The sequence below is a fragment of the Narcine bancroftii genome, chromosome 4 (assembly GCF_036971445.1).
Source record: "Narcine bancroftii isolate sNarBan1 chromosome 4, sNarBan1.hap1, whole genome shotgun sequence".
In the NCBI taxonomy this organism is placed as follows: Eukaryota; Metazoa; Chordata; class Chondrichthyes; order Torpediniformes; family Narcinidae; genus Narcine; species Narcine bancroftii.
The window spans coordinates 176,288,914-176,531,293 of NC_091472.1; the positions used below are offsets into that span (position 1 = coordinate 176,288,914).

Here is a 242,380-nt window from a genome sequence, read left to right on the forward strand (position 1 = left end):
CAATAGCAGGACCCAAAATGATACCCACTCTTCCACTTGGTCAACTTTGCACATACAATAACGTACCTGTAAATCAAAAAAAGACTACAGATAATGAAAATCTGAAATAAAATCAACATGCCCGAAACACTTAATAGATCAAGAAGCATCTGTGGGAAGAGATACAGTTCAATTTTTGTGTCCAGGTCCCTTTATATAAAAAAATAACTATCTTTGGTTATGTTGGTTGACAGAAGAATCAAAGTTAATACCCTTCAAGAACTTAATGATCTTCAATGTACAATGAATTCAGTTCCATTGTAAAGAAATGAGCTATTATAAAGTACTATATTCTAACTTTTCATTAAAGAATCAAAAGTCTTCCCATTACAGAAAGGAATAATAGATGTGATACATACCTACACCATCTTATTCCATGCCAGTTATTCAAAGCAAATTTGCATAAAGTCAACAATAGATAGAATGGAAAAATAGCTAAAGGAATCATGAACTTCTTTAATAACATAAATCAATATGTTTTTTTTTAATACACACAGCACGGGAAACAGGCTATTTCGGCCCAAGAATCGGTGCTGCCCAATTAGCCCCAGTACATTTCAAATGGTGGGAGGAAACTGGAGCCCGCCAGGGAAAACCCATGTCGACACAGGAAGAACAAACTCCTTTCAGATAGTATGGGTTTCAAACCCCAATCCTGATCGCTGGCACTGTAAACCCATTGTGTTAACCGCTATGCCAACCATACCACCCAAGGCTTTAACATTGAAACTTACCACTTTCAAGATGTGAGGTGCTGAGGACTTTTACAATGTCAGGAGTGGTGCTTCAGATGACTTTGTAAACCAAGGATCCTATGTCTTAGGTGGACGCAAAAGGTTCCACAACTTCCTTGATGGTCTTCATATATAAACCTCCTTACAAATATAAATAAAAAAGTGCTGAAAAGTCAAAGTAAGGCTGTTTCTTTCATTCATTGACCATTCAAGAATCTGATGATAGCGGGGAAGAAGCTGTCCTTGTGCCCGAGTGCTCGTCTTTAGGTTCCTGCACCTTTACCCTGCCGATGGTAGCAGAGGGTATAACTGGATGGTAGGGATCCTTGAGGATAGAGGCTGCTTTCTTAAGACACCACCTCTTTTAGATGTCCTCGATGGAGAGAAGTCTCAAATGGTAACTGTGAGCAGGTCAATTTTTCATTCAGTTTTTTCACTGCCTGTGGGGGAGAAAAAACTGTTCTTCAGCCTGGTGGCGCTGTCTCTGTTACTGCTGCATCTCTTCACTGACGGGAATCACATGTTTGCTACATAACACATTCAAATCTATTTTCTCCTCTGAAAACAAAAGTCGAATCAATTATTTTAAAACAGAACTTCAAGTCATCGTTTTGGATAAAGACTACACAATTTAATGCATCCAAGAATATAAAAGAACCAATTGAAGAATAAAACAAAAACACAGCTACATGTTACAGAAGTATGTTTTAGCATAATTTGAGGTAAAAATAATATGATTTTTTTTGATGACATAGTAGCATAGCCATGAAGGCAGACTAAGAACTATATTTTATCTCTACAACCCCAAACCAGACAAAATCAAATTATTCATATTCACAAAACCATTTGAAAATCAACATGCATGTAGCTTTTCCATTATGTTTAGAGAACATCAGTTATGTGTACATCTCAGTTGTTTAGCACATTATACCAAGGTCTGGTTCCAAGCAACATTTTAAGCCCTTTATTTTCAATTGGATATAAAGTCATCTCCATTTGAATTAGTGCATTAAAAAAATCAACATTAATATTAAAAAGATAATTTTTCCTCATTTTGAAAATGTTATTTGCTGTTTTACACTTCAGAACTAAGACAGCTGAAAAAAAACAAAATGGGAGACAATTTGTTGCCATACTTCAGCATACTATATACAGTTTTTCTCATATTTTCAGCAGGTTATTAGCAAATTAGATTAATTAAATGGTGCAAAACATATGATCACCATAGTAGATAATATTTATCAAATTCATGACCAAAAATGATATATGCACTCAGAATTATCTCAAAGAAACTGGAAAGTTATTCAATTATATAAGGCGGAGGCCTCAAGTCTCTTCACATCTATGCTATCCTGGAAAATATCCATTTAATCTCTGTTGCATTTTAAGTGCTTTTGTTAAAACATTTAGCTACCTCATCCTCTTAAAAATCAATTTAGAACATCCACAACAGTTTGTGGAGGGTCATTCTGTGTCTTCACGATATTCAGTGGAAAAATATTCAACTGCATTATTTTTTAAATCTTAAATTTGTGCATGTGATTTAGACAGGAAAACATTCTTCACATTTATTTGATTAAACTCCTCGATAATTTTGTACACCTTTCATATCCCCTCAATACTCTCTGCTGAAGAAGACCCCGAGTTTGTCTGGTAACAACCTTCCAATTCATTGTTAGGAGCACCCAGGGAGATATTCCTCAATAACATGAGCCAAGTGGAATTATTTGCATAATCAGAACAGATTGTTCATTATTTTGCATATTATATCTGTATAATAACAGGCAGCATTCACTATTCTGAATTTCTAATTACACAAGCAAAAGAAACAGAAATGTGGATTTATTGAGCAACTTTAATGTGTCTCAGCACAAATCATGAGCGTAATCAACTAAAAAATAATCAATACTAAGCTAAAGGAGATACTAGGACTGGTAACCATGAACTCAATTAAAGCAGCAACTTTAAAGGTACTTTTAAAAGAATGAATGTCAAGTTTTAGGAAGGAAATCACAGAGTTTAAGGCAAATAGCTGAAGATAACATTACTAATGACGGCAATGAGGAGATAAACAAGAGGCCAAGAATGGAAGAATGCCAAGTTCTTGGTTTATTTGTCCTATTATTATCTCATACAATGAGAAGGGTACTTCTCAGCAGTCTGACAGGTTAGCTCTAATGTTCATATGGCTGTAAAAAGTAGAACAGTACAATTAATACAGTTCAGTTAAAATGTGGGGGTGGGGGGGGGGGTGAAAGAGACCAATTGGCACCAAGCAAAAAGCAGGGTTCATTCAGGAGCTTGATGGCTACAGGGCAGATACGAGCTTTGTGCCCGCTAGTGCAGGCTTTCACTCGCAAACCTTCTCCCTTATGGGTTGAAGAAACAGTATGTCCAGGATGTGATGGGCCTTTCAGTACATTGGCTGCAATTCCTTGGCAGCAGATGTAGATGAAGTCCATGAAGGAAAGTTTGCATGTTCCAAGCTGCATTCATTACCTTCTGCAATTTCTTCTAATCCTGAGCAGAGCAGCCCCCATGCTATGCATCCAGAAATTAAGTTTTTGATGGCATACCTATAGTTGAGGGACAAGGAGGGGGGGATATGCCAAATTTTCTTAAATCTTTGTGAAAGCACACTCGCCTCTACTTTCTTAGTAGTTTTGTCAACATGCTTTCCCCCCAATAAGATCATTGGAGTTGCCTAAGAACTCGACTTTTTCCACTTCAGTGCTGTTAATGTGGACAGAGGTGTGGTCTTTGTCCCCTCTGCTGAAGTAAATGATCATCTCCATCTGATTGGCATTATCTTCACACCATGCCACTGGACGCTCAATCTCCTTCCTATCTTCATTCTCTTCATAATTTGAAACCCAGCCCCTACTGTGATGTCATCAGCAAATTTGATGATAGAATTGGAACAGTATTTAGCTATACAATCATGCGTGTAGAGGGAATATAGCAGGGAACTGGATAAACATTCTTTTTTAAATTTTTCACACTGTGAACCATATCAACCAAAATATATACAAACTTTTCTCATTAAATATACACAGTGGCATTTTCTCCCTTATTCCCCCCCCCTCCCCCCCCTTCCCACCCCCTCCAAAACCAATAAACATTCAACATATACAATACAATAAAACCATTAAACAATGTCATCAAACAATGTCTATCATAAAAGGAGAAATAGCAGAACACTTAGGCAGAAATAATAGTATAAGGGCTAGTCAGCATGGATTCCTTAAGGGTAAGTCATGCTTGACTAACCTTCTGGAATTTTTCGAGGATGTGACAAAGAGGGTGGACTTGGGAGAGCCTGTGGATGTGGCGTATTTGGACTTCCAGAAGGCCTTTGATAAGGTACCGCACGGGAGACTAGTGGGCAAGATCAAGGAGCATGGTATTGGAGGTAAGGTGCTGACATGGATAGGAAATTGGTTAAGAAATAGGAAACAAAGGGTTGGGGTAAGCGGGTCTTTTTCAGGATGGCAGGATGTGTCGAGTGGAGTGCCGCAGGGATCGGTATTGGGTCCTCAGTTGTTTGTAATTTATGTAAATGATTTGGATGAGGGGATTATTAATAATTTGAGCAAATTTGCAGATGACACGAAACTGGGTGGCAGTGTGGGTTGTGAGGAGGATGTCACGAAAATGCAGAGGGACTTGGACAGGTTGGGGGAGTGGGCTGCTGAATGGAAGATGACGTTCAATGTAAGCAAATGTGAGGTTATCCATTTTGGGGGCAATAATAGGAAAGCTGAGTATTATTTAAATGGAGACAAGCTAGGGAGTGGGTAGGAGAAAATGGATCTGGGAGTACTTGTTCACCGGTCAATGAAGACTAGCATGCAGGTTCAGAAAGCTGTGAAGAAGGCTAATAGCATGTTGGCTTTCATAAAGAGGGGATTGGAGTATAGGAACAGAGACGCCCTTCTGCAGTTGTACAGGACCCTGGTGAGACCCCACCTGGAGTATTGCGTCCAGTTCTGGTCTCCAATTTTGAGGAAGGACATACTAGCTATAGAGGGTGTGCAGCGCAGATTTACAAGGTTAGTTCCAGGGATGGCGGGGTTGACATATGCTGAAAGGCTAGAAAAACTGGACTTGTATCCGATGGAGTTTAGAAGGATGAGGGGGGACATGATTGAGGTATACAAAATTATCAGGGGGATAGACAGGGTGAAGTCGGATTACTTGTTCCCAATGATAGGGGAGACAAGGACTAGAGGGCATAGTTTAAGAATATAGGGTAGGCCCTTTAGGACGGAGATGAGAAAACATTTTTTTACCCAGAGAAGTGTGAATCTGTGGAATGCTCTGCCACAGAGGGTGGTAGAGGCAGATTCGCTGATTATGTTCAAAAGAGAGTTAGATAAGACTCTAGTGGGCAAAGGAGTTAAGGGTTATGGGGATAAGGCTGGAAAGGGGTACTGATGGTAGTGATCAGCCATGATCTGTAAAATGGCGGTGCTGGCTCGACAGGCCGAAGGGCCTACTCCAGCTCCTATTGTCTATTGTCACACAATGAAAAATAAACAAGTAAAATGTGTCATCTACTTTTACCCACTGGATCAAGTCGTTTTGGCTTCTTATCATTTTAGGGGGTGGAGGTCCAAGGCAAGTTATGTTCCATGTACGGTTCCCAAATTTGTTCAAATAATGTGACTTTATTTTTTAAATTATATGTTATTTTTTCCAATGGATTCATTTCCATGTACCATTGCTGTATTCTCAGGCTCTCTTCCATTTTCCAAGTTGACATTATACATTTTTTTGCTTCTTCTAAGGCTATCATAGTAAATCTTTTTTGTGCATTATCCAGTTTGAGGCCTAATTCCTTACTTCTTATGTTACTTAGAAGAAAGATCTCTGGATTTTTTTGGTTTGTTATTTTTTGTGATTTTATTTAATATCTGATTTAGATCTTCCCAAAACATTTTCACTTTCGTACATGCCCAAATTGCATGTATTATTGTTCCCATTTCCTTCTTTCAGTGAAAACATCTATCTGATAATGTGGGATCCCATTCTTTTAACTTTTGAGGCGTGATATATAACCTGTGTAACCAATTATACTGTATCATGCATAACCTTGTGCTTATTGTATTCTTCATAGTTCCAGAACATAACTTTTCCCATGCTTCATATTTTATCTTTATGTTTAAATCCTTTTCCCACTTTTGTTTAGGTTTATAGCTTATTTCATCATTTTCCTTATCTTGCAGCTTAATGTACATGTTTATTATAAATCTTTTAATTATCATTGTGTCTGTAAACACATATTCAAAGCTGCTTCCTTCTGGTCATCTCAGTCTCTTTCCCAATTTATCCTTTAAATAAGCTTTCAGTTGATGATATGCAAACATTGTACCATGAATTATTCCATATTTCTATTTCAACTGTTCAAATGTTAATAAATTATTTCCCAAAAAAACAATTTTCTATTCTTTTGATTCCTTTTCTCTCCCATTCTCTAAAGGAAAGGTTATCTATTATAAAAGGGATTAGTGGGTTTTGTGTCAATAACAATTTTGGTAGTTGGTAATTCATTTTTTTCCTTTCTAAGTGGATCTTCTTCCATATATTAAGTAAATTATGCAATACTGGTGAGCTTTTATATTGCACCAGCTTTTCATCCCACATATAAAGTATATGTTCCAGTACCTTCTCCCCTATTTTATCTAGTTCTTTCTTCGTCCAGTCTGGCTTTTCCCTTGTCTGGTAAAAATCTGATAAATACCTTAATTGTGCTGCTCTATAATAATTTATAAAGTTTGGTAACTGCAAACCACCTTGATTGTACCTCTGTTAATTTATCTAACGCTATCCTCGGTTTCCCCCCTATCCACAAGAATTTCCTTATTATTCTCTTTAGTTCATTAAAGAATTTTTCTATTAAGGGAATTGGCAACGATTGAAATAAGTATTGTAACCTTGGGAAGACATTCATTTTAATGCAATTTACCCTCCCTACCAACATTAGCAGTAATTCTTTCTAATGTTCTAAGTCTTCCTGCAATTTCTTTATTAGTGGCTGATAATTTAGTTTGGACAGGTGGCATAAGTTATTATTTAACCTAATACCTAGGTATCAGATTGCTTGTGTTTGCCATTTAAATGATGATTCTTTCTTAAATTCTGTATAATCTGCGTTATTCATTGGCATCACTTCACTTTTATTTGCGTTGATCTTGTACCCCGATCTTTCTCCATACTACTTCAATTTCTTATGTAATTCTTTTATTGATATCTCTGGTTCTGTTAAGTATACTATGATGTAATCTGCAAAAAAGTTGATTTTATACTCCTCCTTTATTTTTATCCCTTTCATTTTATTTTCTGTTCTTTTCAGTTCTGCCAATGGTTCTATTGCTAAAGCAAACAATGAGGGGGGATAATGGACATCCCTGTCTAGTTGACCTACTTAATTTAAATGGGTTCGATACATATCCATTCACTGTTACCTTCGCCAATGGTCCATTATATAATGCTTTAATCTAATTAATATATTTTTCTGGTAGACTGAACTTCCGTAATTCTTTAAATAAATAATTCCATTCTACTCTGTCAAAGGCATTTTCTGCGTCTAAAGCAACAGCCACTGTTGGCTTCTTATTTCCTTGAACTGCATGAATTAGATTAATAAGTTTACAGATATTATCCGCTGTTCGTCTTCTCTCAATAAATCCAGTTTGATGTTGTTTTACTATTTTTGGTACACAATCGACCAATCTGTTTCCTAATAATTTTGCTATTATCTTATAATCTGAGTTAAGTAGAGATATTGGTCCATATGATGCTGGTGTTAATGAATCCTTCCCCGTCTTTGGTTCTTCTTTGGCTTGGCTTCGCGGACGAAGATTTATGGAGGGGGTAAAAAGTCCACGTCAGCTGCAGGCTCGTTTGTGGCTGACAAGTCCGATGCGGGACAGGCAGACACGATTGCAGCGGTTGCAAGGGAAAATTGGTTGGTTGGGGTTGGGTGTTGGGTTTTTCCTCCTTTGCCTTTTGTTCGTGAGGTGGGCTCTGCGGTCTTCTTCAAAGGAGGTTGCTGCCCGCCAAACTGTGAGGCGCCAAGATGCACGGTTTGAGGCGTTATCAGCCCACTGGCGGTGGTCAATGTGGCAGGCACCAAGAGATTTCTTTAGGCAGTCCTTGTACCTTTTCTTTGGTGCACCTCTGTCACGGTGGCCAGTGGAGAGCTCGCCATATAACAGGATCTTGGGAAGGCGATGGTCCTCCATTCTGGAGACGTGACCCATCCAGCGCAGCTGGATCTTCAGCAGCGTGGACTCGATGCTGTTGACCTCTGCCATCTCGAGTACTTCGACGTTAGGGGTGTAAGCGCTCCAATGGATGTTGAGGATGGAGCGGAGACAACGCTGGTGGAAGCGTTCTAGGAGCCGTAGGTGGTGCCGGTAGAGGACCCATGATTCGGAGCCGAACAGGAGTGTGGGTATGACAACGGCTCTGTATACGCTTATCTTTGTGAGGTTTTTCAGTTGGTTGTTTTTCCAGACTCTTTTGTGTAGTCTTCCAAAGGCGCTATTTGCCTTGGCGAGTCTGTTGTCTATCTCATTGTCGATCCTTGCATCTGATGAAATGGTGCAGCCGAGATAGGTAAACTGGTTGACCGTTTTGAGTTTTGTGTGCCCGATGGAGATGTGGGGGGGCTGGTAGTCATGGTGGGGAGCTGGCTGATGGAGGACCTCAGTTTTCTTCAGGCTGACTTCCAGGCCAAACATTTTGGCAGTTTCCGCAAAGCAGGATGTCAAGCGCTGAAGAGCTGGCTCTGAATGGGCAACTAAAGCGGCATCATCTGCAAAGAGTAGTTCACGGACAAGTTTCTCTTGTGTCTTGGTGTGAGCTTGCAGGCGCCTCAGATTGAAGAGACTGCCATCCGTGCGGTACCGAATATAAACAGCGTCTTCATTGTTGGGGTCTTTCATGGTTTGGTTCAGCATCATGCTGAAGAAGATTGAAAAGAGGGTTGGTGCGAGAACACAGCCTTGCTTCACGCCATTGTTAATGGAGAAGGGTTCAGAGAGCTCATTGCTGTATCTGACCCGACCTTGTTGGTTTTCGTGCAGTTGGATAATCATGTTGAGGAACTTTGGGGGACATCCGATGCGCTCTTTGGTATTACTGTATTTGGTATTACTGTAATTATTGCTGTCTTACATGAATCTGGCAAGTTTTGTGTTTCTTCTATCTGGTTCATTACTTCCAGGAGAGGAGGAATTAATAACTCTTTAAATGTTTTATCGACTTCTATTAGGAATCCATCCTCTCCAGGTGTTTTATTGTTCAGCAGCTTTTATAATATATCCTGTACTTCCTCTATTTGAAATGGTTTTATCAGTTTGTTTGTTCCTCTTCTTGCAATTTCGGACATTCAATTTTAGCTAAAAACTCTTCTATTTTATCATCTTTCCCCTCGTTCTCAGTTTGGTATAATTGTTCATAAAATTCCTTAAAGTTCTCATTAATCTCTGTTGGGTTATATGTAATTTGTTTGTCCTTTTTCCTTGATGCCAATACCGTTCTTTAGATTGTTCTGTTTTAAGTTGCCAGGCTAATATTTCATGTGTTTTTTTTTCTCCCAGTTCATAATACTTTACTTTATTTTCATTATGTTCTTCTCCACCTTGTATATTTGTAATGTTTCATATTTTATTTTTTTGTCCACCAATTCTCTCCTTTTCGTTATATCATCCCTTTTTACTAGTTCTTTTTCTGTATTTACTATCTCCCTTTCCAACTGCTCTATTTCCCGATCATAGTCCTTTTTCATTTTAGTTACATAACTTATTATCTGCCCTCTAATGAAGGTTTTCATTTCATCTCATAATATAAATTTGTCTTTCATGATTCTGTATTCATTTCAAAATATGTTTTAATTTGGCATTCAATAAACTCCCTAAATTCCTGCCTTTTAAGTAGCATGGAGTTTAACCTCCATCTACATGTTCTTGGTGGGATGTCCTCCAGTTCTATTGCTAATAACAGGGGTGAATGATCAGATAGTAATCTAGCTTTATATTCAGTTTTTCTAACTCTCTCTTGAATATGGGCCAACAATAAAAAAATTCAATCCTTGAGTATGTTTTATGCCTACTTGAATATGATTATTCCTTCTCTCTTGGGTGCTGCCTCCTCCATATATCCATAAGTTTCATTTCCTGCATTGATTTAACGATAAATTTGGCCACTTTATTCTTTTTACTTGTCTTTTGTCCAGTTTTATCCAACATTGGATCCAAATGAAGGTTAAAATCCCCAATATATATATTTCCTTGTGTATCCACAATCTTCAAAAAAATATCCTGCATAAACTTTTGATCCTCTTCATTAGGTGCATATTAGGTAAATTCCAAAATTCTGAATATATCTGACACTTTATCATTACATACCTCTCTACAGGATCTATTATTTCCTCCTCTATTTTGATTGGTACATTTTTATTAATTAATATAGCTACACCTCTAGCTTTTGAATTATAGGATGCTGACGCTACGTGCCCTATCCAGTCTTTCTTTAATTTGTTATGTTCCACTTCCAGTTAGAAGCATTTCCTGCACAGATGTTATATCTATTTTTTTCTTTCTTCAGTAAATTTTGTAGCCTTTCTTTTAATTTGGTTATGTATTCCATTAATGTTTATAGTCATATAGTTTAACGTGGCCATCTCATATCCTGTTTACACCTCATTTCCGCTTCCTCACCACCACCATCCCTTTTTCTCTTTTTCATCTCTCAGTTTTCCCTTTCTAAACTCAATGTATGACAACACATTTAAAACATAAAATACTTCAACAACTCCCACACCCAATATTCCCTTAACCCCAAATACCTCCCCCCCCCCCACAACTGATTGTGGGCAACCACAACTCCCCTCTCCATTTGGATTGCGATCTTGCTCACAAGCATCAACTGATTTCACAGTGATGGTTATTCTCTCCCCCCCAAAAAACACTTTTTTTTTACACATATAACAAAGTTCTCCCTTTTATCCCCCTTACTTCCTTCCTTTCCTTCTTTAGTTCTTTACATATACATTTTTACATCTTTATATATGTTTTATCACCATTCTTCATTCTTGTTACATCTCTTCATCTCTCCTTCTGTTCTGCAAATTCTTGTGCTTCCTCCGGATCCGAGAACAGTCTGTTTTGCTCCCCGGGGATAAATATTTTAAGCACAGCTGGATGTCTTAACATGAATTTATAACCTTTTTTTTTCCATAGGATCGATTTTGCTGTATTAAACTCCTTCCTCTTCTGTAAGAGTTCAAAACTTATGTCTGGGTAAAAAAAAATTTTTTGACCCTTATATTCCAATGGTTTATTGTCTTCTCTAATTTTATTCCTTGCCCACTGCAGTATATTTTCTCTTGTCGTATATCTCAAAAATTTTACTAAAATGGATCTTGGTTTTTGATGTATCTGTGGTTTCAGAGCTAATGTTCTGTGTGCCCTTTCTATTTACATTTCTTCCTGCATTTCTGTCATTCCCAGGACATTCAGGATCCATTCTTTTATAAATTCCTTCATATCTGTGCCTTCTTCATCTTCCTTTAGGCCCACTATTTTTGTTGTTTTGCCGACTATAATTTTCCAACATATCAATTTTCTGAGCTAACAACTCTTGTCTCTAATTTTTTTTATCATTTTCTTCCAATTTTCCTCTAAAGTTGTTTACTTCCATTTCTACAGCCATTTCTCATTCTTTCACATTTTCTACTCTTCCCTATTTCTGTCATGACTAGTTCTAATCTTTGCATTTTATCTTCTGTTCTTTTCATTTGTCTTTTAATTGCACTAAATTCTAATGACAACCATTCTTTTAATGCTCGAATTTGTTCTTCAAAAAAGGCTTTATCTATATTCTGTCCATCTGTATAACCTTCTATTTCTCTGTGAAGATTTTGGTGGTCTTCTTCCGTGTCTGTACCTGTGTTTGTCTTCTCTTCTTTGTATCTGCGTCTCTTCTGATTTTCCTGATGATTTGCATGTCTCACTTTGTTGGGTCTCTTCTTGCTTGGCCTCTTGCTGTTGGTCCTCTCCTTCTGAGCTGCTCATCTGTCGAGCCTCCTGCTGCTGCTCCACTTGCTGTTCATCCCATCGACTTTCTTTCTCACCTGGTACTTCACTCCCTCTCCTGCTGCTTTCCTCATCTTCCAGCTGAGAGCCCTGGTGCCGGGCGTCCCTCAGCTGGTCATGCTGCAGTTGTCCACTCCTCAGCTGAGCCCCCCTCCTTTACCTTAGATTGCTCACTGTTCATGCGTAACTCCTCACGCTTGCGCAGTTGCGCACTTTTGTTTGGCTCAGAGAGCCATTTTTGCAGTCCACCAGTCAGGGGGTCATGACTCCGCAGGGCCAACACCAACCTCGGAGATCAGGCATTCTTTGCCACCATGGCTCCCTGTTCCTTCGTGCAGATAAGACCTTTTCTTTTCTGGTGTCTTTTCTTCTTTTTTACCTGTTGTTTTCACTTTTTCCTTCTTAGGTGCCATCTTCTTTCTCTTCTCTGCAACTTTTCTTTTATTTCTTACATTTTATATTTATTGAACTGTCTTTTCTTGACTTTTTTTTCTTCTTTTCTGGAGAGGGCTGGTTTTACCCTACCGGCCACTACTCCATCACATGACTCCTCCGAACTGGATAAACATCCTTGAGGATCACCAGGGTTGAATGTGAGCGTTGAGATGTTCTGCACCTTCACTGATTGCAGTATGTTAATCTGGAAGTCAAGAATCCAGTTAGGGTGCTGGGCACTAAGGCTTAGATGACAATGTCTCGAAATAAGTTCGCGACAAACTGTAGCATTGAATGCAATGGGAAATGGGAAGGGGGAGGAGTGATAAGCGTGGTCTCTGAAGGTTTTAAACATTGATGAAAGTATTAGAAATGCAAAAAAATTAATTGCCTAGGTTAAAATTAAAACTTAAAGGAGTATAATCCTACTCACTTTTAAACTATGGTTTACTTACTTTCAATTCACCTGTTATTATCCATGCAAAAAAAAATCATTGCTACCAACCACTGGTAATGGAAAGCACCCAAACTCTTCAAGGTTCTTTACCAGTCCCAGATTTTTTTAAAAATATAATCGCAAAAAACAAGCAGAACAAATAAACATTATATTTACTCATAATGCACCAGCATTGATTAGGATTGCTGTAAATTCAAACAAATTATTTTAATAAAAGATCATAGTAAAAATGCACGACAAGGCACATTTAATGTTATGTAGTTTAATGACCACATGCAGAAGATTAAGGACAGAAAAGTAGAGATAAAATGTCTTAGCTCAGGGATTCGGGGATGAGTAGCAAAACATAATTGTTAGTTCAACTGCAAATATGGTTAATTGATTACATTCTTGTCTAGGCACAAGATAGTTGTGAGTTAAATGTCCATTACAGGAGATAAGCGCAGCCTGCAATCATATTTCAGTACCAAGTGGTGAATTTGTAACTTAAACGGAGGCTCAGTTAATTGATATGAGCAGTAATATTCAAAGATAACAACCTCCTCCAATATAGGCTACCCAACCTGCTGAGGTTAATAGCATTTACTGGAAATCAGCAATGGAAACAGCATCTGCAAATTGCCTGAGCTAAGAATTGTCCCTAAACAATTCTATAACAGCAGTTGTCACATTCAATATGCATGCAAAAAGTTCGCAGTCTTGGGCAAGAAGATGAAGCAAAGACAGAAGATTCAGGAAGAACTCAGCAGGTCAGGCAGCATCTCAGTGGAAAGAGGGACAGTCAACTATTTGGTTCTTCATTTGTTCTCAAATAGGATTGCAAAACTGAAAAGTTGATCGTCTTCCTCCCACCCCACAGGTCTGCTGAGGTTTTCCAGTACTTTTGTGTTTCCATTTTAGATTTCAAGTATCTGTCGTTATTTTTTTCAATTTCTCTGGTAAGATTTATTTAATTGGAGTGCATTGCCGGGATGGTAGTGGAGGTTGGTACAACAAGGACATGATAGACACTTGGAAGTAAAACAAAATCATAGGGTTATGGGCGTGCGGTACAGTTACATGGGTCGGCACAGCACTGAGCTGACGGGCTTGTACTGTGAAGATCAAGATTCTAGATTGGCTGAGTGGTGCAACAACTAGTATTGCTGACACGCACCTCCAGCAACACAAAGTAAATCCTGACCGCAGATGCTGTAAAAACACAATGATGGAGAAACTCAGCAGGTCGGTGTCCTTTATATAGCAACGGTAAAAATACATAATCGACGTTAGAGCCCTTCATCGACGTATGGAAAGGTGTCAGTAGAGTAGGGAAGGAGATGTGGTGGCAAAAGCTGGAGGTGATAGGTGGAGAAGGGGAGGCAACAGCAGCGATCAAGGGGAGGAGGGTTGGCTAGGTGAAGAGGGGGAGGAGAAATGGAAAAGAGAAGGGAAGGGAAGGGGAAGAGAACACGTTAGCAGAAACTGGAAAAGTCTATGTTAATGCTATTTGGATGAAGAGTGCCCAGACAGAAAATCAGGTATTGTTCCTCCAATTTGCAAGTGTTCTTGGTGGGATAGTATACAAGGCCATGGAAAGACATGGGAGTATGACACAGAACTGAAATTGCTGGCAACTGGGAGGTTTCTGTTACTGGTGCAAACAGAGCGAAGGTGCTCAGCAAAGCGATCTCCCAATCTACGTCCAGTCTCTCCAACGTAGAGAAGGCCACAAAGGCCTGTTTGGGGCCCCGGACTGTGGTGAAAGAGGTGTGGGTGTAAGTGTGGCACCTCCTGCAGCCACGGGGAAGATGCCAGGGAGGGGAAATGAATGCATGAGGGTGTCACAGGTCCCTATGGAAGGCAGAGAGAGGAGAGGGGATGATGTGTCTGGTGGTGGGATCCTGTTGAAAGTGCCGGAAATTCCAGAGGATAATGCGATGGATGCGGAGGCTGGTGGGGTAGTAGGTGAGGATAAGGAGGATTCTATGTTCGTTGCATCTTGGGCTAGATGTGGCCAGGGCAGATGAGTGGGAAATGGAGGATGTGCAGGTGAAGGCTGAGTTGATGGTGGTGGAGAGAACCCACGTTTGTGGGAGAAAGGCAGACATTTCATAAGCTCAGGACTGGAAGACCTCATCTTGGGAACAGATGCAGCGGAGTCAGAGAAATTAAGAGAAGGGGGATAGAATCCTTGCAGGGGACAGGGTGTGAGGAAGTGTAGTCAAGGTGGGAGTTAGTGGGGTTGTAATATATGTTGGTATAAAGCTCGTCTCCTGAGCTGGAGACAGAGATCCAGGAAGGGGAGAATGTTGTCAGAGATGGACCAGGTGAGTTTGAGATCCGGGAGGAAGTTGGCCACAAAGTGGATGAAGTTGACAAGGCCATCACGGGTGCATGAGGTAGTTCCGATGTAACCATCAATATACCAGATGAGGGGTCTTACCTGTGTAGGCTTGCAGTACGATTGCTCCACAAAGCCCACAAACAGGCAGGCGTAGCTTAGACCCATGTGGATATGCATAGCTTTTCCTTTGATTTGGAGGAAGTGATATGAGTTAAAGGAGAAGTTGTTTAAAGAGAGGACGTTCAGCCACGTGGAGGGGGGTGGTGGTAGAAGATGATTAGTTGGGTGTCTGGAGTAGAAAGATAAGTGTTTTAAGGCCTTCTGTATGGGGGATGGAGGTATAAAGGGATTGGGGTGGTCCAATTCTGGGAAACTGCAGTCATTGAGAGGACATTTGAGGGATCGCGGATGTTGGTGAGGAGGGATTGGACCATGGGAGAAAAGATAGAGTCATAAGATAGAACTAGTTCAGTGGGACAAGAGCAAGAAAAAACAATGGATCTGTGTGGTTGGGTTTGTATATCTTGGGTAAAAACGAGCAGTGCTGGGGAGACAATGAGGTTGGCGGCCGTGGGAGGGAGGTGACTAGAGGTGATGAGGTTGGAGATGGTGTTGGAGACAGTGGTTTGATGTGCTGTGGTGGGGTCCTGTGGGAGAGATAGATAGGAGGTGTCTGAGAGCTGTCGTCTGGCCTCAGCTAGGTAGAGCGGTCAGTGCGCCAGACCACAACAGCACCAAGTTTATATGCAGGTTTGATTGTGCATTTGGGATTGTTGCTGAGAGAGTGGAGGGTGAAGCTTATGGAAGGAGTAAGATTAGAATATGAGAGGGGAGTGGTGAAGTTGAGATGGTTGACATCTTGGTGGCAGTGGAAATAAAAAGGCCCAGAGCAGGCAGATGGCCAGGACAACCTGTCTATGAGGAGGAAGGAGGCTTAAAGTAGAAGGGGTTTCGGGTGGGGGGGGGGGGTGAAGAGTCATGGCCATGGAAGTAAGCACTGAGGCAGAGGCAACAGTTCAGCATCGTGGCATGAACAGAACTCATTAAAGCATGGGTAGATGAAGATGAAGGCAAGGCCTCTACTGAGGACCGAGAGCTCCGTCTCAGGGAGGGGAAGGTCAGAGGGGAGAGTAAAGAACAAGCAGGGATCAGAGTGGGAATCGGTATTGTAGTGGGCGTTGGAGGGTTTGGGAGGTCAGAAGGAGGAGCTGGAAGGTGAGGGGGTAACTAGAGAGAAGGGGAAATGAGGTCAGGTCTGAGGGGGTCAGAGAGGGGGAGAAGTAGGTGGAGTAGGGAGAGGTGTAAGGGGACACTTTTTACCTTTACTGATCACAGATGCTGTCTGTGTGAAGTTTACACATTCTCCCTTTGACCACATGGATTTTCCACAACTACTCCTCTTTCTTCCCACATCCTAAATGCAAGCTGGAAGGTTCATTGGCTGCTGTAAATTACCCACATCAGGTGGAAGAAAGAAAGAATGGTTTCCATGGGGGAAATGGGATTGATAGGTGTTCTGAGAGCCAATGGGCTGAATGGCCTCCAATTAGTTTGAGAAAATGTTACTTAATGCAAGTTCCATTTGCCACTATTTCAAGGCACATCTTCAGAGCACAAGAATACAAAGCTACTATAGCCCAAAAATCTAACAAATATGGTTAACAATGTTAAATGCAAAAAACAGTAATTTTAATTTAATTTAGACATACAGTACAGAAACAGGACATTTCTGTCCACGAGTTTGTGCCACTCAACTACACCCCCGATACATTTTGAACGGTGAAAAGAAACCAGAACCCCTGGGGAAACCCTAGGAAGACAATAGGGTGAACGTACAAACTCCTTATAAACAGGGTGGGATTTGAACCTCAGTCCCAATCGCTGGTGCTGTTAAAGGCCTTGAATTAACCACAACACCAACCGTGCCACTTTTTAAGAGGCAACTTTCTATATGTTGCAGAATCTTTGAAAAAAAGTACAAGAAATTATTTTAACTTTCTCCATCTTGATAATCTGCATTATTTCTAATTCATCTGAGAATTTTGCAGATAAAAGGTTCTGTATTGCATTTTGAATTATTTGGAATGTAGAAAAAGGGTACATTAAGGAATCTCTAGCTGAAAAATGTTCAGTCATGACATTACGCTGTAACAAAAACACCTTTGAAGATTGGTGTCATAGTTAATATACCTTTACAGTTAATTTGCTTGTATTTTCCAGTGAAAAACTAAAGATTAACAATGCAAAGCATATTTCAACTGAAAATGAATAAAAGGCAGTAATCTTGAATGTAATCATGATAACTCTGAGTCACTGGATTTACACCTCAAAAGATCACCAGGGGGTATACGTACAATGATCTTTTGCTTTTAGTTACTGGAGGAAAAGTGCTATGGTACATTTGTAAATATGATGCTACCAGATTTATTTTAAAAATCAGCGACAAAAAAAAACTACTGTGTTTTAAAGATATAGGAATAGCAAATAAAGCATTTTCTTAAATCACAGTTGATTTGAATGTTTTATATTTTGCTCCATGAGGAATTCAAATAATTTCTAACTTGCAATATCACCAGGTAGACTGTTAATATGCTTTTAAGTTCATGATTCAAAAGAAAACAAATCAAATATCAAGTTTAATTGCAGTCTTTTTTAAAGAAAGGAATAGCCCCAGCTATATTTAAAAAAAAAATCACAAAAATCTGTTTCAAAAATACTTCCAATTCTGAACAGATAAATTCCAACAAAACTGAGGAGATTGAGTAGAGAAGACAATATGGAGGATACAGCAAAAGCTTCATGTGGCTAAATTAACACTTGTAAATGCTACTAAAATCACAGTGGTTACTAATTTAACAGTGATACCCGGGACAAAAATAAATGACAAAGTAGTACCTTTTTGATTTAATCATGTCTCACAATTATCGCATGATGCAAGTGAAGGCTGCATTTCAAAGGTTTCCTGTGAGTCCAGCCAAATGCAGTAGCCTTTGAATGAGTAATAGGCCATAAGAATTTTTAAAGAGGCCATTGTGACCATGCAATCAAGCTGCTAACAAAAAAAAATCAGAATTATTTTGTTTAATTCTGTTCCAACACCATGTGCTGCAGACCAATGGGTAGAGAAAACAGAATTTCATAAATATTTATCATAACATTGCATTAAATCATAATCGCAGGCTACCAACATTTTCTGCTTTATTTAAGGATACAGCATAATAAACCATAAACTTGCATTGATTTGCTCATAGAAACAAGGTTACTAGTAGTTAACACACTTGTAAAAACAAACAACAAATGCATGTTTTTGATCTGTGCCCAAGAATGACTATGACAGAGCATTTAATACAAAATAAACAGCATGTTCTCTCAAACGGGGATAATTGTTTAGGTAAAATTGTTCCATGTTGTTGAGCACTGAAGCATTCTGTCTTCATTCTGTTGTCTGGAACAAATGAAACCATCCACAAATTGGTAGTTTCCAGCCATAAAGAATGGTCAGCTCCATCTTGGGAAGATGAAAGCAAATAAATCATGGAAAAGGTGAATTTTATTCTTAAAAAATATACACAATCATCAAATCTGAGATGGCATTGGAAAGTGTCTTCAAATTGTGTATTCTTCAGTCTGTCAATAAGCTTCTTTGTCTTAATACAAGTTTTCATATAAAATTCATGAAGAGTTCATCTCTGAACACAGGGAGAGAACCAGAAGATGCGATACTCCAACACAAATTCAAGTGTTCTAGGCAGCAGATCGCCTCCGTATAATGAAGACTCCTCTATGTAGCTGTCCTAGATATATACGCATCTTTGTGCTATCACTGGTCTTTCTTACCCATATCTGTGAGAAACAAAAATGAACAAGCTTTAAATTTGCTCCACTTAATTTACTACACATTAGCCATTCAAAGCAACCCTAAATATCTGTAAGCTACTAATGAAAAGTTATTTTTTCATTGAAAGTTAGATAGACTATTAGTGTGCAGGCAATTTTCCTTGCTGGTGCCTGGAAGAACTGTATGCTTGTGGGCAAGGGCTGGGTTTGGGGGCTTCAAGGTCTCAGGGAATTCTCTTTTGACTGAAAGAAGCACTTCATTTAACTTTCTGCTAATGTATCTCTGTTTTATGTCTGAATGAAGTGAATTTTGTGTAATATTGCACTTTGTAACATGATAATTGAATTTTGATGAAGATCTACCGGGATCTGCCTGAAGAGGGCGCACAAAATAAGTGAACCGGTGTGGGCTCGAAAGGCCAACATGGCCTGTTTCCGCTCCGTAAATGGTTATATGGTTATAGAAACGGCAACTATTTACTAACTGTGGTAGAGTGGAAATTATTGACAACCAACTGTTCTGTGCTTTCAAGCAATGTTAAATTTTCTTCAATGGCTTAAACTATATACCACAGTCATGAGATAGCAAATTTTTAAGGGAGGAATTGAATCAATGAATACCAAAATATAAAAGGTGTCAATTAAACACATCCTACAACATCCAGTTTCACTACTTTCAATAGGTGATGGGCAATACTTTCCTTTGCACTTAACACAAGCAACCAGTGACAAGTTTCTTATTGCTTCTTACCAAGTAGCTGCTTGAAATGGTACGTTATTGTTTAGAATTAAATTAGCTGCTCCTCCAAAACTCATATTTCACCACTGCCCTTATATAATGGCCCAGTATCAGGAGAAGATTATGTAACCTGGACATTAAAAAAATTATTTCCTCATATTTGCTTGAAATCTGTAATGAATGAATTGTCACACGATTAATACAAGCTCTCCACTGGCCATCGAGACAGAGGTGAACCAAAGAAGAGGTACAAGGACTGCTTAAAGAAATCTCTTGGTGCCTGCCACATTGACCACCGGCAGAGGGCTGATATCGCCTCCAACGTGCATCTTGGCGCCTCACAGTTCGGCGGGCTGTAACCTCCTTTGAAGAAGACCGCAGAGCCCACCTCATTGACAAAAGACAAAGGAGGAAAAACCCAACACCCAACCCCAACCAACCAATTTTCCCTTGCAACCGTGCCTGTCTGTCCCGCATCGGACTTGTCAGTCACCAACGAGCCTGCAGCAGACGTGGACATAACCCTCCATAAATTTTCGTCCGCGAAGCCAAGCCAAAGAAAGAAAGAATACAAGTACACAAGCACGGTCAGAACTTCAACAATTTTGCCTCAAGGAAATGCAGTTAATTTGAGGTAAGTTTGTAAATTATTTCAAGCTAGAAATTCTTTGGATTTGTCATGGAGATAGTGATACCAAATAAAGAATTTGCATCCAGCACCTTTAATGACCTCTAACAAAGATTTCCAAGAATGCTTTATAGCTGACAAAGCACTTTTCAAGTGTACCCAATGCTTTGAAGTATGGAATTGCTGTAGTCAATTTGTGGACAGCAAAACTCCTTCAATAATTAAAAGAAAATGACTTTTTTGTGATTTTGAAGAGGGTATAATATTGCATGACCAATAGGTGGAATTTGCCACTCCATCTTTGAATACTGGCATTAATTTTTACACTCACCCAGGAAATTAGCTTGTTGAAACATCTCTTCTAATTGGTCCATCAATGAAGCAATACCAAGTATTGGACTAAATTTCAGGTTAGTGTAAAACATGAAAGTTTGCAATTTGGAGGAACAACACTTCCAACGGGGCACCCTTCAACTGGATGACATTAACATCGACTTCTCCGGTTTCCATTAACCCTCCCCTCCCCCCCCCCAATCTTTTCCTCTCTTTCTCTCTCCTTTTCTTTGTCTCCTTTCAGTCAAACTACCCCCTCTATCAATTCTCACCTTTTATCTCTCCTGTCCTATTATTGTATCCAATTAACACCTTTTATCTGTTAGCTTTGTACTCCTTTCCCACTCCCCCCCCCCTCATTTTTCCCTTTTCACCAGCTTTTTAAATATAGGTCCTTTGGCTCCTTTTTGCTCACACCTTGAGGAGGGGCTCAGGCCTGAAACATCAGTAATATGTGTTTATCTCCTATGAACACTGCAAGACCTGCTGACGTCCTCCAGCATCCATGTTTTTACTAAAGTCCAGTTAGATAAACTTGAGTGTTTATTTTCTTTTGGGACTTTTACCCAGAACCTCCAAATTCAAGGATTTAATTTTTTTTTTAATAAGGACTTGTACATTGAAATGAAATGTATACTACATAAAGATTTTCTATCCCCAATTATCTACAATTTTCTTTTAAGGTCCTTCACTTTAAGGGGGTAGCAAGCACAGAAGCAGTAGATTTGGGCCATTACTTTGAAATAACCCCAAAGTGCATATAAAAACAAAGATCAGAAAAGTGCGTAGTTAACCAATGTCTGCATGTGCTTCTTTCTTCAATGTTATCAACAATAATCATTTCATTGCATTACTACTGTTCTAGACATGAAAAATTTCAAGGTATGTTTCTGAATAAGTAAAACAGCAGTGAAATTAAACCACAATAGCAAACAAATCTGAAGTTGCATACATTTTACGTCAAGATTTTTTCCCCTCCACAAATTACCATTTTAAGTCACAAATTTCTTAACATTAAATTATGAGAAAGGGTGCAATTATCAGGTAGAAAGTACACTACAAGACCAGAAATAAAATCTACTGTTTTAATAATTAGAATTTTAAAACAAGATAACAAGATATTGTGACAAAAGAAATACTGTGTTTATAAACGGAGACTTTAAAATTGCCATGTATTTTCCTTGTAAATGACATAGGTACCCTAGTAGTTTAATAATCTATTGTTCTGCCCCAAATCTTTACCAGGCTTTCAAGCCAAAAATAATTTATCTGTCAGAAAGCTGGTCAAAAGAATAGTACCGCAATCAGAATAAGAAAGAGTACCTCATTTGTTCCAACAGAGCTAATTACACAGCCAATCTTAGTATTTTCCTTGGACTCCAAATAGATAGCCTGACTTTTATGATACCTAAAGAAAAACAAAATCCAATATTTGTAAGGACATCTTAAATTATTGCTTCTAATTTAAACATTACATTTCAAGCTAACCTTCAGGGCTAAAAGTTTCTTATTCAACTATCCTCACCCACCAGTAAAAGCAAATAAAATTGCATAATGGCGGATAGCTATCACAAAAGCAAGATGCAGTTTTAAATCCAATGCTAAGCATAATCTCCTAGCAATCAAAAGAACCTGTTTCACCAACTCCAAGCCAAGCTGAGCAAAACTGAGCTCTTTTAAAGCTACTTCACCAATCCCACACTCCAACACAAGGAGAATGGCAAGCTTGTGAATGTGGCTCCTTCCAATCTTAGGCTAGGTGCCACAAGGCATGCATGTGCAAGTCAGAACAATAAAAGAAAATCAACTTTTTTTTTCCTCCAATCAAATCAAAATTATGATTTTAAATGCAAGTTCGATGACTTAGTAACAGTAAAACTCCAATACGTCTTAATACTGGATTTTCTAGAGTCTTGATGTTCCTTCTATTATACCCAGATACACTTATTTCACATTTTAAAAATATTGCACAGTGACTCCATTAATTTTTTCTGCCTATCCATCCCATAGGATGACGATGGTTCCTTTCAGTTAGTTTGTGGAGTTTGATACGAGGATACCCCACTCCCCAGAAAGAAACATCAAGTGCATTAATGGATTTAGGTAAGTAGGGGGTTGCATAGGTCCATACCCACCCTCCCGGATCTATAGTAAGGACCAAGACAGCTGGGGGAAGTTCTGTTGCAGTGAAAGGCCACACCAAGCTTTAATACAAGGAATGCCCTTGCTGCGCTTCACGGCACGTGTTTGCCAGATGGCCATTGGCCCTACAAAAGGGTTCGTCCACCCTTTGACAGACCTGGTTTTTCATCCTGTAGGGTGTCTAGCCACCCTCCGCACACTGTAAGCCTGGTGGGGGAGCCTGGTTAGTCACCAACCACCTAACCATGCAACAGGTAGTACTGGGTTACATGATACCAATAGCACTCAGACAAGTGACCTGACACTCCATGAACTTAAAAGTAGGGAAATAAACAAGCACTCAAGACAATGGCTTCGATTGCAAATGTACTCACATTCCCGACCCATGGCATTCTAGACCCCATTCCAGATTTGGCTACATCTCCCCACTCTCCTGCATTCTGGACCTATGACTCGAACTGCTTACACCACTTGCATTCTGTATCCATTGCTCACAGTCTGGATTAATGAGTAAATCAGTTGCCAGACCCTAAGGGACAATTGGATGCCAAATTATTGGAGTGTTACTATAGTAAAAGACTACTGAAATAATTTGTAAAATGTGACCATTTCCTTCTCTCTCTACAATTTAGTTATGTATTTGAACACAATCATAAAAACATCAATTTATATATAATACTTAAGCTTGTATATCATTCAAGTCCCAGTACATTTCATACAATGAGTCAAGGTCATATAAATGTCATCTGTAAACTTCAGTTGTGGAAATAAAGAACAAAATGATTAACTTCAAGTGCTCCAAACCTCCAAGCCGTGGAAATAAAGAACAAAATGATTAACTTCACCAAGTGCTTCAAAGCTTCAAGCCGTGCTTTCAGGCTGCAAAAATACCATGACAATAGAAACATCTCTGACTCAAATCTGACTCATAGCAAGGATGATTTTTTTTTCTATTTTGATGCTCTGAAAACTGAGGAACAGATTTTTAGCAATGTCTTAATTTTAGATGAAAGTATCCTTTAAAAATGCTTGAATTTACAGAAACTAGTTTTCCTGTTTGTTTCAAATATTAGAATGTGTTAATTTATGAATGAGATGAAGTTCCACTTCAGTTCCACAGAAGCTTTGTCAAACATGGCCTGGACTTTGGCAATGTTTCACTTCAGGAAGGATACATTTTCCTTGAAGGTTGCATGAAAATTATACAACTATTTAAGTGGTTAAATTATAAAGATCATTGCATTAATCTAGATTGCATTCCCTTGAAGGTTAATCAAATGGAGGCAATTAAATTGACAAAGCAGATATGGAGAAGCTACTTGTCAATTGAGAATTCAATTTTGCTTGCAAGCAATTATTTTCTTCCCACATAAAGAGTAAAAGAAAATGTTAATTAACACTGGGTCATCTGATGTTTAATTGAGATCAACAACTGATTTTATTATCTGGGGTTACCTAAGGAAGTCCGATCAAAATTATATAATTGAAGAGAACACAGAGCCATGATCTAACAGAATGGGATTAAGGCTGATTTCATTCCTGTTTTTCTACCATTAGCAGAGAAAATTCTTCCTAAATTTAGGGAATACATTATAATACATTGCCAGTATCAAAGAGAACTATCTTTCTGGATGAACAGATGTAAATTTTTAACAAATAATTCTGATAACTGAAATACAGGTTGTCCCCAACTTACGACTGTAATTGGGGCCGAAGGATCGGTCTAACCTCAGAAGGGACGCAAGTCAGAATTTTGCCCGCGTAGAGTATCGAAGACTTAAAGCAAGCATTTTAATCAAATTTTTTTTCATTGTAGATTTTTGTTGTATTTAACAAACTATAACAGGGATACAGGGCATGTCAGAGCCAAAATGTGCGTACTTACCCTGTTATTCAGCATCCCAGGGTCCAAAGGCTGGGTGCTGCCATCTTAATGACCATGTGCATGCATTAGTCTTTGGTTGGCACATGAGCGGGGGGGGTTCATGTATTGGAGTTTGGTTGGTGCATATGGGAGTTAAGCACCCTGACGATATTGAATTCATGCCCTTAACTCTCACGCATGCGCCAACCAAACTCCAATACACAAAACCACCACACGTGCACCAACCAAACTCCAACAAGCAAACATACCATGCATGCATCAATCGAACTCCAATTCGCGAACCCACCGCGCCTGTGCAAACCGAAGACTCGCGCATGCGCACAGGAATCAAGATGGCTGCGGCCAGCCTATGGACCCCGGAACACTGAATAACAAGGTAAGAACCCACATTTTGGCTCTTAAATACCCTGTATCCCTGTTATAGTTTGTCAAATAGAACATAAACCGCGTAAATTTCATTTTTTATTTTATATATATATTTTTTTAAATTCGGTCGTATTTCCGGATGGACATGTCAAGAAGGTTGTAAGTCTGGGAGTACCAGTACACCAAGACTGTTTAATTATTGTAATGTTAATCACATGCATTCTTGTCTGATTTCTCTTCCAATGACTAAATAGTTACTCATTCAATTGACTTTGTTGACTACAAATACTGCATTGATTGGGAATACCAACTGGACAAATTACTTGTCTGCTTGAGGGAAATCAGGTACTTGCCACAAGCCAAAGGAAAACTGCAGATGCTAGAAATCTGAAATAAAAACTGCTAGAAAAACTCAGGTCAAGTACTGTTTCTCAACCAAACCTTCTGATGGTCCATTTATTACCAGTAATGCTGGTTATGAAAGGTTATTGACCTGAAATGTTCTTTCTCTCTCCATAGATGCTGCTTAACCTGCTGCTTCATTTTAAAACAATGATTGTGGTTTTAGTAGGTTAGTTTTCACATTCATTACTCAAAAAACAATTAAAAGACTAAATGAGGAACATTAATGGGAGCAAAATAATCAGTCAGCAAGAGTGGTGCTTGGATATCTAGGAATTTTCTGAGAGATTCACTCAATTGCTACAACTGCATTTATAGCCTATAGGTGAGGTGTTGCCTCAAGACAGTTGCCAATATCATCAAGGAGCCCCATCACTCTGGTTACAATCTCTTCTCGGTGCTACCTTCAGGCAGAGGGTAACAAAAACCTGAAATCCAGGACCTCTAGGTTCAAGAACAGTTTTAAATCCAATAGCTATCAGGCTCTTGGATCTCCCCACACCGTTCCAACCCTAATTGTAAACTTCCCCAAGACCATCAAAGGACCTGAATGCATTCCTGAAAAATCACTTGCTTTTTTTTTTTCTCCCCTCTTGCAATAACTGCAATTGTGAATACTTAAGGATCTATCGATCTTAAATTTATTGCTTCTTTTGTGGTCTTGAATTTGCAGCAATTTAAATTTTTACTATTATAGAGGGTGTATCTTGTATACCTGTTTGGCTGCAGCAAGTTGGTGAATCTGCTTATTGTACTTATGTATATGACAATAAACCCACATTGATAGGTGTGGACTGAAGCCTTGAGAGAAGCAGACAAAGGAAATGTTGGCATAGAAAACCAGTGAAATATCTTGATGTTCATCGCGTGGAAAAAAAAGTTTTGCCTACCATTGAAAGACTACTTTGGAAAGAAGGTTATTTGCTTGGAATAAATCAATATGTTAGTTTATTTTTATAACACAGATCAATTTCTCTGATCAAAATCAAGAAATAATGCAAGTAAGCTTGAAACGGGTTTGAAATGAGGAAACTGAGGAACAGGGGCGGGATTGAGAGTGAAAGAAGTCATCTGATGCTCCCCCCGCCACCACCCCAAAGTGGAAGAGAAGAGAATTTACTTGAGGATTATCAGTCATAACCAAAATAAAAGGTTTCTAATCAGTTATGCATGTGAAAATTTGGCTCACATACAAGGCAAAATTGTTTACTGAATCTGTCAAATTACCATAATTAGTGCTGAAATTATTAATCTGCAGCAATCAAAATTTCAATCTCGATCATGATGACAGCGTTAGGATATCATATAAAAAGTTTTAGATTGGTGGGTATTAGATTTAATTGAACAATGCCTGACAAGACGCGACAGTTCTCTTGCAAGGAAGAGGATTCCTTTAATTTGAATTCAAGGCAAGTTCAGCACTTTGAAAGGCCCATTTACCAATGTTAGTGTAATATAGGCCCCAACTTCATGTTTCTTAATAATCATGGAATCTGAGGAAAAAAAAAGTCTTGTAAAGAAAAAAAGAATGGAAATAACAGAGGAAGAGAATCAGCATTGTATATATATAGTTCTGAATTTCAACTAAATAGTTAAAACATTTTGAGAAAATGTTATAAGCAGTGGTACCCATTTGAGTTAAGTGGACAAGTTTACAGAACAACGAACCAAGGTTGCTGAATGTTTTTAATGTGGGGAACAATGCAAGGAAAGAAAATGAAGATATATTGCTTGCCACATACTGTTTGTGAAAGAATTATAGCAAACGAACAGAAAGCATTGGACTGCATTTTTCAATATTGTTCTCTCCAAATCAGAGAGTACCCAGTCTATGCTTAGCCGATCTAATAATAATGAATTTATTGTCATATACAGAGTACAAGGTACCAAAATTCTTATTTGCAGCAGCATAATTTCTAAACAAAAATACAACAGTATGCATAATTGAATTAACGGTGTATGTTCTACCTATATTAGATTTCCCAAAATACAACACCTCACATTTCTTTGTATTAACCATTCTGCTGCTTACATGATCAAGATAATGCTGGAATTTTTGGCAACCACCTTCACTATTTACAATACTGGACAATTTAATGTGATCTGAAAACTTGCTAATCATACTATATACATTTTTATCTAATTTATTGATTATACATGACAAACAACAATGGATCTAGTACTGAACCCTGTAGCACACCCTTAGTCACAGGCCTGAATGCAGCTCAAATAACCCTTCCACCATAATCCTCTGCTATCCATTCCACTACCTCACATTGGGGTAACTTTTTGTTTTTACAAAGAGGATGGTGGGTGTACAGAATGGGCTTCCAGAAGAGGCAGTAATGTCAGGTACTATTGCAATGTTTAAGAGAAAAAGTGGACAGCTACATGGATAGAATAGGTTTGGAGAGATATGGGCCAAATACGCAGGTAGGATTAGTGTGAATGGGTAATTTTGATCAACATGGGGAAGTTGGGCCAAAGGCCCTTTCTCCACGATGTATGACTCTATGAAAAATGGACAATAAATACAAAAGATAGATAATAAATATTCAAAAAAAAACACACAAATGCTGGAGAAACTCAGCAGGTCAAACAGTGCCTTTATGAGGCAAGAGTAAAGATACATCACCAATGTTCCCCACACCTTGATGAAGGGCTCAAGCCCGAAACGTTGGTGATGTATCTTTACCATTGCTATATAAAGGCACTGTTGACCTGCTGAGTTTCTCCAGCAGTTGTGTGTTTTTTTCCACTTAACAGAATCCTCTGTTTTACCACCAATAATAAATATTCAGTTATCCTAATGCAAAAAACAAGCTTTACAATAGTGCAGACTATTTCATGGTGTCAGAGCAGTCCCTGATTAGTGTAACAAGGGGAGGCACAAGAGCTTGAGAGTTGTTGGAAAGAAACTGTTCTCGAACCTAAAGGTGCCGGTTTTCAGGTTTCTGCACCTTCTGTCTGAAGGTAACAGATAGAAGAGGTTATAATCAAGGTGATGTCAGCAATAGATGGGAGGCCCGAGTCTGTGGACTCGGCTAGGTATGTTTCTTTCTAGAGCTTTCTGCATTCCTGGGCACTTGAAGCCAAGCCATGATGCAACCAGCCAGTATACCTTCCACTGTGCACTTTTAAATGTTTGATAAGAGTATTCAACGATATGCCAATTCATCTCAGACTTCTTAGAAAGTGGAGGTGTTGGTGTGCCATCTTCACAGTTGACTTGATGTGCTGGTTCCAGGAGAGGCCTCCTGAAATATGGGCTTCCAGAAACTTAGAAGGTTCTTACCTTCTCTGTTCCATCCATGTGGATAGGTGTATGACTTCTCCTTCCTAATATCAACAAGTTCCTTTGTCTTGGTGAAGTTTAGAGCAAGATTGTTGCTCTGGCACCACCCAACCAGATTCGCGAAATTCATTCTGTATTAGGGCTCATTTCCCAATAATTGATCAACAAAGATGGTGTCGTCAGCAAATCTGTAAATTGGTTTGTACCCAAACTTGGCTACGCAAACATTACAATGTAGAACAGGAAGCTCAGCATAAGCCACTCTCTTTTTTAAAAAACATTTTATTTTGTATTTTTTTCAAAAATTATACATAGTTACATTTAAAAATATATAATATACTAATTTTTTTCTCACAGACACAAACAAAAACAAGTTCTTTCCTACCTTCCTTCCATACATACAGATCCATTCACTGTCAGAGCTTACATACATTAAGTATATAGAGTACAGTTGGGGAAACTACATTTTTGTATATATAGTAGTTAATTTTGTACTTTTTTTGTTCTTTATTATTAGTGTACCTGTGCCCATATGGCTGCCAGACCTTTACAAAAGTCTAATATTTATTAAGTTATATGTGATATTCCCCCCCTCCCCCACCATAGGTACACAGTTGTTCATTTCCACAGCCCATCGTAGAGGGGAGTTGGACATCCAAGTGAACGCAATACATTTTTTCGCTACTGCCAGTGCTATTTTCATAAATGAGATTTGATATTTGGTCAATTTGTCACTCATTACCTAATGGAGATAGCTCTGGGTCACCCATGAAGGCCCGTCCTGCTATCCTGGTTAATTTTTCTGCGATTTCTTGCCAAAATGGCCTCACTTTCACACACAACCACGTGGCATGTAGAAAAGTTCCTGTCTCAGTCCCACATCTGAAACACATCTCTGAAATTTCAGCTTTTGATCTATGTGACTTTTGTGGGGGCAAGATATAATTGGTGTAAAAAAATCATACTGAACCAGTCCATATCTTACATTTATAAAATTGATGTCATGCTGTCCTTACACCAATCTGACCAGCTTCTTTCTGAAATCACCACACCCAAGTCTGACTCCCATCTTTCCCTTGACCTCTGCAACCCAGGATTTGCACTTTTCCTCTGGAGAGCATAGTACATTTTTGTTATAAATTTGGATGTATTCCCCATCCAGACTGTTCGTTCAGTTTCACTAATTTCAGGTGGGGTCAATGTTGGTCCCCATCTTTTTCTGAAGAACAATCTAAGCTGGAGAAAACAGAATAAGGTCCCATAGGCCACTCCATATTTGTGTTTTAATTGTTCAAAAGGCATAAGAATTCCTTCCGTGTAACAGTCCTTAATATACCTTTGTCATACCATGAATTTAATATTCTAATTCCCATGTTCAAAGGCAATAACACATTTTTAGGTCAGCCATTCTCAATGGGGGCCCGACAGCCCCCCAGGGCCCACAGCACATTCAAGTAAAAGTCTTGTTTCCTTTTCACCTCAGGCAACATAAATATATTTCATGTCGTCAACAGGGGAGAAGCATGGATGTAACCAAAACTTTGTTGCTTCACAGGGAAGGATGCCCATAAACTTTGAGCAGAATACTAGGGGGGGCATAGCCAAAAAAAAGGTTGAGAATGGCTGGTAATGGTAATCTAACATAGAGTGGAGGGCAAGCAAAATGGCATCTACAATATCCTATTCTGACGATCTGGGAGCAGACTGCCAATCTCATTGGAATGCTGGAGCAACTCAGTAGGTCTCGCAATGTAACAATATATAACCGACATTATACAGCTGAGGGAGTGAAGAATGGCCAGAGGGAGGAGTACAGACCAACAGACGAGAGGTGTTGGATATGAATGGGACACTGGAGAGAGGAAAGATGAGAATTGACTTTGGGAGGGGGGAGATGTTTGGGACTCTGTGGAAACAGAGCTAGGGGAAAGGAGACATTGGGAAAGATGGGGAGGTGCTAACACAAACCAGAGTAATCGCTGTTAATTCTATCTGGTTGGAGGGTGCCCCCGACAGACTATGAGCTCCTCACTCCATTTTGCAGGTGGTCTCAATCTGGCAGTGCATGACACCATGTTCAGAAGACATGTCGGTAAGGGAATTGAAAGGGGTGGCCACTGGGAGATCCCCGCTACTGCAGCAGACAGATCTGAGGTACTCAATAAAGTTATCACCCACCTTTGTCCAGTCTCTCTGATGTAGAAACCACAATGCATGGTACCAGAGGCAGGAGATGACCCCTACAGATTCACAAGTGAAGTGTTGCTTCATTTTGAAGGACTGTTAGGGGCGCCAAATGGTGGTGAGGGAGGAAGCGTGGGCTCAAGCATCTCTTGCAGGCACAGGGGGAGGTGCCAAGGGGGTGAATAGTGGGAAGGGAGGAGTGAAAGAGGAGGTCATGGAAGGAGCCGTCCCTCCAGAAGGCAGAGAAGAACAGGGAGGAGGTTTCTGGTGGTGAGATCACATTGTAGATGGCAGAAATGGAAAAGGAGGAAATGTTATATTAGGAGGCTTATGAAGTAGTAGATGAGGACAAGGGGAATCCTGTCCTTGTTGCACGTGGGGACAGAGGGGGGCCAGGGCACATGTGCGAGTAATGGAGGATATGTGAGGGCAGAGTTTATTGTGGTAAAGAAGAAGCCACTTGTTTGAAGGAGTACAACACTGATGATGTGGCATGGAAAATCTCATCCTGAGAGCAGATGCAACAGAGAAATAGGGAGAAAGGAATGGAATCCATACAGTGGACAGGATTGACAAAGTCGAGGTAGCCATGAGAGTTGGTGGGTTTGTAAAAGATGGCTGTCAAGAGTTTCTCTCTTGCGATCGAGAAATGGGACAGGACAATGATGCTGGAGAGACCAAGAGAATTTGAGGTCTGTAGACAGCAAAGTGAATAAAGTCAAAGAGTTTATCATGGGTGCAATAGACAGCACCAAAGTAGTCATCGATGTAGCAGAGGAAGAGTTGACGTGTCTTGACTGTGTAGGTTTGTAGCATGGACTACTCCACTTGGCCAACAAATGGGCAAGCATACCTTTGGCTACCTCTTTGACTTCGAGAAAGTGGGACGAGTTAAAAGAGAAGTTATTGAGGGTGAAAACAAGTTCTGCAGCCGGAGGAGGGTGGTGATGGAGGGGTACTAGTTGGGTCTATTATCGAGAAAGAAACTAAGGGCTTTGAGGCACCCCCTCTCGCCCAGTCAATTCTCACTTGTCCTCTCTCCTGAGTTCCATCCATACCCACTTAACATTTTTTTGTCTGTTGGTCTGTATTCTTTCCTCCCCAGCCTTTTAATTCAGACACCTGCCTACTTTAAATCATACCTTGAAGAAGGGCTCAAGCCCAAAACATCAGTTATTATATATTTCAGCCTTTAAGTTGACCTTCAGATAAGTCAGATCCACATTTTCATGGTTTATAATATATTGAGCATGTAAGACGATCTCCCAATTTCTGCAAGGAATGTGCTGGAGACTGGTGTCCAGACCACCCAGCAATAACTCAAACTTTGTTACAACACCCCAATCACTAAGTAACAAATCTGTAAAATAATCAAGTTTTTAAAAAATCTTTTGCTTCTGACCGGGAAGATTTAACGGCGCTGAGTCTAAGACTTCAGCATCGGCTGCAGCCGGAGTCGGCGACTTTATTCTCAATATCAGGCACAGTGCCATTCGCATCGAAGAAGTCACCTCGCTGTCCAAGTGACCTCGGTGCAGAAACCACGGCTACATGTAGGCTCCTGGGCAGAAACAGGGACCTTGGGACTCAGGAGTGGGGACTTCAAGCTCTACAATTGTAAAATGTCTGGGCGGATTATGGTGGCGCCCAGTGGTGGAGAGGTGTCAGGGAGCAACCGTGTCAGTGGTGGAGAGCTGCTTCCCGGGTCATCTTATAAGCTGAATCTACGTCAAGCATTTTTTTTTTTAAGTTGCAATTGAGGTCTCATTTTTGTATTGACCTATGTCAACCCATGATTTTTTTAGTGCTTTTTGAGGGTTTCAAGACTCAACGTACACCGAAATATACAGACTATATATTTACCTCCTCTGGATGCTGCAAGACCTGCTGGTTCCTCCAGTATTACTGTGCTTTTAATATAATGACAGCCTCTTCAGACATTAGTGTTTTACTTTAATCTCACTGGATCTTGGCATTCGTAATTCAAATGTAGGCTGAGCAGTGATGGGAGCCCATCCCTAAAAGTCTTTGACAGCTGACTAATCATTCCTCCAGCTTTGAAAACCATAAAAATCACATGCAGTTTTTAAACTGTCTAACATCCAAAGCAATTTACAAAAATTACTTAATAAAATTTTCAATTTTAGCAAGTTATAAAATTAAGTAAAAGCAAAAAATTAAATTATTCAACAAAGTAACTGTCCTTCCTTTTGGATCCAAAGCTGCTACTGAAATCCAGGTGGTTTAAATACCCAGCAACTCTATCTCTGCTAATGGAATCAGTAAAACACAAACAAATACGAAGCAAGAACAAGAATAGGCCAGTGACCCCTCAAGACCACAATTCAGTAGGTGCTTTTAAAATGCAGCACCTGGGTACCCCTCCTGGGACCCAGGTGCGATTAGTGGGGCAAAGGTGCCTCCAGCACCTTTTAAGTTGAGGAGGGAGAGCCCCAGTGAATCACCAATCCAGTGATTTAAGGGGGATCCCGCCCCCGTGATGACATGGTAAGTGACGCATCACAAAAACTAGTCTTCCCCGTTCCACCCACACCAGCTGTCAACCTCCCCACCATCAATCACGTTTCCCCCCCAAACCGCGGCAACCAATCCCCCCCGCCCCCCTACAACATCGACCTCTCCCCCCATACCAGCGACCTCTCAAACCCCCCCCCCCCACTTCTCCACCCCGGGCCCTGGCAGTGGCCCCTCTCCTCCCCCCACCCCTCCAATCATTGCACACTTCAGCCAGGGTTTCCCTGTGATGCCAGCACATATGCGCTGACGTCACAAGAGTAACTGGGTCGGCCATTTTGCTGTTCAGGCCGCCGGTGGACGGATTCTGGGTAAGTTTAACTGGGTTCCCTAACTACCTCTGAGGTAGGGCAGGGACCTGGTTGACTTTGGACGACGCTGACCAGGTCGGACCCTATCAAACTGCCTTGTGAGTGGGGCTCTAACTGGGCAAATTGCCCAGTTAACCCCATTTTACAAGGCAGTTTGAAAGCACCCAGTAAAATCAAGGCTGATGAAATCTTGACCTCAACAGAACTTTCCCCATCTGCCTCGCCTCATAATTTAAACGTCTAACAAAAATAAATTAATCTACTTCCATGGAGAATTCCAAGCAGACTCACAAGCCTTGATGAAGATCTAAAATGAGTGGCCTTTATTCTGAAACCATGACCGTAATTTGAAATCTCAAACAAATAGAAATATCCTCTCACCATCCAGTACCTCAGAAACCTGTTTTTCAGAAAGATCACTTCTCAAGTACAAGATAAACTGCTAAACCTTTCTTCAGGCATTAATTTTTTTAATTCATGGTATCAACCTGTTGAATCTACCCTCTACTGCTCCGAATGCAAGCATATTCCTCCTTAAACATAGAAAATGCAAAATTAATGGCAGGACTCCATCTATTCCAGTAATAGAGCAAACTGACAAATTTCAGCCATTCAAATGTCAGAAAGTTCTGTACTTATACAGTGCAACTATAAAAATCGAGCCCTCACTTCAAAAGAAATAACAAAACGTCATGAAAATTGCTGTCATTTGTAAATTCTACTCCGTTAACCTTCTACTTTAGTGAGATTTGCAGTTTTATCTCTATACTACCTTTGTTTATCTAAATTTCCCTGTTCTGTTATTCAAAGAATCAAGTAAACAATCCTTTAAAAGTTATTTTATTCTTACTTTGATAACATTTTCTTTCAGATACGTTTCTTTCAAAATGTCTGGAATGGACATTTTAAAACTTGAAACCAAAACAGCTAATACTTTGACACTGTATACATCAACAGTATTAAGTCAGATGTTCTGAGAATTTTAACTACGGAGAGAGAGCAGATCGGGAGGCTTCGAGTGAAGATTTGGAAACAGTGGGCTTACACCACCATCTAGTGGCCTTTGTATTGTATATGCAGAAAGGAGCAAATGCTTTCTATAAATCCCAACAGGTACACACAAATTCAAGATGTTTATAAAAATTACAGAAATGTGTACATAACCTCAGTGAATAATGAATGGTATTATATTTTAAAACCATGAAAGATAGTCTCATTACTCTATCTGGCAACATATAACAAAAAGTCAATACTAGTTATTTGACCATATATTTCATAAATACAAAAAATCAATGGTCAGAGTAAATTGAGCTTCTACCATGACAAAGTTTGCGTTGCAGTGTCAAAATGGTGCACATGAATCATGCAATCCTATTAAAGCTGAATTATAAGCACTGGAGTGAAAGGGGAAAATCAAATTTGTTACTCACCATCTCTTATCATAATATAATTTTCCATCTTCTATTCGTGCTTCATACCTTTGTGCTGGTGATTCAGCAGGAGTGCTGGGAAGATGTTCAGGAGAAGATGGCGATGCTGATGAATAAAAATAAACTGTTAAGGCACAAACTGAAGCAACACACAAAAAACTATTTGCTTCTGTGGGGTTTTTTTAGGAACTATTTTTTTTAAACCACACAAATTATTATAAAAAGATTAAATACCTGGTCGCTTTGGTGATTTGAGCTGAAAGATAAAATAAAAATGATTACTTTGAGAATTAAAGTTCTTCAGATGTCTGATCAATGAGCACACATTGCTTTGAGGTGGTGAGTTTTAAATCAATCAGTAAACAATGCATAGATAAAGCTGCTATAGACTTAATGTTTTGAACCGGTTGTTAATCAAGCTTGATAATTTAAGCTTCCTTTCATATAAAATTTGCCCCAGCCCTTATGTAAAATAAGCTGCTCTTCCAGTTCATTTTTCCAAAAGCGGCTTTAGTGATTGAAGTGGAGTAAATGTCTAACTTTCAATAGCATAAAATTTCTAGCTGGTTCTGAAGCAGCTGATCTACTCTGGAAAAAGTCTTGCTTCAGACTATGCCAAGTAATTAAATATCAACTCCCACCATTGAAAAGTAGGCAATCGCGCTCAATAATTGACAGCAGAAATTGCTTCTTTCATACAAGGGCTTTGAATTGGTGGAAGGCAGGGGTTTATTATACAGGATATTGATTACCTTGCAAGCAAAGATCTAGTATACTCATGGCCATAAAATTTGAGATAGCATTGTTAATATTTTCCACACTGCAGTGTCATTAATAGATACCATTTTCCTACCTCCAATTTTATTCTGGTTATACTAAGGTCATCGAGGTAGCATCTCAAAATTCATAAGATGCCTGCATACACATTAATGTTTTGTTGGCAAAACTTTTAACGCCATTTCATCAATGGATTTTTACAGTACCAAGACAGTTACCTTATTAAGAGTTCGTAGATCTTCCATTATCTGTTCATCTGTTAACAAGTAATTTAACTGCGGTATTTATTGTTAAGAATACAACAAAATGCCTTCTAAGATTCAGATTAATATATCAAACAGCAGTAAAAACTTTTTTTTTAGACATACAGCACAGCAACAGATTGTTCTAGCCCACGAGGCCCTGCCATCCAATACCCTAATTAACCTACAAACCTCGAAACATTTTGAAGAGTGGGAGGAAGTTGGAGCAGCCGGAAGAAACCCACGCAGACACTGAGAGAACATAAAACTCCCTACAGACTTCGAACTTGGGTTGCTGACGCTGCAATAGCATGGTGTTAACAGCTATGCTAACTTCCTTGAACTAAACTGACTTATTTCCTCTTATCAACCATCATTCCAGACTCATTTTTATTGTCAATCGGAAATGTCTACACTCTTCATATGTGCAGAGAGTGGATAACTGGATTGTCAACCAGGCCTTGAGGGAAATGGCGTGAAGACTCCCAAATGGAGCTTCAGCAATGGCAAAAGGTTCCAATACAGCCTGTTGCAGTCATGATATGGGTCGCACTGGCAAATCTCTCTATGCCTTCAAGCATCCCAACTTACACCACCCTCTAGGCACATTTGAAAATGTACTACTTTTACCTCCTTCTCTACTCCTGAACTCGATTAAATAAAAATTCTAAGCAATTATTACTGTTTCTCCCTCAGCTACATGCCAAGCAATTTGCCCTCAGCAGAATTAACAATGTCATATCTGAGGTTAGTTTCAAGCAGTGCCATTCTGAAGACCATCCATTTCTACTTTCACAACTGCCAACCATCCCATCTGCCGAAATCATGTTTTGCTACTAGCCTGCTGCATGTCTTCAACATTTCATACACTTATGCTCATTGCAAACTAACATGTGCAGATTCTAACTTTCAGATTGCATTCAGCCATCATCATGTGATGCTTCTGACCTGGCAAAGCCCTTAGTTACGTAACTGCTCAATTCTAAAATTCCGTGTTTTCAAAGCCTCTTTCATTTTTGGTATCTAATCTTTGGAGATATGCTAATGGCTTGTTCAACTCCAAATAAGCACTAGACCACTAATGGCTGTACCTTCAGAACTTGCTTTCCAGCCTAAAATTTCCTCCCAAAAATTCTGCCTCCCATTCATCCTAAAAAAAATTCCATAACTTATCTTTAAAGGTACAGTTACAAATAGCAGAGCGATTCAATTCATAATTGTGATAGTGGTCAATAATCAAAACACACAAAATCATTAATTTACTACAGATTATTGGTATCCAACTTATCCTAAAAACAGAAATTCAACTGAATAAAAGGATATCAGGTGCAGGCTTTCGTCTTTTGTCTGGAATTGGAACAGGATCATTAGGTCTTCTCCTTAGCTTCCTGGTCATTATAGGCTTCACCTCCATTGAATCTGAAAATATATAGATAATGATCAATAGTAATGAAGGTCAAACACCAACAGAGTTTACATCCACAGTATAAACATGTATAAAATTTGTTCACATTGTAAATACTGAAAATGTAATGACTAACAAAAAAATTAATAAAATTCATTACTTCTCCCCACTCAATTACAATCCATGTCCAAAGTTACTGTCTCATTCCACGACTTAAATTTTTGTTCAACAATTCTTAAATATATTTTACTTTGCTAGCACAATTTGATTTGTCAAAAATCTGTCTTGCTAAGATCACTTTTCCTGGCATACCACCAGATATTAAATCATAGTTCTACACACCTCCAGTGAGTTCCATTGTTAGTCTCTCATTCTCAATCATCTTTTTCTTTTCTTCCAATTCAGCAATAAGATTCTCTTTCAATTCAATCTTTTTATCTTCAAATTCCTTCACTGCTGCTTTCTTCTCTTTGATATAATTTCTTTCCACTTGCTCTGTCTACAACAAAACATTTTGAAGATTTGTAGCAATGGCTTTAAAAAGGAAAGTAGTTCACGACAGAACCTTTGAATTACTTACTTCAGACTCTAGAAATCAAGAGAAACTGAGAAAAATATTCTTACGACATAATCAATCCAGTTGGAGGCTTAATGTAGAACACAGAACACTACAGTACAGATCCTTCGATCCTTGATGTTGTGCAGACCCATTCCTTAAAAAAAGTACTGAACCCTCTCTACCCAGTAACTCTTTTTTTTCTTCCATCCACATGCTAGTCTAAGAGTCTCTTAAATGGCCCTAATGTTTCAGCCTCCACCACTATCCCGGCAAGGCACTCCAGGCACCCACAACTCTCTCAATATAAAAACTTACCCCTAATGTTTCCCTTGTTTTCCAATCCAGGTAACATACTAGTAAATCTCCTCTACAGCCTCTAGCTTCCACTTCCTTCCTATAATGAGGTGACCAGAAATGGTCACCAGAGATTTGTCGAGTTACAACACGACTTCTCTGCTCTTGAACTCAATCCCCCTATTAATGAAGCCCAGAATTCCATAGACCTTCTTAAATATTCCATCAACCTGTGCAGTGACCTTGAGGGATGTATGGATTTGGACCCTAAGGTCCCTCTGTTCATCCACACTCTTAAGTAACCAACCAGTAACCCTGTACTCAGCCTTCTGGTTTGTCCTTCCAAAATGCATCACCTCTAACATAGCTGGATTGAACTCCATCTCCCACTCTCTGCCCAACTCTGCATCCTATCTATATCCTCTTGTAACCTTTAGATTCACCCACAACTCCTCCAACCTTTGAATCATCTGTAAACTTACTTATCCATCATTCTGCCTCTTCATCCAGGTCATTTATAAAAATCACAAAGAACGGGGTCTCAGAACAAATCCTAGCTGCACTCCACTAGTCACTGACCTCCAGGAAGAATACTTTTCTTCCACTTCTACTGTTTTCTACCTGCAAGCCAATTATTTTATCCACACAACCATGGTTCCATGGATCCCATGCCTCATGACTTTCTGAATGAGACTCTCATGGGGAACCTTGTCAAATGCCTTGCTAAAATCCATGTAAATTACATCTACTGCCCTATCCCTCATCAATTTCTTTTGTTACCTCCTTATAAAAAATACCTCCTTCACTTCACAAAGTCATGTTGACTATCCCCTTCACAAAGTCATGTTGACTATACCTGAGTAGACTGTACTTCTCCAAATGCTCATAGATTTTATCCTTTAGAATCCTCTCCACTGACACTAAAATTCCCAGGATTCTCCCTAATGCCTTTTTTAAACAAGAGGACTACATTTGTCATTCTCCAATTTCCGGCACATCCCCTGTGGCCAAAGAGGACTCCAAGATCATAGCTACTGCTCCAGCTACCTCTTCCCTCAATTCCCACAGCATCCTGGGGTATATTGCGTCCAGTCCCAGGGACTTATCAATCTTGATGTTTTTAAGAAGATCCAACACTTCCTCTTCTTTTATCTCCAGTGTCCAGCACACAAGCTAGTTCTATTCTGACCCCATCCTGATCAAGATCCTTTTCTTTTATGAATACAGAAGCAAAGTATTCATTCAGGTCTTCTCCAACTCCTCCACCACTAGTCACATATTGCCTCCTTTATCCTTTAGTGGCCCCATCTTCATGCTCATCATCCTTTTGTCCTTCACATACGTATAGAACACCTTGGGGTTATCCTTAATCCTATATGCTCCCTTTGAGCTCTCCAAAGTCCTTTCTTATTCTCCTTCCTGGCTTCCATATACTTGCCATGAGCCTTTCCTGCATCCTATATCTAATGTCTGCTTCCTTCTTCCTCTTGACCAGCTGCCTCATGGAATCTTGACCAGATTCCTACCATCTTTTCCCTGTCCCAATGGGACAAACCTATTCTGAACCCAACACAAGTGGTTCCTAAACTTTCTCCACATTTGTCCTGTGCTTTCATCCTTGAACACTGCTGTAGACCCAAATGTTACTGAAATAGTTTGCTTGTGAAAAATTGTCACTGTCCCATTTCCTTTGGAGTTATGAAACCACACACCTAACAAGTCAATTAGGTATGGTTAAAACAGTGGTTTGCAAACATTTTTTTCCCCCACTCACCTACCACCTTAAGCAATCACAGAAGCACAGGGAATACTTAAGGTGGAATGTGTTTTTTTTAAAAAAAAGGTTGCCCACCCCTGTTCCAAGTTCATCCCCTTTACTCCTAATTCTCTTTGTGCTGAAATAGACACATTTCAACCCCTCTAACTGGCTACATTTATGTTTTGTCCCGGTCTGTCCTTCCTCACAAATGCACGGCACACAACATCATGATTTTGGCCTTCTGTCCTATTCTCTGCACTCACATTCTGGTTCCTATCCCCCTGCCAAACTAATATGAACATTTACAAAAAAAAACTCATCACTTGTCTGTCTGTATTCTCTCTTATGGGTTAAAGCTCAATTTCAGAGCATAGTTCTTTGAATTAATATAACCATCTTATTTAAAATTCTGCTGTTGTAAAGGGCAATTACATACGAGTATTACTCGTGGGATTATCATGAACAGGTTTTATAAGTGTACAGGGCCTCCCTCTGCTTGTCTGAAATTGTTCCCACCAAACCACAATTTAAGCTTACAGCCTTATTAAAAAAAAATCAACAGCAAGTATTACTCAACCTGTATTTTACGAAATTCAGTTTGACATTTCCTTCACAAATCCAAAATAAAATTAATCCATGAACAGAGAATCGAGACAATGCAGCATTAACTTGATAATCTCGGTTAACTGGGTTCTCATGACCAATAAATGATTTCGGAGGTGTTCATCAACATTTGCCAGGAGCAATAGATTGGTTATTTTGGCTATATTTTGCGATACTCATGGTTTCCTATATAGAAACGTGAAGAAGTTTTTACAAGATATCAATCAATATAGGGGCAAATAATTTTCCATTGGAAAATACAACAGCACTTTCAATTTAGGATAAGTAAAAACAGGAATGCTGGAGGAACTCAGCAAGTCTCACAGTCCGTAAAGATATATAACGGACGTTTTGGGCCTGGGTATAAATAAAAAGCAGGTAGGTGCCTGAATTAAAAGGTTGGGAAGAAGGAAAGACGGGGCAAGTTAAGAAACACAGGCCAATAGAGAGCAGGGAGTGGAGACACAGTGCTCCTCCACAAGTTTCTACTGTCTCATCCAACAACCGAAGGCTATGTACAGGCTTTAAATGGCTTGTTAAAGGAACCAATGGTGGTTTATTTTAAAATCCTGCGCCTGTTCAGCAGCAGCTTTGAGGGGTTGCAGACGTTGAGAGCAGAGGACAGGTGCAGGACTTCAGGGTGAACACCCCCAGTTTAAGAGGGAGAAACAGAGGAGACGACCCTATGGGACAGCGACCACGGCGGCGGACCAGCGTCAGGCTCTGCTGCTAGTAACTCGAGGCAAAGAACTCGTGCAGGCTGTGGGCTGCTGGCAACTGTGGTCAAAGAACTCACACCAAGCTACTGGAGATGGACAAGAGAATGACTGAAGGGGTACCAGCTATCTGAAGAGGGAATGCAAAAGGGTGTCAAGGGCAGTGAAGGCTTCCTGATGGTGTCAAGAGGTTTGGATCTAGAGCTCGGATTCGCGATGGTCTGTGTGGCTGCAGAGAGCACAGCATGGAGGCAAATCCAAGGACAATCAGTGACTCTAGGGGGACTTGCTTGCTTATCTTTCTCTGACTTTAAGGGGCACCAGGCAATTTCTGCTGATGGCGAATCTTTAAATTTTGTATAATATTAGACCTGTTTTATTACATTACAATATTGGACAGATAGGAGAGGAAAGGTGAAAAATGATTGGGGGAAAGGGTGGCTCTGTGAATGCAGAGCTAGAGGAAAGGAGATGGGAGAAAGGAGAGAGTGACAGAGCAAAAGAAAGGAGAAATAGGGATTATATGGGGGCAGTGGGGTTGGGGGGCTAACGGAAGTCAGATGTTCATGTTAATGGCATCCAGTTGAAGGATGCCTGGATGAAATATAATTTTTAAAAAAATATTATTTTCAACACAGTAGAAGCCAATTCCAGCCATTTACACCCATACCCCCCAATTACAGGACATCCAAATTAACCTACAACCCTGTATGTTTTGGAGGGTGGGAAGAAACCAGAGCAGCCAGAGGAAACCCACACGGACATGAGGAGAGCGTACAAACTCGTTACAGATAGCGCAACCCAGGTTGCTGGCAATGTAACAGCGTGGCGTTAACCACTACGTTAATCGTGCCACCTTCATTTCTCTGGTCTCATTCTGGCAGAGCATGAGACCATAGACAAACATGTCGGCATGAGAATGAGGCGAGTATTGAAATGGGTTGCTACAGGATATGCCCGCTATTGTGGTCAAGGCCAAGGCCACTGGGTGATCCTGCTATTGTGGAAATTTGGTATTGTTGACTCACCTGACAGTGAGCCTCATGTCTACAGCCAAGTGTTCATGACTGGAAGTCACAGTAATCTCCTTAAAGACATGAAAAGGCTCAATGGTTGCAGTTTCATGAAATCAATGATGCAGCAAATGCCCAAGATTACTCAGTCTGCTTCTCTGGGCTGATGAAAAAGCAAAAGACTGGTCTCATGAAATATCAATCCTCAATATGCAGCAACGAGATGCGGCATTTATCAGTTGATAGGGCCTGGAATGATCCTGAGGCTAAGTAGTGAAGAAAGAGGGTGTCCTGACATTTTTAAAGAGGGGATACTGACATCTTGGTAAGCTTTTTCTACCATCCAAGAATCTCAAGTGGCTGGTGGGGGAAGGTAGGGGTTGCAAATGCTACACACCATGTTGGCAGTACTACTGCATCTTGTGGAAGAACAGCATGCATGGATACTAATCCACCCAGAACCATAAATAATGGCTTTTTGAAAAAGCAGACAAGGTTTTGTTTGCAGAAACCTTGTACGCCTCTGCACCACGGACAGATTTGCGCCTGTGACTCGCAATGAGAAGTATTGACTCTTATGAAAATAAAATGGCCATTGGAAGTCATTTAAGGATGTGAAAAGATGTTAGAAGATGCAAGGAAGAGTCAATCTTCAGGGCAAGCAGAGTGCACAGTAAGCTGTGTCCACACAGTGATGTGTAGTTGTTTATGAATCATTCTTTAAATAAAGTTTTAAGTAAGCTTTCAGTATTTACACAAATGGAGTGTGAATGAGCAAAGTCTACCTTTTTAAACCAATGATGTGACATTCTCCATGAATCTGAATTTTATTGGTTGCACTGTTGTTGATATAATTTTAGTGATTTGATGCTGGAAAAGGAGCAGGTGCAGATAAGAAAATTCTGCACAAAAATAAGCTGGCAAGGTTAGGAACTGGTTCAAAAACACCCAGATGCATCCAGAATTGTTTAAATCCTAGTTGTAATTTTCAACACTACATCTCCCTAGTTTTAAGACTAATTTCTAGTCACAATTGGTACAAGTGGCAGAAAATAAGAGAAACCCAAAAGCTGCAAATGTTGGAATCTTCAGCAAACAATGAACTGCATCACAACTCTTTATTGAGATTAAAGTAAAAGGGTTGAAGAAGCAGGGGTGGAGGAGGTAAAAGGTGATAAGGTATTAGTCAAAAAGTGAGGGAAGTAGAAAGGCAGGAAGTGGGAGAGACCATTGGAGGTAGATTAGAAAAGACAGCAGCAAGTTAAGACAGAAACAATGGAACCTAACAGAGGTGGGGTTTGCCTAAAATTAAAAAAATAAACGTTCAAGCATTATGTTTAATGCTGTCCCGGTAGAATTGTAGAAGTTGAAAATCCAACATTCAAGGGAGTATAAAATACTCCTATATTTGTTTTGTTGGTTTACCTTCAGAATATTTTTGACAGCATTTAATCACTTAAGGTTGTACATCTTGAATTTTATATCCACACTCCATGCAATCCTTGTTTTTGTGCAAGTCCTGTTGTGCCAACTTTCATTGGTCAGAATCTGTTCCCACACATCTGACAATATTTTTTCAGCTAGGTATGAGATGAAGCAGAAATACAATATTTTCCTCAGTCTTAAAACTATTTCAAAGTATAGAAAAATGCCAAATAAAATTCAAAGTTTCATTCCACCATCTTATAGCATCACATTGCTTCGAAGAACAATTCATAGTGCCATGAAAAAGAATCTTATTGCAAAAATTTTTAGGATTATGATTATTTTTTACTAAATTGAGAGTAGAAAAATTAATTTGTAAAACACTCACCTCTAGTTGCAGGAATAGCTCTGGAGAAAAAAAAACCACAAATGTTCATAATTGATGCATCTTCTATTATGCCTATAAATAAATACTACAATGTTTTCTAACATTAATTAAAAATTCATCAATCAATAGAATATTCAAACATAACAGCAATTCCAATTCCTCTTTCCACTGCTTATGCACAACTGCTGCAGCAGTCTTAGTAAAGGACAGATGCAAGTTCAGGGACAGACCCAATATTTCTTGAGATGGATTGTTAACTTCATGAAAACAGCAACACACTGTCTGCCTCATCATTGAACAACTTGAAGTAACGGATCAAAGTAGCAAACGGTGCATGTCAAACTCTTCATAGAATGCTACGTCTTGACCATTTCAGTCTAGATATCTGAAATCTTTTAAATAACAAGGCAAATTTCTCTACCAAATGAAAATTAAGAAAATTATTTTCAACATAACTAATTAAAAATGACATTATATTGTTCGTTTGGTCTTTCCTCTATATTGACCTAAACTTTCTGAACGGATTTCACTATGAATTCATACATTCTAACCTGTATTTCCTTTTTAGTCATAATTTCAAAAACTCTATTGTTAAACAGATTCTTATGCTAGCCTATTTACATGCATAGTAACTGCCTGGTTGCCCTTCCTGTATTGTTACTAACATGCATTGTTACCAACTTGTCACTTATAATCTAACATCCAAATATACCATAATAAATATGACATAATTCTTCTTGTTAAGATTTTAAAATGATACACACACACATTTGGTCTTTTGACCTACACAACAGATCTCTAAAGATACCATTACTGTTAAATATAATCTTTGGCTTGGCTTCGCGGACGAAGATTTATGGAGGGGAAATGTCCACGTCAGCTGCAGGCTCATTTGTGGCTGACAAGTCCGATGCGGGACAGGCAGACACGGTTGCAGCGGTTGCAAGGGAAAATTGGTTGGTTGGGGTTGGGTGTTGGGTTTTTCCTCCTTTGTCTTTTGACAGTGAGGTGAGCTCTGCGGTCTTCTTCAAAGGAGGTTGCTGCCCGCCGAACTGTGAGGCGCCAAGATGCACGGTTTGAGGCGATATCAGCCCACTGGCGGTGGTCAATGTGGCAGGCACCAAGAGATTTCTTTAGGCAGTCCTTGTACCTCTTCTTTGGTGCACCTCTGTCACGGTGGCCAGTGGAGAGCTCGCCATATAACACGATCTTGGGAAGGCGATGGTCCTCCATTCTGGAGACGTGACCTACCCAGCGCAGTTGGATCTTCAGCAGCGTGGATTCGATGCTGTTGGCCTCTGCCATCTCGAGTACTTTGATATACCATAATAAATATGACACAATTCTTCTTGTTAAGATTTTAAAATGATACACACACACACATTTTGTCTTTTGACCTACACAACACATCTCTAAAGATACCATTATTGTTAAATATAATAATAATAATAATAATACAGTAAAACCCTTGTTGTCCATACTTCAAGTAACCAGCAGCAACAAGCAACTGGTTAAAAAAATTGTGTAAAATAGGAACAAATATGGAAGTTTAAAATAGACATGCCTCATCGTTAGTTCGCCAATCACACAACACTCAATCCCAAGCAACTGGAAAATTCACTTATCCGACATCCATCATCCCCCCAATGTATTTAATCATCAAGAGGGTTAAAAAAAAAAATTGGCAGTGGACAAAATTAGGCTTAGCGACGACATGATCAATCTCATTTCAGATACCTTGAAAACTAATAGGCTGAGGTCGGGTGTTGTTGAATATTATTGAAAGTAATAATCTCTGGAGATAAAATTTTAGAAACAAAGCACATAATTTTCATCTTAAGAAGCATTATAAAATAAAATTAACCTGCATTTCGTATTCTTTCTTTGTACTGTTGATCTAGTTTCTTCATTCTTTTCTGATATTCTTGCAAGGTACCTAAAAGAAGGTATATTACTTCAGGAGAGAAATTGTTTCATAAGGGATAATATATTTTAAGACAGCAAATAGAAGATGTTGGATTTGTTTGTGATTCATTATCTAAATGAATTTCCAGTCAATGTTATCTGCCAATTTACAACATCACTCAGTGAATTAGAGGGCAGGTATCAAAGTTAGGAGATTGGTATCACTAACTAATCTGTCTGTTATAACTTCAAATGCAACATCCACCTTCTGCAGCCTTACATGAACACCCCATATTCATTTGAAGCCAGATCCTCACTCTTTGGATGATCAAAATTATTTTCCTAAAAAAAAAGCTTAAACTGTAGGTGTTCAAATGTAAATTAATTGTTAAATCTTTAGTGCCGCAGAAGACTGCCATTATGCATCTGTATTTTGAAATTAGGTGTACAATGCATACAAAGAATAAAATACTCTTCTGAGAGTATGGTTTCATTTTTTTCCCGCTCTTGTCTGGAAATTTGCCTCACAATGAAACTTTTCAATGTGGATACTATCAGAGATGACATCCTGTTTGGTACGATTCAAGCCGACTAATTTCACCAAGGATGAGCTGCCAGATCGAGGGATATGCCGCACAAGCAGTCTTCATAGTACATGCTAGTTTCTATGGGAGCAAAGTCCCAGGAGATCCTTGCCAAATTGGAGAGGGAAATAATTGATTTTCTGCAGAATGTATTGCCATTGTTTGTGAGTATTGAAGAGGTGGGAAGATGGCATTGCAAACTTACTGATAACTGATCTGATATTGCAGCAGTTCTAGAAATGCTCTTGGATTATGAAGATTTCTGTACAATAATCTTAATAAGATTCTCCACTTTTGATTAAAGGCATCGACATTAGGGGTGCCAGAGTGTGAAAAGTTCCAGAAACTGAGGGATCATTCAAAGATCATCTCCATCTCAAACCCCACTCCCGTCCCTTGCCATTGCCTACCCCATCTACCATTTCCAAAACTACCCAAAGCAATAATACATTTGTATCTTGGATTTTTTTTTTTTTAAATTCATGCACAACCACAGAAACCCTCAGTCTTTGTGACTATACTCATGCAATAAAGTTCTGCCACTATCCAGTCTACCGTGGTAGAGAAGGAGCCCAGCTTTACTGCAGGCTGGGAAAAAATGTTGCCACAACAAATAAAATCAATTTTTGCTGGAAGTTAACATCTAGCACGTACCTTCATAACTGGTACTTCGAACACAGTTAAAAGACTTTTCACAATTCTTTAATTGCACATGCCTGTGGTTATCATTAGATTTAAGAAGTCCCATTTATATCTTTCATAATGCAAGTAATTGGTTTCAAGAGCAAGTTTTTTTTTGCAACCTTTGGTATTTTTAGTAACAAAACTATTTGAATTTTAAGGGCAACCAGTCTTATATGTTCAAATTGAAGATGTAATTTTAAGATTGTATGATCACAGTACTGCATCATTAAGACAAGAAGGCTACACCGATCAAGCTAGTCCTTCCCTGGTGCATAACAATCACTTTGTGACAATGGGAATCTCTCTGTCTCTGCCTATTCACTAAACAAGCCAACATTCTACCAGTGGAAAAATTCAAGATTTTTGTGGACAGATTAAAAATTAGACAATTTAACCCAAATGCAATTCAGATTCTAAGTGAATGGTTTATTTTCTTGCAGAAGATTTGTAAATTCGAAGACACCAAATGCAATTCAAAATTCAGGGAGAGGCTTCCCAGATTAGATTTACTTCATTTTTGCTTTTCCCAGGAGATTGATTATGTGGCTACTCCTGATGAAAGACACTGGAAATAATGATACTCAGATGAACATTGCAATATGGGACTGGCTCAATGGAATTTTCTAGAACAATCATAGGCTTGAAATAGGAAGAATGGTACACAATCTTAGGACTGGAATTATTGAACCTAAAAAGATTTATACAACTTAATTTTTAGTAAGTGCAGCCTGAATTAAAAATTTCATAGGTAAATATAATACCAGAGAAAATTATATGCCAAGCATACCATGAGCGGTTGCAGACACTGCAGGAGCAGTGGACTGGTGGAGAGCACCAGAAATGGGGATAACACTACCCTCTCAATTCCCTCACTGAGGAGAAGCATAGGAGATAGTGATCATAGAAACAGACCAGCAAGGCAGGTGATCAGCGGTTGAAGGACCCATACCGGCTGTGGGCTGCTGGTGACTTGCAGTCTACGAACCCACACAGACTGCAGGTTGCTGGTGTCTTGCAGTTGAAGGACCCAGAGAGGTTGCGGGCTGCTAGCAACTTGTGGTCGAAGAACCCATACAGTCTGTGGCCGACTTGCAGTTGTAGGACCTACACAAGCTGTGGGCTGCTGGTGACACAGTCAAAGAACCCACATAGAATGTGGACTGCTGGCGGCGAGCTGTTGAAGGTCCCACAAAGGTTGTGAACTACTGTCAATTTGAAGTCAAATGACCCACTCAAGATGCAGGCTGCTACTGACTTGCAATTGAAGGACCCACAGAGGATGCAGGGTGCTGGCGACTGGATCATGGGAACCAGGTATCGGAAACAGGCTTTGAGAGGGTGCTGAGGGCAAGAAGGACACCCGAAGGGGCTTGGGCACTGAAGGCTTTCTGATCATATTGGAGGTTTGGATCTGGAGATCAAGTTGCAGATGGGTTGAGTTGAAGTCCGTGTGGCGGCAGAGGTTGCAGGAATGCACTTAGTGTCTCTGAAGGGACTCTCTTTTGCTTGACTTTCTCCTATTGATAGGGGCACTGGGGAATGCTCATGGCAACTCTTTCTTTGTCTTATGGCAGACGAATGTTGAAGCATAACATATATATTATAATGTATTATTACATGACAATAAAAAGAACCTTTGAATCTTGAGGGATCAAAATTATAATAAAGGGAGAATTTTATACCTGAATAAAGATTACGTTAGCAAGAACATTGGCAAATGTTGTCAACATTTGGAGACATTGTAGGAAAGCATTGAAATAACCAACACATCATCCATAGGTTTTTTCCCTACCAATGAAATAGATTCATCAGCAAATTGCAACAGGCAGTTTTTGTGATTGTGACAATTATGCAACTGGAAGCTCAATTCAAGATTTAAAAAAAAACCCAAAGTTGACAGCAGTTTGGCTCATTTCATTATCAGTTAAGATAGATGGTGGTAAATATGGAGTGGCAGAAGTCAAAACCAATGGGTGAGATTATTTTAGTATACAGTTAGAGGAAACAGCAGTTCTTTTAAGAGTAGATTTGGAATTGGTAGTTTGATAGCACAGAAGCAAAGATTGTAAAAGTAGGATTTAATAGACCTCAAACAAATGTGTTTTTTTTTTTTACATAGAACTTGCTCAAATTTTCCATTCTGAACCATCTCCTTACCTTCTGGGAGTGGCCACTCACACAGGAACGACCAAAACTCCAAATATCCGTATCATACTGCAAGTACAGAGAGAATATCTGAAGTGTGGTATTAAGGAGGCTGGACAACCTATTCATTAGCCCATTGTTTACAGATCGCCTGCAGTTCAGTTTAGACCGCAGGCGATCCGTAAAAATTACTAGGAGTCAAGGAGGTAAAATATTAGAATGGGAATGGCCTCTCGTTCCCGTTCCAATCTTTTTACACAGCATGTGTTCCAGGAAAATGGTAATAATTTCCTGGAATGCAGTGGCTATGTAAAAAGCATAAAAGATAATGTCATCAACTGATATCTTGCAAATGAGAAGGGAGGCAAAGATAGATTATGGGGAATTGTGGTAGGGAGAAACCATTGGCAGTAAACAGTAACATATAGGCTTCAACAAATTATATAGATATGCACAATAAAAACAGGAGAAAAAAGACAAAAAAATTGCATAATGTATTAGAGGGATTTGAGAGTTTTATTCCATTCACCTCATAATGCAAGGAACACAAGTGATAATGAAATAGTTTTTTTTTTTACATAGAACTTGTGCGAATTTTCCGTTGTGAAGTGTCTCCTGTGTAAGTGTGGCCATTTACACAGGAATGACCAAAACTCCAAATATCTGTTTCACACCGTGAGTTTAGACGGAATACCTGAGTGCGGTATTCTCACAGGTTTGACATCCTATTCATTAGTCCCTTGTTCATGGATCGCCTGTAGTTCAGTTTAGACAGCAGGCGATCTGTGAAAATTACTAGGCATTGAGGAGGTAAAATGCCAGAACGGGACTGTCCTTATTCCCATTCTGATCTTTTTATACAGAATGCATTCCGGGGATTTAATTTCCTGGAATGCAGCAACTGTGTAAAAAACACAAGAGTTGCAGAAAAACAGAAAATTATTGAAAAACATATTCACAACAGAATAGAAAATACAAAGCTGGGGCAAAATTTGCAAGGACTGTGCGATTAAGTGAGGGGTATATTTTAGGGATATGTATAATGAATGATGGTTTTGCAGAGAGACTAGTTTCCAGAAGAAAACCATCTTGAAAAAGTGGGAAAGTTAGTAATTTGATGGAAATACAACAATATAGACTGTGATTACGATAGAGCCCATGAGGGACACAAAGTAAAAGGATCTCAAAGCAAGGATAATTGGTAGATATTTCTCACTGGGTAACAAATGGAAATCTTTCAACACTCAGCAACACAGCAAAAAATCTGGAGGAACCTACAGGGAAACTCCAGGATCTTAGAACGTATGCCGAACCGGGAAAGGGGATTATAATTTACTCCAATAAGAATCTGAATAGCATCTCAGTAGTACACCCAATCTGTATCATTCCCTGAGATTGAATATAACAAGTACAAATGATCACCATCTTATTCCTCTTACCATTTATTTTTTTTCTCGTTTATGCATCAATCTTTCTTCTACAATAATATCATCCATGTTATTGCCTTCTGGTGATCATACCACTTCTTTTCTACCCTAACATCCATTCTATTTATACCTTTTCACTGAATGATAAAACACACATATTCCAAAGCACTTTACATCCAAGGAGGTTTAGATACCAATGTGGTGAAGGGAGGGACAAGTTTTTCAAAAAACAGCTTACTAATTTTTGACTGAAGAATAAATATGAGCCAGGCAAAAACTTCCAACCTTCCTTATGACCATTTGACAACACAGATGGGCTCCCTGTTTAACTTTTTAACCACAAAATAATTTAGAACATATAATTGATGCAACCATTATTCAAGCTATAATATTTTACCTAAACAGTGCAGCATTCCCTTAGATTTGCAATAAAATGCCTTGGATCTCGATGTAAACATGAACCCTTAACTTTCAAAAGGTAGTTCCCAATAAGTCAGGCACCAATGGAACATTATTCAAATCAAAACAAAAACACTCACACCCCTTGTTTGTCAATTATGTTCTAGCATTTTAACCATTCAGTGCAAGACTTAAAAGATACCTACCTTCCTGTAACTGCTGTAGTTGTCGTTTAAGAGATGTCAACTTTTCTTGGTACATTCTATGAAAAATCAATTAGATACAATTAAAACAACTTGTGTAACTTTGATCAGTCAAAATTGTCCTGGTAACAAATCTAAATTATTTTTCTTTTAGCACAAACAGTTTAATGTAATTGTATTTTTTCTGAAAGGCACATTCATTTTTGAATTCAAGTAGACATCTGACTTTTTTTTTAAAAAATCAATAAGATGGCATCATCAAGACTGTTAAATAACCTTCACCTTGATGGACGAATACAATGGAGCATCCAGCTGTATCATGTTACTGTGCTGTATCTCTAAATTAAAAATTAAATTAGAAAATTGGGAGTTCTCCTCTCTTAACTTTGTGCGAGTCCCCAGTGAGATGGCAGAATGCATGTTCATATCATAAAATGTAAATATTATGGCATTTTAACATTTGATGCCAACTGCTACTACAAAAGATAATGCTCAAGAGAATGAATGGGTCTTTTGAAATAAACACCCTAGGAAAAGACCAGTTTTGGCTGGTCTTGTCTTGGAAATGCTCACTTGGTTCCCATCATTAAAAATCTTCAGTTCTTGGTTTTTTTTGCAATGCTCTCAACCAAATCCAAACAATTGGAGTTTAACTACTGGTATATTTCAGCTATTTGAACACAAAAATCTTGATTATGCTTCAGAGAATTGAGGGATTGTTGCAATATCAAATAGTTAAACCTAAGTAGCTGCACTTTTGGTAGAACATCACTTTCTCACTGTGGTTTTGGAATATCAGCCAAAATGTCTGTGCTCAAATTACAGTAAGTTTTTTAAAAAAAAACATGATTTTCAGACTCAGAGGGAGACTTTCTGCTATCATTTGACTGTGATTTTAAACCAAATGAATACAAATTAAAAAACATAAAATCGGCTCTATTCAGGGGACTCCTGGTATTCATGTAACCATTAAAAAATTATCCAGTCACTACTGCAAAAGTATGTGGGAGCTTATGTCCAGAGGCATATATGTACGTGCTTACCTTGTACAGTAATAACAATGATACTTAGAAGCATTTCATCCTGTGAAATATTTTGGGAGCTATGAAGGCATGATAAAAACTTTGTAAACTAAAGTTTCTTAATTCTCTCTTTAAGAAAAACAAAAAAGATTTGCACCGGATAACCAGCAAATAAACCACAGCTTTATTTTAATTAGAAAACAATATTGGTTAGAACAGGATAACAAAAATCCAAGCGCAACTCAAAATAAAAACAAATCTTACATCATTATTACCTTTGAGAAGCCAAAATGCCTAATATATTCATTTTAAAATCTCGTAGTCAAAATTCACTTTCAAGTATTATCATTATTCTTTCCATTGCTTATTGACCTGTTGAGTATTTTAAACATGTTTTTTAATTTCAGATATCCAATCTCTCACCAGGTAACATATATTAGGGTATACTTTATCCGGACATCTAAAATCCAGGGGGGGGGGAGGTGGTGGGGGCGAGAGACGGCAGCACGACTCGGGCGGGCGAGAGACGGCAGCACGACTCGGGCGGGCGAGAGACGGCAGCACGACTCGGACGGGCGAGAGACAGCAGCATGACTCGGACGGGCGAGAGACGGCAGCGTGACTCGGGCGGGCGAGAGATGGCACCGTGACTTGGGCGGGCGAGAAACGGCAGCACGACTCGGGCGGGCGAGAGACGGCAGCATGACTGGCAAGGGGTGGATACAGCAGCACAATTCGGGTGGGCTTAAATCTGGGTCAGCTGGCTTTTGTTCTGAAATCCGGAAAAATCCAAAATTCAGAACACACTGTCCCCCAAGGGTTCCGGATAAAGGATTATGTACCTGCTCTAGAAATTTGTAAATCAATTCTGAAACAAATGAAAATTTCATTGTGTTGGATTACTTCATTTCCATCGGGCATATCGGTTCTGAAAAGAGTTGGGTTTTATATGTGTAAATCATTTGCTCTTTTTTTTTTTAAATTTTTTTTTATTTTTCACACTATGAACCATACTAACCAAAATACAAACATTTCCCTCTTGAATATACACAGTGTCATTTTCTCCCCTTTCACCCCCCCCCCCACCCACTCAACGTTCAACCTACATGATACATTAAACCCATTAAACAATGTCATCACACAATGAAAATAAACAAGAAATTTGTGTCTTCTACTTTTACGTTCTGGGTCAGTTCATTTCGTCTTCTTCTCCTTCTGTCATTTTAGGCGGTGGAGGACTTCTCTGTTGTGTTCCATGTACGATTCCCAAATTTGTTCAAATACTGTGATGTTATTTCTTAAATTATATGTTATTTTTTTCCAATGGAATACATTTATTCATTTCTATGTACCATTGCTGTATTCTCAGGCTATCTTCTAATTTCCAGGTTGACATAATACATTTTTTTGCTACAGCTAAGGCTATCATAATGAATCTTTTTTGTGCTCCATCCAAATCGAGTCCAAGTTCTTTACTTCTTATGTTACTTAGAAGAAAGATCTCTGGATTTTTTGGTATGTTGCTTTTTGTGATTTTATTTAATATCTGATTTAGATCTTCCCAAAACTTTTCCACTTTCTCACATGCCCAAATTGCATGTGCTGTTGTTCCTGTTTCCTTCTTACAATGAAAACATCTGTCTGATAACTGTTGGGTCCCATTTATTTAACCTTTGGGGCATGGTGTATAGCCTATGTAACCAATTATATTGTATCATGCGTAACCTCGTGTTTATTGTATTTCACATAGTTCCAGAGCATAGCTTTTCCCATGTTTCATTCTTTATCTTCATGTTTAGATCTTGTTCCCATTTTTGTTTTTTTCAATTGCTGAGAAATTGCATTGAAGAGCAAATGATTTTGTTCCCATTTTTGTTCAAGCTGTAAACCCAAACAAAAATGGGAACAAAATCATTTGCTCTTCAATGCAATTTCTCAGCAATTGAAAACTTATGCAGACTGGTTCATTGGGTTGCCTGAACACAAACCATTCATGTCTCTGCTTGGCATCCATTCTGATGTCCCCATGTCTTTTTTTTCCTTCCACAGAATTAGGCTTTAAGAATAGCTTTTGGTTTGGAACATAAAGCCTTTCAGATTCAACTCAAGGACAATGAAAACACGAAATGTATGAATTTAGTAATATCTTAAACTATGATAAATATTTTCTTTAATGCTTCCCTTGTGAGGTTTGTTGAAGGGGGGGTAGGGGGTGGGATAGTTGTAGTTCTAATTTTTATATTATGGATTATGTACAAGTTTTTGTTTAGAAAATATTAAATAAAGTTTTTAAAAAAAAGGACAATAAAAATACAAGAGACTCCAGATGTGGATAATTTAGGGAAAAAAAAACAAATTGCTGGAAGATCTCAGCAAATCCTGATGCAGGGTCTTGACCTGAAGAGTCAACCATTCTGTCTACCTTACCTGACCTGACCTGCTGAGGTCTCTAGAAGTTTTTTTTGCTCAGTACAAGTTCAGTTTTTCAATGATCCCTTTTGGCTTGAATTTCTGCACAGCAGTTGTTGTCCAATGATTCCGCAAATCATTTTTATATGAACCCAAGATCCATTTTTTTTTTGGTTCTTCACTTTCCCCCATCTCTGCCAACTTTTACCATTCACCACCTTGAGATGTTTAATTCCTTATCAGATTATCTTCTGATTTTAATTCTCTCCTGCTCTCTATCTGAATCTGCTGAAAATATTTAAACTTTTATTTTTAAAAGACTGATGAAGGGTAACTATCATTAACTTCATTTTTTGTACTCTCAGGTTCAGCTTCACCCAAGTATTTCCAGAATCTTGTGCTTTCATTTGTAGTGCATGACTTTATTTTGCTATCAATCCTTCAAGGTGAAAACATGCATTGAAAAATTAGAATCTTGAAAAAATACTAATATCCAATAAACTAAACAATATCCAAATATATAAAGCATAAAAAGGGAAATGACAGAACTTGGTATTAATGGAAAAAAAATCCATTGATTTATTTCATTTCAGAACTGGTTTTAACACAATTAAACACTGTGACTTCTTCAAAAGATAAAAACGTTAGAAATATTTATCAAACAATCACCAAATATGCTTGACATCAACATCGACTGATCAGTTGATTTCAACTTGCATTCCATAAAACAAATTCCAAATCAGTCAGATGAAGGCACAGTAAACAAAGGTAAAAACATAAATTATATTAATAATTTCAAACAATTTCATTAAACACGGTCAGAATCAAAGATCGAAGCAATTTTTATATAATTAATTTACTATGAGGCATTTTACAGAATGTTAACAATTTATATTAAACCAACAGTGATGCTCCAGAATGAGTTTCACAACTAAATATAGAGAATGGCAGTGTCAATCAATGACATCCGTGAAAGTCAGAATCAGAATTTATTGTCATGAAATTCGTGGTTTTGCAGCGTAATTACAGATGCAAATATTGCTATAAATTCCTTTAAAAAATAAATCAAATCGGTACAAAAAGAAGAAAAAGTGAACTAGTGTGTGTGGTTCATTGTCCATTCTGAAATCTGATGGTGGAGAGGAAGAAGCTGTTTATGTGCTACTGTACCTCCTAATTGATGGTAGCAAAGTGAAGAGGGCATGGCCTGGGTGGTGAGGATCCATGAGGATAAAAGCTGCTTTAAGACATTACCTCTTGTAGATGTCCTCGATGGAGTGAAGACCGATTCTCACAATGTCGTTGATCGACTTCAAAACTCTCAGTAGTCTTTTCCCGTCCTATGCGTTAGTACCTCCGTTACAACCAGTCAGAATTAAAACACAAAAATCTGTAGACACCGTGGTTGAAGTAAAAACACAATGCTGGAGAAACTCAGTAGGTCAAGCAATGTCCTTTATATAGCAACGGTAAAAATGCATAAATTTACATTTCAGGCTTGAGTTCTTCATCAAGGTACCTTGATATCATGCCAAGCCTCCGCAAACACCTGAGGAAATAGAGGCGCTGACGTGCTTTCTTCACAATGCGTTAGTGCTTTGAGTCCAGGAAAGATCCTCTGAGATCATGACTCCAAAGAACTTTGCTGAGCCTCTTCACCTCTGATTCCCCCCCAATGATCACTGGATCATACACATCTGGTTTTCCCTTCCTGAAGTCAACCTTCCTTGGTTTTGGTGATATTAAGTGCACCATCTGGCCAAGTTTTCATTCTCCCTCCTGTATGCTAACTCATCACCTCTTTTTATACAACCCACTCCCGTGATATCATCAGTGAATTTGTAGTTAGTTTTATTGTTGTAAAGCAAGTAGAGTAGGGGGCTATGAACTCAGCCCTGTGGTGCTCCAGTACTGATGGGAGATTGTGGAGATGTTCTTACCAGTCCTCACTGATTGTGGTCTATAGGTGAGGAAGTCAATTACACAATGGGGTGGGGTATAAAGTAATACCTGCTAGTTAATTTGAATTGTAGTTTCAAAGCTTCGACATTTTGAATTCTCAAATCAAATCAGCATACAAAATCTAAAATACAACTTTTTTTTCCCATTGCATCCATATTTCACAAGTCAAATGCATCATAATTACAACAATACTTACTGCTCTTTCACTTCCAGGTAGTCTTCGTCATCCTGCTTATTGGCAATATCTGTCTCACTTGCATCCTCTGTATCTATCAAACATAAAAAAGTGTACTTTTTAATCGTTCTGGAGAAAAGAAAAAGTATCAGATACAAATTTAATGCTAACTTATTGCAAGGTTATGTATATCAACAAAGTCAGTATTTTGAGACCATCACTGAATTGCAGCTATTCTTGGACATATATTCCCTTGGTGTTGTTGAGGGCTGATTCTCAGAATTTAGATCTAGCAATTAATTATTCCATTAAAGTAACATACACTTCCAACACATTGCACAGCCTGGAGAAAGACCTAGAAAATGCTGAACATTGGTACTCAGCCTGCTCCTGTTCACACCACTGACCCATGACTACCAGATCCAGCTCCTACAGCGCCAACTACAGCGCCAACTACAGCGCCAACTACAGCGCCAACTACAGCGCCAACTACAGCGCCAACTACAGCGCCAACTACAGGGCCAACTACAGGGCCAACTACAGGGCCAACTACAGGGCCAACTACAGGGCCAACTACAGGGCCAACTACAGGGCCAACTACAGGGCCAACTACAGGGCCAACTACAGGGCCAACTACAGGGCCAACTACAGGGCCAACTACAGGGCCAACTACAGGGCCAACTACAGGGCCAACTACAGGGCCAACTACAGGGCCAACTACAGGGCCAACTACAGGGCCAACTACAGGGCCAACTACAGGGCCAACTACAGGGCCAACTACAGGGCCAACTACAGGGCCAACTACAGGGCCAACTACAGGGCCAACTACAGGGCCAACTACAGGGCCAACTACAGGGCCAACTACAGGGCCAACTACAGGGCCAACTACAGGGCCAACTACAGGGCCAACTACAGGGCCAACTACAGGGCCAACTACAGGGCCAACTACAGGGCCAACTACAGGGCCAACTACAGGGCCAACTACAGGGCCAACTACAGCGCCAACTACAGCGCCAACTACAGCGCCAACTACAGCGCCAACTACAGCGCCAACTACAGCGCCAACTACAGCGCCAACTACAGCGCCTCATCAGCAACAACAATGAGTTGCATTAGAGAAGAGGTGGAAAGTCTCATGATATGATGCAAGAGTAACAATGTCGACAGATGAAGGAGATGATTGTGCACTTCTAGAGGACCTGAAATAACTACCCACCACTACAGATGAACAACTCTGTGGGAGAAAAAAAATCCAACATAAATAATTAAAAGCAATAAATTAAAACAAAATAATTTAAAAAGCAATTCCCTGCTTTCCATTGGCCTCTTAATACTATCTGAAAAAATCCAGGTGCTGTGTGTAAAAATATTTCTCCAACAGGGCAGCACACGTAGTGATTAGCCCAATGGTAATACAGAGCCAGCAACCTGAGTTTGTATCCAGTACTGTAAGGACTTTGTGCATTCTCTCCAGATGTTCCTGCTTCCTCCAGTCCTCCAAAAATATATGGGCTTTGTAGGTTCATTGGTATATTTGGGCTGCACAGGCTTGAAAACATGAGCAGATCCAAGCTGTCACTGGACTCAAGCAACAGAGAGAATTAATAGACACATACTTGCAAACCTACATACAGATTGAACACCTCTTGCTTTCAAAAGTGCATGCACAGAAGTTCAGGAATGCTGCAGTTTCAATAGCTGATCTATTTATGAGATCTGACCTGGTGTTTTTCAACTTGGATGCAAAAGCGCAAGTCCACAATAAGGCAGTATAAATGTAGGAATTCAGTAACATACTTGGTGCCTGCAACATTAACCACCGCCAGTGGGCTGATATCGCCTCCAACCGTGCATCTTGGTGCCTCACAGTTCGGCGGGCAGCAACCTCCTTTGAAGAAGACCGCAGAGCCCACCTCACTGTCAAAAGACAAAGGAGGAAAAAACCCAACCCACCAATTTTCCCCTGCAACCGCTGCAACCATGCCTGCCTGTCCCGCATCGGACTTGTCAGTCATCAACGAGCCTGCAGCAGACGTGGACATACCCCTCCATAAATCTTTGTCCGCGAAGCCAAGCCAAAGAAGAAAGAAAGAAAACTATGGATTATTAAATTAGAACCAAAAACATAATAATGAGCCAAAATCAACAAAACATTGCAGCTAGGAAATTTAAATTCAAGAAATAAATTTGGGATAGTTATTAGAGATAATGGCAAGCATGAAATTATTGCATTGTCATCTGCTTCATTAACATCCTTAAATAAATCAGACTTTCCCCTTCTGACCTATGCACGAGACTCCAATTCCACCAACGCGGTTGACTCAAACAGCTCTCTGAAATGCCTCAGGAAGCCACTTGGTTAAAATAGACAATAAAAGTTCCTTTGCTTTTAATAATTTTTATATTATTTAGAGATGTAGCACATTAACAGGCCCTTTTGGCCAATGATCCCACAACGCGACCAATTTGAATTGGTTAATTGCGACCAATTAACTTACTAACCCTGTATTAGAATGTGGGAGGAAACTGGAGTACCTGGAGGAGACACAGGGAGAATGTATCAACTCCTTACAGCACACATGTCAAACTCTGGCCCGCGGGCCAAATTTGGCCCGCGATATAATTGTATTTGGCCCGCAAGATCATTTCAAAAATGTATTAAAGGTGTGTCGCCCTGCAGTGAGAGCCGATGCTGTTTTTTGGTCATGTCACCCCCACCATCCTCCCCCTTCATTGCACATCCTTCCCCATTGTAACACGAGAAATTGTAACACAAGAAGTCTGTTGATGTCATCAGCCGGCAAGCTGGTTGGAAGGCTCCCCGCACAACCAGTCACTTCTCCCACCTGTCGAGCGGTGCGGCGGATGGGCGAGCGCCTGTGATTGCCTGTCGGTGCGACGGGCATGGCAGGCGGCGCACAGCCCCCGGGCAGCGCGAGCCCCGCGCGACTGGCACCAGACGGCCCTTCCGCAGCGTGAGCGCACTTCTCCCAGTTGCCACAGCCTTCAGCGCTTGCACCCGCGCGGACCCCAGGGACGGCTGGTTCGGCCCTGCACGTGAAGAGAGAGATGGTGGCTGTCCACAAAGGCTGATCGGCAGCGCGCTGGGCCTGAGTGGGTGGGTAAGCAGGGGTGGGCAGAGGGTGTAGGTGAGGAGTAATGGGCAGGGGAAGTTATGGTGGTGCGAGGGGCAGTTAGAGGGAGGGATGAGTAGAAGGAGGGGTGGATAGGGAAGAGGTAAAAGGGGAGGGGCAGGGCAAGTAGGGGAGGGGTGATTAGAGGGTGAGAGACGGGTAGAGGGAGGAACAGGTTGAGGGGAGAGGCAGTAGAGGGGCGTGTATAGGATGGGGTGGGTAGAGGCAGAGCGAGTGGAGTGAGGGGTGAGTAGAGGTTGGGTAAAGGACTGGTCAGGTAGAGGGATGGTGGGTCGAGGGTGAATAGAGGCCTAGAGCCTGAGGAGTGAGCAGGAAATGCTGAGTCCTGATGCAGACCAAAATGGACATAGCCTGTGAATGCTGATTACATCTCCACAGGGACCAAATAGGTTTTCCTCAGGTCAAGCAAAGGGTGAACTTGAGCTACCTCTCCTGACCTGTAACATTATCCTCCTAACGTTATATCCTAAAGTTTAACATTACATATGTTGAAAGAAGAGAAAACATGCAGATGTTGTTGAAAATTTTCAATAAATATTTAGTTCGGCCCTCAACTTAGTCCAAGTTTTTAATTTTGGCCCTCCGTGAATTTGAGTTTGATACCCCTGCGCACACATGTCAAACTCTGGCCCGCGGGCCAAATTTGGCCCGCGATATAATTATATTTGGCCCGCAAGATCATTTCAAAAATGTATGAGGTGGCCCGCTGGCCGCCGCGCCAGTATAGCGCATGCACAGTAATACAACGAATCCCAAAATGCATTGGTGTCAGCCCGCTAATCGCCCCCACCTCCTTTGTTTACGTTGCAGGGTCTCACCGTGGACTCTGGTTTTGGGGCCTGGCCAGTGTCAGGGGAAGCCAAGGCCGCTTCCCAGCGCCCGGAACCGGAGGCCTCAGGCCTGACCTCGCCAGAACCGTTGCCCACTCCCCCTCCCTGCCGCAGGCTGACCCGCGACTCACGGTGACAGGGCCGCTGATCCGCCGAGATGCCGCCCTGCAGCGAGAGCCGATGACCCCGCACTGTCGTTGTCCAACCCGATTGCCCGCAAACCCCGTCCTCCTGCACACAGGCCTGAGTAAGGATTATGAACTTTAATCTCAGGATAAAACAATCTTCCAATAGTTTCATGTCACAGTGATAAATATATTCCTGGTTAAAAATGGTCCTGCACCTGGATACAAGCTCATTAGGCATAAAACTTGAAAAGTGTGTAAATCAAAGGATATGTGTACCAGTGGAAAAAGGGCATGGCAAATAACCCTGCTAGAGTTCATGCCCACAATCAGTCACCCATTTGATTGTTTCAGAAATCATGTTATTCTCCCACATTCTCAATAGCCCTCAGATTTTACTATTCGACAGCACACTAGCAACATTTGACAAATCCCCTATAGAGAAATATTATTTATTGAATATTTTATTTCTCATTTGTTAATGCTTCTGGAAAGAGTTTATCCAAAACTATTATTAAACATTTATTTTAATAAGAAAAAGTTTAACATTACATATGTTGAAAGAAGAGAAAACATGCAAATGTTGTTGAAAATTTTCAATAAATATTTAGTTCGGCCCTCGACTTAGTCCAAGTTTTTAATTTTGGCCCTCCGTGAATTTGAGTTTGACACCCCTGCACTAAACTTTCAACATATATGATACATTAAACAATGTAATCACACAATGAAAATAAACAAGAAAATTGTATCTTCTATTTTTACATACTGGGTCAGTTCATTTCGTCTTCTTTTCCTTCTGTCATTTTAGGTGGTGGAGGTCCACGGTAGGACTTCTCTGTTGTGTTCCATGTATGGTTCCAAAATTTGTTCGAATACTGTGATGTTATTTCTTAAATTACATGTTATTTTTTTCCAATGAAATACATTTATTCATTTCTATGTACCATTGCTGTATTCTCAGGCTATCTTCTGATTTCCAGGTTGACATTATACATTTTTTTGCTACAGCTAAAGCTATCATAATAAATCTTCTTTGTGCTTCATCCAAATCGAGTCCAAGTTCTTTACTTCTTATATTACTTAGAAGAAAGATCTCTGGATTTTTTGGTATGTTGCTTTTTGTGATTTTATTTAATACCTGGTTTAGATCTTCCCAAAACTTTTCCACTTTCTCACATGCCCAAATTGCATATACTGTTGTTCCCGTTTCCTTCTTACAGCGAAAACATCTATCTGATACTGTTGGGTCCCATTTATTTAACTTTTGGGGCGTGGTATATAGCCTGTGTAATCAATTATATTGTATCATGCGTAACCTCGTATGTATTGTATTTCTCATAGTTCTGGAGCAGAACTTTTCCCATGTTTCATTCTTTATCTTTATGTTTAGATCTTGTTCCCACTTTTGTTTGGGTTTACAGCTTATTTCATCGTTCTCTTTCTCTTGCAGTTTGATGTACGTTTGTTATAAATCTTTTAATTATCATTGTGTCTGTAATTACGTATTCAAAACTGCTTCCTTCTACCGAAATTATTATTGACCAAAATCAACGAATCCCTTTCACAATAGATAACCTTTCCTTTAGGGAATGAGAGAGAAAAAGGATCAAAAGAATAGAAAATTGTTTTTTTGGGAAATAATTTATTATCTTTTGAACAAATGAAGTACAAATATGGAATAACTCATGGTACAATGTTTGCTTACCACCAACTGAAAACCTACTTAAAGGACAAATTGGGAAGCAGCTTTGAATATGTGATTACAGACACAATGATAACTAAAAGATTTATAACAAACATGTACATCAAACTGCAAGAGAAAGAAAATGATGAAATAAGCTGTAAACCCAAACAAAAGTGGGAACAAGATCTAATCATAAAGATAAAAAATGAAAAATGGGAAAAGTTATGCTCCGGAACTATGAGAAATACAATAAACACGAGGTTTACAAGGTAAACATGATACAATATAATTGGTTACACAGGCTATATATCATGCCCTAAAAGTTAAATAAATGGGACCCAACAGTATCAGATAGATGATTTCACTGAAAGAAGGAAACGGGAACAACAGTACATGCAATTTGGGCATGTGAGAAAGTGAGAAAGTTTTGGGAAGATCTAAACCAGGTATTAAATAAAATCACAAAAAATAACATACCAAAAAATCCAGAGATCTTTCTTCTAAGTAATATAAGAAGTAAAGAATTAGGCCTCAAACTGGATGAAGCACAAGAGAGATTTATTATGATTGCCTTAGCTGTTGCAAAAAAAATGTATAATGTCAACCTGGAAATCAGAAGAGAGACTGAAAGTACAGCTCTATCAGTTTTTAAGTCACAAACAGATTCAATTTGTCCATAGTTCACAACTGTGAATCCAACCAGTTGTCAAAGAACTTTATTCCTTTGTGCTCTCCAATTACAAAGCCTTCAGGTTAGGGGGTGGGGGTGGGAGAAATGCTGGAATGGGGTAATAATCACTCCGAGAGATCAGAAACACACTTCAGCAGGCAGGTGTGGATGCATCAATGACAACTGTCCACAGATGACTTCATGAACAGAAATACAGAGGCTACACTACAAGATGCAAACCACTATTTGGCCACAGAAACAAGACAACCAGATTACAGTTTGCCTGTAGGTTTCTGGAAAAAGGTCTTGTGGACAGATGAGACTAAAATTAACCTTTATCAGAGAGATGGCAAAAGCAAATTGTGGATGTATAAAGGAACCGCCCAAGATCCAAAGCATACCACCTCATCTGTAAAACATGGTCGTGGGGTTGTTATGCTGGACATATAAGACTGCCACAGGGACTGGAACACTTATCTTCACTGATGACCTAACATCAGATGGCATTCGCAAAATGAATTCTAAGGTAAATAGCAATACCTGATCTGCTCAAGTTCGAGCAAATGTCTCCAAACTCATTGGACAGTGTTTCATCCGACAGCAAGACAATGATCCCAAACATATTGCTGAAGCAACAAAGGAGTTTTTCAAAGCTAAAAACTGGAAAATTCTTGAATGGAGTCAGTCTCCCGATCCAAATCCAATTGAGCACATCTTCCATTTGCTGAAGAGACAAGGGAACGACTCCCTAAAACAAACAGGAGCTGAAGATAGTCAAGGTCTGCTAGAGCATCATCAGAGAAGATGCTCAACACCTGGTGATGACTTCAAGCAGTCATTGCATGCAAGGGATATGCAACAAAGTACATGTCTACTTTAATATACATACTATTGCTATATCCCAAACATTAGGGTATTTTGAAATGAGGGCACTATGCATAAAAAGTCCTGTAATTTCTATATGGTCAAACTAAAATGTATACAAATAGCCAATGTGCACTTTAATTACGTGATTTGTTTGATTATAAATTTAAAACTGTGAAGAACAGGGGCAAATAAAGGAAAAAAATATCTTTGTCCCAAACCTTATTGAGGGGACTGTACTCATTAACTTGGCCTCCATAGCCGTCTGTGGCAACTAATTCCGCATATATACCACCCTCTGGCCGAAAAGTATTTGCCTCATCGCTGTTCTATAGGGATGTCCCTTCATTCTGGGGCTGTGCCCTCTCGCCCGAGACTCTCCCACTAATGGAAACATTTCCTCCCCATCCAGCCCTTTCTATATTTTTTTTTCTTTGGCTTGGCTTCGCGGACGAAGATTTATGGAGGGGGTAAAAGTCCACGTCAGCTGCAGGCTCGTTTGTGGCTGACAAGTCCGATGCGGGACAGGCAGACACGGTTGCAGCGGTTGCAGGGGAAAATTGGTTGGTTGGGGTTGGGTGTTGGGTTTTTCCTCCTTTGCCTTTTGTCAGTGAGGTGGGCTCTGCGGTCTTCTTCAAAGGAGGTTGCTGCCCGCCAAACTGTGAGGCGCCAAGATGCACGGCTTGAGGCGTTATCAGCCCACTGGCGGTGGTCAATGTGGCAGGCACCAAGAGATTTCTTTAGGCAGTCCTTGTACCTTTTCTTTGGTGCACCTCTGTCACGGTGGCCAGTGGAGAGCTCGCCATATAACACGATCTTGGGAAGGCGATGGTCCTCCATTCTGGAGACGTGACCCATCCAGCGCAGCTGGATCTTCAGCAGCGTGGACTCGATGCTGTCGACCTCTGCCATCTCGAGTACTTCGACGTTAGGGATGAAAGCGCTCCAATGGATGTTGAGGATGGAGCGGAAACAACGCTAGTGGAAGCGTTCTAGGAGCCGTAGGTGGTGCCGGTAGAGGACCCATGATTCGGAGCCGAACAGGAGTGTGGGTATGACAACGGCTCTGTATACGCTTATCTTTGTGAGGTTTTTCAGTTGGTTGTTTTTCCAGACTCTTTTGTGTAGTCTTCCAAAGGCGCTATTTGCCTTGGCGAGTCTGTTGTCTATCTCATTGTCGATCCTTGCATCTGATGAAATGGTGCAGCCGAGATAGGTAAACTGGTTGACCGTTTTGAGTTTTGTGTGCCCGATGGAGATGTGGGGGGGCTGGTAGTCATGGTGGGAAGCTGGCTGATGGAGGACCTCAGTTTTCTTCAGGCTGACTTCCAGGCCAAACATTTTGGCAGTTTCCGCAAAGCAGGACGTCAAGCGCTGAAGAGCTGGCTCTGAATGGGCAACTAAAGCGGCATCATCTGCAAAGAGTAGTTCACGGACAAGTTGCTCTTGTGTCTTGGTATGCTTAAATAAAGTCTCTTTTCCCAATTCATCTAAACTCCAGTGAGTACAGGCCCAAAGCCATCTAATGCTCCTCCGACGTTAACCCTCTCACCTCCTGGGCCATTCTCATAAAAATTTCTCTGGACCCTCTCCAACACCAGCCCATCCTTTCTCAGATGTGAGGATCACATGAAAAGACTTGGAGATAAGTATCTGTCAACCTACAAAGCACACATCAGTAATGTGTTAAACACACCAGTGACCTGCATGAATGCAGCTGGAGCAATATCCAGAAGAAAAATAATCTTGACTGACTGTATTCTGCATCATTCTTGTCCTTCTTAGTTAGGCACCTCCTTGGAATCATGAATGATCAAATTCCACCAAGGAGTGGAAGATGCCAGTTTAGGATTTCTTTCAGTGGGGAAAAAAAACATTTGAATACCGACTGCTAACAACCATGACAGAGCAGTATCTCGGTGCAGTAAGAAAGTCAAGGCAGGCACAAGCCAAAGCTTCTGTACAGTTACAGCATATTCTTTTCCTCAGTTTCTCTTCATCACCACTCTCATTACTGCATTCAATCACTCCCCTCCCGCACCCCATGTCAGCAACCTTATCCCAGACCTTTTTCTGCTAACTGTCGCCAAGCACAATCCTTCGGAGTTCCCTTATAATTCACTCACCTCTTCTTGATTTGACAATTCTTTTTCCTCTTCCCCTCGATGTCCATGTACGTTTTTTTCACTCTATCATTGCTACTCCCCAATCTCAGTTGCCTCCGAGAAGGAAACCATCACTGATCACTGATTTACCCACAACTCCCAACCTCTTTCATCCCAGTCCATACCTATGCTTGGTCCGATTATTTGTTAAATCTGCAGTCCACAGCCTAACCCAAAACCCCCACAACAGATCGGAACTTCATAAAGTCTGAGACACAATGTCTACTCAATGAAGGTATCATCGAACCTAGCACTAGCCTGTGGAGAGCACAATTGATTGTGGTAAAAGGGGAAAACAAGTCCAGTCTAGTAAGTGATTATAGCCAAACTATTAATCAGTTCACACTCCTGGATGCTTACCCCCACCCTTAAATTGCGGACATGGTGAATGGTATTGCGCAGTATTGGGTCCATTTGACCACTGGCCTGAAAGCTATTTATCACCAGCTGCCAATCCATTCTGAGGACCGTCCATATACGGCATTTGAGGCTAATAGTCATCTCTAACAATTACGGAGGGTCTCTTTCGGTATTACTAATGGGGTTTCTATCTTCCAGAGGCAGATGAACAGAATGGTCAATGAGTATGGGTTGACAACTACCTTTCCCTACTTCAAAAACGTCACCATCTGTGGCCATACCCTGGAGGATCATGACACCAACCTTCAACGTTTTCTCCATGGAGCGAAAGCCCTGAACCTCAATTATAACTCTTGCAAGTGTGTATTCAGGACTAAACGTCTGGCTACCCTTGGCTACATGGTGGAGAATGGCATCATTGGCCCCAACCCCAATACGATGTGTCCCCGATAGAGCTCCCCATTCTCAGGACCACAAAGGCTTTAAGGAGATGCCTGAGGTTTTTCTCATATTATGCCCAGTGGATCCCACACAGTGGAAGAGAATGTACCTTTACAGGTAGAAAGCAACGCTTCGGATGTGGCCCTGGTCGCTACCCTCAACGAGACAGGTTGCATTTTTTCCCTCAGACATTGTAAGGCCACAAGCTCCGAAACACCTCTGTGGAAAAGGAGGCTCAAGTCATTGAACAAGCCATGAGGCATTACCTGGCTGATAGGAAATTTACGCTCCTCACTGACTAGTGCTCAGTTGCATTCATGTTCAATGTCTAGAGGGGAAAGAAAATCAAAAATGACAAAATTGCAAGGTGGAGGATCGAGCTCCCCACCTACAATTATGACATCACCTATTACCAGGAGCCCTTAATGACCCTCCAAGTGCCTTATCCAGAGGAAGCTGTGTCTCTGCACACACCGGTCAACTGGGGTCTCTACATAATGAGCTCTGCCATTCAGGGATTACCTGCATAGCTCATTTTGTCAAGGGGTGCAGTCTTCCCAAATCCATGGAAGATGTCAGGTCTTGCCATGTCTGCACGGAGTGCAAGCCGCACTTCTACCACCCTGCAAAAGCACACCTGATCAAGTCATCCAGGCCCTTCGAACGGCTCAGTGTCGATTTTAACGGACCTCTCCCCTACAGGAAAGGGAACACTTTCTCCCATGTCCAGACATGTCCACTTCGTCAGTCATAAAGGCCCAAGATTCCATTTTCGCTCTGTTCGGGTATCACGGCTATATACATAGTGGCCGAGGCTCATCTTTTACGAGCAAAGACCTACATCAGTACCTGCTGGCAAGGGGCATCGCATCCAGCAGAACTACTAGCTACAACCCCTGGGGGAATGGGCAGCTTGAGAAGGAAAATGCCACGGTCTGGAAGGCTGTCAAACTGGCCCTCAAGTCAAGAGGCCTTTCAGATTCCCACTGGCAGGAAGATCTTCCTAAGGCGCTCCATTCCATTCAGTCGGGTACTACGTACAGTGACCAACATTACTCCTCACGAGCTCTTATTCAATTTCGAGAGAAAATCCCACATACACCCATATGGAGTTCCCGGATGACAGGGAGGACAGTCTCCATCAGGGACTTGGCACCTGCCAGAACGGAGGGCTGTTGCCTCAAGTGCCCTATGAGCCACAAAGCTCATTCTCACCACTCCCAGTCAGAGCCTCAGGGAATCCAGTTCAGGAAGAAAATGCTTCCTCCACTATAGTTCCGGAGACCCCGCCTGCCACTTTCTCCCTCACAAAGGGACCAGGAGACCCAAGGAGCCCAAGGTCATCCCATGCTTAGGCACTCCACCAGGATCTCCAGACCGCTTAAATTTGTAAATAACTATATTCTTCAAATTTTTTTTCTGAATCAGTGTTCTCTGTCTTCACCCACAGACCTTAAATTCTGCAGGAAAAGATGAATGCAGTGAACTGAGATTCACTGGTGATGTGTTCTGCTGATGGCTGGCTCCGCCTCATCTACCCATATATAACCCTGGTTTCCCGCCTGAACCTTTAGCACTTCTGAAGACCACTACCCTCAGTTATAAGCTAATAAAAGCGGGTGTTCTCCCTCCAGTCGTGAGAGCTTTTATTCGCGCAATAGGGCAAGGGGGAAGGAGGAGAGGTGAAGTTAAAGGAAGGTGAAGGAGAAGAGCACAGGCTAACAGGTAAGTTAGACTAGCTTTCACCAATATGATCTTCCAACAGCACTGATCATCTCTTTGTTTGTCCCTAGGAAGAGCCAGAGGATCCAAAAGCCCTCTGATGCTCACCTCCTGCTGCTTTCCTGCATCAAAATGAATCAAGTGGTTGGCAACTTGAGGTTGGAGGACTCACGCAGACTGTGGGCAACTTGAGGGTGAAGGACCCTCACAAGCTCTGGCCTGCAGGAGACTGGCTCATGGGAACCAGCTCTCAGAACTGAGGGCAAGAAAGGCTCCCGAAAACCCTTGGATGATGAAAGTTTCCTGATTCTATTGGATAGTTGGACCTGGAGCTTGGTTTGCTGATTGCTTGAACTAATGTCTGTGCGATTTCAGAGGCTGCGGGAGCACTGGAGGCAAATCCAGACAAGCAATGTCTCCGAAGGGACTCTTTTGCTTCTCTTTCCCCTATTGATAGGAGTGCTGTGTGATGCTCATGGAGACTCTTTATTCACCTTACAGCAGATAAAAGTTGAAATATATCATGTACATTACTTTATTAATGTATTATTACATGACAATAAAAGGAAGCTTTGAACACTTGCAATCATTTTAACTTCAGATGATGGAACATCAAACATTATGAGTAACCATGGGTATGTACCATAATCCTTAGTGAGGTCAACAAAAGATTGCAAAATATTTTTTCACCCACAACAGAATCTTTCGCTCAATATCAGTTCATTAGTACCTTCAGGTCAATTATCCAAACTCCAATGAATATTCATCTATGAAACAGATACATTCAGAAGTGACAACCAAAAGTTGAAAAATTGCATGCTTATATGAACATGAAAATATGCCAGAATGTCCTGGCTAGCAATATTAAAACAAACTGACCTTTCACAAGCATTTTGGTTGCCCTATGTAATAAATCACTTTGGAATTGTAAATGGATGGAAATTAAATGGGGGGGGGGGGGGGGGGAGAAGAGGAACTGTCCGCAACCATCACTGCCTTCTAACAACCAGACTCACATGCTCTATTTCGACAAATTCCCCAGTATAAGTGTGTGACCCTGCAATACTATAAAATTTAGATATAATGCAGTAATTTCTCAATGTTTGCCAATTTATCCAAAGCAAACCAACACCCAAAGCAGTGCCTAAAGCCCTCAAAAATAGGGGGAAAAATTAGAGAAAAATATTCTTATGGTATGTGAGACAGTCGTGTCTTCCTGGTGGAAGTTTACAAAAGTTCGTCCAGGCTTATACCACTGCTGCCCGTTTTACCAGTCACTCTTCTCAGCATTGGTCAGGGGAGGTCAGCCTGTGCCCCGGGCCAGTCCCAAGCCTGGATGCCAGGCCCACCATCAGGCAGCAGCGTCGGTCCATCTTCCCCTTCAAACCCCCCCGCTCCAATCACCTTCATCCGAGTCCCGACCGCGGATACTGCGCTCGTCCTCATCGTCAACGCTATCCAGCTCCTCCTCGTCGTTGTAATAATCCACAATGGGAGAGAGGAGAGCGGCGGACATCTTCCCCGCCGAGCCGCCCGCCTCCCCTCTCCTCCCTCTGTACACCCCCCCGCCCCGCCTCCCCACCAGCAACCGCGCCGACCAGCGCTCGCCTGTGGGGACCTCGCTCTACAATGGCGAGCCGTAAACACAGTTGGTAAGTCGTCCCCTGGAGTTTCTGCAGGGGCACCACAACTCGTCACCTCCGGCGGCGACAGTGAACCCAGCCGTCCAGGTTAGACAGACGTGGGGGGGGGGAATCACCAACAGGCAATGAGTGAGACACCAAACCACCAGTGGGACCTTCTTCGAGCGAACGAGTGGGCAGATCTCCGGACTCGGTGATATTTTGGGGGGGGGGGGGGGAGAGAGGGGGAGAAGGGATCACCAACAGGCAATGAGGGAGACACCTAACCAGTGGGACCTTCCTCGAGCGAACGAGTGGGCAGATCTCCGGACTCGGTGATATTTGGGGGAAAAAAAATCACCAACAGGCAATGAGGGAGACACCTAACCAGTGGGACCTTCCTCGAGCGAACGCGTGGGAGATCTCCGGACTCGGTGATACTTGTAACCAATTCATTTTCATCATTACATTTTGCTCCATAAACTTATGCCTAAAGGGTTCATCGCTGAAACTTCATTTTATATCCTAATTACTCTTTGCGAAATCTTATAACTAATACTTCTGGTGACAAGACACAGAAACGCTCGGCAGGTTTCGCAGCGCCCATGGGAGGTAAAGATAATGTTACCGCCGCAGGCCTTCGAGGTCCCGGAATTAAAAGATCGGGGAGAAGGAAAGATGCTCTAACAATCAAAAAGTGATCATTGGGAAGTTGAAGAGCGGAAAGATGAGAATTGATTGGGGAAGGATAGCTCTGTGAATGCAGATCTGGGGGAGACAGCGGAGGGGGAGGGGGGGAAAGAGAAGCAGAGCTAGAGGAAAGGAGAAATGGGGGGGGGGGGGTGCACTGCAAACCAGAAAAAAACCATGTTAATGCCTCCCAGAGGTGGTGACCTTCCGATTTGCAGGTGGCCTCAGTCTGGCACTGCATGAAACAGTGGATGGGCAGGTCAGCATAGGGTTTGAAAATGAGTTGCCACTGGGGGAAATCCCCACTATTACGGCGGGCTGCCAAGTTGACCCATCCTGCGTCCAGTTTCTCCAATAGAGAGGAAACTACAACGGGAGAACCGGATGCAGTGGATGGCCCCTGCAGCTTCACTTGAAGAGTGGGGCCTTCCAGCGTTTGTGTTTTTACGACAACCACAGCAATCTGCAGACTATCGTGGCAGGTGACGGTAATAATTGTTATTCTGATAAAAAAGTAATTGTGTATTCAAATCTATCCAACACATTACAACAGTCTCTCACCTCACTCCTTGCTTGATCAGCTGAGTATTTTCACTTCACTTGCCAATTGCAGTAAGAGCCTGTTGAGCAAATTCTAATTAAGTCTCCCCCAATCAATTAAAAATGTAAACATAAAGACGAGTGGACTGATTATTGGTTCAAACTTTTTGTCTTTCACTGCTTAAAATGTATCTCCTAATGTCAAATTTATACTGACAAATTCTGGTGTAAACCAAGTTAACTATTCAAAATAACAGGACCCCTCCCTGTTCCTTTGCAACAGCTGGAAGACCTTAATAGTGAAAATAACCATTGAGACCATGTTCACAAATTGTTAAGTGATGATTGGCTTAAGCACTACTTCCTATCACAAAATGGGTATCCCAAAAAAATCTATTGTTTCAAGTTTTCAATAGGTAGAGACACCTTAGGTTTTAAAATGACATGTTTGGTCATACCGTCTCCAAGTAAAGGCTTGGCATGTGTAGGATTTGAATCACATGGTCTCAAGCAAAAGGGGTAAGCATCTTTTTTTCATGGTGTCACTATCAATATTTTGAGTTTGTTGGATAACAACCAACATAATGAGTCTTTTTCTCATCTTCAGCTGTAAACTTTATTCCTCTGAACCACATTTGACTTCCTCCTTAACAATTAGACATGCATGATCTAAATCAACCTTGGCATATTTGGTTTGAGGTGTACTGTATTTAATTCATACTGTTTAGACCAATTTTCACAACAATTATCAATTTTCTTTCTTGAATACAGCAGAGGTCATTATAACACTTTCTTTCTCCACAGATGCCGAGTCATTATTTACTGTTTTTATTTCAGATTTTAGTTTTCATGATATTGACTCCTTGACTGATTTCATCATTAGGCTGAATTTGGCTGGCTGGGGCTAGTAATTTGAAAAGAACAGGTGTAAATTCAACCATTTTGAGAAAATGTTCACATTTATTTGGCACAGGCACTGAGCCAGTCAGCACGAGGCACAAGAGAGAATAGCCAAAATGCTAATTCCATAAAGTCCTCCAAATTGCTCAGGAATAAGCAAACCAAAAAATCAGCTCAGCCAACATCCACCATTTTTGAGGATCTAATTACATTCAATTGGCTCCATTGGACAGGTGACATAATTTGTATGCTTGATGTCAGATTCCTAAAGTATCAAAGTTCTGTCACAGATAGATTACCAGCCAGTGGAAGAAAAGATTAAAGGATTATCTCAAAACCTTCTGGAAAATAATCTAACATTGACTCCTGGGAATCCATGACCTGTGACTGCTCAAAGCAGAGGAGCCAGTAGAATGGTGCTGAATATCTTGAACCATCTTAAAACCTATCTATCCACACATCCTATCAAGTACCTCCTATTCCATCTTGGTGAAGTCTACAATATTGATGAGTAAATGGCTCATCAGCCACCTCAGAATCACGGCAAAACAAAATATCTTCAATCCCAACAGGCCACCCAAGTAGAAAAGATTTAGATTTATGCAGACCTGCTGCAAATCTTAAATTAATGTCTAATTTTCTGTGGAGTCCACCACTTGAAATAGCTTCTCTGGTTCCACAAAAATGATCAGAAATGCTATTCATTTCATTTGGAACCTTGAGGAAAGTATGATTCTGAGGTGAGTGATAGGAAAAATATATTTTATTATTTGCTATAGTCCAATTTTTAAAATGTTTTCTATGTTTTTGCATTTTTTTTAAAAAGTCAGGGCTGCAGGCAGATGGGATGGCAGGAAATGACTCTGGGCCACAGGGTGAGTCTGGCAACATCCAGTTCTTCTTTTCACAATTCTTCAATATATGAGCCTCGAAAATGTATCAATAAAGACTGATCCAATCTTCACAGTTGAACCACACACAGGGATCAGCACAGACAGGCATCTGAACAGATATCCCTCTAAGCCAGCCATTAAACTCATCGTCAAAGTTCAAATTTATTGTCAGAGTACATGCATGACATCGCATACAATCCTGAGATTCTTTTTCCTGCTGGCAAGGGAGAATTTCTAATTATCGGTTACTGTAAATTGTACTCAAGAAAGAAATGTATACAAAAGAAAAATGTAAACAAAGTCACTCTGCAAATACAGAAAAAAAATTCAGTAATAAATAATGAGCAAAGCCAGAGTCCTCAAATGAGTCTCTGATTGAGTCCATTGATTCGGAGCCTGGTAGTTGAGGGGTAGCAACTATTCCCAAACCTGATACAAGTTCTGTGGCACCTAAAAAACAAGATGAAAACTTCACAGAAATAATCTTAGTAGTCTTTTTCCTTCTGTGTCTGTTAACACACCTTTGAGATATCTTCTGGAATCAATAATACCATATAAATAGAAATTATGGTTGAATAATTTGGTGGATTCTTGATATTCCTCACTCCCAACTCCTTTCTTACGTTTGTCAATACCTGAATATTCTAAATAAGGAGCATACAATCAAGATTCAATGCAATTAAAACACATTGAGATATGTTCATTGCAGAATCAACTGAATGAATAAAGCACTCATTTCATTTAATTTGTTATAAATTTTAATTAGCCTATTAGATCATTTGAGTGGTGCGATTTTGTAGTGCACTTAAATTAGGAGGAGAAATCTTAAAAGTACACCTACCTTACTTCCACCAACTAAAACATACAAATATCTATTTTTTTGGCCATTCAGGATAAAAAAGCAAATGATAAAAAAAAGGTTTACTTTTCATGTACACTTTTTGATTTTCGGCCTTAAGAATGAAAAACACAAGCCAGACAGAAAGTTTTGCAAGTTTTCACTTCCTGTCCCCAAGCCATGTCATGATTTGAGTACAAATAATTGAAAAATTCAAGTTTAGCATAAATCTTTTGCTCAACTTTTCCATTTACCAATGCATTTCTTTTGTATAGTTCTAATTTTATAGATGAGTTGTTCCTCTTGCATTAATATGTAATAAATTAAAATTATTGTATTATTTTCCTGATACAAATAATAATTAAACATTAAATAGATTAGGAAATGTCAAACTATTATTTCAGAATGATTGCTTGACAGAATAAGTCACTTGATTCGGTGTGTTATTTTACTTTTTATGACTCTTGGATACTTAGAAATCGACCAGTTTATATGCTGGTTATTTGTGTAAATGAATATAATGTGATGATATTCAGTGTTTTATGGTATTTGTAAGATGGAGATTGTTTTAATTGGAAGGTTGCAATGATGTGATAATACTATTGAAATAAGAACCCACTGGGGTGAACAAATAATTCAGACAACATGATTCCACCTTTTAATGTCAATTTTTTAGTTGAAAATAGATTTCAGTGAAGTTACCATAAAGCTGCTAAGTTGTCAAAAATACCAAACTGTTTCTACCATTAAGGAAGGAAAACCAGTTTAGAGTTTATGTGTCTTTAATCATGTACAAAGTTGACCCACAGTTGCCCTCTAAAGAGGCCTCTCAAGATACTCAGTCAAGGCAATGAGAGATAAGAAATGGTGAATTTGCAAAAGACACCCAGAGCCAGAGAATAAAGATCGAGTAAATGTCCGAAACTCCAGATGCTTAAAATCCAGACGACCCGAGAATCCAGACATCTCGACAACTCTTGGCTTTTGTATGCATGCGTGCATTATGTGAGCACTACAGATGTACTGCCTGAAAATTCAGAAAAGCCGGCCTGACCCAATCCCGGAGCAGTCCAGATTTTAGGACTTTTACTGCACTCTAAAATATGAACTAAACTGGTTCTATTAGTGCCACGTGACAGTGTGAATAGAAATAGGATGAGGTGGAGGATTAACACGTGGCTGAAGGGGTGGAGTAAGGGGCAGGGTTTTAAGTTTCTGGATAACTGGGACCTTTTTTGGGGGAGATGTGACCTGTATAGTAAGGACGGGTTACACTTAAATCCCAGGGGGACCAGAATCCTGGCAGAGGTATTTGCTAGGGCTACTCAGGATCCTTTAAACTAGAATGGTTGGGGGGAGGGAACAAAATAGTACAGAGCAGTAAGGAGAAGGTTAGAATGAAAACAATGAAAGTTTGTAGTAAGTATTTGAATATGGATGGGCAGGTGATAGAGAAGGGAAATGCTCTGGAAGAAGATGAAGGGCAATTGTCAGGAAAAGTAAATAATGTTGTTCTTAAAGATGAGGGAAAACAGGGATTAAAAAATGGGAAATCCCTGAAATTCATATATTTTAATGCCAGGAGTATTGTAAAAAAGGTGGATGAGCTGAAGGTGTGGATTGATACTTGGAAGTATGATGTGGTAGCGATTAGTGAGACATGGTTGCAGGAGGGATGTGATTGGCAACTGAATATCCCTGGGTTTCGTTGTTTTAGGTGTGATAGAGTCGGAGGGGCAAGAGGAGGTGGGGTTGCATTGCTTGTCAGGGAAAATATTACAGCGGTGCCTAGGAAGGATAGATTAGAGGGCACATCCATGGAGGCTATTTGGGTGGAACTGAGGAGTAGGAAAGGAGAGGTTACACTTGTAGGGGTGTATTATAGACCACCTGGAGGGGACCGAGGCCTAGAGGAGCAAATCTGTAGGGAGATAGTAGATATTTGTGATAAGCACAGGGTTGTAATTATGGGAGATTTTAATTTTCCACATATAGATTGGGAAACACATTCTGTGAAAGGTATGGATGGGTTAGAGTTTGTGAAATGTGTGCAAGATAGTTTTTTACAACAATATGTAGAGGTGCCGACCAGAGAAGGAGCAGTGTTAGATCTACTGTTGGCAAATGGGATGGGTCAAGTGACGGAGGTTAGTGTTGGCGAGCACTTCGGGTCCAGTGATCATAATGCCATCAGCTTCAATGTCATTATGGAAAGAGAGAAATCAGGGCCAAGGATTGAGGTTTTTGATTGGGGAAAAGCTAGATTTGAGGAGATGCGAAAGGACTTGCAGGGTGTGCATTGGGACAATTTGTTTTATGGGCAGGATGTAGTAGAGAGATGGAAGTCTTTTAAAGATCAGATTTTGAGAGTGCAAAAGCTTTATGTTCCTGTTAGGTTAAAAGGAGGGGCAAAAGGTTTGAGAGAGCCGTGGTTTTCAAGGAATATTGGAAACTTGGTTCGAAGAAAAAGGGAGGCGTACATTAGATATAAGAAGCATGGAGTTAAGGAGATGTTTGAAAGATACATTGAATGTAAGAGGAATCTTAAGAGAGGAATTAGGAAAGCTAAAAGAAGGTACGAGAAAACTATGGCAAGCAGGGTGAAAACAAATCCAAAAGAGTTCTACAAATATGTTAATGGTAAGAGGAAAGCTAAAGACAAAATTGGTCCCTTAGAAAATCAGAGTGGAAAACTGTGTGTGGAACCTAGAGAAATGGGGGAGATATTGAACAGTTTCTTTTCTTCGGTATTCACTAAGGAGAAGGATATTGGGAGATGTGGGATAAAAAAAGCAAATTGGGTAAATATGGGGAATATAGAGATTACAAAAGGTGTAGTTTTAAGGCTTTTGAAGAATATAAAGGTGGATAAGTCTCCAGGACCAGACGGGATCTTCCCCAGGACATTGAGAGAAGTGAAGGAGGAAATAGCAGAGGCTCTGGCGGTAATTTTTCGAATGTCATTAGATATGGGGATAGTGCCGGAGGATTGGCGCATTGCGCATGTGGTTCCGTTATTTAAAAAGGGTTCAAGGAGGAAGCCTGGCAACTATCGGCCTGTAAGTTTGACGTCTGTGGTAGGTAAATTAATGGAGAAAATTCTTAGAGATAGTACTTATAAACATCTGGATAGACAGGGTCTGATCAGGAGTACTCAACATGGATTTGTGGGAGGAAGGTCATGTTTGACCAATCTGATTGAATTTTTTGAAGAGGTGACTAGGAATGTGGATGAGGGTAGCGCAGTGGATGTTGTCTATATGGACTTCAGTAAGGCCTTCGATAAGGTACCACATGGAAGGTTAGTTAGGAAGGTGCAGTCTTTAGGTATAAATTTTGAGATAGTCAAATGGATTGAACATTGGCTGAAAGGGAGAGGCCAGAGAGTGGTAGTGGATAATTGTCTGTCAGGTTGGAGGCCGGTGACCAGTGGTGTGCCTCAAGGATCTGTATTGGGCCCATTGTTGTTCGTTATATACATTAATGATCTAGATGATGGGGTGGTGAATTGGATTAGTAAATATGCAGACGATACTAAGATAGGTGGAATAGTGGATAATGAAGAAGGTTTTCTAGGATTGCAGAGGGATTTGGGCTGCTTAGAAAAGTGGGCTGAAAAATGGCAGATGGAATTTAATGCTGATAAGTGTGAGGTGCTTCATTTTGGTAAGAAGAATCAGAATAGGACATATGTGGTAAATGGGAGAGCATTGAGGAATACAGAAGAGCAGAAAGATTTAGGAGTGACGGTACATCGTTCCCTGAAGGTAGAAACTCACGTGAATAGGGTGGTGAAGAAGGCTTTTAGTATGCTGGCCTTTATCAATCATTGCATGGAATATAGGAGTTGGGAGGTGATGTTGAGATTGTATAAGACGTTGGTGCGGCCTAATTTGGAGTTCTGTGTGCAGTTCTGGTCGCCTAATTATAGGAAGGATATAAACAGAGTGGAGAGAGTGCAGAGAAGGTTTACCAGAATGTTGCCTGGGTTTAAGCATCTGGAGTATGGGGAGAGATTGGACAGATTGGGTCTTTATTCTTTGGAGCGTAGAAGGTTGAGAGGGGATTTGATAGAAGTATTTAAGATTATGAAAGGGATAGACAGAGTGGATGTGGATAGACTATTTCCGTTAAGAGGAGGAAAGATTAAAACAAGAGGACATGAGTTAAGAATTAAGGGGCAGAGGTTTAGAGGTAACATGAGGGGGAACTTCTTTACTCAGAGAGTGGTAGCTGTGTGGAATGATCTTCCGGGAGAAATAGTGGCGGCGGAGTCAATTGTATTATTTAAGAAAAGGTTGGACAGGTATATGGATGAGAGGAAGATGGAGGGTTATGGGCATTGTGCAGGGAGGTGGGATTAGAAAGGGGTGTTTGGTTCGGTGCGGACTAGAAGGGCCTAATGGCCTGTTTCCGTGATGTAATTGTTATTATTATATATTATTATTATTAGAGTTGGCAGTTTTATAAATTGCAATCTCCAGCTCAAAAGTGCTCAGTACTTGAAGTTGGTCTTTCGACTGTCCACAGTAGGCAAAGTTCAAAGCACAAATGTATTGTCAGTCTACATATATGACATCACATACAACTCTGAGGTGGTTCTTCCTGTGGACCAAGCAGAATTTCTAATTATCGGTAACTGTAAACTACAGTCAAGAAGAAGGATATGTATACAAAAGAGAGAAATGAAAATATACAAAAAAAGTAAACAAACTGACTGCAATACAGAAAAAAAAATTAACAATATACAAAGTAACAGTCCTTAAATTAATCTCTGATTGAGTCTGTTGGTTAGGAATCTGATGGTTGAGGGGTAGCAACTGTTCTTGAACTTGGTGGTGAGAGTCTTGTGGTACCTGTTCCTCTTTTCCGATGGCAGCAGCGCACTGAGAGCGTGACCTGGGTGGTGTGGGTCGACGATGATTGCAGCTGCTCAACGATGGCAGCATTCTTTGTCGATGTTCTTGATCGTGGGGAGAGTTTGTCCATGATGCACTTGGCTGTGTCCACTACCTTTTGCAAGGCTTTCTGCTCAGAATTATTTATACTCCCATACCAGCTTATCAGCACCCTTTCCACTACACATGTGTAGAAATTTTCCAAAGTTTCTCTTGGAAAATACTGAACCTCCACAAACTCCTAAGGAAGTTGAAAAACTAGCCTGCTTTCTTCCTGATGACATTAGTATGTTGGGTCCAGGAAAGATCATCTGAGATGGGGGCTCCCATGAAGGTAAATTTGCTAACCCTCTCCATCTCTGATCACTGGATCATTGGGAGAATGATTACTAGACCTCTGGTTTTCCTTTCCTAAAATTAGCTCCTAGGTTTGGTGACGTTGAGTGAAAGATTGTTGTTAGGGCACCATTCAGCCGTGCTGACTCATCATCCGGTTTTATACAGCTCACTACAGTCGTATCGTTAGCAAAATTGTAAGTGGTGATGTTGTCGACCCAAGCCACACGGTCATAGGTACATAGCGAGTAGAGAATGGAGTAAGCAGCTCTATGGTGCTCCCTTGTTGATGGAGATTACGAAGATGTTCTTGCCAATTCTCACTGATAGCCATCTGGAAGTTGGAAATCCAGGATCTAATTGCACAGTGGGGTGTTGAGGCTCAGGTTTAAAAGTTTGCTGATTCGTTTAGAAGGGATGATGGTGTTGAATGCCAAACTATAATCAATAATGATCATCCTGATGTGTATATACATCCTTCCTGTCCAGGTATTCAAAGATTTTCTGTAGATCCAGTGGTAAGGCATCCACTGTAGACCTGTTGCTGTAGTAGGCAAATTGGAACAGATTCATGATGCTGTTGAAACAGGAGCTGATAAACTTCAACACCAGCCTCTCAAACCAGTAGTAATTTACACAGGATACCACATAGGTTATATACTTTAACTATCCATATGATAATAAGTTTGTCATACACCCAAGTGTAATGTGCATCTTACCTGCTGGTTCATTTTGTGATCAGAGTGATGGGAGTCCTCTATGATGATGTCTGCCTTGAGGCAGTGCCTCACATACGTCTTCAATGGATGGGAGGTTGGAGCCTGTGATATACTTAGCTATGTTTGCTTCTTGTTGCAGTCTTTTGTGATGTTGGGCACTTGAATTACCAAACTAGGTTGAAATGCAACCAACCAGTATACTTTCTACAGTGCACCTGTAGACATTTTATAGAGCTTTGATAACATGCCAATTCTTCTCAGACTTTTTAGAAAAGTAGAGGCATTGGTGTGCCTTCTTCACGATTACCTCTATGGCTTCAGGAAATGGTCCTCCAACATGTGGATTTGCAGGAACTTGAAGATATTTACCCTCTCCACTGCCTTCCACTCATAATTCAAAAATTCACAATAAGCTCCCTGGTCTTATCGACATTGAGAGCCACATTGTTGTTCTGGCACCACCCAGCCAGATTCTCAATCTCCATCCTGTATTCCAGTTCATCTTTTCCCGTTGCTCGGCCAACAACTGTGGCAACTGTGGTGTCATCAACAAACTTGTAGATTAGAGCTGAACTTGGCTACCCAGTCATGAATATACAGATCAAGGGACTAACTACGCAGCCTCGAGATTCCCATGTATTGTCAGTGAAAAGGAGGCAATGTTACCAATCTGCACTGATTGAGGCTGCCAACAAGGGAATCGAGGATCTAGTTGCAGAGGGCCAGAGTCCCAGATCCTTTAATTCGACCATGTTTCCAAAGAATTTTAATTCACTACCTGTAGATCTTCTGTGTTATTTCTTATGGAATATTGGAAGTCATGCTGAAATAGAGAATTTTTTAAATAAACAACCACAATATGCTGTATTAACATTCTGCCAGTGAATCTTAAGTGGGAAAACAAAGAATGCCGCTATGTTCTTTCATTAAACACAATCATGGGTGAAATTTTACATCAACTCGTTGAATGGTGTAATGACAACAAACTTGTACTCAACATCAGCAAAACTAAGATGATTGTGGACTTCAGGAGGAAGTCGAGGGAACGTGACCCACGTTCAGTAGTGGAGAGGGTCAAGAATTTCAAATTCCTGGGTGTCAGCAACTCCGAGGATCTGTCCTGCAGCCTCCACGTTGATGCAATCACAAAGAAGGCTCACCAGTGGCTATACTTTGTGAGGTGTTTGAGGAGATTCAGTATGTCACTGAAGACTCTCAAAAAATTCTACAGGTGTACTATGGAGAGTTTTCTGGCTGGTTGCATCAGTGCCTGGTATGGAGGTGCCAACTCTCAGGATAAGAATAAACTCGGCCTGCGAAATCATAGGCACCAGACTTTACTCCATGAGGCAGTGTCTTAAAAAAGCAGCCTCTATCCTCAAAGACCCCCACCACCCAGGCCACGCCATCTTCACTCTGCTACCATCGAGGAAAAAGGTACAGGAGCCTAAAGACAAGTATTCAGTGGCACAAGGACAGCTTCTTCAATGAACCAAAGACACTCCCTTACTTTTCATACACTATTATTATTATTTTATTTTTTATTATAATGTCGTAAGATGGTTATAATATGTATGTTTGCATTATGATGCTGTCGCAAAATACCAAACTTCATGACAATAAATCCTGATTCTGATTCAGTTCCACTTCCAATTTCCTGCCCATTCCTCATAACCCTTGATTTCTTTACTGCCCCAAAATCAATCATCTTCATATTCAGTGCACTTGCCATCCTTAGAATAGAAAATTCCAAAGGGTTATAATCCTCTGAATGAAGAGTTGTCTCTTCATTTCACACCTGTCATGCTGAGAACTGGCACAGCTCAGGACTGTGTACTCAGCCCGCTCCTGTTCACGTTACTGACCTATGATTGGATCGCCAGATCCAGCTGAAAAAGTGTAATTAACTTTGCAGATGACATAACTGTAGTTGGCCTCATCAGCAACAACAGAGAAAAGGTGGAAAATTTCATGAAGTGGTTCAAGAATAACAACCTGAGTCTCACATGGTCAAGACAAAGGAGATGATTGTGGACTTCAGAAAGACCAGGAACAACAGCTCTCCACTACACATCAACCAGTCTGTAGTGGAGAGCACCAAGTTCATCGGAGTTCACTTAACTACTGAGCCATCGCGGACACTCAACATCTCACTTGTCAGGAAGGCGCAACTGTGACTGCACTTACTGAGAAAACTGAATCAGGCATGGCTACCGACCACCATCATGTCATCCTTTCACAGAAGATCAATTCACAGCGTCCTGGCTAGCTGCATCATAGCGTGGTACAGTTGCTGCAGAGAAATGGATTGGCAGGCAGGATCACTGGAGTCTCCCTCTCCCCCATCGGGGCATCCTTAATATTGAAGTTCAGCATGAAAGTTCTGCCAAAATAATTGATGTGAATTTTTTTTTCTTGATGGAGCCAATGAAGTAAAAAACATTATTCAGTAAGGTAAGAAGCAGGGGTTAACATTCGTATAAAAAGCCAAGTGTTGTTACATATTTATGGGAACCTATTTGAAACAATAGCAGACAATGAAATAAATTCCAGAGATGTATAAAATATTGATTCTACGAGGGCATGCAAAATCGTTGAGGACCCCTTCCACCCCACACATAGCATCTTTCAGTGGATCCTGTCAGAAAAGAGATACAGAAGTATCAGACCTGCACTAACAGCTTCTTCTCATGGGCAGTGAGAATACTGAACGACCTAAGAAATTTCTCACACGAACCATCCAAGACTCCCATATTTAAGAAACAATTTTTTATATGAATATTTGTCCTCCATGTGTATTGTTTGTTTGTATGTGTGTTATGTCTAGTTGTGTGTACATGTTTTGCACCAAGGACCGGAGAATGCAGTTTCATCAAGTTGTACTTGTCCAATTAGATAATAAACTTGAATTAACTTGTTTAGATTTTTAGCATCACCAAGAAATGCTTTTTTTTTAAATTTTTTATTTTTCACACTATAGATCACATTATTCAAGATATACACATTTCTCCTTTCAAATATATACAGTGTCGTTTTCTCACCCCCCACCTCCCCCTCCATCCATTCAAAACTCTGAGTCCAAGATACATCAAACCCATCAAACAATGTTGTCACTCAACATTAACGAACAAAAACTTCCACTGAGTCAATTCTTTCCATTCTCTTTTCCTTTTGTCATTTTAGGTGATAGATGTCCCGGTAGGTTTTCTCTATTACATTCCATGTACGGCTCCCATATTTGTTCAAATAATGTTATATTATTTCTTAAACTATATGTTATTTTTTCTAATGGGATACATTTATTCATTTCTATATACCATTGCTGTATTTTCAAATTATCTTCTAATTTCCAGTTTGACATAATACATTTTTTTGCTACAGCTAGGGCTATCTTAACAAACCTTTTTTGTACACCCTCCAAATCAAGTCCAAATTCTTTATTTTTTATGTTACTTAGAAGGAAGATCTCTGGGTTTTTTGGTATATTTCTTTCTGTAATTGTATTTAATATCTGGTTTAGATCTTCCCAAAAATTTTTCACCTTTTCACAAGTCCAGATTGCATGAATTGTTGTTCCTATTTCTTTTTTACAACGAAAACATCTGTCAGATACTGTTGGATCCCATTTATTTAACTTTTGAGGAGTGATATATAACCTATGTATCCAATTATATTGTATCATACGTAATCTCGTATTTATTGTATTTCTCATAGTTCCTAAACATAACCTCTCCCATGTTTCCTTTTTTATCTTTATGTTTAGATCTTGTTCCCACTTTTGTTTAGTTTTATCATTTATTTCCTCATTTTCCTTTTCTTGTAATTTCATATACATGTTTGTTATAAATTTTTTAATTATCATTGTGTCTGTAATCAGATATTCAAAATTGCTTCCTTCTGGTAACTTCAGACTACTTCCCAATTTATCCTTTAAATAGGATTTCAATTGGTAATATGCCAGCACTGTATCTTGAGTTATATTTATCCTTCATTTGTTCAAAGGATAATAATTTATTCCCCGAAAAACAATTTTCTATTCTTTTAATCCCTTTTTTCTCCCATTCTCTAAAAGACAGGTTATCTACCGTAAAAGGGATTAGCTGATTTTGCGTCAGTATTAGTTTTGATAATTGGTAGTTTGTTTTATTTCTTTCTACATGAATCTTCTTCCAAATATTAAGCAAATGGTGCAATACTGGAGAATTCCTATTTTTTACCAATTTTTCATCCAATTTATATAATATATGTTCAGGTGTCTTCTCCCCTATTTTGTCTAGCTCTAATCTAGTCCAATCTGGCTTTTCTTTTGTTTGGTAAAAATCTGTTAGATATCTTAATTGTGTGGCTCTATAATAATTTTTAAAATTTGGCAGTTGTAAGCCTCCTTGTCTATACCATTCTGTTAATTTATCTAGTGCTATCCTCGGTTTCCCCCCCCTTTCCATAAAAATTTCCTTATTATTTTCTTTAACTCCTTAAAGAATTTTTCTGTCAAGTGTATTGGCAGTGCCTGAAATAGGTATTGTATTCTTGGAAAAATGTTCATTTTAATACAGTTTATCCTTCCTATTAGTGTTAATGGTAAGTCTTTCCAATGCTCTAAATCTTCCTGTATTTTTTTCATTAGTGGATAATAATTAAGTTTATATAGATGGCTGAGGTTTTTATTTATTTGTATACCTAGGTTCGTATTGTTTGCATTTGCCATCTAAACGGTGATTCTTTCTTGAATTTTGAGAAATCCACATTATTCATTGGCATTGCTTCACTTTTATTTGCATTAATCTTGTATCCCGACACTTCTCCATACTCCTTCAATTTCTTATGTAATTCTTTTATTGATGTTTCTGGTTCCGTTAGGTATACTAAAACATCATCTGCAAATAAACTGATTTTGTATTCCTTGCCTTTTATTTTTATCCCTTTTATTTTATTTTCTGTTCTTATCAGTTCTGCAAGTGGTTCTATGGCTAACGCGAACAATAAGGGCGATAGTGGGCATCCCTGTCTTGTTGATCTGCTTAAGTTAAAATGTTTTGATACATATCCATTTACTGTCACTCTTGCCAATGGCCCCTTATATAATGCTTTAATCCAATTAATATATTTCTCTGGTAAACTAAATTTTTGTAGCACCTTGAATAAATAATTCCATTTTACTCTGTCGAAGGCCTTCTCTGCGTCTAAAGCAACCGCTACTGTTGGAGTTTTATTTCCTTCTCCTGCATGAATTAAGTTAATAAACTTACAAATATTATCTGTTGTTCGTCTTTTTTTTAAATTTTGGTCTAGACTTACTATTTTTGGTACATAATCAGCTAATCTGTTTGCTAATAATTTAATCTGTGTTAAGTAGAGATATTGGTCGATATGATGCTGGTGCAAGTGGATCTTTCCCTGCCTTTGGTATTACTGTAATTATTGCTGTTTTGCACGAATCTGGTAAGCTTTGTGTTTTATCAATCTGGTTGATTACTTCCAGGAGGGGAGGAATTAATAAATCTTTAAATGTTTTATAGAATTCTATTGGGAGACCATCCTCTCCTGGTGTTTTATTATTCGGCAGATTTTTATTGTCTCTTGTATTTCTACTATTTCAAATGGTTCTATTAATTTATTTTGTTCCTCTGTTTGTAATTTCGGTAGTTCAATTTTAGTTAAGAATTCATCTATTTTGCCTTCTTTCCCTTCGTTTTCAGTTTGGTATAATTGTTCGTAGAATTCTCTGAAATTTTCATTAATTTCCGTTGGATTATATGTGATCTGTTTGTCTTTTTTCCTTGATGCCAATACCATTCTTTTAGTTTGTTCTGTCTTAAGCTGCCACGCTAGTATTTTGTGCGTTTTTTCTCCTAGTTCGTAATATTTCTGCTTTGTCTTCATTATATTTTTCTCCACCTTATATGTTTGAAATGTTTCATATTTTATTTTTTATCTACCAATTCCCTTCTTTTAGTAGTGTCTTCCTTCCTTGCTAATTCTTTCTCTATATCTGCTATTTCCTTTTCCAACTGTTCTGTTTCCTGATTGTAATCCTTCTTCATCTTAGTTACGTAACTTATTATTTGCCCTCTGATGAACGCTTTCATTGCGTCCCATAATATAAACTTATCCTTCACTGATTCCGTATTTATTTCAAAATACATTTTAATTTGTCTTTCTATGAATTCTCTAAAATCCTGTCTTTTAAGTAGCATGGGGTTTAATCTCCATCTATACATTTTTGGAGGGATATTCTGTAGCTCTATTGTCAATATCAAGGGTGAATGGTCCGATAATATTCTAGCTTTATATTCTGTTTTCCTAACTCTATCTTGTATACAAGCTGATAACAGGAATAAATCTATTCTTGAGTATGTTTTATGTCTATCCGAATAATATGAATATTCCTTTTCCTTTGGGTGTTGTTTCCTCCATATATCCAAAAGTTGCATTTCTTGCATCGATTTAATTATAAATTTGGTTACTTTATTCTTTCTGTTAATTTTTTTCCCGGTTTTATCTATGTTTGAATCCAAATTGAGATTGAAATCCCCTCCTATTAATATATTCCCTTGCGTATCTGCTATCTTCAGAAAAATATCCTGCATAAATTTTTGATCTTCTTCATTAGGCGAATATATTTTAAGTAAATTCCAAAACTCTGAATATATCTGACATTTTATCATTACATATCTTCCTGCTGGATCTATTATTTCCTCTTCTATTTTAATTGGTACATTTTTACTGATTAATATAGCCACTCCTCTAGCTTTTGAGTTATATGACGCTGCCGTTACATGTCCTATCCAATCTCTCTTTAATTTCTTGTGCTCCACTTCAGTTAAGTGTGTTTCTTGCACAAATGCAATATCAACTTTTTCTTTTTTCAGTAAATTTAGCAGTTTCTTCCTTTTGATTTGGTTATGTATTCCATTAATATTTAAAGTCATATAGTTTAATGTAGCCATTTTATACTTTGTTTATCTTTCCCTTCCGTTTCCTCATCATCACCTTTCCTTCTCATCCATTTCTGCTTTCTTTCTTTGAACAGTTTATAAGACAACATTTTTAACACATGAAACATTCCCCTTATTCTCCTACTTAATATTTCTTTAACCCCATTGTCCCCTCCCCTTCCTGAGTTGCCCATTATCCCTTGTCGGGCAACCACATCTCCCCTCTCCATTTGGATTTGCGAATTCACTCGCAAGCGTCAACTGATTTTGCAGTGACCGTAATTTCTCCCTACCCAGCCCCCCCCAGAAAAGATTTCAATTTTTATATACAACAAAGGTCACTCTCTAAATTCCCTCTTTACTCCTCTCTTCCCCTTTTTTTCCCTCATTAATTCTTCTCTATACACTATATGTAATATATGTATTATATATGTATATAGTCCTATACACACGTCTTTTTAGTTCGCAGTCTTTTGTACTCTCGTTACACGTCTTCATCTCTCAGTCTATTTTGTAATTGTTCTGCAAATTTTTGTGCTTCCTCTGGATCCGAGAATAGTCTGTTTTGCTGTCCTGGAATAAATATTTTCAATACCGCTGGATGCTTTAGTATAAATTTATACCCTTTCTTCCATAAAATCGCCTTTGCTGTATTGAACTCCTTTCTCTTCTTCAGGAGTTCAAAACTTATATCTGGATAAATAAAAATTTTTTGCCCTTTGTACTCCAGTGGCTTGTTGTCCTCTCTTACTTTCTCCATTGTTTTCTCCAGTACCTTTTCTCTTGTAGTATATCTTAGGAATTTTACTAAAATGGATCTTGGCTTTTGTTGTGGTTGTGGTTTAAAGGCTAATGCTCTATGTGCCCTTTCTATTTCCATTTCTTGCTGTAGTTCTGGACATCCTAAGATCCTGGGGATCCAATCTTTTATAAACTCTCTCATATTCTTGCCTTCTTCATCTTCCTTAAGGCCCACTATCTTTATATTATTTCTTCTGTTATAATTTTCCATTATATCTATTTTCTGAGCTAACAGCTCTTGTGTTCTTTAACTTTTTTATTAGATTCTTCTAATTTCTTTTTTAAGTCCTCTACCTCCATTTCTACTGCTGCTTCTCGTTCTTCCACCTTGTCCATTCTTTTTCCTATTTCTGATATGGTCATATCTATTTTATTCACTTTCTCTTCTGTACTGTTTATTCTTCTTCTTAAATCACTAAATTCTTGTGCTTGCCATTCTTTAAATGAATCCATGTATTCTTTAATAAGAGAAAATATATCCATTGTCTTGCCTTTCCCTTCTTCTTCCATTTCACTGTACTCTTCCTCTTCTTCTTCCTCTGGGTTGGCCATCTGTTGTTTCTGTTTTCTTTTTCTTCTCTTCTTTCTTGTTTTCGTTGTCTTCTATGTCCTCCTCTTGCTGCTGCTGTTCTGTAGCTGTCATTGCCGGCTGTGGAGATCGACTCCCCAGCTGGTTGCCCCTCCCGTCGGTGTGTTTTTTTGCATGCGCGGTTGCGCACTTTTACTCGGCTCAGCAAGCCATTTTTGTAGTCCACTTTCTACCGACCTGAGGGAGCGGGCTTCTCTCTCCACCGCGGGCCTCTTCGAACAGGTAAGGCCTTCTCCTTCTTCTTCCGTTGTCTTCTCTTCCTCTCTTCTTGTCGTTGGTTTCGACTTTTCTTTTTTCGTCGCCATCTTCTTTCCACCTTTATATTCACTTTACTTTAATTTTTATTTTTGTGCCTTTGTGCTTTCCTTTATTTTTTTCAACTTTTCTGGAGAGGGCTGGAGTTTACCGTCTGGCCACTACTCCATCACGTGACTTCCCCCCAAGAAATGCTTTATCTCATTTTGAATTGTTCTTTATGCAAATATGAACAAGCAGTAATTAGAAAGACCAGAAAATGTTGAAACCAGAATTATTTGAATTATTTATCGCATCCGTAATATTGAAGTTCAGCATGAAAGTTCTGCCAAAATAATTGATGTGATTTTTTTTTTCTTGATGGAGCCAATGAAGAAAAAAACATTATTCAGTAAGGTAAGAAGTAGGGGTTAACATTCGTATAAAAAGCCAAGTGTTGTTACATGTTTATGGGAACCTATTTGAAACAATAGCAGACAATGAAATAAATTCCAGAGATGTATAAAATATTGATTCTACGGTGCACCCTCCAGTTCTCAAGAAACAACATTAAATTATCAGACTTAAATGTCTTATAATTATTAATTATTCTAGATAAAGAATGGCTTATTTAAATGGAAATATTTGTAGTCTTAACATTTGATTGGTTGTTAGATGATGGAAAAATATCTGGAGTTTAAATTTATACCTGGAAAGGGATACAAGATAAAACATATCAAACCAATGTGGAAGGTCATGGTCCACCTACACATTTTGCAAAACTGATTTCCTGATCTTTTAGTGAGTCATCTATTTCTGAAGACAAGCAGACTGACTGAACTGTGAATCACTCATGTTGGTGCAAAATAATTGACTCATGAAATAAAGTACATTTGAGAGTGGGTGTGGAAATAGTTCTCATGGGGCAACTGGTTTTCTCGCAAATATCTAAACACTAATCATAAGGAAGATTAAAATAACATGTTTTATTGCAGACCGACAATCTTACATTTACACAAAAAGTGAGACAATTTCAGATTTAAACTAAATTATCATTTTTAATTGACAGTGAGCATAATCCACTGCAAAATACACATTTAAGATGTAAACATCAGAATGTCACATTTTAAATTCAATTCTTCAGCTTTTCTCCCCTTGCCTTCTACACCCTTGAATGCACTAATTAGTGACAAGTGTATATTTTGATGGTTAGATAACTAAATCCCCAGTTCTATGCATGAATCTTTGAAGTCTATCTAAATGTTTTGTGGAAGGTATCAAATATTGGAGCCAAACACATCCTATTTCTCACTCAATATACATGCTCTTTCAGGGAAGATTGTGGAATGGTAGTCAGGAAGTAAATCCTGGGTAAGTTTCCACACACTCTGTATGCACTATCTGGAAAATATACTACAAAATAGATTATTTCTAGATTTTTTTTCTTTAGTCTAATATACAGGTTTGCATAAACATCACACTTTGTAGATAAAAGTACACTTTTAAAACAATATTCAATCTATAATTTTAACCTGTAAATTTGCTAATAGCTGTAATCATTAGTAAAATCCAAAACTAATACTGAAACATGGTGGAAGTTCAATATTCATGGATGGACTACTTTATAGTTGTATTGGGAAGGATTGTGGCTATCATGTGACGAATTGGAGGGCACACCAGCTGTCAATCAAGGTTTGGTCTCACCCCACCATGGCCAATTTAAATGTCTTTGTACTTTGGCCTTTATAATTGGATTAACCTTTCTGGCACTGGCCCATTGGCCTCTAGCTAATGACCTGGGCTGGACCCTCCAGCACTATAAAGGTTCCATGTGTTCTTTGTTCTACCTTTTTCCCAGCTTGGCACCACCTTGCTTCACTACAGGCCTAAAAGCGTGCAAGGGCACTGGAGAAATTGGTAAGATGTGCACTGTTTAAAAGGGTTAGGAGCTTTTAATTGGTGCCCCTAAGTAGCATAGAGCCGTGCCTGCACTGAGTCAAGGGGTAGTGGGGCATTGTAGTGATTTTTCCTTGATTATGGTATGTACCCAGTTCAGTGTATATGTATGTGTGTTCTTTGTTTCCCATGCAATGTTCCCATGTTTGTTATTAATTATACACGTGTTTCAGTGCCACTTTTTCACCCACGACTGCTATTAAACTGTATGTGCTGTTTATTCCTTACCCAGCTTCTCACAATCGCTATTAAACCGTGTGTGTTGCTTATTGCTCACCCAACTTTTCTTATGGTCACTTAAATTATGTGCATTGTTCCATTGCTGCTACTATTTTCCCATGGCTGCTGTAAAGTGTCTGTGTGTGTTCCCTCTGTTACCATTCTCCCACATTTTGCTTTCTGTAAATAAAATCATTTACTACCAAGACTGTACGTCTTGAGTCCTTGCCTTTGAGACCTAACAAACCTGTTTCCTCACTCAAAATAGTTCTCCATCTTTTGACCAGCAAACATTGCTGGAATACATTTAGACTGCATAGCCTTGTCCAAGTAACTGTTATTTCACACATAATCTTCAGCATTATGCACCTACAGCTGTTTTATTCAAGGGAACATTTATCTTTGCTGCCTTACTAACAGCATGCAAGCTCTGACAGCCGGAGACACATGATAAAGATGAGGAGTGGGAAATCAGACTCATCACCTTATCAACATGATGTGGCTAGTTGCAGAAATGGTTGCAATGTTGCCCTAGTTGCTTGCTAAGACTGCTGAGCTAATGTGGCCTTTGACCTTTTGAAAACAGATTCACAAGCTTGATATATTTTGCAGCAATTAATTGATGAGCTATAAACAACATTTTAGGTTTAATTTGAGATGCATTAATTCATGAAAAGCTGAAAGTAGTATGGAAAAAAGACACTTCTGTATACCTCAATTTACAGCTGGTTTATACCAAGGATAGTGAACAATGTAAAATTTGTTAAGAAGCAGGGTCATGGTGTACTGAGCAGGTAGTGGAATGGCCTACGAGAATAGAGCAGAAAATCTCAGAAAATATTTAAGAAGGAAATCGGGAAGGCAAAAAGGCATGAGGTTGCTTTGGAAGATAAAGTGAAGGTAACCCCTAAGGATTTCTACAAGCATGTTAAGAGTAAAAAGGATAGTAAGGGACAAAATTGGTCCCCTAGAAGATCAGAGTGGTTATCTATGTGTGGAGCCTAATGAGATGGGGGAAATCTAAAAGTTATTTTGGCATTATTTAATCAGGAAGCTGGCATTGTGTACAAGGAAGGAAGGAAAATGAGCAGTAGTGGCATGGAACATATAAGAGATTAAGGAATAAAGTGAATAAAGATAGATAAATCCCGTGGGCTGATGTGATATTCCCTCGGACCTTGAGGGAGATGAGTGTGGAAAATGTAGGGGTCCTGGTAGAAATATTTAAAATGTCCTTAGTTATGAGTGAGGTGCTGGATCTTTGGTTGGTAGCTCGTTGTTCTGTAGTTTAAAAAGGCTCCAGAACTAAACCAGAAAATTACAGGCATGTGAGCCTGACGTCAGTAGAGGGTAATTTATTGGAGAGTATCTGAGAGATCAGGTATACAAGTATTTGGACAGCCAAGGGATTAAAGATAGAAAGCATAGCTTTGTGCGCAGTAAGTTGTGTTTAATGAATCTTATAGAGATTTTTGAGGAGGTTACCAAGAAAGTAGATGAAGGAAAGGCTGTGGCTATTGTCTACGTGGACTTTAGTAAGGCCTTTGACAAGGTCCCACATGGGAGGTTAGTTCAGAAGGTATCCATTGAGATTCAAAATTGGCTGAATGGGAAAAGACAGTGGTAGTGGATGATTGTTTCTCAAACTGGAGACCTGTGATTAGTGGTGTGCCTCAAGGATTGGTGCTGGGACCATTGTTGTTTGTGGTCTAAATTAATGATCTGGATGATAATATGGGAAATTGGATCAGCATGTTTGCAGATGACACAAAGATTGGAGGCATTGTGGGCAGCAAGGAAAGTTTCAAAGCTTGCAGAGAGATCTGGACCAACTGGAAAAATGGGACAGAAAATGGCAGATGGAATTTAATGCAGATGTGTAAGGTGTTGTATTTTGGAAGGACAAACCAAGGTAGGACATACCTAGTCAATGGTAGGGCACTGAGGAGTATGGAGGAACAAATGGATCTGGGAATATAGATACATAGTTTTCTGAAAGTGGCAGCACAGGTTGACAGGGTTGTAAAGAAAGATTTTGGCATCTTGGCCTTCACAAATCAAAGTATTGAGTATAGGAGTTGGGATGTTTGGTGAGGTTGTATAAGATATTGGTGAGGCCAATTTGGAGCATTGTTTGCAGTTCTGATCCCCAAAGTACAGGAAGGATATCAATAAGATTGAAAGAGTGCAGAGAAGATTTATTAGGATGTTGCCAGGTCATCAGGAGTTGAGTTACAGGGAAAAATTAAACAGGTTTGGACTTTATTCCTTGAACCATCGAAGAATGGGGGGAGATTTGATAGAGGTTTACAAAATAATGATGGGTATAGATAGAGTAAATGCAAGCAGGCAGTTTCCACTGAGATTAGGATAGATAAATACAAGTGGTCATGGGTTTAAGTGAAAGGGGAAAGGTTTAGGGGGAACTTCTTCACTCAGGTAGTGGTAGATTGTGGAACGAGTTGCCATCTGACGTAAATGCAGGCTCACTCTTTAAGTTTTAAGAATAAATTAGATAGATACATGCATGGGAGATGTCTGAAGGGTTATGGAATGGGTGCAGGTCAGTGGGACTCGTGGAATGATGTTTTGGCACAGACTAAAATAGCAAAATTGCTGTTTTTCTGTGCTGTAGTGTTCTATGGTTCTAATACATATGGAGCATACTTTGCAAACGACTGCAGTAAAAAGATGAGGAAAATCTTTTTCATTAACATGCAAGATCAATTTGACCTTGTAATTCACTAAATGGAAAAAAAAGTAAAATTGTTAGCAAAGCCAATAAAATACTGTATTTTGTAAACTGAGTCAAAGTACAAGAATTATTTAATGGTGATGAATTTGAAATCTAAGATTTTTACTGAGGCTTGCAGAATCACTTCTTACCCTTAAGGAAGAGTAGCAAGAATTATTGAGTTTAAGTCCTCAAAGAGAGGTGCTGCAGATCCAAATTACACTGAAGGAAGTTGTGCCGAAGCAGATAGCAAGTTGTCAATAGGAGTCTCGGAGCCGGAATCTCAGATGGAAACCTTATTTATTTCTGAATGTGTAATTAATTTATTCTTCCCCTTAAAGGGGGAAGGGGGGTTGGATGTTCTTCCTTGTTTGCCCATACCATTGTGTGCCATATTGTAGCAGATGCCATGACCCGTATGGTGGAGGAAAATAGTGTTATATTTTTATTGAACAATTTTTTTTGGTGGGGGTTATAGTTTTTTAAGTATTAATTGTCTTGCTTGGTTATTCATGGATTTTTCTTTTTTTAAATACTTCTATTTTTTTCAGAGACAGATGCACACAGGAGTTGGTTTGAGTTGATAGAGACCTGGGAGAATGGGATTGGAAGAGATTTGGATTTGGGATAATGGATGATAATAATAAATTAATTTTTTTTTAGTTTTAATGTTAATGGGATAAATAGTAAAATTAAAAGGAAAAGAATATTAAGTTATGTGACAAAGATGAAGGTTGATATTGTATTTTTACAAGAAACTCATTTTACAGAAAAATAACATTCTAAATTAAAAAGGGATTGGGTGGGGGAAGTTATTGCTTCACCTTTTAATTATAAAACAAGAGGAGTATCAGTAAGAATTTCTGATACTATAATAGATCCTGTTTTGATTGTCAGATTTATTCTGAAATGTGGACACTTAAAATATTAATGCACCAAATGTAGACTATAATATTTCAAAAAGAATACTTTCTTACTCTTAGCAGAAGTACAGGAAAAGGTTTTAATAGGAGGATAAATTTATCCATTATTGGATAAATCAACTAAAACAGTAATGAGCTAAAGCGGCAAAGGCAATATTAAGTTTTATGAAGCAATTAAATTGATTTGATATTTGGTGAAAGTTGAATCCTAGAGAAAGAGACTATTTCTTTTTTTATTTACATAGATACGACTCTTATTTAAGAATAGTATTTTTTTTATTATCGGCACAGTTATAAGGAAGGATTACTAAAGTTGAGTATAAAGCAAATCATTCACAACTTTTATTGATAGTTCAACTTTAGAGGAAGAAAATATACCCTATAGATGGAGATTTAATACTGCATTATTAATAAGAGTAGATTTTTGTGATTTTTTTTATTTTTAGAATTTTAATTCAATAGATAATAAATGTACTATTTGGGATGTGTTAAAAGCATATACGAGGTCAAATAATAAGTTGCTTGGCTAAAATTAAAACAGAATATATAATAGAGGCAAATCAATTTGAACAGGACATAGGTAAATTAGAGAAAGATCTACAAAATAATCCTTCCAAAGAAAAGAAAAAAATTAATTAATAAAAAAATTCAATATCACACTATCCAGATATATGGAACATAAAAATTAATTCAAAGAAGAGATATCATGAATTAGGAGAAAGACTTCAAAAGTTTTAGCATAGCAATTGAAAGCTGAACAGACATATAGAGTTATTAATGTAGTTAAAAAATCTTCAGGGACTATTATACACAAACCACAAGAAATGAATTAGGTTTTTAGAGAATTTTATTCTGAATTATATCATTTAGAATCAGTACATGCTGAAATTATCTCAAGTTACTTTACCTAATCTGAATGAAGGAGAACAGAAAGATTTGAATGAGGCAAGGGAAGTTAGCAAGGTAATGAATATAATAAATTGCCAGGAGAAAATGGATTTTATGTAAAATTTTATAAGAAATTTAAATATATTTTAATACCTCCATTTCTGGAGGTGTTAAATTATACTATGAAGGTACATTCTCTGCCAGAATCCCTTTTAATGGCAATTATTACAGTAATTCCAAAAAGATTGAATCTGTTGAAATCGGCATCTTATAGACCAGGAGTTCCAAACCTGGGATACATGTACCCCCAGTGGTACATTTGCACTTTTCAGGAGGTACATTGGGTCTGAGAGAATAACCACTGCTGTACAATACAGTCAGATTGCACAATGTTGTGTTTTATCCTTAATTTTTAGGGGTACACGGGAACCTATAAAAATGTCCAAGGGGTACAGAGGAACAAAAAGGTTGGTAACCCCTGTTATAGACCAATTTCATTCTTAAATGTTGTTTATAAAATATTAGCTTAAACATTAGCAAATAGATTGGAAAAATATTTACTGAAATTAATACATATGGATCAAACTGGATTTGTTAAGGGTCAGAAATCTGCCAATAATGTAGCGAGGTTTCTTAGTTTAATATATTTATATATTTGGTTCAAAATAAAAAGGGAGATATGAATGCTGCAATCTCTTTGGATGCTGAAAAGGCATTTGACAGATTAGAATGCGATTTCCTCTTTAAAATTTTACGAAATGTAAATTGGGTTCAATTTTTATAGGCTGGCTTAGAATGATGTATTGTAAAAGTAGACAAATGGATGGATTTCAACATCTTTTGAATTAACAAGATCAAGTAGACAAGGTTGCCCTTGTCACCAGTTTTATTTGTTTTAGAAAAAAAACTATTGGCTGAATTCATAAGACCAGATTCAAAGATTGTGGGTATTAAAGTGAAACAAGAATATAAAATAAATTTATGTGTAAATGATGTTTTGATTTATTTAACAGATCCTTTCAATTCTTTGCAACAAAAAATTAGAATAAAAGAATATGGAGATCTATCGGAATATAGAATAAATTGGGAGAAGAGCGAGATTATGTCTTTAGTTAATGGAGATTATCAGAAATGTAAGGAAACTATTGAATCTAGATGGCCAGATCTTGGAATAAAATATTTAGGTATTCGCATGCAATCGGATTTGACAAAAATATTTAAATTAAATTATTTATTTTTATTAAAGAAAATTAAAGAAGATTTCAAAAAATGGAATGTTACCTATTACTTTGATGGGTAGAGTAAATTGTATTAAGATGAATGTTTTTCCTCGAATACAATATTTATTCCAATCTATTCCAATTTCAATTCCTCCAAATTTTTAAAGGAATTAAATGTTTGTGTTAGAAAATTTTTATGGAAAGGAAAAATGGCTAGGGTTTCTTTGGAGAAATTGACTTGGTAATACAATTTAGTTTTACAACTCCCCAATTTCATGAATTATTTTAAAGCTGCACAGTTGAGATTTATTAATGTAATATACAAGTTAAATAAAATTCCAGCATGGGTAAATATAGAACTTGATAAAATAGGAGAAATTGCTCCACTATGGTGACCAATGCATTTAGTGTACAGGCAAACTGGGTCCAATTGTAATGTGCGCGCGTTTGGTGCAGCCTACACTAAGATGGTGCCAGGTATTTTCCCCTTCCCCTCTAGGAAAGGGCCCACACATACAAAGTATGAATAGCTGCCAGTCAGCGACACAACTTCCAGTTTCTAGTGGCAGGAACAGGGAGCACCTTTAAAATGTTCAGTGAGCAAACAATAAAGCAGCGAGTTTTGGAATGAACCTGTTGACTCCAGTAGCCTTGACCGTTTCAATCTTCTCAGGAAGTTTAATCACTTTTGCACTTCCTGACAAGTGAGGTGATTTTGAGAGTCCACGAGAGATCTCTAGTTAAGTGAACTCCAAGCAATTTTGTGCTCTCCGCTCTCACTGCAGAGTTGTTGATGTGTAGAGGGGGGTGGTCATTCCCGGTCCTCCTGAAAACCTGACAATCTTGTTATTCACATCATAGTGTGAATCCTACACCACATTTTATTTATAAATGAAATTCAAGATTGTTAATAGTGAATAAAGTATCACCCATGATGAAACATTTAATTGAACTTTGGAATAAAATTCATAGAGATTGGAGGAAGAGGTTTAATGTCTGGAAGAACACCTTTATTTCAAAATGGACATTCCATTTGCTATGGAAAATATATTTTTTTAAATTAGCAAAATTGTGGTATTAATAAAATTAAAGATTGTTTTGAAGCTGGGAAATTTATTACTTTTAATAGAATAAAGGAAAAATTTTAAGATATTGAAAAATACACAATTTTGTTATTATCGAGTTAAGATATTTTTTGGTGAAATTTTTAGTCAAGATTTAGTATTACCAGCAGTCAGAAGTAGAATTATTATTAAGTAATAGGGATGTAATGAAATTTATTTCAGAGATGTATAATTACAAAAGAAGGCTTGAAATGAAGGAGTTCCTAAATGGGAGGTATATTTAAATAAGCAAATAGATGAACATAGATGAATTCAGATATGTAGAGAGAGTATGAACAGTACAATAAATGAGATATCGGTTAGTTCAATATAATTTTGTTCACCAGTTATATTTAACACAAAAGTTGCATAATATGAATTATATTTATTCAGATTCATGTTTTAGAAGTTAGATAATATGAATTATATTTATTCAGATTTGTGTTTTAGATTTGGATAAGAAGTTTGGTACTTTTTTGCATTCAACTTGGCAGTGTTCCACAATTAAACCTTTTTGGCCTGATTTGGGTAATTTATTAGAACAAATACTGGAGTAAGATTCCCACAGGATCCAATGTTATTTTTATTGGGAGATGTTTGAACAATTAAACCTAAATGAAAACTTAATATGTATCAACTTACTAGAAAATGTATTGCTATAACTTGGAAGTCAGATATTGATTTGGGAATGAATAGATGGCAAGCGGAAGTTCGGAGTTGTATTCCACTTGAGAAAATCACTTGCAATTTAAGAGATAAATACCATACTTTTTGTGAAATATGATGCCCATATTTACAAATTTTTGGTATTAAAATTTAAATGAAATTTGAACATTCCCTTTCACCTATCGGTCTCTATTAAAATATATAAAAGTTTAAAATTATCAGAAAGTGAAGTGCACCTGTGGTGGTTTTCTTGTCCCTTTTCTTTTTCTCCTTTTTAGTTTGTTGGGGGAGCGGGTTGGGGGGATTTAGAGGAGTTTTTTTTCTTTTTTATATATAAAATACCAAATGTATTTGGACTAAGTTTGAAATATTGTGGTATATTTGTTAAGTGGTTTTATATTAAATAAAATTAAAAAAATATTTTTACTGGAGCACAGAATCCATTATTTGTTATGGAGAACATAAGTAATAGGTTAATTGAGTCTGTTCCACTGTTCAATAAGATCTGTATCTTAACTACACCTACCAGAGTTGGTTCTATCAACTTTGTACTGCAGGGTTGATTTTTTTTTTGGATACAAGGTGAACCATAAGATGGATGATAAGACATTCAGGAAATGTCTAAAAGCTACTGGAAAGCTAGGATTTTTGATAGGAAAATGGGAAGCAAATAAATTGAAAGGTGAAAGAGTACAAGACCAAGGAAGTAATATGAACTTCATAAAACCATTGTTTTGACACCACTGGGGTTCCATGTCTGGTTCTGGGCACTACATTTTAAAAATAAGGTGAATATTTTAAAGGGGGTGCAGAAGAGAGTTACCATTGAGTCCCAGGATGAAGAACAGTAGCTTTGTGTTAGATTGGAGAGGCTGGGATTGTTCACTCTGGAACAGATGAAATTGTGAGATTAGATAAAGGTATTTAAAGTCATGAAGGGTATAAACTAAGAAGACTGATCGATACTCTTCCCATTTCACAAACTGGGCACAAAGAATTAAAATAAATGGCCAGAAAACCAAAAGTAACATTAAAAGTGCATTCCAGATCCTGACCAAAGCCTTTCATTTCTTCACACAGTTCAGTGAAGCTGAAATGCATTTTTGGGCTAGTAAAGTAGGTTAATTAAAATGGAGATTTGCAAAAAAGGATCTGTACAAGTAAATGTCCTTATTCCCTTTATCCGTGATTCCAAAAACCTCTGAAAACTGAACTTTTTTTTAAAAACTGCATGTGCAGTACATTTTCAGGAGTTCAAGAGAGTGAGAATGCAGCTTGGGGAGGAAGTGGGGAGAGAGCAGCAGAGTGATTCAGGCAACTGGGAGAGAATGAGCAATGAACGTGGCCCAAAGAGCATGTAGGCCCAGCGGGGGCAAGGAGAGTCGGAGTCTGCCAAGCCGCTGGGGCGAGAGGGTGAAAGGACATGAGTGCTGAGCTCCACAACCCAGAAGGAGAGAAAAAATGTTGGCAATGAGAAGGTGGTGCTGGAGGGAGAGAAGCCAAGGGGACAATGGGGAGCAGCTGAGCCTGAGCAGCAGCGAGTCGGGCCTGAGGGAGGAAGAGGTGATGGGAAGCCCCCCCCCCCCAGCAGCTGAGCTGGGCTAGAAGGAGGCAGACAAGGGTGCATCTCAGACATTGGGGGTGAGACTCTTTGTTTTAATGCTAGATTAATGGCTGTCTTCATTATCCCTAATACCCCATGCAGCTGGAACAACTCTATTTCCCAGAGCAGTTCCAAGTGCATAGGGGTTATGGGTAATGAAGACAGTCATTGTTCATTGAGCCAGCTTCAATACAGTATTGCTCCATTAAAAAAAATCTGTTTTGCGCGAATCTGTACCACTTCCATTTTAATTCCATAATCCGAATACCAAGAAATGTCCAGTCCCAAGGTTTGTGGATAAAAGGATGAGCACTTTATATTAAAGGAATGAATTTGCACCTCGGAGGAGGACGTTGGGTTGGAAGCAGACGGAAGGAGGACTAGCTGTAGTAAATCATCAATCACATGGCTTCCTTCAATGCTTTAATTTTTTTTTATTTGCAACACGGTTCAGGCCACTTCCAGCTATTGACACCTGTGCTGCCCAATTACACCCAATTAATCTACACCCCTGGTAGATTTTGAATGGTCCCTGAGGAAAACCCATGCAGACAAGAGGAGAATGCACAAACTCTTTACAGATAGCGTGGGATTCAAACCATGGTCCCGATTGCCCCCAATGTAAAGTCATTGTGCTAACTGCTACGTTAATCATGCTGCTCCTTTGAAAGAGCCTTTTGATCCAATTTGTAAATAAAAAAAATAACTTAAATTTACAACTACTTCTGCAGTAGTTAACTCAGTGAAGCCCATTTCAGTTCATTCTGACTTTGGGAAAAGGTTTGCTTTATTATCAAACATTTCCTATTTCTTTTGCAGGATCTTTGCTATTCATAACAAGTTAATCCTGAAAGAAAATGTCAGTCTTGATAACATGTATAACAATACTGAAGAGATCATAAACATGTCAATAAACCCAAAATAATTTTAAAGAAAATTAAGACCAATGCCTCTTATTTGCGAATGGCACAAAATAATCACATAATCATATAACTTTTTGTGTAAAAGGAGAAAAAGGAAATGTACAGAGAGCATCTGTAAAGAGAACTTGAAATATAGTTCAATGACATAAACTGCTTATTTGGCATTCTTCTTTCTTTCTCTTTGGCTTGGCTTCGCGGACGAAGATTTATGGAGGGGATAAAAAGTCCACATCAGCTGCAGGCTCGTTTGTGGCTGACAAGTCCGATGCGGGACAGGCAGACACGATTGCAGCGGTTGCAGGGGAAAATTGGTTGGTTGGGGTTGGGTGTTGGGTTTTTCCTCCTTTGCCTTTTGTCAGTGAGGTGGGCTCTGCGGTCTTCTTCAAAGGAGGTTGCTGCCCGCCAAACTGTGAGGCGCCAAGATGCACGGTTTGAGGCGTTATCAGCCCACTGGCGGTGGTCAATGTGGCAGGCACCAAGAGATTTCTTTAGGCAGTCCTTGTACCTTTTCTTTGGTGCACCTCTGTCACGGTGGCCAGTGGAGAATATATTGAAACAAATTAATTGTTTTTGATCAGTTGAAGAATGTCATCCTTATTTCTCAGAAAGTGCTGTTGAGCCACATTTTTTACGACTGAAGGCATAATGGTGAACTTGCTACAATGCTTTTAGTTTGAGTTCCATTGTTTTGGCCGAGCAGTGAAGTAATATTTGTTTGTGATTAATGAAGTTAACATTTATCTGCTGGCCTTGTGCTTTTAAATGGTACCCTCATCAATTTAGTGTGTATAGACACCTTGGTGAGTTGCTGCAGTGCATTTTGTATATTGTACAGAGTACAGATAATATGTTGGTGAGAAATAGAATAATGTTTAATACAGAGAATACAGTTCCAGTCCCTTTCTGCATGACCAGTCCTCTGGAGGCCGGCTTGCTTGTTCACAAAGAACAGAAGAAATGCTGGATCGGTCAGTCCTTTTACACACCAAGCTGGCTTCCTGGAGCAAAAGAAGCATGGTAGGGCACGTAGCCAGTGGCATGGCTAAGTGGGAAGAGGAGAAGGGAGTGGTGGTAGTGAAGGGGAGCATTTGCTTCCCCGAGCACATTTTTCAAAAGTGACGCCTCCCCCCACTCCCCGGTCTAATGCCGCCACCTACCCCCCCCCCCCCCCCCCCCCACCCACCCCTCACCCATGCTGCTATGCTCCTGCATTCAACCCTACTTATTGGAACTGCAGCAGTGCTGGGACATCTCTGCAGCAATCAGCCCAGTGGGGGGAAGAGTTCTTAGTAAAGACTTGGGAGACTTCCCACTGTGCAGCAGGATTTGGATTATTCACCATCTAACATGCCACTTCAGCAAAGAACTAGGAGGAGAATCTGGCATGTAGTTGCAGAAAACTCCAAACATTGAAAATGTACCTTTATTTGAAAGGGGGTGTGCCAGTCAGGAAGTGCCCCAATCCCTCCTTAGTTTTCGAACTCACTTGTTGCTATCCCATTTCTGTTAGTAGCTGATGAAAAGCCCCACTACTTACTCCTCCAGTAACCTGTTATAGTTGGTCTGGATGATGTTGTCACCAGTGTGTCATTCAGTTCAACCACCAGGTAAGTCGTTTTGAATTTCAAGGCAAGTGCTGCGGATGGCTGGAAAAGAGCGAGGCTCAGGGCTGCTTGCGCTGACAGCCAGCCTGCTGTAATGGCTGTGAAGCAGGACGATGCCCATCTTCTTGCATCTCACCGTCATGTTAACCTGGCCTAAAGACTCACAGAGTTACTTTTGCTTGGGAATCAGATGCGGCCATAACTGCAACTGGTAATTGCTGGGAATGAGACTGCTTGGTAAATGGGAGTTGTTCCATGGAACTCACTGGTTGGGTGCAAGCAACTCCCAGTCTAGGTTGTTGAGAAATAATAGGCTTTCTCAGCTTACCATAAAGGATTGCCAAAACCGTTAAGACCAGCAGTAAAACTAAGATGAGGAGGCCAAAGAACGCCACCTCCTTTCTCCTGAGGTAGAACCCAGAATTGGACGCGCCTCATGTTGGTGCAGGGTCCTCCGGGGGATCTGTAGCTGGGGTTTGGTAAGGTACACAAAAGTGCGGGAGAAACTCAGCAGGTCGCACAGAAATCAAAAGGCAGTCAACGTTTTGAGTCGAGCCCTTCATCGGGAATATCAAAACTCAGACTGATGCCTGAATTAATAGGTAGGGTGGGAGGAAGGAGGTAAAGAGGATCACAGGCTAACAGCTAAGAGGTGGTCACAGGTGGGAGGGTAAGGGTAAGAGGCTAAGGGATGATTGGGGAGAGGGAAGCTCTGATGGGAGAAAGGGGTGGAGGGCTGAAGGAAGGTTGACAGAGGGATGAAGGATAGGGAGAAAGAGAGATCTGGGCCCGTTTTACTCTTTCATATAATATTTATAATGAGACCAGGATCTGAATCTGATCCCATTCGGACCAATATCCACCCGACAAGAAATCTGACGTTTCGGCGGATTTGCACCATGCTTAAAACGCCTATTGATATTTCATGTTACCAGTGACTGGAAGCATTACCAATAATTAGGAGTGTGTGGGGTCATTTTGAATACAAGACTGCCATCAGTTTCAGAAGAGATTCGCAAATTGGGGAAAACGGATGAAAGAACACATGCATCTTATTTGGATTAATTAAGCCCTGTAATATAAAAATATGATACTTAGTCATTCCAGAATTACAAAGTGTCAATAAAGTATTCATGCACATTTAAATCAAACGGAAAAACATTTGCTATGCATGTTGCTAGTTCTTGCTCCCTTAAATTGAGACAATCAGGCCCTGTGTATCCAGGTAGAAACAGATGCCCTACAATATTAAATTAATTGGGTAAGGAAATCTTTTTGTCTGGATTAAGAGTAAAGTGGACATGACGGAGACTGCAGATGGGGGAATCTGAAGCTAAACACAATCTGCTGGTGGATGGAGCAGCATCTGAATGCTGACACTCTAGAGTTCCTCCGGCAGATTGTATTTAGTTGAAGTACACAAAAGTGCGAGAGGAACCTGGCATGTCACGCAGCATGCATGGAGAGAAACAGGCAGTCGACATTTCCCGTCAGAGCACAAAAATCGTTGAAATTTGTACAATTTAATTGCACCCACTCCCCGGCCCTGCACCACCCCCACTCCGGTCTCAAGCTGCTGAAAAATCAACCACTGACTCACCATCTGGTATGTGTCATGGTGTCGTTTTTATGGGCTTGTTCCTCCTAACTTTCATGAAAGACCCCAACAATGAAGACGCTGTTTACATCCGGTACCGCACGGATGGCAGTCTCTTCAATCTGAGGCGCCTGCAAGCTCACACCAAGACACAAGAGAAACTTGTCCGTGAACTACTCTTTGCAGATGATGCCGCTTTAGTTGCCCATTCAGAGCCAGCTCTTCAGCGCTTGACGTCCTGCTTTGCGGAAACTGCCAAAATGTTTGGCCTGGAAGTCAGCCTGAAGAAAACTGAGGTCCTCCATCAGCCAGCTCCCCACCATGACTACCAGCCCCCCCACATCTCCATCGGGCACACAAAACTCAAAACGGTCAACCAGTTTACCTATCTCGGCTGCACCATTTCATCAGATGCAAGGATCGACAATGAGATAGACAACAGACTCGCCAAGGCAAATAGCGCCTTTGGAAGACTACACAAAAGAGTCTGGAAAAACAACCAACTGAAAAACCTCACAAAGATAAGCGTATACAGAGCCGTTGTCATACCCACACTCCTGTTCGGCTCCGAATCATGGGTCCTCTACCGGCACCACCTACGGCTCCTAGAACGCTTCCACCAGCGTTGTCTCCGCTCCATCCTCAACATCCATTGGAGCGCTCACACCCCTAACGTCGAGGTACTCGAGATGGCAGAGGTCGACAGCATCGAGTCCACGCTGCTGAAGATCCAGCTGCGCTGGATGGGTCACGTCTCCAGAATGGAGGACCATCGCCTTCCCAAGATCGTATTATATGGCGAGCTCTCCACTGGCCACCGTGACAGAGGTGCACCAAAGAAAAGGTACAAGGACTGCCTAAAGAAATCTCTTGGTGCCTGCCACATTGACCACCGCCAGTGGGCTGATAACGCCTCAAACCGTGCATCTTGGCGCCTCACAGTTTGGCGGGCAGCAGCCTCCTTTGAAGAAGACCGCAGAGCCCACCTCACTGACAAAAGGCAAAGGAGGAAAAACCCAACACCCAACCCCAACCAACCAATTTTCCCTTGCAACCGCTGCAATCGTGTCTGCCTGTCCCGCATCGGACTGGTCAGCCACAAACGAGCCTGCAGCTGACGTGGACTTTTTACCCCCTCCATAAATCTTCGTCCGCGAAGCCAAGCCAAAGAAGAAAAAAAAAAGTTCCTCCTAACATTAGAACCTGGCTCACCCCTACGTGTCGCACAGCAGCATTGGTGTCTTGTGTGATGTAAAACATATGCACCAGGCAGTGACATTGCTCTGTACACATTAATGGTGTACTTTGTTTTAATGGTACACTCGAGTTACTTGGAAGCATCATAGGAGCATAGAATTGTCCACAATACTGATCATCTTGGAGCTTTGAAGCTTCTAATTGAACTATAGATACATGGTAAATTCTTGATGTTACTGAAATGAGGACGAGTGATAGCCTTACATATGAATATACTGCTTTTGGTGAGCTATTACAACTCCTTGTACAGTTCAATGTGTTTTTCTGAATATAGTTTTGTTGTTCTTCAAACCTTTATTCAAAAGCCATTTACACTGAATAAAAATTACTGCAATGTATAGAACTGAAAGCACACTGGGGCTTGGAGAAAGAAGCATTACACTAAAATTAATCTCTGGATGGTGAGGACGATAAGGATGTTAAAGAGACAGCCTGGGGCATCGGCAGCCCATCCAGCTGATACCATGTTGGACCTCCACCACCTGCTATGGTCTCTCTTCAACCTCTCCTAGCTAAACTTCTGCTGCCTGGGCTTCATTGTTTCATCTACTCAGTCAAAGTGAATATGGGGAGCCCAGGGATGGAGGCGGGAGTGGGATGGAAGTGAAGTGGGGTGGGGAGATGGGTTGGATCAGGAGATGGAAGGAGGAGCTGGGGGTGGGGATGGTGGTGGAAAAGGGAGCCGGGGGTGGAAGGTGGAGCTAGGGGATGGAAAGGGGAGTCAGGAATTCATGGATCAAGTTTTTGCATTATCTAAGTGCATGGGAATATGGATTTACGCCACATACACAAGACGTCATCACAATGTCACCTTCCCTTCCTGCTTTGACATAGCTCACTCTTTTCGACTGGCCCTGCTTTTGCTTCTGAGAATACCTACCTTGGCGGATATAAGCCAAGTCAGTTCAGGACCACCCCCCCCCCCCCCCCCCCCCCACAATCTGCCTTCGACATGTTCACATGGGTAGGCAAAGTGTTCAAAAGGCGGATAATACCTGGCTTGAATCCTCTGTGTGGCAAGGGATATGAGATGCTTTGTTATGGATGGTATCAAGCTTCCTGAGCATTGTTGGAGCTGTACTCATTCAGTTAGGTCAAGAGTATTGCATCACATTGCCAATTTGTGTCTTAAAGGTGATAGCAATGCTTTTGATGAGGTAGGCAAGTCATCCACCACACATTACCTGGTGTTTAACTTGTTCCCATAGCTACAGTGTTTATATGGCTTGTCCATTATTTCTAGTCAATGTTGGCATACTCCATCTCGCCTCACACCAACCACCAATTAACCCTGCATTATGCCGATATTGGAGACTTGTATTGATGATTTATTTGAACCCAAATGTCTTTTTGGGAATGGTCTTTGTGTGGCTCAAACAATGGTTTGTCATAACAGCTCAGCTTTAATATTGTTCAGATCTTGTAGCGTGTAGACTTGTGAATTGAACTGAACACTTTACAATCATCAATTTATTTCTCCATCTCAGAAGACAGTAAGATTATTAATGAAGCAGATGAAAATGATTAGGGAAAGTCCTCTATCTGGAAGAATTTCTACTCTAAAGTCCAGGGACTGAGATGATTAATCTCTAACAACCAACATCATTAATCAGGCTGGAATATGCCTCCAGCCTATGGAAAGGTTTTTTAAAAATTATTGATCTACATTGATTTCAATTCTGCTTTCGCTCTTTGATGCTGCACTCAAGGGCAGTAAATGTCACCACATCTCAAGGGTTTTGCTCTTTGTCCTTGTTTGCACCAAAGTTGTAATGAAGTCGGGAGTTGAGTGCTCCTGACTGAAGCAAAAATGAGACACCAAGTCGACCTTTGGTCTCTTGATAACATTTCAATGCATTTTTATTTTATTGATAACTTAGAGGAAACTAATGGTGCAATACTTAGCCAAATTAGATATTTCATTTTTTTGTTTGTATGTTTAAGTTGCTCTGATAATCCCTTTAAATTATAGATTTTAACATTTAACTAATTTCAATTTACTAAATTTAAGGATTCCTTTCATGCTTAACATTGCACTTCGTTACTGTATTTTCTACATCTCTTTCAAGATGCATGTATGGAATGAGGGAATATAACTTTGGTGCAAGTTCATTTCCTAAATTACCGGTATTTGTTTTCTGTCTAAAAATTAATTGAACCATGCCAATACTTGACAGATATAAAGGTTAAAAGTAAACAAGCTTTAAATTACCAAAAGGAGGAGACAGAAATAACAGAGCAAATCTGTGATAATGAAGGTGCATTAGAGATGAAATTGGAAAAAAAAACATTACAATGAAAAGATTGAAAAATAACAATGGATTGAGAATAGGTGAAAATGTTAAAATCCTAATTATCATCTGATGTTGTAAAGGGAAAATGCATTAAACTCTGAAAATTAGAAGTAAATAAAATGCTTGTCATCCCAAATTAGAATCCTAATCAGAGAATCCCAGCACAGCAACAATTACTTCACTCACTATGTTCAGACTGACCTTCAGGAACTTACCTATACCAATTCCATTTAAGACCATAGGATATAGGAGCAGAAATCGGCTATTCAGCCCATCGAGATGCCAACCATTTAGACGTGAGCTGATCCATTTTACTCACACAGCCCCAATGCCTGGCCGCTTTCCCCTTATCTTTGATGCCCTAGCTAATGAAGAACCGATCAATCTCTGCCTTTGATACACCCAATAACCGAGCCTCCACAACCATTTGTGACAACAAATTTCATGGATTTTCCACCCTCAGGCTGAAGAAATTCCTAAAACTCTCTGCTCTAAGTGGATGCCCTTCAGTCCTGCCCTCTTGTCCTGGACTCTCCCACCATGGGAAACAACCAACTCAGTCCATTCCTTTCAAAATATTTCAATGAGATTCTCCTAAATTCCAACGAATATAAATGAAGCGCAGTCAAATGCTCCTTATATGATACCCCTTTCATTCCTGGAATCATCCTTGTGAACCTCCTCTGAAACTTCAACTTCACATCCTTTCTTAAATGAGGATCCCAAAACTGGCAACAATACTCTGAGTGAAGTCTCACTAGTGCCTTGTACAGCCTCAACATCACATCCCTCCTCTTATATCTAATATTCTATTCCTCTTGAAATGAATGCCAGCATTGCATTTGCCTCCTTCACCACCAACTCAACCTGCAAGTTTACCTTCAGGCTATCCTACATGAGGACTCCTAGGTCCCTTTGCATCTGGATATTTCCAATTTTCTCCCCATTGAGAAAATAATCTGCCCCCTTTTTTTTTAACCAAGGCGCATGACAGCATTGCAATTCATTTGCCACTTTTCCACCCATTCTCCAAATCTAAGTCCTTCTGCACCCTCCCTGTTTCCTCAACTCTACCTGCTCCTTCACCTACCTTATCATCTGTAAACTTGGCCACAAAGCCAATCATTCCCTAATCGAAATCATTATACAGTATAAAAAGAAGCAGCCCCAACACCGATCCCTGTGGAATACCACTAGCGAATGTAATCCAACCAGAATATGGTCCCTGTATTCCGACTCTGCTTTCTGCTAATCAGACGATGCTCTACCCATGCTGATATGTTTCCTATTATACCATGGGCTCTTATCTTTTTAAGCAGACTTGTGTGCAGCACCTTGTCTAAAGCCTTCTGAAACATCTACTGAATTTCTTCTTACCAGCAGCTGGTCAGTAGTCATCCCTGCCATGGCAGTTCAAGTGCTCAAACAGACACAATGGGTTTCATGATATAAATGGCCAGACTTACAAATAATTATCCCATGCCATTTTGAAGTATTTATCAAAGCATTGCTTCTAATAATAACAAAATGTGGTATTTTATATGGCTGGATATGATCAATATTCCATTAGTTTAATTATGGAATAGTTTTAGTAAGTTTATTCCATGAAATAAAAAAAACCATAGCAAGTGTAATGTACAAGGACTGAACAGCCATTGAATGGAACTTGAGCGAATGCCTGTATTTTAAAAAAAATGTGAGAGTATTCGCCTTCACTGCCCACTAAAACAGTACTTTACTTGCATGACATCACATACAACCCTGAGATACTTTTTCTTTTTTTTAAATTTTTTATTTTTCACACCATAAATCACATTAGTCATGATACACACTTTTTCTTGAGGGCCAGGCAGAATTTCTAATTACTGGTTAATTGTAAACTGTATACAAGTAAGAAATGTATACTAAAGGAAAAAATAAAGAAAATCTGAACAAACTGTACAATACAGAAAAAAATCCATATGCATTAAATGAGTCTCTGAATGAGTTGGTTGTTCAGGAATCTGATGGTTGAGGGGTAGCTACTGAACCTGAAGGGACAACTCCTGCAGTACCTACTATCTTTTCCCTGATGGGGGCAGCTAGAACAGAGCATGGCATGGGTGTTGTGGATCCTTGATGATTGGTATTGCTCTCCAGGATGGCAACATTCCCTTGCAGATGTACTCAATAGTGGAGAGAGGGTTCCCTGTCACGCACTGAGCAGTGACCACTACTTTTTGCTGGGCCTTCTACTCTGAGTTTTTGGTGGCTTTCTATGGGATAGCAGGGGATGGTTGAGGGGGGCTGGAAAGTGAAGGTTGGTGACATCAATGAGAGTGAATCACGGGGAGCAACAAGAAATGCAGGACTAGGGGAGATGGGAGAGGAAATCTGCAAGCAAATGCCAGCTTTGGGAGGTAGTTAGATGAGCCCGGTCACGATGCAGCCGGTCAGCAGACTTTCCACAGGACATGGGTGGAAGTGTGAATGACCTCTGCCATCTGCGGGGGGGAAGTCGAGCTGCTGACCTGCTTCCTCCACGATGCCACTGGCATTTCAAGCACCCTGTTAGGAATTAAAGTACCTTTAAAGAAATTGCTCGAGACAAAAATTGAGAACAAAGAACATTTATTACTACAACAATGCAAAGTTGGGTGCTTCCCCTTACCCTGGGAATACACACAGACACTGGGGCTCACCCAACTTTTATACAGTTGATTTCAGTGTAGGAATACCCTCCCCCTTACATTCTTCTGCCTCCTGCTGGAGAGGTTTGGCATTAGGCAATCCTGCCTGCCTACGTGCAATTTCAGAATACTTGGAGGACCAGGGGGGGTATCCTGTCGGTGTCCCTTCATGTTATTGTCCTTATTCACACCTTCCTGATTCTCAGGGCTACAGTCTCTTGATATGCAGAGTTGACTCATTCTATCTAGGGTTGGCTAATTTCATATGTATAAATCTGTGTATGGTTAGCTAATTAGAAATGTATGACTTGGTACTTCTGTCCAGGGCTAGGAGACCCTTATCTGATCCAGACTACCTCAACTTCCTACATTCTATTGTACCTTACCATTCCTTATCTTAGTCCTATGGTCTTGTCACAAAGACTAGAAGATTCTTTTGAACTGGTTACAGCCATTTTACTGATGAACTTTAGTTTCTTCCATGTTCATAATTTTAGGTCAATTTTCCCATCTCTCACAACCCTTTTGAGTGAAGAGCTTAGGCCAAAGTTGCATGGAACCATTTCCAACCCCCCCCCCCCCCCCCGTCATTTTCAAACACCTGTGCAAGGGGCAAAGGTTTCCTGCTATTCATTTATGCCGTCTGGGCGCCGCCTCCTTTTAGGTGTGCCATCAGCCAGGAGGCACGCCAAGAAAAAGCAAGACCAAAGGACCATCTCCAGTGACTGAAATGCTCCAATGCACCCCACCCACCCCCAACCCCGTGAATACCTTCCCTTTCAGGGGGGCGACACCGCCAACTTGATAACGTTGAGTCACCCCCTCCCTGTCATAAGGGCCGGCCGGCGAGGGCAAGTATCCCAGGCCCTTCTTCCTCCAGCTCTGTGCAAACTGACGGACAAACCCCCCCCCCAAAACCACCCCCCCCCCCCAAAAAAAAACCCCGTTATCTAGGATTCCTTCAAATAACAGGAGGTCGAATGCTGGGAGAATGAACGAAGGTTCAGGGTCACACGAGCCTTGCACTCTCGGAAGAGGGGTGGTCTCCAAAATAAGGGGGGGGGGGGTGAACGGCGAACAAAATAAGAATGAAAGTGCAAGGTGAACCTGGGCGAGATGTTGTGGGAGGCGAGGCCGACGCGGTCGTCCTTGCAGCTGGACAGGAAAGTCCCACCAAGCGCAGTCGGCGGCGAGGGGCCTCTGCCATTTGCCGGCCAGTTGGCAGGTGGCCCGCGCGGGAAGTGAGCGCGTCCTCTCTTGCGACACGCCTGAGCTCTCTTCGGAGGCGCGCTTGGGCGGCCATATTAGTTGTGGCGGAGCTTGCGCCGGAGCGGAGCGTGCGGCAGGGGGAGGGGGCAAGGCGAGCGCGGCCCGCAGTGACAGCGACACGGTGAGTCGGTGCCGAGCCGCTGGCGTCCGGGGATGGTGCCCGGAGCACGGGGTCGGGTGGGGAGGGGGAGGGGGTGGGGGGGTTCAGAGCTGCTGTCAGCCGCCGGGTGTTAATGTGGAGGGATGAGGGTTGGCAACGTTTCCGCCTGCGCTCTCTGGCCTTCACCAGGAAGTCGAGTCTCGTGTGGGGGAGGACAGGAGGGGGGGCAGAGTCTCGGGTGGGGGAGGACAGGAGGGGGGCAGAGTCTCGGGTGGGGGAGGACAGGAGGGGGGCAGAGTCTCGGGTGGGGGAGGACAGGAGGGGGGGCAGAGTCTCGGGTGGGGGAGGACAGGAGGGGGGGCAGAGTCTCGGGTGGGGAAGGACAGGAAGGGGGGAGAGTCTCGGGTGGGGGAGGACAGGAGGGGGGGCAGAGTCTCGGGTGGGGGAGGACAGGAGGGGGGAGTGTCTCGGGTGGGGGAGGACAGGGGGGGGCAGAGTCTCGGGTGGGGAAGGACAGGAGGGGGGGCAGAGTCTCGGGTGGGGGAGGACAGGAGGGGGGGAGTGTCTCGGGTGGGGGAGGACAGGAGGGGGGCAGAGTCTTGGGTGGGGGAGGACGGGAGGGGGGGTGAGTCTCGGGGAAGACGGGAGGGGGGAGAATCTCGGGTGGAGGAGGACAGGAGGGGGGTGAGTCTCGGGTGGGGGAGGACAGGAGGGGAGAGTCGGGTTGGGGAGGACGTGGGGGGAGAGATTCTAGGGTGGGGGAGGACAGGAGGGGGAGAGATTCTAGGGTGGGGGGAGGACAGGAGGGGGAGAGATTCTAGGGTGGGGGAGGACAGGAGGGGGAGAGATTCTAGGGTGGGGGAGGACAGGAGGGGGAGAGATTCTAGGGTGGGGGAGAACAGGAAGGGGAGAAATTCTAGAGAAGGGGAGGACAGGAGGAGGAGAGATTCTAGGTTAGGGGAGGACAGGATGGGGAGAGATTCTAGGTTAGGGGAGGACAGGAGGGGGAGAGATTCTGGAGTAGGGGAGGACAGGAGGGGGAGAGATTCTAGAGTAGGGGAGGACAGGAGGGGGGAAGTGAGTCTCAGGTAGGACAGGAGGGGAGAGAGTCTCGGAGGACAGGAGGGGAGAGAGTCTCAGGGAGGACAGGAGGGGAGAGAGTCTCAGGGAGGACAGGAGGGGAGAGAGTCTCAGGGAGGACAGGAGGGGAGAGAGTCTCAGGGAGGACAGGAGGGGGAGAGAGTCTCGGTAGGGGAGGACAGGAGGGGAGAGAGTCTCGGTAGGGGAGGACAGGAGGGGAGAGAATCTCAGGTAGGGGAGGACAGGAGGGGAGAGAGTCTCAGGTAGGGGAGGACAGGAGGGGAGAGAGTCTCAGGTAGGGGAAGACAGGAGGGGGAAAGAGTCTCGGGTAGGGGAGGACAGGAGGGGTAGAGGGTCTCGGGTAGGGGATGACAGGAAGGGGAGAGAGTCTCAGGTATGGGAGGATAGGAAGGGGAGAGTCTCGGTTAGGGAGGACAGGAGGGGGAGAGATTCTAGGGTAGGGGATGACAGGAAAGGGAGAGAGTCTCAGGTAGGGGAGGACAGGGGAGAGAGAGAGAGGCCTGAGTAGGGGTTGACAGGAGGGGGTAGAGTCTCGGGTAGTGGAAGATGAGGGGGGGAGAGAATCTCGGATAGGGGAGTACAGGGTGGGTGGGAGTCTTGTATTGGGGAGGACGGAGTGGAGAGAGTCTCTGGTGGGGGAGGACGGTGGGGAGAGTGTCTCAGGTAGGAGATGATGGGGGGGGGGGAGAGAGTCTCGGGTAGGAGATGACAGTGGGGAGAGAGTCTCGGGTAGGAGATGACAGTGGGGAGAGAGTCTCGGGTAGGAGATGACAGTGGGGAGAGAGTCTCGGGTAGGAGATGACGGGGGGGGAGAGAGTCTCGGGTAGGAGATGACGGGAGGGGAGAGAGTCTCGGGTAGGAGGTGATGGGGGAGAGAGTCTCAGGTCGGGGAGGACAGGAGGGCGACAGATTCTCGGGTGGGGAGGACAGGAGGGGAGAGAGTCTCAGGGAGGACAGAAGGGGGAGAGAGTCTCGGTAGGGGAGGATGTGGGGGAGAGAGTCTCGGGTAGGAGATGACGGGGGGAGAGAGTCTCAGGTAGGGAAGAACATGAGGTGGAGAGAGTCGGGTAGGGGAGGATGGGGGGGGAGACAGTCTCAGGTAGGGGAGGATGGGGGGGGAGAGAGTCTCGGGTAGGGGAGGATGGGGGGATTGAGTCGGGGGTAGAGAGTCTCAGGACAGGGGGGGTAGAGAGTCTCGGGAAGGGGAGGACAAGGGAGGGTAGAGAGTCTCGGGAAGGGGAGGACAAGGGAGGGTAGAGAGTCTTGGGAAGGAGGACAGGAGGGGGAGAGAGTCGGGTAGGGGAGGACAGGGAGGTAGAACCAGTGAAGTGGTTGAGGCTGCCTCATTAAACATATTTAAAATTCGGTTAGATAAATTTTTACATGATAGAGGAATTAGGGGATATGGAGAGAAGGCAGGTAGGTGGAGTTAGGTCATAAATTAGATCAGCCATGATCGTATTGAATGACGGAGCAGGCTCGATGGGCCATTTTTGGCCTACTCCTGTTCCTACTTCCTATGTTCCTAGGTAGGGGAGGACAGGGGGGGTAGAGAATTTCGGGAAGGGGAGGACAGTGAGAAGTGTCCCAGGGAGGAGGGGCGGGGGAAGAGTCCCAGGGAGGAGAGGGGGCAGGGAAGAAGAATCCCAGGAAGGAGAAGGGGGATGGGGGGGGAGGCAAGAAGAGTCCCAGGACAGAGTGGGGGAGGGGGGGTGAAGGAGAAGAGTCCCAGGGTGGCAAAGGGGGGTTGGAAAGAGTCCTGGTGGGGGGTGGGGGCGGAGTGGGGAAGAGGAGTCCCAGGGAGTAGAGCGGGAGGAGTCCCGGGGAGGAGAGGGGGGAAAGGAGGAATCCCGGGGAGGAGAGGGGGGAAAGGAGGAATCCCGGGGAGGAGAGGGGGAAAGGAGGAGTCCTGGGGAGGAGGGAGGGAGAGAGGCAGAGGGAGGGAGGGGAGTGGGAAGAGGCCCATGGATGGTGAGAGGAGGAGAAGAGAATCCCAGGGGGAGGGTGGGGAGGTGAGAGGAAGAGAGGTCCAGGTGTGATGGGGAGGGGGAAGAGAGGCCCAGGTAGGAAGGAGAGGGAAGGATGGGATAGCAGGGGATGGTTGAGGAGGGCTGGAAAGTGAACGTTTGTGACATCAATGAGAGTGAATAGTGGGGAGGAACAAGAAATGCAGGACTAGCGGAGATGGGAGAAGAAATCTGCAAGCAAATGCCATCTTTGTGAGGTGTTACTGCGTTATTGTTGATACTTGGGTGGGGCCTGTGTGTGTTGTGAGATGTTTTGCAGTTTTTGTCCTTGTCCTGATCCTTTTATTCTTCCAATTGCTACTGTTCCCTTGATTATTCTTGGACTGCACAGCTGGCCTTAACTATGGGCAGTGGTACCACTTGGAAATTTTATGTCATTGAATGATTTTGATACCACTTCCTCAGGTAAACCCACAACAGCATGTCCACCATTATTTTAAGGAAGTCAAAATCCATCTACCTTGTGTGACTTGTGGGTTACTCTGCAGACTTAAGTAGGAATATAACTCAGTGGTAACCCTTTATAAATTACAGTACTTGGAAAGGATGCTACCTACTGCATGTTGATCATGTTATTATTGCAGTGCAGGACCCCTGTTTAGGTTGGTGTCGTGTTGGGTAGAGTATCCGGTTTGGTAGGTTCACAGAGAGAGATGAGTCTGGACACAATTTTTCAATCACACGTAACTTTAATGAACACACAGGAGATAAACAGGGGAGAACATTAAAGAGTACTCAATTACTATTTCACTTATAGACATTCACCTCAGACCTAGGTTGTACTCTGACAATAATGACGATAGGATCACGCACATGTACACACACACTACAAACAGGGACTCTTACACACCAGTTTCCCTGTACCATCAGGGTTGTGACTCTCGGCAAGTATTGATCTATTGCAATACTGCAGCTCAGCTTCAGTGTAATGCGCATTTTACCTGTGACACCAGTGATGTCCATAGTAGTGATCTGTTACGTGGCAACAGAGAGAAAGAATGTGTTGTGCATTGGTGTTACATACAGTGCAAATCTGTGCTACTAGCCTAATGACCCTTGGTGATTTAAATTATAGCCAGCAGCAAGGTGGACAGTAATGGGTGGTCGGTGTCCAACCTTGATTGACAGGTGATGTGACTTCCGACTAAGTTGCAGATAGGGAGGACACGTGACCACTCGCAATGCACACATTTTCCAGACAGACAGGGAGGCCACATTTTCTCCATACACAACAGTGGGCCATGACTCATCTGTTACATGAAGGCAGTTTTGGTACATGCCCCTTCACTGGATGCCCAAACTGCATATAGTGTTAGAATCCTGCAGAAATAAATCTGTGCCATGAAGGAATTGGTTAAATATCCATTTTTCACGATACTCACAAATCTAGTGCACAGGACAAAATGGTTTCCCAACAATGTAATTTTACAATGGACTGACAGTGAAGATTTTTCTTGCTTTGGAGCCTTTTATTTCATTCCTTTTGCAACATCATTTTTGCATAATGTGTTTTGAATGGGTCAGTTGTTTTATCAACAATAATATAGCACAAAAGTTAAACATTGTTTGACGTTACACCTTTTTTAAAATCACATTATGAAAACAGTGTGAACCTGATAATTTTCTCTTTACAATAATTTATATTGTACAAAAGATGTGTGAAACTCGTGAGCAGTTTTGCATTTAATCGTTCTTTGTCTTCATTTTGCCATATATCGGCCCTGATGGCGTGACAGGAAGGGTGTTAAAGGAGTGTGCACACCTGTTCTCTGAGGTCTTTACAAAGATCTTGAACCTGTCCCTGTCTAAATCCATAATCCCACCTTGCCTGAAATCTGCCACTATCATTCCACTGCCGAGGAAGAATGACATCAGCAGCCTCAATGACTACCGTCTGGTGGCACTTGCACCAGTTTATCATGAAGTGCTTCAAGAGGCTGGTCTTTCAACATATAAAAGCCAGCTTCCCACCTATCTTTGATCCATATCACTTGGCCTATGGGCCCAATGTGTCTACAGTGGATGCCTTCACACTGCACTAACCAACCTTGAATACCAGGGGAGTTATGTGAGGATGCTTTTTATAGACTACAGTTTTGCCTTTAACACCATCATCTGGGTAGTCTGGTAACAAGATTTGCTAAAGTAGGATTTTCCAAATCTATTTGTCTCTGGATTAAGGCTGTTCGAATGAACTGCTCCCAGACTGTTAAAATTGGCACGCATCTCTCCTCTACCCTTTTACTCAGTCCCAGTTCCTTACAAGGGTGTAATGAATTCATCTTCTACTCTCTTTATACCTATGATTGGGTCTCCACATATTCTACCAACATTATAATCAAGTTTGCAGGCAACACAACTATGGTTGGACTTGTTTCAAGAGGAGACGAGACAGCCTACAAGGATGAAGTCCAAAGACTGACAGAATGGTGTTCAGAGGACAATCTCGTCTTGAACTCCTCAAAAACAAAAGAACTTGTAATAGACTTCAAGAGGAACGGTATAGTTCCAGACCCATTATGTAGAAAAGGTCACTGCTTTCAAGTTTCTGGGTATGCCCTTTGCTGAAGATCTCTTTTGAACTAACAGTACAATTGCAGTAGTTAAAAAGGCACAGCAACGACTCCATGCCCTGAGGATTCTTAAGAAGATCAAGCTGCTGGAGAAACTGTTAGTGTCCTTTTATCGCTGCTCCATTGAGAATGTGCTGGCCTACTGCATCTCGACATGGTTTGTCAGCTGCTTGGCAACAAACAAGAAGGACCCTCAGAGGGTCATCAGTACGGCCCAGAAGCTGATCAGTTGCACACTGCCCTCTTTGGAAGATTTATACAGATCTCGCTGCTTTAGTCGAGCAGCCAAAATCTTGAAGGACCCTTACCACCTTGGTCATCATCTGTTTGACCTGTTGCCCTCCTGTAAATGTTTTAAGTCCATTAAATCATGGACAAACAGACTTAAAAACAGTTTTTACCCCAGAACTATACATGAACTGAATACCACCAAACATTGAATATTCTATTGTGTTGTTTTTAATTTTTTTTGTTTGATGTATGTGTGCACTGTCAGGATGTGCGCTCAATTTCACTGTACTTGTTCAATGACAATGAAGGCTATCTAATTATGTGATGATACAGTAATATTTTGATGAAATGTCATTGTATATCTGAATATTTTCTCTACTTTCAAGCTGTCAGGCTACAAATACAATAAATATTTTGTGGATTATTGTCTATGTCAGCTGATATTATATTTGAACAAAATTAATCGTGTCTAATTATAACATAATTAAACCGTGTACAGTATGAACCCTTCAGCTCTTGTTGTGCTGTCCTATATATACTTTTATAAGGGACCATGGGAAAGTGCGAGCAATAAATAGTACTAGCGGACAATTTTTAAACAGCATGGGAAAGTTGGTAGCGCTATAGCACTCAATTTGTACAGTGTGGGAAATTTTTTAGCACTAAAGCGCACAATTTATGTAGTATGGGAAAGTTGGTAGCGCTATCACAAACAATTTATAAATACCATGGGAAAAAGTGATGACAAACCTGCCCTCCCAGAATGCCATGCGGAAGAGAAAGGGCTATATGTCCGGCTGCATGTGTGGAGGGGTTTCTTTGCTGCATGGCATTCTGGGAAGTCAGTTCCATCATTGCTTTTTTTTAACCCACAATCTTTATAAATATTGTGTTATACTGCTACCAATTTTCCCACGCTGCTTTAAAATTGTCTGCTATTGCTATTTATTTCCTCTCTCTCCCCACCCCCTACTGCAACTTTCCCATGGCAAAGTTTATATCTTAATTTTAATCTTCCTGCACTCACGCAAAAACTTGGGTTATTTCAATCCCACAATGCAACTGCCCATTTCACACTTGCCCGATTGCAACACTGGCGTCTGCAGATGTCAGGATTGTACTAGGGATTGAGGCCATCAATCCCCGGCGTGAGATGACTTCATCTGATGCCGGCGTTGAGCTGATTTTGCTTTCACACTTGGCATTTGAAAGGCCGAATGGCATTTGATTTCTGGGATCACTTGCAAGTGTGAAAGGGGTTATAGTGTCATAATTAGATACCTTTTTGTCGGTTTTTTTAATCCTATTTTTGCTTTTTTCCCCCTTTTGGAGATGCATTAAAGTTGCAATGTAGGTTAGATTGTATATATCTGCCAAATTGAGCAGATTATTTTAATCACTCCACTATGGATCAGTGGGTAAAACCAGTTTCATAGTCAGAAGGTTATGCATTCTAGTTCCATGTTAGACACTTAAGCATAAAATATGGGCTGAAATTCCATTGCAATACTAAGGTTTTACTGCATTTGCTGCAAAGCTGGCTTCACAATAAATGTTTACTGAGGTCCCGTCTGCTCTCTTGGCTTAATGTAAAAGGTCTCTGGCACTCTTTGAGTAAAGATCAGGGGATCCTATCCTCAGCCTGGTGTTTATCCTGAAATCAACAACATTACCAATATAATTTATTTGGTCATGATTGCATTGTTTGGAGAATGAAATACTGGCTGTTGCAATTCCTAATCTATGACATTGCATTAAAATGTGCATAATTGGCTCGTACTCTGATGAATCTTTAATCATGGAATGCATTTAATAAATGCATTTTTAAATGTGGATGTCTTCAAATAAACTTGAATGTTGCCATGGTTTCAATGTCAACAGTTAATCTGCAGTATCACAACGGTACAAATTCTGCTTGTGACTTAAGCCAGAGGTTCTTCTAACAGTGATTTGCTTTATGTATTTCAGATCAGATACTATTTATTATTGTCATAAAACAGAGGTGTAATATTACGTGAGATTGCCTTTAGATTGCCTCAGTTCCCTTTGCAGCCAGAGAAAGAGAAACAAAAGAGAGTTCCCTCAGTCACTAACCCCTTTTCCACTGGCATCCCATTTAATTGTCCCGGGATAGGAAGCCCTTTGTGCCGTTTCTGCTGGGCCACCCTTAACTGGTACACTAATTGCTTTTCCACTGAACACACTTATCCCTAGAATTTGGAGTGTTCTACCTTCAACTGGTATTGGGTGACTTGCTGCTGTCCCTTTTCCACTGGTTTTATCAGCACGCCGGCATCAGCAAATTCCTGGAATATGAGTCTGGGTAGAGGCAATTAATCCCCGGCCTGAAATGATGTCATTTGATGTTGGCGTTCAGACAGTGTTCCTTTTTCAGTTAATTTCTGGAACAGGATCTCATTGGAAAAGGGCTACTGAGGGTCAGTGTTTGCTTCCAGCGCTCCTGCAACCTCTTCAGCTGCACAGACTTCAGTTCAAACCATCTGATGCGATGAGGAAGCCTTCAGCACCCAGGGCCCTTCGGTAGTCCTTATCTGCAGCACCTTCTCGAATCCCAGTTCTGATACCTGATACTTGTGAGCAGTCTCCAGCACCCAACAGCGTGCAATTCACCAACAGGTTGCCACTTATGTGTGTCCTTCAGCTGCAGGTCCTGTCGCTGGTCCTCCACCATGGTCACCATTGTAAAACAAAACATGCTAAATGCACTTATGAAATTAAACACTTCTTTATCATGCCATCCCCAAAATTCTGACAGGCCTGATTTTGACAAAGGTAGCACGCATAGGAAGTACATTGGTAGAGGGACTAATTTCAGACTGTTTGGGATTGAAAGGATTTAGTGACTAGACTAGGTGGGACCTTGGAGTGAAGGAAGACTGGTAATTAGATACATTATATTGTTAAAAATCTTTTAAAAAGATCAGTATGGGTATAATTTAAAAAATTAATACAAAATAATTTGATATTTTTAAGTTTTCTACACCTCAACAATGTGGTTAAATGTCCATGCTAATTGAGCGCGGTTGAATATCCTGTGACCTATATGCTCAAATGTTTTGCTCTTTCACAGCACCAGAATTCTGTTCAGAATATAAATCCTGCATGTATTTTTTTGTAGCAGAATGCATTCGTCATTCTCTTGTCAAAATCCATCTGCGAGGATTTTCATTTGGTAGATGTGACAGTCTTTGGTGGGGGAAGTGGTGTTTGATTAATCTGCCAAATAATATGCAGTGAGGACTTGTACTTGAGTTACAAATGTCCAATATCAACCACTTTTGATTTGAATATGCTTCCAAATTTGGAGCAAGACATAATTTAATGGAGGAACAGTTACGTTAACAGTCATTCTGGATGTCTTAGAAAGTTTTCGTACAATATTGCGTTAGGATTTGCGACTTTGAACTCTTGGCATTCAAATTGTTGTAAATTTCACACTTGTATGAATGGTTGAAAATTAAAGATGGGGAATTTGTAAGTTCACTCTGATGCAAAATTCCATGTAGCAAAATACTAAAAATGACTTTTGAGGTCTGAAATGTCATTGACTTTAAAGGGGGTTGTAAAGGTCAGACCTATAAAATGAAATGCATTTTAACTTGATTTAATTTTCTTAATTCAAAGTACTTAATCTGTTAAATACCAGATTGTAATTGTAATTGCTATGTCAATTATGTTTTTTACATAGCCACTGCACTCCAGGAAATTATTCCCATTTTCCTGGAACGTATGCTGTGTAAGAAGCTTAGGAATGAGGGCGCCATTCCTGGTCTCACATTTTACCTCCCAGACGCCTTGTAAATTTCCTGGAACGCCTGCACTCTAATGTGACCTGCAGGCATTCTGTGAACAACAGGCTAATGAATAGGACATATTGATGATGTGTACAGCGCACTTCAGGCATGCTGTCTAAACTCATGTAAAGAAACGGAGATTTCAAGTTTTGGTTGTTCATGTGTGAACAACCAATGTTGAGATGTCGGACATTCTTCAGACCAGTAAAATCACTCAGACTTTCTGAAAAAAAAACATAAATGATTCATTTCCTGGTGATAAACTAGAGAGCATGAAGTGGTATACATATGTTACATAATGCAGATGACATGCTTGTCAGTCATGCTTTGTATTCGAATTAAAATCATTTGTGTTGAAATTGTTACATTGGTGAGGTGGAGATGAGATTAAATTTAATATTTTTCTTTAAAGTTTTTAAAAGGTTGAACCTTGTGAGCACTAAGTAGATACAGACTTCAAGTCTACCCAGTATTTGTGAATCTAATTTGATTTCAAACTTTTATTGCTGACTTGCGTAATGCATACCTGCCTATACTAGCATTATGCTGTTCCTTTGTAACTTGTGAGATTTAGTTCATACAAGTTGATCTGCAACATCCAACATTAAACATAAATAGTACTTGTACATATTGCTGTTTGATTTTTGTTTGGCACTCATTCGTATTTTGTGTATTTGATTTTACCTACTATATTATTTGATATGGTGCTTTGTATTTAGTTGGGTTTTTGAAAAGCCTAAATTAAAGCAAGTCCAAAGAAGATGTAGCAACTCAAATGAACATTTTAAAAGATAAGAATTGTCAATAAAATGCTGAGGGCAAAGTATTAAATCAGAAGAAGAGAAAAGCATACTGAAAGGAGGGGAAATTGCAAGAGAGGAGAAACTGTGTAGTTTTACTTCATACAGAATTCATTGAGCATGGAGATATTCCAATGTTAAGGCAATTATACTACTCAATAAAATGAGGAAGAAATCAAACAGGCTTGTATATTTTTTGAGGGGAAAGCTATATTTTAGAATTTGCAGTTCAGTGCTGAACTATTGTTGAGAATTTAAAAATATGAATGGTTTTAGGTTTTCAACTTGGATTCTTCAATTAATAACCGCAAGGGAATGTTGTGATAAGGATACTGTGATTCTGCAATGAATATTGGTAGATTGAATGAGTGGACCATAGAGTCCTTAACAGAGTTTAATATGGAGAAGTGTGGTCATGCATTTCAGTAAGAGAAATCCAAAGGTAGTTTTTTTTTAAAAAAAGAGGGAGATTGTCAATGAGTGGAATACACTGGATTTGTTGCAATTCTCTACATGATGTTGGTGATGACTCAACTGTATATAGTTTTGGTCCCCTTACCAAAAAGAATATATATTGTAGTTACATTAGAGGAAGTACCATGGATATTAACTAGATTAATTCATTCAATAAAAGTATTGCCCTACCAAGAGAGATTAAATAGTTCAGGCTTGCATTTCTTGAAGTTTAGAAGAATGAGAGGTGATCTTATTCAGATGCACAATATCCTAAAGGATTTTGACAGACTAGATATTGGGATGTTTTGACTGGTGGAAAAGTCTTGGAAAAAGAGAATTCAATGAGATAAAAGACTGAGAATTTAAAACTGTGGTGCTTAGAAATGTCTTCTGTCAAATGATGGTGACTATCTGGAATTCTCTGCCCCAGCAGGTGATGGAAATGGAATCATCTGAAGTGTTTAAAATGGCAATTGATAAATGATATATTAAGAAATAGTGGACTTTTGAGAAATGGCTCCAAAGAGGAGTTGACACCAGGATAGATTGGCCATGATCATATTAAGTGTTGAGACAGATTAAAGGGCTAATAGCCTACCCCTGTTCTAATCAGCTTCTTAACATTAGAATTTCTGTTCTGACGATGGATCTTTTCCTGAAATGTGAACAATTTTTTTTTTCTCACAGTTGCTGTCTGTGCTGCTGGGTGTTTCCAGCATTTTTGTTTCAGATTGATAACATTGGCATGTTTTTTTTCCCAATTGTGGCCATCAAGATGTTGTGGAATAAGAGGACCATGTTGAAGAAGGGCAGTGAAAAACATTTTATCAGCATGAAGTTGTATAAAAGGCTATCAAAAATTTCTCAATAGAGCAACTTAAGCACTGTGGACTATTTCTCACAGAGAAATTTTTGATTGCATTCAACCACCAAATACTTAATGCTGTTAAGTATGGTAGGTTCTAATCTTGTATAGATTAGTGAAAGTCTATTTTTAATGGTATTGTCTTATTTAAGACAATGTGGGGGGGCCCATCCTTTAAATTTTAGAAACATATCTCTTTTTGTTGAAATCCATTTTATTCTTTTAATTTTGCTATCTATGATTACTTTTTTAAGAATGTTTTGATGTTTAAATTGTGATATTTAAATTCAAACTTCCTGGTTTACGATCTGATAATGAATTCCGGTTTCTTACTGACTCTGACGTGGCCCAATCCACTCTAAATGATATTACCCTGAGAGGGCTTGCCCTTTCCTCACTTCCAAATAAACGAGACTGGACATGCAAGTTTTTTTTAATTTTGTTTAGTTCTCATGCTAACTTAGTGTGACATTTTAATGTCATAAATGATCATTTTAAAATACATATCGCCCTATTGACAAAACTAAATATCTGCTACATTTCCTATAATTGCTAAAGGTTGTTACTGGAAACTTTAAAAAAAAGACATTTTAAAACATGACGACAATGTAGATTGTTAATTGGTGTTGAGGAAGCAGCTGCAATTATGTTATGACGCATTGTAGATACCCTGCATGTATTCTGATGCTGAGCTTAAAATGTGTCCCACTCACTCAATGCTCCAAAATCTTCATTTGAGTTGTAGATTTGAGTTGTGGTGTTTAAAGAGAATTTTTTTTAAATTATTAGATTTCTGAAAAGGTGATCTGTAGTGTAATAATAAGTCTAGTTTAGAAATACAGAGCAAGTCTTGTTCAGAATTTTTTTTAAATAAACTGACAGTTGTATTTCAGTATAATATATTGTATAAAAGGAACTTTGTACTGAAGTTTCACAAGTTAAACTATTGTACCATTTTAATGTTGTGGTATGCTGTTCCACTCCAAAAAAGAATTAGCGAAAGCCTTCATTCGATTTAGGAAGGAAATGTTAAATTTGGTCTTGGTTTTAAAGATGTTCTATCTCCTTCCTTGCAAAGCTAACCATTCTTAATTCCTCATCCATACAAAGAAAATAATAGTTAGGAAGTGAAAACAGACTTCAACCATATTTTTAAGTAATTTCTTTGTTATGCTAAGCCAACTAGGAAGGGCACACAAGCTCTTCTGACATTGCACCAGATGGTATTTCATGATTGTTGCAAGATTGTGTGTTTGCATGCTTTTCTAGATTTAGCAGTTTTTGAATTTGGGGTCACTTGACATTGCTTAATATCTCATGGAAAATATAGCAATTGTTACATTGACAGCTGAATAAGTATCTGGATCAATAATTCTAGCATTTGTTTTTAACTAAGAAAGTTTAATTGACAGTGGTTTAGCCTTCCAATTGCTAAATAATTGTCAAAATTTTACTTTGAAAAATTTTTAATGAATTTTTCTGCCACAGATTTTGCTATTGTGGCTAATTCCACTGCCAAGGATGTGTAAATATTCTAATAAGAAATAGAAGGGAGTTAGATTGGGGCTTAGGACCTCAAGGAATTGAGTAGTCCATTCTAAACCGAGATAATGAGACATTTCTTCAGTTAGAAGGCAGTGAATTTGTACAATTCTCCACTGCAAGAAGGCACAGTCATTAAATGTATTCAAGAAACCAGATGGATATATTCCTTAATCTCATAAGTTTCAAGGAGTGGATGATCAACCATGGCCATGTTGAATAATGGGGCAGTCCTGAAAGGCTAAATATCCTACTCTACCGTTTTTTTTTGCGCTTCATCACTTGCACGTTCTGACCATTCATTGTATGCACTAACCCAATGAACCTCAATTCCCTCAGTATCCAAAAATGAGCCAAATTCTAATCTGAATGTGTTCAGCACATCTGTCTTTGCTTATTCTTGGGCAATCTCTTGGTATTAAGAATAATTTGCTTAATTTTTGAGATTTGAGGCTGATTTAGGATTTAGCAACAGGAGGTACTTGTGCAGTGGTCCTTGATTCAGGAGGTGATATCCTGTATGTTCCATTGATTGGACTCAAGATTCTCAGTGCCCACCTGGATGCTCCTGTTCCTTTGCATTGACCACAGATGAACCTTAAGCTTGGTCACTTATGTGTGCTATGTGTGATATCTTGGAACAGGTCAAACATCTGGAAGTTCCTATGTGGTGCAGAAATTTTGTGCAATTGATCTTGAGCCATTATCTAAGAAGCCTTGTATTTCTTTTCCATTTCTTTTTTTGGATTTTCTTTATTTGCATGCCTGAATGAATACCATTTTACCTTTTTAAGCTACCAGCTAAATTATTAAATATTTATTCATTTACTCCTCGGTATAATTTTAAATTTCAAGCAGCTAGCTTCCTTTCAGTAGATTACTGTTCTTTACATTTATAGATGCCATTCTCTAGAAAATGCATTATGTTGCATATATTCAACACATACAATCACGTGAACATCAACTTTTTACAAAAAAATCACATTAGTGGATATAGAGTTATGAATACAGGCAGTGAGAGGCAAGTTTCATCTGATAGTAAAATTCCTGTGTTAAAGATGGTGGAAAAAAAACATGCTTTTTAAAAAAATTGTAAACTCTTGTGCATTTTGTCAGATTATGCTGAGGAAAGAGGATTTGTATAATTGTGTTCATATGGAAGGAGAATACATGATTTTAAAAAATTTGCAGTGTCATATAATGGATTAAGATTGAAATGCCTGGAGAGACAATGTATCTAACTATTAAAAACATTTTCCATTTATCAGTTTTGCAAATATTGCAGAAGCGATTTAATTAAATTGGGTAAAGCAAATAGTCCCCACTGCTCAAATCCCAGTTTCTGATTTAAATGTATTGCAACATTTTATTTTGCTTTTTTTAAAACACAAGCATTCATTTTGAATTTATCACTATCCCTAGAGTAATGTTCCCAAGCATATTTTGCACTCTCTTGAACTAATTTCATTGTGATCAAAATTTCTAAGGTTAAGGGCAGCTCTACATCTTTAAACTTTGACTTTTGCTCCCATTACTTAAAGCAATTTAATGGGTGTCTTTTCACTAGAAAATTTATATTTTGTTTCATATTGTTTATTCCTTTGCTCAACAAACACAACCTGTAATGATAGATGGAAAACATGAAAACGGCCCATTTCTGCCTTTCTTTCAAATAAAGACAAAGTGTATAAACTGGGTTGATTTAGATTAGGACAACCTGACCCATTTATTTCTCAAGCAATTACAAAAAATGTGCTCATACTCAGGATTTGTACTTTTCAGCAGGAACCCATATGGATTCCTGACCTTTAAGAAAAATAGTCCCCACAAAAATCAGTCAATCTTTGGGTTTATAACTTCTCCAATTTCTGGCTATTCTTCAGATCAACTTTTTTTTCCCTTGGCTCCTTCCTGACAGCCCCTTTGTAATTGAAGTACAGTATCAGAGAAATCCTTCATGATAAAACAGCGATTAAATTTTGAGTTAAAATTAAAATAAGACACAGGAACCATGCACATGATTAAGTTCAAATATTGAAACATCAGAAACATCTAAATCCATTATGTTGGACAAACCATGTAAATATACAAAGACAGAAAAACTGAGCTGGCTTTTATAAAATTCTGATTAATACTAGAAAAAAAGCAGAATTATAATTGATGACAAATCATTCAACGGTACCCCAAAGTAATAAATAACTGGATGATTAACTTTTTTTAAAGATGAAATATCAACTGCTGAGGGGAAAATATAATTGAGATAGCAGCTAACAGCAGTGAAATGGTCTTTGCCCACTATGTCCATGCCAACCATCAAATACCCATCTCCAATTTGGTCCTTCAATATCTATTCCTTGATAAATCTAGTGCTTGTCTTGATTGTTTACGAGATGATTGTGAGTACCTTCCTCCACCATCCACTTAGCTTGTATTCCAGATTCCAAACATCATTTTGGTGAAAATGTTATGACACAGATCCCCTCTAAATCTCTTATATTTTCCCTTAAACATTTGCCCTCCAGTTTTAGACATTTATGGGAAAGTTTCCAGCTCTCTATCTATGGCCCTTCGATGTCTTGTATACCTCTTTCAAGTCCCCTCTCTGCTCCAGGGAAAACAAATCCATTCATCATATGTCTTGTATCCTGGGTAAAGATCTTGGTGAATCCCCTTTGCTCTCTTTCTGTGAAATCACATTCTTCCTACAGTACAGTGACCAGAACTGTACACAATATTCCAGCTGTGGTCTGACCAATGATTTATAAAGCTGTAGTGCAGCCTACCTGCTCACTTTTATCCTCTGACTAATAAAGACTGTACTGACAATAACCACACCAGCAGTGCGAGTATAAGATAGCTTTAATAAACTAATATGTACACTAAGAGGTCTTGTCTCTTTTGCAAGATGAACCTGGAAGGCGAGACTGTAGCTCTGGACTGCTTTATATCCAAGATCACCAGGATGACCCCTGGTGACCAGTGGTGTAATTACATATCACCACATTCACCCCCCCCCCCCCCCCCCCCCCCCCCCCCCCACCGTCCTCCTTCCCTTGTTTGTGTCCACAAGTCCAAATTTTTTCGTGGCTTCCGTTGCCTTCTGGACCTCCTCAGTAATGGTATAGGGGTGGGGAGTGCGGTCTGCCTTTCGGCCTTGGTGGAGGTGTGGGAGTGGGAAGTATTAGATGGCCATATGGCCGTGTGGGCTGGGGATTCTCTTGTATGGGATTAGGTCCTGCCATCGTCTAGGGTGGTGATATTTTGTGGGGTGGGCTTAGCCAGAGCCCTGATTTCCAGGGTGGGTTTACCCAGAGTCCTGATTTCCAGGGTGGGTGGTATAGTCCTCTGGGTTGATTCGATGGACGACTGTTCTAGTGACTGCTGCAGTTCTTGTTGATCCGTAGACATCTGTGTTTCCTCCGCGTTGCTCACACATCCAGCTGGGCGAAACCCCTGGTGGCCACTGAGTCTTCTCTTCTATCTGGGAATGTGACAAAGACGTACTGAGGGTTCGCGTGCCTCAACCCCACTTGACCCACCAGCGGGTCCACTTTGTTGGGTCTGCAGTGCTTCCGGAGGAGAACCGGTCCCGGTGTCATCATCCATTTAGGTAGCACTGAGCCCGTCGTGGCTTTCCTTGTGAAAGAAAAGATACGTTCATGTGGGGCCATGTTAGTGGCAGTACACAACAAAGAACGAATAGAGTGTAGGGCTTCTGGCAACACTTCTTACCATCTAGTAACAGGCAGGTCGTTTGCTTTTAAGGTCAAGAGGATCGTTTTCCAGATAGTGGCATTTTCCCTTTCGACTTGTCCATTCCTCCCGGGGTTGGTATCAATCCCTCTCTCGTGCAGGTACTGCTGTACTTCTGTGCTCATGAATGCAGCACCCCTGTCTGTGTGTATGTAGTTCGGGTACCCAAATATGCTGAAGATGGGTTGGAGGCATTTTATAACAGTGGCTGCTGATACATCAGAACACGGGATTGCGAAGGGGAAATGGGAATATTCATCTATTACGTTTAGGAAATAGATATTTCTATTATTGGACGGGAGCGGGCCTTTAAAATCGAGGCTGAGGCGCTCAGAAGGTTTGATAGCTATTATCAGGATGGCTTTGTCTGGCCGGTAAAATTGCGGTTTGCATTCCGCACAGATGGGGCAGCGCTTGTTCACTGACCTCACTTCCTCCTCTGAAAATGGGAGGTTTTGGGTTTTAATGAAGTGAAACAGTCTCGCAACCCCTGGGTGGCCCAGCTCATTGTGCAAACTCTGGAACTGGGACGTGTGGTTAAGGATGGCACAAGTGCCTCTGGACAGCGCATCTGGGGGCTCGTTGAGTCTCCCAGGGCGGTATAGAATGTCGTAGTTAAATGTAGACAATTCTATCCGCCAGCGCAGGATTTTGTCATTTTATATTCTTCCCTGTTCTAGTTTTCGAACATAAAAGCCACAGACTGTTGGTCCGTGACGAGGGTGAAGTGTTTGCATGCCAGATAATGTCGCCAGTGCCTTACTGCTTCCACAATGGCTAGGGCCTCCTTCTCTACTGCTGAGTGTCTTACCTCTGACCTCTGTAGGATTCACAAGAAACCCTACACCAGCAGTGCGAGCATAAGACAACTTTAATAAACTAATATATACACTAAGAGGTCTTGTCTCTCTGCAAGACAAACCTGGAAGGCTAGACTGTAGCTCTGGACTGCTTTATATACAAGGTCACAGGGATGACCCCTGGTGACCTAGTGGTGTAATTAGATATCACCACAACCCTGCAAAACTGTTTTACCTCAGCTGCAAGGCTGCTGGCTGCTAACAGGATCCGGTGCTCACTCGAGTGTGTGGGGAGGGCAAGGCGGTTGACAAATCCCTGGTCAATAAAACTTTCAGTGCTTCCACTATCTATTAAGCAATTTACCCTCACATCATTAATTTTGATGCACACAGTGGCATCAGATAAATTGTGTGGACTCACCTGATTCATGTGTAGGGGAAGCAAGTCTGGCATGTCCTTCATTCCGATAGTACTCGGCATCATATTCATCTCCTGAAAACTCTGTCCTCTGCTTTGTAGCATTTGTCCATGATGGCCAGCTGCACATGGCATTCTTCTTCTTCTAAGAGCTTTTCCGCCTCTCATTAGCATGCGAATGGGCCTTGGCTGTGGCCTTGGGGCTTTTGCAGACTTTTGCATAATGCCCACATTTTCCACAGTTGGAACAGACATTTTCTCTGGCAGGGCAGAGGGCTCTGGGGTGCTTCCTTTGTCCACTGAAAAAGCACTTGGGACCCTCAAGGTGTGCTGCTGCTGTGAATTCCTGCGAGGCAGCATACTTTTCTTTTCGTGGGGCTAGAGAGTCCAGCAGTGTGATGTTTGTCCTAGCCCCAGGGTCCTGTGAATACTCCTCCAATTCTTTCCTGGTGCTTTCGAAAGCGTCTGCAATCTCTGCCTCATCTAGCCCCACCATTCCTTTTTCCAGCAATCGATGTCTCGTCTCAGTGGACCATATGCCCGCAACAATTCTGTCCATAATAATGTCCTCCACATACTCCTGAGCTGATACTGCTTTAAAGTTGCAGCCTCTCACCAGGTCTTTCAGAGAGAGTATAAAGTCTCTGGCAAACCCCCCTACTTGTGACCTGGTCATGAGCCTGTACCGTGAGTGGAGTTCGCTATCCCCCTTACTGCAATGTGCTCATTACCTCTAGGTAGGACCCGGCATCCTGTATAAGGGAGTAAGGGTGGTCTCCCAACTGCGCTAACAGCAGCATTAATAGCTCTTTATCTGATGCCCCAGCACCCTCCACGTAATTCCGAAAGCATCTCTGCCAGCAGCCGAAGTGCGTGCTGCCTCTGGGATTTCTGGGGTCGAGCTCCAGCTTCTCTAGTCGCAGCACATGGCTAAGCTGCAGTCTCTGGTCCCTTGGGTAATGTGGGGGAACCCCGGGGGTTGTTCCCTGTCTCCACATAGTCTCTGGGTCTAGGTGTAGCAAGGGCGGTACTTGGGTACTGGGAGCTGCTGGTAGAGCCTCTGTGGGGCTTGTGTCTGCTGGAGCAGTAACCTGGGTGCTTGAGGCTGTTGGCTGAGTCTCTGGCTTTGGTACATTTGCAACGGGCTTAGGGGGGGATCCCAGTGGTAGCGTCAGGTCTCCGTGGTACTGGGGAATCTGCGGCTGGGGGAGTGCTTTCCCTGGCTTTGGAGTGGTCTGGAATTCTGCACATACATGGCGATTGGGAGCACGACTTCTGGACCCTTTCTGATTGTACCGGGGTTTAGGGTCAGCGGCGCCTGAAATGGCAAACACACGGGCAGGCAGGGCTCTTGTCCGTTTCTTACCTGCCCTATTGTACTTCTGTGGTCTTCCTCGCATTGCACCACGATTCCAGTACAGCAGTCCCTCGCCATCTTTGTCCTCGGATGCACGTGTGTGCTGGTCGTCCCCAGATTCCATTTCTCAGAAAGTCTCCAGGTAGTCAGGAACACGCGTTCGAGCAGAAGCAGCTTCCATCTTAGTAGCTATCATATTAGTTTATTAAATTGTACTGACAATAACCACACCAGCAGTGGGAGTATAAGACAGCTTTAATAAACTAATATGTACACTAAGAGATCTTCTCTCAAGCAAGATGAACCTGGAAGGCTAGACTGTAGCTCTGGACTGCTTTATATACAAGGTCACCGGGATGACCCCTGGTGACCTAGTGGTGTAATTACATATCACCACAAAGGCATGTATCCTGTATGCATTCTTCAGCACTTTATGTACCCATGCAGCCACCTTTGGGGATTCTTGGATTTCTAAACACAGGTCCAACTGTTCCTTTATACTCCCAAGGGCACAACGTCCATTGTGTATGTCCTCCCTAATTGCATCAGCTCTCATTTAAATGTTAAATTTCATCTGCTGTTCTGTCTTCTCAAATGATCTGTCATCCTTTAGCTGAATAATAACCTCACTATAAAGCTGTTATATCAACCAGAAACTCTTACAATTTGTAGCCAAACTTAAAAGTTTATAATGAACACCCAAGTAACCCTGCACTGATCCCTGTGGTGCACTAATGGTTAGGGTATTCTTATCACAAAGCAATCCTTTGCCATCATCTTCTGCCTTATCTTACTAAGCCAATTTTGAAATAGTTTGCCAACTTGCATTGAATCTTAATGAATTTTAACCCTAAATAGTGGGCGGGAGGGGGGGGGGGTGCATGGGTTTGACAGATTGGATAGGGGTAGATAAAGAGAAGTGTGGATAAAGGAAAAGCAGAAGTTAAAAAAGAGAAAAGTAAGATCAGAAGGGATAAAAATCAATTGCAAAAGAGGCAAAGATTACCAAATTTTAAAAGCACAATGGGTATAAGGGTGCTTTATCTGAATTGCTGGAGTATTCGAAACAAGGTCATTAAATTTGTAGCACAAATCAGTACAAAAGGGTATGTTTTAGTGTCCATTACATAAATGTGGTTGCATGTTAGAGAGGATTGGGAATCAAATTATCAAGTAGTAAGGAAGGACATGCAGAAAGTTAAGAGAGGTGGGTTAGTGCACTTGGTTAATAATGAGATCGGGGCAATAGTGAAAGATAATGCAAGATCTAAGGAGCAAAATGTTGAATTCATTTGGGTAGAGAATGGGAAGAGTAATGGTGGGGAGAGCGGAAATCACATGTGGGAGTTGTCTATAGGCCAATAATAGCATTACAGTGGCATAGACAATAAACCAAGAAATATCAGAGATATGTAAGAATTTAACAACAGTTACCATTGGGGACTTTAACATGTTCAAAGACTAGGTGAATTGGGTTGGTAGGCAACCTGAAGAAGGACTTCATAGAATCCTATGTGATGGCTTTCTTGAATAGCAGATTTCTGATACTACAAGGGAACATGCTATCTTGGATCTGATCTTGTGCAATGAGACAGGTGAAATCTGCAAACGTAGTTAAGAATCCTCTTGAGAATTATTGCTGTGCACTCAGTCTCCATGATCCTACCCTCTATATGGGCTGAAGCCAGAAAAAAATCTATTGTAGAGTAGGAGGCATGTTGCCTTGAAGGAATAATCCCTCTCCCTCGGATGCTTTTCTCCACACATCTATCAAATATAGCTCTTTCATACCGCCAATAGTGACACGCGTCATCTTTGTTTTCACAATTCTTTTTGTTGACTTGTCTAAAAGAGGGTCCGGACAAAAATTAAAGATTCCCCCAAAAGTCCCCAAAACCCAGCAGCAATAGATATTCACCATGATGAATGGTTACTTGAACAAAATTCGCTTTTAATTATCTTTAAACATGAAAACAGAATCAAACTTTAATTTATCTCTATTTTTAACTTACTTAACTTAACCCATCTTAACCCCATGTTAATTCTAAGCGCACGTGAATATAACGTGTGTAAATTTAGGAAAGTTCTTTGGTTCACAGTCCAATCTCACTTCTCATTCTTCCAAGTTCACTGGTTGCAGATAATTCTTATACTGTGCACAGAATTTAACATGTATAAAGTTCACCAGGCTTTGGTGCTCGAAAGGTAAATGGTTACCGCTCAGTAAGGTTCTTATAGGTTTTGCAGAGAGAGATGTGTTGTTCCAGGATTTCCACAACTGAAACACTACCATTAGTCACCTCCGTGTCTTGCTGATGAAGCTTGCCCCCTCAGGGTTCTCCAGATGATAACCTCTTTCTTTCAGGTTATCACAGAGTTCCTTTCTGTTTCGCTTATTACAAGAGAAACACTAGACAGCTGGTACCTTCAGCCATCTGCCACTCTGGAACTTCTGTTTCAGTTCCAACAGCTTCTGCTTGACACTCAGTTTCAGCAAGCTTCTCTCTTTTTCTCTCTCTCACACTGACTGAGTCCACTTGCTTGACCCTTTTTCTCTCTCTCTCTCTCTGAGACAAAGGTTGCCAGCTTGCTTGACTGACCCCCTGTACTTGCAAAACAACATGACCTTTTCCAGCAAACAATAGAAGTCAATCTTCTGGTTCATCTGTTGTTTTTAGGTAAACTAGAACCCATTAATGACCTTTCTGTGAGTATTCTTCAAACTCTGTAAAGAAATGCTTTAAAGACAATAGTCTATTCATTCCATAAAGTCAATTCAATTAACACTAACTTGTGAAATCTCCATAGGCATTCTTCACAACTTCTGCAAAGTCACTCTGGATATGAATTCTCCAGTATTTCAAATAAGATCTGTTTTAAAGTTTGTATGTATGTAACCTACTCTAACTTTTCCCAATTTATCTCCCAAAAATATTTCTATATATTCTGTCACACAACAAATAAGAAGATTAAGTATAACACATTTCAAACGTATAACATCAAAAAGGCCATATTATGGTCTAAACAGAAGTACTATGACTTTGGGGAGGAAAGAGCCCATAAGGTCCTGACATGGCAGTTGAGAACAGAACAAGCCCCAAGAATGATCAATGCGATACCAACAGGGGATGATAGGATCTCTTACAAACCAAAGGAAATTAATGCCACCTTCCGGAAATTTTATGAAGGTTTATACAAATCAGAATTGGAAGGGAAATTGGATAGAATTGTTGAGTTCACTTGAAAGAATAAATATTGAGCCATCGAACTCGCTGCAAGCTAACAGGTATCTGATGGAGGATGGGTTTATATGGTGGTGATAGATCAGGCAATGGAGACTCATAGACTCCCAGAATCATTTTTGACAGCAATCATTAGGACCTGTTAAAGCCATCCTCTTATCGATCTATTTCACTATTAAATACAGACTATAAGATAATAGCCAAAGCCCTGGCAAATAGATTTGCGAAGCATTTGCCAGAACTAATCAATAAAGATCAGGTGGACTTTGTACAAAAAAGCAAGGTGGTGGACAACATGGGCAGACTACTAAGTATAATGCATCTGGCACAAACTAGATATGAGAGGGGTCTCGCTGTGGCTCTCAATGCAGAAAAGGCGTTTGAAAACTATGTCACTATGTCCTGCACCAAATCCGAAAGTTTTGACCAACAGGCAAATTTCTTCAGCCTTCCCACTCAAAAATCAAGCAGACAGGGATGCCCAATATCTCCAATTCTCCAATTCTATTCATACTAATCAATGGAGCTGTTGGCTGAGGCCATTCACCAGGATCCAGACATTAAGGGGTTTCAAGTTGGTCAGGAAGAACATAATATCAGTTTATTTGCTGATGACCTGCTGTTATATTTGACAGACCCATTACAAGATTAACTGGGACAAAAGTGAGATTATGCCACTTATGGAAGGGGATTATAGCCAATGCCAAAAAAAAATTAACTAAAGTGGCAGCAAAATGGGATCAAGTACCTAGGACTCAAAATAGATAATATTTTAAATAATTTGTACAAATTAAGTATACTCCCTTGCTGAGAAAACTCGAGGAGGACCTAAACAGATGGATGCCCCTGCCCATAACACTGATGGGCAGGGTCAACTGTGTGAAAATGGATGTTTTGCCAAGACTCCAGTGTCTTTTTCAGACCTTGCCTGTGGCGTTGTTCAGGATTTTTTTCCCCCCATGCCCTACTCTCACAGTTAAGAACATTCTTATGAAATGGAAAGGTAGCCAGAGTCTCAATTGAAGAAATTGACTGGGATTATAGTCTGGGCAGATTGCGGATGCTGGACTTTTTAAATAAATAAATAAATAGATAAATAAATAGATAAATTGGGCACTGCAGTTGAAATACATCTCCTCACTCTTTGGGAGGGGAGAGATACCATCCTGAGTACAAATTGGACTGCACTGGGCAGGCAAAAAGGTAACAAGGACTTTATTTACAAATGGGATGCCAAATTGTTAATTGGAAAAAACAGACTGCCCCATATTAAAGCAAATCATTCGTATTTGGAGTGACATTAATCGATATTTAGGAATAAAACTGGGGCTGTCTCCAAAACGCCAATGACTCCAAACCATTTAATACCTTTGACAGTGGGCAACAAGATCCTAGACACCTGGCATAAGAACGGCGTCAGGTGCATAGAGGACTGTTACAAGCAGGGACAATTAATGTCATTTAAAGAGCTGAGGCAGAAATACCATTTGTCAAACAAGACATTCCACTGCTACCTTCAGATAAGATCTTTTCTACAGGACAAGTTAGGTCCAACTATGGACCTACCAAAGTGCAGTGACATAGTTGGACCTAATTTGTCCTGCAGAAAAGCGGAAGGACCCAAACAAGGTTTCCATAAATCGAGACAGAGGTGGGAGTCGAATTTAGGAATAACAATTGATGAGGGGTGCTGGTCTGACCTGTGTCGGATCAGCATGATGGTGGTAATCATTACAAGGTACAGGCTGGTGCAATATAATTCTTTGCACCAGCTATACCTGACACCGCAAAAATTAACAGGTCTAAGTTGGAACTATCAGATCAGTGTTTTAGATGCGGCATTGAGACAGGAACCTTTGTGCATGCAACCTGGACGTATACCAAGGTGAAGTCCTTCTGGACAGAGCTAGGTAAAGTCCTAGGGAAAATTATAGGTAAGGATTTCCCATAGGATCCTGAGTTGTTCCTGTTGGGCAACATAATGGGCATAAGACTTGTAATGAAGCTGACCATATACCAAATTCAATTTGTAATGATCGCATTGGCGGGGGCCAGGAAGTGCATAGTGGATACCTAGAAGTCCGACACTTCTCTGGGTATTGTGCAATGGAGCAAGGAGATGCAAGCCTGTATTCCCCTGGAGAAAGTTACCTATAATCTAAAGGGAAGGTGCGGCACCTTTCAAAAAAATTGGCAGCTGTACCTGAACCACATAGCAGCACAGTTGTGAAAAAGACAACTTTGCCTCGGGGCCCGGTTCGCCCCAATCCCTCCCCAATTCTGGGGGGAGGGGGAAACCAGGAGTTCACCTCAATCCAGCCAGGAAAAGTCAAGGAAAAAATTAGGAAAATTGGCCCAATATCTGGCTGCTGGGCCAGGCCACACCCATAACTCCCTAATATGAACTTTTCCTATGTTGTGAATGTTTTACTGTCCTAAATGTTCATTTTTTGTTGTTGATGTATTAAGTATTTGATGTTGGGGGGGATGGAGAGAGGGAAAGGGGGTTAGGTTTAGATGATAGAAAATTTGCATAGATTGGATAAGGATAAGTTGTAATTGATATAGATTTGTAAATATTGTTGTCAACGAAGTTTTAAACTGTTAGGCTCAAATCTGGAAAATTGTAAATAAAATATTCAAAAAAAAATGTTAAGAATCCTCTTGGAAAGAGTGATCACAGTATGATTGAGTTTCTCATATTAAAAGGAGGGTACAATAATTTGGTCTAAAACCAGTGTGTTATGCATAAGCAAGGGAAACTACAAGGGCATGAGGGAGGAGTTGGTCAGGGTAGACTGGGAACACAGGCTATATGGAGGGATGGTTGACAAATAGTGAAAGATTTTCAAAGGGATTTCTCACAGTGCTGAACAAAAATATATTCCAGTTAAAAGCAAAGACAGTAAGGGTGGGGACAGCAAGTCCTGGATAACTAAGGAAATAAATCAAAATCAAATCAAATCAAATCAAATAGCTTTTTATTGTCATTGTACAAGTTATACAACGAGATTTATGACAGCAATACAAGGTTACCAATGCAGCGACACAATCACAGGCAGCACCACAGAAGTTAAATAAAAAATTTAATTTAATGCATCCCAGGGTACTGAAAGAAATGGCAGAAATTATAGTCGAGGCTTTCATAATAATTTACCAAAATTCTCTGGACCCTGGGCAGGTCCTGGTGGATTAGATGATGGTGAATTTCATACCACTATTCAAAAAAAAATTTGGAGAAAGGCAGGGAACGATGAAGGTCAGTTAGTTTAACATCTGCAGTTGAGAAAATACTTGAAGCTATCATTAAAGAAGAAATAGCGGGGCATCTGGAGCGAAATGGGTTCATCAGGCAGATGTAGCATGGATTCAGTAAAGGCAGGTGCTGTTTGAAAAATTTACTGGAGTTCTTTGAAGATCTAATGAGTACGGTAGATAGAGGGGAGCAGATGGGTGTTGTTTACCTAGATTTCCAGAAGGTGTTCGATAAGGTACCTCATAAAAGGCTTGTAGAGAAGCTAAGGATGCACCTTTAGTTGGGGGTAATGTATTAGCATGGATAGAGGATTGCTTAACCAATAGAAAGCAGAGAGTGGGGTTCAGGGGTGGTTTTCTGGTTGGTAATTGGTGAAGAGCAGTGTGCTGCAGGGGTTGGTGTTGGGCCCACAGCTGTTCACAATATACATAAACTATCTGGAAAAGGGGGAAAAGTGTAGTGTATCCAAATTTGCTAAACTGAGTGGAAAAGCAAATTGTACAGAGGAACTGAGAGTCTGCAGAAAGATGTAAATAGCTTAACTGAGTGGGCAAGGGTCTGGCAGATGGCATACAATGTTGGCAAATGTGAAGTTATCCACTTTGGAAGGAAAAATGATAGATTAGAATATTATTTAAATAGCAAGCGATTGCAGCATGCTGCCGTGCAGAAGGACTTGGGAAGGCTTGTGCATGAATCACAAAAAGTTGGTTTGCAGGTGAAGCAGGCTATCAAGAAGGCAAATGGGATGTTGGCCTTCATTGTTGGAGGGATGAAATTCAAGAGTAGGGAGATCATGCCGCAACTGTACAAGGTACTGGTGAGATCACATTTGGAGTATCATTTGCAGTTCTTGTCTCCTTACTTAAAGAAGGCTTTGGAGCTGGTGCAGGGAAGGTTCATCAGGTTGTTTCCAGAGGTGAAAGGGTTAGCCTTAATAGGGGTCTCCAAAGTGGTCAATATCAATATGGTTGATAACATGGTAAAAATAGCACCTCCCCCACCCCCTCTAGCACAGCCACTGCCGCCATCCCCTCCCCCTCATTGCACGTGCGGTAGCCAGCCATGTGATGCTACATTTATTGGGTAACCCCTTTCTGCCCCTTAATTGTTCCTCCATTTGGGGGTTTAGGGCCTATACCCTCAAGTGGAAGATAAATTAATGTCCGGCTTGAGGTGGTGCTGGATAAAAGGCCCAAAAGCCTGACTGTCCAGCATAAAGCTGGATGTCTGGCCACCACATCCATACTCCCTGTCCAGCCCTCAGCCCCATCGAGTGCTGGGATTGTATGCCTAGGGGGTCAATGAGGGACCACGTAGTCCCAGAAGGGGTCGATGGTCTAAAAGATTTTGGGATCCCTGGCCTATAAGGAGTGATTGAGTCATCTGGGACTGTACTCGCTGAAATTTAGAAAAATGAGCGGGTTTCTTATTATAGAGACATAAAATTACAAAAGGTGGAGATAAGATAGATGTAGGCAAATTGTTTCCATTGGTAAGAAACACCAGAACTAGGGGACAATGCCTCAAGATTCATGGTTGTAGATTTAGGACAGAGATGAAAAAGAACTGCTTTTTCCAGAGGGTGGTGAATCTGTGGAATTTACAGCCCATTGAAGAAGTGGAGACTACCTCAGTAAATATATTTAAGACAAGGTTTGATAGATTTTATAGTAAGGGAATTAAGGGATATGGGGTAAAGGGAGGTGGAAATGTGCCTTTCATCAGATCAGCCATGATAACTGAATGATTGGCAAGCCGGATAGCCTCTTCCTGCTCCAGTTTCTTGTGTTCTTCATTTTTAATGTGGGACCTATCAAAGGCCTTGTTGAAATCTATGTCGACTACAGCTGCAACAAATCTAACAGGAGAAAGCAGGGCCAATTGATTTTGACACTTTTATCAGATAAAGTAAAGCAGAGTCCATTTCAAAACATTTCAAAATCAATACTACAAGGTCCTGACGGTTTTCCATCTTGGAAAAAATGCATGACATACTGCAAATAGTTCATTTTGTAGCGACAAGCCTTTAACACCATGTTAAACAAGAAACTACATCTTTACCTCCTATGGATGCTACAAGATTGGCTGGGTTCCTCCAGTATTTCTGTGTTTTGACCACAATAATCATCAACAGCACTGAGAAAACAAGATTTCTGGGAATATTTTCAGGGAAACTAAAGAATAGGCAAAAGATTTTAGACAATGTCAAAGGTGGGTTGACACCATGCTCTCCCAGCTGTTTGAGGTATGGTGAAGATGTTTAAAAAAAAAACAAGCATTTGGAGAGACACTCTGGTAATGAGTCTAGTTTGTTAAAATCTGAAAATTACTGTTTAAGTTGGTTTTTAAAAAAATGTTAAAAATGCAAAATAAAATTCAGCTCAAGCAGGATCTCTCAATGGAACTGGGTAAACCTGTCTGTACAGATATTTCTTCACGTATTTGAAATTACAAAGGCACAGAGAAAACAGAGCATGGTTGAGAAAAAGAGAGAAGGATTCAAATTCCCTGACCAGAAAGAGGGTTGTGGGTGTTTGTTGAAAATATTTTTTTCAAATTGCAAATGCTAGAAATCTGAACTAAAACAAAAAAAATGCTGGAAAATTACTCAGTAGGTTTGGCTGTATCTGTGGAAAGAGAAACATTCCACAGATATGGAGGTTTCTCAGCTGGAGCTGATCTGCTTAAAGGAAATGTAAATAGAAAATCAGTGAGGAGGAGGGTGGATGGGGAGGAAGCAAAACTGAAATTTGAGTACAGAACTCTGCAGTTGCTAGAAATAGAAAATGAGAGGGAATATTAGAAACAGCCACCAATTCAGCAATCAAGTCATCTTTATTTATCATTCCTACCATGTTTGCACAGTAAAGACAAGATGGTGTTTCTCCAGGACCACAGCATATTTACATAAATATGTTAGAATATAAACACATTGATATATTAAAATATTAAGATGTATACAATAAAAGACCACAGTACACTATCCACATGTGCTCTTGGAATTCAGGAGCCTGATGGCTTGGAGGGGGTTGGGGGTGGGGGGGGAGGGATTCTTTTGCCCAATTTGAGCATGAGAACCGAGTGCTACAGTACCTCCTTCCAGATGGCAGAAGGGAGAACAGTTTTCGTAAGTGGTGTGTGGAGTCCTTCACAATGATTATTGCCTTTCACCTGCATTGAGTGTAGTAGATGTCCTTCATGATAGAAAAAGAACCCCCGATGATCTTTTTCGCTGCCTTCACTATCCTCTGCAGGGTCTTGTGGTCCGAGGTGGTCCAGCTTCCAAACCAGGCGGAGATGCAGTTGCATTCTGCTCTGTAGAATGTAATGAGGATGGCGGGTGGGAGATAAACTTTCCTCAATCTTCGCAGGAAATGGAGGCACTGCTGGGGTTTCTTGGGTATGGAGGTGGTGTTTATTTAAATACTTAATTTTTTTCATAAATATAGTCTTTAAACTTTTATACATTTCAAATATATATTAAATATTTACAAACAAAAGAAAACAAAATTTCCCACTTTTTCCCTCTCCCACTCCTCAATATCAGAATATAACTTTTCTTACTGTCTCATAATTCTTTTTTTCTGGTATATCATGTCTTTTATACCTTGAAGTGTCAAGTTTACAATAATCTAAGTATGGTTGCCATATCTTAATGAATGTGTCATATTTATTTTTTAAGTTGTAATTGATTTTTCTCCATGGCTATACAAATATGCATCTTCCCCGGCCCATTGAGCAATAAGTAGGGGAGAGCTGGACTTCCAAATGATTGCTATATACTTTTTGGCCACAGCCAGGGCTACCTTAACAAAACAGATTTGAAATTTAGTTAATTTGTTGCTCATGTCCATAAGGTTGCCAGAAGGTACACTCTGGGTCATATGTGAAGGTCATCCGTAATTCATTAGTGTTTCAGCGATATCATGCCAAAATGATCTTACCTTCACACACAAAAATGTAGTATGTATAAAGGTTCCAATTTCAAAGCCACATCTAAAGCACATTTCAGATATTTCAGTTTTTGATTTATGTAATTTCTATGGTGTAAGATATAATTGATGTAAAAAAATTATATTGAACCATTTCATATCTCACATTAATCATTGATGTCAAACACCAGCCAGACCAGAATTCCTCTGGTATTGTAACATCTAGATCCGACTCTCACGTCTCTTGACACTTGTGGGCCTGACTTAACACTTTCACCTCGGAGAGCAGAATACATTGTAGCTATAAATTTAGGTGCGTTTCCCAGTCGAAGCATCCCCTCCATTTTGTTACTTGAGGGTGTGGTCATTGTAGGACCCCATCTCTCTTGTAAGGGCTTCAACTGAAGAAAGCAGTAGAAAGTTCCTTTTGACATTATATTTCTGTTTTCATTGTTCAAAGGACATAATTAGTCCTTTTTCATAGCATTCTTCAATATATTTAATTCCTCTCTCATCCCAAATGTTTAAAATCCTATTGCCCAAAAGTCTTGGGTTGCACAAAGTCCACCCTGATAATCAGAGCCCAGATGCGGTGGGTGGGACAGGTCATCAGAATGGACGACCACCGTATGCCTTGCCAGCTGCTCTATCGTGAACTGAAGACCAGAAGGAGGCCTCAAGGTCATCCATGCAAGCGCTATAAAGACTCTGTGAAGGAAAGTCTATGCTGCTGTGGGATCCTGCCAAGAGAACTAGAAACTGTGGCTGCTGACAGGTCCCATTGGTAAGCCCTGTGCGATGAAGCTGACACCAGTTTTGAAGATGTGTTGCCAAAAACTGGTGGAAGGCTGTGAACGGCATCACAGAACAGCAGCCATAGTTAGTATAATAACAGACTTCCAATGCCCCCATTGAGCAAGACTTTGTACTTCCAGACTGGGACTGCAAAGTCACCTTTGTTTTCACAGATGAACTGCACAACGCCATGTCTTCTTCGAACTGAAGGATGACCAATTTTTTTTGTATTTATAATTATCTATCCCCTCAAGTAAGCTTTGAATGTATCCCATATTAGGTAACTATCATTAGTAGAAGATTTGTTTGTTTCACAAAACAATTTTATTTATTCCCTGATTAAAATTACAGAAGTCTGTCCTTCTCAACAAAGAATAAAGATGCCATCTATATACATCCTCTTGCTTCTCAGGCATTGTTATCGTTAAAGTCAGAGGCATGTGGTCAGAAAATAGTCCAGTTAAGTATTCCATTTCAACCACTCTAATTCTTAATTGTGCAAACATTAAGAGCAAATCTATTCTTGTATAGAAGTCATGAACCTTTTGAGTTGAATGAGTAATCTCTCATCATGTCTCCATACATGTATCAGGTTTAAATCTTTCATAAAGAATAGAATAATTTTTCTGCTTTTCTAATTTTCAATTGTGCAGACAATAAGAGCAAATCTATTCTTGTATAGAAGTCATGAATCTTTTGAGTAGAATGAGTAATCTCTCATCATGTCTCCATACATGTATCAGGTTTAAATCTTTTATAAAAGATAGAATAATTTTTGCTGCTTTTGAAAGCCCAACAATGTGGAAGGACAGTTTAGGAGGAGTTATCAGTAATTAAAAATAAAATTATGATATATTTAGATCAGGAACACCAATTTGAGATAAGATATCTATGGAAGAAAATATTGCCAAGGAAGTTGGAAAGTAGCTGTTCAAAAGAATGAACAGTCATATATGAATTGGTTATTTCTGAATAATGTCTGAATAGAGGATACAGTTCAAAGGAGATTCATCAGGTGAATTCCTAGGATAAGAGTGTTATACTATTATGTTTTTATGTCTCAGCATGCATTTGATATTCTAGCAAGAACAGTTAGCTTTGAACTTGCTTGAAATGTCAGGGTTTTTAAAAACTTGATTCTAGGCACATTTTGTTAACGGTTCCTCCTACCACAATTTTAAATGTTAATCCATCTGTATTTGGAAGCATAAATGGACAATTCCCTTGGTTTGGCATTGTTATTGATGGACGGAGTGATTAATGTGACAGCCTTATTACAAAAACTGAAAGATAATCAGAATGACAGATAATTAGAACACTTTGGGCTGAAGAATATACACTCTGAATGATTTTGCCTGCTTCTAATGTAAATAGTGACACAGATTTTGTTTTAAATTATTAAATCAAAAAGCATGTGTTTGATGCTAAACTGCAAAAGTGCAAACTATCCATACTTAACTGAATAAGAACCTGACAATTTTTTTTCCCTAATTGGTAATATCAGGTATGATAATTTTGATTTCTGTAGTGGCATTTAATTATTACTGATTTGTTCAATGTGTGACATTTTTAATGTAAAAATTGTGGATGGGCAAGCTGCCATTGATTTCAATCTACTTGTTGATCACTAATTAAATAGATTGGATATCTCATTAACCGGAAAAGCGATTGTGATCTTTTTGACAATAGAGCACTGCCATTGAGTGATTCAGTAGTTGATATTTGCCACTTTGGTTTAGCAGCTGATCGAAATTATTTTTCTAAAGTTGACATTATTCCATCAATTCTTCAGTTACTTGAACAGTTCTGTTTTCTCTACGCCAGCTATAATCTTTGACATCCTATCAGCTACAATCTTATACACCTTCCTTGTTCTATGAGAAGAAACATTTTTTCTCCTGTCAAATGCAGCTGGTGACTCTTGTTCTGGGATTCATAAAAGTAAAAATTTCTGCAAAGTTTCTCAAAACTTTACTTATCCTGAATATGCATTGGATGCACTGCTGTAGATAAGCACTTAAGAAATGTTTTAATATCAAATTGAAACATTCTATCTTTAACCTGAAAACATGTGGGACCCATTCATGGAAATCTATCGGAATTGGAAGATTTAAGAAGTTTGGAAGCTCTGGTGATTTTCTGTCTAGTTTCTGAAGGTGTTGATATTTGATCCATATCTTTACATCCTTTTCTACAAGGTAATCTTGATTAGAGGGAGGGGATAGATTAGATTTAGTTTTAGGTTTTTTTTTCTTTTTATTCCTTTTTTAAAATTAACTTGTTAAATTTGGGTTTAAATATGGTTGTCATTGATCTTATCATTAAATTAGACAGAATTTACCCTTTGTTTAGATTGTGATTGTCTAATGTGGTTTTACTTATTTTCTATCCAGAATTATTTTGAAGGAATATTGTTAAATAAACAAATATGGATAGGTTTTTGATTTTTATTTGTATCAATTTGTGATATGTATATGATCTGACCTGTTATTTGTTAATTAGAAAGGCAAAGGAGGAAAAACCCAACACCCAACCCCAACCAACCAATTTTCCCTTGCAACCGCTGCAACCGTGTCTGCCTGTCCCGCATCGGACTTGTCAGCCACAAACGAGCCTGCAGCTGACGTGGACTTTTTACCCCCTCCATAAATCTTCGTCCGCGAAGCCAAGCCAAAGAAAAGAAGAAGAGTTAGTATGTAGGATTTGTATGTTAAACTCAATAAAAATCTTTTTAAAATAAATATTTTAATATACTACTCTGCTTTTAAACTTGGCCTCTCTTTCTGAATATTTCAGTATCACCTGTCTCAACACATTCTACCACTTTCGAAGATTTGTGACATGTACACCTAGGTTCATGTATCCTTGGAAGTGTTTAGAATTTTGCCATCACTACTCTTTCTGCTGAAATAAATGTATTACGTCACTCTTTTCAATAACTTCCATGAGTTTGGCTGCCCAATCCAATGGCTTGTGTCCTTTTACAGTGAGTATCTACCTTGCTCAAACTTTTTTTAAATTTGGGGTTTATAAATGTGTACACTTTATTGTCACACCAAATCATTAATGTATATCAAAAAAAGTAACTGCCTTGGCACTAATTACTGTCTATTCTGTAAAGTTATAATATCCAATCTCCATCTTTCTGTTACCTCCCTGTAACCAGAGATTGGTAGATTATGGTAAACCTTTGCAACCTACATTCTAACTTCCATTAACCACCTCCTGTGCATCCCATATGGATCTAATTTTCCTACTTTAGTTTCTCTAGCATGTTTATGTATTGCTTGCAACTGACTGTAATCAGCTCACATTTCTGACTCCATTTTTGAATTTTTGCCTTGTTTGTTTTCTCTGCTTTTGCATCCATCAAGCTATTGGCAGTATTTTTTTCTTTGAAGACTAATAGAGAACAGTAAAAATCCCTGGTATCTGGCACCCGCTGGGCATTGTGGATGCCGGATATGCGAATTTTCTGGTTCCCTGAGACACACTCTTACAATGCTTAACTGATACACCTGCATTAAGAATAAACAATTTAAAAGACAGTGCAAAATGTAATTTTTTTAAAAAAAAATCAGTATGGTTGCCCTTAGTTATGTAAAGTTCACTTTAATCAGATAATTCCAGTAATTTACAAAATTTAAGTTTGAATCCCAGTCATTGGCACTGTAACACTGTTGCACTAACTGCTGCCCTATCCATGCCATCATCATAATTACCTCTCTTCCCCCCATAAAGCCTTGCTAATACACATTTTACGAATAAAGATTCTTACTAGGCAGGGATAGGGAGACACTTTGGGAGAGTCACCTCAGTGGCGAGGGCATTGACCAGTTCTTCATTCTGGGCGCCACCATTTTATTCAAACACAACTTTATCCAAACTTTGTTCAAACAGCTGCTGTGGGCGGGCTACAATCGGGGCCCTCAGCTTTCTGAATATTTGCTCCCATCTTTGTCAATGGGATGTGTGTTGCTTCGGAGTACTTTTATTTAAGCTTTTATTTATTATTTATTCTAATCGATTAATTTATTTCTTTTTTGCTGTTTGCTTGAATTCCAGATACTGAGGATTTTACTGTGTACTTAATTATTGCAAACTTGCCTCTCTCTAGTCTTTAACAGGTGCATTCTCTGCTAAGAATGCGGCTGAAGAAGCAGAAGCGTCTCTTTAAATTGCAGTTCAGGTGGCAGCATTGAAAGCGCAGAGCTGGCCACCTGAAAGGACAGCTGTGCCGGGATGTCCTTCCGGCTCCTGTCCCTTGGGCTGTCAATTCAGGATGGCTGGCTGTCAGCTGGGACAGCAGCGCAGGGTATAAGTGTGGGGACGTCCCCACACTGATCCCACTGCCCCACTCACAAATTCAATCCCCACACTGTGGTGCGGCTGGCGTGAGTTGTCCACACACTGTTGGGCGACCGGTGCAGGTGTCCTCAGACTGTGGGGCAGCTTGCACGGGCTGCCAGCACAGGGACAACCCCGCACTGATCCCGCTGCTCCACTCTCTTTCCCCCCCTCATGAATTCAGTCCCCACACTGGGGTGGCCAGCGCGGACTGTCCCCACACTGTGGAGCGGCCAGCGTAGGCTGTCCCCACACTGATCCCGCTGCCCCGCTCTCTTCCCACTCACGAATTCAGTCCCCTCACTGTGAGGTGGCCGGCATGGGCTGTCCCCACACTGATCCCGCTGTCTCGCTCTCTCCCCACTCACGGAGCTGGAGCGACCAGCGGGTGAGGAGGCTGGAGCACCTCTGGGGGAGAAGGAGGCTGGAGCGGCCCGCGGGAGAGTACGGGGGCTGGAACGGCCAGTGGGGGAAGAAGGAGGCTCTCGAGTTGGGTACCAGCATTGTTTCGGCCAGCCCCCTTCTCCCCGCTGGCCGCTCCAGCCCCCTTCTCCCCAGTCCCAAAATCAGTCACGACAGCGTGGGGACAGCTAGCGCCAGCTGCCTGACAGTGTGGGGACTGATTTCGTGAGTGGGGAGAGAGCGGAGCAGCGGGATCAGTGTGGGGACGTCCCCGTGCTGATAGCCCACGCTGACCACCTGACAGTGTGGGGACTGGGAGAGGAGCTGTCAGGCACTGGCCAGCTGACTGACATCCGAATGCAGCCGCTTTTAGGTGGCTCCATTCAGATGGCTGGGGAGGCCACTGTGCTATGGGGATTATCCTTCTCGGAGGAGGGTTACCAAACTCGCCTTTGCAGGCACCTCCTGCACATTCACATGGCTGCATTTTACCAAAATATGCGGATTTACAAGTGGGTCAATTGGCCACCTGAAAGTGCCTTCTGTGTAGATTACCATCTTGTGTCTTAACAAACCTATCCCTCTTTTGACTACCCACTTAGTATTCATATATCTAGGGAAGGCATTTGAGTACTCTTCCATACTCAAAAGGTAAGATTGTTGACTGATCAAAACCACATTAATCTGAATTACATTACATTTTGGGAACTATCGATCTGCAATTGTCTGCCCTTCCATACTGCAAATAAGATATGGTCCAGAAATAGGTTTTTTTTCATAAATATAGTTAACATATATTATTCTTGTATGTCCTCCTGCTTCATACAGATTGCTTTAATGTTAATATGAAAATTGCAATTTTAATTTTAATGGGTTAACTTTATATCACCATAACATTTTGATTATTGAAGTATAGCTATGAGTTTGTGCAGCTTTTATTGTATCTCACCCATTCTTGCAACTTGATGAAGGCAAATATCCCACATGCCTTCGGCACCTGATGCTGTCACCTTTGGATACTTTTGGATTTGGACCTGCACACTACTATCTCTTTGTCCCTCAAAACTCTCTAAGACCCTAGTGCTTGTTGTCTTTATTTGACCATTTTCACCCCCCCAACAAATTATATTTTCGGGCCTGGGCTCTTCATCAGGTGTGAACAAAATCAGGCTGCAGATTTCTCAATTATCAAGCTGGGAAATGTGTGCACAGACATTGAGAGAAGTTTGTTGGTCCAATGAAAATGAGTAGGACATTTAGTTTAAATGTTTAAATTATGTTGTTTTGATCTGTTTAATTATGTATTTTTTTCAAGAATGGAGAGATTATGTAATAACTATAAATCTTGGTTCGGCCACAGCTGGATTACTGTATAGTTTTCCAATAAAGAGAATATCTTTGCGCTGGAGAGGCTTCAGAAGAATGCTCCTGGAATGGAGTATTTCAGTATGAAAGGAGCTGTTTATACAGGTACCTAACCTTTTATCCAGGATCGTTGGGACAGGACACCTCCCGTTGTTTGGAATCTTCCGGATTTCAGAATCTTTTTGATTTAAGCAAATGGTTCGCTCCTAATCCCAGTCGTCGATCGACATCATTTCTCCCCCACCCCCACCTCCAGGTCCATTGCCCCCATCCCCCATACTATTTTGCGCCTTCGGCTGCGCTGAGGTGGGGAAGGGGTTGCTGACCGAGCTGAGCATTGGCTCGTCGTGTGCCGTATTAGAGGCTCTCAACCAGCACATCGGTCAGGTGGAGGTTGGAGGTGATGGGGTGACCCGGGAGCTTGGCCAAAAAGGCAACCAGTGTCGTCTGCTCGGAGCTGGTGGCCAAATGGGGCAGAAGGCTAGACATGAGATGCAGAGCTGCAGGAGGAGCAGGTGGCCCTCGGACACATCCCAGTAGCGCAGTGCATCCGTCGACCCCCCCCCCCCCAACTCCCGACACAGCAGCGGGGGTGCAGTGCTGCCGAGCCCGGTGTTTACGGAGCACTGCACATTAGGGTTAGGTTTGCAGTGATAGCTCAATGGGGGAGCAATGGCCGTCTTCCTTGCACATAATTCCCCACACAGCTGGAGCCACTATTGCTCCCTCATTGAGCCAGCTGCTGCCTGCTTCTCCCACTAGGTGCTGGGGACTGGGAGTCACAGGAGGTAAGAAATGACACCCACAGGAATGGGGATTGGGGGGGGGGGGGGGGTCCTTCCTCTGAAAATGAAGAATGTATATACAGGAAATTAATGTTACTTGTGTGCAATGTCATCTACTGAAAAAAGTGCCAGTTTTTGGGGGTTGTCGGTGTTTGGAATCCCAGATAAAAGGTTAGGCATCTGTACTGAGAAACCTGAAACTTCCACCTGGACATCGATTTTGCAGAGCATTTCAAAAATCATCAGAATACTTTTACAGACCTCTTCAAAACCAGATTAATTGGTTTTTATTTTCACTCATAATATGGGAACTTGCCATATAACCCAACTTTATAACTGTGACCATATTTTCATAAGTTCTTTGTCATTATCTCAAATGATGCTCAGCCCAGATGTGAGGTACCCATGAACCATGTTGGTCTTGGTCTAATCATCCTGGTCGCCATGTACATTCCACCCTAGGCCAACCTCGGGCTGGCACTGGAAAGGCTGAGCACTGATCAACAACCACGAGCCAGCACACCCCTGATGCCTTCCCGATCATCTTCAAACTTGAATGAATATGCTATGCCTGTCATTGACTTCATCAGGACCTATGTGGTTGAATGTGTGCCCACATGCACATACCCAAACCCAAAGCAGCAGATGAATCCAAGGATTCGTAACGTGCTGAGGGAAAGGTTGATGATGTTTAAGACTGGTGATCCCAATCTCTACAGGAAGTCCAGGTACAACCTACAGAAGGCTATCTTAGCGGCAAATGGGGAAATTTTGAGGGAAGGTAAGGATTGCAGGCCATTAAATCGGGAAAGCTGAAGCCTAACATCATAAAGGGTTGTGATGATTCACTACCCAATGAGCTGAACATCTTTTATGTTCGCTTTGAAAAGGAAAATTCAGCGATACCAATGTGAATCGTGGCCGTTGCTGGCGACCCTGTGTCTCGGAGACCAAAGTCAGAGCACTCTGCAAGAGGTTGACCTCGAAAGGGGTCAGGCCCTGGTGATGTACTGCAGGGTACTGAAAATCTGGGCTAACCAACTAGCTGGAGTGCTCACAGACATTTTCAATCTCTCATTGTTGCAGTCGGAGGTTCCCATCTGCTGCTTCAATGGGCATCAGTTGCACCGGTGCCCAAGAAGAGTGGAGTAAACTGCCTCAATGCCTGTCACCCAGTAGTACTTGCATCTGTGATAAAATACTTTGAAAGGTTGGTTATGACCAGAAACAACTCTCACCCACTGCAATTTGCCTACCACCACGTTCACACCACAGCAGATGCAATCTCACTGGCTTTCCACTCAGCCCTGGATCACCTTGGCAACAGCAACATCTCCATCATGCTTTGATCGATTACAGTGCAGCTTTCTACACTATCATTCCCTTTAGTACTGATCAGTAAGCTCCAAAACCTGGGATTCAGCACTTCCCTCTGCAACTGAATCCTGAACTTCCTCATCGGAAGACCACAGACAGTGCAAATTGATATCAATGTCTTCTCCTCACTGACAATCAACATAGACTCACCTCAAGGATGTGTGCTCAGCCCACTGCTCTACTCTTTCTACCCCCTACGACTGTGTGGGCAGGCACAATTCAAGTGTCATCGACAAATTTGCCAATGGCACCACAGTTGTCAGTAGAATCACAGATGGCAATGAGGAAGCATACATGAGGGAGATAAAAGAGCTAACTGAGTGGTGTCACAACTGCCTTGCACTCAGCATTAGCAAAACTAAGGAATTGGTTGTGGACTTCAGAAAGGGGAAACCAAGAAAACACAAACCATTCCTCATTGAGGAGCCAGCAGTGGAAAAAGTAAAGAACTTCAAATTCCTGAGTGTCAACATCTCTGAAGATCTATCTTCGGGCCTCCATGTTGATGCATCATGAAGAAGGCTTATCGTGGAGGAGTCACGTGATGGAGTAGTGGCCGGACGGTGAACTCCAGCCCTCTCCAGAAAAGTCGGGAAAAACAAGAGAAAACACAAAGGCACAGAAATAAAAGTTACAGAAAAGTGAGTATAAAGGTGGAAAGAAGATGGCGACAAAAAAAGAAAAGTCGAAAGCAACGGTAAGAAGAGAGGAAGAGAAGACAAAGGAGGAAAAAGGTGAAGGCCTTACCTGTCCGAAGAGGCCCGCTGCGGAGAGAGAAACCCGCTCCCTCAGGTCGGTAAATAATGGACTACAAAAATGGCTCGCAGAGCCGAGCAAAAGTGCGCATGCGCGATGCGGATGAAAAAAAACACACCGACGGGAGGGGGGACCAGCTGGGGAGTCGATCTCCACAGCCGGCAACGACAGCTGCAGAACACCTGCAGCAAGAAGAGACCACAGAAGACAATAGAAACAAGAAAGAAGAGGAGGAAAGGGCAACAAAGAAACAACAGATGGTCAACCCAGAGGAAGAAGAAGAGGAAGAGTATGGTGAAATAGAAGAAGAAAAGATAGGCAAGGTAAAGGATATACTTGCTCTTATTAAAGGATACATGGAGTCATTTAAAGAATGGCAAACACAGGAATTTAAGGATTTAAGAAAAAGAATAAACAACACAGAAGAGAAAATAATTAAAATGGAGATGACCTTAACAGAAATGGGAAAAAAAATGGACAAGATGGAAGAGCGGGCAGTAGCAGCAGAAATGGAGGTAGAAGACTTAAAAAAGAAATTGGAGAAATCTAATAAAAAAACTAAAGAGACACAAGAACTACTAGCTCAAAAAATAGATACAATGGAAAACCATAACAGAAGAAATAACATAAAGATAGTGGGCCTTAAGGAAGATGAAGAAGGCAAGAATATGAGGGAGTTTATAAAAGAGTGGATCCCTAAGACCCTAGGATGTCCAGAACTACAGCATGAAATGGAAATAGAAAGGGCACATAGAGTATTGGCCTCTAAACCACAACCACAACAAAAACCAAGATCTATTGTAGTAAAATTCCTAAGATATACTACAAGAGAAAAGGTACTGGAGAAGACAATGGAAAAAGTAAGAGAGGGCAACAAACCACTGGAGTATAAAGGGCAAAAAATCTTCATTTATCCAGATATAAGTTTTGAACTCCTAAAGAAGAGAAAAGAGTTCAATACAGCAAAGGCGATTTTATGGAAGAAAGGGTATAAATTTATACTAAAGCATCCAGCGGTATTGAAAATATTTATTCCAGGACAACAAAACAGACTATTCTCGGATCCAGAAGAAGCACGAAAATTTGCAGAACAATTACAAAAATAGACTGAGGGAGGAAGACGGGTAATGAGAGTTAAAATGATCACGACTGATATGTATGTGGGTAAAGACAAAAATAGACTGAGGGATGAAGACGGGTAATGAGAGTAAAAATGATCACGATTGATATGTATGCAGGTAAAGAGGTATAAGAGTGAATAGAGACAATGAGCATACATGAATGTATCTGTACTTAGAGGAAAATATAGATAGTATAGACAAGAATTAATAAGGGAAGGTAATGGAATAGAGAGAATAAGGAGGGAATTAAAAGAGGGACCTTTGTGACATATGAAAAGTGAAATCTTTTCTGGGGGAGGCGGGGTGGGGGGAAATAGCGGTCACTGCAAAATCAGTTGACGCTTGCGAGTGGATTCGCAAATCCAAATGGAGAGGGGAGATGTGGTTGTCCGACAAGGGATAAAGGACAACTCAGGAGGTGAAGGGGAGATTGGGGATAAATAAGATAGAAATAGGAGAATAAGGAAAATGTTGGATGTTGTAGGAATGTTGTCTTATAAAGAGTTGAAAATAAGAAAACAGAAATGGAAAAGGAGGAAAGGTAATGATGGAAAAACGGAAAGAGAAGATAAACAAAATATAAAAGGGCTACGCTGAACTATATGTCTTTAAATATTAATGGAATACATAACCAAATTAAAAGGAAGAAACTACCAAATTTAAATGAATAAATGTATTCCATTAGAAAAAATAACATATTGGTTAAGAAATAATATTGAAATATTCGAACAAGTATAGGAGCCTTACATTAAATACAATAGCGAAAACCTACCGGGGACAAACATTACCTAAGTTGATGGAAGGAGAAGGAAAGAAAAGAATGGACTCAGTAGAATTTCTGGTGTAATTTTGTTGAATGACAACATTGTCTGACTGGCTTAATGCAACCTAGATTGTATACCTAAAATGGATGAGAGGGGGGGGGTGGGGGGGTGGTTTGGGAGGAAAAGGGGGGGGGGGGGGGAGAAAAAGTCACTGTATATGTGTGAAAAAGAAATAGTGTATATCATGGCTAATGTGATTTATGGTGTGAAAAATAAAAAAATTAAAAAAAAAAAAAAAAAAAAAGAAGGCTTATCGTGAGCATTTTGAGGAGATTTGGTAAGTCACCAAAGACTTACAAATTTCTACAGATGTATCATAGAGAGCATTCTTACCTGGTAAGGCATTCCCAATGCACAGGTTCAGAGAGTTGCAAACTCTGACAGCGTCATCATGGGCATTAGTCTTTACTTCATTAAGGACATCTACAAGAGGTGGTGTCTCAAGAAAGCAATCTGTTATCTGGGACCCTCACCACCTAGACTATGCCTTCCTCTCGCTGTTGCCATCAGGAAGGAGGTGTAGGAACCTAAAGTCAAACACCCAACGCTATAAAAACAGCTTCTTCCCCATCACCGTGGGCATTGAACCACAAACATAGCCTCACTTTTTCTCTTTATTTTTACTTTTTAAAAATTTGCTGTGGAAAAAAAACAACTTTCATGACAAAATCTGATTCCAAGCCCTGTGGCTACATTGTATTTTCCTGATGGATGCCCTGATGTGTCATTTTATAACATTGGAGGTACAAAACCAGTGGAGATGGGGGTTTATTGGTACCAGTTGCAATCTCGGCAAAGGTGTACAGGGGCAATGAAAAGGCGTATAGGTGCAATGGGTTGGAAGATTATTTTGAATAGCCATTTCCACTTTTGTTTCCCTTCCTGATTTTATTTTTGTTGGAGATATGCCATAGTACAGAGAAATCAGTAATAGGAATCGTCAGTTCTATTGATGACCATCATTTATCTTTATTTTAATTAAAAACAAAAATGCTTCAGTTGTTAATTAAAATTTAAAAAATAATGTTAAAAGCTCTTGCTTGATATATAATGCATGTTTTTAGAAATGGGGAAATAGTTTGCAGATGCTGGTAATATAAAATCAAAGTGCAGGAAATGCTCAACTGGCCAGTCAACCTCTGAAGTGCTAAATACATAGTGTAAATATTTCATATTTTTATTTAGTCATAAGTTGAAGTCATCATTTAACGAGCTCTTCTTATTGCTTCTCCCTCATTGTACTTAAACTGAGTGGTTTTCTACACCCATGAAATTACAGTCAACCATTTTGTGATTCTAAAATTATTTGTCTCTATGTTAAACCAGATTTTTTTTTAACTATAGGTTCATCAGGTTTTTGATGTATTCCAATTTGAACTATCAGTCAGGCTTCTGGATTGCTTTTATATAATGAAATATTCAATAAAAAGCGCTTTTTCTTCATACATTCACTCGACCAGAATCTCAGTTGATATCTCCTCCCCTCTTCATCAAAAAGCCTCTTTATCTGTTTAATTCTTTAAATTTTGATGGATATTTAATATCTAGAAATATTCCACTTTCCACAGTTGCTGCTTAACCTCTATCCAACATTTTCTGTTTATATTTTACTCTTGTTAAAATTAGATGACAAAATGGAATTGCATTTATTAAAGCAAGGTTTTTGCTTTTACAGGTGTGCTGAGTGAACTGAAGGAACAAAAAATAAAACCATCCAATAATCAATATGTTCTGGATATGCGTGAACATAAGCAAGGTGCTCAATGAATCATTTTGAAAGGCAAGTTCAACTGACTTTAAAAAAAATTTATCAATCACCAGCTTTTAAGGTGAATTAACTACCTGAGATGGCACATTTTTACTCAAAAGGATAGATTTTTTTTTGCATCGTCAAAATGTTTTCTCCTGTATTTTCCATCCTAAGGAGAACTTGTAATATCTTATAACTGAAGTGCTCCATCATGTGACATGTCCTGGTAAACTTCTGATGTATATATCTTTTCCATTCATTTCCAAGTATGGTGTCCAGAATTTTCCATGTTCTTCAGCATTACAAAATTTTAAAAGTTTTAGCACCTTTTTTAGAAAATACACAAAAATCACTTTGTGGCAACCCACGGTAGTGAAATGAATGACATAAGCACACAAGACTGAGAAGGAAGAATGACTAAATTTGGAGAGAGGGGAAATTAGTTCAGCTGCATGTTGGTTCAAATGTGCGTACAACAAACTTTTGAATTTATAGCATTAGGGGAGCACATTCATATGTATGGTTTCTGGAATTTGGGTGCCCATAGCTATCAAGTTCACAAACTAACATTTTACACCAGTTTTGTGGTATGTGATAATTAGTTTATCGCACTATTCCAGCACCAACGACCTGGGTTTGAATCTGGCACTGCTCTATGTTTATCCCGTGACTGCGTGGGTTTCCTCCGGATGTACCAGTTGCCTCCCATGCTTCAAAGATGCACAGGATTTGTAGGTTAATTATTGTATTTGGTGGTTCAGGAGGGCCTGTCATTCATATTACATCTCCAAATTAAATTAAAATTAAAAATACACTGAAATTCTTACTGATTTCAGCTAATAGGTACTTTATTATAGCTAATAAACTATAAAAAAGAACCTAAAAAAGCTACAGTAGTGTACGTAGTTGAATAAAAAGACAATAAATACAAAAAATATTCACAGTTACCCTTGTGCAAAAAAAAGTGACTTGGCAGTCGTGCAGACAGTCCTTTTAAGGTATCGGAGTACTCCTTGATTAGTGTAAAATTGGGAGGTTCAAGACCCTTTTAGCTCCATATATTCTAATTGCTATTCATTTGTCAAGTTTTGGTGCAATGAAAGTGAGGCCAATGCCTTCATTGTTTTTACCTTTGCCTCCAGATCTAAGAAAATCATGGAGCAAGGTCAACCATCATTTTCATTGAATGTGAAGATTAGAATAATAAAGAGCTGGTTTCTTTGTTGTGACCTTGCGTGCCACGTTAACTCCAGGTTATCTGTGATTGAGTGCCTTCCTCATTTTTTTTTTAGGATTTTTTAAACTTGCACTGACTTATATTTTAAAATCTTTGAAAAGAAAAAAAGACTTGGAATCTGATTTGAGTTGATCAGAGATAGCATGTATTCCAAGTGATCAGAATTAGAAATAATTTTAAGCTGCTTTACTAAAAATTACTTTTATAAGATCCGTAAGATAAAAATGGATGTCCTATTTAGTAACTTTCACGACTGGAGGATGATTAGGGAAATGGAAGCGAGGGTCTAAATTTACTGCTGATGTCAGTTGAACAGTAGCAGATGATAATTTAGATAAATACAGTACCAAATATGTCAATTCAAAGACCTATGTTTTAAAGATGATCATTTCTGAAGTTTGAAGATATTGTCTCTTATTTTAAGAGTATTTTTCAATTCTCCAAAATGAAAAGTATTAATTGCAACGCCCAAAAAAACAAATGAGAATTCAAAAAGTATTTGCAGCATTTTGTTTTCTTTCCACTTAATGTTCACCTCATCTTTTGCAGTTGCTGTATTATAAAGGAGCACTTGTCAATGAAGGGAGAAATTTGTGAACGCAATAGCAACCTCTTCCACTTTTTGGTGGGCGAAGATGCCGTCTTCAACTCGTAAAGGGGCAGTGAGAGATCCAGAGGTTTCTGAACTGTTCTTTAAAGATGATCCAGAGGAATTGTTTGTCGACTTGCATGAAATTGGACATGGAAGCTTTGGCGCTGTTTACTTTGTAAGTAAGAACTATAAAAGAGGCAGCAACATTTATGGAATACTTAGTCATACAACTTGAAATGTAAATTGAATGTTAAGCCTTACAGAACTGTCAAGTAAACAGGACTGTTGTAATTAATCTCATAAATAACTGAAAAACACAGCATTGCACTCTCTTTCTTTGAATCGGTAACTTTGTGATCCAAGAAGTAATATACTGAACAGAATGGCAATTGGGATAGTAGGATTATCACTTGTAGTACTTGTTACCATTGAAAAGAAAAACCATTTTCCTTGTGTTTTGAGAAACAAATGACACAATGGCATTGGTCAAATAAAAACTTAACGCCTTGCTGGAATAAAACATGCTCCCGTGTGCATCCTTTGAAACTGAAGTGCTTTACATAGTTTTTAATTTTTGATATTGTATTTATGAAGTGAAAATGGAAAATATTGATAACACTCAGCAGATCAGATAGATTGTGATTAGAGAATTTGTGACCAACATTTATGAAGTATGCACATTAAGATGAGTTTACATTTATACAGTAGTCTTGGCCTGTTAGCAGTAAATTGTTACTGATTATAGATTTCATTCTTTTCCAAATTGGATAGTGATTAGAAATGGAAGTTCTGCCACATTTGACAAATAAAATGAAGCATTTTGATGTTCAATGGATTAGTGAGCATTTTGAAGGTGAATCTGTTTTATAAAGCCGATGATGCGTGGTTGAATGAAAATGATATGCTCGCCTTGTGATGTTTTCTGAATTGGGAATGGTTGTGGTTTCTGTCACCTACATTTGAATGTTCTCATATTTCTTTAAAAACGCTTTATTTTGTGTATTTTACCTTCAGGCGAGAAATGCTCGCACATCAGAGGTGGTGGCAGTGAAGAAAATGTCCTATAGTGGCAAACAAATAACAGAGGTAAGAACATTTCAAGAGCCTTTTTCCCCTCCATATTTTGTTGACGGACTGCCAGTGATAGTTAATTTATTTCTTGAAACTTTTAGCTGAAGTTTTCAGAAATGTGCATCTGATCCATTTGACTATTACAATGGAACTAACATCATCTATTACTTCTAGAAATGGCAGGACATAATCAAAGAAGTAAAATTTCTACGCCAGCTCAAGCATCCAAATACCATAGAATACAAAGGTTGCTACCTTAAGGAGCACACTGCCTGGGTACGTTGCAATGCTATTAAATTTTATGTGATCATATGTAGATGAGTTGCGATTTAGAGTTGCTATGCAAATCTCAAATCGAAATCCCTATTTTATTGGGAAATGTATTTTTAGGTCTATATCTTAAAATTAAACACTTTTTTTCACCATTGGATGTTGGATGAATGAAAATTTGAGAATACAAAACAACTGTCTCCAAAATAATTTGTCTTTTACTTTTACAAATGTTTCTGTTCCAACTTCCAGTATTTGTAGCTCACCTTGAATCATTCTTTATCTACATATTCTACTAGTTATAGTGCAAAAACTTTCTTGCATCATTGGTTTTGTTTGTTAATTCATACCAGATCTTGTAGAACTTGATTTTAATTCTTTGATTTGCTGCTTTTTTCACCCTCCCTTCTGTGATACATGAATAATGAACATCTCCATATTCTTTCTCTTGTAATGAACCTCATTTATCTGTATGTTTATCTCTCCATAAACCCTGTCCTTGTTATTTCAGCTATTTTTAAGTTTTATTTCTGAATTCCTGCATTTGTAGTATTTTTTTTGAGATCTTGTTTTTCTTTGGTATGCTCTGGTACCTTCAGAAATGTTTGAATGTAAATCACTGGGTATCTGTTCACTGAAGCGATCTTAAGTCCCTTTCACACTTGCCAGTAGGGGGTGTAGGGAACAGACGTGCCTTCCAGACCTCTCCTGACTCTGATTTATTGTTTTGTCTTTAAGTGCCTGTTAAAGTTCTTTTAAAAGTTTATAAATAATAAGAGGTGTTGGATTAGTGCCTAATGGTTTATATGCAAAAAAAGAGGTAAAAGAAAACATCAATAGACTGTTAAAAAACTACATTTTCCAAAATTGTCTGAGCCTACTTGTTTACAAGAAACCAGGACTCAGCGTAGAATGGATCCAGAGGAGGACGTGCAGAGTTCAGCACTGAAGCTCCGTTTTAAGCCGGTGAGACTCTTTGAAGGTCGCATTCAACAGCTTTCGGACCAAGGAGCTGGATGGGTGCCAGTATTTCACACAACAGCCACTGTGAGTGCTGTTACTCAGTCTTTGACAGTTGAATCAGCTGGGGCGCCACCAGCTGGAGAGTTAAAGAGCTGTCATTCGACTGCTACAGTGGTGGCGCTGCAAAATGCATCTTCAATTACAACGGTTTTTCCAGACATCGATTCAGTGAAGATGATTAAAGAGATTTGGCTTAAAGATAACTCTGATCTTCAGTCTCCTGGCATTGCTGGGGGGACTTTGAGAGGGATTTTTATACGAAGTCAAACTGCTAGAAAAGATACTAAATTAATGGAAGGGACAGAAGATCCCGTGGTCTCTAAGGAACAGCAAGACCCCATTATGTCTGAATCTACTTCTGTTGAAATGTCTGTTAAGGATCTTGAAGATGAGATATATTCTGTATCGAGTCACTTAGCTAATTTTGTGAACTTGTTTATTTCCAAGATTAATGCGATGGCGGAAGTCATTAATGGAGCTTTTAAGCTTGAAACCATTGAAAGATTTGAAATGTGTGATCAAGGTTTAGTCGATGCACAGGATCAACTGCAAGATGAAAATAGAATAATTGAAACAATGCAGATCCAAAATAAAAATTTAGCAAAAAAGGTTGATTATTTGGAGAATCAATCTAGACGGAACAACGTGAAAATTGTTGGTTTGCCAGAAGGGATAGAAGGACCAGATCCAAGAAAATTTTTTACTGAATGGATTCCACGAGTGTTAGGACAGGATAAATTCCCTGAAGGTTTAATACTGGAACGTGCTTATAGAGTTTTAAGAAGAAAATCTTTTTCAGGACAGAATCTAAGATCTGTTTTGATCCGTTGTTTAAACTATTGTGACAGAGAGACAATTTTACGTACGGTTACTAGAAATGCCCAGCAAAATAGATCTCCTTTGATGGTTCAGAATAATCCTGTTTTCTTCCATCAAGATTTGAGTCAAGAAATTATGTTTCAACGACGCGAATTTAATTCTGTGAAAGAACGGTTGTGGAAAAAAAGACATAAGGCAACATTCAGGTATTCTGCAGTACTGAAGATTTTTTAGGATGGAAATTAGCCAAAGTTCTTTGACAATCCTAAAGAGGTTATGGACTTTGCTCAGTCTCTACCTATCATGCAGTTTCAGGAACGATGTAGTCCTTCAAGGTCTCCAAAGAGAGTAGAGATGTAAGGTGGGATCCAGATTTTTAAAAGAAATGGAAGCAATGGTGACCGAAGTGGTAACGTTGATTTTAAAAAAATAAATCTTTTATCTTTTTTTTGAGAAGAGTTTAAATAGTTTAAATAATGATGATAGTTTAATGAAATGGGAGTTGGGAGAAGGAACTGGGTGGGCACTAGTTTCCAGAAGTCATCAGCTACCTGTGAGTTATCTCACACCCAATATTTTGGGGGAGTTACCGCTTTGGGCGTTTTAAACAGGAGGAGGTAGTTGTGACCTCCAACCTGTTTTTTTTTCTTTTTAATTTTTGGGTTAAGAAGTGAAGGTTTTTTATTATTTTTTTTTAAATAAATAATTTTTTTTAAAACTCTTTTTGTTTTCTGATTGTAATTGAGAGGGAATTAGGAGGTTTTTTTTCTCTCCTTTTTTTTCTCTTTTTTGGGGGGGGGTTTCTCTTTTTTTCTTTTTTTAAGAGGATGATGTCACAGAAGATAATAAGTCAAAAATTGAGGATGTTGAATTAGATGAAGAGGAAGATGAGGGGAAAGGTGATAAGAAGAAAAAGAAGAAAATTAAGTACAAATACATTGAGGGAGAAGAGTTTAATAAAATTAAGTTAATTTTGATAGAGAATTTTGAAGATGTTATAAATGAAGTATATGGAGAATTTTATGAGTTTGAACTTTTTTTTCTTTCTTTTTTATATAAGGGGAGGGGAAGGGAATGAAAAGTTTATCTGATTGTTTTTCTAAGGGATGTTTTTGTTCTCTCGATGAATTATAAAGGAAACTTGGTATTAATGGAAATTCGTATTTATGTATTATTAATTATGATTTTTTGTATAACAGATATGTGGTTGATATATGATTTTAATATTTGAACTTAGTTTTAAAGTGGATTTCATTTGTTAAATACATGTATTATGTTTGATTTAAATATATGTTTAAGGGTATTATTTTAGTATTGATATTTTTTTGTTGTTAGTAATTTTTTTTGTTAAGTTTTATCCTTTTTTTGTAAGTGGGGTTTTTTTCTATTTTATTTACAACATTGTTAATTAATTCTTCACTCTTTATTTTGGGGGCAGGGTTGGACTAATTTTAAATTAGATGATTAATGTTGTGTTATAATTATTGGGGGGATTAATTTGTGTAGTTTAATGATGTAGTATTCTAATTTTTATTATCTTTTTATTATTTCTTTAGATGTAATTTTTATTTTATTCATGTCATAAAATTTTAAATAAAGTTTAAAAAAAAAACCCACTTGCCAGTGATCCCAGGAATCGAACGCCAATCGGCCTTTAAAGTGGCAAGTGCGATAGCAAAATCTGCTCAATGCCGGCGTCAGGTGATGTCATCTCAGCCGGGGATTGCTGGCCTTTACCCCGAGTACAATCCCCAGCGCCAACATTGAGATCAAGCAAGTGTGAAACTGGCAATTGCATTGCAGGCACTTATTAAAGGTAGAACAGACCAAATGCTGGGGATAAACCCTTGCAAGTGTGAAAGCGTTCCGTGTCCCAGTTAGGAGTGGTCTAGTGTGAAAGGCCAAACCCCCATTTCTATCCTGGGACACTGAACAGTCAATTTACTGGGATGCAAGTGTGAAATGGGCCTTAGTAACCTTTTTATTTGGTGTTTAAAACTGTTTTATTTTCTACTGCATTAAATGCTCTAAAAAGAATGTAGATAAAAATGATGGGTAAGATGTAGAAGTGCATGGTGATGGGGAGAGGTGAAGGACACTTACAGGCTGTTGCAGCTGAGAAACTTGCTTGGGCTGCACTTTCAAATTAAAACCCTTAGATTTTCCCTTTTTAAAAAAAAGTAATTATCCCATTATCTTAATCTTACATATTCATGCATTGTTTGTGCTCAAACAATCCTTAATTGTGTTTAATTTTAGATGGTTATGGAATACTGCCTTGGATCAACTTCTGATTTGCTAGAAGGTAAGTGCTATTAAGTATGGTAAGCATTGAAAAATTATTGTGACACAAATTTGGACTTTCATGTGCAGTACATAACTTGAAATGTCACTTATAATACTTTTGTAAGTGTCAATAGTGTGCAGAAACAAATGATCAGTATCTAAAATGGTACTTTTTTAAAGCAACATAACAATTGGGAGGAGAAACTTGTGCCGCTCATCATCAAAATCACTAGGAGATAGTTGAACAATGTGGAAACACGTCCTTTTGTCTAATTTGCCCATGCCCTCCCATACTAGTCCTAACTTTCTGCATTTGATCCATATCCCTCTCAACATATCCCATCCATGTATCCGTCTAAATGTTTCTTGAACATTGTAATAGTACTTGCCCAAACCAGATGGGTGTAGGAATAGGCACAGGCCCTGCTGTTTAATAGGATCATGGACAATCTACCCAGCCTCCAACTCTACTTTTTTGACGCTTCCCAAGAGCCTTCAGGTTCTCAATCTTTCAAAAATGTTATCTACTTCAAATATTTCCAGTGACTTAACCTCAACAACTCTAGGGTAGAGAATTCCGGAGATTCATTACCAATTATGAGAAGAAATTTCTACGCATTTTAGTTTGAGATCCTCATCTTGTTCCCTTCATCATATGAATATGGGTTGTCTGGTCATTGTGGGACTACAATATATGGTACACAGTTAGTTGATGTGTTTCCTGCATAATTGCTTTGGAACATCTTGGAGCTGTTAAAGGCACTGTACAAATACTAACAAACCGATCACTTAGTCTGCACTTGGTCTCACTGATGTTGTGGCAGCTATGTCAAGAGCAACAAATGCAATAGATGAATTTGGCAGAGATGTGAGACTAACTAAGCTCCTGATGATTGTGAGGGAGGAGGTGAGAGGATGAGTATTACATCTCGTGTGGTTACAAGTGAAAATACGAAGGTATGGCCAGGGATGAGCCAGCCAACAAAGAGACTGGTTCCTGCAGAAAGGTGTGGAAAGAGAAGATGTGACTAGTGGTGAGATACTGTTGTAGCTGGCAAAAATGATGAAGAATGATGTGCTGGATGTAGAGTCTAGTAGGGTACAAGGTAAGGACCAAGGGTGCTCTCTCTCCCTTCTGTCTGGGGAGAGGTGAGGTAAAAAGAGAAGTGCAAGAAATGGGAGAGACACTGATGAGGGGATGTGAAGGAGGCATGCATGCTGCATAAGCTCTCTAATGTAGAATGTTGTGACCAAGCCACCAGTTTTGGGCTGCACTATCGAGTGTAGTGAGGGCTCCATCAACCCTTCCGAGTGGAGGGTTGATGGAGGGTAAACATTTCCTGAAATATGAGAGATAATCTGGTGGAAAGCCTCACTTCAACAATGGATGCAGTGGAGTCTTAGAACTGAGGAAAGGGATGGTGACCTTGCAAGAGATGTGACAGGAGTAGGTTTAATGTATGCAGCGGAGTATTCAGTCGGTTTACAGTTGATGAATATGGATGGTTTGCCTCTTGATATGGAGTTAGAGAGATCCAGAAAGGGGAGAAGATGATGTTAAATATCCAAATTAGTTTGGGGTGGAGTGGAAATTGGTAGGGAAATTGACAAGTACTGCACGGATGGAGGAAGTGGCACCATTGTAGGTGTCAATGTAACTGACAAAGATTTGGGGAGGGATGCCAGGATAACTTTGGAACAAGGACTGTTCGATACCACCAACAAAAAAGGCAGGCCAAGACGTAGTCCATGTGAGTGCCGGTGGCTAAACGTCTGATTTTTAGAAATTGAAAAGGATCAGTGTTAGGGTCGCTTATTTTTGTGATGTAATTTGGATTATGGGTCAAGTGTAGAGATGATACGAAGGAGGAGCAGGTAGTGTTAGCAAAACAAGAAAGATGCAGAAGGACTTAGGCAGATTAGGAGAATGGGCAGGGAAATGGCAAATGAAGTACAAGTCAGAAAGCATATGGTCATGCACTTCAGTGGAAAAAATAAACGGGCTAACTAATTTTGAAAAAGGGAGAAAATTGAAAATACCTAGATGCAAAGGGACCTGGTAATCCTCGTTCAAGATAGCCTGAAGGTAAACTTGCACGTTGGGTCAATGATGAAGAAGGTGAATGCAATGCTGGCATTCATTTCAAGAGGAAGCTTTGTAAGGCACTGCTGAGACCTCACTTGGAGTATTGTGAGCAGTTTTGGGCTCTTCATGTAAGAAAAGATTTGCTGATGTTGGAGAGGGTTCAGAGGAGGTTCACAAGGATGCTTCCAAGAATGAAAGGTTGTCATATGAGAAGCGTTGGACAGCTCTTGGCTTGTACTCATTGGAATATAGGAGAATGGGGGAAATAATTACATTGATACATTTTGAATGTTGAAAGGCATGGATAGTGTAGATGGAGAAAGGTTGTTTCCTATGGTGGGAGAGTTTACATCAACAGGGCATAACTTCAGGATTGATGTATGTCCTCTTGAATAGATATGTGGAGGAATTCTTCAGCCAGAGGATGGTAAATCTGTGGAATTTGTTGCCAAGTTGTGGAGGCCAAGTCATTAGGTGTATTTAAGGCAGAGATTAATAAATTATTTATTAGCCATGACATCATAGATTATGGGGAGAAGGCCAGGCAGTGGGACTAAGTGGATAAATAGGTTAGATCGTGATTAAATGGTGGGGCAGACTCGATGGGGTGAATAGACTATTTTTGCTCCTCTGTCTTAAGGACTTGTGGAACAGAAAAGAATTTAAAGGTATGAACAAATTCTGTCAGGTGGATGAGATTATCTCAACACCCCTTCTTTTCCCTATTTACCTGACCTGTTCAGTTCCTCCTGCAGCTCTTTTATATTCAAATGGAAAGTTGGAGTAATGTTGGTTAGAAATGTCTCCAAAGCTATGGACCATTTTACTGGAACAAAGAGGAAGATTTTGTATATATTTGCCTGGGCTATGATGCAACCAGATTTCTTAGGAATGCACAAGCATTTATTTTGTAGACACCTTTAAATAGCTATTTGAAACATTTACTTTTATCATGTGTATCGCCTCCCCTGATTTGGCTAAGATTTACTTGTAGTAATTAATTTGATTATTTTTTAATCTTTTTATTAAGTTTCAGATTAATAAAGTTCAGAACAATACAAAGAGATGGGGATTACATTAATGACAGTTAACTTATACAAACACAAACATTGAGCAACAAGTGTAAACTGTGCCTCCCAATCTCTTAAAGGCCAAATATGAAAAAGAGAGCAAATTTTATTACAAAAATATCCCCTAACTAAGAAACAAAGCAAAAAAAATGAAATCCACCTCAGAATGAAATCTGTCACAGATCGGGTTTATATGGGAGTAATAACAAGCTAGCTTGTCCTTGGACATATGGGCCCTATGAACCACCTTAAACTGTATCAGAGTGTCGAGCACACATTGAAGAAGTGTTAACTAATTTGAGAATTTTCTCCAATCTCTATAGGTAAAGGTATCTGAAGTTCTCTTTCCCGTTCATTCTTAATTTTGTCAGAAATCACTGGACATATTTTCAAGATCAAGTCATAAATTTTTGCTATTAAACTATTCTGAAAAGGGTTTAAACATAACATTTTATCCGTAACTTCAGTCTGATGTGCTATCGGAAAAGTAGATAAAGTAACATTTAAAAAGTCCCTTATCTGTAGATATCTGAAAAAAATGTGATCTAAGCAAATTACATTTATTAGACAACTGCTCAAAAGACATTGAGACAGTTATCCATAAATAAATCGCAAAAACATACTATTCCTTTCGAATTCCATAAATGAAAAGCTTGATCAATTCTAGACTTTTGGAAGAAAAAAATAAAATGGAATAGGTCTTGACAAGATAAATTTGTTCAATCCAAAATGTTTACAAAATTGAAACCATATTCATATTGAATGTTTAATTATTGGATTTGTCATTTGTTTATTCAATTTAGTGAGTTTAAAGGGAAATGAAGTCCCTAAACTAGCACTAATTAATTTGATTCTAATCTTATTGCCCATTATCTTTGGTATATATGTAAATGCATATTTAAAAATTGAGCCTAAGCCTAAAATAATTCCATTTATTATTTATGCACCTCTTGATCTGGAGCTGTTTGTTTCTTGCAGTTATTATCAGTAGCCTGAAAGTATTCATTTTTATAATGTTTGCGTCACTGAGCTAAAACTTTGAAAAAATAATTGTTAATGTAAAATTTAAATTGTTGTGTTTGAATGTTTTTCTTTGAAGTAATACTGTAAGTAAAATTAGAATTGAAGGGAATTTAAAGCATTTCAACTGTGATTACATTAAATGTCATATAATATTCTTTGCATTTTCTAACTTTTTTCAGAATTTTTTGTGAGAAATCTGTATAATACAGAAGTCTAAATTTAAAAAAAATGAAAAAAAAATTCTCTTTTAGTTCACAAGAAACCACTTCAGGAAGTGGAGATATCTGCCATTACCCATGGTGCCTTGCAGGGGCTGGCCTACCTGCATTCTCATAATTTGATACATAGGTGAGAAAATACAACAAAAGTACATTTTCATTTTATTTGTGTTTCTGAAAATTGTGAATAATCCTCTAATGGTTGAGTTTGTGAATTAACAATCCACAATGATGTGCAAGCTTGCATTCTGTGATGTTATTGGAAGCAATTATTTGGAAAGGTAAGTACTGCTCTTGAAGGAAATAAAACTGTATGTTTACAATAATAGAACAGGCTAATGGATCTGATTGCATTACTGTACATAGAGCAAACATTGGCTCTGGACTGAGGGATCCTCTTGCTATGCCATTATAAATCTGATTCTAGAGAAATGTCACCAATGAGGAAACAGTTTGATCTGTCCCAAATAATCTATTGTTTGATTCATAACGTTTTTGACATTTAGATTTTGATAGATAATCTAGTGAAGTCATAGTGAAGATAAACCTTTTGAAATTTGCTTACAAATCGACTTGCACATTCCTATTTTTGTTCTCTATTTCTAGTTCTTTGTATTTGTTGTTTGTGTAATGTGAATTGTCTTTATTTGTAAAGAATTTTAAAGGACATCTGTTACAAGCCTAGAGGACCCATAAACCTAGAAGCAATAGATATTCACCAAGACAAATGGTTACTTAAACAAAAGTTGCTTTTAATTATCTTTAAACATGAAAACAGAATCACATTTTAACTTATCACGATTGAGTTAACTAGCCTAACTTAACTCCCTTCTAATTGTAAGCGCACGTGTATGTAATGTGTGTAAGTTCAGAAAATTTCTTTGGTTCACAGTCCAATCTCACTTCTCGTTCCTCCATGTTCACTGATTGCAGGCAATTTTTACACTGTGCACAGAATTTAACATTTATAAAGTTCACCAGGCTTTGGTGCTTGAAAAGTAAATGGTTACCATTCAGGAAGGTTCTTGTTGGTTTTCAGAGAGAGATTTGTTGTTCCAGGACATCCACAACTGATTTACTTCCATCAGCCACTTCAGTATCTTGCTGACGGAACCTGCCCCTTCAGGGTTCTCCAGATGATAACCTCTTTCTTTCAGGTCACCACAGAGTGCCTTTTTGTTTCCTTTATTCCAAGTGAAACATTAGACAGCTAGTCCTCTCCTCTTGGCATGAACCACAGGGGCTTTGACAGGCTGAACCAAGAACTCACAACCCATCTTCCAAATGGGGTTTTTCACAAGCTTACCAGCTTGTCCTGTTCCAGTCCCAGCTGCTGTTGCTGTCTGTAATGCTGCAGAAGTTAACTCTCTCTCTCACTCACTTACTCACTCACTCACTCACTCACTCACTCTCTCTCTCTCTCTCTCTCTCTCTCTCTCTCTCTCTCTCTCTCTCTCTCTCTCTCTCTCTCTCTCTCTCTCTCTCTCTCTCTCTCTCTCACACACACACAAGCACTCAGAAAGAAAGCCTGCAAAACCATATGACCCTCTTAGAACAGCTTCAGACAATCTGAGGCTCCAACAAGCTCTTTCATCTGTTGCCATTTTGTAAACAACAGTCCATTAATGAAGTCTCTTGGGAAATGTCCAAAGCTCTAGCAAAGGCTGTGGGGCCGAAATGTGTAGCATTAGCAGAGCTCCAGTATTTCAAATAAGATCTGTTTTAAAGTGTTTGTATGTGACCTATTTTAACAAACATTTCCCAATTTATCTCCCAAAAAAAATATATAAATATCTATCTATCTATATATATATATATATATATATATATACACATATACATAATTATATATATATATATATATATACACATATACATAATTATATATATATATATATATATATATACATATATATACATATACATAATTATATATATATATATATATATATATATATATATATATACTCTGTCACACATCCCATTTAACTATTTCCCTTGGAGTTTAGGCATTTCATTGCAGTTAGCATCATACTTGCTGCTTTTCTTCTAAAACAAGAATATAGTTCTTGTAGTATGAGACAAACTGGAGTATTCTCTACAGCAAAAGTGCTGTTGGTGTTGAAATTCAATATTCCAAAAATCCCACCAAATTCCAAAAATACTTTACATACTCATGTAATAGTCGACCCCCCCCCATTTTTTTTTAACCTAAAAAATCGGTGTAAAAGTCAACAACACCTCCCTCCCATTTTTGGCTTTGGCTGCCCCATCCGATCTTCCGATGCTCCGACTACAAATCTTCACCCCCGCTGCTTGCCCATCTGAATACCCAACTGCAGATCCTTGCCCTGTTTCCCGTCCAACTGAACTCCCGACACTCCAAGCGCAGATCCTTGCCCTCCTGACTGCGGACCGTCGCCTGCACAACCAAACTTCTTGATCGCGGACCTTCTCCCCGCCGCCCGCCCATCCGAACTCCCGACTGTGGATCCTTGCCCCGTCGCCTGCCCAGCCAAACTCCTGACTGCAGATCCTCGCCCTGTTGCCTGCCCATCCGAACTCCCGACCGCAGATCCTCATCCCAGCCACCCACCCATCAAAGCTACCAACTCCCCAACCATGAACTTACCACCTGGTCCCGGCCATCCAAGCTCCCGACACCTTGAACGACAGGTATTTATGATCAAAATTTTGACCCATGTAAAAGTGGACACCCTCCCCCCCCTTTTTTTTTGCCCAAAGCAGTCAAAAAAATTGGAGGATAACATGAGTATATTCGATAATTACCAGGAAATAACAGAGGAACTCTTTAGTGAGCTGTGGGTTTAAACAGCAGAAAGTATTTGGCAGCAGGTTAAATTTGAGAGTGCAAAAGAGGCTCAAATGGGAGGAATGATTTTACTAAACTATGCAACTGGAGGGGATTATGAAAATAAGGTGTGGCTACTTGGTGGGGAGATGAGGTCCAGGAGATGTAATTTAAATCTTTACTGAGTTTGAGGAAAACTGGATTCAAAACTATATATGATGGATGAATATGATTTGCTTAATCCATTCATAATCAAAGGTAGTTGCTTTAACTTTCTTAAACAATGTTGTGTGATTTCTACTACATTTATGTAGTTAACTGGTAATAGTTCCATTACTTGTATAACAAAATATCTTGAAGGATCAATAGAAATTCTGCAGTTGCTCTGAATCCCTAATTTGCAAATCAGAGGTATTATAGCTGGTATTGTAGGAAATAAATAATTTAAAAAGGAACAACCAGACTATTTTATCTCAGCCTTTTTAATGCAACCACCATGTTATCTCCCACGAGAAGCAAATAACCAAGTGAAAACAAAAAAAATATGAATTCCGTTCTGGAGAATAAGAGCTTTTGGAAACTTCCTTTGTTCCATCTTCAGTATGCATCGATGTCAGCTTCCCACAGGAAGTTGGTCATCATTAAGTTTCCAGATGTCTACCATACATCTGTGCACACTGAATGAAGCAGCTATCTATTACAGAGGGTTAAGCAGAGCAGTTTTAACTTTTGCAAGTGCCTTTGGTGCAAGAAATGTAATGAAAGTATAAAGAATTAAAAAGGGGTAGAGGGTAGACTAATAGTCAAAGGAGCTTTGAGTGTTGGAGAGAAGAGATGAAAGCAAAATAGTATGGGCTTGGTCAGAATGTGATTAAGAATATGACCAATGCATTCAGTACAAATAGGGAAAATATGTACAATGTTACAGATGGTAAACTTGAGTTGTTTCACCCAGGGAAAGAGGTTTAGAAATGTTGAACTGAAAGTTGGAGAGGAAAGGAGGTATTTTGCAAATGGGGATGTATTGTCTTGTATTAGTAAAGCAATTTGACCAGTATTGAGAGAGCAAGGTTCATGTGTGCCATCTTTATGTTGACTGTATTCCTTCAATATCTAACTGATAGGGTGTTCAAAGATCTCTTTTGTCTGTGCATATGTGAAGATGAGGGATGAGAAATGTCATTGGGTAAAGTTGAGTCATGATTAAAATAAAAAATGTTTTCCTCTCATGAGAGTAGAAATTTGCCACTCATTCAGTTTGCTCCGTGTTGGCTTGGTGAAGGACTACCAATCCTTAAATTGCAGAATTTCCAGATAACATTTAGGGCAACAGTGGCCAGAGGTTTTGTAGAGTTGGAGAAGCAGAATTTCAAAAGGATAGGCAGGTCACAATTTTAAAGCTCTTATAGATCCAACCAGCATAAGCCAACTGATCAATAGGAGGTGGAGTTTGACAAACTTGTATAAAAATTCAGGGAAAAAAATGAAGTATTTTCAAATTTAAGAGAGTCTGTGATGGAGTTTGAGTTGATCTGTACAACATTTAGGAAAGAACAATATTGAATCTTACTTGCTTGATAGGAGATGAAAGTGAATATTTTACTGGGAATTGACTGTTTGTTCAACAAGGCCAACAGATGAAATTGATTGGAGAGGTGAATATTCCCTCTCATGAAGCTCATAAGATGATTCATTTATTGACATAGTATAAAGTAGGAATTGGACTTAAGATTGGTGTCCATGTTGCATCAGTCACATTAGCCCAGTAGATGGTGCAAATGTTTCTTTTATATTATGCAAGTTGATCACTGCAGGGAACTTTGACGACCAGATGCAGTGGTTGGATGCTTCTCTTGCTAAAAAGCATACTATGACTTGGGAAGATTGATAAACCAAATAACATAACACAGTACAGCCCCTTCATCCCATTATGTTGTGCTGACCTATACAAAACGACTCTGCAATACATCTAACGCTTCTTTCCCTCACATCATATGACCCTTATTTTTCATATATTTGTGTGCCTAAGTTTTTTTTTTAATTTCCCCATTATATCAGCTTCTACCACTACCCAACCATTCTGCTTTTTTTTTAAAGCTACCTCTGATGTTTCCCCTAAACTTTCCTCCACTTACCATTAATGAATGTCCCCTGGTATTGGCCAGTGCTGCCCTGGAATAAAGATGCTGGGTGTCCACCCTATCTATGCCTCTCATAATCTTATACACCTTTATTAAGTTGCCTCTCATCATGCATCCCTTCAAAGAGAATAGCCTGAGCTTGCACAACCATTCTCCATAAGACGTATACTGTCTGGTATACCAGACAGTATCCTGGCAAATCTTCTCTGCAGCCTGTCCAGAGCTTCAATATCCTTCCTCTGATGAGGCAACCAGTACTGGAAACAACAGTGTGATCTAACCAGAGGTTTATAGAACTGCAACATTACCACACAATTTTTGAACTCAAACTCTCAACTATTGAAGTCCAGGACACCAAACGTCTTTGTAACCACCCTCCCTATATACAAGGCAACCTTGAGGGATCTATGGACTTGGACACCTCATCCCTCACTTCCTCCAGACTGTAAGAATGCTGCCATTAACCATGCAGTACACCCTCAAGTTTGATCTTCCAAAGAGTTCCACTTCACACTTTTCCAGATTCAACTCCATCTGTGTATGGTCTCCAAATGTAGTTTCTAATAAATGTCAAAAGATTTAGGAAGCGCTCCTTTTAACTTGTGACATAGCCGCTGTGGATTCAGTTATCTAATGCAGAAGACAAAATGACTGGATCTGCTTTTAAGGCCAGAATTGGAGAAATATTGACTCTCTAATGTTGCAAGGAATAGCAGCACAGTGAAAACGAAACAATGGACATTGCCTAAGTTGACATCTTCCCACACTGTAACTCTAGTAAAATCATCCATCAGAGGCACGAGAGTTAATCCAGATGTGTATGTAAGGCTGAGTATGGGCAAGAAGTACTTTTGAGTGAGCTTAAACTTTGGAGAACAATAGATGGATAGTCCTTTATTGTCAAGTCTCAAATGCTACCTTCTACCACCAATAATTTTTCCAATATTCTGCTCTGTTGATCTAGGTTCTTATCTCTACCAACCTGATTTAGAAGAGCTTGTGTGCATGTCTGTGTGTGAAAGAAATATTTTTCATTATTGAATGGACAAATAAACTCTGTTGAATTTACTGAGTAAAATGATGCTGTCGTTGCATTATGATTTGAACTTTTTCTCTGTAACACTATCTGCTGCACTTTTATTTTGCACTGCCTGTTGTACTGAAGGATAGGTTGTCTTGACTGCATAGTGTACAAAACCAAGTTTCTCACTATATTTCCAATTGTACAATTGACAAGAAACAATTCAACGTAGAGTTAAACTCAATCACTTAATCTTCACCAAACATCCTCTATTGATATTACCAGGACAACAAGACCCCAGGCCTCAATACACCTTTGATCCAAGGGTGGACCAAAATGTTGAATTTGTGAGATGACATCAACATTTTATATCAAGACATTCATATCCATGCACATTGTGATGAAGGCATTCAAATGTTGTAGCCATATATTGTGTGGTGGTGATGGTGGTTTGATGTCATTCCAAGAGTATCAGAAAAGTCCTGGGTCCAGTCATCTTCAGTTACTTCACCAACCTTCCTTCCATTACTGGGTCAAATGTGGGGATCTTTGCTCCTGAAGTCCTTGTTCAGTTCTATTTGCAACTTCATTGCCCATAAGAGCAAGCATAAATACAAGTAACCTTCATCGCCAAGAAGAAAGAGGCCACCCGTTTCTGATCAAGAAGATCTTCATCATCAATGTCCTGGCAATCACCACTGAGCAGAAGCTTGATTAAATCAGCCATATAAATACTTTGGCTAAAAGACCAGCAAGACCAACAACCTGAGTCTAAATGTGAACAAGACAAAGGAGGTGATTGTGAACTTCAGGATGTGAAGGACCATTCCCCACTACTTATTAATGGCTCTATCATAGAGTGGGGCGCACAAAGTTCCTTGGCGTCCTTTTAAAGGGCATCCTATCCTGGACCCACAACACCACCTCTTTCATCAGGAAGACTTAGTAGGAGGAGGTTGAGGAGGGCACGGCTACCAGTCACCATCATAAACAGCGTTTGACAGGAGCACAATAGTGTCCTGGCTTGTTTCATCATAGTGTGATGTGGTAACTGCAAAGCATCTGATGGGAGGTCAGTATGGAGGATGATTTAAGCTGCTGATAATATCACTCTGGCCTCCCCACTCTTGATGATAACTTCAGGAAACAGTGCTTAAAGAGAGCTCAGAGATTCATTGTGGACCCTTGCCATCCTGCCCACAGTATCTTTGAGACACTACATTTAATGAATAGGTACAGGAGCATTAAAACCAGACTGCTTGGCTAGGAAGCAGTTTCTTCCTGCAGGGAGTGAGACTGTTGAAAATCCTAGAAATCCATAGATTATTTATATATATATATTTCTTTTAGATCACTAGGTATATATGTTGTTTGTGTATAGGGTGTACTGTGTGTGGGAATGATGGTCTGGAGATGTGCTGCCAAAGATACATACAATAAACTTGAACTTGTGTGTATAAAAAAAAAAAAATTTCCACGATTTACAATCTTCTGCCCCAAGAAATTTCTCCTCGAATCACAGAAAATGGCTACTTCCTTGCAGTGATTGAATCCTTCTGAACATGCAATCACTGCAAAATGGCTCTTTTAAATAGAGTATTAACAATAACTTGTTTATTTCCAATGTTTAATGACCTGTACAAATCCATAGCATGTTATGCCAATTCAAAGTTTTTGTGTGATTAAAATCTTATTGAAGATATCTTTAAATGTATTGCAAATCCAGATATGTCATCTCTGTTCATTTCCCTTTTTTCTGTCTGTTTTATTTCTTTTTAAAAATTGACCATTTATCAGTGAACAGTAGTGTTTTGTTTTTGTTTTGTTCAATTCCTCATTGCCTCCTGGGATAGAGATATTCAGAGAAATTATCTCCTTCCAATCTTAACGTTAAATTTTGGTCTTTTTCGTATCTATATTTGACCAAGTTTTCATTCTGATTAATTCTTCGACCCTGACCTTGCTGGAGCTCAGCTCATGGAGAATTTGGATATCCGAAACCCTGGCAAATTACTACAGAAGGCTGGTGGAAAATGTGCTGACTGGCTGTATCGCAGACTGGTGTTGGTCTGGACATCATTGCCTCTGAGTACAAAGCCCTGCAAAAGGTTGTGGACACAGCCCAGGACATCACAGGCAAAACCCTCCCAGCCATCAAGAATGGTCTGAGCAATAGTTTTCTCCTGCATTATAAAGGGGATAGCAACTATTAAGGGACTAAGTATTTGGCAAACAATCTATATTATTGACAGAGTAATCCTCTACAAAATGTAACTTGTCATGAATCAGTTTCAAGTTGGTTTTCTATACAGGAGCCTGGAACCATATTTTGATGCATATTATTCCTAGATTTCAGATTTCTTGTCAGAATACATGCATGATATCACGTACAACCCCGAGGTTCTTTTTCCTGCAGGTGAGGCAGAATTGCCACTTATTAGTAGTGCAAAAACAAACTGTACTCAACCTACAAATGTCAACAAATAAATGTAAATTGCAATACAGAGAGAGAGAAAAAAATCAATGAAGTACAAAAATAAGAGTCCTTAAATGAGTCCCTGATTGAGTTTGTTGTTGAGGAGTCTGATGGTGGAGGGGTAGCAGCTGTTCCTGAACCTGGTAGTGCGAGACTTGTGGCACCTCGACCTCTTTCCTGATGGTAGCAGTGAGAACAGAGCGTGTGGTGGGTGATGTGGATCCTTGATGATTCCTGCTGCTCTCCGACAGCAGAATTCTTGATGGTTGGGAGGGTTTTGCCTGTGATGTCCTGGGCTGTGTCCACTATCTTTTGCAGGGTTTTGTACTCAGGGGCATTGATGTCCAGTCCAACACCAGTCTGTGATACAGCCAGTCAGCACATTTTCCACCAGACTTCTGTAGTAATTTGCCAAATTCTCCATGAGCTGAGCTCCAGCAAGGTCAGGGACGAAGAATTAGTCAGAATGAAAACTTGGTCAAATATTCATCACTTCAATCTTTTTTGTATATAAAAGAAAAAGTGCGTGAATTTAACTTTTTTTTTACAGAGACATAAAGGCAGGAAACATTTTACTAACTGAACCAGGACAAGTTAAACTGGCTGATTTTGGATCTGCCTCAATAGTATCCCCTGCTAATTCCTTTGTTGGAACACCTTACTGGTAAGAAATAATTTAGATTTAAAGGACTGTTTATCAAATTATTTGTGTTGATGCTGATCATCATGTCCCTCAGAACAGGTCCATGGTCCTCATTGCATTAAAAAAAAAATCTTGAGCAAATGACATGACATTAAGCAATGGTAAAAGTGAGCAGAGTAAGTCAATTTACATTAAGCTACTTTAAGTAATTATCTTGAGCAAAGAAGGATATTACAGTTGGACAGAGCAATCCTGATGGACATTTTCTTGTGTGTATTTTTAACAACTCTGATACACGAACAAGTACTATATTTCTATTGGTCACAATATTTAAGAAAGGGTCTAAATGTAAACCTGGGAATTATAGGCCCGTGAGTCTGACATCTGTGGTGGACAAGTTGATGGAAAGTGTTCTGAGGGATGGTATTTACAATTATTTGGAGGTACAGGGATTGCTAGGGAGTAATCAGCATGGTTTTGTCAGGGGTAGATCATGCTTGACAAACCTGATTGAGTTACAAAAAAGGTTGATGAAGGGAAAGCTGTGGATGTTGTCTATTTAGACTTTAGTAAAGCTTTTGACAAAGTTCCCCACAGGAGGTTAGGAAAAAAGGTGGAGACATTAGGTATAAATGAGGAGATAGTGAAATGGATTCAGCAATGGTTGGATGGGAGGTGTCAGAGAGTAGTGGTAGAAAATTGTTTGTCCAATTGGAGGCCAGTGACTAGTGGAGTTCCTCAGGGATCGGACCTTGGTCCACTATTGTTTGTTATATATATTAACGATCTGGAAGTAGGGGTGGAGAATTGGATAAGCAATTTGCGGATGATACAAAGATTGGTGGTGTTGTGGACAGTGAGGAAGGTTACTGTAGATTAAAAGGTGATTTAGGAAGGCTGGAGGTGTGGGCTGAGAAATGGCTGATGGAATTTAATACAGGTAAGTGTGAGGTGTTACATTTTGGAAAGGCAAATCTAAATAGGTCATATGCATTAAATGGTAGGCTATTGAGATGTGCAGAGCAACAAAGGGATTTAGGAGTAGTGGTAAATAGTACCCTCAAGGCTGATACTCAGGTAGATGGTGTGGTGAAGAAGGCATTTGGAATGTTGGCCTTCATAAATCGGAGTATTGAATTCAAGAGTAGGGAGGTTATGATGAAATTGTACAAGACATTGGTGAGCCAAATTTGGAGTTTTGGTCACCAAATTATAGGAAAGATATAAACAAAATAGAGACAGTGCAGTGAAGGTTCACGAGAATGTTGACAGGATTTCAAGGTTTGAGTTACAGGGAAAGGTTGTGCAGACTGGGGCTTTTTTCTCTGGAGCGTAGAAGATTCAGAGGGGACTTGATAGAGGTGTTTAAGATTTTAAAAGGGACAGACAGAGTAAATGTGGATTGGCTTTTTCAATTAAGAGTGGGGGAGATTCAAACTAGAGGGCATGGTTTAAGATTGAAGGGGGAAAATTATAAGGGGAACATGAGGGGAAATTTCTTTACGCAAAGGGTGGTGGGGATGTGGAATGAGCTTCCGACAGACGTGGTCGAGGCGGGATCATTGGTTACATTTAAGGAAAGATAGGAGAGGACTGGAGAGGTATGGACCGGGTGCTGGTCAGTGGGACTAGGAGGGTGGGGATTTGTTACAGCATGCCGAACTGGCCTGTTCTGTGCTGTAAGTTGTTATATGGTTATATGGTTAATGTTTTTTTTAATTCCACAGCACCAGTATATATACTTGTACAATGCAGAAGGATTTTTTTCATACCTTTTGCGTGTATATTTTACAGGATGGCCCCTGAAGTGATCCTTGCTATGGATGAAGGACAGTATGATGGAAAAGTAGATGTCTGGTCTCTTGGGATTACATCCATTGAACTTGGTTTGTATTTCATTTTTATGACACATTATACTTTTAAGTGTCTTTGTCATAATTTTAAATTGCTGACAGCCTTTTATAACAATCTTAACAGTTTTAAAATTAAATGTTTACAGAAATTTAAATAAATGTCTTTTTTTTTCTTCTGAAATGACAGAGTTGGTATTTAAACCTGTTCAAAACTACTGGATAAAGTTCAACATCAATCCCTTGTCCATCTGCAGAGCTAAAGTTGCAGTGTGTTTCTTTATTATTTCTATTCTAAGGGTACTGTTGAAATACAGAGCCACAGAGAGATCTAATACAGAAACTGGCCCTTCAATCCCCAGAGTCTACACCGACCATTCATTGTGCATTCATCCTACATTAATCCCTTTTTGATTCTCCCCACATTGTCCCTCACTTGCCCCATATTCTATCGTACATGTGCATGGCAGAAGAATTTTACATTGGCCAATTAACTTGTCAAGGAGCACATTATGAAAATGTGGGAGGTAACTAGAGAACCTGGAGGAAATCCACATGGACACAGGGAAAACATGCAAATTCCACATAGACAACACCTGTGGTTAGGATTGAATCCATTTGTGAGACAGTGACTCCACCAGTTGCATTGCTGTACTGCAGTACTTTGTGCCTGAATTTGACTTTCCAGACTAGTATGGGCCAGTACTTCACTGAATAAAAGCACAGAACTATTTATAAAGATGAAATCAGTTTCTGTTAAATAAAATCTGAAAGCCAGTGGAGAAATGTATATGTGTTCCGAGAGGATATGTGGGATAAGGGTCAAAGGGGAAAGGTTTGAGGGACCATTAGAGTGAATTTCTTTACACAGAGTGGTGGGAGTATGGAATGAGCAGCTGAAGTGGTGAATGCAGACTTAAATGTTAACATTTAAGAAAAGATTTTGACAGGTACATGTATGGGAGAGGTATGGAAGGATATAGAATGGGTGCAGGTTGGTGTGACGAGGCAGGGTAATGGTTTGGCACAGAGTAGAAACACTGAAGGACCTGTTTCTGTGCTATGGTGTTCTATGGTTCTACAGTAGAGAACTATGTCTCTCAATAGACTCAGGATTGAACTTGCATAAAACTTAATTATATCGTCATTATTAGGTGCAATTGAATGCAAAGAGTTCAGTGTTCTAAAAAAAAAAAAAATTTTTTTAAATTCTGTTATCGGAAATTTTAAATTAATGACCCTTTGTGATAATACCTTCCGATTTGCCATGAATCTAAGTTGCTTTTATTCTTTGGCTTTGTTCAATCTGTGGTGTTACACAGAAAGTTACAATTTTTTAAATATTAAATTTAAATTTAGGCATTCAGAATGGTAACAGGCCCTTTCGGCCAACGAGCTCATGCCGCCCAATTACCCAATTGACCTACATTTTGGAGGGTTGGAGGAAACAGAGCAACCAGGGGAAAACCCACGCAGACATGGGGAGAACATACAAAACACCTTACAGACAGCGTGGGATTCAAACTCCAGTCCCGATTGCTGGCACTGTCACAGCAGTGTGCTAAACGCTCTGCAAATTGTTACACTAATTGTTGCTTATTCAATTATTATAAGAGATGTTTTGTATTTCATTATTCCAATTGTTTTCTAAAATACAAGATATTGTTACATTTATCAGAATATTTTGTGCTAACTTGCCATTTTCAAAGAATTGCACATTTTAAACTCTGTTCTATTCATGGACACCCTGTTTCATGGCATATTTCAAATTTCCTTTACAAAAATCGTGCTTAGCTGTCTTGTGTAATTTTTTGGCTTGTGTGATGAAGGTACATTACCATAATATCACGTTATAGATTTTTGATTGGCAGTGAGAGGATTATCAATATTTATTATTATCAACAATATGTTGGAAGTGCAGTACCACTAAAATCAGAATTGAACCCTTGAAAGTAAATTTTATTTTAGGTGGTATCTCTGAGTAACAAAATGTTCATAATTGTGGGAAGATCATGCAGGTTTCAATAGTGGCAGTTTTTTTGCAAAAGCCACTGGATGTATTTGGGTGGGGGAAAATAATAGCTAAAACTACATGTTACAGTTTTGAAAACCTGTTATACCTCTAATAATGGTGATGGCTTATGAGTCCTGAATACAGACAAACTGCAGTCATCATTACTCACCAAGGACAGAAATGCGAGGCAGTATTCTCCTCCACATACTGGCGTTGGAGAAAAGCAGTCCCCAACACTGGGCCCAAGCTAACCCTGTGAGCAGGCTGGCTCTTCAAAATCTCTGCAGGCTTTCCTCAGTTTTCACCATTGTTCCAATATTTTACCTGGAATTGTGTGTATTGATCCCACTCTACTCACAGAAAGAGTATAGAGTTTTTTCTGCCAACTCCTAGCCTGGCTTTCTCTCAGATTCTTATAGGGTTCAGAGAAAAATCTTGACTGTTCCGTCTAGGCACTCCGCCTGCCACGCACCCCTCCCGTTGTTCACTTACTGCAGGTGACAGGCTGAACACCAGTATTTCAGAGGCCTCTCCTTGCACACGCTGCAAATCTTCATGCCGCCACCAGCTCCCAGAAATCACCGCGCGCATCGTAACGGCACAGCGCTAACTCTGGGCCACAGTCACCAGCTTCACCGCGCAGATCATTATTACTCCCTGTAATTTCTCCTGCGGAACTCCTACACCTTTCTGCTGGACTACAGCAAAAGAATGAAGAGAAGACCTGTTTTAAAATGAAGACTGTGAATTTTGAAAATGTGGCTTTGTAGGATTTGGCGCAGGTCATTGAGCATATGTATAATGTATGAATGTAACTTGGTGTGAGTTAGGATATTGACAGCTGCATTTTAGAAAAAATGCAGAATCAAAAGTTTAAATATGACCATTGGAATAGTTAATCACAGGGATTAGCCTTTCAGCACAAATTTGTTCCTTTTGGTTTAATTGAAATTAGATCTGAATCTAAAATCAGTTCTGGAAATACTCTGCAGGTTAGACAAGATTTGTAGAGAGAATAGCAGTTAACTTAATTGGAACTACAGGTACAAAAGTGCAAAAATCTCTGTTTTAAGTTGTAGGTAGAGGGGTGAAGAGAACAGAGGCAATGTCTGTGTTCAGGTCAAGACCAAGATTGTCCAGGTGACAGTTCTTTTGGTGCTGTCAAGTTAAGAGAGCTGTTAGACAATGGGGTAAAAACTAGACTGATTACACAGAGATTGCAGAACAAAACCTTTGCTAAAAATCTAGCAAAAGAATGATGTGAAAACATTACAACGTTTTCATCCCTGAAAACTATTTCTCATTGGATAAATCTTGAACCATATTTTGCACATCTTTCTTCAAATGGAGGTGTATCTGATTCCTCTTACAAGCATATTAATCTGAGTTGGTTTGGGGTACTTTTTAAAATATTAGATGCAGCGTAGTTTAACCCATTTAAACATTAAAATGCATATTTCTTAAGCTTTTGATTACATTTGAAAGGGTCACTGCTTTGTCATTTTGCAGGTTCCCACTGACACTTGTGCAGTGAGAGGGACTGAGTGCAGGTCATGGGGCATAATTTAAAAAAAAAATGTGTATTTATTATAACGCACTACTTAATATTCAAAGAGAAAAACTAATAATTGTATTCATTTAAAATAAACTCTTAATGTTATTTGTAGTAGTTGTAGAATAGATTTTTTCCAAGGTTGAACAAGTGATCTTAAATAGGATTATCCCTATGACGACAGTTCTTATCCATATGGGTTTATTACTTGCTCTCTGAATATAAAACAACTTTTTAACGTGTTCTCGATTTGCCTTTTTTCTGTAGCTGAACGCAAGCCACCTTTATTCAACATGAACGCAATGAGTGCCTTATATCATATTGCCCAGAATGAATCACCAATGCTTCAATCAAATGAATGGTATGTTCATACTGATTAGACAGAATTCACATTTTTAATCGTAATCATTTATTAACAATGCATTTAAATATCTTTCCAATTTTGCAGCAATGGTTCTTGTAGTTTTAGCAACTCATTTTAAAATATACAGATTATTAATGATGTTGAGTTACATTTGTTTTGTAGTCATTTAAGTGTCTGCAAATACTTTTAATTTTGACATTTTTAAAGTTTTGAATAATTGTTTTAGTATTTAATAATTGGAAAATATAAATTATACCAATTTGATTTTGTGTTCTTAAAGCTGATCAAAACTGTATGCTATAGTAATTGCAGAAGGCAGTGGAAAGACAGATTTGCAGAAAATAGGCATTGATGTTTCTGATTTTAATGTTTTATTTTTTTTAGGTCTCAATTTTTTAGAAACTTTGTGGATTATTGCTTGCAGAAGATACCCCAGGATAGACCTACATCATTGGAGCTTTTGCGAGTAAGAATTCTGAACTATTAACTGAATATTTATTTGCCAAATTCAGAAATGAATTAATTTCAGGCAATGCATGATGCTTTTGTTTTGTTGTTTATGTCATTACAATTTATACTCAATAATTGTACCACTGTATTCTGAATGACTTTCTAGTTGTGATTTGGACGTCTCAGGAAACCTTTCTGACTGATTTTTGGATATTGTCCCTTTTTTTAAATTTAGTATTCCCAAAGGATATATATAATTCAGAAATTATTCTATCTAATCTATTCAAGCTAAACCGAGTTTATCTAGTTTATTTTGCACATGTTTAGTGTTATAGGAAGTTTGTTTATTATTCTCACATTCAGGGTTTGGGCCAACATCCACCACAATGGGAAGTAATTTATTTTTCCTGCTGGTATTTTTCAAAACTAATTGTAAATAGAACACCAAGCAGCTTGCAATACCGTTTAAGTTGCAGGATTATTAAATGAATTGTTTCTGAGTCAAAATTAATATCTTTATGAATGCCCTTGCTAATTGCAGAATTAAAAATGAATTATTGCTGTTGTTTACATGATATAATTCTGAGTCAGTAATTCCTTGTTAATTTTGCAAAGAACATGTTCAAACTATTTAAAATGTGACTTGAATTTATCTCTTCACTCCAACCTCCGAATTAACAACTGCATACTTTTTCATTGTTCCAGAATCCAATCTGGTCCATTTATCGGAGAATTTTTGTATTTAATTGGTACTTGCTTATCTTGTAGGCCTTTACTACCACACCATTCTTAGCTTTACAATGACTCCATCTGATGCTGTATCTCTTTTGAAATTCAGATAATCACTCTAATAGTATTAAAGGCTAAAGAATTTATTATTGGCTGCAGTGTCACGCCATTCATTTCTTAAAATACTTAAATCATTCTTCGGCTTGAACTGCCTTTACTGTCCATCTGTTTGTGGTCAATTTTCAAAGCAGTAAACTTTTTCTGTATGGTATCTTAATTAGCATTATGATTTTTTTAAAGTTGTTTATAAGCATATCAAAATATTTCAAATACAAGTTTTGCTAAAATGGATCAAGTGAATTTTGAATAGGAAATAAAGGACTTACAGAGAATTTATACCTTCTGTTTCAGTCAAGTGGAAGATGGAATATTAAAGCAATTTCCTATGTCCCAAGAAGTAAAATCTGTGTATAGTATAATTGACCATGCCATAGTTTTCCATAATGAGTACACAATCTTGTTTATGCTTACATACTTATTTTGAACTTTGGAAAGGAATGTTGTATCATTGATTTTGTCTCTGATTTTAAACCTTACATTGCACATTTATGGAAGATGGCTTATAACCGATGCTCATTACCTTTGGGGCTCTTTCATGTCTTTGTAATGCCCAAGAGGATCATAACATTGGAGATTTTTCTGCACTTTGTTCTTCAATTATTTATAGGGGTGCAAAGACCACATTTACTGGCCATCCCCAATTGACTTTGAGAAGGTGTTGGTGAACTTTCTTGAGCTATTACAGTCCTCCTGGTTTATGAAGTTCTAAGATTGAATCCAGTGATGAATAAGAAATAGAGATGTCACATATGGGAGGGAGCTTCCAGGTGGTGTTCCTAAATGTTTGCTGTTCTTAACTTTCTTGACCTTTGTCTTGCCAGTAAAGGTGCCATCATTGTGGCTAGAAATGACTGCATTGCATTCTGTAGATTGGGGTGGCCAACCTTTTAATTTTACATTTTTAATTTAGACATACAGCACAGTAACAGGCCATTTTGGCCTATGTGTCTGTGACAACCAATTAACCTACACTCCTGGTACGCACACGTGGCCTGAAATGGCCTGTTACTGTGCCGTATGTCTAAATTAAAGATTAAAAATTAGAAGGTTGGCTACCCCTGCTGCAGATAGTGCACGAAGCCACAGGATAGTGGAGGTGGAGAGAATGTATGTTGTGATTACTGAGGGGCCATTAATCCTGATTGATACAGAATTCATTGAGAGTTGTTTAATCTGGGGAAGTGGAATGTAGTCAATCACACTTCTGATTTGTAGATAGTGGAAAGGTTCTGAAGTGGTAAGAGTGTTGCAGGAGGCTTAGACTGATTTATTCTTATATTATTAATATACCTGGTCCATGTTCGACCTTGTGTTGCAAGGAAAGTTATTGCTGAACATGGTTCTATGATGTGTTGAACTACTGCAGTCATGTCTCGGCTGATTGATCTTCCTCTGCCACAAACTTCATCCTGTGAGCAAACTAGGACTCTTATTCTTGGACTCTTTTTCCCTTGATGCTCATTAACTTTGGGGCTCTCACGTCTTTGTCAATATTATTCTTTGTAGCCGTAGTCAAATCCTGCCTTAAAGTCATTCTCAACTTGCTGATGGAATTTAGCACTTTGGTCCATAAGCTGAGAGCTAAGTGGCTCTGAGAAAAGATAACTTGGCATCAGTGAGCATGTTGCTGCTAAGTAAATGACTTGGCAAGCTTCTACAAATGATTGTTGGAAAGTGTACTAACTGGCTGCATCAAGGCTTGGTCTGGGAGTACTAATACTTCTGAATGAAAAATCCTGCAGAAGGTAGAGGACTCAGCCCAGCACGTGGCAGATAAAACTCTCACCACCATTGAGCATATCTATGTTGAACATTGCTGTCGGAGAGCAGCATCAATTACCAAGGATGTGCACAACCCGTGCCATGCTTTGTTCTCACTGCTGTCATCAGAAAGGAGGTAGAGGTGTCTCAGGACTCGTACCACCAGGTTCAGGAATAGTTACTACCTCTCAACTATTGGTCTCTTGAAAAATAGGGGATAACGATATTCATCTCATGACTCGTATGCTCAGTATTTATTACTGCATACAGTATCTATATTTACATCTGCATTTGCACAGTTTGTTCAGTTACTGATGTAGAAATTGCTAATCCCGCCCACAGATAAAAGAATCTCAGGACTGTATGTGATGTCATGTATTTACTCTGTCAATAAATTTGAACTTTGAAATACCCTTTGTAAGCACACTGAACAACTTGGCTAGAGGCATGTTTGGTTTTGCAATGTCATTACTATAAACAGCACATTGTCTAATACCCTAGTCTTTACTGTCCATTGCTGTCGGCCATTTTTTCATTGCATCAAATTGTGTGAATCAAATTTATCGTCTTCCCTTTACCTTCACTGGGTCAACAACATTTTGGATATACCAATGCATCCAGGACTGCAGCAGTTGAAGAAGGCAGCTCATCACCACCATCTCAAGCTAATTAGAGAGTCTCAATTAAATGTTGATCATATAACTTGAATGAATACAAAAATTGCTGTGTTCTGTGCAGATGAATACCTTGGGAGAAATCCAAGATGAATCATCTCCTTGTCACTTTTGACTGAAACTAGTCGCAAATGTTTGTTGTTGGTTGGGTACTGTCATTGGTCTGGATCACCTCGAAAACAGCAATTCATCGACTACAGCTCAGCCTTCAACACCATTATTCCCTCAGTGCTGGTCAAGAAGCTACAAATTCTAGGCCTCTGTACCCCACTCTGCAACTGGATCCTTGACTTTCTCATTAGAAAACCACAGTCAGTACAAATTGGAAACAATGTCTCCTCCTCATTGATCATCAACACAGGCGCACCCCAATGTTGTGTGCTTAGCCCACTCCTCTACTCATTATGCACCCATGACTGTGTGGCCAGGTACAATTACAATGCCATCTACATTTTCTGATGATACCGCAGTTTTCAGCAGAATCACAAACGGCAATGAGGAAGCGTACTGGAGGGAGATAGATCAGCTCATTGAATGGTGTAATGACAGCAATCGTGCTCTCAACGTCAGCAAAACCAAGAAGATAATTGTGGACTACAGGAGGAAGACGGGAGAACGTGACTCAGCCCTCATTGAGGGCGCAATAGTGGAGAGGGTCAAGAACTTCAAATTCCTGGGATTCAACATCTCAGTGGATCTGTCCTGGAGCCTCCATGTTGTTGCAATCACAAAGAAGGCTCGGCAGTGGCTATAATTTGTGAGGTGTCTGCAGAGATTCGATATGTCATTGGAGACTCTCATAAACTTCTAAAGGTGTACCATGGAGAGCATTCTGGCTGGTTGCATCACTGCCTGGAATGGAGGCCCCAACTCTCAGGACAAGAATGAACTCCAGAGGGTTGTTAACTCGGCCTGCGACATCACAGGCACCAGACTTCACTCCATCAAGAACATCTACATGTGGCAGTGTCTTAAAAATGTAGCCTCTTTCCTCAAAGACCCCCACCATTTAGGCCATGCCCTCTTCACTCTGCTACCATTGGGGGAAAAGTACAGAAGCTTAAAGACAAGCACTCAGCGGCCCAAGGACAGCTTCTTCCCCGCTGCCATTAGATCCCTGAATAATCAATGAACCAAAGACGCTGCCTTACTTTTCATGCAATGTTATTGTTATTTTTATTTTATTTTTTACAATAATGTCGTAAGATGGTTGTAATATGTATGTGGCCCTCTGATGCTACTGCAAAACACTGAATTTCATGACTTGTTCATGACAGTAAATCCTGATTCTGATTGTCGAGGATCCTTTCTGTTTATAATTAGATATGGCAAGAATGCAAATCTGATCTGTTGCAGCATTACTTTGTCTACTTTTTGCTGTTGACATTATCTTTTTTCAATATATGAGGTAATTAAATAATTTGTAATTTTCTTTTTGTTGAAAGAAGTTTAAAACCCAATGATTTGCAATTTCAGTTGTCTGTTGCAATTTATTTTAAAACTGGAAAAATTAAAGCTGTATTGGTAGATAGTCAAAATTTATGAATATGGAAATAAAACTTTCAATGCTGGAAAGCAGTTGATTCGTAGCATTGTGTATTAAAGGAATGATAGGTTTTCATTTCCTGCCTTCCTTAAGATAATCAATTGGCTTGCAACTTCTGTGGGCATGCACAATTTCCATAAATGACTGGTATTTTGCAATATTTTTTCCATATCGTGCAATAGAATATGGGCAGGCTGTCCAGTCGTTCTCTTCAGCATTGCATTCAAATAACTTGCATAGATTCATAAATATTATAATAGCTGCCTTACTGGATAATTTGCTTCCTACACTGGCTAGAAAGTATATATTTAATGAGAACATCTTAAATTTTACTATACGGTGGATGAAGAAATACCTAACAAGAATAAAAATCCTGCTATAAACATGGGGAGTGTGTGTGTTATTCAGTCACGCCATCAGATTATGGTTCCAAAATACATCTGTGTATGAAGCACAGTACTATTATGGTACAAGGCTGTTTGCTTCACAAAATGGTCTTGTTTCCTGAAAATTAAAATATTTTCCGCTATTCTCTAGTCGCATTCTTTGTGCAATACAGCATATATAATTAAAAATAATTGGATGTTGATTAGATGTTTTAGTGTTGATCATTTGAAATTTGTGCTTCAGCATGAATTTGTACGCCGAGAGCATCCACAAAGAGTTCTTTGTGACCTTATTGCAAGAACAAAAGATGCAGTTCGAGAGCTGGATAATCTTCAGTATAGAAAAATGAAAAAGATCCTTTTTCAAGAAACTCGCAATGGACCAACAACAGAATCTCAAGAAGAAGAGGAGGTAAGGTGAATTACATGCCAAAAATAATGGATCCAAATCTAAATAAATGTGTAAAGAAGCCAAATGATTTGGTAGGGTCATTTCTTTCCATCCTGTTCCCCCGCCCCTCCTGAAAATGCCAAAGAAATATAGTTCCTGTAGTATCACTAGACCTTTTGCTTTCATGCCTATGCTACATGCATAAAAACAAGTATGAAGTTGTAGCAATATTTGTAAAGACTTCTAAGCGGAGGCCAACCAGTATCTATCGAAACAAGCTCATTTTCTCTGGATCAGACAAAATCTCAGCTACCAGTCATCTTGTTCTTTGAACCTCAACCATGAGTTTTCACAGAAATGGAAAAGGAGGAAAGGTAATGATGGAAAAACGGAAAGAGAAGATAAACAAAATATAAAAGGGCTACGCTGAACTATATGACTTTAAATATTAATGGAATACATAACCAAATTAAAAGGAAGAAACTACTAAATTTAAATGAATAAATGTATTCCATTAGAAAAAATAACATATAGGTTAAGAAATAATATTGAAATATTCGAACAAGTATAGGAGCCTTACATTAAATACAATAGCGAAAACCTACCGGGGACAAACATTACCTAAGCTGATGGAAGGAGAAGGAAAGAAAAGAATGGACTCAGTAGAATTTCTGGTGTATTTTTGTTGAATGACAACATTGTCTGACTGGCTTAATGCAACCTAGATTGTACCTAAAATGGATGAGAGGGGGGGGTGGGGGGGTGGCTTGGGAGGAGGGAGGGGGGGGGAGAAAAAGTCACTGTATATGTGTGAAAAAGAAATAGTGTATATCATGGCTAATGTGATTTATGGTGTGAAAAAAAAATTTAAAAAAAAAACCATGAGTTTTTACAAGTAATTTTTGGTTAAGCAAAATGATTAAACTGAAGATCAAATAACTGGTGTGATTTGTCACCCACTTGCCAAATTGAGTTGAGTAATAGCTCTTTGATAGCATTTATTACAAATTTCAAAATTCACATTTTAAGTGTAGAACTGTCAAATTTCAAATGGATACATTTGGGCAGATGCTCAAACAAAATTAGAGGATGGCGTATGAACAATAGAAACGAAAGGGTGCATAGTTAGCGTGCTTTATATTCCCAGTAGCTTTTTGGTTAAGGACCTGTTCAGTAGTATTCAGCTGTATATCAGATGAAGGAATGGTTTATGTCCCCAAGTTTTATCCATGTGGATATTAGATTGACTAATTTATCACCCTTTGGCTAAATGTGAGTATTTCTGCATTGAAGAAGACTGGACAATTTATTCTGCTTTGTTATTGAGTATCTTGTCAAGATAAGTATCTGTAATGGATATAGGAAATGAGGTGTGGTTCACCTGTGTTCCTAGCATTTAATCAGATTGCAGATCTTCACATCATTTTTAAATGGAAAACACCATGCTTGGATTTGTATAGTATGCCTGTTAACCAAACCATTGAATAAAATTATAGATTAGTGTCCCTGAGCCCAGGTAATTGACCCCATTTGTGCTGGGGAAGTTTTAAATTTAAGTAATCAAATTTGGATATTAAAAGATAAGACGATAGGGGCTGGAGTGGGCATTCGGCCCATCGAGCCAGCACCACCATTCATTGAGATCATGGTTGATCTTCCATTATCAGTACCCTGTCCCCATAACCCTTAATTCCTCTGTCCACAAGAACCTTATCTAACTACCTCTTGAACTTCTCCAGAGAACCCGCCTCTACCACCCTCTGCGGCAAAACATTCCACAGACCAACAACTCTGGGTAAAAAAAATAAATAAATAAAACTTCTTTCTCATCTCTGTCTTAAAGGGCCTTCCCTGTATTCTTAAATTATGGCCTCTAGTCCTAGTTTCCCCCCATTATCAGAAACATGTAATCAGTTTCTATTGTGTCCAATCCCTTAATAATCTTGTATTCCTCAATCATATCTCCCCTCATCCTTCTAAATTCCAACGTATACAACCCCAGTTTTTTCAACCTTTCAGCATACATCAATCCCACCATCCCGGGAACTAACCTTGTGAATATACGCTGCACTCCCTCAATAGCGAGAATGTCCTTCCTCAAATTAGGAGACTAGAACTGGACACGATACTCCAGGTGTGGTCTCAACAGGACCCTGACAACTGCAAAAGGACATCTTTACTCCTATACTCTATTCCCCTTTTTATGAAGGCCAACATGCCATTTGCCTTTTTCTCAGCTTGTTGAACTTGTATGCTAGCTTTTAGTGACTGATGTACAAGTACACCTAGATAACGTTGCACTTCCCCACTCCCTAACTTGACTCCATTCAAATAATAATCTGCCTTCCTGTTCCTGCCCCCAAAGTGGATAACCTCACATGTATCTACATTAAACGGGATCTTCCATGCATCCGCCCACTCACTTAACCTGTCTAATTCCCCCTGCTTAGTCCTGACATCCGTCTCACACTTCACACTGCCACCCAGTTTCATGTCATCTGCAAATTTGCTAATCCCCTTATCTAAATCATTAATATGTTTGATAAACAACTGAGGACCCAGCACCGAGCACTGCAGGACCCCATTTGTCACATCCTGCCATCCCAAAAGTGACCTGTAAATCCCTACTCTTTGTTTCCTGTCTGTCAGCCAATTTTCTATCCATGTCAGCACCCTACCCCCAATACCATGCTCTCTGATTTTGCCTACTGATCTCCTGTGTGGGACCTTATCAAAAGCCTTCTGAAAGTCCACGTACACCACATCGACTGGCTCTCCCATCTCCACCCTCCTCGTCACATTTTCAGAAGGTTAGTCAAGTATGATTTTCCCTTCAGAAATCCATGCTGACTTGTAATGATACTATTATTACTGTCTAAGTGTTCAGTTATTTCTACTTTTATAATAGATTCTAATATCTACCCCACTACTGACGTCAGGCTAACCACTCTGTAATTGCCCATTCTCTCCCTCCCTCCCTTCTTAAAAAGCGGCACAACATTAGCCACCCTCCAATCCACAGGCACCTCTCCTGAATCTATAGAACACTTGAAAATGTTGACCAATGCATCCAGAATTTCAAGAGCAACCTCCCTTGTGATGCAGTCCATCCGGCCCTGGGGACTTAGCAGCTTTCAATCCTTTCAGTTTACTCTAGACCACATGCTTCCTCCGAATCTGGATTTCCATCAATTCCTCCATTACCGTTGGAATTTCTATCAATTCCTTCAATACCGCAGGACCTCTACCCCCTATCTGACCTTTACCGGTATCTTCCCTGGTGAAGACTGATCCAAAGTATCTGTTAAATTCATCAGCCATTTTCTTGCTTCCCTTAATAATTTCTCCCTTTTCTATTTTTAAGGGCCCAATTTTGGTCCTAACCAATTTTTTCCTCTTTACATACCCAAACTATTGGATTGTTATAAAAATTCATATAGTCTTCTTGTATCCTTTGGGAAGTAGATTTACTCCTATTATGCAGCCTGACATATTGGAGTCAACACAATGTTTTGGCTGATTTTTAATGGTCTTCTGAAATGACTGAACAAACAAATTTGTTTAATGAACAATTGGGAATGGAGAATAACAAATCCTGACTGCCAAATATGTCCCATACCATGAATTAATTTTGGAAAAATTAATAGCAGAGGGAAAAATATCTTTAACTTCAGTTGGATGTGAATAATTATCAGAGAATTGTTTGGAATTTTATTCAATGGATCAATTTTGTGCATGTGCATGAATTTGTGCATTTAGATTTTTTAAAGAGGGTTATTTAAAGAAAAGATTGCTTGTTTTAATTCATTAAAAATCAATCGTGTTTGTACATTTTTTTTAAAAAATGTAGTGACAGGGTAATTATGCAGGAGAACGGCCAGTGGGCCAATTTGAATTTAGTAAAAACTTGCCACCATCTGCCCCCATCTCACAGCCATTGCAAAATATTTACTTGTTAAATGTGTTTTTCCTCACTGCTATGAAGATTATTCCAAATCTTTATTTGGGGGGGGGGGAAAAAAGATATAGTTATATTTTTGTAATTTTAAAACAAAATTCAAAATTTATCTTTCCTGTTTGTTCTATCAACACTCTTCTTAGGAGAAATGTCTAAGACCACATTGTATGCTAGTTTGTCAGAAGATACATCATAGAAAACAGAACTGAGGTTTGTTAAGGTCTTCCCCATTTCTTCTGACTCCACACATACCAACCTCATGTCTTTCAGCCCTTGTAACTTCCTTCTTAAGTTTCTTTTCCTTCATTTTTTCTTTTCATTTTTGCTCCTTGTGACCTATACCTGCTATCTACCTCTCTCTTATTCTTAACCAGATCCCCAATATCCTTCTAAAACCAAAGTTCTTTTTGCCTGTTAACTTTGCCTTTAATCCTGACCGGAACATACAAACTCTGTACTCACAATATTTCACATTTGAAGGCCTTCTATTTCCTTGTCAGGAAATACCTTATCCCAATCCATGCTTTGTAGATCATTTCTTATTTCCTCAAAATTGGCCTTTATCCAATTTAGAATCTCAACCCGAGTATCAAACTTATCCTTATCCATAATTATCTCAAAACTAACGGCATTATGATCGTAAGTCCCAAAATGCTCCCCTACACATAGTTCTGTCACGTGTCCTTTCTCGTTTCCTAATAAGATATCCAGTACAACACAGGCTCAAGTTGGTACTCCTGTATTTCACAAACTTTCTGGAACACTTTTGACAAATTCCAAGCCATCCAGCCCTTTTACAGTATGCGAGTCTCAGTCAAAATGTTGACATTTAAAGTCACCAACTCTCAGAATTTTGTTTCCTGCTGCTGTCTGCTATCTCACTACATACTTGTTTCTCCAATTCTCTCTGAATATTGGGTGGTCTATAATAAAACCCCACGAATGTGATCATATATTTCCAGTTCCTCAGCTCCACCCATATAGACTCAGTAGACAAGCCCTCTGGTCTGTCCTGGCTGAACACAGCTGTGATATTTCCCCTGATGAGTAAAGTCACTCCTCCTCCTTTCATCCATCCTGCTCTATCATGTCTGAAATAACTGAACCTCTGAGCATTGAGCTGTGAGCTGCCAGTCCTGCCCTTCCTGCAATCAAGTCTCACTAATTTGGCCACAATGTCATAATTCCCCATCCCAATCCATGCTCTTAGCTCGACTGCCTTTCCAACAATACTTGCATTGAAGTAGATCCACCTGCAAAAATTATTTCAACTATGTACAACCCTTTGATTTCCATCTTTGTATGCAGTTTTAACATCTTTTTTTCCTCCTCCATTCCACATTCTGCTGTGGTTCCCACCCCCCTACAAATTTAGGAGCAGGCATTAGCAAATCTTCCCGCAAGGATACAAGTCCCCTTCCAGTTCACATGCAAACACCACCTTCCAGAAACCTGAAGCCCTCCCTCCTGCACCATGACTTTAGCCATGTGTTCAGTTGCATCATCCTTCTATTCTTGAGATCACAGACCTGGAGGTTTTATCTTTCAGCTTAGCACCTGAGCTTTCTTTGCAGATCTCTTCACCCTTCTGACCCCTAAATCATTCATCTCTCCATGGACCATGACATCTAATTGCTCACCCTCCCTCTTGAAAATGCTGTAACTTGATCTGAGATATCCCTGATTCTGGGACTTGGGAGGCAACGTACTATTTGGAATTCTTAAACTTTTCCTCAGAACTTCTTACCTTTTCCCCTAACTGTTATATCCCCTATCACTAATGTTTGCCTCTTCTCCCTCCCTTAGCCACAGGGCCAGACTCTGTGCTATAGATGTGACCACCAGGGCTTTTCCCTGTTAGCTCGGTCCACTTAACAGATTTCAAAATGGTATACGAGTTATTGACGGGAGCAGCCACTGTTCCCTTTCCCTCTTTTGACTGTCACCCAGCTACCTTCCTCCTGACTCCTTGGAGTGATTGCGCTCCTGTAATTCCTATCACCCCCTTAGCCTCCCAAATGATCCAGAGTTCATCCAACTTCAGCCCCAATTCCCAATCACAGTGTATAATGTTATTACTTTAGTGGACAGTTAGCCAAGTGGAATTCAGTTGAGAGGATGAAGATGAAAGGAAGATCTTTAACAGAAATGTTGGTCACTTGAGAACATGAAACTTGGGCAGCAGGCTAAAGATTTTGTGAAGAAGAAAAAATCTCTACTCAGGACAGTAAAATCCTTGCTTAAAAAATGTCTGAATAGTTGACTCAGGCTTTAGACTGAGAGCTGTAGGTGTAATTACGCTGAATAACTTTTTTTTTAAATGTCATGGATATGCTGGGCCAAATAGGGAGTCAGTTCTTATTTTTCTCTCTCTGGTGATGGTATTCAGTTGAAATGCAAGGTGCTGCACTTTCTTTTTCAACCTTCTTGCTGATCCTACCCACCTCAAAATTGCAACCAACTAATGATTCTGACTTTGTAGAATCATAATCCTCTGAAACATTAAGAATGCCCAGCATGCATGATCATTTCATATAGCCGTTGCGTACATTCCATCTTCCCGCTGAAGTTCAGGGCATCGAGTTAGTTATCTGGCTAACTAAATTGTCACATTAGAATTGCCTTGCTGCATGTGATTTCCAGATGCCTGACTGTACTAATGCATGTTCACCAACACTAACATTGCTTTCCTCTATCTTACAGGACAGTGAGCATGGTGCAGGCCTAGGTAGTAAAGTAGACAGCCTGGGAAGTAATCAATCCATTCCCAGTATGTCAATCAGCACAGGGAGCCAGAATAGCAGTGTTAACAGTCTGCATGAAGTCTTTGATAGCTCAGAGATCGCCATGATGCATGACGGTGATAACACCATGCAATCCAGTGTCTCCGTCATCCACAGAAAGGTAGGTAGCAGTGTTATGTTGTAAATAATGTTTCCAAATATGTTATTTAAAGAATTACTAATTTTTTAGAAAAGCATGCCTTCTAAGATCCAAGTTTCAGCAAAATCTAGAATACAATCGTTAGTTTGAAAATAACCTCAAATATAAATTGTATTTTGCTGTTTTAACTTTTCTCTCGTGAGCAATGAATTTCCACAGGTGGGTGTTTTAAGGTTTTATCCTGAGTATCCACTGAAAGTTTGGTGGAAGAGTTCTAAGAGACCAGGACTGACGAACAAAATGGAAGAACTCTGGCAGGATCTGGTCTCCACCGTGGTGAAACTTTCTGCTCTTTTGCTGAAATGAAGTGCAAATAATATTTCACTGCAGATTTCAAGTCATTGGTCAAGCCTCCAACTCGGCCACAGCATTTCGGATGCCAACAGCAGGCCATACAATAATGACTATTCTATTTCTGAAAATTTAATCTATTTGCAAGGCATTAGGGAGGTTCATTAAAAAATAAGGATATTTCACTGGGTTCAAAATTATAGTAGGCAGGTTTATTTTTTTGTATGCACCAAGATCCTGATTACTATTTTCTAATATAACTAAGCATTTCTACGTGTTTAAGTCTGTTCATTTTAAAATGCTTAATTTTTGTGATGAACTCGTATCACTGTATTTATTGAACTACTTTCACGTATCCTTTTCCAAACTGTCATGTTATGGGAGATGGGCGATGTATTGAATACTTTTCATCTGTATTTAATGTGGAGAAGGCCATGGAAACTAGTTAGTGTGAGTTAAAATGGTATTGCACTTTTTAAGGCCAGTACAAGATGCAATATAATGTTATAAAGTTGAGCTGCAGTTTTATCACCTCTGTGCCAAAATAATTTGGAGTCAAGTTCGAAGCAAGCCTGATTGTCATTGGCCTTGTTTTTTCAGGTTCTCCCATACAATCTCCATATTATGCACAGTTTGACATGCCAAGAGGTCCTGACATAAGTGATTATTTCTTTACCCACTTTGCTTCATTCTGTGGACATGTTCACTGAAATAGTTTAATTTTCCTCCATCTGCCTTCTGAGATTTTCAAAGAACAAGAGAGTTATTTCTCAGTGAACTCACCAAGATTTATTCTCAATTTGTACTTCCTAACCAGATTCCTTGGCAACTATAATGTAGCAGTTATGGGATTTTGCTGGGACCCACATGACTGCTGCAGTCCCAACAGTTCACAGTGCTCCTCCACTTGACAGGCATCTTGTGTTCTCCAGCATTCATCCTCTTGTATCTTTTTTTTTCACTCCTAATGATAATTTTACCCAATCATCTATTTTCTTATCACTTTACAAATTTGGCAATAATGTAGCAAGTTTTTGTCACAAATCAAAATCATTACTTTTGTGATTCTGTGTGGTTTGCATTTAAAGGACATATTTAACCTTCGGCTGTCCTTTTTGCTTGCACTTCAATATGGAACAGGTAGGTATCAATAGACTTGTGATATCTCGAGTAGCATTAATCTTGAAATCTGCCAGCAGGTTTGATCTGCATGTGTATTCTGAATATATTGAATAAAGCTGAAACATTGAATCTTCAGTATATGGTTCCATCTAAAATTAAAGAATCATAACTTGAATGAGTCTTCCAGATTTATGACAAGTGTTGGATTTTAAATAATTATAGATGAGATTCACATAGCTTAAAATTACACCTCCGCAATTGTTGTTGCTCACAGGAAATGCTCATCTAAATATTGATTGGAAAAAAGGTTCAATTCCAAAAATAAACCAAGAAATAATCCACTTACTATATTAATACAGTCCATTAATACAGTTCAATAGTTGTCATTCTGTAATGTGGCTTTTCACTTGCTGTCACTTGCTCTAAAACCTAGATTTCAAACTTGGGAGTCTGGTGGGGTGTTTATTCAATGTTCCAAGTCAAAGTGGAAAATTAATGAGGAAGGTTCAGATTGGGCTCATTGGGGAAAAAAAAGACTGAAATTTGTTACACCTCTGTTTTGGAAACTATTGTACAAATCATGCAAAACTTGCATGTTTGGTTCAGTTTCAATGCAATTGAGGCATGGGATAAACCATCATTGAAATCACTCTTTATTTTGGGGAGGAGGGTTGGACTAATTTTAAATTAGACGATTAATGTTGTGTTATAATTATTGGGGGGGTTAATTTGTGTAGTTTGTTTGGCCTGGAAGTCAGCCTGAAGAAAACTGAGGTCCTCCATCAGCCAGCTCCCCACCATGACTACCAGCCCCCCCACATCTCCATCGGGCACACAAAACTCAAAACGGTCAACCAGTTTACCTATCTCGGCTGCACCATTTCATCAGATGCAAGGATCGACAACGAGATAGACAACAGACTCGCCAAGGCAAATAGCGCCTTTGGAAGACTACACAAAAGAGTTTGGAAAAACAACCAACTGAAAAACCTCACAAAGATAAGCGTATACAGAGCCGTTGTCATACCCACACTCCTGTTTGGCTCCGAATCATGGGTCCTCTACCGGCATCACCTACGGCTCCTAGAACGCTTCCACCAGCGTTGTCTCCACTCCATCCTCAACATTCATTGGAGCGCTTTCATCCCTAACGTCGAAGTACTCAAGATGGCAGAGGTTGACAGCATCGAGTCCACGCTGCTGAAGGTCCAGCTGCACTGGGTGGGTCACGTCTCCAGAATGGAGGACCATCGCCTTCCCAAGATCGTGTTATATGGCGAGCTCTCCACTGGCTACCGTGACAGAGGTGCACCAAAGAAAAGGTACAAGGACTGCCTAAAGAAATCTCTTGGTGCCTGCCACATTGACCACCGCCAGTGGGCTGATATCGCCTCAAACCGTGCATCTTGGCGCCTCACAGTTTGGCGGGCAGCAACCTCCTTTGAAGAAGACCGCAGAGCCCACCTCACTGACAAAAGGCAAAGGAGGAAAAACCCAACACCCAACCCCAACCAACCAATTTTCCCCTGCAACCGTGTCTGCCTGTCCCGCATCGGACTTGTCAGCCACAAACGAGCCTGCAGCTGACGTGGACATTTACCCCCTCCATAAATCTTCGTCCGCGAAGCCAAGCCAAAGAGAGAGAGAATGATGTAGTATTCTAATTTTTATTATCTTATTTTTTATTATTTCTTTAAATGTAATTTTAATTTTATTCATGTCATAAAATTTTAAATAAAGTTATTAAAAAAAACAAAACTATAATTGAAGGAGATGCATTGATTTTTTTCCCAGATTTTGAATTTGTGGTTCGCATTAGCATATGGACATCTCATGAAGTATGATTGAATTTTTTTCAATTAAAATTTGATCTGATGTTGTTAGCCTGTCAAACCATAGCATAATGTTCTTATGGTCCATCTGAAACTTCCTGCAGAGGTGCAGAATATGATGAAACAAATTTTGGGCACAGATGTGTTACAAAATAAAAGCAATAGCTGGTTAATTAGCACCTTGTGCCTACTATTCCACTCAATAAGATCATGGCTTATCTTATGCCAGTCATATATTTGCACTGAATCCATGCTGACCATCAAGAACTCATGCTCCCCATATCCCAATTAACTTCCTTCTAGCTTGTAAAAAAACAAAATTTGCCATTAGACAATGCTGCTTCTGCAAGATGTAAGAAGTATTAGATATATTTGACCAAGGCAAATACATCTGCAGTGAATATCTGTAGCTCAGATTTAGATTTCAGGTTTATTGTCCAAGTACATACATGACATCACATACAACCCTGAGATTCCTTTTCCCTCAAGCTCAAGAAACTTCAACTCTTTGAGGATGAACAGGAATCAAAGCTACCATCAGTGATGCATCAGTGACAATGAACTTGGACAGGTGCTCCTGTCACACTCGTTAAGTTTAAGATTTTGTAGTTGACGTCATCAGGCACAGGAGGAACCGATTGTGAATGAGGCATTTTGCAGGGATCTGAATACTTCCACTTGTCCAGCATATTAGAGGTTCCTGAAACTCTCGTGCGAATAAGTGGACAGGGAGATGAGCAAACTGATACTATTATATAGGAAGCCATTCACGTGGGGATGGTTGAAAAGAAAATGGAGTTGTGAAAGAAATATATCTGGAAGGTAGAACACTGTCCTTTGCAGCCAGGTGTCAATAAAGGAAGTCCCTTTAGTTAGAGAGGAACTGGAGTGGAAGAATCCAGTGGTAGTGGCCCATGTGGGTACGATTGATGAAGGTGGGATAGAAAAGAATGGTTCTCCCAAGAGACTTAAAGCATCTTAGAGGTACATTGAAAGGAAGAACCAATAAGCGTGATAATTTCCAGATCATTGACTAAGCCACTAGCAAATTGGTAGACAATTAATAGCATCAAGGAAATAAATAGCTTATGGATTGCTGTGGACAGTGGTTTTCAACTTGCTGGACCACTGCCATCCGTTCTGAGGAAGGAGAAAAGAACTGTTCAGAATGCAGCTGAACCAGGGTTCTATCAAAACAAGCAAGGAGTGTACTAGTAAATAGGCATTTAGACATGGTAATGGTAGGAGTGGAGAGTAGTCCCAGTGGATAGAAATCTGGAATGAAATAGAATCATAGAACATTACAGCACAGAAACAGGTCCTTTGATCTTTCTTGTCCTGTGCCGAATTATTATTCGGCCTAGTCCCATTAACCTGCACCCAGTCCATACCTATCCATGTATCTGTCCAAATTTGTCTTAATGTAAAAATTGAACCTGCATTTACTACTTCAATTGGCAGCTCATTGTACACTCCCACCATCTGTGTGTAAACAAGTTCCCTCTCATGTTCCCCCTAAACTTTCCCCTTTCTCCCTTAACCCATGTTCTATGGTTGTTTTTCACCTACCATCACTGAAGAAAGGCTACCTAGATTTACTCTGGACCCCTCATAATGCTAAATATCAAATCTCCCTCATTCTATGCTCCAGGGAATAAAGTCCTAACCCATTTGTTTAACCTTTCTCTGTGACTCAGTTTCTGAAGTCTGGGCAACATCCTAGTAAATCTTTTCTGCACTCTTTCTATCTTATTGATATCTTTCCTATAGTTAGATGACCAAAACTGCACACAATACTCCAAATTTGGCCTCACTAATGTCTTGTACAGCTTTACCATAACATCCCAACTCCTATTACTCAATACTTTGATCTGGCCAATATGCCAAAAGCTCTCTTTTCATCTCTGTTTACCTGTGACACCAGTTTCAGGGAATTGTGTTCCTGTATTTCCACATCCCTCTGTTCTACCGCTTTCCTCAATGCCCTGCCATTTACCATGTATGTCCTTTCTTCATTTGGCCTTCCAAAATGAATCACCTCACACTTAGAACACTACAGCACAGTACAGGCCCTTTGGTCCTCAATGTTGTGCCAACCCATATATTTCTTTAAAATAGGTACTAAACCTTCATACCCCGTAACCCTCTATTTTTCTTCCATCCATATGCCAGTTTAAGAGTCTTTTAGTATTTGCCAAAGTCCTTTCCTACTCATGGTGTTGAAGGCTTTGGTGAGGTCAACAAAGGTGATGTAGAGTCCTTTGTTTTGTTCTCTGCACTTTTCTTGGAGCTGTCTGAGGGCAAAGACCATGTCAGTAGTTCCTCTGTTTGCGCGAAAGCCGCACTGTGATTCTGGGAGAACATTCTCGGTGACACTAGGTATTATTCTATTTAGGAGAATCCTAGCAAAGATTTTGCCTGCAATGGAGAGCAGTCTGATTTCTCGCCTTTGTTTTTGTACAGGGTGATGATGATGACATCACGAAGGTCCTGAGGCAGCTTTCCTTGGTCCCAGCAGAGCTTGAAAAACTCAAGCAGTTTGGCATGCAGAGTTTTGCCGCCAGCCTTCCAGACCTCTGGGGGGGATTCCATCCATACCTGCTGCTTTGCCACTTTTCAGTTGTTACAAATGATTTGCATGTTTGGATACTTTTTAACTTTAAGATATAGTTTTTCATTTTGTGTAATAGACCCCTAACTGCCATTTTTCTTGCCCAAATCTTATTTATCAATGTTCATTTGGACAACGTCCCTTCCTAAAACAATCTAGTCATCATTATCACAATAATTTTCCAGCTCTAATTTTAATGTTGTTTAATGTTATATGTCATTTATCTTGTAAGAACAACTTTTATTTACTAGGGTTTTTTTTTAAAAGAAGACAGAGTGATGGTGGATGATTATCAGACTGGAGACCCATGACTAGTGGTGTGATTCAGGGATCGGTACTGAAACCATTGATGCTTGTCATCTATATCAACGATCTGGATGATAATGTGATAAATTGGATCAGCAAGGTGCAGAAGACATTGATGGAATTGTCTATGTACAGTGGTAGAAATGTAGAGAACTGCATCAGTAAACATGAGACGCTTTAATTTGCCTACTGACCAGACATACCAAGTCAATGATTGCAGTTGGTTGGCATTTTGGACCGTACCTGGAGCAGCCAATTTGGGAATAGATTATAGTGGATGTTGTACAATACAAAGTCGTTCTTTGATCTTATTGTTTGTTTGATATACAAACTTTTTGAGGATAGAACTGGTAGAATAATGAGGGGAAACCAGTTGATGTAATGCATGTAGATCTTCTGAAGACCTTTGAAGTCCAAAAGAGTAAATTGATGTGTAGGATTGAAGCACATATCTGCCTAGATAGTGGGGGTGGGGGGGTGGGGGGTAGGGTTGTGATCCAAGAAAACCGTCTTTAGTGCAATTTTCTGGCATTTAAGCCTATAATTTGTCTTCCGTTGTCATCACTTATGCATACTCTCAGTGAACTATTGGGTAGAATGGTAGAGTCAACTTTTCTAACTGCACCCTCCAGTTTTTGTGATCAATGATTCAGCATGTTGCATGTATGGAAAATGTGACTTTGTTTTTGAGGTTTAAAATATATTTTCACCTTAACATAAATACAATATGCTATTGAATGAATGTTTGACACTTTAAAAAATGTGAATAACATTCCAATGAATGTTTTTATATTTCAAGTTCTTATTGGATTTGGTGCAGCAGAAAGCGTACAGTTTAAAATTATTTTGTAGTTGAGTTTATTTGCATTATTAAACTTTTTTTAAATCTAATTTTTGTATATGGACCAGTTAATTCATTTGAATTGCATAAAGATTTAATTAAGGTCATCGTATTTCTCATTATGGACATTTGTCTTTGCAAATTTGAAAATTGAAAAGAAATTACTTGAAAAATTATTCCTGAGGTGCTGCCATGATTTTATAATTCTTTTGTGACATGTTTCCATTTTCAAATCTCAGATGTGTAATTAATCATGTTTACATTGCTTATTTTTATGATGATCTTTAAATGTCAAAAAAATGAAATATGAGAAGAATAAATGTATACAAAAATATTTGTCTGAATAAGCAGCTTTGTAATGCAAAGGTTTTTACTGCTGAAGGACTGCCAGAGATTAAGGAAGCATCCCACAACTGATCAGCTGACTTCTCTCCTGCAATGTGTTGGTTATTCATCTCACTGTTCAGCTGCAGTCACTGGTATAGCTAACTATGCATTTCGTATGGTGCTCACAAAAGAAGCAAAGGTACAACAAAGATATCCAGCAGGGAAAGCACACAGTTTGACGTCGGATTTGTTTTATCCCATTTCAGCAGGACCATGTATTCATAAGGGATGAAGCAGGCCAGAAAGACTCACGGCCTGATCTGCGGCCTACACCGTCTCTCCACAGTCGGGCTTCTCTTCTTAAGAATCGAGAGCATTTTGCTACAATTAGAACAGCATCTCTGGTGAGTAACGTCAAACAAAAGATTTTTGTACGTTCCTTTTTTTCTCTCTCTGCAGTGACCGTTCATGCTAGTTAATAATCTTAATCCTTTAAATCCAGGCATAATTTCTTTCCTCAGTGACTAATTGAAAGTAAATTGCCATATATTAACCATTTAGCACAAGGTTTGTGATCCTTTTGTCTTCATTTCACCATTCTAAAGCATTCAAGTAAATAGAGCAGAGCTTCAGCATTTAAAATTATTTAAAGGATTTATGGTTGCAGAGATTTGATCTTCAATGGGTAATCTGTTGAAACACCGAGATGGCTGGTTCTCAAATGAAAGTCTCAAAGCAAGCATACAGTCTTGCATTGTGTAACACACGTTTTGTATGTGTCTAAATTACTGTTCCATGTTTAACTTGAAAAATGCTTTTCAAGAGATACTCCTTGAGTATTTAGAACCAGAGGAGGTTATTATTGTGAAATACCATTGCAGTAGATAATTAAATACAAATTAAAATAATATTCACTTCAGCATTTTAGAACATGTAGAAATCAGTCATAAGTCGAATCTAAATTCATATTGATTCAGATCACTTTTTTAACAAAGAAACTTGTCACTCTTTATTCAAAAAGCATCAATTTACTCATCCAGAGAAGCAAGCTATATTGTTACATAAAATAAGCCATCTTGTTTTTTGTATGTATATTATCATTTGAAGCTGTCTATTGAAATGAAAAGGTGATATGCAATAATTACATTGTTTTCTGGCTGATATTTCAATGTGTACAAAATGTTTCATGTGATGATTTAATTTTTTTTAAATGGGACTTCAACGGTTTTAAGTTATTTTAGGCATATTTCATTGCACTTTATACAGTAAAACATCTGTTATCTCGAATTCAAGCAACCGGCAGCCTCAAACAACCGACAAAAAAATTGCAGAAAATAAATAGGTTAAAAAATATGGAAGTTTAAAATTGGCAAGCCTTGCCATTAGTTTGCCACTCATGCAACGCACAATCTCAAGTAGCCAGAAAATTCACTTATCTGGTATCTACCAATCCCCATAGTTGCCAGATACCAGGGGTTTTACTGTTTATGTCCCTGCTGAAGTTATTTTGATATGGAATTATGACTTTTGAATATATTATTGTGTAAAAAGGATTGGTGTGTGCACAAGTAGTTTCAGGTTGAAATAGTTCCATCAGGCATGTGAAATGATATGGTCTTGACATGATGTCATTGGTCTCTCTAATATCAGAAGTTGTCATACACACAATAGATGTTAGCAACTGAAAACTCTGCTATTTAGCAACTCTGCTAAATTCTAGATTTCTTCTGGTGAATTAGACCAGCCATTCTCAACCTTTTTTTTGCTATGGCCTACTTAGAAGTCTGCTCAAAGTTTATGGGCCCCCTTCCCTGTGAAACAGTCAAGTTTAGTTGTTTTTTTTCTGTTCTTCTCTCCTTCTAACTTCATAAAAAACATCTTATGATCTCAGTCTGTACCCCCTTTAAATGTGCAAAAAGCTCCCATTGAGAATGGCTAAATTAGAGCTTTGCAGAATTTTTCCTCCCCCCCCCCCCCCCCCCACCCCTGCAGTCTTGGACGAAAAGTTAAGTGGAGCAGGAACCCATCACAAAATCAAATTGCTCCCATTATCCTTCTCTTAAAAAATGAATTTTTTGAGGCAATTAATTTTCTTCTTTTGGCTATGAGGAAAGATTTTCCCTTGATTTTCCTACTTTTCCCATGTAAATTTCCTATTTTTTCCCCAACATAACTAAGTTTTTACAAAAAAGGTATATTCCTGTTGGCTTTAAGTTGTCTGCCAATTATGCTTTTCATTGCATTTGCTTTTCTACTGGTTAAATTAGTTTGAGTAACTATAAAGCTGTGCATGAATGTGTTAATATTTTCAAATATGGAACAATAAGATTTCTTACTGAGCTTGCTTAACCTTTTGCACCAGGACAGAATTGGTCCAACAATTTTATTGACCAATTTACTTCTAATTTTTCTGTTACAAATATGAAAACTTTGCATTGCACACCATTTTTCCAATATAGATTGCAGAATTATCTGAATAGAAACAATGTCATATTTCCTTTATTTTAGTTTTGTCTCCCCAGTGACGCCCCCCGCCCCATCCCACCTCCCAACCTTAGTTGGTTTAAGACTTGACATTTACACGTCCTCACTCGCCTCCTCCCAAGGACATCAACGGACTTTTCAAGTTTTGCATGCACCTCCTCCAACCAAGTCTGCTGTAGTCTATGCTCTCAGAATGGCCTCCTCTGCATCTGAGAGACCAAGCGCAGATTAGGCAGCTGATTTTGTCAAGCACCTGGGTTCTCTCCTCGCATGCCAGCTGGAACTCTTGGTTTCCAACAATTTTAATTCCTCTTCTCCTTCCCACAATGTCCTTTCAGTCTTCTGTTTCATCCTTTGTCAGGATGAGGCCAAGTCTAAACTTGAATAATGGTGCATCATATTCTGTCTGGGTAATCCATAACCCAACAGTATGAACATTGTATTTTTCAAATTCCCACTGTTTTCATTTGTCCTTCACCTGATCCCATTTTGCTATCTCATTTCCAGTTCTCACTTCACTCAATATGCCCTCTCCTCCCTACCCATTTCCCACTCCACCTTGCCCACCTTCATTTGTCCAGAATCCTATTATTTCTTGGGGCCCCCTCCTCAGCCCTCTTTCCCCTTCCCCTTTTAATGCTTGCAATTTCCCCGTCACATCTTCTCAGAAAAGGGTCCCAACCTGAAATGTTGACTGTCCGATTGTCTCTATGGATGTTTCCTGTCCTCCTGAGTCCCCCGATCCTCTTTGTTTGACCACCTCATCAAAAGTATATTAAATATCAAATATTATTGTGATTTTTTTTGTCCATAATGTTTAGTGATTTTAAAGAATTCCTAATCTTGACTATATTCTCCCCAAGTTTTGAATTGTCGAGCAGTGAAGTTCTCCGAGGTTGCTTTCAAAGTTGCTTTTGATTAATATGGCATAGGACAGTCTATGTATGTCTCCGTGACATTTAATTGGGGGCTATTAAAATTTAATTATGAATCTAGACCATAGGTACCCAATTTTTCTGATTTGGGTAAGTATTTTTGGCTAAGAACACACTACAGAGCTAAATGTTGCTGGCTCTCATGTAGGTCCAGTTACTAATGATATAGCATGTAGGAGAATGGTTGTTTTCTTTCTCTAAGCAAAATGAAAACCCCACACTAATTTGTAAAGTTTCGGACCTGCATAAAAGTTTTCTGTTTGAAAATATTATCACTCAGCACTCATTGTATGGAAATCTATGAATCTGAGTCGTGGGAAATGTTACTGAGTTTGGACTTCATCTATATACATGAATATACCTGTAGTTTTAAGAAAATATCAAAATCCACTCCAAACAAATTTTAAATGTTTTATCGATGAAAGGTAACTTCGTCAGTCAATGGGAAAGAATATTGAATTGAAGTTGTGAGGAGTGCTGTTGTGTGGTTGAATCCTGAAATTCTTTATATACAGTATTTTATCTTGAATTGAGAAAATGTTGATAGGGTTTTTGTTTCTTGTTGGCCAAAAGTAATTTGAAATGTATGACTTTTTTGGAAATGCGATTTTCACAACTACATGCAAAAATCACATGAAGTAAATTACTTGTGTTCCATTGATTGGGATCATATTTAATTAATTTGTCTCTTCTCAAGGGATGAGGAATGTTCTTTAATTTTTAACTGCAATTTAGAACTGCTGCGGTTTGCAAGGTTATTGTGCACCAATAGGGAATGACAGTTTATATTGGTCTTCACAAGCCATGGACTAAGAATAATATTTCATTTTATTTTCTAAAGCAAATCATTAGTCTTTTAAATTGCTACGCAGTAATGTATGTGAGGTAGTCCTTCAAAAAGGATGAACAAATAACTAAACAGCCATGGCTGGGTTGGAAATAGTGGTAGAAATATGGGCACAGAAGGAGGTCATTTGGCCTTCAAACTTCTGCCAACTGTAGAATAATCTAGTTAATTTTGTTCCCTGGTACTTCCTTGTTAGTTTGCATTTTTTCTCTCTCAGGTCAATCTAATTTGTCTTTGAAATCATTGATCATTTTCACTTCTGCCACCCTTGTAGGTTGTGAATTCCCCACAATTTACCATTTTCTGTATTTATTTTTTAAAATTATTTTTGTACTCACTTTGCACCTTTCACCAAAACTTTCAATCTGTGACCACCAGTAATTTTACTTTCTCTACTCATCTAAAACTGTCATAATCTAGTACTCTTCAGAAGTTTTCTCATCTTCCTTCCCATCAAGAACAACCCAGCATCTTCAACCTACCTTGTGGCTAAAAGCCCTCGTACCTCATACTATTCTGGCAAAACTGTCCATGTCAATTAGGGGTTTTTCCACATGCTCCCTCAGGTCTAGTGACCAGAACTGGTGCAACATTCTGATTGTGGAGAACCAGTACTTTATAGAAGTTCAGAATGCCTTCTCTCATTTTGTATGAAACAATATCCCATAAATGTTCTTTCAACTTATTCTTGCATCTTTAAAGGTTTATGCTTGTATATCATCAGATCCCTTTTTCTTGCACGTTATTTGGATCTGCTCCATTACCCACTGCGTCTGCCAAAATGGTTAAGTTATGCTATAAGGTGCCTCCTTCCACAGAACCAGTGGCTTAATCCTTCCTTCAGTTTGTCTCTAGCCTTGCACTGACTTTCCTTTTTTGACTCTTGCCGTCTTGAAATAATCTTTGGATTATTACTTTTTAAATTATTTTTAATTTCCTCTCCTGGAAGTATAATGATGACCTCCGTACTACCTTCTAAACAATATAGATAATTGATACTGTCATGTGCAACTGGCATATCCCTGCAGAATATTCTGCAACATTTAGAGATGTCCTTTAACCAGGTATCAGGGAAACAACACATCACATCAAAATCAGGTGAATGCAAATTTAATGACCTTCCTAGACATTTTAACAAGCCAAAACTAACAACACTCTAGTGCAATAATGAGGCAGACCTGCTCTTTCACAGGTGTGTTCTCTTGGATGAGAGGCCTCTACTGTTAAATCAAGGGTGGCACAGTTAACCTAGGGTTATTGCAATGCTATTACAACATCAGCAACCCGGGTTCGAATCCGGTGCTCTCTGTAAGGAGTTTGTATGTTCTCCCCATGTCTGCATGGGTTTCCTCTGGGTGCTTCAGTTTACACCTACCCTTCAAAAATGTATGGCATTTATAGGGTGATTGGTGTATTTTGGCAGCGCAGGCTTGTTGGCCGGAAAGGCCTGTTAACGTGCTGTATGTCCACTATTTATCCATCAACCAATACTTTTTAAAAAAAATTTACATAGTCATTATTGAAATCTTTCATGCAAATTGGATACCTTGATAATGACAGCTTATTGTTATGATAATGACAGCTCTTTAGAAGCATCTTGGGTAACCATGATAGACACTCTCTTAAATACAAGTGTGGTCCTTTTGGGAACACGTGATTGGGCAAATGTCAGTGGCTGTTGCTGCAAGGTGGCTTAATGCCTGTGATGCAGGATTCACATTTATTTGCCCAATATTTAACTTGCAGTAACAAGACAAACCTCTATTGCTACTGCATTCAAACTTGCTGTAGCACGCATTGAAAAAGCAAAATACTAAGGTGTTGAAAGTGCTCAGCTCAGTGGCATCTGTGCAGAGAGTAAACAGCTCTGTCTATGGTCAGTGACCTTTCATCTGTTGTGAATTTTAGTGAAAAGCATTAACCTGAGAGGTTTCTTGCTCCAGATGTTCAATACTTCCAGTAATTTCAATTTTATTGTAGAATAATGTTGAGTGATTTTATTTTTGCGTGGAAACAAATTCACAATATGGCAGCCTAAAAATATAAACAATTTGCATTTTTTTTAACTAGTTGAGATGTGAGCAAAGCTGGCATTGCCTGTACATATTTTTTTCCCCAAAAATAAATTTTATTCACCATAAATTATGTAGAATACAAGACCAAAAGCTGTTCCAAACTTTACATTCATAATTTCAATCCTATTGAGTAAGATATTTACAAACTTTTACCTAATGTCAGTTATCTCATATTGAACAAGTTATTTACAGTACAGGATAAGCTGTTCAGAAACTTTACATTTTGTCAGTCATCTCATCGATGTACCTTCCATGTTTCACATTATTACCTTAATACTCGGTCACCACCCCTGTGGCACCTTGTTTCTCTTCTCCCCCACCCCCACTTTCTCTGTTGGTTTAATGAGCTTCCCCTCAGTGTCAGCCCCTCAGACCCCAGTAATGGGGGAGGGGAGGTGGGGCTGTAAACAGTGCTCCTCTCATTGGCTCCTCCACCCATCCCTCAGTATGTGGTTCTGCAGCCTGGAATGTGCCAGGCGGCAGCATTCCTAGACCGACATCTTAGTGTGCGAAAGACCACCAGGTTTTGGGCCGACCAAAGGGCGTCTTTTACCAAGTTGATGGTCTTCCAGCAGTTCTGGACATCTGACTCAGAGTGGGTTCCCAGGAACAGTCCGTAAATCAGTGAGTCCTCTGTCACGCTGTCGCTGGGGATGAACCATGACAGAGCCCCCTGCATTCATCTCCACACCCTCCTTGCGAATCTGCATTTGGCAAAGAGGTGGGCTGGTCTCCCCTGAGGACAGCGTGCGCTGAGGTTGATGTTCCGGTTGTACAGGAAGGACCTCACTGGGAGGGCACATATTGCACGTTGCTAATTGCCATGAAGGAGGTGTATTGTAACTGTTCACTTGAACTGTTCCAGCCTGGGCAAGAAGTTCATTAGTACAGTTAGGTATGTAATTCCAGGAGTTTGACACAACAATAATAAAAGATCTGTGATTGTAGCATAGTCTGGATGAAGTTTGTCCTAATCCTAATGGAGCATTGGGGCATCCTGTTTGAGAAATTTTGGCAATGTAGCGCATTGAATTTTATTGTGCACATGAAAACAATAAAATGCTAGTCGTTGAAATACTGTAAATGTTTAAGTGGTAAATTAGATGCTAATTAAATGGGTTGATTTTTTCTGGATATTGTTGAGTTTCTGTGATGTTCTTGGAACTGTTGTCAACTCTCTTATAGATTAGAGAATTTTTGGGGATTTGGAGAATGAATTGGCCTTTACTCAATAGCCAGCCTGTGTTCTGCTCATGTAGCTGATCCAGTTATGTCCTTGCTTAGTGTCTTCCTCTTTCCTAGGGCACATTGATAGAAAATTTGGTGACATCCACATGGATTATCGAGGAAAAGTGGTTAGAATTACTTGTATTGGAGGTTGTTGTCTGGGATTTTTTTTTAGGGCATTTATGAGCCTAGTTTGAATGTTGCCCAGTCATGCTTTCCCTGAGGTGCCATTAATGAATGTAAGTCATCAGATGTAGGTTCAGGATGGAGGTCACAGATGAAACAACTGAAATTGTAAGGGTTTGCGACAGTACTCTGGGGATTTTTTTTGTGTGTGTTTTACTTGCAGCTACCCAATTTTTTTTGTTTGTTTGTTAAAGGTATTACTGTAGCGGCTGCTACACTGCTAACTGAAGGATCGCACAACCAGACGGGTTGAGTTCAGTGAGCAAAAACTGATTTATTGCAGGCTGCCTGGCTGGTCTTATACTCCCAGCCCGAACCTGGCTGAGAACTGCGCTGGGGGGCCCCAACGTCACCGGGGAGTCACGAGAGTCGCCAAGCACGGGCTTCTGAGCCTGGTGCCGAGGTCGGGAGGAAACCCCCAATGGCACCATTTTTGCTGGCTGTCCCGCCGCGTGCGTGATGGCATACCGCTACACAGTTTCCCCCTCCCACCCCAGAACTGGCGCCAATGTCCTTTTTTGCAAGGTGGCCTCACTTCTTGGGTTGGGCCACAACTACTGGCTCGGTGGGCTGGCTTTAACCTGTCCACCGTAAACAGTTCCCTCTTACCACCGATGTCCAGTGTGAAAGTGGATCCTAAACGCTGGACGACTTTGTACGGCCCTTCGTATGGACTTTGTAGAGGTGGTGTGGATGGGCCCTGCCTGATAAAAACGTACTCTGCGGAGTACAGCTCGCTGGGGACATAAGAAGCCCATGTGCTGTGTCTGGGCGGCAGTGGGAGTCCAACTGGACCCGGAAGCAGGGGAAGTAGACCGTGCGGTGACTGCTGGGGGTTGACGAACTCACCGGGTAGGGCTAGCGGTGCACCGTAAACCAGCTCGGCTGATGACACCTGTAGGTCTTCTTTGGGTGTTGAGTGGATGCCCAGGAGCACCCAAGACAGCTTGTCCACCCAGTCGGGGCTAGAGAGGTGGGCCATAAGTGCTGACTTAAGGTAGCGGTGCAATTGCTCGATTAGCCAATTGGCCTGTGATGTAGCTCAATCCCCAGCCTGTTGGCAAGCAGTGCCCAGAGCGCAGAGGTGAATTGGGCACCCCGATCACTGGTGAGGTGGTTTGGGACGCCAAACCGGGCAACCCAACCGTTCAAAAGCGCTCGGGAGCAGGAGTCCATGGCGGCATCGGGATCACCTCGGGCCAACGAGTGGTGCAGTCTACCACTGTGAAAAGGTAACGGTTACCTCAGGAAACGGGTAAGGGTCCAACGATGTCCACATGTATGTGGCTGAACCATTCCCGGATGTATTAAAAATCTTGTACGGGTGCTCTGATGTGCCTGTGTATCTTGGAAAGCTGGCAATGGGTGTAGGTTCTGGCCCAGTCCACAATCTGCTTCTGAAGCCCATGCCAGACGAAACGTTCTGCCACCATTCGGACCGTGGACCTGATGGAAGGGTGGGCAAGGTCATGGATGTGGTGGAAGACTTGCTTGCGCCACTGCTGGGGAGCCACTGGTCACGGGGTGCCCATGGAGACATCGCACAGGACGGTGCCCTCACTGAGAGGAGTCGGGAGGTCCTGGAACCGCAGGCCTGTGATGGCAGTCCTGAAGGCCCACGTCTCCTTGTCGGACTTCTGGACCTGGGAGAGCTGGTCGAAGTCGAGGCCGGGTGTCAGCGCGCAAATGGCCGGACGTGATTGTGCGTCGGTGATCATGTTGTCGTTCCCCGCCTTGTGCCAATGTCGGTGGTGAACTCTGACATGAAGGAAAGGTGACGCTGTTGGCGGACTGACCAGAGATCTCTTGCCACAGCGAGCGCCTGAGTGAGGGGTTTGTGGTCGGTAAAAATGGTGAAAGGCCTCCCCTCCAAGAAATAGCGGAAATGATGCACCGCCAGGTACAAACCAAGCAACTCACGATCTAAAGCACTATACTTGCACTCTGGCGGGTGAAAAAGTCGGCTAAAGAGTGCCAGTGGTTTCCACTGTCTGTTCACCTGCTGCTCCAGGACAGTGCCGATGGCTGTGGCAGAGGCATCGACGGAGAGCGCCATATGCAGGTCGGTGTGTGGGTGGACGAGCAGGGTAGCCTTCGCGAGGGCATCTTTCATGGCATCGAATGCCCTGCTGGCCTCTGGAGTCCAGGCGAGTGTCTTGTCTCTGGCCGCGATGAGGGCGAAGAGCGGCTGCATGATGCGTGCAGCACCCGGAATGAAGCGGTTATAGACATTCACCATACCCACGAACTCCTGTAGCCCCTTGAGGTTGTCCAGGCGTGGGAACTCTCTGATTGCAGCGACCTTCATAGCGGCAGGTGTAGCTCCTTTGGCCGTGATGGTTTGGCTCATGAACTGCATGGAATCTTTCCCGAACTGGCACTTGGCCGGATTGATTGTTAGGCCGAAGTTGGCCAGTCGGGAGAAGAGGGTGCACAGGACAGACTTGTGTTGTGCCCAGTCTCTGCTGGTGACAAGGATGTTGTCCAGGTAAATGAATACGAAATTCAAATCCCTGCCCACTGTGTCCATAAGGCGCTGGAAGGTCTGGACGGCGTCCTTGAGCCCAAACGGCAAGGAAGGAACTTGAACAAGCCGAAGGAGGTGATGATGGCCGTTTTGGGTATGTCCTCGGGATGCACCGGGATTTGGTGATACCCGCGCACCAGGTCAACCTTGGAGAATACCCTCACACCATGCAGGTTGGCCGTAAAGTCCTGGATGTGAGGGACTAGGTAACGGTCAGATACTGTCGCGTCGTTAAGCTGTCGATAATCTCCGCAAGGGCGCCAGCCGCCGGAGGCTTTCGGGATCAGGTGGAGTGGTGAGGCCCAAGGACTGTCGGAGCGTCGAATAATCCCCAGCTCCTGCAGATGCGAGAACTCTTCCTTCGCTATCGGGAGCTTATTCGGCGGGAGTCGGCGGTCCTTGGGTGGGGATGTAATGAAACACCCCGTGGCGTGGTGAGGCGGCAGAGAACTGCGACTTGAGGAAAGGACGGGAACTTGTCCAGCATACGCTGAAACTCGTCCTTGGGCATGCTGACTGTGGCCATCTGCGGCTGCTCTGTGCGGGAGGCATTGAGTCAAATGGATTGGAAGGTATGGGCATCTACCAGTCACCTACCTCGAATGTTGACCAGGAGTCTGTGGGTGAGGAGGAAGTCGACATCCAGAATGGCAGTTGGAAGGGACGAAACGGCGAACCTCCATGAGAACTTCCGCTGGCCGATCTGGAAGTGTTCAGACTTGTCACCATAGGTTTGGATCTCCGTCGAATTGGCTGCACGGGCGGGAGGTCCTCAAGGCCGGTTCCGGGATTCGATGGCTGTGGCCAGGATGACGCTGATCTGGGCCCCAGTGTCGATGAGGAAGCGTCGGCCGCTGACTGAATCGTGCAGGTAGAGAAGGTTGTGTTCTTGGCCAACCGCCGCAGCCATTATCAGCAGCCGGCCTGCTCATTTCCCTGGAACAAGCAGGGCTGACGACACTTCCAAGCCTTGGCTCCTCAGTGCTGGTGGAAGAAGCAGAGGCCTGAAGTGGATGGCTTGCTTCTCTTTGAGGTCCCTGCAGGGGCCGGGTGTTCCACCGTAGCGCTAGAGGAAGTCTTCCCTCTGGGAATCATTCGAGCCATAGCTCCTGAGCCTTTTGAGCGACCTTTCTAGGGTCGACGAAGCTCTCCTGGGACAGTAACAGCCGGGTGTCTTCAGGCACATGGTCGAGAAAGATGCGCTTGAAGAGTGGGCAGTTGGTGTGATCGCCCATGAGCGCGAGTATCTCGTCCATCAACTCGATTGGAGTTCTGTCCCCCAGGCGTAGAGGCGCAGCATTCGAGCGGCACACTGGCGCCTGGAGAGGCTGAGGGAGCCGGTGAGCACCCGCTTGATGGTCCTGTACTTAACTTCCCCAAATGGGTGCTGAACAAGTTGCAGCACTTGTTTGGCAGTCACCTGGTACAGGGCGGTGACCCCATAGTAAAACTTGGTTAAATCCGATGAAATGTGGCGGAGGTGAAACTGAGCCTCTGTGTGGCTGAACCAGGTCTCCAGCTCCTGAACCCAGAAGTCAGGAAGCTTGATGGCTATAGCATTGATCGAAGGGTCGTTCATGTCGGGTTCAAAGACGTTTGAACCTGTCGGGGTCACCAATTGTAGCGCTGGCTACACTGCTAACTGAAGGATCACACAACCAGACGGGTTGAGTTCAGTGAGCAAAAACTGATTTATTGCAGGCTGCCTGGCTGGTCTTATACTCCCAGCCTGGCGCTGGGGGGCCCCGACGTCACCGGGGCGACACGTTGGTCGCCAAGCACGGGCTTCTGAGCCCGGTGCCGAGGTTGGGAGGAAACCCCTGACGGCGCCATTTTGTCCGGCTGCCCCGCCGCGTGCGTGATAAGCGGGGCCGGTTTGCCTGCCTAATGGCGTATCGCCACACTACAGCTTTTGGAGCATTCTCCAATTATTTGCATTGAACAGTTTTACCCAAGCTCTGAGATGCCATGATCAGTGTGAGAGTGCATTACTGGAATTCAGCCACTTTGTCCTCCTTGGTTAATTAAGGCTGCCACAAGGTCAGGTAGAATATCTCCAGAATATGCATCAATTAATAGAATATTGGGTGACTCATTCAACATGTTCTGTATATTTCACTGATGATCGATAAATTTTCTCTATTAGGTTTATTCTGTTTTGTGGCTGATATTGTACCTGCAATTTTTTTCAACTTTTGCTCAGCTCAATGAACACCTTTTATTTCAAGAGTTGGTGTTCGTGCAAAATCTCATGTTGCCTTTAGACTGACCTTCGGGAGCCAAGGACAAACAACCAACCCATAACCTTTTATTTCACAATTTCCTTTTACTAAGATCTTCGTTAATAAAAAGCAAACAAAAATTAATTGCTCTCACCATCCTTCTGGGTGCAACATTCAGTCATGTCAAATACAAAGGACCCTTCAAGGCTGCAGCCATATCAAATGGCGAAGTGGTGGCTTCGTACATTGATTTGACCCAAATTGTTGCTAACTCGGCAGGTCAATACTCATCCATACAAGACTTGCATATAGAGAACAGTGATGATATCAGAGAGAAATGTGTATGTTTGTATAAGAAAACTGGAAATAACTTGGCTTAATTGTGCGTGCTCAGTAACTGATAAATAATGTAACTTCACGAGAAATGTTCCTTTTTACCATCCCTATTTGTTTTACTAAAGTCGATGTAATTGTCATCTTAGTTTTCCGTCCTTATCTGTCCAACCAGGTTACAAGACAGATCCATGAGCATGAACAGGAAAACGAATTACGTGAGCAGATGTCGGGCTACAAGCGGATGCGAAGACAACACCAGAAACAGTTGATGGCTCTGGAGAACAAGTTGAAGGCTGAAATGGACGAACATCGTCTAAGGTTGGAGAAGGAAGTAGAGACCCACTGTAACAATGCATCTATTGAACTGGAGAAGCTGGCAAAAAAACAACAGATTTCTATGGAAAAGGAAGTAAGATGTATCAATGTATTACAGTGAAAATTTAACGTGATGTCCGTGTTGCCGATGTCCTTGAAGGGAGGGAGGTAATCACATCAATAAACATTTGGGTAACTGTAGGTGATCGAAGTTATGTATCTTAGTACTTTGCTGGTTAGTTTCAAGAGAAAAGTCCAGTATTAAGTTTATGAGTGGTAGGAAAGGTGGCATGAAGGGATGGATAGAATAAAGGGAAGATCTTGATGGAGTGAGAACAAATGAGCAGTTAAGTTGTAGATTTTTCTTCTTTGCTGATAGCAAGGCTCCAGGCCAGACTAAACTAATAAAGAAAAGAACTGAACCAAAATGGTGACAGGTAGAAATGGACAGTTCTGATGCAGTCAGAAAGGGTGAGTTAGCTAAAGTTGGGGAATTTGAAATAGACTCCTGAAGGCTGCAGCTTGCTGTTTAGATGATGATATGTTATTCCTCAAAATTGCATTGAACATGGTTGTCATTCTGCTTCTGTTGTTATCATCCAGAGAATTGTCCTGCACCGTGCATGACCTCTTCAACTGAACTGCCCCTCAGCAGCATCACATTGACATTTGCCTCAATTTAATTGATTCTTAGGATCCCTCAACTTTCTCTGATTTGGGAGTCAAACTGTCCAGCTTGGAGTTTTGGAAGAGCAGAAATTTTCACCTATTAAATACTGTACAGCCCTAATGTTGATCACTTCCATGCTCAGGGCAGTCTTGGCCTGGAGCTCTGACATTCTGTCCCTCTTCTGATTCTCCTTAAAAACTGAATTTTTCACCAAGATTTTGATCATTTGTCCTGATGCTTATTTCAGTGCTTCTAGCATTTTTAAAATTGAAATACACGTGCAATGCCTTGGGACATTTTGCATTAATCCATTACTGTATAAGTCTGTTGTTTTGGAATCAGCTTGGTCCACATCTGAATCATTAACCTGGCATTTATTGTAGCACCCTTTTTATTTAAATTTACTGTCAAAATCTTTAATTGGCATTTTTGACGTTATTCTTTTGAAGGGATTTGTATAATCTGTATCTTGTTTATTTTTTTAAAAACCTTTCATTGTTAAATTACCGATTATTTTTTTCCCCCCTGCAATAGTACGGTATTTGAATCCAGTCTATGTGCACTGAAATAAATTGCCTGGTTGCATTTTTTTCCCCCCACATACAATATTGCCTTTTCTGCACATACTGTTAATCGGTGACATTGTTCTGGACTTCTATTCCAAATTTCTCACTCTTTGTACTCCAGAATTAGCTTCAGCAAGGCTTTTTGACTTCCTCATGTGTGAAACCTACTGATCAAGAAATTTCTCAAGAATACTTTTTCCCTTCACTAATTGGAATTATTGAAAGTACTTGCTAACTAATATTCTTTCAACTTCCTGAAGTTTTCTGTTAAGTTTGCCTTTCCATCGATCTCATTATTTTGAGATCAAAAATATGCATCCAGCAGTATAATATTTTACGTATTTTTCAACCGTATTCAAAGTGATCTATCTTTTAATTATTATGCTACTATTGGGGTGGCATGGTTGGCATAGCGGTTACAGTGGCAGTGATTGGACCATGGTTCAAATCCCGTGCTGTCTTTAAGGAGTTTGTACCTTCTTCTTTTGTCTGCGTGGGTTTCCCCCGGAGGCTCCGGTTTCCTCCCATTGTTTGAAACATTCTGGGGTGTAGGTTAATTGGGTGTAATTGTATGGCACAGGCTCTGGGCCGAAATGGTCATTTTAAAATTTAAATGTATTTTCTCTTTCTTTGGATGTGTTGTACTAAGTTCCCATTCTTCCTTTGATTTCTTTGTTTTCACTATATTATCCATGGGGGGTTACACTTAACTAAAACTCGCCAACCTTGTTTACCACTCTGCAGATTTGTTTTGAAATAACAATTTCCTCAGCCCAACGCACCCAACCCATGCCAAAGTACTCTCTCCTATTCATGCTTATATTCAGGAATATAAATCTTGTATTCTTGACACTTCCCAGCTTTCTTTAGAATTTCCTGTTATTACAAAACCTCTTCATTGAATATCCCAAAAGAATGCCTACATGATTCTTCTATTAGATCATTATCATGTTGCCCACCCCCCCCCCCCACATAAAGTGGCATTAAAATTTGACCTAAAGGCTGCAATAGTACACCGATTTAAAAATAATGTTACATCTCATTAAAAAAAATCACCTCCAACAACATCGCATTGCCTCGATACTGCCATGCAGTGTCACCCCAGGTGTCTTTGTTCTTAATTCTTTGAAGTGGGATTTAAAAACAGCTGTTCTGACTCTGTGGTGAGAGGGTGGCATAATTACCTTAGCCCAGGTAAACTGTGGTAGGCAAAAAAAAATTGCCCATTTCCACAGATTTTCTCAAATTATCAGGCAAGTTCTAGAGCATTGTGAGGCAAGTTTGAATTTTTGGTTAATTTTATCTCAGCTAAATATTGTAGTTTCTTTGCGTGCTGGAAAAATTACTTGATCTTTATTTAATGATGGTGTGACATAATAAGATTTGGCTTTCACAGTTTCACTGTTAGATTTTGCAGATGAATATCAACTTTGCTTCTTTCAGATGAAGATAGCAGCACAGGATGAGAAAAAAACACAGCAACATATTGCAGCCCAACAAAAAAAGGAACTGACCACATTCTTAGAAAGTCAGCGGCGCCAGTACAAACTTTGTAAGGAAAAAATTAAAGAGGTAAGCATGAAGAGGAGAGAATGCTTTGATGTGTGTTGGGCTAGGGAAATTGTTATTTCAAAACAAAAATGGATTAAAAAAATTTTAATGCAAATCTATTGATCTGTATGAATAGACCTGTGAGAATGCTGGATGTAAAATATTTTCAGAACTGACATCCTGAAAATGACATAATTAGCATAGTTCAGTGGGATTACTTTTTAAATTTTCAGTCAAGTGATAGAATGATAGAAATTTAGTGCACAGGCTGTATAAAAGTAGGTTATTGTGTTAGCTTCATTTTCAATATTGAAAACAGTTGTATTTCAAGTCCCCCTGGGGCTGAAGAGGATTGCTAATTGGCAATGCTGTTGCCGCCCGTGCTGTGGGTTTTTATTCAGGGCGAGGGAATTTCCACAGAAACACTTAATATGTTCCCTTCTATTCTTGTTCACCATTTCCATTTTGTAACACTTTTCCCCTTGGTTTTTGTGTCTTTCCCCTTTTCCGTGAATAACTGTATTCATTCATCACTTTACGTATTTTCAGCTTCTTAAAGCATTGTCTCTTTGGTCTCTGATAAGTTCTTTTATTATCGTCTTCATGTGTTTATAAAACATATTGATTTTAGCAGTTCATTTTAAAGCACTCTCTTGGCCTCCTTAATTTCTACTCCAGGAGATGAATGAAGATCATAGTACGCCAAAGAAGGAAAAGCAAGAGCGATTGTCCAGGCACAAAGAAAACCTTCAACACACACAGGCAGAAGAAGAATCACAACTTCTTGGGCGCCAACGATTACAGTATGATCGAAATTGTCGGGAACTTAAGCGGAGGTTATTGATTATGCGACACAATTTGGAGCAGGAGCATCTACGGGAGGTAAAATTTTGAGGAGAATTTGGACTTGTGCAAATGTGACTCTTCCCATTAATAACTTTAAAATGGTGGCGTCAGTGTTGATCCAAGTAGCAAAACGAGAAATATTCTCTACTCTTCCTCTTTGCTGCGTTAACATCTTTTAAGTTTGGTTCGATACTTCCATGAAAGAAAATCTTTTGTTTCATTCTCTGTTCTAAGCAGCTTTTTTAATGAACCCAAGATTTAAAAATAATTAAATGATTGTATATAGCCACTGTTCATCCTTTTTCAGGCATGTTCCACATTTGTGTACACATACCAAATTTAAAATGTGCTGAGTGACAGATCCCAGTTGAGTAATAATTTCCAGGATATCTGTCACCCCATTCTGCCATTGAATCCAGCAGCAGAGTCTGGAGAAGGTTCATCTGTGATCCTAATCCAACCAAATCTGGAGTAGAATACAAGACCTAATTATTGGCATGTGAATTCCTTCCCTAGAAATTAGGAAGCTTAATCCCCATATTTAACTTAATATTATTAATCATTTTAAAATAGTTTTAATTCATTTCTCTAATTATTCTCATTATTTTAATTTTTTAAATATCAGTGATAGCTTGCAAACTTTAACAGAAAGTGAGCATGGCCTTTAATCTTCCTTCCAGTAGTAGACCATCAAGATGTTCCAGGTCATTTCATATGACATTTACAGCACAGAAACAGGCCAAATTGGCCTTTCTAGTTCATGCCAAACACATTCTCCCACCTCACCCTACTGACCTACGCTTAACCTGTAACCCTCCATTCCTTTCTCGTTCACATACATATCCAACGTCTCCTTAAATGCTAATATAAAACCTGCCTCCACCACTTCATCCAAAAGCTCGTTCCACACACCCACCACTCTCTGAATAAATAAGTCCCCCTCATGTTTCCTCTAAGCTTTTGTCCCTTAACTTTCCACTCTTGTCCTCCAGTTTGTATCTTCCCCTTTCTTAACAGAAAAAGCCTCTCCATGTCAACTCTACCTATACTCCTAATAACTTAAATACCTCAGTCAAATCCCCTCTCAACCTTCTACACTCTAAAGAATAAAGACCTAACTTATTTAACCTTTCCCTCTAACTTAGACCCTGTAACACCAGCAACATTCTAGTCAATCTTCTCCGCACCCTCTCCAATTTGTTGATACCTTTCCAAAATTGTACACAATACTCCAAGTTTGGCCTCACCAATGCTTTGTACAATTTTAAATAACATCCCAGCTCCTAGACTCAATGCCCTGATTTATAAAGCCCAACATACCATAAGTAATTGTCATTTGAATCAAATTCTTCTTGGGGAAAGTGATTTGGGCTGTGTGTTAATTTTTCCACACTCAACTGAGATCTGGCTGACAGACAAAATGCAATTTACTTCAGTTTAAGGTCTATTACAAAGAAGTAATTTGATATAAAGTTTGCTTTTTCCATTTTATCAAAGTTGGATTAAGTTAATAATTTCTATAGTTTATTTGTGAGATACAGTAAAATCCACACTATCTGGAATTCAAGCGACCGGCAGCGTCAAGCTACCAGCAAAGAGAAATTGCAGAAAATAAATACAAAAGTTTGAAATCAGTGCCCCCTAGTGGTTAGTTTGCCAATCATTGAACACGCAATCTCGAACAATTGGCAAAATCACTTATCTGCATCTACCAATCCTAATAGGTGCCTAATGTATGTGGTTAACTGCAAAATATGTATCCAGTTAAATCCAGAGCAGTGAAATAATATGCAAGGAATATTATTGGCATAAACCAACCTAAATTAAGGTAGTCCTTTTTAATCATCAGCTATTGGTATTTGAGAGAGTGGGCGAGAATTATGCTCAAGAGCTACATTATAACTTGCTGTTGGAGTATCTTTTAAGAACAGTCTGGATAATCCTTGTGTGTATCAACGAAATCTGGAGCTTGCCACGCGCTGACATTTTATGAGTCTTGAGAGTATTTTCACTTAAACTTTTCTTTTTCTCTGAGGTGGATGGTAGAGAGAGAGAGATAAAAATGCTAGAACTATGAGGTGCAGAACACAGCATTTGTTAGAAATATGAAATGAAAGCTTCCATTGACAGTTTTGTCAGGTGAAGGAGCAGTATCTTGTCCTCCATCTAGGTGTGCAATGGTCCTTTAGAGTTTGTTAGAACTGTCCAATTCTGATTTGGGATTATTAATTTGTAACATTAACTCAGTTTTCTGTTCTTCAATGAAAATGCCCAACCTACTGAATACATCCAGCATTCTCTTAAAATTTCCAGCAATTTCCTATTATCTGCAGTACTTTCACTTTCTTTCATTTGGTACCAACATCATCTGTTATTTATTCTCTCGTTCACTATCATATTGCAGACATTTCCATTTTAAATTTTAAAATTTTGATTTAAATTTAAATATAGACATTTAGCACTGTAACTGGCCGTTTCAGCCCACGAGTCCATGCCGCCCAATTAACCATCAACCCTCCAGTACGTTTTGAATGGTGGGAGGAAACCAGAGCCTCTGGACAAAACCCACGTAGACACTTGGAGAACACACAAACTCCTTACAGACAGTGCGGGATTCGAACCCAGGTCCCGATCGCTGGTGCTGTAAAGGTGTTGCGCTAACCACGTCGTCAACCGTGTCGCCCCTTTCCACCCTTTCTTTGAAGCTTGCTTTCTAATTTTTCCTAGTTTCAATGAGAAGTCATCAGCTCTTACTGTAAGAGCCAGGCGATACTAATGGCGATTCTTTGTTTGCCTTGGGGCAAGCAAAAAGAAGACAGTTTTGTGTAATATTATATGTACTGTACTATTACATGACAATAGAGTAAAGGAATCTTGAGCCGGATTGTAAGCTGTGGTTCATTCACCATGAATGTTGCCTGACTTTCCTTGCTTGTAGCTCCCAAATAAACTGTTGAGTATTTTTCCAGCATTTTCACATTTTATTTTCGATGAGTTACACCTGTTTTTTTTTAAACTTTTGAGTAGATTTTTTTAAAGAAAATAGTAGATTTACTTTGCTGACAAAATATGAGATTGTGCCAGTTGTTTCAGAACATTGTCCTGTTGCTGAATTTATTGGATAATATAAATATTTCATGTCTCCCTGTACCTTGTAGGAAGTGAACAAGAAGCAGACACAAAAGGAGATGGAACATGCCATGTTAATTCGACATGATGAGTCTACACAAGAACTAGAGTTCCGACAACTTAACATGTTGCAGAAATTAAGGATTGATCTAATCCGCTTGCAGCATCAGACTGAGCTTGAGAATCAAACTGAGTATAATACACGCCGAGAGCGGGAATTACACAGAAAACATGTCCTGGAACTCCGACAACAGCCAAAGAGTCTGAAGGTATGGGATGGAACTTCTAATAACAGTAAAATCCCTTTATCTGGAATTCAAGCAACCGGCAAACAAAAAAATCAAGGAAAGTAAACGGTTTAAACTTGCCAATCATGCAACAAGCAACCGGAAAATTCAATTATCCGACACCTAACAATTCCCATAGGTGCCAGATATTGGGGGTTTTACTGCATATTGGTATTAAGAAATCTGCAAGAGACTACGTTTTCCTCCATGACTGTGCTGCCAACTAAAAATTCTCAAACTGATGCAAATACTATTTTGTGTAAATGTTATGATTTTATAGTAAAGGTTAAGGATCAATTGATCCTTAGTAGCCAAGATCTCTTTTCCTTTTTTTTTTGGATTTCCAGTGGAAGTTAGCAGGAAATCATTGGGAACGAGTTTTGTCGAACATTTCTATTTAGAAATGGTGTTAAACCATCCCAGACATGAATAAGCTTATGTTAAAGACCTTTAAAATGATGGATCCTGTGCTGCAAAGAAGTCTGAAGCCAGCAGAAGTTCCAATAGCCTGCCATAAAAAGAGATTAAACTGGAGTTTATGAAACTAATAACATCTTAGTGATACCACACATAGTTAGCAACACTTTCTCTTTGAAGCGACAAAGGTTTGGAGAAAAAACAGGAACTGGGTTAGCCCAATGAAAAGAGACTGTTTGAGCTAGCCTAGTATTCCTTAGAATTTTGAACTATAAGAAGTGATTCCCAAGGAAGATCAAATATTTTAAAAGGGCCTAATAATGCTGGGAGGAAGCTTCTTATGAATGGGGTCCCCAATCCAAAGTTAAAGAAATGATTGGGCTTTGAAGTCTGAACGATTTTCCGCACTCTGAGGGATGTCAATCTTTGGAGTCAAAGTCCTGAACAGTTTCATTGTGTACATTTAAGAGACTGGTACCTTTTTTTGGATTCTCAGGGAATGGCAGAAAAGGCTCTAAAGACCAAGAAGCTTTACTCATATTTCTTCAGAGCTGTTTCACGATCATTATTTTTTTCAGGATGATGATTCTTACTGTGTTGGTTGCGTGGTAATGGGATTATTCGTCCATAACCAGAGCCCTAAATTAGTTGCAGTTAAGATCAGTTGGGTTAAATCTACTACAAGTTTATTTAGACTCTTAACACAAACTTTTGGGATGCCATTAAGGATGCATTCCCCCAGTGCTTGAACTGAAGCTCTTATTGATGTGCATTCATAATCTGGATTTGATTCTATGGAATATTATTTCATTGTTTGCAGAAATCTCATAACCCAGATATGCAAAACATGACAGATAGAATCCAACGTAGGAAGGTATAGCCTGTGAAAATGGTCAATAATTTTTTATTTTTAAGTGAAAAGTACTGCATTTTTCCAGGAAGTGTTTGGAAAGGCAATTTAGACAGTTGCACTTTAAAAATGGTATAGGAAATGAGACACCCTGGAGTTAAATATACATGCATCTTTGAACATGACACGAATAATTGAGCCTTGTTTTCATAATGTGTTCCAAGTTCAGTATAATTATAGTAAAGACTAGGAATTCAAACCCAAAATTCAAATTCTAACTTGGCAGTTGTGGAACTTAAAATCTGGTATTCCACTAAACTATTGGACTGCATCTGGTTCCCTAATATTTTACAGCAGAAGGAGGAAATTTTGCCACTTGCCACTCTTACCCAGTCAGGGCTGTATAATTCCAAGCCTTTGGCAATGTTTAATTCTTAATTGGCCTCTAAAGAGATACAATATTCTACTTGGTGGTACTCTAACTATTAAAGCCAAGAGATCACAGTCAAAACAAGTTGGTATCAACCTAGGTGCCAAGTTTGGACACTGCTGAGTTGCTTCATACTCAATTGTCTTGACTTTTTCTGCTCTGTCCTAAAATGCTGCAAAATTCAAAGTTCGTTTTCCCTAATTAATTAAAATATTGCTAATTAATGTTAATTGTAGTCAGATCGTCCTCTAAATTACCTTCTCTCATCTGATCTATAAAACAAGATTGCATTTTCTCTATAGATACACTGGGCAGATTTTTGTCTTTGTTCATTTCGCATCTTGCACTTTTTATACCATCCAGTCATTAAAACAGTCATTGAAAAATTGTATACAAAGCCAGCACTGATTTCTGCAGCTTCCCTAGTTATTGCTTGGCACGGTAAAATAATTTATTGTGATTATTTTCTGTTAGCTAATTCTAAACTACAGAATGGGTCAATCATTGAATCTAATGTGTAAATTTTGAAGGAATTACTTGTGACCCTGCCAAATTGTGTTATGATTGCCCAGGTGAGCTGCAATGGCTTTCTTAATTATGAATCGCACCATTTTCCCAAGGAAGTTTTAAGCCAATTGGTCTATATCTTTTTATTTTGTATTATTTTTCTCCCATCCCTTTTTTTAAAGGACATTGTAGTTTTCAATCTGCAAAGAGTGTAAATCTTCACAGTACTTATGACGGACAAATCTAGCGTCATTGGAAATATGTAATCATCAGGTTCAGACAAAATGAATGAGGAATCTCATTCATTAGTTCAGAATCATACAAGAGCTTTTCATTTAAGTGAGAGATACAGCAAGATAATGGGCCATTATGGCCCATGAGCCTTTGATACCCAAATTCACTAATTAACCTACAAACTCCATGTGTTTGGAGGGTAGGAGGAAACTGGAAGAAACCCAAGCTGCCATAGGGAGAACGTACAAACTCTTTACAGACAGTGCCAGGTTTGAACCTGGGTCTCTGGCGCGGTAATAGCTCTGTGCTAATAGTGCCACCCAGTTTTAGTGAGGTGAATAGCAATTCTGTGGCATTGACTTTTAGATGAAAGTTCTGAATTATTTGGCAATGTGCAGAAAGAATCAAATTTAATCAATATGATTCCATAAAATCCCTTGTAAGTGACTTGTTTCTAACAGGTGATGCCGATACCAGCATTAATGCCATTATAACTGGCTATTTAATTGTTTTGCTTTCCACTCATTGTACATTCAGTTTTTCTGATAATTCTCTGGGAAGTTGATCTAAATCCTGACTAAAACCTTGCAACCACATTCTGTAAAAGAGGAGATTCTAGTATACTTTGTATAATATTTGGTAAATAGTGCATTTCTCTTTGACCTGTTGATAATTCATCAGTCTATCAATTAAGGTTGTACCTCTATCGGAAAATGAATGAGGAAAGAGAAGAAAAAAAAACAGGGCTGAAATTGTTGAATGTACACCATTGTTTTTGTCAAGTCTAAAATAATCAAACTCTGGAAATATCCTGCAAGTCAGGCAGTAACAGTGAAAAAAGGAGAAACTGAGTTAATGCTACCGGTTGATGATCTTTTTTGTCAGAACTGGACAGTACTGATGACAGATTTCCATCCTGTGATATTAACTTTTTCTCTTCTCCTGTGCTGACTAACTTGCAGACTTTTCTGGTACCTTTTTTTGTTTAATACTATAAGATACAGGAGCAGAAATAGACTGTACAGCTCATTGAGTCTCCCATGCCATTTAATCATGAGTTGATCCATTTTCCCACTCAGCCCTACTGACTGTCTTTCTCCCCATAACCTTTGATGCCCTGGCTAATCAAGAATCTCTGCCTTAAACCCAATAACCTGGCCTTCACAACTGCTTGTGGCAACAAATTTCACAGATTTACCACCCTCTGGCTGAAGAAATTCCTCCTTTTATCCGTTGTAATCATGTTCTTCAATCCTGAAGTTGTGCCTTCTTGTCACTCTTCCACCATGAGAAACAGCCTTTCTGCATGTACTCTGAAACTTTTCAAATGTTGAAAGGCATGAACAATGATATTTCTCCCCCCCCACCCCTCCCCCTCATTCTCCTAAATTCCAACAAGTGCAGGCCAAGAACTGTCAAACATTCCTTAGGTGATAACCCTTTCATTCCTAGAATCATCTTTGTGAACCTCCTCTGAACCCTCTTCAATATGTAGGATTTTTGGCCCAAATTTTACTTTCAGATCATTCTTTATCTCTTACGATGACTATATTTTGAGTATATTGTTAATGAAAATAGTTTTCACTCCATACGCAGGAATTTGCTTCAGCAGATTGTCATGTACTGTATACCACAAGTAATTCCTTCAAAACACTTTCCTACTCTTGCACAGCCTAACATGGTCTTCCCTTGTGATTCTGCACAGGCGATGGAGTTGCAGATAAAAAAGCAATTCCAAGACACTTGTAAAGTTCAAACAAAGCAGTACAAAGCACTGAGGAACCACCAGCTGGAGGTAACTCCAAAAAGTGACCACAAGATGGTCCTAAAAGCACTTAAAGAGGAGCAGACGCGGAAACTGGCCATCCTGGCAGAGCAGTATGAACAAAGTATCAATGAGATGATGGCTTCACAGGCAGTACGTGTTCCATTTTTAGTAAACATCCTTTATTTGTAAATGCTTTTAACATTCAATACTATATCCTGTGATATTTTGGTTAAGTTACTTCACAATTAGAAAATAAAGAGCCTTCAAGTCTGCAGTGGTCATCGTCTTAACTTCTAGAAAGTTCTTATCCATTGTTGGCCATCACTCAATGACAGCAGACGGACTAATTATAAATACTTATTTGTGCTATGATTTACCTTTGTATGTTTAAGGAAAAGCTATTTTCAATCTTTTTGATTTATGCTAAAATATTTAAGGTTTTATTTAATACTGATGCAACTTACTTAAACAAGTCACCAGGCATACATTGAATGCAGGTTGGGTGGCTGAGGGAAGTGATGGTGGAATTAGTGGAGTTATGAAGAATAATCTTCCAAAAATCTGTAGACCTAGAGGCATGCTTGTGGACAAGGAATGTACAAATGTTGTTCACTTCTCCATGGAGGTAGCATGGACAACCCAAACAAATGTAAGCCAATTTGACCTTCTTGATGGGGGTAGCTTTTCATTTATATAATCATGGATTGGTTAGTAAACGTCAATATTGATTTGTGAAAGGGAAATGTGCTAAAGTGCCACATAAGAGGTCAATCAACGATGATGTCCATAGAATATGAGGGCAAAGCAGTGCGGAGATAAAATTAGCTCAGTGACAAGAAACACCATGGTTGCAAATGGTTATCCATCCATCTCTTTCTCTGAGTGGAACATTCTAAATTCTAACACATTGCACAAAAAAAACCTTGCCTCCTTTTCATTCTCTACCCTTGTTCTCAACCCTTCTTCTGCATTAAAATGTTTCTCTTTACCTCCTGCATAGCCTCATGATTTTAAATTCTTCGTTTAGATCTTGTCTCAACCAGTCCCCATCTTCATAGTTTGTTCATGGAACAAAAATCCACCTTTATTGAAAAATTCAGTAAATCTCTCCCATACATCCTCTCAAGAATTCAACTGTGCGTCGTGCTGTTTATCAGGGGTCGGTAAATTGTGTATATGGATTTGGATGTCTAGGGCACAATTTATAAATTTGTTCATGACAGAAAGCACAGAAGTGCAATAAACATGGTAGTAGACTTCAAGGGAACATACTGTAGATGGGCTGAGAGAATAGGTAGTCATAGGGTCGATGAAATTTAAAGCAGTAAAGTGCAACAAGTTACATAGGATACAGGGGACAGTTCTCAAAAGGCACAGGAACAGATCTGGGATATAATTTGTTGGCAGGGTATGTCAAGAAAACAGTTTAAAATATAATTTGTGATGCCGTTCTCTGTAAATGAAGTCACAGAATACCAGAGCTTTGATGCGGAATACTTTGTCTGGTTCGAAGCACCACACATTACAAAATAAGTTGAATTCCTGAGAGGATGTATGGGAGAGATTTACTGAATTTTTCAATAAAGGTGGATTTTTGTTCCATGAACAAACTGTGAAGATGGGGACTGATTGAGACAAGATCTAAACGAAGAATTTAAAATCGTGAGGCTATGCAGGCAGTAAAGAGAAACATTTTCCTGCAGAAGAAGGGTTGAGAACAATGGTATAGAATGAAAAGGAGGCAAGGTTTTTTTTGTGCAATGTGTTAGAATTTAGAATGTTCTACTCAGAGAAAGAAATGGATGGATAAATGCTTAAAAGTAATTTAAAAAAGTATTGAATAGCAATCTAGGGAGAAGGCAGAGAAGTGGATGAGCTGTATGGCTCTCGGCAACATAGACTCTGGGTTAAATGGCTGCCACCTGTATCTAATCCTTGAGATTCTCTGAAATCACTGAGTCAGTTCCTATATGGTTATTATTGTAGTGCCCTCAGCATTAACTCAAGATAGATTAATGAGCTCCTTGGCCTGTCTTACTCTATTAGTCTAAATTCTCTCTTACATAAAGCGGCTTCCAGATTCTCACTCCTCACTCCCCTGGAAATCTGATCTACTGTGGTGAGATAGAGATCAAATTGGCCTTGAAGAAATTTATGGAGGAATGCAATGGTTGATCTTTTTTTTATATATATATGTAAACAGCTGCGACTGGATGAGGCTCAGGAAGCAGAGTGCCAAGCCCTGAAACATCAACTTCAGCAGGAAATGGAGCTGCTCAATGCCTACCAGAGTAAAATTAAGATGCAAACTGAAGCACAACATGGGCGAGAGCTTCAGAAACTAGAGCAACTGGTGTCATTGCGCAGAGCACGTCTTGAACAAAAGGTCAGTCCAATCGCAATTGTTTTCAATCTACAGTTGTATATGCTCGACCAATTTCTTTAGTAGATTACATTTGTATTTGTTACGCTAACAGAGATGCGATGAAAAGTTTTCTTTTGCATCCCATTCAAAGGGCTAGCAAAAGTTTTCTTTTGCATCCCATTCAAAGGCTAGCAAAAAACGTCACCATTTCTCACATTCTGGTGCTATTTTGCAACAACAAAAAATAGAAGGGGGGGGAAAGAGAAAGCAGATCTCTTCAGAGATGACGTGTTCAAAGATTACACTGCCCCCTTCAATATAGCTGCTTCCCTGTACCCAGGTGCCTGGTCTCCAAGCAGCCTCTGTTCCAATTCCCCAATGCCTGTGACTTGGCAGGGCACTGACTATACAGTCCACCTCACAAGGGTGGAATAATTTTTATCTGTTAAATCTTGCAAAGTAAAATTGGAATCCTATTTTTGAACTGAGCACCACTGCAAGATCAATTAGATTCTCAGTGGACAAAAGTTTGCCAGAGATTTCGAGTGATATGTTCAGGATGCTGTGTAATTATATGTCCACATTAACTGAACTATTATGTGAATAATGGTCACTTGGAACCACAAGGGGAAGACAACAGAAAAATGTATTACATTTGGATTCTGAAAAGTTCATTGCTGCATTAAGAAGAATGCAGAATATCAGTGTTTATAATAGTTGTTTATTATTTAAAGATTGAAGAGGAACTTGCTGCACTTCAGAAAGAGCGGACTGAGAGAATACGGAGTTTATTGGAAAGACGGGAGCGGGAAATTGAAAACTTTGATATCGAAACCCTCAGGCTTGGGTTTGGAAATCTGGTTACGCTGGACTATCCGAAGGAAGACTATAGATGAAAAACTATGCCATAATCTTGCCCAGGTATCTTAATCGTGGGCTCACTTACTGAGGGCAGACATCACCTCTGGACTAGTGCCTGTACAGTCCTTAAATTTCCTTATAATCAGGGCCCGATTGTTAATGTTAAAAAGAACACAGGCCATTTGTTGGTCACCTTTTAAAATGACACAGTATTGATATATGTGCAATCATACTTTTTGTGAAATTGGAAAGCAGGATGTATATTGCTTATCATGCATTAAAAATAATTTGTAAATCTGTGCAGAAAGACAAATGTTATTATCTGCAGCCTTATCTTACTCGCTGCTAGCTTTCTTTTGGTATTTATTCATCAGGAAATTTTATTAAGATTGAATAATTTGATACAAAAAATTTGATGTACATGTTGATCATACAAAGTGCTTCTGGGAAATATATGAGAGTTTTAAAACATACTGGCAAGGGTATCCTGACCCAGTGTTATATAAATATATATATATAAATAAATCATTTTCTGCTGTGGCGGAAGATGTGCATACTGTATGTGAATCCTGGGACCCAAGTAGCACAATAGGGCCAAGGCACTATCACACATATTGTATAGATGGAAATCAAAAGAGCTTTTACTTATTTTCATAAAGTATTTTAATGTTCCTCAAATTAATTTTTTAATATTTTTTGTTCAGAGTATGGAGGTAAATCTGGTTTTCAGTGGGATCTTCTAATGGAATTTTCCATCTAAATCATAAATACCAAATCATAAATGTCGCTTACTCATACTACAAGCTGTGTATTTTCTTACAAAAAAAACGAGTAAGATGCTTTACTATTGCATGCTCCCCAATTTTTCAGGTAAAATAGCATGATTGTCAAGGCAAAAGCTTTTAATCCTATTTGTAAATAAAAGTTCTCACCACAATATGTTGTGTTTTATTTTAGCCAGTTGTCCTAAAATCTGCAATCATTTTTTTTTCTTTTCAGCTTCTATTCTCGTGGAAATGTTGAATGGGAATCCGTTTGTGGCCTAATTATGACTGTTAACAAAATATTTGAAATGTCTAAATTTTAATCAAGCACATCGGTGTTGCTCAGATTTGGGATAGTTTTGCGGTGTTATGTGTCTTGAAGATTGTGTGGCCATTCAGATACTTACCTAACCTAGATTACGGGAAGGAAGTTTCTGTTCTTGTATTATTGAAGTATCCAGCACCCATGTTGATGTCACTGTTCCAGAGGGGAAAAATGATTATTGTAAGAATATCTGGATCGGCATCTTGGTACCTATTGATTCGTTCTGGGTCCCCTTTCTTCTAATTGTGCATGGTGGCTAAAATTGAGTGGTTTAAATTGGAAAACATTTTAATGGCCTTTCCTGAAATAAAGGTGTAATTTTTGCAGCTTTAATTGGTGTGACCAGTCTTGATCTAGTTTCTGTTGGATGCGAGAATTTTTCAAAACTTGCAAGTTGAACTTTAGACTGTGCAAAATTGAAGTTAAATTATGAAGTCTTTTAGGCCGCACTGAAAAGTATGCATTACCAGCCTTGGTGGCTTTTCATTCCTATGAGAGGAACATTTTGTTTCACAACCCTAGCCATGATCACACTGTAACCAACTAAACTGTATCTTTTCCTCTACCATCTTCAAAAATAACACAATTACAAGAATTAAAAAATTATTTAATCGCGATTTGCATTTAACCAGAAATAAGTTTTTGATCATTGGAGAGCTGCTTCTGTTCAAGTGGGAGATCACAAAAATGTTGGTAATCATCAATTTAATATTCAGTTCACTGGATCAGAAAGCCATGGATTATGGAAAAGGAGAATTGTTGTTAAATTTGTTAGTTCTTTCCAGAAAAATTATCGCCAGCATCTGCCCATCGCAAAAATATTAAAGTAAATGTTAGTATTGTGAGAAGCCCTTCACTTCACTCACTCATCTCCAGCCTCCTCCTTAATAAATCGGTGCTATTCACCTCATTTCCTGTGGCAGAATGTTCCTCATTCTTTGTTTAAAAAAAAGTTTCTTCTGAATTCCCTCTTGGATCTCTTGCTGACCATCTCTTATTAATGGCTTCCAGTTATGCTTAACCCCACCAGTGGAAACATTCTGAATCCACGATTTAAAATCTCTCATCATTTTTATGGCCCATATTTAGCCTTGAGAAACTGAATTCATTCTTTTCTGAAATGTATACCCTCATGTTCCTGTTAATCATAAATCATTTCTGCCTCTATATTAGTGTTACAGCCAAAGTAGCCTTAATATTACTTCCCAATTCTATCCTCCCACTTTTAAGTGCTGATGTTTGGTTTGCTTTTTTTTTTAAAAAAAAAAGAATGTATAGCCTTTCTAATCTGTGGCACAATTATTTCATTTTCTGGCATAACTGAGGTCAGCATTTATCGTCCATTCCTAATTGTCCTCAAAAAGATGGTGGTGAATTATCTTCTTGAACAGCACCAGACCGTGTAATGAAAGTGCTCACACAATTCTTGCAAGGTAGTGATCTCCAGGATTAAACCAAGTGGTAATGTTGGAGCACTGATTATATTCCCAAAGCAAAGTTAAGTGATTTGTAGTCACACCACAAAAGGGCCTTTGGTCCACTGTCCTTACCAGCTTCTAAATATTAATCCCATTGTTTCAGTACACACCCTGTAGCTGTCTATGATATGCCATTCTAAATACTTCACACATTATGAGATTACCAGCGTCCACCCCTAAATATGTTCCTGATTTTTGGCACTTCTCCCTAAACCTCCTATCCCTTAAACTTGTCTCTTCTGTTTACAGATACCTCTGTGATGATCAACTTATCAATGTCCCTCACAATTTTGTAGACTTGAAAAGGTGTCGGTGCTTCCATACATATCGTATCATTAATCTTGGTGGTAGGAAGTTACCATTTTGGTACATGTTTGTGCTGTAGCATAGGCACTGTATGTATTTTGTGCATTGTATCGACAGTATCCATGTTACAACAATGGTGCAGGGAGTAAATGTTTGTGATGAATGGGCGATCAGGTAAGTAGATATAATTCTATCACAAAAGTGACTTGCAGAGAGGGAATGTTTTTTGAGCGACTTGCAACAAACTCATGGAGCCACAGTATTTCTTAGGATTTTGTCTAATGGCAATCCTTTAGATTACTGATGGTGGGAATTATCGATCATCAAGTCTAGTTGATTAGACTTTCTTCTTTGGTTCATGCTATGTGGCACAGATGGTGCTTGCCATTTACCAACTCATTTTTTTATATATTATTTAGGCCTTGCTGAATGTAGATGTGGACTGCTTTAGTTACTGAGGAGCTGTAAATGAACATTGTGCAATCACCCTGTGATAGAAAGAAAGTCAATGAAGCAATTGAAAACGGTCAGGCTTAGAATCTGTTGCAAACTATTGAAGTAGCTTCCTGGGAACGGCAGATTGATCAACAGGCAGAACCATCTTCCATGATATCAAGGGTAATCCCACGGTGGCAGTGAATTCCTATTGATTTCAAATTGAACGGGGCCCCTTTAATAAATTCTGGATGATTCCACGTTTGGATGATGTGTGATTTGGAAGGCAACTGTTGGGCGATGTCCTTGGTGGTGGAGATTTGGAAGGTATTGTTGTCCCATCGGATTTGTGAAGTGAAAGGCCCTGTGAAATGCTGGAAGATGGGTCTGGTGATGCAGTGTTGAACCTGGAAGAATTATAAAGAATGCTAGTGGGGTGGCAGGTGAGAACTGGCAGAATTCTTGTTTTCTTGATCTGCCATGATTCCTGGATTGATTGTAGAGGGATAAGTGAAGTCAAGAAGATGTATAGTGGTATCCATTTCACATTACCTAATGGAAACCCATTTTTGAGCTACAAATGTGTTTTGAATCTATCTCATAAAATACAACTGCTGTGCCATATAACAACTGTATTGTTAATATGATAAGCTTTTGTCTCCAAAAAGATTGTGCGATGGTCACTTCTACCAATGCTGGCACAGACAAATGTAAACTAATAAACTGGCAAGGGCCAGTAGGTTTATTCCTTTATTCTCCCGCTCCCTGTTGTCGACCCAGTATGACAGCCATGGCCTTCAGGACTTGGACATCTCAATCAGTGTTAATGCTATTTGCTCTGTATATTGTATGCTTTCAATCTTGTAGTACTGCAAACCACATTATACGATGTGGACCAGTCCTGATTTGTATGATGGAAGAATATTTCCATGTCCATATTGTGTTCTTAGTTTTGCTCCCTTCTGTCTGTATGCAACTGGACATAACAGGGAACTAGTGATAAAGTGGCATGGCATATTGTCAAAGGAATGATTCTGTATGAAATGGCCTCTATTCGAGTCTGTAGGAGACCTATCCCAACTAAGACCAGACTGTAGGTCTGCCTTTGAGGATGACTGGTTGGGAGTAATGTTGCTGTGTCCAAATGTGGTGTCATTCTCTGCTGTGAAGGGAGGAAAGGGGAGACATCAGGAGTGTTTTGTTTTAAAAACATAGTTGTGGGAGTCTAGAATACATTGCTAGGGATGTTAATGAAAGCTGGAACAATAGGGTATTTAAGAGTCTCTGTACAGACACATGGATGAAATAAAAATAGAGGGTTGAGGTAAGGACAGTTAATTTTATTTGGTAGGTATATGGGTCAGCACAACATAATGGGCTGAAGGGCCTGTACTGTAATGTTATGAAACAATGTATTTGCTAGTCTTTTCTAAAGGTGGATCCAGAATCTCATTTCCTCCCTGAAGGAAAATGAAACATGAATGTTTAATGATTTGTCTGGTAAGTTTGTTTTCATTGCTCAAAACTTTGGATTATTAATCCAATATGGCCTCTGATCAGAACAAATCCAGACTTGGTTCAGTCTGGGTCATTCATCTCTTACCTGATTATCACTTCAGGTTCCAGCACTGCTACACTTGGTTTCTGCATGTCACTTTCTACCAGCTGTCTCCATCTTTACCCTCTCCTGACCCCAGTTGTTTCATCCACTTCCTTTCCCTTCTGGTACATACAAAGTTTAGATTTATTGTCTTATACATGCATGGCATACTACCCTGAGATTCTTTACATATCACCTGCCCCTAGTTCAAATCCCCTACTGCCCTCTGTCTCAACCCCTCTTGTACTAGTTCTCCCTCAATACAAAGTGTCAGTTCTTTTCTCCCTCACAGAGGGCACTCCATTCAGAGTTCTGCAGCAGATATTTTGTACCAGAAATGTGAAGCTTTGAGTCTAATCTTTTTACACAGATATCCCGCAATAAAGACCTAGCATTTATAGTGAACCAAAGCCAACATAATGCCAGGTCAGTGTGTCATTTTACACAGTAAGCTGGCAATCTGGAAGCAAAAGAGGCAGGACCTGTAACACACCAGCATCTAGTGTCATGTATAACATACTGTATTTGACAGCACGCTAGACCCACTTCTTCCCCCCCCCCCCCCCCCGCAAAAAAAATATTTCCCCGGCCTTGTATGTGAAGTTGAAATTAGAGTGATAATGCCACAGTGATCACTGTCGCTGCATGGCTCACTAGCATCACCGCTATCTATCATTGGGGGATGGTGGTGGGGAGCAGAACAGTGGGTTCAGTCCCCGTGCTGCTCATTGTGTTGAGAAAGTGTCGGGCTAGAGACAAGATTGCACACAGGGGTTTGCAATCAAATTTTACTTTTATTAACAGAAGAGCGTGGGAAAATTATAGCAAGAATAAAACACGCACAATTTATAAGAGCTTGGGAAAATCCACAAGTATTGATCTATAGCACTGGTTTTCAAACTTTATCTTTCCACTCATGCCACTTTAAAGTAATTCCTGTCCCATCAGTGTTCTGTGATTTAGTAAGGGATTACGGGCAGCAACCTCCTTTGAAGAAGACCGCAGAGCTCACCTCACTGACAAAAGACAAAGGAGGAAAAACCCAACACCCAACCCCAACCAACCAATTTTCCCTTGCAACCGCTGCAACCGTGTCTGCCTGTCCCGCATCGGACTTGTCAGCCACAAACGAGCCTGCAGCTGACTTGGACATTTACCCCCTCCATAAATCTTCGTCCGCGTAGCCAAGCCAAAGACTTAAGGTGGTATATCAGTGGGAAAAGATTGAGAACTGCTGCTCCAGGCCCCAATTGTTACTGAAATATTTTGCTTGAGAAAAATTGTCATTGGCCCATTTCCTTTAGAGTTATAAAGACCATGCATATAACAAGTTAATTAGGTACAATTAAAACTGGTTTTCAAACTTTCTTTCCACTCACATACCACTCCTTTACTAATCACTACTAACTATTTTTGGGGGAGTGGGGCGGTGGGCTTCAGACTGTTCAAATTGATGACAAACCCACAGAGCAGCTTGCTCACAGAACAGGGTGATTAGAGACAACTGAGTGTTTACATTATTCTCTTCCTTAATATCTAAGGGTCTGTCAGTGACTGTCTTGAATACATTCAGTACCCCTTGATGCATACTTTTTAATCTTATTCATGATCAAGCCCCATTTTGAAAGGCCAACAGCCATCCCACATCTGTCCTGTCAAAACCATGAATTATGAACTTCTGAATTAAATCACCTCTCATTCTCCTCCCAGCAACACATCAGCGCTTCAACCACCTAACGAAACGGTGAGTCTAGTAGAGGATGCATCGCTATTTCACCTCCAGCTCATTTCAGACATCCGAGATGGGCTCTACCACAGTGAACTACTTGCTGTCAGCCAGATCGACTCTGCCTTTTACCTTGGCTATTTAATTGCAGTTCAATCTGGCAGATCTAGTATCAAATCAGTGATGTGCTGAACCCAGCCACACTTTGTGATTGCCCTCACTCCTCTCCGTGAGCGGGCCAGCAAAATTATTTAAAAGATTTTTCCTGTTCTACTTGCATGTTCTGTCCAAGTTTTAAATCAGTGGTTCTCAACCTTTTTCTTTCCACTCATATACCACTAAGTAATCCCCATGCCATCGGTGATCTGTGATTAGTAAGAAATTGCTTAAGGTGGTATGTAAGTAGGAAGGGAAGGTTGAGAATTACTGCTCTAGACCAAATTGTTACTGAAATATTTTGCTTGATAAAAATTATTGGCCCATTTCCTTTGGAGTTATGAAACTGGGCACATAACGAGTCAAATAGATTCAATGGGATAAGCAGAAGGTAAGATGTGGGAAATTTGTAATTTATGTAAATGATTTGGATGAGGGGATTATTAATAACTTGAGCAAATTTGCAGATGACACGAAACTGGGTGGCGGTGTGGGGTGTGAGGAGGATGTCACAAAAATGCAGAGGGACTTGGACAGGTTGGGGGAGTAGGCTGCTGAATGGAAGATGACGTTCAATGTAAGCAAATGTGAGGTTATCCATTTTGGGGGCAATAATAGGAAAGCTGAGTGTTATTTAAATGGAGACAAGCTAGGGAGTGGGGAGGAGCAAATGGATCTGGGAGTACTTGTTCACTGGTCAATGAAGACTAGCATGCAGGTTCAGAAAGCTGTGAAGAAGGCTAATGGCATGTTGGCTTTCATAAAGAGGGGATTGGAGTATAGGAACAGAGACGCCCTTCTGCAGTTGTACAGGGCCCTGGTGAGACCCCACCTGGAGTATTGCGTCCAGTTCTGGTCTCCAATTTTGAGGAAGGACATACTAGCTATAGAGGATGTGCAGCGCAGATTTACAAGGTTAGTTCCAGGGATGGCGGGGTTGACATATGCTGAAAGGCTAGGAAAACTGGACTTGTATCCGATGGAGTTTAGAAGGATGAGGGGGGATATGATTGAGGTATACAAAGTTATCAGGGGGATAGACAAGGTGAAGTCGGATTACTTGTTTCCAATGATGGGGGAGACGAGGACTAGAGGGCATAGTTTAAGAATACAGGGTAGGCCCTTTAGGACGGAGATGAGAAACATTTTTTTACCCAGAGAAGTGTGAATCTGTGGAATGCTCTGCCACAGAGGGTGGTAGAGGCAGATTCGCTGATTATGTTCAAAAGAGAGTTAGATAAGACTCTAGTGGGCAAAGGAGTTAAGGGTTATGGGGATAAGGCTGGAAAGGGGTACTGATGGTAGTGATCAGCCATGATCTGTAAAATGGTGGTGCTGGCTCGACGGGCTGAAGGGCCTACTCCAGCTCCTATTGTCTATTGTCTATTATCTCTGAAATGCATTTACTTTAATGCTAGAAGTATTGTAAAGAAGGTGGATGAGCTGAAGGTGTGGATAGACACTTGGCAGCATGACATGGTGGCATTTAGTGAGACGTGATTGCAGGAGGGACGTGACTGGCAGTTAAATATTCCGGGATGGAGGGCTGGTCGAGGGAGGCAGTATGGGTGGAATTAAAAAATGGAAAAGGTGAAATTACAATTATAGGGGTGTATTATAGACCACCTAGTGGGGAGCAAGAAAGAGGAGTAAATGTGTAAGGAAATAGCTGAGATTTGTAATAAGCACAGGGTTGTGTTAGAAGGGGATTTTAATTTTCCTAATATAGATTGGGAGACGCATTCAATGAAGGGGTAGGATGGATTAAAATTTGTAAAATGTGCGCATGATAGTGTTTGCAGCAGTATGTTGTGGTACCGACTAGAGAAGGGGCAGTGTAGGATCTACTGTTGGGGAATGAGTTAGGACAGATGACTGAGGTATGTGTTGGGGAGCACTTTGGATCCAGTGAACATTGGACCATTAGTTTCAATATGATTATGGAAAGGGATAGGTCTGGTCCGATAATTAAGGTTTGAGTGAGGGAAAGCCAGATTTGATGAAATGAGAAAGGATTTGCAAGGAGTGGTTTTGGGCTGATTTGTTTTATGGGAAGGAAGTAGAGGAGAATTGGAGGTCATTTAAAGGTGTGATTCTGAGGGTACAGAATTTTTATGTTCCTTTTAGAATAAAAGGCAGGGCCAAAAGTTCGAGAGAGCCATGGTTTTCAAGGGAGATAAAAAGGGAGGACTACATTAAATACAGGAAGCAAGATATGGACAAGATGCTTGGAAAATACATGGATTATAAAAAAGCTTAAGAAAGAAATTAGGATAGCGAAAAGAAGGTACGAAGTGGCTATAGCGAGCAGGGTGAAAGTAAATCCAAAGAGTTTTTACAAATATCTGAATAGGAGAGTGAAGGATAAAATTGGTCCATTAGAGAATCAGAGCAGCAACTGTGTGCGGAGCCGAAAGGGAGAGATGTTAAATGAGTTATTGTCGATATTCACTAGGGAAAGGGATATGGAATCGTGTAGGATAAGTGAGGCAAAAGGGGTAATTATGGAAAACAGGGATTAGGAAAGAGGGGGTGTTGGAACTTTCGAGACTTATAAAGGTGGATGTCTCCAGATCTTGATGGGATTTTCCCCAGGACCTTGAGGAAAGTCAGGAAAGAAATAGCAGAGGCTCTGACAGTGATTTTTCAAAGTCACTGGAGGAAGGTGTGGTGCCGCAGGATTGGCGTGTTGCAAATGTGGTTCCTCTGTTTAAAAAGGGCTCCAAGTGTATGCCCAGCAATTATGACGTCAGTGGTTGGTAAACTAAAGTATTCTTAGAGATAATATGTATAATTATCTAGAGGGGCAGGGACTGATCAGGGACACCCAACATGGGCTTGTGCGGGGAAGGTCATGTTTGACAAATCTTGTTGAATTCTTTTGATGTGACTAGGGAGGTCGATGAGGGTAGAGCAGATGTAGTCTATATGGATTTCAGTAAGGCCTTCGATAAGGTTCCACATGGAAGGTTGGTAAGGAAGGTGCAGGCACGAGGTCTTTTTTTTAAATTTTTTTATTTTTCACACTATAAACCATATTGACCAAGATACATAGACATTTTTTCTCTTGAATATATGCAGTGTCATTTTCTCCCCCTTTTTCCCCCCCTCCCTTCCCTCCCTCCCTCACCCCCTTTCCCATTTATTTGAAGTTCAATCTATAAGATACATTAAACCCGTTAAACAATGTTGTCACTTAAGAAAAATAAACAAGAAATTTTACTGAGTCAGTTCTTTTCGTTGTCTTCTCCTTCTGTCATTTTAGGTGGTGGAAGTCCATGGTAGGATTTCTCTATTGTATTTCATGTATGGCTCCCATATTTGTTCGAATATTGTGATGTTATTTCTTAAGTTACATGTTATCGTGTCTGCCTGTCCCGCATCGGACTGGTCAGCCACAAACGAGCCTGCAGCTGACGTGGACTTTTTACCCCCTCCATAAATCTTCGTCCGCGAAGCCAAGCCAAAGAAAAAATGTTATTTTTTCTAATGGAATACATTTATTCATTTCTCTGTACCATTGTTGTATTCTCAAGTTGTCTTCTAATTTCCAGGTTGACATAATATATTTTTTTGCTACAGCTAGGGCTATCATAACAAATCTTTTTTCTGCTCCATCCAAATCGAGTCCGAATTCTTTATTTCTTATATTACTTAGAAGGAAGATCTCTGGGTTTTTTGGTATATTGCTTTTTGTGATTTTATTTAATATCTGGTTTAGATCTTCCCAAAAATTTTTCACTTTCTCACATGTCCAAATTGCATGAATTGTTGTTCCTGTTTCCTTTTTACATCTGTCTGATACTGTTGAGTCGCATTTATTTAACTTTTGAGGTGTGATCTATAGCCTGTGTATCCAGTTATATTGTATCATGCGTAACCTCGTGTTTATTGCATTTCTCATAGTTCCGGAGCATAGCTTTCCCCATGTTTCATTCTTTATCTTTATGTTTAGATCTTATTCCCATTTTTGTTTAGGTTTACCGTTTGTTTCCTCATTCTCCTTTTCTTGCAGTTTGATGTTTTTTTTTATTTGTTTGATAATTTTTTAAATTATCATTGAGTCTGTAATCACATCTTCAAAATTGCTTCCTTCTGGTAACCTCAGACTGTTTCCCAATTTGTCCTTCAAGTAGGTTTTCAGTTGGTGGTATGCAAACATTGTATCGTGAGTTATATTATATTTATCCTTCATTTGTTCAAAGGATAATAATTTATTTCCCGAAAAACAATTTTCTATTCTTTTGATCCCTTTTCTCTCACATTCTCTGAAGGAAAGGTTATCTATTGTGAAAGGGATTAGCTGATTTTGCATCAATATTAGTTTTGGTAGTTGGTAATTTGTTTTATTCCTTTCTACGTGAATCTTCCAAATGTTGAGCAGATGATGCAATACCGGTGAATTCCTACGTTGCACCAATTTTTCATCCCATTTATATAGTATATGTTCAGGTATCTTCTCCCCTATTTTATCTAGTTCTAATCTGGTCCAATCTGGTTTTTCCCTTGTTTGATAAAAATCTGATAGGTATCTTAATCGTGTGGCTCTATAATAATTCTTAAAGTTTGGTAGTTGTAAGCCTCCTTGTTTGTACCATTCTGTTAATTTATCTCGTGCTATCCTCTGTTTCCCCCCTTTCCATAAGAATTTCCTTATTATTTTCTTTAGCTCCTTGAAGAATTTCTATTAGGTGAATTGGTAATGACTGAAATAGGTATTGTATCCTTGGGAAAATGTTCATTTTAATACAGTTTATCCTTCCTATAAGTGTTAGTGGTAAGTCTTTCCAATGCTCTAAGTCGTCTTGTAATTTTTTCATTAATGGATGATAATTTAGTTTATATAGATGGCCAAGATTTTTACTTAGTTGTATACCTAGGTATCGTATTGCTTGTGTTTGCCATCTAAATGGTGATTCTTTCTTAAACTTTGTGAAATCCGCATTATTCATTGGCATTGCTTCACTTTTATTTGCATTGATCTTGTACCCCGATACTTCTCCATATTCCTTCAATTTCCTATGTAATTCTTTTATTGATATTTCTGGTTCTGTTAAGTATATTATAACGTCATCTGCAAATAGACTG

At 39.9% G+C, this 242,380-nt stretch overlaps 2 protein-coding genes and 1 long non-coding RNA gene across 16 annotated transcripts; 2 read left to right on the plus strand and 1 right to left on the minus strand.

Annotated features, from left to right (window-relative positions):
• Positions 1-16,768: 16,768 nt before the first annotated feature.
• On the minus strand, positions 16,769-70,853 carry suds3 (SDS3 homolog, SIN3A corepressor complex component). Of its 8 annotated transcripts, XM_069933123.1 has the most exons (15): positions 70,700-70,769; positions 67,840-67,901; positions 57,301-57,373; positions 56,397-56,532; positions 51,715-51,770; positions 46,229-46,300; positions 44,365-44,384; positions 37,950-38,106; positions 37,526-37,621; positions 36,179-36,240; positions 35,418-35,439; positions 35,184-35,289; positions 21,957-22,041; positions 19,685-19,843; positions 18,852-18,939 (listed from the first exon to the last, which is right to left on the minus strand). In XM_069933123.1, the coding sequence occupies exons 5-14, from the start codon at positions 51,767-51,769 to the stop codon at positions 19,727-19,729; spliced, it is 792 nt and encodes a 263-aa protein (XP_069789224.1). In that variant the 5' UTR covers position 51,770; positions 56,397-56,532; positions 57,301-57,373; positions 67,840-67,901; positions 70,700-70,769; the 3' UTR covers positions 18,852-18,939; positions 19,685-19,726. The 8 variants fall into 8 exon arrangements, with proteins under 8 accessions (XP_069789216.1, XP_069789219.1, XP_069789224.1 ...); XM_069933122.1 differs by lacking the exon at positions 56,397-56,532 and having other exon boundaries at positions 70,700-70,768; XM_069933119.1 differs by lacking the exons at positions 56,397-56,532; positions 67,840-67,901 and adding an exon at positions 67,683-67,792 and having other exon boundaries at positions 70,700-70,755.
• A 324-nt stretch (positions 70,854-71,177) lies between these two features.
• On the plus strand, positions 71,178-101,509 carry LOC138759987 (uncharacterized). Its single transcript, XR_011355302.1, has 3 exons — positions 71,178-71,529; positions 96,430-96,480; positions 101,425-101,509. It is a non-coding gene; the product is annotated as an uncharacterized lncRNA (long non-coding RNA).
• Positions 101,510-112,236: 10,727 nt separating this feature from the next.
• On the plus strand, positions 112,237-231,439 carry taok3a (TAO kinase 3a). Of its 7 annotated transcripts, none has more exons than XM_069933124.1 (23): positions 145,787-145,976; positions 146,081-146,270; positions 149,394-149,503; positions 155,937-156,041; positions 157,798-158,015; positions 158,855-158,926; positions 159,086-159,187; positions 163,283-163,328; positions 167,740-167,836; positions 176,707-176,820; positions 178,594-178,685; positions 182,483-182,576; positions 182,964-183,045; positions 188,490-188,657; positions 195,298-195,498; positions 203,134-203,271; positions 215,879-216,115; positions 218,701-218,829; positions 219,487-219,690; positions 222,813-223,052; positions 227,214-227,426; positions 229,480-229,662; positions 230,376-231,439. In XM_069933124.1, the coding sequence occupies exons 5-23, from the start codon at positions 157,884-157,886 to the stop codon at positions 230,535-230,537; spliced, it is 2,706 nt and encodes a 901-aa protein (XP_069789225.1). In that variant the 5' UTR covers positions 145,787-145,976; positions 146,081-146,270; positions 149,394-149,503; positions 155,937-156,041; positions 157,798-157,883; the 3' UTR covers positions 230,538-231,439. The 7 variants fall into 7 exon arrangements, with proteins under 7 accessions (XP_069789226.1, XP_069789227.1, XP_069789230.1 ...); XM_069933130.1 differs by having other exon boundaries at positions 203,137-203,271; XM_069933126.1 differs by lacking the exons at positions 145,787-145,976; positions 146,081-146,270 and adding an exon at positions 112,243-112,339.
• Positions 231,440-242,380: the final 10,941 nt, after the last annotated feature.

Bases quoted from the DNA above. Each gene is read 5' to 3' on its own strand.
- suds3 (XM_069933115.1), bottom strand. From the start codon at position 70,741: ATGAGGACGAGCGCAGTATCCGCGGTCGGGACTCGGATGAAG. The intron at 51,771-57,300 runs GTAAGTATTGTT...GATTTTTCATAG, and splicing joins TACCTGGAAGTGAAAGAGCA to AATGTACCAAGAAAAGTTGA. The intron at 22,042-35,183 runs GTGAGTAACAAA...GTTTTTCTTTAG, and splicing joins TTATATTATGATAAGAGATG to GTATCATAAAAGTCAGGCTA.
- taok3a (XM_069933125.1), top strand. From the start codon at position 157,884: ATGCCGTCTTCAACTCGTAAAGGGGCAGTGAGAGATCCAGAGGTTTCT. The intron at 167,837-176,706 runs GTGAGAAAATAC...TTTTTTTTACAG, and splicing joins TCTCATAATTTGATACATAG to AGACATAAAGGCAGGAAACA. The intron at 183,046-188,489 runs GTAAGAATTCTG...TTTGTGCTTCAG, and splicing joins CATCATTGGAGCTTTTGCGA to CATGAATTTGTACGCCGAGA.